The sequence below is a fragment of the Myxocyprinus asiaticus genome, chromosome 44, assembly GCF_019703515.2.
Source record: "Myxocyprinus asiaticus isolate MX2 ecotype Aquarium Trade chromosome 44, UBuf_Myxa_2, whole genome shotgun sequence".
In the NCBI taxonomy this organism is placed as follows: domain Eukaryota; kingdom Metazoa; phylum Chordata; class Actinopteri; order Cypriniformes; family Catostomidae; genus Myxocyprinus; species Myxocyprinus asiaticus.
In genome coordinates, this window is record NC_059387.1 from 14505764 (window position 1) to 14794121 (window position 288358).

Genomic DNA, 288358 nt, shown 5'->3' on the forward strand with positions numbered 1-288358 from the left:
CTTTTGTCGTCTGTGTAATAATAAAAGTGTTTTTCTGAGTAATTTGTTCAATTTTAAGCCTTCTCTATGCCTAATATTTATGAAGTCATTACCACATTTAATTCAAAGGCCTGTGCATGCGGTACACTCACTGCTCATTTCACCCTCTTGAATGTTTTCATTCCTTTAACGCCCATTACTAGACCAAAAAAAAAAAAAACATTTCTGTTTCAAAACCTAATAATATTATATTGTAGTAGTAGCAGCCTATCACAGACACTTTTGTAACTCATCCAATATCTCTTCTGTATATCACACTATGTAACACAATTTTTGTTCCTGGGTAGTAAGTGTTATTTCCTAATTGCTTATGTCTCAAAAGTATAGAAAATGGCTATTATTCCCCACAGACTTTGCTTTTGTGACCAGGACAGTGATATTTTGAAATGTACCTATTTCCAATGAGAAAACGGGCAAATTTGTGTCTTTTCGTTCACATAAAGTCAGAAAAAAACAACATATGAATCCAAATTAACATGTATTTATACTAAAGTAATACAAAAATGACTACAAAAGATTTTGAAGTGAGTAGTTTTTCGAGATTTACGATTATACTGTAAATCACTTTCACGAATCAGCCCCCAAATGTACTCATCATACTTCAAGGTGTCCAGCAAGGTCTTGATGCTGTTGTAATCCTCTTTGAGGTGCACCAAGTGAGCCAGGGGAAGAGAGGGGTACCTGTTACCATTATGGAGCAGCACGGCTTTGAGGCTCCTGGATGAGCTGTCAGTGAAGAGTACCCACTCATTCTGGTTACAGGCGATTCCGATTGCCTCGAACAGACTGGTCACATTGTGGCAGAAGCAGAGCCCATCTTGACAGGTGAAGAAGCTGGAAAAGGGTTGGTGACGCTTCTTCTGATCTGCAACTTTCACGCTTTCATCCAACAAGTTCCACTGCTTGAGCCTAGATGTCAAAAGCTTGGCATTGGACTTTGTGAGACCAAGATCTCTAATCAAGTCGTTGAGGTCTTTTTGGTTGGGGTAGTATGGGTTTCTCTCCTCAGCTCCACCTCTGAAATTGTCATCTGGATATACAACGTCTTCCTCGCTCTCTGACTTGCTGCTCTCTTCTAAAGACGGCTGCTCTCTCTCCGGAGGAGTGGGTACGGGGAGCTCATGGTAGTGTGGCACTGGGGCGATGGATGAAGGAAGGTCCGGATATGTGATGATAGGTGTATTCTTGCCAGTCCGATGTTTGGAAGGGTCCACCATGCAGAAGGAGCAGTTGCTTGAGTGATCACTGGGTTCCCGCAAAATTCTTAGCGAACTTCATGGCTTTCCCCTCTGCACCATCCTACAAAAATACATTTATTTCACCATGACTTATGTGTGAGAGATTCTTGCAACATTTTTCATATATGATATATGTTTTCAATAACATTGAAAATTGTAAAACATTTTCAAATTAAAAACTTTTACAATTTTAAAAATTAACAAATTTTAGAACATAAAATTCCGAGCAACAATTGTCCATCTTATCTTCCAGAGTTTATTTTTTGCAGTGCTCGCAGGTGAAATAGGTGCCCAGGGTTTGTCTTGATCCCCGACAGGCATGCCGAAATATGCCTTGTAGGCCTCACACATCTTAGTAGATGATTCCACGGAGTACTTTTTCGCTCTTATCTTGATAAATTGGCCGCAGACATAGCAAAATGTGTCTGCCAGATGTTTGGAGCCTCTTGATGCCATCTCAGAAAAATGCAGATATGTATCCACTTAGGCAGATGGAACTAAACTGAACTGGTGGGCTTAAAGGCCCCTGTATTTATACTACTATTTATATTACTGAAAAGTTCTAGAAAGTTCTAGAAGTTACTCCAAGTTTACTCAGCACTGAATCTATCTGGAATGTTCTGGAAAATAGGTACATTTCTAAATATCACTGTCCTGGTCACAAAAGCAAAGTTTGTGTGGAATAATAGCCATTTTCTATACTTTTGAGGCATAAGCAGTTAGGAAATAACATTTACTACCCAGGAACAAAAAAAATAAAATAAAATAAAATAAAATAAATTGTTACACGGTGTTATCATCACTTACTGATAAGCCTTTTCTTTATTGCCCCACAGAGCTGTGTGGATATTCCCGTGTGCATAAACATCTGATCTAGGCCTTTCTCTCGTTTACTGTGTCAGTTTTACAGCTGTCACACCTCCTAAAATATTTCTATTTTATGTTGTGGCTGTAGCTCAGCGCCATGTCCTATCACAGAGTGACTGCGTCCGTGTTGTCGCCATCTACTGGCATGTGCATGTACATGTACATGTACCAGCAACTACAGGTACAAGCAAGGTTTATTTCGAGTATTTCAAATTCTGCAGATACGGATTTTTAAACATCACTGATTTTGCAATCACAAGATCTATCTGTCCCTCCGTCTGCATGTCTGTCTATCTAACTAAATGGCCTGTATAAACTTCAAACTTGTAAAACTATTTCAAGCTTTCAGACAAGGCTTTGTAAAGCCAACATCAACATACTTACATCATCTCACATTAGTGAATTTTTTACTTCTTTTGAAGTCAATTGAGTCAGTCAAGAACAACATTTCAAACTTGCTAAAATATCTGTTAGGGGTGAACATCAAATTATACACTATATTGCCAAAAGTATTCGCTCATCTGCCTTTAGACGCATATGAAATTAAGTGACATCCCATTCTTAATCCATAGGGTTTAATATGACGTTCGGCCCACCCTTTGCAGCTATAACAGCTTCAACTCTTCTGGGAAGGCTTTCCAAAAGATTTAGGAGTGTGTTTATGGGAATTTTTGACCATTCTTCCAGAAGCGCATTTGTGAGGTCAGACACTGATGTTGGACGAGAAGGCCTGGCTCGCAGTCTTCGCTCTAATTCATCCCAAAGGTGCTCTATCGGGTTGAGGTCAGGACTCTGTGCAGGCCAGTCAAGTTCTTCCACACCAAACTCGCTCATCCATGTCTTTATGGACCTTGCTTTGTGCACTGGTGCGCAGTCATGTTGGAACAGGAAGGGGCCATCCCCAAACTGTTCCCACAAAGTTGGGAGCATGGAATTGTCCAAAATCTCTTGGTATGCTGAAGCATTCAGAGTTCCTTTCACTGGAACTAAGGGGCCAAGCCCAGCTCCTGAAAAACAACCCCACACCATAATCCCCCTCCACCAAATTTCACAGTTGGCACAATGCAGTCAGACAAGTACCGTTCTCCTGGCAACCGCCAAACCCAGACTCGTCCATCAGATTGCCAGATGGAGAAGCATGATTCGTCACTCCAGAGAACGCGTCTCCACTGCTCTAGAGTCCAGTGGCGGCGTGCTTTACACCACTGCATCCGATGCTTTGCATTGCACTTGGTGATGTATGGCTTGGATGCAGCTGCTCGGCCATGGAAACCCATTCCATGAAGCTCTCTACGCACTGTTCTTGAGCTAATCTGAAGGCCACATGAACTTTGGAGGTCTGTAGCGATTGACTCTGCAGAAAGTTGGTGACCTCTGCGCACTATGCGCCTCAGCATCCGCTGACCCCGCTCTGTCATTTTACGTGGCCTACCACTTCGTGGCTGAGTTGCTGTCATTCCCAATCACTTCCACTTTGTTATAATACCACTGACAGTTGACTGTGGAATATTTAGTAGCGAGGAAATTTCATGACTGGACTTGTTGCACAGGTGGCATCCTATCACAGTACCACGCTGGAATTCACTGAGCTCCTGAGAGCGGCCCATTCTTTCACAAATGTTTGTAGAAGCAGTCTGCATGCCTAGGTGCTTCATTTTATACACCTGTGGCCATGGAAGTGATTGGAACACCTGAATTCAATTATTTGGATGGGTGAGTGAATACTTTTGGCAATATAGTGTATCTCTAAAGGTATTATATGTTAATCATACGTACCTAAATAACTGGGCCCCGCAGAGTAGCGTCACATATGTGTTTCTGCGATAGTCAGTTATGTTACAAGCTGCCAGATTCAAATCGGCTTTCACGCCGACACAGGCTGCACTGGTCAAGCGTCTGTATGTTCGCTCAAACAGTTAATCATAGTCTTTCAAACCACAAAATGCGTTTATTTTATATACATACATCCAACTCGTCACCAAAGAACCATGATAAAAGTGTACAGCTTTTATATGCACAGTGAATACATCAATTGCGATCTTCCTCCGATGCGTGCTGCCATTTGTTTACATTAGTAGCGGTTGTCATTCATGAAACAAAACGCTACTCAAAGAGTCTTTTCGAACACATAATATGTTTATTTTATTTAACAAACAGCCAAATTGTCACCAAAGTACCATGATAACAGTTCACAGCATGTATATGCACAGCCATCACTTCTAAACACAATCTTCCCATGCACGCAGCCACATCTGCTTATTATTAGGTGAAAACATGCTGATCAAGCATGATTATCCGATGCACGCAGCCAAGTCTGTTTACATTAGCGTTTGTCACACACACATACACACACACACACACATGTCTGAGAAGTGCATATAGGCAAAACAGACTGCTGAGATTATTTGTTCATTTGTTTTTTACAGCTTAATAAATTTTATAAATAAAACAAAGAAGTCAATGACAAGAAATCAAAAAATAAAATAAAATAAATAAAAAAATACTCCTGTACACTCTGCCCTCCTCTACCGGCTGTGCAGTGTCACGTGCAAAAATAACTCACTCAAGGGGGCACTGCAGGAGAATTTAAACCTTACTCATGAAAAGGTTAATATGTTATCTTGTTCTGCTCTTGCCTCAATAATATAATTTGCAGTATTAACCCTCCTATTACATGTGGGTCATTTTTGACCCGTTTAAGTGTTAAAAACAGTGAAAAACGAATACTGAACTGTATTTTGTCAAAGCGCCTTTGTATTCTCCACAACAATGAATAAATGATTAAGTTAATATATGCCTATATATGAAATTTTTATGACAATTATTCATTTTTATGCAATGTCAGGGTGTTTTGGATAGTTACAAGGGTGTTGATAGGGTGTTGTTAGGTGGTTGCTAGGGCATTACTACAGGGTTTCAAGATGGTTGCTTATTGGCCCAAGTCAAAAGAGACCATCCCCCAGTCTATATGATATTCTGATCCATAAATTTGTGTGGGGGCCTTGTTTTATTTTTTGCTCATTGATTGTTCATATTTTATATTCTGAAAAAAAGAACCCTTGTGGTAAGGGTGAAAAACAAGCCTATAGAGATGTTTATGTTTATAATAAAAAGGGAGGTCCTGCATATCTACAGTACTCTAACGGGTCTTTTTTGACACAAACAAAACAGTTCTTTGGAATTTTATCCAAAACAGAAGGGTTAAAAACAGCTAGGACTAATAAAGGATCTAAAACATAATAATGTCTGTGACAGATGTCAAACTGTACTGTGACTCAGCATGCTCTGTAAATGCAGATTAGTTTTAAACCAGAGCTGTAGAACAGCAGGACAAACCTATCAAGACACCTAAAAATACAGAAACATTTGTCCACTCCACTGTAGACTGTCGGCATATTCAAATTAATGCATGAGCACTCTACACGTAAACCCTATCACTGTATTGATCAGCGAAACCACAAACGTAGCATTGTTTGGTGGTGTTATTAGTGCTTTGCTGTTCATTTGAGCATCTTTGCTACACTTCACAAATTAGTCCACGTCTGTAAATATTCTGTGATATAGTGTTGATAGTGCTGACTTTCTATATGATCACATATAGTTCTCTGTATATAGCTTGAATGACAATTAGATGAGGATTCAACACCTTCAAAATTGCAGCAGAGTTATAGCTTATAGAGATTTACATACCATAGCCAGAAAACCTTGAGATAAGCGATTGAACAGTTGGAAAGAGGAATTTAAGTATTCCCATAGGACTGTGCGGATTGTCGGGAGGCCCAAATACAGTGTGTTCCTTTAGAAACATTTGTGGGTTATAGATATCAACAGATATATTTAATAAGTCATGTTTAGGTTAACAAAGATAGTATACCTTTATCTATGAAGTAACCTGAATCTACACGAAATTAGACAAATGTTCAGTATTTTATAACAATAAATATTGTAAACCCCACATCTCAGAGGCGTTGGCTCTATAATGTAATGCACTGTGCCATTGTTCTCCATGATATGTCAAACTGTTTTCTCTGCAGTGTAGTCAATATTTTTGTATCCTAATATTATATTTGTTGTATAATCTGAGCCAGCGCACACAAAACATTCACTTATAACTAGGTACTTCCCAATAAAACAGTCTGAAAATTCCAGGAACCCTGTGCCTCAGCAGCTCCTCCTTTGATGATGATGATGTGTCATCATATTGGTTTCATAAATACTCAGCTCTGGGTGAAATCATTGTTTCCCATCAAACTAAACTCTAACCCTTTGAAGAAAAAGAAAAAAGGAAAATGACACAACCACTGTAGAATGGAAAAGAGACAAAATAACCATGCATCTGAGTGATAACTAGATAAAATAGGAACTAAATATACTACAAATGTCTGTGTTTGTGTGATTAATCACTAAATGATTCCACTTAATGATTGTCATGAAAGAACAAGACCATCGAGACCTAAGCAAATGTGTATGCAATGTGAAATGTTAAGCTCAGTTTGTAAAAATGCTGTAAACAATATGTTGCTAATTCAAATTGTCAACATCAAAGTCATGGGTTTGATTCCCAGGAACATACATACTAAAAAAAAAGAAAGAAAAAAAGAAAGCTATTTTAAGTCACTTTGGATAAAAGTAAAATTTCAAATTCACTACTAGGTAGAGCAACATAAATATAACCAGTTTTGTAATCCAAACGCCTGTCAAGTATGACCCCATGTTCCCCACCCGGGTCTGTGTGGTATATCACTCTGTCTGAGTGGCAGAATAAGTATGTGAGGGTAGTCCACTTCAGCAGGCACATGTTTACACAGATCTCACATTTCCTGTCCCGGGACTCCTGGATTTCCGTAGTTCCTGAGCCGTTAGGTTGTGGATCCTGTAGCCATTGTAACAGGCTATTTTTCAGCACACATGGTCACTTCTCCCTTCCTCCCCGAGCAAGGAAGGGACCCACAGGCATATAGTATCCCAACACCCATTAAACTCACCAAAGAGAGGATGGCAAAGAGACTCAGGCTAATATGAAAACCACAGGGAAACAAATACTGGAATATATTTACTTCAAGCGTGTGTTGCTTTAATCTTGGTGAGTAACCAAGTCTGTAGTTATGTGGAAAGTTATGGCATATTTATCATTGCTATTTTTACTATATACTGTATATTTATTTTACTTTTCACTTCTTTGTAAAGCGCTTTGAGCTACTTCTTGTATGAAAATGTTTAAGTTTATGATGTTTATGATTCTAATATTAAAAGTAGTGATTAACTGAAGCTCTGACACATGATGGAAATATGAAGTACAGTAGCTCCTTAAATTTAAAAATGTCTTTAAACAAATCATGGAAAAGTACATTTAATGATTTTCTTTTGTATATCATTGACAGTGTCTACATGTGATTTGTTTGTTTTTGTTTGAAATCGATAGGCTAATATAAGGATAGACAAAGGTCAAGAATATCTGATGTATTGCTGCTGATCCTAAATTGCCTGATAAAAGTTAGCAAGAAAAAAAGATCTCATCAAGGAAAGAGCTCATCCCATGTGATCTGCATTTATTTCATTAAAGCTACAGGCTGAAGTCATGAGATCGTCATCTTCCCGCTTAAGCTTTTCCTCTAAGGAATCTATATGGAACCGGTAAGAATTTTTGAAAATTGCTTTTTGAGATGCATCAGATGTATGCAAATCCAATGCACTGACAAATATAAAGTAATAATAATAATTATTATTATTATTATTAATAATAATAATAATAATAATCATTTATAAAACAATGAAAAGTTATATATATATATATACACTTGCGGCCAAAATTTTGGAATACTGTACAGATTTTGCTGTTTCAGAAGGAAATTGGTACATTAATTCACCAAAGTGGCATTCAGCTGATCACAAAGTATAGTCAGGACATTACTGATGTAAAAAACAGCACCATCACTATTTGAAAAGTCATTTTTGATCAAATCTAGACAGACCCCATTTCCAGCAGCCATCACTCCAACACCTTAACCTTGAGTAATCATGCTAAATTGCTAATTTGGTTCTAGAAAATCACTTGCCATTATATCAAACACAGCTGAAAGCTATTTGGTTCGTTAAATGAAGCTTAACATTGTCTTTGTGTTTGTTTTTGAGTTGCCACAGTATGCAATAGACTGGCATGTCTTAAGGTCAATATTAGGTCAAACATGGCAAAAAAGAAACAGCTTTCTCTAGAAACTCATCAGTCAATCATTGTTTTGAGGAATGAAGGCTATACAATGCTTGAAATTGTCAAAAAACTGAAGAGTTCATCCAAAGGTGTACACTACAGTCTTCAAAGACAAATGACAACTGGCTCTAACAAGGACAGAAAGAGATGTGGAAGGCCAGATGTACAACTAAACAAGAGGATAAGTACATCAGAGTCTCTAGTTTGAGAAATAGATGCCTCACATGTCCTCAGCTGACAGCTTCATTGAATTCTACCCGCTCAACACCAGTTTCATGTACAACAGTAAAGAGAAGACTCAGGGGTGCAGGTCTTATGGGAAGAATTGCAAAGAAAAAGCCACTTTTGAAACAGACAAACAAAAAGAAAAGGTTAGAGTGGGCAAAGAAACACAGACATTGGACAACATATAATTGAAAAAAGGTGTTATGGATCTTAACTCCATTGAGCATTTGTGGGATCAGTTAGACTGTAAGGTGCGTGAGAAGTGCCCGACAATACAGCCACATCTATGGCAAGTGCTACAGGAAGTGTGGGGTGAAATGTCACCTGAGTATCTGGACAAACTGACAGCTAGAATAACAAGGATCTGCAAAGCTGTCATTGCTGCACGTGGAGGATTTTTTGATGAGAACACTTTGAAGTAGTTTGAGAAGATCTGAAATTGTTTTTCAAATTGTAATAGTCATTTTTCACATTATTAATGTCCTGACTATACATTGTGATCAGTTGAATGCCACTTTGGTGAATAAAAGTACCAAATTCTTTCCATAAAAGCAAAATCTGTACATTATTCCAAACTTCGGCTGCCAGTGTACATATTCTATATACTGTATAGAGTATATATACTTTCTCTCTCTCTCTCTCTCTATATATATATGTCATATATATAAGTTAGCATGCCAATAGTAAGTCATTAAGTAATAAACATTAATAAGTAACATATATAATAAGTAACAGAACAAAAATGTTGTAATGAATACTATCCAACTTTTCTAGGATGAGTGTAAAAAATATCAAGTAATCGACTAGCTTTACATTTCTCAATTTCACCTGTAGAAGTCGCACTTGTAACATTAAACACTGATTGTCAGTAGTGCTCTCTCTCCAGTAGCTCACCTGGAAGTTGACAAATGATTTATCATCAAGGTTTTATGTCAAATAAAATGTATGTGTAACAACTGTACAAGAATTGTAAAATTTTTATATTGTAATATTTAAAATAGTTAAAGTATAGCATGTCACACTGCTGTCACACCGGATTACACCTCCCAAACCTACTGACAGCAATAATAATCTCAATAATATAACGATAATAGAAAAAAAATAAAAATAATAAATAACAGTCATAACACTAAATACACACTACACAAACACACACACATTTACAGTAATCTACTTGTATTTTAAATGGGCACCTCCATTACCATAATTTAGCTAACTTGCCATTTTTCAGAAGTGAATAAATGTATGACTTAGCCACTTTATGAACTACTTTTCCTTTTATTTATTTATTTATTTATTTTTATTTTTCTTAGATTTAGACAGAAAAATGTATAACGTTTCATAAAGACATGCCAATCACTGGCCGGCTGTCCACAGTGCCAGTGTGAGTGGGTTTGGTGGAGAGTAGAGGCATGCGCAGAGGGGTGGGCGGATGAATGTAGAGCAGAGTGGGCGCGCGCGTGTGTGCATTTGCACGGATGTCACACCGTTGCGCATTTCACATGATCTGAGTGCAAGGAGCTCGACAAGCAGTTGCGTAGAAGGCATGCACGCACAAACATCCAAGCACGGTTGTATTTTTCGTTAAGACATTAGCAGACTCCTGGTCGTAAATATCACGCGGACAAACGTTATGTGGGCATCATTTCACGGCGCGTGCTGCTGGAATCGCGACTAAACAACTCGAATAAACTCTGAGCTTCACGTCCACGCATCTCAAGGGGTTGAGCTGTTAAACAGCGCACCATCCCCCGAGGAAACGACTGAATCCAAAAATAACAGGTCGCTGAGTTTTCTAGAGACAGAATCGTTTAGCGCGTGCTTTTAGTTTGTTTTGCGCGTGCTGCTGCAGCAAACATATCGCGCACCGTTAGCTCAACATCTCTCCGGCCTCGGAAGTTGATTTGTTTTTGTCTTTTTAATGCTTTTGGTCGGCTGAACACACATTTTAATCTATTCTCTGGACGAAATCACGATTTAGGATGCCAGATCAAATATCGGTGTCGGAGTTTCTGTTGGAAACAACAGAGGATTACAACTCTCCCACCACATCCAGTTTTACCACCCGTCTGCAGAGCTGCAGGAATACAGTCAGCGTCCTAGAGGAGGTAAGAAACTGCTTGCTTTTTCTTATTGTGCATCGGTTTACATCGGTACTTTGCAGTAGTTTATTGAATCTGTTTACATTAGTATTTGCATCAGAACACTGGACGTTGCTGCATCAGTACACTGTATCTCTTTACTCTGGTACTTTGCAATAGTACAGTGTACTGTATCTGTTAATATAGAGCATGACATCTGTTTAAAATGTTAAATTGTATTTCTTTACAGAGCTTCTTTGAATTAGTAAATTGCTTCTCTTTACATTAGTACATTCTGTTGCATCTCTTTAGTTCATCTGAAATCTGAAAGGCTAGCAGCAACAGTCTGCAGTGTGAGCTGGGGATCTGTTCAGCCAGCTGGTCTGGCTTCTTATTCCACTGATGAATCATTGGGTATACTGCCACTGAAATACCATGCCAGCTTTGAGTACTGTACTCCATCATGCATTTATGCATGCACCACTTTTAAATGCAAATTGGCACAGGCTCTTGCAAGGGGGTTCTAGAGCTGCTCTGTAGCATTAACCATAAAGACAGACAACCAGAGGAATTAAATATTTTTAAGAGTGACATTTTTAATAAAAAAAAAAAGTTTGTTGTAATTTGTAACGTTCTTGCACAACCCTTGTATGACTCAAGACTTATTTTCTATGTGTAAAATTTACACAATAGCCACAGTACAATTTTCTGCCTGTCAACTAGGCCTTCAAGACACAGTTTGGGTAATATACAACACCTAAAACCTGATTTATGTGGGACTTAAGAAGAAGGTGGATAAATGTAGGCTGTCAGTACTTATACAGCTAGTATGGCATGTTTTTTGCATAGAGCACCACACTATTGTAACACTTCTGCTCATATTTATAAGACAGGAAGCTGTTCTTGCAATGAATTAAGCATAGAGTGCTGAAATATCACTTTGCTTAAACTCCACTTCCCTTTTTAAAGCAAGTAGAGATGGCCTTCATCACCACATTTGGGTTAGTAGATTGAAAATGCATGCTTTATTAGAAATCATGCACATTGCCAAAACCAAAAGATCAAGTGTCGTTTTTTTTGTTTTTTTTTTGAAAGTTAACAAAAGAGATGAGGAACACTATTTGGTTTCTTTGGGTCAGATGTTTTGATATGATCATGTATTAGAAAATGCAAATGGTCTCGAGTGTTGTCCAAGATGCAAAGTCAAGATGCGATTTCCATTGTGTCAACATGTATCCCAAGCCCTTGATGTTGATATTGGAGATTCTAGATGGAACCAAACCACCAGTTTGGTTAGTTGTGTTATTTGGGCCACATTTCAGTGCTTAACTGTTTTTTATTCCAAAGATCACAGATGGTTTTAAACTTTTCTCCAAACAGTCAATGACATTGTGTGAAAGTGAACTCATCTTCTGGTAGGATTGCCAGAATGTTACTCTAAAATCCAAATACTGTCAAAGCGAATCTGTCATGTTTTACTGATCAGTAGTCAGCAAATGTTTGTCATAGAGGAATAGTCCACTCAAAAATGAAAGTTCTTTCTTTAATCACTAATGCTTATGTTTAAAACTAGCATGCTGTTATTTTCTCTGTAGAACACAAAAGGTCAATCTTTGTCCATTCCGCCATATTCTACTATATTCTAAGTGTTTTGAAGTCATAAGAGTGCTTGGTATGAGAAAGGTTAGAAATTTAGCCCTGTTATTATGCACTGAAAATCACCCCTTTCAATGTACCTCTAAAATCAAATACCCTATGCGATCTAAGGTACAGGTTGGACCACAGTGACATCAAATGTCATTGGTTCATATGTGTTTCGTGACCAAATGTCATTTGTGTCAAATCTAATGTGACACAATAAATGCCACTTTGCTTGGAAAATAGTGCTGTTTAGCCAGAGATGGACCACTTGAATTAAAATTAATGGGAGAAAAAATAATGAATGGGCTAAATTTGAAAACCCAGTATGGCGGATGTAGAAAAGGAAGTATCGTTTTAGAGGTAACAAAGCCAATCAACTTTTAGATACAGACATTGCCTGGCAGTTAACTCAAGAACTCGCATGAGCCTTAGCTGGACCAACCTGAAAAATAGTGTTTTTTAGTATGTACTGATTCTGAGCTGATGATGCGTTGTTGTCAGATTTTACTGCTAATTTAAAATGTTATTTAATCATAATCTTGACCTGTTTTGGAGATTTCAGTCTTTCCCCATTCAAGATGGATTCACATTTCAAGAAGAATCTCCATTCACATTACAATTGCATGGTAAAATTCCACGGGTGAAGAAGGCAGGGGCGGACATTGAGCGCATGTGAAACCAGCAAAATTAATTGCCGAGCGGCCTCTTTATAAAGGGATCACCCAAAAATATAAATTCTCTCATTATTCATTCACTCTCATGATATCCCAGGTGTGTATGACTTTCGTTCTTCACCAGAACACATTTGAAGAAAAATAGAAAAATATCTTAGCTCAATAGTACCTTAAAATGCAAGTGAATGGAGATTTTTCTTTTGAAGCTCCAAAAATCACAGACAGTCATCTTAAACATCATCCATACGACACCAGCCGTTAAATTAATGTCTTTTACAGCGACACGATCGCTTTTGGTGTGAAAAGATAAATATTTAAGTACTTTTTTAACTGTAAATCATTCTTTGGGTGTGCAGCGGTACATGCGCGTGATGTAATCGCATTGGCATTTGAAACACGCGAGAACTGAAGCACGTGCGTCACAGCCAGAAGAGCAGCGCTGTTTACAAGTGAGAAGGAGGAACGCTGTACAGTTGCTTGGTTGATTTTGATTTAGATCTGTATTTATCTGTTTCTTTACTCACAGAGGTGCATTTGTGTGCTTATGCTGGATGTCTCAACCAAGTGGAGAATGTGAGATTACGTCTGTATCATGGCAACGTGAATCCGTCACACGAGAGACCACTTGGAATCCACCCTCACCCTCATGTTGGATTATAGTTAAAAGTACTTATTTTTTCACACCAAAAGTGATCGTATTGCTTTAGAAGACCGCTGGAGTCGTATCGATGACGTTTATGCTGACTGTCTGTGATTTTTAGAGCTTTAGAAGAGAAATCTTCATTCACTTGCATTTTAAGGACCTACTAATCCAAGATATTTTTCTGTTTTTCTTCATATGTGTTCTGGTGAAGAAAGAAAGTCATACACACCTGGGATGTCATGAGGGTGAGAGATAATGAGAGAATTTTCATTTTTGGGTAAATTATCCAATTAATGCTGCAATTTATACTTTGTGAATGTGAGGTTGACACTTGGCACTAAACTGATATCCTTGTCCATTGTGAATATTCACATCCACACTTATCCATTTTGCATTTGAAAACTCAGTTTTTAGTTTCCAAACATCATCATTTTCCAAAATTTGTAGTCTAGTACTAGAGAGCATTTTTGAAAGACTGTTTTTGGTGGAGGTAAACAGCATTTCAGTGTGGATGAGAGGGATAAATGTAGCAATTAGTGTGGATGTGGCCTAAATAATAACAGAATTTTCACGTTTATGTGAACTATTCCTTCAAATTAATTTCCCTCTATTAACGTCATTGTCGAACATTGTTTATCTCATATACATCAACATATTTGCATTCATGGAAGCAATTATGTGTCAAGTCCTGCACCGCTTTTGGAATCTGCAATGGCAGTGTGTTGATATGGTGTGCTCTGTGTAGTATGCTGATGTTACAGACACAGAGAGGTTGGGGACAAGGCAGGGAGGGAGGGATGTTATTCTGAAAGCTTCCAGCTTGGTCTGATGTGCTTCGCTCTATTACGTAACATAGCCCTCATGGCAATGAGCTAGGCCTATACTGTGCAGCTCAACCCAGAGCCAGAGCAGACAGAGACTGTTAGAGATTGGTAGACATAAAGGTAATTGGCTGTACTTGTCGAACATATTCTCATTCAGACTAAACTGGGAAGTGACAACTGCATTTAAAAATGGTTGTGAATCCCATATATTTTTGTTCCGTGTGTATGGAATATAGGAATCACTACTGAAATTGTGATGATTGAAATAGCAATAACCATAGCAACGTTTTGGCATCTCGCAGCTGTTAACAAGAAGCTAAGATGCCAACAGTATGACCAATTTGGTGTTGGCTTCTTTTGGCCAAAGTTATATTACAGACCAAAGATGTATTAGGCACTATTAGGCCAGAATCATACTTTTTGCAAGTACGCGTACACAGATACGAGCGCTTGGCCAACGCATTGCCAGCACACAGTCCAGCTGTTGAACATACATAACGTGCGCTCTTATGTTATTGTGGCATTGACAAACCTCAGTACTCAAAGGGGCGATGCCATTAAACTGGATTTTTTATTATTCAAGTGAGTTGCTATTAGTGCCCAACCGATGTATCGGTATTGCCGTATATGTTTACCGATATACGCAGATATGAACACTTTTTTTCATAACATATAATGCAGAAAACAATGCTTGAATTGGTGTCATAACGTAGTTTGTCCAGCAGAGCGCGCTCCGACTCCACTGTTTACAGAGCTGACTTTGAGCTGACGGTGGCTCTGCAGTCAGGGCGGAGTTAAGCGGTGCAGTGTTAAGCAGTGTCTTCTTTTCCTTTTCAGTATAACTAATATAACGTTAACCCTGTCCCTGACAGTCACGTCACTCTTGACTGTTTGCTGTTAGCCAGCTATAGATTGTCAGTGTAGTCAGTAATGTAGCAGATTGAAAGGTAAAAATCAGAGCACCTTTTTGCAGCTCAACAGACAACGGTGCGGTGGTGGATTGTGTCTGTTGAGTGTTGATTTCACGCTATGTTGTTACCTAGTTGGTGAGATGCAATGCTAGAAATTAAATAAACAATGTCCATCTTTTACTCTACGTAATAACGAGCTTATAGCTAACTAGCTAACCACATAGCTACTTTCATTGCTTGTCAGCTGAGTGGAAGCTGTGTAAACTTGTATTCACCAAACTGTTTTATTCAGGATTCACAGTTTGGTACCCCCTTCAACCGAACAATTCCAGTTGTTGCATTTACAAAATGTAATGTTAAAAAGTCTGGCTATCCACCGTTGAAAGAAAAATGAGCTATATCGGCCACCATATCGGTAATCAGTGAATTTCCCAACTCTAAAATCGGTATCGGTCTCAATCCCATATCGGTTGGGCTCTAGTTGCTATAAATATATTGACTTTACTCACTCAGCAAGATTCTTTCGAAGCTGTTGTTTCGCCATGACAGTAGTTGTCTTGAAAGAGAAAATTTACCATAGAAACAGACAGTTCACACTAATGTCCACTATAGCGCCCCTTGTGGCAATGTTGAGAATGGAATGGCTACTTGCATTGTGTTACAAATTGCAGTCTGACTAGCTGCACAATTAATCGAAAAAACGAATCACGTTTACGGCTGCCACGAATATGTAATTGTGAAAGCGGACGATGGCAGCATTCAATTTAAGTCTGCTCCATTTGTGTCAATGGTTTCTATTTATGATGTGTTTTTGCAGAGGTTCAGTATTGTAACCAATCCCAGACATGTCCACGGAGCAATGAAATGGCAGTTGGCCAATTAGAAGTGCTTAATTAGTCCTGAGTCCTATCAGTATTGACATTCTAATGTGCAAGTTTTAAACAGTCTGGTGCCCAGATTCTTTGTTTCACCTCTGTTCGCAATGGCACATGAAAGTTAATGTTGAAAAAACATCACTGAAAACATCACTTCTACTCAAAAAGAAGCTGTAGAACAAAAGCGAAAAACACTTTACAATTATTTTGTATTCATTGCATGTTGTGCCGCTCGCTTGCATTGTAGATGGTAAAAACACTGCAACTCGAAAAATTTAATAATTGATTTATTGTGCTTCTGAGACAGCTTCAGAGTACAGAACTCTGTTTGGAGCTTCAGTGAGCTCTTGCTGAACTGCAGGGCTCAAACTGTATAAAGTGACAGCAGTCATTGTAATGGGAGAGTTTGTTGCATTGCTCGATTTATGTCGATTTAATAACTGTTTAGTTTTGTCATGTTAAGAAGTAGGTTAATGTGAAGTTCATCTGTATTAAACAGGAATACATTTTATTAATCTTAACTGTTCTCATCTTATTTTGGATGTATAGCCTACATAAAAATATGGCATGAATGGCATTTTTCGTGGATCACATGTTAAAACTAGTTTTGTCAGTAGTTCAGAAAGAACCTACATCGTCACTACATATATTTCTTTTATACCATAGATATCTATTTATAATAACCTTTTATTGGCCTAACATTAGCACACATTATTATACAATATTTTATGGTTAAAAGATGCTTAAAAGAAACTGGAACACGGCTCATATCAACCATTGAAATCTGCTGCTGTGAAGAACCGTACGGTTGCCTACTTTGTGACATTAGTAATTTAATCTTAATCTACATTAATAATCATTATTACAATATCAAGGGCATTAATCAACAATTATGATTTTTGTCATAATCGTGCAGCCGTAGTCTGACACGTTTTGGAATGCAACTAGGCACAAAATTGGGCTTGTATAGCCAGTGTCTACATTCATGTACTTGCGTGTTCCGTGTAGGGAATGTTTCAGCCTTTAAGCAGCTGCTTTTAAACAGCTTGCTCTCGCAGTCTCATGCTTCTAATTGTGTTCAGTTCTGTACACACTACACAAATTTAATTATTTCTTTCTCACTACCTCAGTTTTTCAGAAGTGAATTTGCTTGTAGAATGCAGTTCTAACTCCCATAAATGACCAAACTCTTTGTGAATGGAACTGGGCTAAACACTCAGAAAAGGAGTGACAACCATATTTAGCTGCACTATGTACGCCTAAAAGAATTTGAGAGAAATTGTGTGCGAGAAAAGAGAGAGGGTGTGGGGAAGGATGTAAGCAAGGTCTGGCAGCTCCTCATCCAGTTTAATTTTACATGGCCAGCGATGCACTAGTGTGAAAACAGCTTAGCAGTCGTGTAACATTTTATCAAAGTCCCTAATGCAGGGTTCCTCAATAAGTGGCCCACGGGTCCCATCTGGCCCGCGAGAGACAAATGTTTGGCCCGCGCTAAAGCCCTGATCATACCAAATCCATGACGATTTTGCGAGACAAACTTCAGATGAAAGGTCTATACACACAGAATGCGTAAAAATTAAAAATGTTAAACAATTTCACCCCTGTAAAAAATTTTTTTTCAGTTGACATAGTTGTTGTTTTTTGTATCTGTGTACAAACAAAATGTTCCTAATTGTTTTAATAAATAAAACAGGCTACTAATACTGAGAAAAATAACTAATAAAAAAATCAGAATGTTTTTGCATAATTCTTTTAATAATAATAATAATAATAATAATAATAATAATAGCAGCAGGGTTCCCTAAGTGGGGAACCCTGCCCTAATGATTTCTGTCAGCCAGTGCAGAAAGACTTACAGTTGAAAGACTAACACATTTACGTTAGTCTCCGTGGCCTTGTTTTATGGGGTACACACTAGAGATTAGGGATGGGCACTCATCAATAATTTGGTATTCAAATATTTAAGCTCATAAAAAATGAAAATTAGAATATTCTATTATTTAAATGAATGTAATTAATGAGACGTTGTAAAATAATTTTTTTAGTCATAAAGGTTGCGTCACCATTAAAAAAACATACAGGACGACTATAAACACTTGACATATAATAGTTATGTTTATATTGTGTATCATGTTTTTGTTGAGAAAAACAAGCATATCCACATGCTGAGTAAACTATACTCATTTAGACACACCAGTTTAATTGATGGAATGTCCCTCCGCTAGCAAAGTCTTTCTCGGATGCCATGTTTGTTTACAGAAGCGTCACGGGGATTAGGTTGCTACGGGGACGCTGCTATCTGACGAGCTGCACATATATGGGAGTAAAGTGTACACCACTTATCCAGTACATTTAAACAGGAACCCACTTTCTCACCGTAAACCACATTCTCACAATAACCCGCTTTTTTGGTGTCCATCTAAACGTACTGACAGAACGGTTTGCTCATCAAATGTGATCAACTTGTGTCCACACTCAACAGCGCCACCCAGTGCATTCTGTTATAACTGTGAGTTTTAGTTTGTGTGTTCAGGATTAACATGCATCTCACTGTATATATGGCCAGCAAAGCAAAACTTTGTGAAATTCGAATAGTATTTTTACTTTTCAAATAATTATTGCAGAACAAATACTCGAGTATTCGACTACTCATGCACATCCCTACTAGAGATAAACTTTTATAATAGGTTTGACTCAAACGTTTTTACAGATGTATACACTTCTGCTTAATCTGCTATCAGTTCTTTAATTTTGGGTCTGACAATACATTTTGGTGGCTGTGCACTATGGCAGTGGCTGTGTGGTCAACAGGAAACAACATTGTTCAAGTAAAGTTAAGTTATTTTTTGCATTATTACTCAGTTTTGTACAGCCATTCTTACTCAACTGAGAAATGTTTAGCATTTTTTGCTTAGCGGATAGATGTAGCCCTAAACAATAATAAATAAATATGTGACAAGCTGGCATACATAATATTAATATTAATAGCAGCAAAATATTTATAACTCCTGTTTTTAATGTTGTACTCTAATGATTTAGTTATTGTAGCATTAATAAAATTATTTAGCTGAAGGGTCATTAAGAAATAAGATTGTCTGTGGTAATACAAATAAGAAACCTTTAGAAATTCTAGCCTACTTTAAATTGTCAAGTTCGTAGAATTATTATATTATTATTATTTTTTGCCTCTATGCTGGTTTCGCAAAATTTTGAAAAACATTTATAGAATTTTCGACAAAAAATAAAAGTTAAAGTACCGGTAATTTCCTTGCACCTTGAATACATGTATGCAACATGTATGAGTGTATGTATCTTAATCATACAAAAATAAATAAAAAAAACATGTTTTTCAAGGTGAAAAAGTTTATTTTTATTTTTTATTAATTAATGAATATCAAGAAGTTTTCTTAGGGTTGCACCAAATGACCAGAAGTCCTCTGTTTGTTTTTTGTTTGAAAATATGAAACATATTTTAAAATTAAATGATTTCACTGCTTAATTTTTTAAAGAAATAGTAATAAAATATCATTCTGCGCTACTCATGCCAACATTTCCTTTTTCATTTTTTTTTTCTTTTCTCCCGAATTTGGAAAGCCCAATACCCAATGCGCTCTTAAGTCCTCGTGGTAGCATAGTGACTCGCCTCAATCCAGGTTGCGGAGGACGAATCTCAGTCTGAGTCCATCAATCCGCGCATCTTATCACGTGGCCTGTTGAGCGTGTTACCACGGAGACGTAGCGCATGTGGAGGCCCACGCTATTCTCCACGGCATCCACGCACAACTCGCCACGTGCTCCACCGATAGCGAGAACCACATTATAGCGACCATGAGGAGGTTACCCCATGTGACTCTACCCTCCCTAGCAACCGGGCCAATTTGGTTGCTTACGAACTCGCGACTCCAGGGGTGGTAGTCGGTGTCAATACTCGCTGAGCTACCCAGGCCCCCAACATTTCCTTTTTCAAATATTTCAGCTATTAATGAGACAGATAATTATTATTATTTTTTACTGTATCTTGAAGGTTACACCACATGACATTTCAATCTCAAAAGGACTTTGAAATAGGGATGTCAATTTTCAGACATTTTCATGATCGATCGTCGTGAATATGAACAATTAATAATTGATTAATCATTAACGTTAATACCGCAAAACACACATGGAGGACTCCAAATAAAATGTGCATTTTTGTGCGCTGTTTAAATATAATTTTATTTATTACACTTAATAAATGCAAGTATTGGCATTGTCCTCTTTTGTCTTGGTTTGGTGTATTTTTAGTATGCATTTGTCAGTTGTTTAATTACTGTTAATGAATTACTGTTAGTAATAACTTGTAAACGAGATATATAAATAAAACATCAAAGGGTTTACTGCAAAATGTCGCAAATCATATATGCGGTTATCAGACACTTGAACAAAAATAATCTGTTTCATATCAGTCGCAATAAACTAGGCCTATATCAGTTGAATTCAAATGCACACACGTATACACACAGAGATGGGTTGCACGCCGTTTACTACACAAGGGGGAGGGGGGTGGCTGGACACTAATTGACACAGACAGTCCTGCATTGGAGGTCTCTCTGCCTCACACCATCTTTGTCTCTTTCCATCAGGTGTCTAAAGGTCACAACAAAAGACAGCAGTTGGATTAGGGAATTGCATGAGCTGTTTGCTATGTTTCCTGTTGTTCTGTTGTTTAACCATTGCTCTAAATTGGACGCAAGACTCTGCAGCCAGTGAGAACATCTCATGCCGTGCCCCTGTTGAGCTGAAGTTCTATCCTTACCTTCTTGCGCACAAGATGTTTTCTCTCTTGTTTCCTGAAATCTAAACATGGCCTGATTTCTCCTGTCAGCATGAGTGGAAAGAAGAGTGAAAAAAAAATGTTGTGGTTTATTTTCAGTCCAAACTAATGTTTAACCCATTGACATCTGTTGCAGACTCTGTAGTGCTGGCAGATGTCAACACAGCACATCTGTAGCTAATGCAGAATGAAGGATTGTCAGTAGAGTCAGGTAGCAGCGAATGGAAATCACATTGCATGCATAATAAGACTTATCGCTCACTCAAATTCATGCTCTCTTGACTTAACATTTCAGTCGATTAGTTTGGCAGACATTGTGACAGATTATGATGATGTACAATTACACACCTCATTAAGATAAGCCTGCAGTACATTTGTAGACATCAGTGTACACAGAGACTATTTAGCCCGAGACGGAACACTTGAATTAAAATAAAATGGAGCAATTAGAACACCCAATATGGCGGAGGAATAAAACAACTGTAAAAACAGCGATTTAAACAACTTTAAGGATTAATGTAAGTGCTTTTATAAAATGATAAGCTTTACATTTCTCCCTTAAAACCCAAGAAATTGGCCTCCTTCATGCATTGCAAGTGCCTGACCGTAACCTTGATTTTGCCTTTTTTAAATAAAAGGAGGGAATTCTTTTTTTATGGTGATCATGCCACAAATGCTGTCGATTTGAGCTTAATTTAGATTGAACCCAAAAGATTCCTTTAAAAAGAGCCATGGCATAGTGGTTTGCATACATGCTCCTGATACAGGTTTGAATCTGGCCTGCAACATGTCCAAATCCAATTTAAACGTTCTCTCCATAGTAATTCCCCCTTCTCACTACTTTAACTGTTTATTAGAAATAAAAAATTACCATAAGTATTAAAAATTACCAGCCGTAGAAACTTAAATGAGTCTTTTAAACTTAAGTTAAATGTTAGGGCCCTATATTTGTATGAGCATTAGGAGCTTGGCTATGCACTCCAACCGTGAGCAACTTATCTAATTTTCGTGAGCGCTTAATCTAAGTGCAATTTTGTCTGGGCAATGCACAAATGAGCGTGGATGGGAGTGTTTTCACTTCCTCTGGACATATGCTTTAGAGATGTGTGGAATGACTAATTTCACTGACGTTTATATGAACATTAAAAAGAAAGAAACCCTCAGAAAACAGTAAAAAAACATTGTGTGTTGATGCAACCCATTTATAATACTTCCAACAGCCAAATCTGATGCTAAATTGCTAAAAAGGGGGCATTTATCTGTGACGTGCTTGCCTTGCATTATGATCATTGTAGGCTACATTAAATATAGAATAAGACATGCATTTAAGAATCAACGTTAGCGAATACAGGCATATATATATAAAAATAGTGCAGGACCAAAAGAGCAACCGTAATAGCTTGTTCTAAATGTATTTCACCAAGTTACTTTACATATGAAAAAAGTCAGGACATTGTTGAAAATAATTACCATAAGCCTAATCTACGAGAGAATAAAATGCGCTGAAAAGTTGCGCTTTCAATCATTTGCCAGTGATAAAGAAGGTCATGTGCGAGTGCGTGTGCAGCCTGTGAACAGTTGTCTACTGCAGGTAAAGATACTTTCTAAATAATGTCTCAAAACACTTGCATTGCATGAAAGCACTTAAGAGTACCAAAAACTAACCAGTACCATGCTTTTTGGTACTGGAGGGTCTCGCCTAGAGTGCCAAATGGGGTAGGACCGGCACTGATCTTTAAACACAGTGCAGATTCACTCTCGTGCTGAAAAGTCTCATCCCGGTGCTCACTGTATTACATGCGCTCACATGGTGAAAAACGATCTAAAACACTTTGAACTACACACTTTGACCTCTGAGACATCAGCGTAACATCAGTGAATGCTACACAATTGATTACATTGAAACTGAAAGCGCAGTATGATGTTGCAAGAGTTTAATCAAAGTGATTGCGCTCCCTTTCTCCATTGCGATCGGTTTGATTGATGTGGATGCGTGCGAGGGCACACTTGCTCTGTGAAGTTTAATGGAGATTCGCATGTGGTAAAAACAAACAGTTTTGCAAAATACGCGGAAATACGTGCCTGATTTTGCATTCATAACATGTATACATTATAAAACAGAAAATAGCAGTAAAATGTAAGTTCATGTGCTGGAGAGAAACAACTCTTAAGCGCATCAAACGGCACAAAATATGACTCTTTCAACGCACCTGATGCAGCAACCGCTTCACATTAAACTGTATGCTTACTATGATCTTTGAAGTGTTTTATAAAGTGCTCTCATGCGCTCGACAACTTGGGTTGTGTTTTACCTGCTTCAACTTGTCTCATTTGTTTTTCAAATGAGTTTAATCATGCAACACATTTTCCACTGGGCTGCAAAGTGATGTCACTGATGGAGCTTCTCCGTGCTCATGGCATATATCTAACTAATCTGTAATGAAATTTGTTGTCAATGATTTCCATTATCGATATTAATTGATTTTATCGATTCGTTGTTGCATCCCTAACTGTTTTGTTGCCTTCTGTCGGAGTATTGTCTTTGTTCACTCATGCCTAAAGCAGCATTTTTTTGCTGTTGTGGCGTAATTAGGAATGAATAACGACTCTGGCTGACTGCCTACTAGTTCTGCGGGCCATGGCCTAAACGAGAACCATCTGTTGGATTCAGGGGGCAGCCATGTGCATTGGGTGGTGGTGACTGTAGCTGCCCCGGAATTTGAGTGCAGAAGGCCAAGATCACATGACGTGCACTGTTCTGTCTGTAATAAAAGCTCCGGCAAAGCGCAACTTGTCTGTGTCTCGAACAATAAAACCTGTCCCGCACGATTAAGCCTGTTCGAAGAATTTATCTCTCCAGATGATGCAAAATGAAATGTATACTTTCGGAGGCGATCATAACTTTGTGTAATGTAATGTCTAGCTCTGTATGATCCCACCAGATGTTAGAACATTGCGTCTTTAATTTATTATCTTTGACCCTGTAAAGACCAGGCAGAATTCCAGCTTTCATCCAGAATTGGGGAGCTGAACCTGTAAAAGGGATGATAGGAAAATTGGAAAATTGTCCAAGTCTTCATATTCTCATAATCAACTAGTTGGGGGGTTGTCTGAATGACTAGTCATTAATATTGTGTCAACCAGACTCTGTTTCATATGGGGCGTTCACACAGGACCGTTCTTGTGTTCAAAAACAGGTGGACGGAGCACAACAGAATGGAACCGGACTCTGTTAGTGGATGACTAGTCGGCCATATTGACCCATTCCATCAATTAGGGGGTGTTTACAGTTGGTCACTGCATGTGTTTTAATGATTTGGTAGCTCTTCATCATTTAAAGACCAAGTGTAAACACCATCTTAGACACATTTGAGAAACAATGCATGTGTAAATGAATATGGTTGTTCAGTAGGGATGCACCGATATGGAATTTCGGGCGGATACCTATAACTGATAATTGACAGTTCATTGTGGCCGATACCAATAACTGATATCTTATTTAAATAAAAAATAAAATAAAAGTAGTTAATTTAAAAGTTAATTAAAAAGTTACATTTTAATCCTTTAACATGAAACTGCTAGCTAATTCAGTAAAAGCTTCTCATTTAAAAAATAGATGTCATTTAAAAGCTTGGAATTTTGACTTGCTGCTATTTAAAGCTGTACTAGGTAACTTTGTGCTCTCTATCGACATCTGTGGTTGAAACTTAAAATTGCAGGCAATTTGCGGAAGAACACTAAGCGTGATTCGTGTTTTGGCATTGCTCTTCTGGCGGATGAATCTCATGATTTGAGCTTACCTGGAAATCACCTTTGTGTGATCATGACTGGAGATATTCAGAGCCGGAGTGATAACGTGCTATTTTCATGTTGATATAATGTTATATGATAAAACATTTGAAACTGAAATATTACTTGCTTTGATGAAGATAGACAACACTTGTATTCACATATTTTGAATGAATACATTTTACACTTATAGCGCTTTTCTGACACTACACTCAAAGCGCTCTTGCATAGAGAACAGGGGACTCAATCACCTCCATCACTTCCAGTATATTTTAATATAATTGTTCAAGTGTTTTATTTACTATTGATATTTGTATTCAATAATGATGGGGATAAAATATACTTTATTAAACATGAAAATAATATGCTTAAAATGCAATATAACAGTTACAAGAAGTCAATTTCAGAAGTCATGAATATTAGTAAACAAGTCACAGTAACTTCCCCCGACAACGTAGATACATCGCGATCGGTTAACACACGAGTACTGTTCGATTCATAAAAGCATGACAAGCAATATTAGCTTCAACTACCCTACCAGAAAATATTTCCAAGCATAAAAGCAGGTAAACAACTTTGCCAAATGGACAACAGATAAACATCCATCCAGATTGCTGTCCGGTACAATGTGAGTGTGACTGACTGAACTGTAGTTTCTTCTTTTTAACGGCTACTCGCAAACTAAAACAGTGCATTACCACCATCTACTGTTAACATGAGAACGAGACAGCAGGCTCTTCTTTCCTATGTTCACGGACATGGCGTAATGACGCAGGGATGTATGTCATAAGCCAGCATTTTCGCGCCAAATCGGACACGACAGCTCAAAATACAAATAAATTTTATAAGCTTACAGAAGTGAATTGGGGTAAAGTAAGAACATTGTTTTGAACAGTGGTTTTTTTATGTACTCAATCAATAATGGCAATTTGTCCATTTTTAACCAAAATTTCGTACATTGTGCAGCTTTAAGGTTTGGCGGATGTAACACGAACAAGAAATGTGCCTATATTACAGATGTATACTGATTTAAATGAGAAAGAAATGACAATACACATAAATTATATGCTGCCCATTTATATGAGTGTTTACGGTAATCCTGATGACTCAATAACAGAGGGAGAATAATGAACTACTAACTGCTGTAATAATGCATTTAACCAAAATGAGGCGATAAGCAGCATGTAACCAGGGATTTTCCAGCACTGAACATTTTTCAGCTGCCAAAGCTACATTTCAGTCAACCGAAGCAAATGTTATGACATTCATCTTGCTTTCCCCATTTTATAAGTGCTAATATGCTTCTCATGTGGAACGTGAATGCGTGCGGGGTGATTGAAGACTGGTTTCATGTGCGTGTTGCGTGATCCACCGAAAATCATTCACGCTAGTAATGCAATCTGCTCTATCCTCATATCTCTGGAGCACGCAGGTGCTCCTGCGTCAACCGGGCCTCCCTCAATATGTGAGTCATGACAGGATAGCGCAGAGCGGATCACACGCACAATTAAACTGGACTTCCCTTGATATCGTGGCGCATATGACAGCATTTTTATTTTGACCCATTTGGATTTTACTTGAGAATTCACTATTTTAAAGCGCTATTGAGCAGTTCAACCATTTCAAACGCCTAGACAGCACCGACCTTCTGAACGGCACTTACGAAGGAAGCTGCCCTGCACCAGCATCAATTATAAGACTTTTCAAATCTACACATGAATATATTTATCACAGTAAACTGTAACAATTTTTCATTACAACTGTCTTAATTGTATTAGAAAAAATACATTTTTAAATGTGTTTAGGCTATTGTTTTTTCATAAATTGTTTATTTTTAAGACTAAGTTTCTAAGATGCTCATATGATCAAAAACAAATAATATTCATTACAAACATGAAATGCAACTAAATATCTTGAATATTAATTGCAATGTAAATTAAAAAAAAAACTGCATCACATATGTGATGACTGTGTACATCAGCCCCAACCGAAGACCATTTTTGACCCAGGAAAAACCCTGGTAATGCACATTAAACAACCAAACACACAACACAAACCCTAATCACTGTACACATGGTGCATTGTATTTGCTAGCATTCAGACTGCGAGTGCAGCTTTGGTTTGTGTATGTGCGAATCTCATTCACAGACGCTTATTACAGTGCTCATCTGTAACAGTTCCATTGTATAATGAAATGTGATCACAATCATCAAAATGGGAATAGGAGCCATAACGTTAGAAAAGTCTCAACATAAAATTCAACATGCACATTCGTTTCACTCACAAACTAGAGTTTTTAGCCACCTTATATCACTCTGTGACAATTATTTCCCACATTCTGTATGTTTCATTAAGTAATAAGCGAAAATGATTATCCCCCAGAAACGTACATATGTTTTTGTCACCTTTTTGTTTATTGCATGAAAATAATAAAAGGAATATGGTAAATGGCATGTCGTTACTTACAGCAGATGATCCCAGAACTAAAACCAGACCCAAAACTACATAAGGTGCAGAGATGTTGAAATAATCCTCACAGAGAGACATAAGCTTAACTCTCACTGTCAGACACGCTGGGTTTGCGCACATGCACTGTTTCTTGCGGCTGCCCGTGTCCCTGCTTGTAGGAATGAAGTTGCAGGCAGTCAGAGGTCTCAGCCATAAGCAAATAATCTGCATGATAGTATTTTGATTTTTATATCGGCCGCCGATATAGAGTGCATCCCTGTTGTTTAGTGCCACATACGTAAACATCATGGCTCTGATACACTAAGTAGTTCTTCGCTCAGAGCTAAAAAGCAGGTCAAAATGGTTGCACAACGGTATACTTGCGCTGAACTTTCGGATGCCACTGGCGCTACACGCCTTCCTCTATGAACAAAATACACTTAATATCGGTGAAAGTGATTGGCACATTAAGAATGCGGCACATGCAGCATGTAGAATGTTGCATTTGCATAGAATAGTAGGAAATATTAGATCAGATATACAGTGTATCAGTTTTACTGAGATATATTTATGTGGTCAAGTGTAGCTTAAATGAAATTTGCGTACCCAATCGAATAACAGTCATCAGTGAGCATTGCGGTTGACTCTAGGTGCCTTATGGATGAAAAATGGCCAGTGTAAGGTTGGTACTTCCTCTTTCTACCTATGTGTCAATTATGTGTTATGTGTTGCTGTTAGTATTCACAAAAATGTCAGAAATTTGCCTAGGAGGATTTTATTGTTTACTTTCCTCTTGCTCTCTTTCTTTTTCTCTCTCTCTCTCGCATGTATTTCATGCAATGTTGCATATTGAGGTCCGACTCTCCCACAGTTGTGGCAGAACTTCACTGTAGCACTTTTATGAAGGTGTTTTCTCCTGACAGCACTCACATGCTTTCTTTTTTATCTCTCTCTCTCTATTTTACTCTCGCTCTTCCTGGGGACAGATGTCTCTTTTTCTAGCAGAGTCATTCTCCTGTGTGTTGACAGGGTAAATTATGCAGAGGTACAGAGTGAATATTTAATGCCGTAACCTGAAGGCTTGAACAGGCCCACACGCAGGGCTCCAGACTAAAAAAAAAAAATGACTCTGGAGCCACTGGCTCCTAAACTGAAACATTAAGGAGCCAAATGGCTGTTTTTAGTCACCAAATCAAAGAATTGCTCGATTTAGATAGAAAGCAGAAGGAAGACAGCTGACAACCCATTAATCTGAGGTTTAATAAACAGTATACAGTAGTTGAGAAGATAAGTTTGCATTCCCTTTTGTCTCATAAATGTTCACACACCTTTCATAATTTATACAAATATAAGATAAAAGATTTTTTATTTATTTAATATTGCTCTTCACAATCTACATTACAGATAGTTACATAAAATATAGTATGCATATAGTAGTGTGTTGCCTTGAGCGTCAATGAATGTGTGCACCTTGTGTAATAGTTGTGAACAAGTCCCTCATTTGTCCTAGGTGTCAAAAGCTTGATCTCATATATATATATATATATATATATATATATATATATATATATATATATATATATATATATATATATATATTACAGTATATAAATTGTTTTACAATATTGCCTTAGTCTTTTACTGTTACCGGATGGCCCCAGACACAGAGATTACAAGAGTGCAAATGAATGAAATCCCAGATGCAGTTTATTGTGCTACTCCAATCCCAATCAATAATTACCAGAAGAAGAAAAGTGGTACACAATATGGGACTTGTAATTATAAAGAAGCCAGAAATACACATGGGACTCTTATTTTGAAATGTCTGCATTCCCAGTTGTGAGCTCACTGATGGCTGAGTCGCTGAGAAAGTGAATCTGATTCAAACTGCTAACCTGAGCTCCTGAGTTCAAACCCTCAGTTCTTTTTGGGTGATTCATGAAAAAGATCCAGTTCAAAAGAGTCATTTGGTCACGACTCTGTCACGCTGGATTTGTTGTTGTGTGCGGTGCAGCGAGCTCATAACAACAGAACGGGTTAAAAATGGTGCGAGACACACTGGTGCGCACTCTATAGATGTATTTAATAACTCACAAGATGATATCTGACGGAACCGCATATGAACGCACACAACCCAACTGTTGCCAGTGGCGAAAAGTTTTTAAATTATAGTCGCAATAAATTATTTTTGGTCGCATTTGCGACCATTTTAGTCGCAGTCTGGAGCTCTGACACGGGAATCAGCATCAACCACATCCACTCTGTCAGCCGGGGTTTTCCATGCTTCATGATGACTAAAAAATAGATGTTAGGACCTGGAACCTCTAAATTGGCAATATAACGAGAAAATTCATTTCCATTAACTTGGAAGAGTCCATGAATTAACTAGATGACATTGAAGGAATACTCCCTAACAGTAATCAGAATTTATTTTTGTCATTCAGTTTTAAGTTTTCATTTTCCAGAAGTATGTTTCAATTATGTAGGATCTACTGAAAATGTTTTAATGTCATACATTACAAGCAGAATTATGAGTAATTTTAGTAAGAAACCAAGTGGATAAGATTCTGCAAAAATGTAGAATATGGCTCTTTAATTAGATATGTGGTACGTATGGTTTCAGGTCACATCAGATGAATAAGTGCTCTAATTTTCATTGATCTGTCATCTAAACAATTTCTTCTTTATTTACTGCCACCTTTTATATTCTTTTCAATGCATGAACCATGATTATATCAGATTGAATCACAATTACATGGCCTGTTAAACCTTACCTTATTTAATTAAGCACAATTTGTGTCATATTGTTAGTGGCATGCAATCAGAAGTTTGATCTGAATGTCAAATCACCCATAAAATATATATATATATATATATTTTTTTTCCTTTTTTTTTTTTTCTGTTGAGTCCTGTGGGCTTGCCTCTTAGTCCTTTTGTAGCAGTTTATATCTCCGATCAGTTTACTGCCTGCTATTATTGTAGCTTTCACAACAAAAGGGGGACTAGACAAGATCTTGTGATAGGGTACACTAAAAAATATTCTGGCGGCAAACCTGCATCCTTTCCTGGCAGGACATGATGTCATCACGGTTTAAAAGGAGTCTGATTAATTGGCACACCCATTCTTACTGTGTTTCTCCCTTCCTCTTTTAGTTCCTCTCTCTACTCGACAGATGTATTTCGAGAAAAATATTTTCTCTGCCATATCTTTTGTCATGTTGATTTTTAGGGAATAGGACAGTGATTCCCTTTCACTTGGAGTCAACTTTATTTATTTTTGTTTGTGGAATTTATTATATCTGTTATAGGACATAGAAACATCCAAGGGCATTGGGATTGTGCTGGGGCTGAACGATTTGGACAAAAAATCTAATTGCGTTTATTTTCTTTTTAAATATTCCAATTTTGTGATATGATAAACATAGAAACATTTTTTTTTAAAAAACATGCAAGTGATTGCCTTTAACCAAAATGGTATGCTCATGCTCTACTACTGACCAAAAATAAAAGGACCCTTAAAAAGAATCAAATTATATAAATAAATATATAGAAAACTGGGAAACACAGAAGAAAAAAACATAACGCACATTACGTCTGTTCACTGTGTAAAAATGTTTTGGTCCAATTTGTGAAAGGTCAGCTCATTTTTCATCATAATTTTTTAAAAACCCAGTTCAATTGAAAATTATATTATTGTAATATAATAATAATAATAATAATAATGATAATGATAATAATAATGTTAAGAAATTATTAAGTATTAAATATTATAAATATAAATATGTTATATTGTAATTATTATTATTCAATAGATATTTATTTCTTTAATTATTTCTAAACTTGCTTGTGGCGTTGTTATGCAGTCCTGTTAAACCCTCAAGACTTTATTTTGGCAGAAGCTTTTGTTTTGGTGGAAAACAGAAGGAACTGAAGTTTCTGTTGTATGTAGTTGAGTCGACAACAACCCTTTAAAACTCTGTGTCATGGGGTTATTTTAGATTTTTATTAGTGCGTAGTATTCACTGAAGTAATATTATTAATGATAATAGTGACATTAACAATACTAATAATAATTAAAATTAAACAATATATCACAAGCAAGAGTGGTGTTGTACTGAAAAGTTTGGTAAAAAATGCAATGGTATATTGAAAAGTTATTGTTCTTTATTCAGTTGTTAAAAGTTTTAGTTTTATTTTGATGATGAAATTAAACTTTAAAACATGGAATAAAAAAATAAATAAATGGAAAACCGGGTTTGGGTAAAAAAAACTGATTTGCTGTGATATTGATATTGTGATACCGACTACTGAAATTTTGGTATTGTGGTAACACTATTATGTTATATTGTATTGTACATATTTACACATTTCTACTGCCATACAGTATACTGTAATACCACCCAGTCCTACACCAAAGTATTTGATGTTGGGCCTTGGCTTGTGGCTTTGTAGGCTTCTGATCCTTTGTGTACTGTAATATAAATATTTACAATTGTTGTCAGATCAGCACTTATAGGCATTAAGTTCTCTCGGTAACAGCAATTTATTTTGGTGTTTGTCTGCAGTTTCTGTAAGCCCACCTGTGTTGCAATAACCAGTTATGACTAGGGATGTGCACGAGTAGTCGAATACTCGAGTATTCGTTTTGCAATTAGTATTCGAAAAGTAAAAATACTATTCTAATTTCACAAAATTTTGCTTTGCTGGCCATATATACAGTGCATGTTAAATCCTGAACACACAAACTAAAACTCAGTTATAACAGAATGCACTGGGTGGCGCTGTTGAGTGTGGACACAGTTGATCACATTTGATAAGCAAACCGTTCTGTCAGTACGTTTAGATGGACACCAAAAAAGAAGGTTATTAATATTACTAGACTATTATTGTTGTCTTTTTGGATGAAAAGTCATGCTCTGCGGTAGAGCTGTGTATCACCAACAAAGTCACGATACGATATGCATCACGATACAGAGGACACGATACGATGTGTATCATGATACATGTTGTTTTTGAACTGAATTTCTGCTCAGTGTACTTCTGTGTTAAAACATTTGTTTATAGTAAACTTTCATTTTGCTCCAACCAAAACACAAAAGGTCCATAAAGGTAAGAAAAGCAAAATAAATAATTATGTTACAGAAAAGTAAATTACCCGTCTTCTGGTTAATTTCATACCCTGTTTGAGAGTAAAAGAAGCGCATATGGTCGGATTTATGTACTGGTAGATAGAGGTTCATCATGTTATGCATTACGCAGTACTTTTGGTTTGAAGTATTTGGATATTGCGCAAGTGTTGTCTTCATCCCAACTGCCAGGTACAGGGAAAAAGCCAAAATGCACACATATTTCAGGTTCAAGTTTTGGCTATGGTAGCAAGGGTCTCATCTAATTTAAATGCTGTGATCTACTACAGCTCAGGTGATTGAAAGCCATTTGGTCGCGTGATAAGCTGCACTCTAACTTGCAGTTTGCTGCAGTATCGATATGGGCACAGCTGAATCGATACAAGCATCGGCATGGAGCATATGACGATATATAGCCGAATTGATATTTTGAACACAGCTCTACTCTGCAGTTCACAAAAGTGCTTTTTTCTTATAATGCTTAAATACTATAAAGTCTCTTGGCAGATTTCGGTTGTGAACATCTCAAAATGATTCAATTACTCACTCATTGCACATAAGACGCTCATTTGTTGCCACCTAGTGGCATCTCCAGAAGTGGTTACTAAACTAGTCAATTAATGAAACTGAACAAATTTGTGAAGCAGAAGCAAGCCACAACAAAGTAGCCTTTGTTTTTGTTGCTAATTCTGCACAATTGTGCAGATAATTTTCTATACTTGAATCATTAAAATAGTTTAAGCTGGTGCTTTTAGCTTATTCACACTTGGTTGGTAGCATGGTGATTAAGCCTTAATACCTCGGGATGCAAATTAATTTTCAATAATTCAACAATCAGAGTCAGCTTATACCGCGTTTACCACATGTAGTATGTGGAAAACACAGAATCTGGTCGTAAAAATGGCATAAGCAATAAAAGGCAGAATGTCGTGGAGTATGACATATTTGGACGAAAATGAATGTTTGAATATACAATTAATCAAATTAAAATTGTGATATGTCCTAGTGTGATAATTAAACAAAAAAAAAGTCTCCGATTTAATTGAATAAATAAATAATCTGCAAGTGATGCACGCTTCCAAATGAATGTGTATAGACGGCTGCTCATTCACTGAAAACACCTCATCATGATCATCATGTGCTTTTGTGTGTGTGAGATGACAGAGAGCACTCTGAAATGCACAGCACATACAGACTATATATTTATTTAATTGATTCACAGCTTTATGGGGATTAATAATCATACTGGGCCATGGAGCAATCTGCTTATCTGGAGGTGAGAAACTACCATCAAAAACACACAGAAACACCAAAATAGAAGCAAGCTCAATTTAACACGACTGTGTTTTTGCTTAAATATTACCCTTGTTGGGTGCATAAAATGTCCTGGAAATGTCCTGGAAAATTGTGCCTTGAAAAGAGTGGAAACCCTGATTTCAGCTTTTTAATGTTCAGTTATTTTGTGTGCAAAATAACTGACCTTTAAATCATATAGGCTGTGTAATGGCTTTAGATCAACTGTTGGGCACCCTGATATATCAATATCAGTCATTGAAATACCCATTTGATAACCACAATAAAAAGCACCACCATGATAGGAACATGACTAGTTTTCTTAACCTTAGGTTTAATCAGAATTTGGGCTAGGTAGAAATTATGATTTTCCAATGAATCGTGATCTTCATTTGATCTCAATACCCATTCTTATATCCCAAGAATGATCTGTATGCGCTAACCTATACAATGCAAGTAAAACTGTCACATGTGCAACCAAATTTTGTGCTATGCAACTAGGGCTGCAACTAATGTTTATTTTGATAATTGATTAATCTAACGATTATTAGAACAGTTATTCGACTATTCGGCGATTATTGCAATGATTAATCATTAGCTCTTAACAGATTATTCAGCTTGTGCCCGACTTAAAAGGTTGTATTAAATGTGCTCACTAGCAATACAGAGGACAAAATCATCTTTTAAAAATACCTCTAAATGACATTCACTGAATTAAAGGGAAAAATAATTTGTTAAGTTTAATTCAGTAAAGAAATTCACTGCAAAAAATTCTATTGTTATCAAGTGTTTTTGTCTTGTTTTCCATTTAAAATTGTCTAAAAATCCTTAAAACACGATACATTTACTTGAGAAGTAACATATAAGATATTTAGACTTGCTTTAAGAGAATGTATCTTAAATATAAGTGTATTTTGTACATAAGCGTATTCTTTCACTTAGTTATACTTCTGTGAGTGCAGTAAAGACAAAATATACTTATATTCAAAATCTGTTCTCTAAAAGCAAGTCTAAATATCTTATATGCTGCTTCTCAGGTGAATGCATATTTTTTTAAAGGATTTTTTTGATATTTTAAATATTTGTATTTTTTATATTATATTCAACATTCTCCAATAACAATTTTTTTCTTCTGCAGTATAGCTGCTAAAGTAAATGTACGTTATTTTAAAGGAGTTTTAGATATTTATAAACAAGCCAAAAACCAAAACAAAAAAAAAAAACATTTTGTTGCAGTGTATAATGGGGCGAAGACTACCCTCTCTCACCTTTCTGTTCACTTCAATCCATCTTTAACTCTCAAAAAAACAAACTCTCTCTTATTAATAAAGCTGCATATTGCCAATTTTCTTCACAATAACAAATGCACAGTGACACATGTATTATGATTCAATAAGTCGTTATACTTTATAATCTAGCTGCATTAATTAGAGGGATGAGCATCCCCACGACAGTGTGTGCAGTTTCAGTCTCTTCCCCTTTAGATCGGGACATATAATTCCCTCATACTTTGCGATCTACATCACCTGAAGCTGTGAAAGTTCATAGTGCATCTGGACTGTGAGCTGTGTTTCCTTCCTCTCAGTCAGGCGCGAGCTGCAGTGCTGCTCTCGTGCGGCATCTTTAGTTTCATATCTGATCACAGATGATCAACAATTTATTTTTGTCGACGTTTCCGAAAACGTCGACTAATCTTTTCAGCCCTTTGTGAGGAAGTACTCGTGCTTTGACAAACATAGAAAGCATGTCGATGTAGACACAATTATAATATGTCTGTGGTTCTTAGGTCACGATAATTAAATCTGCCTGACGATTAATTGTCAAACAAATTCTCATTTCTTATGGTGCATGTGTGCTAAATTTTCTTATTATGCAACAGCACTGAGGCAAAAAAGTCATCATATCACAACTGAACGTGTTAGTGGACGTGTTTCTTAGGGAAATATGGACTCTTTGTGCAGCCATTCAATAGGGAAACTAATAAATACACAACAAATAAATAGGAGGTACTGTATATAAGAGACGCTTGAGACAATTTTATCTTCTGCAACAGTTCATTAAAGCAATCTGTTGTCTGTCAGACACCCCACTATAGAGAATCGGCTACAGACTCCATAAAAATACTGTCCTTTAATCTGTCCACAACACCTCACAAATAAACCTGACTATGAATAATAATTGGAACTTTGCTAAAAGCAGGCGAATTAAAGTCCAATAATGACTAAAATTGAAATTGCCGGTTTAATGCGGTGAATTTGCATACATTTTAAATTCATCCTTTTTAAAGCACAATAGATAAAAATATCAAACTTACTATTTGGTTGTTGGACAACTAGTGGTACGTCCTGTCCCGTTTGTAGGAGGTGCATCTTTATATGTCTTCTGTCTGCATGACAGTCTTCAGTAAACTTCAGTTATTCAAATGCTCCCAAACAGCTGATTTAAGTCACTTTTTCAGTGGATATGAGTCTGGTAGGTCGAATTATGTGAATTGAAAGTTCATGTTTAGGCCTCGATACCTGGCCAAGCACCACGTGGACAACGTCCGTAACCATAGTAACAACTGCACTAAACACCCAGGCACAAGCACAAGAGATTTTCACATTTAGGCTTACACTGAAAACTCTTTTATATTATATATTTATGTATCATGTAATATTTTTGCCACGTGTAAATAAAACATCTTACGGTTTTTAACCGTAGGTCCGCGGCAGATGAATGCAAGCGTTGTTCTGTGCGTGTGAAGTTTTGATGGTAAATCCAAGGGACGAAAAAGGTATATAAACTAATGAATCTGGCATCTGTGTCACTCAGGCCAAAACTGGAATGTTATGACAGAAAATCTGTCATGAGGAGGGTAAATCTGGCCATGATGTCTAAGTATGTGAGACAACAGTAGAGCTACAAATGTTCACATGAACTGTTGCTCTCTGAAGGCATCAGTATGAAGTCAGTGTACCATGAAAACCCTGTGTATTCCTCAAACACCCACCACAGATGCACAGGTCTGGAGGTCTGTCGGATGGCAGGCGGTACGGTGGTGATGAGTGGTACGTGGCTGTGGTCCAAACCTCACAGCTGTGTTCTGGTCTGTCCATGGCCCCGGCCAATACTACTTGCTGGATAGAAACAAACCCTGTGTATTTGATGGTGTGTTTGTTTGTGTGTGCTTTGGAGAAAATGGGATGTCACACATCATGAGCATAGAGCAACTGATGTGGGTTGCTGTTGCTTATTTAATGTATAGAGTATTTTTGTTTAAGCTTACTTGGCCTAGGCTATAACAAATGACTTCATGTATGGTTTTGGCATAGAAGCTAAAGCAACAGGACTGATAACTAAAGCCCTGTTCAAATCGCTGCAGGTCAGCGAGTCTGTTCATTTGGTTGCTTGAAGGTGTTCCTAGTTGACATTGGTAGACAACGCAAAACCAAAGTTCTATAAACATGCCGTATGAACAATGCGATAACCACTTTTTTTCACAAGCCTACTTGGTTGTTTAACTTTATTGAGGTTATTTTTCACTTTGTTGCTGTTCATATACTAAAGGGCTCTTACACAATGGTAGTGGACAGCTGATTCATAATGTCTTTAATGGCAGGAAATGTGTTTCTTCCTTTAACTGTGAGCCTTTATGAATATTGCTTATGTCATCGAAGGTTTTTGTTAGATATATTTGGCTTGTTTGGCAACTTTTGCACATTGTTTCTTTTGGTCCGCTCCTTCGCTTTGACTCCAATATGCAAATGTGTTGGAGTTCCAATAAATTATCAAGACATTATCAGTAATGTGGTCCTATAATACCAAGTCAACTAAGTAACATCAGACTTGCCCAGTGTTCAGAGCTGAAGTGTGTGTGTAAATTTGTGTGCGTGCCAATCATTTGGGAGTGACACAGTATCGGTGTGTCAGCCGCCTCACAGATGATCGTCTCCATTGCCCAGGCAACCGCTCAACTCAACAACTCCCTCATATCTGTGTCCTCCCACACCACATGCTCATCATAGCATTCCAGAATGGGACTGAATCCTGCAGCCGCGGAGCTGCATCGTCACGAATGACAACAGTCTCTGTCATGTGTGACTGATTAAAGAAAGAAGCCACTCACTGGATTAAAAGACACTGACACTGATTGTTGTGTGTTAGTAAACAAATAACTCTCTCTACTCTTTATTAATGATGCAAGTCAAGACAATTTAATGAAGCTTGGTGGATATGTTTTCAGGAAACATTCATCTTTCTAGCTGTTTTAGTTTTTAAAGGAATAGTTTCCTGAAATATTATATTTCTGTCTTCATTTGCTCATCCTCATGTTTGTTCCATTTGGTTTTCTTTCTTTGGAGAACAAAGAAATAAGTGATGACTGAATTTCCATTTTTAAGTGGACCATTCCTTGTGCCAGCTTGTTAACAATGGAAAAGTGGTTAGTGTGAGGGAGGGAGGGAGAAAGAATGAACATAAAATACAAGGGGATAAAGTTTTTTTAGTTGATAATGGCTTGTGGTAGGTATCTGTTTAGACTGCTAATTGTGAGGAAGTACTCATGTTATGACAAACATAGAAAGCATGTCAATGCAGACACAATTATATTATGTCTGTGGTTATCTTATTTAAACTAATTTAACCACGTGTTATTTAAACATGTCTTTTTTTTTTTTATCTCTTTTATGTCCATTTTATTTTATCATTAGTTTTTCATTATTTTCATCCAATTTTAGCTTCTTAAAAATGTTCCAAATCCATGTATTCTATCAGTAAATGTAATGTCGTGAAATTGCATGTTATATTGCATGCATGTTACAAATTTACAAGTATTTGCATTGATATGTAGAACAAATGTTAAAATGAACGTCTCTTTAAGAACGGCAGCAGTTCAGCGAACGTCTCACAGAAGTGTTGTTGTTGAGCGCGTGATAATGAGTGAAGTTGCACAGTTTCTTTACCACATTCAAGCAATGTGTGATTAGAATTAAAGCTTTCTTTTGTTGTTTTTGATCAACAACTGACTTTTAAGAATGGAAAGAGTATTAAAAGAGACCAATGTGCTCCAAGTCCTGGTGGTGGCGTAGTGACTCACCTCAATCCAGGTGGCAGAGGATGAATCTCAGTTGTCTCCGCGTCTGAGACCGTCAGCCCGCGCATCTTATCACGTGGCTTGTTGAGCGCGTTGCCGCGGAGACATAGCGTGTGTGGAGGCTTCACGCCATCCACCGTGGCATCCACGTACAACTCGCCACGTGCCCCACCGAGAGCGAGAACCACATTATAGCGACCACGAGGAGGTTACCCCATGTGACTCAACCGGGCCAATTTGGTTGCTTAGGAGACCTGGCTGGAGTTACTCAGCACGCCCTGGGATTCGAACTCGTGAACTCCAGGGGTGGTAGTCAGCGTCTTTACCACTGAGCTACCCAGGCGCATTGTTTTTATTATATTTCAGTCAGGACTGCTGCATGCAGGGACACCCCAACCTTTTTTTCATGTTGTGTTCTTGTACGTAGACATTAAAGTTCTTTTGATCTTGATGAGACCGAGTTCTTCAAATGTATTTTTGATTCAATTTTGTAAGCTTGTGTGCTGGACCTTGTTGGATGTCTGGAATATTAAAGTGAAAACCACCTCAATTTTTCATTTACTCAAAATTTGCAAGTCTCCTTAATGTTGCTTAATGTATGATTGCATTGGTTTCCTGGTGAATCTCTTAATCTGAATCTTTAATGCGCAGCTATTTTTGGTGTCTTGAAAGTGCTCATTATTTTTTAGCTTGGCTAGAATGAAGTGGCTACAGTTTACATGTGCTTGATGCACTGTCAATGAAACGCATTATTTAAAGAACAGACTTCTCTTCCCTATCATTTGCTTTCCTGATTTATTCTACCTCTTTCGCTCTCTGCTTCATTGCAAACCTAATGATTTGTTTTCGAGGCGCACACACTCGTTTCAGTGACAAGGCAATAGCAAAATAGCAACATCCTATTTTCAGCCTCTATCTAACTTGACTGCAGTTCTGGCCTCAGGGACAGATGTGAAGGGCTGAATTATTAAAGACTAAGAGGACTGCATTCATTAAACTGTTTTATTGTAACGCATTCCGTCTCAGTAATTTCCACATGCCATGAGAGAGCTGCTGAGTGGTGACATCGGGTGCTCATCTGTTTTCTTATTTCTGCTCTTCATTTTATCGCCATAGCAGACAACTGTATCCCCCATGGATGTGAACGGCCAGCAAAAACAGGACGTAAATGCTTCCAAACTTTGTTATTGATCTCAAATAGCTCAAATAGGGGGTTGGGGTATTGTCTGTTACTATAGACTGTACTTTACTGTAGACTGCGTAATCTGCTTATAGAGAGCTGCAGAACTGCAACTCTGTACATGTCGTAAATGGGTAATTCCTACAATTCGGTGACATTCCGTCTTTGAAACTTTTGAAAAATAAAACATCATTACAGGGACAGATTAAAGATTGTATTAGTCATACTGGTCAAGCTAAATTACTAAAGTCAGATGTTCATCCAGTTAAATGGGCAGCATCAGGGTGGACATTCAGTGGAAACATGAGCCACTACATGGTCTGTGATTGATATCTAGGAAACATATTTGTAAACTAATATTTATGTTCCGTTAACAAATACTGTATATTGACATTTTGAAACTATATTAATTTTCAATATATCTTCCCATAATAGGGTGGACATGTTATGCTTGACCATATGACTAACACCACAAATGAATGTTAGTGAGAGATTGTAACACTAAACTCTTAACTGTATGTGGGGAAAAAATAGAAATCCAATGAGTTAGCATTTATTTTTGTCAAAGATGTTTGACGTGCAGTTTTGTGGACATGATGAAGTGACATAAAAGTTTTACTTTTAAGACTACAGAAGTGTGTGACATTATAAAAAGTCTTTATTCTTTTTAATAAGCCTATCAAAATTGTAATTGGATGAAATTAAACAAAATACAAAGAATTGTAGGAATGACCCATATTTACAGGCATTCCTGCACGAGACACTGCTAAACATTGAAAACAGCTCGGATGGACCAAAAACGCGTTCGGTGTGAACGTCCCCTACTAAACTTAAAATGAAAAATGCTTTAATGACCAGGAAGAAGAGAGAAAGGGAGAGAAAAGGCTTAACATGAAAATAGTGTATTTCTCATTTGATTAGTGTCATTGTTTTGGAAGTAAATGGTTTATCATAAGGGAAGTGTAAGAAAATCATGTTGTGTTTCAACTAAACTTGTACTACTGTACTTTTATTTTGAATTAATGCAGTAATGCAGTTTTTCTTAAATCTCACTCTTCCAGAATGAGCTCTGACATATGCAATAAAATGTAATGGCATGTCATATCATGAATAGGTGCGTTTACTGATGTTTTAAAATCCCAATGATGGGAAACAGTTAACATGCACTTGAATGCTATATGATTTTGACAAAATTATCTTGCTTCTGACAGAAAACATGACAGAAGACGTCCACTGATTGTCACTGATCTTTCCCCCAGCCGTTTCTGTGAAGTGTAGCATCCTTGTAAAGCAACAGCCGATATCTCACTCAACTCACGCGAAAGGTGTATGTGTTTCTGGTCCATTTCTCTCGATTTGTGAAACATTCTCAGCAGTTTGGGTGTGTGACGCTAAAATACGGGACAAACGGCATCGTGTATGGATTTCATATGTAACACAATTTTTCCCCTTAATTATGGGACGATTCCTTATTTTACAGGACGTTTGGCATATTTCGTTAATTAATTTGACCTGATATTGCTTCAGCGTGAGGGCGACTCTCTCTCTCTCTCTCTCTCCCACTCACTGGCATGAAATCCCTCAGTTGACGACAGTGGTGACAGCGGTTGTCAGGGGCGGGGAATGGTAGAATTCAAGTGATAATGCACCAATTACAACAAAGAATCTCCAGTTTCACAAAACAACATCCAATACAGTTAAAGGGAAACTAACACAGCAGTTGATGCAAGCAAAACAAGTGGGTATACTGAGGGTATACGCAAATATTGATCCTTAGAAATCGTTATACGCAAACAGCCCTGGAAAAAAGTAGGAATACGACGTATACGTGTGCATATGGCCCCGACTACACCACTGAAATGCACAAGGCAGATGTCTTTGGCTGTTCTTTTACACAGGTTTTCATTGTCTCACGCCATGAGCATTGTATATTAATATGCATCCATTTAAAAATAGTTCAGCTTTAAAAACGCTTCTCGAGATCCCTGCATTCTCCATTCTGTTGCGCTCCAGCTGCTTTTGACCACAATAATGCTATCTCACAAATCAACTTTTGGTTACTGGAGATCTAGTTGACCATCGGAACTAGTAATTACATATTTTATGTTTATTTGAAGGAAGTTTTATGAATTCATAATTTTCTTTGAGTCGATCGTCTTTGTTTCATGTTGTGGAAAAAGCTTTTGTTCTCAAGGTACAGTATGTTGAAGTGCATCTTGCAGTGTATTTCCTCCATGTCGCAATAAAGTTTTGTGACCCTTTTGAGATTGTCAGCACTGTTGGATGAAGATGATTCAGTAGATATATTGGTTCCTGCTGGTTATAAGACCTCAACACAAATACATGTCAGTTCATGATTCAACAGCCTGTTCAGAAATAGCTACTTTACAGATTGGTCCTTCTAAAAGTCTGCTTGTCCACGGTACTCATTTTTTGCCGATTTAGATCCACACTCCCATAAAGCTATCATCTGTGAAAATGCCAGATGTCCTGCTAGAGGTCAAAATCATGGGAATAGTGTAAGCTTTAGCTGCCATGCCAGTGCATTTGGAATAGAAGGATAGACAAACAGAGATGAAGTCAAACATGTTTAACTCTTTATACTTAATGCATGTTATGTAGGGGTGTAACGGTTCTCTGTAAAAAAAAAAAAAAAAAAAAAAAAAAGCATTGGCACCGTGGTCGGTTCACCAAGTTTAATAACACATCTGGAGCACAAGTTTTGGTCAAGAAAAAGCGTCAAACAGACAGGCACAGTTACAACCTCCTCTAATGCACTGTGTTTTTACTATATATTGTAACCATGACAGTAACCATGTTTATATTGTGGTTACTATGATTTTACTACAAATCCCTTGGCTAAATTATGGTTACTGTTGTAAAACAATGGTTATTTAAGGTCAAACCTGTTGAAGTGTTTACCAAATAGATTATTCTTTGGATTTGGTAGTATTAGATTTTTCTGAACAAAGAAAATACCGTACTGAAACCGTGACCCTTAAACCGTGATACAAACCGAACTGAGAGAAATTCGAACCGTTACACCCATAGTGTAATGCTCAATCAGGGATTGACATGTTTGCATCCCCATTTCATCATACATGTGTATACTCATTTGTCTTTAAAGGAATATTTTGCCCCAAAAATGAAAATTCTGTCATTATTTACTCTGATCATTAGAGGTCGACCGATAGTGGATTTTACCGATAACTAAGTTGGGCAGTACCTGCCAATAACTGATTAATCAACCGATAGTTTTTAAAATTTATACTGAATGAAAAAATAACACTCAAAGTAGAATAGTTCTGAACTTTTTTTACAAAAACAAACAGTACTGACTGAACCATGAAAATGTATTGTACTTTTTTAAATGAAATATATAAATATTAATATATATGAACTAATATTCAAATGTTAAAGTCAGTTGATTTTTAAATTGATGTTGTTTCCTTAGTCCACAAGAGGGCGCAATAAATACATAAACCATTCAGCACTGTTATATTGTTGCATAGAACATTCCTATCCTGGCTGTTAAAAAAGAGAATTTCATTTTCAACTGATGTGCATAAAATAAATAAAGTTTTAGTCGGTCCATTTTCTCAAATGTTAAGTCAAATGTAAAGTGAGGGGGGAAAGCACTTCAGTAGACAGTTCACATGGTGTTACACTTGCACTGATTCCTACTACTCCACACTCAAGCTTCATAATAACAGCAAAATGCCACATTCTTTTTATTCAGTACAGTTGTATGTAGAGTAGTAATATTCACAGATAGCAGTGGTATTCGGCTGAACTCGGTGGTGAAGAAGCTCAGACTATGAGCCCAGGCCAGCGGCTGTTCAAACAGACGGAACACAACAGACTGGAACCGAACACGAGGATCTCGAGACACACATTTCCAAGTTGAAATCCTTTTCCTGACAAAGCATTTAAACAACTCATTGCTTAATCTGAGAAACACTTATAAATGAGCAAGATGCAACAGCCACATACCTCCACCAACTGTAAGGGGCTGTTCACACCGAATGCTTTTGCAACCATCCATTTGTTTTTATATGTAAATGCACTCTAGACAAACATCTTTGTTTCCTTTGTTTTTGTTTATTCAGCGTGCAGCAGCGCTGTTTTTTTAGATGCGGTGTCTAATTAAAAAGAACTTTAAAAGCATATTGAGACACCCGCTTTCTGTTAAACTGTATTTGTTGCGCAGTGTCTAGCCTTTTTTAGTGCAAGAATGTGATCGATCTGAAGTCATCTTATTACAGTATGGATAAATTTTTTTTAATTGATATCAGATGCGTTTCTGATTTGTTTATTCGTTTCTCTCGGCTGCATGACGATATTAATTTGCTTCTCACATCATTAGCTTTAAATATGCAACTTAGCTGGCTAACGAATGCATAAACGTGACCAGCTGGATATAAATAAATGCAAATAGATGGTAATAGATGGTAACAATCGTGACATTTAAACATTTGGGTTGGACTTGTGTGTATTTTTGTGTGTATTTTTTGCTTTAGGTTAGCTTTAATATTAGCGTCCTCTCAGCCTTGTCGGCAATCATACTGCTGTTCTCTACTAATGCAGCATCTATTCAACAAATTAATGACTTTATAATGATATGATGTGTACTGTTGTGTGCTGTATACATACCTTTTCGTTGTTGTTTTAAATCTGTATCTGAAGTGTTCCGCTCCATGCAGAGTGTAGTCTCATGTGTCAAAACAAACACCAAAAGGCATCAGTAAGTAATAGTTTTTATTTCGCCTCTAGAGGCCGCTCTCATAATGTATAATGACAGCGGATCCTTCCCAACTGCTCCAGCACCGGACGCAACGTGGAAAATTATTGGTTTGGATTTTTGCCGATAACAATAGTTCCAGAAATCTGTTATCGGTGCTGATTAATCGGCAAAACCTATATATCGGTCGACCTCTACTGATCATACCAAATTGATAGGCTGTTCATTTTTCCTATAGAACTCAAAGGAGAATTTTTACACAGCTTTTTTTTTTTTCTTTTTTTTTTCATAAATTGACATCTGTCAAGCTCCAGAAAGGACAAAAATGCAAATATGAACATGGCAATTCAAATATGGCTCTTTTAAGATCAGTGTATGGGTGTTACATTTTGACCCAACCATTTTGAAACAACCCTTATTTTTTCTGAACAGATGACCAATAAATATAAAAATTATATTGGTGAGGCACACAGACAAGAGTTTGAGGAATACATGGAATATCAAGGAATTTGATGTTTTTATTGATAACATTTTTCAAAAATCACACCCTACTGGCTCAATTTGGCCCCCATATGCATCCTAGCGTTAAAATTTTCATTTCCTCCACGTAATTCTATTAAACACAATACAGAATTTATGATGTGTTGGGAATTTTCATGACTTTCAGAACTTTTTTTTTTTTTTTTTTTTTTTTTTTTTTTTTTGCATAAATCTCCTGTGGTGTATGTACATACACTTTGGACTTTGTTGGCAAATAAACACAAGACATAAGACATTTCAAGACATAACTTTCTAGAAGTCTAAGTGCTAAAAGCGCCAGAAGTTGAAGAATAACCCATATTGTGCGCAAGTCTTATGTACTACAGTTATGTTGTTGTTGTTTTTTTGTTTGTTTTTTTTTTGCATATTTAGAGCTTGGCAGGCATGGTCACTATGTACTGTCGTTGTATGGAAAAGAGTTGCATAAAAATTCTTCAAAAATATCCTTTTCTTTTACTCTGGAAATGTAACCACTTATATATTGGGAACAATATACGGCTTGTTAAATATTGACAGTTAATTAAAATTTTTGGCTGAACTGGTCCTTCAATGAACAATAGGTGGTGAAAGAATAGAGCTTCAGGGATTTGAGGAAAAAGTGTTAAGAGAAATGTTTGTGAAGGAGGGGCGGTACAGAAGGGTGAGGGTAATGGTGATTGAGGGATCAGGAAGTAAAAGCCACCCGGCTGTTGCTAATCTGAGACATCGGTGGGGGGTGGAGGGAGCGTGTCATAATCCGTCCCCTCCTTTATAAAATACTTGTGTGAAATACATCCTGCAGCTGTGTGTGTGCGCGCGCGTGTGTGCGCGCGTGTGTGCGCGTGCGTGTGCGCACATAGAGCAGTGATTATCGGTACCACCCCATGACCCAGACAAATGTGCAGATGGGACTCCATCCATAAGGAAGATAATCAGGACTCAGGCATCGATAGTGAGGAAAGAAGGTCACAATGTTTGGCCTTAAGGTTCATGTTGAGCTTCTTCTCTGACTGATCCCATACTGTGCCAGCCAGATGCCACCCATGGCTGAATGAATTAATGCTATGGCCTTATAGAAACAAACATTGCACATTGGATTATATCCATAGAGGGCTGGGTGATATAATGGGAAATACTGTGTGTTAGTAGAAATGTAGGAACCGATAGAGTGACCGTTTCTCACATACCATTTATACCACTTTACATACATTTTCAAGGCTATTAGTTGGCAGAACTTGCTCATTCAAACAGAAGAGTCGTAACGTTGTGTTTTATAAAATTGGGTTTACCGTTTTCAGTCTTTTGGTTTTTAAATCAGTGTGATGTGAAGCTGCTTTATGACTTATCGTTTATTTTTTAATGAATGCATTTACATGCACATTCTTACACCTTTTATGCTTATTAAACCCACAACATTTAAGGTCCTGTAAATGACTTAAACAGTTTTCCTTTATCAGGGTAAGGTCATAAGCGGTTTAAGCAAAAACCAATCGACACTTTCGATTTTTTTCGACACATCTATTTTTGCCCATTACCCCGATTTTGCGTCGCATATTAACACCTTTACCAGCATTCCTTCTGGCTCATCCAATGTGTGCAAGTTTTGTGCGCATGCCTCTTTACATTTTGATGTTGAAAGCAGAGAATAACACGATGATTTTAAGTCTCATGTAAATGCAGTTTTCATGCCTTGTCAGATTTTTTGAATAAACTGATTTTTGGCAGTCATCAGCATTTTGGTGTGCATGTAAACATGCATTTCATTCATTCATTTGTATGAATACTCATCTTTTGGTTTGCATCCATCAAGTTCCAATTAAAAACTTGATGGATATAATTAAACGAGATGACACACCTTTCATTTATAAAGTATTTAATTCACTAGTTTATCCAATGTAGGCATAAATGCATGGTTATGTTGTGAATTTCCAGCAAAAATAGCCATATTGTGATGTATACATTTATCATGATATAAAATTACTCGTACTGAAATATAAGATATTGGATATACTGCCTTTCCACTTAAAGATCCAGTTGAGGTGTTGCCTTTGGCTGGCAATTTCACAAAAACGACGTTCTGCCAAGCCTTCTGTGATTTTAATAGGATGAAGTCTAAAGCCAAGAAGGGTGACAAGTTCTTTAAAGATTTTCAGATCCAAGATCATTTTACCCTTGTCAATTCAACTAAATTGTTTCAAAGGGGTGATTGAATTATACTAAAAGCGAACACTATTAAAAGATGGAGCCTGAGGCATATTCTTTTTATTTCTATTTAGCACAAATATTGCTAGGCATGTCCCCCAGTGTGAAAGTCATTTGCTGGCAGCTTTGCCGGTTATAAGGTCATATTTTACAGGCGGGCATTACAGATGGAGCTAATGGGAGGCACGATTTAGAGCTGCTATTGCTGTTTCTGGACATGCATTATCTGACATTGAGATTACAGTAAACCTAATTAGCAGTGCTTGCTAAAGCAAACATCATATTATTATTGCTGCTTATACTTGAGGTCAAAGATTTGAACAAATCCTTAAGCTTAAGTATTAAGCTTCAGCATGAAGACTTGTCCAAAATATTTGTGCTACAGACATGAATAATGCTTCAATCTTTCAATCGCTGCATTCAAGTACACCTGGGAATCTCGTATCTCCGAGTTTCATTTGTAACTACGACATGTCACACATTCAAGTGGGAAAAAAATACAGAAGAAGCAAAACTGAAACAAATACACAATGACAGCAAAAGCTCTTTTTCTGTTGTACCAGTGAATAAACATAAGTGGATATAGCTGCATCACTTAAATACTACATATATGATTTATTAATGCATGTTATCTAACAAATTATCAATGAATTAAAACCACAAAGGGTGAGTCTTTAGTTGACTGTCACATATAACATATTAATATTATTGAAATAAAGCACTGAACTTAAAATAACTTTGCAAAATCATTGCTTCCCATCATTTTTCATGTCAACAACTCGGAAACTTGGGTATCATCTACAATTGTGAGTTTCCCACTTGTAAATATGACTTCGCTGGGTCATTCATGTTCTTGGAACTCGTAATTATGATATTTCCAACTCAACTTGAAGGGCACAATAAAATTAGTAAAAAAATTGTTAACTTGGGTATGAGCACTTTGGGCCTCTGGCCATTGACTTGGGCCAGTAAGCAACCACCTAACATCCACACAACAATACACTAAAAACACTCAAATCACCTAAGCGACTAAATGGCAACTCCTTGCAACCCCAAACTACATCCTACCATTGTGCCAACGAGCTATGCATGGGCAAGCACCACTCACTTTTCTTCAGAAAATGTCAAATGCACAATAGCATAGTGAAAAGTCTTAAATAAAAATTCAGAATCTGTCTCAGTTGATATGCAGATTTGGGTAATAGTTGTCCTTTCAAGTGTGTTTTTGGAGTGCTTTGAGGTTTATCTCTGCAGCTTTGGGTATGCTCTTTTTGAGAGGCTTATGAAGAGCTAAGTGTGTGAACTTTTACAGGCATAAAAATCATAGTCTCACTCTCCATCATGCCTAATTTAAAAGAGGAACATGTAAAAACTGCTGCTCTTTTTCTTGTCTTTCATAGTCGACACCAGGGAAGTCAAAGCTGACATTTAATTTTGATACCTGCTGATTACATTAAGAGAGTTCCTATGTTTTCATCTGTTGTTCCCTGTTAACTGTTTTGTTTGACATATTGTAGCTGACCACAGTCCCTGAACCACTGATGCCATGTTAGTTTGCCACAATTAGGTAGATTAGATTAATTTAAAGCTATTCAAGTTGGCAAATGGTAGCTCTCAATTAGCCAAAGATATTTATGTGGAAATTAAACCGCATGAACGTTGAACAGCTGTTATTTTTATTTGTTGTTATTTTTTTCTCTGAAGGACCAATATTCTTCCAAATTTATGGCAGTATTGTCTCTGAATTTGAATAAAAAAATAAAATAAACATGAGTGGTTTGTATTAGCTTTTTTGTAACACTGAATTTCTGGAAAATCCTGCTAAAACCAGCTTCTGATGGCAGCCTAGCCGCTTGTGTGGTTTCTGGCTGGTTGATGCTAATACTTATTACATTTTTTGTTATCAGCTGGTCTAAGCTGGTTTAGATTGTTGATCAGCTGGACTTTCAGCTGGTTGCACTAAGGTCAAACTGTTTAGAGCTGGTAGACCAGCTTGGCTAGACTGGTTGGCTTAACCATGTACCGAAAAAGTTTAAACTATTTGATCAGTTTGACCACGCTTGCTTTGTATGACCTGTTCTTTCCAGCAGAAGTTAGTTTCACATTTTCACTTCCAGCCCTCTATTTAATATTTTATGCAGTCTTGATTAGGGTTGGGAATCAACATTTAAGATTTTCATGACATTTAGCACAAACCGTACTAAAATACTGTATCTACTGTTTTCTTTTCTGTGGAACTCAATCTACAGCGCCAAAGCAAAATATATTTCATATTTTTAAACTGTCTTGATTAGTATTGGGAAAACCTGATTTTTTTAGATTTTCATGACATTTAGTTCTAACCGTACTAAAATACTGTATTTTAAAATACTGGTACCTCGTCCTGCTCTCATGGAAACTGGCAATGAGGCTTGGTAGCCGCTAACTAGCTATCAAGCTAATATGATATTGTTGTGTACCGAACAAGATAGCACTGACAGTGCAATACAGCTACCAACTGAACAACAACAACTTCGGCATTAACACCATTACTATTTATTTTCTGTATGTACGAATTTTAAAAAAATTCATGACCATTAGCGCTGTCACAGGCAAGAAAGTATTTCTTCTTGTGATGGTTATTTTTGGTTGGCAGTCCAGCTTATAGTGCACTACCGCCACCGTCTGAGCAGGAGTGTGGCACGTCACAAGAAGGTCTTTCAGTGGAGTCCAACGTCTGCTTAAAATGGTGAAATTGGTGTAATATCATCGAATAGAGGTCACACACCTTTCGTAGGATTAAATCCTAAACTAAGTATACTTTAAAGGTACAATAGCTTACTGTCTGGGGTTTACTTGTCAACATACAAGTTATGTTTACATTCACTCTTGAGGTCTAACAAACATGTCTCCACCATTAATGGTATGAAATGTATTTCTTGATATATTGAACGGTATGGAAAAAAAAATTGTGATTAATATTTTTGGCCATTTCTTCCAGCCCTAACTGACAATGTTTTCTTTTCACTGGAACTGAATCTAGTGCGCCAAAGCAAAATATATTTAATATTTTTAAAATGTCTTGATTAGGGTTGGGAATTGACATTGACATTATTTTCCCAACTGATTTGAATCTGCCGAAATAGAAAGATTGGGAGCTGTGAAGTAGTCTAATACAAAGATCCTAAAATAGTGTGTGTATATATATATATATATATATATATATATATATATATATATATATATATATATATATATATATATATATATATATATATATATATATATATTTTTTTTTTTAGTTCATAGCTAGGGCCAATTTCTTATTTTTTATTTTTATTTTTATTTTTTACTGTCAAAACTACTAAAGGAATTGTTAATGGAATTAAAGAACTAGAACATTAATATTTCATATGATTTTCATCCCTAGACTTTATTTCCTTTTTTCCTAATCTCATATCCATTTTATTGAATTAAATAGTTTGTGGCTCTCTCTGTCCCTACAGTGTTGCTGGATGGCTGGCTAGCATTACGTTTGGTTGTACGATGCAGTTGTGGTTCAATCTTCTGCTGGCATACTAATGCTTGGGGCGGAAAAAAGTTCACTTGCATTAGTGTGGCTCTCAGTGAGGAGGAGGATGCTCTTCAGCCTGAGGCTGTGTCTGCGTCAGCCTCACGCTGAATTTAGCGTCTGGGTGGAGACGCTAGTGGTGACTGTTGTCACTCGCCTTGAGGCTGCACCACAGGATCCTCAAGTGCTAGCTACCTCTTTAAGCTATAGTGTAGCACAGCCTAGTTTAACAAGCTCTCTCTTTGCCAGTAGAGGATTATTCTTTTGGCCCTAGACACACAACATGCTTGTTTTTCCAGCTTTCCAAGCACACAAGCAATTGAAACAATTGTCTGTGGATCTACAGTATGTCTACATAGGGTTGTATTCTGAGCTCTCTACAGTTAGTGGTTTAAGAATATAGCTGGAACCACAGGCTGCCCACTAAAGATTGAGAAACAGCATTACTACCACTAGCCTATATAATAGCCTTTTTCTGAAGCTTTAGGTTGCTTTTCATATACACACTTCACATTGAAACAGTGATAGTCTCTGTATTATGCTCTTTTGACAGGACTTTTGACTGTTTGAGAACTGTTGTCGTGCTATATGCAGAGAGGAATGGAGATAATGTTTAGAATAATGTCTTCCCGTATGATGTGGTGTTTTATCTTGCTGGTCCCTCCTTCGACTGTTCCACTTGGATGCTCTCTGATTCAAAGCATTTGTGGCTTCAGTCTCAGAAGTCTATGTGACAGACTTTCCAGCTTTAGATTTATGCCAGAACAGGCTTTGTTCCACTTTAACAGTTTGTTTGTGGTGTTGCAGAATTTTAATATGCCAGTTCTTCCTTTTTTTTTTTTTTGTCATAGCATTAGGGCTGGTAGGGTTTCCATTAACATAAAAATACTTCAAAAAGAATAATAATTACTATGGTCTTGCTGCTTTGAATGAGAGTTTGAGTTCCTTTTTCAATTGATAAGACAGGAAATAGATAATGCATACTTTTTCTTCTTAACCATAAATGGCTACCTCAAATCCAAGTCACACTGGGTGAGTTTGATTAGCTGTTCAAATATTCAACAAATCTGTAGAACACCTGATCCCAAATCAGCTGATATTTATAATTATCTTTTTATATAGACTCTGTTGGCTCTGTACAGCATTTGTGTAGAAGTTCTGGAATGGTGTAGTATCAACAGGCTTTGGAAAAGCATCAGTGGTCACAGCATGTGACTGATACAGGAACATATTATTCACTCTTGTTGCAATTAAAAGAAAGCTTGTTCACAAGTTTGTATACCTTGAATGCAATGGAATTTACTTTGGATAAGTGAGTCTTGCATAAATTAGCATACCATTTCAGCAGTGTATACAAAAACCATTTAAATCAAAACTTAGGTGCAACATGCATTTTTAAGAGTGTTTGGCACCTGTTTAAAGCACATGTTGGCACCCAGTTCTAAATATAAGTTCTTTACTCAATGATTTTACTTTCTATAGGTGTGAGTTTCGAAAGGTTATTTAAAAGAGAGGATGTGGTTTATAAATGTGTTTTGGTTTTAAAGTATGCAGTACGTTGGTACATGCTACCTGCCATGAGTGTTTTCATCCTATATCCCTGCTTAGTTCATTCAGAATTACTATTATAAAACAGACTATTCTGGCTCTAACACATTTAAAACATTTTCCTCTTAGTTTTCTTGCGTACAGTAAATAAATGCAATTTAAGTGACTAAATGGAACATATACCCCTCCTCTCCATTATGCATGGAAAATTTTGTTGTTTCCAGAGCAAAAAGAGGTTACTGGCATGCCTGCTGCCTTTATAAAAGTCTTCTTTTGTCTCTTCTTCCACACTCATTTCCTGTCTTACAGATGCACACAGACTGGAATGCAAGTGAAAGCAAAACTATGCTGTGAACGCCTATAACGTATAAAACCCAGAGGGGTTGGCAGCAGATTTGCATAAATGTTTTTTTTTTCTTTTTTCTAATGTTCTTTTGGAAATGAGTTTGCTGGAGTAGTGAGAAAAAGTAGTGGACTGATAATTCACAACCTGTCAGAGAACTTAGAAGCTAAATAACATTTTTTCATTCTTTGTCACATTCCAACATTTTTTTGCCTGACTCCAGTGTTGGATGGGATGTAAAATAAGTCTAAAGACATTTGCTCTTGGGTAGAGAAAACTTGGTGGGCTTCCAGGATCTCTGCTTTAGGAAAAGCAACAGTGCAGAGTGCAATAGTATATTTTAATGCAGAACCCAAACCCACGCTTATCTGGTTCTGGACACACTGACAGAACACAGTGAACGTTTTCTTGTAATTGGATTAATACTGAATAGAGGTGCACAGATATATATATATATATATATATATATATCAGTGGCAGATATTTTATGCACCAAAAAAAATTTGCCAGTAAGTTTCAAGAATTTCCAATGCACTGGATCGCTGATGCAACGTTAAACTGCTAGCAGGAGGTGAAGCCACCGGAAGTGTTAGAGCGACCATCTTAGTATGCCCAGCCTCTCTTAGAGCGTCAATCACTGACAGGAGAAAACACCCCCTATATATATATATATATATATCTCATTGGTTGACGGTGGGGAACATTGCTCTGAGCCGAAAAATCAGGTAGTAAAATATTGTTGTGGTGCTTTGTTTGCTGCGGTGTTTTTCACACTTAAATGCATGTTTTGCCAACACCTTTTGTTGTTTGTGTCTTCATTACATACAGTTGAAGTCAGAAGTTTACATACACTTAGGTTGAAGTCATTAAAACTAATTTTTTTAACCACTCCACAGATTTAATATTAGCAAACTATAGTTTTGGCAAGTCATTTAGGACATCTACTTTGTGCATGACGCGAGTAATTTTTCCAAAAATTGAGACAGATTGTTTCACTTTTAATGGACTATATCACAATTCCAGTGGGTCAGAAGTTTACATACACTGAGTTAAGTGTGCCTTTAAGCAGCTTGGAAAATTCCAGAAAATGATGTCAAGTAGACAATTAGCCAATTAGCTTCTGATAGGAGGTGTACCTGTGGATGTATTTTACATCCACCTTCAAACTCAGTGCCTCTTTGCTTGACATCATGGGAAAATTAAAATAAATCAGCCAAGACCTCAGAAAAACAATTGTGGACCTCCACAAGTCTGGTTCATCCTTGGGAGCAATTTCCAAACACCTGAAGGTACCATGTTCATCTGAACAAACAATAGTACGCAAGTATAAACACCATGGGACCACGCAGCCATCATACTGCTCAGGAAAGAAATGCATTCTGTCTACTAGAGATAACGTAGTTTGGTGCGAAAAGTGCAAATCAATCCCAGAACAACAGCAAAGGACCGTGTGAAGATGCTGGAGGAAACAGGTAGACATGTATCTATATCCACAGTAAAACGGGTCCTATATCGACATAGGCTGTTCAGCAAGGAAGAAGCCACTGCTCCAAAATCGAAATTAAAAAAGCCAGACTACAGTTTGCAAGTGCACATGGGGACAAATATTTAACTTTTTGGAGAAATGTCCTCTGGTCTAATGAAACAAAAATTGAACTGTTTGGCCATAATGACCATCGTTATGTTTGGAGGAAAAAGGGTGAGGCTTGCAAGGCGAAGAACACCATCCCAACCGTGAAGTATGGGGGTGGCAGCATCATGTTGTGAGGGTGCTTTGCTGCAGGAGGGACTGGTGCACTTCACAAAATAGATGGAATCATGAGGAAGGAAAATGCTGTGGCTATATTGAAGCAACATCTCAAGACATCAGCCAGGAAGTTAAAGCTCGGTCGCAATGGGTCTTCCAAATGAACAATGACCCCAAGCATACCTACAAAGTTGTGGCAAAATGGCTTAAGGACAACAAAGTCAAGGTATTGGAGTGGCCATCACAAAGCCCTGACCTCAGTCTGATGGAAAATTTGTGGGCAGAACTGAAAAATGAAAATACTAACTAATTTTTTGAGATAGTGAATTGGTGGGTTTTTGTTAAATGTGAGCCAAAATCATCACAATTAAAAGAACCAAAGACTTAAACTACTTCAGTCTGTGTGCATTAAATTTATTTAATACACGAGTTTCACAATTTGAGTTGAATTACTGAAATAAATGAACTTTTCCACGACATTCTAATTTATTGAGATGCACCTGTACATTCTGCAGTCAACAAATGTCTTTGCCTTTGACCTTGTTTTATCCTTATCTCTGGAAAACCATTCACTGAAATATCACTGAAGATTTTTCAGAAATAGCAAGACTATACACTATCATACAAACTTGATATCAGAGCAGCATGAAAGTATAGTATTGATATTGGATTTTTGCTCAGTTGAGCTTCAGTCTTCATTTCACAATATATTGAATATTTGAAGGAAGGATGTCAGCTAAGGAAGTGTTAAACATGTTACCGCTATCTTTCAGAGCATGCATTCTCACAATGCAGAAGCCATTTGTAAATGCATTTTAAACGCATTGTCAGATTAACATTCATAGGACACCATCAGAGGGTGTCTATGATTGTGAGAAAAGATGAGTTTGCTGGAAGGTGAGCATAGACCAAGAAGCTGATTCACAAAAGTGCTTCTTCCTCTTTTTCATCTACCTTGTTACTAGGGAATCTCTTTTGCAAAGAAGCGACCCATGTTCACTTCAGTATGATGAGCTGTCAGGCTTCAGAGGTGAAGAGCTAAACAGGCCCTGTGCTGTTACCCTTTCTGCTTTTCGTGTCTCTAAGCCATAACAGAGGCATGACATCTGCATTGTTTTAATTGCAGCGTTTGTGAGATGGGAATATCATGCCGTACGCTCTGTAAACAAACATCTGTCCTTGATTTAATTAACCGCTTTTCATCCAGGATCGTAATCAGATAAATGCGCACTTTAATCCAGTGGTTGTGAGCGCATATGCAGTCTTGCTCAAATCAAACCAGATTCATTAATTTTATCTGTGATGTGACGTATATGAGAAGTTGCGGCTTTCGTTCAATAATGTACATGTGTAACATGATGTTTAGAAAAAAAAAGAAAACGGTGTTAGGGAGCAAGATGTGGTGGAGAGTGAGGGATTTATATGTGCTTATTGCAGTGTGGAACAACTCAACGCAACAGATCCTAATTGTTCCCTTGGCATATTGCTCACTGATTAAAAAGAGCATCAAAATTCATCCATACATCATCCTCACCTTGCAAAGAGGGCGCTAATGTGTGGGTGAAATACCACTGTAGCGTTGCCAGATCTCGCAAGAGAAACAAGCAACATGGTCTGGAAAAACAAGCCCAAAATAAGCGAAAATAAACAAAACATTTTTTTTTTTTTTCCTGTGTGGTGTATTTATCGGCATAGAAGTCATAACAAGCAGTTAATTAACAGTTAAGTATAATTTTATTTACAGGTCTGCTTCTCAGTCAGAACTCAGCAGCATCAATTCTGCATTAATGCATCGTACCTAACAATAATTCAGTGTAGACTTTGAAAAAATTTGAAAAGTACTTTTTACCTCTGATAATGTTCTCCTTGTATCTGGATTAGCCGTGCATGTATACTGTAGTATTTATACATAGATGTTAAAAAAGTGTGATGCATCAGTTTCCTTCAGGATCCAAGCACATGTTTAATTTTTACGGGGGAACATAAAGTGGTGTAGTTCCAGAAATGTACTGTGATAAACCCTTTGGCCTTTAGTTTCATGAAAAATTATTGGAACAAAATTAACCGGTTATAACCGGTTACCAGCATTTAAAAATAACGTTTTCACTCCGGAACAATTGATAATCACAGTTTTCGGTTACGTTCTGCAAAAAAATGTCATTCGTTTTAGGTTTTCGTTTTCATTCCATGAACCGTTTTTAGTCCCTGGTTTCCATTCCCTCGGAGTAAGTTTCGACGTACTTCCCTGCTCCAAGGGAATAACCTAATACTTTTCATTTACTTAAAGGTGCACTAGTTTTTCATAGTTTATTCATAAGGGAATGAACAGTACTGTTGAACAATTTGTTGTTAATTCACGTTATGTAGCCAAAAAACTCCAGTCATATCTGTAGCCTAGTAAAAGCTCTTCAATTTGTTTTTCTCATTTTTGTTATTATTTTCTTCAATCACAATTTCTTTATCTAATGTGACTGTTTTCCCACATCATATCTTCATTGTTCATTTTCAGTGATTTCCGTTTCTCATCTGTATCTCCACAGGCTTTGGATCAGGACAGAACTTCATTACAGAAGGTCAAGAAGTCCATCAAAGCCATTTATAACTCCAGCCAAGGTGCATGCACAAATACAAATGCCCGAATTTTGTTGATGCTGTAATACAACATGACGCAAATAAACAAGCTTATTAAATTCCCATCCTCTCATATATTTCCAAGGCAGTTTTCATGAACATGCCAAAACATTATATTTAAAGTGCGTATAGAGGAGTCTGCCTGTAATACTGTTAAAACAAATGGTTAGATTACATGTAGAATCACCATGTTCCCAGGTTGACACCATGCCAGCTATTTTCATCCACACACCCACCTAATCTCTCTCACATGCACACATAGATGCAATCTGCTCTCAGGTATAAGTGTTTAATCTATATATCTTTCCATTGAATATTGTAGCAGTGCAGGATTAGTTTATCCATCCAGAAACCTTTTACATAAGAGTTATTGCACAGATGTTATGTACTATAGATTTCTTAAAGCAGCTTATGACTTTATACACAATCAAACACAAATTCATTAACTAGCAGCAATTAGATTTTCCAATACCCATTTATATTTATATATATATATATATATATATATATATATGTTGAACATGACATGAAACAGCATTCACAACAGTTTCATTATGTGATACATAATGCAATGCATATATCAAATCCCCACCAACCTAGCCATAGTTATTTTAGCAGAAAAGTTGTTTTAGAAACAAATGAAATAAAAAATTAAATGGTTTTCTTCTGAACTCTTCCATAGCATGTTATTCAGTAGGATTATTGCAGATGCATGCATATCAATTACCATTTGTGAAAATGATTGACTGTACATCCATTACTGATCAATCCCAAAGAGATTTTGTGTGACTATTCTGTAAATTTGTAGATAGTGGATTGTGTCTTTTGTATATTTTACTGTAACTAATTTATTTGTATTTATGTGATCATGTTTGCTTTTTATTGTTCAGATCATATTCAAAATGAGGAGACGTACGCTCAGGCATTGGATAAATTTGGCAGTAACTTCATCAGTCAAGATAATCCAGATCTAGGTGCGGCCTTCGTAAAATTCTCTACTTTAACCAGAGAGCTCTCTGCCCTCCTCAAAAATCTGGTGAGTGTTCTGTGTTAAAGTGTGGAGAATACATCTCCAAACCAAAATGAATGGACGTCAAAGATTGAATGAAGAACTGACTCAAAAGTGTTCATTTGTTTTAATACTAGATGTGAGTTGCTTGTTTCTCAGAGTGCACTGGTTAAGTCCTGACTTGAACCATCAAAATGCATAGTTTGTTTTAGATTTTATGTATAGGGTACAACGGGGTAAAAGGCTCCGTTAGGGTAAAAGGCTCCTGTGATTTTATTTTCTCCCAAAACACTAAATAGCAAGAAAAACTACCACTGTACTTTCCTAAACAGCTGTTTGTTACTATGAACTGCAAAATCTTCCATGAGATCTTTGCATGTGGTTGATTTTGACGCAATTTGATCAAATGTTTTATATTTTTTTAAATGTTGCAAATTTATGTAGTTTATGAAAATCCCTGAAATTAACATTTCTTTTGAGACAAAATACTTATCATTTTCAGTTCTGTTTAAGGTCATTAAATCAAACATTTTTCAATAAATGTCCAATAAGTGTAAGGATAGTATTTGGGGTAAAAAGCCCCCCTGTTGCTGGGGCTAAAGGCCCCTATTAAACATTATTTTAAGTGGGGTGAACTCACATTGACTCATCCAATCATAATAGAGATTAGTTTGTTTCTAGAATACTTGAGATGTAATAAAATACCAAATGTGACTGAAATGAACAGGAAATGGTCGACATTTTCTGAAGTGGTTATTTTGAGTAAGCATCATATTAATTTGTTACTCAATAAAAGCATCTTGGTGTCTCAAAATTATTTGCATTATTTGACAAATTGTGCCCTATAACTATTGCCCCGATATCTACACAATATCAATTTAAACCCCCTAGGGACCTTTTACCCCAAGTGAGGGAGCCTTTTACACCAAGTAAAAGGCTCCCTTATCACCTTTTTTTTTAAAACAGAATTTTAATTGAAACAACCTTCCGTTATTTATTTTCACACAAATTATGTTGCTCAATCAATATTCAATAAAAATAAGAATTTCTTTTTTTTTTTTTTACCTTGATACATTTTCTGACCAGAAAAAGCTAAATGTCCTTAAGGGGTACCTTTAGCCCCGTTGTACCCTACGTACAAATATAAGGAGGACAGATTGTAGCAAGATTTAAGGTTTGACAGCATACAAGATCCCTTTAAAGCAAATTAGCCTCTTTGAAAGGTGTTAAAGAGCTTAAAGTGTGTGCTTGTGAATGTGTGTTGCTCTGTGCATCTTCACAGGTTGTAGAGTTCTATGCGTTGGTGTTTTAAGCGGTTGCGTTCAGAGGACAATTGTGAGTTGTGAAAATTATGTGTTGTGAATGCGTGAGAGTGAGATGGGCATTTGTAATCTACCCTGCTCTATCTTCCTGGCAGAAATGTGGAGATAGAGCCATAAATTTCACTTGTGGGAGTTGCAGTAGCTACAGCTACATCCCGTCACACACACACACACACACACACAAATACACACATTGCTAAATCACTGTGTGAATGCTGGCGAGCGCTGCAGAAGGGAAGTCATATCTGTGTGAGCAGACGCTCTGTGTTCCAGGACTGCACAGCTGCTCAAGGCGTGATGAAAAAAGAGAGAGAGAATGCATTTCTTTAATTTTCACCTCTCTGGTCTCACTTGTATCTTTCTTTTTATCAGTTCTCTCTCTCTCTCTTGTTGACTTTTGCCTTAACAAAAAGTGCTGTGGCTGTATCATGGAGCACTGATGGTATCAGATGGTAATACCATGGTACTTTGATATATTTATCATTTTGATGGTACTGAAAAATTGCAATATTTTTTCGTTTTCTTTTGTTTGTTTCTTCATTCTCGTTATTTTTGTTGTTTTCCATTCATTCTTTTGTTCTTTTTATATTTAATTTGTTCTCTTTTGTTCATTTGTTCTCTTGTGTTCATTCTGTCTATCTTTTACTGTCTTTTCATTTGTTTGTTCATGCTTTCATTTGTTTTTTTGTTCTGTCTTGTTTGTATGTTCTTTTTTTTTTGCTTTTCGTTTGCTTGTTCTCTTTTTTTAATCTTTACAACTATTCCGGTGATTCTCTTTTGTTCATTCAGTCTTTCTTTTGTTTGTTTTGATGTTCTCTTGCTGCCATTCATTCTCTCTTTCATTAGTTCTCTTTCATTCGTTCTATCATTCTTTTGTTTGAACTATATCTTTTGTTCATGCTTTTGTTCATTCTCTTTTGTTTGTTCTGTCTTTAGTTTATTCATATGTTCTCTTTCCATCTTTCTTTTGTTTGTTCGTTCTGTTTTTGTGTTCATTCTCTTTCTTTAATTCTCTTTCTTTCTTTCTTTCGTTTGTTCTCTTCTGTTTATTCATGTGTGTGCCCATGTGTGCATGTGTATTTTCTTGCTGTCATCCTTACAACAGCAGCATTACTATTTCCCTGAATGATTTCCTCTGGTTCCTGTGTCATCAGTATATCCTCTCCATTTCCACAACATCCTGCTGAGTGCTGCAGCCTCTCTGGATTGCTGATGCTCTAATATAGACACATTACACATACAAGCCTGTCTTTTACAGCAGGATATCTGCATTCACACTCTGCTTGGAAAGCCATGGAACTATTGGCATTGTGCTCGATGGCTAATTGGTTTCCTCCTGCAAGTTAGGCTTCAAGAACACAACATTTTCAAGTGTTTAAGCACAAAATATATTAGTCATCAAAGACATGTAGCTTTATGGGGTTAAACTGTAAGATTAATTCTTTTGGTTTTCTGCTACCTCTTTTCTCTCTCTCTGCTCTCTTTTATCTCTTTATCGCTCTCTTTCTCTCTCTGTCTTTCTCAGAAGAGGCACTTTGTTGTCTGGGAGCAGGGCATTAAGACTGTTTTGGCAGCAAGCTGTGGTATTTATCACTCTAAAACAAGAGCCCTCATTTAGAGACACTGAAGAATTGTGAGACAGAGAGTAGAGAGGAAATAGACATAAACACTCACTCGGTTGTGGATTGTACAGCATTTAGTTCCAGTCCTCTAATATGACAGGAAAGGAGGCGTTCCAAGTGTGCTGATATTTAGTATAACAGCACTGGGATGCTTCACTGTTTTGTCACTCTGCTTTTTCCTTGTTTGTGGCATTCCAAACAGGCTTAAAGTCTGTGCATTTGCATTTCGCAGCGACACACTACGGTTGATACAGCTTTTGGAACTGTTTTCGTTAGCGGAGAGAGATTTGAACAATGTATTTATCATGTCTAAAAATGTAAGGTACTTCTTGTTTATAGAACCTTTTGTATAAAAGCAATATCACACATTGTTCTAAATATGGGTTGTAAATCAGCCAAAGGGACAAGCCTGCAGGTAATTAGAGCCGTGCTGATATTCAGAACAACAGCACTGCTCATGCGATATTGCTTAATTAACTCCCTATCTGACATTACAACATTTAACAAAAATGAAAGTTGACACAGACACACACACACTGAAATACACAAATCAGCTGCACTTTAATACAGACGCGCACACTTATGTACACACACAAATCAGCTTTATAACAAATACTTTGAGAATACTTTCTCAGGTGACTTTTTAAATTGTCTGTTTGGAGTGGAAGCCATTCACAGTGTTTTGTTTGAGCTTTCTTTGCTTGGCATTACAATATTAACTCTTATTTTCCATTCTCCAGATTTTTCCATTGCGAAAATCATTCATCCATTGACAAGCCTGTCCAAATTATCACAGTATTATTATTTAGATTCTGTCAAGCAGCTGTCTATCAATTCTTTTGCAAATATGCATGTAGAACATGGTAACACTAACGTTCTTTTGTGCTTGACTGGCCCCAGAGACCCTAATGATTTACATGTAAAAATATTTTTTACGAGTACTTTTAAAATTAACCTCACATGTTTCCTTCTAATTCTTTACATATGGTCTTCCGAGCTTATCTAAACAATTTAGACTAATGTATTTGAAGCCTTAACCCTCTTAATTTATCACTAAGTAGACATGCATTTTTCAGAAATGTGACTGGTATCCATTTTAGTGAATACTGTTTCTGTATGGGGTCAATTTGATGCAAGAAAAGGACATTTTGTCTCAGTTCTCATACTAATAGCAAAATATAGCAAGTATCAACCGAATACATCAATGTTGTTTTTGAGCTATTAAAAAAAAACAAAGCATGAGGTAGGATAAATTCTATGATTTTGTCCTTAGTCTATCATTATTCTTGTACCATTATTCTCTTTTCAAGTGATGCAAATTTGTCTTAAGGTCATGCAAACTTGCAGTATTCACAATATTCACAGTATTTGTCTTTTGGTTATTTGAGTCCAACCTATCTGGCCTCTTGGTTCTGAAACATTAATGATGATTAATTAAAAAAGATCTGTCCAGTAGAATCAAATGACAGCACAGGTCTGCTCATCCTGACAGGGTTGTGTCTCTCTCAGCAGGCTCTTTGTGTGGATGGCTGTATTTTTATATGTTTGCTCTTATTTCTCCTGTGCTGTGCGTATGCTGTGCCAAGTGTCATGTATCATACTAACAGTCTGTCCTCTGTCTCTCTGTTGTGTGTTCTTGCAGCTCCAGAGCTTGAGTCATAATGTGATCTTCACACTGGACTCACTGTTAAAAGGCGACCTCAAAGGCGTGAAGGGGGTGAGAAATATTTACAGATCTTCTCTCATAGACACAAGCACATAGGTGGAATACAAATGGGTAGTTGACATATACAGTCACATGCCACATAATGTCCATGAGCTTTTATATATTCACTATCAACATTTAAGGTGAAAATGAAACAGAATGTTTAAGGGAAATTGTATATTTCAGACCCTTCTTTTATTCTTTCGAGTTTTTCATAATTTTAATCACATTTGCCTTCACAAGTTTATTTTAAATGCATTTTAAAAGAACAAATATTCCATGTAGTCCTTGTAGAAGTGTAGTTTTACAACATCTGTGTACACCAGCTCTATTCCTGTAAATAGATTCATGATTCAGTCACTAGATTAGCAGACCACAGTTCTAATTTAATATGCAGTCTGAAACTGTATTTGAGGGCAGGTGCGGTTATCTCTTATGTCTTACCTATCAGATGACCAGCAGTTGGTCTACCACACCAGCAGCCAATCAGAGCCCGCTAATGGATCTCTGTTACCGCAAGTCACTCTAATGGCCATTAGTCCTGACTGTGATCAGTGCTTATCTTATTGGTGCTCTAGATATCAATCATAATAATGATGTGATAAGGCTGTCACGGTACTAATGTACTGTTTACCATGCTGCTTAACCCTTTCATACGTACCGTTAATAACTGGTCCCTGCAAAGTAGCGTCACACATGTGTTTCTGCAACAGCCAGTTACGTTACATGCTGCCAGATTCAAATCGGCTTTCGTGCCGACACAGGCTGCACTGGTCAAGCATCTGTTATTTATATTCACTCAAACAGTTAGTCATACAGTCTTTTAAACCACAGAACAAGTTTATTTTATATACATACATCCAACTCGTCACCAAAGTACCATGCTAAAAAGTTTACTGCTCTTGTACGCACAGTCAATACATCAAAAGCGATCTTCCTCTGATGCGTGCTGCCATTTGTTTACATTAGTAGCAGTTGTCACTCATCAAACAAACAGCTACTCAAAGAGTCTTTTCAAGCACATAATATGTTTATTTTATGTAACAAACAGACAAATTGTCACCAAAGTACCACGATAACAGTTCACAGCTTGTATATGCACAGCCATCATATCTAAATGTGATCTATGCATTCAGCCACGTCTGCTGATTAGTAGGGCTGCAACAAATGATTATTTTGATAATCGACTAATCTAACGATTATTCGACTATTCGGGCAATTATTGCAACGATTAATCGTTAGCTTTTAACTGACTATTCAGCTTGTACCTTGACTTAAAAGGTTGTAATAAACGTGCTTACTAATAATAAAGAGGACAAAATCATCTTTTAAAAAATCCTCTAGATGACATTAACTGAATTAAAGGAAAACAAATATTTTTATTAAGTTTAATTCAGTAAAAAAAAATTCACTGCAAAAAATCCTGTTTTAATCAAGTGTTTTGTCTCGTTTTCCATTAAAAATATCAAACTCCTTAAAACAAGATACATGGGGGGCCTGGGTAGCTCAGCAAGTAAAGACGCTGACTACCACACCTGGAGTCGCAAGTTCGAATCCAGAGCATGCTGAGTGACTGAGTTAACACAAGGGTTAACTTCCCTGTGGTCGCTATAATGTGGTTCTTGCTCTCGGTAGGTTGCGTGGTGAAATGTGCGTGGATGCTGCGGAGAATAGCGTGAAGCCTCCACATGCGATAGGTCTCTGCAGTAACGTGCTCAACAAGCCATGTGATAAGATGCGCGGATTGACGGTCTCAGATGCGGAGGCAACTGAGATTCGTCCTCTGCCACCCAGATTGAGGCGAGTCACAATGCCACCAAGGGGACCTGGAGCGCATTGGGATTTGGGCATTCCAAACTGGGGAGAAAAGTGGAGAACCCCCCCCAAAAAAAAACAAAACAACATATTTAGATTTGCTTTCAGAGAATATATCTTGTATATAAGTGTATTCTGTCAGTGCAGTAAAGTCAAAATATAATTATATTCAAGATCTAGTCTCTGAAAGCATGTCTAAATATATGTTGCTTCAGGTAAATGTATCTTGTTTTAAGGATTTTTTGATATTTTAAAATATTTAAATATGCATTATATTCAATATTCTCATAACAAATTTTTCTTCTGCAATATACACTATATTGCCAAAAGTATTCGCTCACCCATCCAAATAATTGAATTCAGGTGTTCCAATCACTTCCATGGCCACAGGTGTATAAAATGAAGCACCTAGGCATGCAGACTGCTTCTACAAACATTTGTGAAAGAATGGGCTGCTCTCAGGAGCTCAGTGAATTCCAGCGTGGTACTGTGATAGGATGCCACCTGTGCAACAAGTCCAGTCGTGAAATTTCCTCGCTACTAAATATTCCACAGTCAACTGTCAGTGGTATTATAACAAAGTGGAAGCGATTGGGAATGACAGCAACTCAGCCACGAAGTGGTAGGCCATGTAAAATGACAGAGTGGGGTCAGCGGATGCTGAGGCGCATAGTGCCAACTTTCTGCAGAGTCAATCACTACAGACCTCCAAAGTTCATGTGGCCTTCAGATTAACTCAAGAACAGTGCATAGGGAGCTTCATGGAATGGGTTTCCATGGCCGAGCAGCTGCATCCAAGCCATACATCACCAAGTGCAATGCAAAGTGTCGGATGCAGTGGTGTAAAGCACGCCGCCACTGGACTCTAGAGCAGTGGAGACGCGTTCTCTGGAGTGACGAATCACGCTTCTCCATCTGGCAATCTGATGGATGAGTCTGGGTTTGGCGGTTGCCAGGAGAACGGTACTTGTCTGACTGCATTGTGCCAACTGTGAAGTTTGGTGGAGGGGGGATTATGGTGTGGGGTTGTTTTTCAGGAGCTGGGCTTGGCCCCTTAGTTCCAGTGAAAGGAGCTCTGAATGCTTCAGCATACCAAGAGATTTTGGACAATTCCATGCTCCCAACTTTGTGGGAACAGTTTGGGGATGGCCCCTTCCTGTTCCAACATGACTGCGCACCAGTGCACAAAGCAAGGTCCATAAAGACATGGATGAGTGAGTTTGGTGTGGAAGAACTTGACTGGCCTGCACAGAGTCCTGACCTCAACCCGATAGAGCACCTTTGGGATGAATTAGAGCGAAGACTGCGAGCCAGGCCTTCTCGTCCAACATCAGTGTCTAACCTCACAAATGCGCTTCTGGAAGAATGGTCAAAAATTACCATAAAAACACTCCTAAACCTTGTGGAAAGCCTTCCCAGAAGAGTTGAAGCTGTTATAGCTGCAAAGGGTGGGCCGACGTCATATTAAACCCTATGGATTAAGAATGGGATGTCACTTAAGTTCATATGCGTCTAAAGGCAGATGAGCGAATACTTTTGGCAATATAGTGTAGCTCTAAAGTGAATGAACATTATTTTAAAGGAGTTTTAGATATTTATATTGGAGAACAAGCCTAAACAACAACAAATCAAACAAGTATTTTGTTGCAGTGTATAATGGTGCGAAGACTGCCCGCTCTCACCTTTTTGTTCACATCGATCCAACTTTAACTCTCAAAAAACTCTATTCTTAATAATGCTGCATATCACCGATTTTCTTCACGGTAAGATACACACCGCAACACGTATGTATTATGATTCACTACGTGACGAGCCATCACGTTATAATCTAGCTGCAGCATGTGTGCATGAGGGACGGGCTTCCCCGCGCCAGAGTGCGCTTTAGCCGGGTGCAGTCTCAATCTCTCTGCCTTCACATGACTCATAGAAGCGGCGCTGACTGCACAGAGAAATGCCAGTTTTGGAGTTTATACTTATTACATGACCTGCTTCCTTATTATTTGAACTTTAAAAAAGGATGCATTAAAGATATAATGGCAGAGTGTTTCCTTTAAAGGCGCTCTGACATGCAAGTTTTGCTTAAGGGAACGGCAGCTCCGGCTCTGCTGTATTTCACAACGAGAGTGCTTCTATATTTAGTTATTTGGTATTTTTGTATAATTCCCTCATACTTTGCGATCTACATCACCTGAAGCTGTTTCGAAAGTTTAAGGTGCATCTGGAATGTGAGCTGTGTTTTCTTCCTCTCCTCAGTCAGGTGAGCTGCAGTGTTCCTCTCGCGTGCTATCATTAGTTTCATATCTGATCTCATGTTGCATTAAGTGATCAAACGGCTATTCGACAACGGAAATTTTTCTTGACAATTTTTATTGCCAACGTTGTCGATAACGTCAACTAATCGTTTCAGCCCTACTGTGCAGATGCAGTTTTCATTCACACAAACGGCAACTAAAACAGCCTTTTCAGGCAAATAATACATTTGTTTTTTGAAACAGACGGCCCAACTATCACAAAAGCACCACGATAACAGTTTAAAACTCGTATTCTCACTGTGAAAACATGCTGATCGAGTGTGATTACCCAGTGCACGCAGCCAAGTCTGTTTACATTAGCGCTTGTCACTCACACACACACACACACACACACACACACACACACACACACACACACACACACACACACACACACACACACAATGTCTGAGATGTCAAACAGTGCATAGGCATACCGGACTGCTGATATTATTTGTTCATTTGTTTTTACAGCTATAAAAATGAAATAAAACAAAAACAGTGCAGCAGACATAACCCATTTGTTCACATGTTTACTATATTATATACATTATATTTTATGACAGTAAAAAAATTAAATACTCTTCTACGCTGCCCCCTCTACCGGCTGTGCAGTGTCACATGCAAAAATAACTCACTCCTGATGCAGATGACCTTTTTTGGGTTAAAACACTACCTCACTCTCTGTGTTTGTCACTGGATCTATTGTGAACATGAGGGACTCTAGCTGCTGGCTCATTCTGTGTTTTTCCCCTTTTTTTCTCCAGGATTTGAAAAAACCCTTTGACAAGGCCTGGAAGGACTATGAAACTAAGTTGTACGTTTGCTTGTGTGTGTTTGTTCAAAACATGTTAGAAGTTACCGATTACTTTGTGACTGTGGGCTGATGAAATTATCAGATGCATTTTGTAGCAATATAATTGCATGAGCAAAAAACTTGAGCAAGGATCGTTTTCCCCCGCAGATGTAATACTAATTACTGCCAGTTCAGATTGAAGACCACATGAAATGGCTCAATGAACACATTTTTTCCCCCCTGTGTTGATGTATTTCCTGTTGAAATAGGAAGTTGGGGCAGAACAAATCGTGAGGTTTTCAAAAAAATATATGCTGTTTGCTGTTGCTAGTAAGAAGTACATGGTGTAAGGGGGAGGGACAGACTCATTCTAGAGAGCATTTTATTGGACAAAATGATCAAGTTATGACAAGTCTGTACATTTTAAATGTGTACATCTGTTAAAAATTCATTTTGTCAACTTTTAGGAGTACACTAGCATATAAATGGGTTCAAAGCTAATAGACATGGACTAAAAGTGATAAAACTCCCAATTTTGATTTCATAAGGTCTTATATTGAATACACAAACATGTATTGCTGTTTATGGTCACATTTCTTTTATACTCTTAGTACCAAGATTGAAAAGGAAAAGCGTGAACATGCCAAGCAGCACGGCATGATCCGAACAGAGATCACTGGGGCGGAGATTGCCGAGGAGATGGAGAAAGAGAGGTGGCTCTTCCAGCTACAGATGTGTGAGGTTTGTAGCACTGTCAGTCTGGTTAATGAACCGGCCCACTTCACCTGAAACATTCAGAATGGTTTTATTTATTTTATTTCTTTTTTGGAATAATGTGCACTCAGGAATACCATAAAATACACTTGGGTAAACAAACTATAATATATATATATATATATATATATATATATATATATATATAGAATGAATCACCCCCTTTGTATGGCAGTAGGGGGCAGTCAGCGCAACTCCAGCTGCACAGGCAACACACCTGGTTGAACCAACAAGCAATCTTCCACATATGCGCTTTTATTCTCAAAGATAGCTTGACTGAGCACAACAGAATGCAGGGATCTCGAGATGCATTAGTCAGTGTTTCAAACATTTTACTTGACACAGCATTGTAAAAACACAGTGCTCATGACTAGAGATGCTGAAAACTAGTGAAACACGACACAACCAAAGTGAGATGCTTCAAAAGCATCTGTCTGACACTTGAGTACACAGACCAACAATTAAAAATAGCTCAGAGGGACGTAGGTCAATAATAGGGTTATGCTTAATAATATGGAAATAAAACAAAATATATTTTGACACTTAGAAATGCTTAACTGCTTATCTGAATTATAATATTTATTATATTGTATTTATAATTATTTTAATTGTTATATACTCAATTATTTTAATTTGGGGGCTTTTTTTGTGAATATTGATATGCGATTAATTGTGATTAATTCAGTAATTAATCTCCACAGCATATAATTAATTTGATAAAAAAATGTAATCGATTGACAGCCCTAATTATTATTCATTTCATTTTCAGGATATTGACTTATTTTGTTAGTGAAATGCCAGTAGAGGTTTTTTTTTGTTGTTGTTGTTTTTCAAAATAGGTAGTACTTTTGGTGTGGTTTTGTGTTTAAGCTGCGTCACCTTAAGTATAACCAGGTGCTGCTAATAATGACCTCTCCTGGTCAATCAGTTTTTAGAATTCTATTTACCAGCTCAGTTGAACTAAATTACATCTTTAGTCATCTTCATTTCTCCTACAACACAAAAGCCTCTTTTACTTTGGCCATGTGCAACCAGAGAGAGATTTACATTATCACTTGTCATCTGTATTTTGCAGTAGTCTCTATTAGACATTATAATCATTCAGTCACCAGCATGAGTTTACTTGTAACAGGTATCAACAGGTTTCGTTAATGATATCAATATTCCAAAACCACTGCCAATCAGAGTCCTCTAATGGGTCTATTCCAGTTATCACTGTTTTAGTACTGATTCACATCAGCAGCTGTTGTGATTGGGACTTATGATATAAATCAAAATCATTACGTAAAACTGCAATCTGCTAATGATATCTGTTTATCTTGTATGAAAGATGTCTTCCCTTAGCACTGGAGCAGATGGCTCACATTATTCTAGAAAGGTTTGTTTAGTGCCATGACAACCATCAGTGTCTTTTTTGTTCCATAGGAAGGATAGCTATATGGGTACTTTTAATAAATAGTGTGTGTAAGTAGAAGTTATTCTAATTTGAAATGATTTCACTTTGCATTAGAGATTTGTGGGAGGTAATGTCATTTATGATATTGCATCCCGAGTAGTGGCTTTAGAGGGGTTAGGATATCACCTAGCGGGAGAGAATATAGGGAAATTATATCTGCAGTAAATGCTCTGTAGTAAGTGTGCAATGTTTTTCTCTGCTATATGAGAAACGGCTGATAATCAAGGCTGAAGGCGCAGTCACATTTACCTTTGCACTGTGAAATTCCCAGGGCGAAGAAGGCGTGGGCAGACGCGTGTGAAACCAGAAAAAAACTGATTGTCAAGCAGTTGCTTTTCAATGTTGCACTTTAGACTCTGGGAGAGTGAAGTTACTAAGAAATCTGTGCTAAAATGATATCCTTGTCTATTGTGATTATTTAGTGTAGCTGTGTATGAAGTACTGCTCACACCGAGGTCCTGGCCAAACCAAAACACTACCTATTGGTTAAATGTGACCATGCCTTAAGCCTTTAATTATTTTCCAAATGGAGCTGAATCATTTGGAAATTGGGTATTCATATTTAATTGACCATTTGACCATACAGTAGTTTCTATAAGAATATGAGGAACATATTCTGTTATTGTAACAGAAAATCTATGACTGTAAAATCTCACATAGACACAGGCATGGTGTAAAAGCACAAACAAACACTTCTCTCACTTACTTTTGTAGTGTTTTACATCCCTTTTCGGTGTTTCCTGGTGGTTCCACTCTCTCTCTCTCTCTCTCTCTCTCTCTCTCTCTCTCTCTCTCTCTCTCTCTCTCTCTCGGCAGTGAATATAATTTAAGGAAACTAAATGAAAAGTACAGTTGAATCATTTTTTGCTGATGCCGTAAGATGGCTCATTCAGAGGAAATGTTAAGGAAACCGCAGACTCATACATTATACGAAACAAAGATATACACATTTAAACTTCATTAGAAAACTATTCATATTGGTGTACTTTGTCACAATCTGTGGCAGAAAGATTATGTACAAATACATGCGCACACTCTGAAATAAGCTGGATGTGTGCCATTTGACCCAAAGATACATTCAAGCAAACTTGGAGCCATACGGGATGGATTATTTCTGAGCATGTCCAAAAAAAAATTTTGCTGCCAGGACGTTACAAGATGTTCAGGATTGTTCCACTTTTAGCTAAACCAGGATAAAAAAAGATGTTGAGTTGATTTGCTTTGTGTTAGTAGATTTGTCATTAAATTTTATTTTCATATGTTTAGGAAGAGCAGTAAAAGGCATGATTTTGGAAACACCTTATAATAAGGTTCTATTCGTTTACATTACTTAATGCATTAGGTACTGTATCATGAATTTACAATGATTTTTAACAGCAGTTTTAAAAAAAGAATCTTGGTTAATGTTAATTTATCAAAATACTACTATTTTTAGTTCATAATGCATTAACTATTGCCATACAACAATATGAAGTATTGTTATTTGTTAGTCCATGTTACAGTAACTATTTTGTTAATGTTAACAAGTACAACTGTGTTACCATGATTTTTCTTTATATTAGTATATTTAACTATTATTCCTTAAGGTTTAACACGATGTTCTCGTAAGAATGGAGTTGGCACTAAGACCTGATTTCAGATCACATTAATTTATAACTGTTTGATTTTTGACTGTTTGGTATTTGCTAACAAAACTCTGTCTGTTTTACAGTACCTGATCAAAGTGAACGAGATAAAGACTAAAAAAGGAGTTGACCTCCTTCAAAACCTGATCAAATATTACCACGCACAGTGCAAGTAAGATGTGTTTTACATAGACAGAAGTTCGTATTAAGTATATGCATATGAAGCATCTGCATGTTGTTTCTGTATTCAAAATAAATTGACTAATGATCGACAAGTCTATTCCTACATGAAACGCATCCATTAAGGTCATTTTGAAGCAGTCTGTTTAGTTTGTAGAACTGTCACAAATAATCTGTATTTGACCTGAGAGGAAAGCATTAACAGTCAAAACTGAAAGTGTTATTGATCTATGTAGCCTTACAAGTGAAAAAGTGGTGAGCTGAGTAAATGAACTGAAAGTGTTGCGTTCTCTTTTTCTCTCAATGTCTAAAGGTTAAGGATATTCTGAGCTAGTGTTGCCTTTGACCTGTAGATGTATCAGCAGAAACATGTCCGATTGATTTCTGCAAGCTTACCTTGCACTTCAAGGCTTGGATATTCCATCATTCCATCAATCTTTAGTTTTTCCTAATGTACTTTATGTTTTGCTAAGGTCACTTAAATGCAGAATAATGCTTTAACATCAGATTGGTCCTGATGTGCTGCCTCAATGTCCGTAGTATTTAAAACTGGCCATTCCCACTACAGTTACTCATTAAACAACATGTTTTTACTGGTTAATTTAAAACTTTGAATGCCTCAGAGAGCTAGTTTTGCTTATTAGAGACAAGTACCAGAGTACTTTTGCAATAAATTAATGAGCTTATGAGCTAATTGAAATTTGACATGTCATGAACTCATGTTCATAAGTTTTTTTTCTGATGACAAGACTGTGAAGTTGTCTATTTTCTATAACTTTCATGGAAGAAATGCATGACCTCTGTTGAGAGCTGTTTGAAAATGTTATTTCTGTGTTGTTTTTGTCAGCTTTTTCCAAGACGGCTTAAAAACAGCAGATAAACTCAAGCAATACATTGAGAAGTTAGCAGCTGATCTTTACAATGTATGTATCACACACACTTCAACCTAAAATTATTGTATTTGTGAACCCTTTTCACATCTAAGTGAACATAAAGGTTGTTGTATGGTACTCTAGTTTCCTTTGCTGCAGTATAATTTGTGTTTATTTGTAACAAGTTCCTTTTCTTTGCGTGTGGTTTAGATAAAACAAACACAAGATGAAGAGAAGAAGCAGCTCACAGCACTAAGGGATCTTATTAAATCTTCTCTACAGCTGGACCAAAAAGAGGTAGGCAGACAGTTTGGTGTGCCACAAGGCTCTGTCTTAGAACCAATGTACTTTCTGGATTATCTGCCCAAACTAGTTTGTAATGGCTTATTTGGAGTTATAATATTTTTCCAAAGGTGATTATATTTACATATGCATGTCAGAGTAAATGTATTCAGTATTTAAAATGTGTTCCACTTAGATGAATGTCACAAAAACATGCCCAGATCTCATTAATTTAATAAAATGTTCTTTTAACAAAGTAATATTTCTTATTTCTTTATAATGATTTTGGGGTGAAATATGACCTGGACATGTTCTTGACAGGTGTATTTACATATTAAGGATGCACCGATCCTATACCTGGATCTGTATCGGCTTCTATACTCGTGTTTTTAGGCAGATTGAGTGTCGGTCTGACGAGACCGATCCAGATACAATACTGTGTGTAAGTCATGGTCATTATTGTCAAGCTCCAGAAATGACATAAAAGACCCATAAAAGCACAATTAGGTGGTTTTCACACTGGGCACATTTGCTGCGGTCCGAATCCGTGCACGATTTCTCAGCGCCCCCAGTTTCGTTGGTCTGGTTTCAGACTCTCATACGCTTTTGTCGAACCCCGGTGCTTTTCCGTCATCAACTTGTGACATCACAAATGTACACGTGATGGAAAGCACAACGCGTGTTGCTATATTTGTGTTTTTTATTAATTTGGTCTCATTATGCACACCAGAGTGAACGGAACTTGCGACTCTGTGTATCGCATGCCGTAATTCAGCAGTTGTACATGTCCAAGAGAAGGTGACTATGTCAAGTTTACTTCCTGAATATGTGTGGACCTATTGGAGCATTGGTTGCTTTCTCACTAATGGGAACTGTGCCACAGTTCTATTGCAACTGAGATCAGACCACCTCCTATATATAGTCATTCCCAGTCCTCAAAACAGCTTTCACATTACCTACTTTTCATGTGAACCGTGCCCTGTTAGGACTAAACTGCCAGTGTGAAAGCCCCATTTTAGTAATCTATATGACTTGTAAATTTTTTTTCAAAGTCCAGATACAATGTAAAAAAAATCTTTTCTACTGATGGTTTTCACTGGAATTACTATAAATGTTGCTTCTTCATTATTCAGTAGACTAGTTAAAGTTTTTCTAAACTTGGAGTCGCATTGGTAGAGGGAGAGCGGTATTGGTGCATCCATTACATATACTGTATACAAAAATAGTGTTCTAATTTGTTGCTTAATGCCACAACATCACATATAATGAAACCTGAAAAGTTTCACTTTGAAATATCTCTGTGGATCTAATGTAGAAACCCTCCCTTATGCTCAACCTGTACTGGGCAAAGTGTGAGAGGGAGTGCCCAGTGCTGTACCATGCTGGTAGCCAGTATGAAGTAGGGCTTGCTGGTAACCAGTGTTGTGCCCCACTGGTTACTCAGACAATAGTTGCTGGCTCTATGACCTTTTAATTTGGAAAATTAATAAACAAATAAATAGCAATATGAAAGTTATTGGATAAATGAATGTATATTTTTACTGAGTACATTTATTTACAATAATGCTCTGGTGACTCTGGTTCAGTTAACCCGAAGATGCAGCTTAAATTTGTTTTTGCAGATTAGTGTTAATGCACTTAATGGGTTCATTTAAATGGCTCAGCATTACCAGCGCGCACAGAAACACAGTCCCCTCTAGTTCTATGATATGCAATTCACACCCTCTCCCATGTCTTTCTCACTTGCTGCCTATGTGGACTGAAGTCTAGAAGAGTAAGTGTGCTGCATGCAGTGTGTTTGCAATGGAGATCATTGTGTGTGCAAGTAAATAAGTGGATATCAGATAAAGCTGATGTTTTTAAAAGGTTGCGAATAGATTCAAAACAAAAACTTAATGTGCTACTATATTGAATTTAGAGATTTTGCATGAATGTCCAGGGCTCAACAGTATGTGTTTTTACTTCCCAGCCAGTGCTTTCACTGGTCCAGTATCAAAATATGATATTATAAAAATATGGAAAAATATCTATATATTCGTATTTAATATAGATTGATATTGTGGATTAAACTGTATCTGTTTGGAGTGGTGCTTAGGTTTTTGTGTGTGTGTGTGTGTGTGTGTGTGTGTGTGTGTGTGTGTTTGTTTGTGTGCTGGAGCAGGACTCTCAGAGCAAACAGGGTGGCTACAGTATGCACCAGCTACAGGGAAACAAAGAGTTTGGCAGTGAGAAGAAAGGATATCTGATGAAGAAGAGTGACGGGTAGGAGCTTTTACACACACACACACACACACACACACACACTCTCTCTCTCTCTCTCTCTCTCTCTCTCTCTCTCTCTCTCTCTCATTTAGATGACCTTTACAGATGTTTATGTACCACTGTAGTCAAAATGAGCTCTCACACTTTGCTATAAATAATGTTACATGGTGTAATGCAGGGTTCCTCAATAGGTGGCCAATGAGAGACAAATGTTGGGCCTGCACTAAAAGCCTGTTCACACCAAATCCGTTACATTTTTGTGAGAGAAACTTCAGAGGAAATTTCTGAAGCATGCATTCAGAATGAATTTAGAATGATGCATTCTAAGGAGTATATGATCTGTGTTTTTTAATGCGAGTGAGACGAGTAAAGAGCGCTGTTGCATAAATATATGTCCTATTTATATTTGCATGTGTATTTTGCTACGAGTATATCCCAAATGGACTCCCAAAGTCAACTACTCTTTATAATGTCTGGATTAATGCCTGGATAATATAACACAAGATACTGCGATACAAATACACATGGAATAGTGGACATAAAGAATAACATTGTACAGAATAAAATATAATGCATAGCCTTATATAAAAAATAATTTATAAGAAAGCACTGGCTTATGGTCTTTATTGAAATTATTGCAGTACTATGTTATATTATCCTTAAGAACAATAACAATATTAATGCTAATAGGTCTAATATTTGAATCGACAGTTATGGAAAGTGCAGGGAGTAGATCCCGTTTGGAGATGAGCAGGAAAAGTTGACTCGCATGGAGGACATGGAGATTCAGATTGTTCATTGAAGTTTTTTTTTTTTTTTTTTTTTTTTCCCAGCAGACAAAGTTGTGTAGTTTTGTGTATCAGTATACAAAAAAAAAAAAAAAAAAAAAAAAAATTTTTTAAATAATTGTTTGAATAAATAAAACAGGCTACTAATACTGAGAAAAAATAAACATAATCTGAATATTAATGCGTGATTCTTAATAATAAAAACAATAATAGTAATAATAATAACAATAATAATAATAGGGGCAACACAAACACTTTGTCATTACATTGAGGGCCGTGGCCTTTTGACTGAATTGTTGACTAGATTTGGCCCTTGGTGAAAACTAATTGGGGAACCCTGGTGTAATTGTTTTGTTGTAGATTGAGGAAGGTGTGGCAGAGGAGGAAGTGCTCGGTTAAAGGAGGCATTCTTACCATCTCTCATGCCACTGTGAGTAGAACCACATATACACTTTCTTACACAGGCTCTATTCAGTTTAAATCCATTTCTTCCTGTAATCAGCATTATAAAATGGAGATCTGACATAATCAGTGAAAAACTTTCATCAGTTTTCTGAACTTTGGCTGAGTGTCTAACAACCCAGACATCCCGCTCTCTCTGTTTAAGAGCCTATTGGGAAAATGAGCAACTGAGTATTGATCACTTTTATAGAATTTACTCATCCTAACCTTATTACATTTTGTAATTTATTTATTTATTTTTAGTATTGTTATATTTAGCAGTGGTGCTCTAATTAGCATACTGTGGGAAAAAAAAAAAAAAAAAAAATCCTCTTGGAAATGTTTCGTCTTTAAATTGATCCTCTTTAAAGAACCGGTGCTAAAGCCGTACACGTTCAGACAGACATCTTTGACAGTTTTATCGCATCTTGCGCTGTTTTTTGAGTGTCCTGCCATGAGTGTTACATCTTTAAGACACCGTATCAAGTTAAAAAAACATGTTGTGTGACTGCTGCATTTTCTTCCATTCCGTTGTTCTCTGTGGAGCAGTTTTTGAACTCAACAGCGCCTCCTATATAAAAGGGTGAGAAACGTGTCCGATCAGGGTCGAGTGAACTCAAAACCAGCTAAATTATTCAGTGCTTTATTTAGACCCTTCCTTAAGTCCTTTTTCTTTTCAGCTTTGATGTCCCGTTCCCTCTGTCTCACATTTCATTAGCAAAACAAACCGTATCCATTAGAGGTTGACCGATACGACAGATACGATAACTAAGCCGGAAGATAAGGCCGATAACCAATTAATCGGCAAATAATTTTTTTAAATAGATTTATTGAATGTTTAAAAAAAAAATCTTAGTCTTTCTTTACTGTGACAGGCACAGACGTAGAGGCTCCAAGAGTCAAAAAATTATTAAAATCACAGATGCAGTTTATTTTGCAACCATAATCCCAATGATAACCATAAAATACAAAATATTTGGCCCATAACATGGGACTTTAAACTGTAAACAAGCCCAAAATACACCAAGCACTCATATTTGGAAAAGTCTGTGCTCCCAGCTCATACAAACACGTAGACCTTCACAGCAGCGCCATTTTTTATTTTTGACAGGAATGACGACGAGGCTTTGAGGGACAGATGTACCATCTCTTCAATAGGCTCTACTGCAGTTTAAAGTGTTTTTGGATCGTTCTGCGAAAATACCTGTCCAAGAACATTCAGTAGACAAAAAACTCCAGACAACATGAGATCTAGGAGCGTTATACATCTTTACGCCGTGCGTGCCATTGAAGAGATGGCAAGTCTATCCCTCACAGTCTCATTTTCATTCACGTAAAAAATTAAAGATGCTGCTACTGTGAATAAGGTCTTTACAGGAAACAAAACATGCACTTTTGACAATAATCTACAATGAATTACAGTATAAACATTATACAGTAAACATTGTCATATAGGCTAATAAATACTGTATGATCAGTAATTCGTCAACAATAGGTTATCATTCATCAGCAATAAACCATCAGCGATCCTTTTCTCTTGGGACACCATCAGTCAAAATCAACATGAACATTAACATGCACTTATGATTTACGTATATGTGCTTAACAAAAAAAATATTATTAACAACTACTGAAGAAAATGTTCATAGCGTAACCTTATAAAAAGGACATTGATATCGACATTGATATAACGGTAAAACCGATATATCGGTTGACCTCTAGTATCCATAACAGTCAGTCTGCATTGGAATCTGACAGTTATGAAAGTGTAATTCCTTCCTGTGTGCTTGTGCCTTAGATTGTGTCTAGTTTTATATAAATCAGTTTTGATTCTTTCAGACTGTTTCATATATATTATAAGTGTTTTATGAAGATTACTGGTCTGACGATAAGTTAAAAAACTTTTAAAAACTGTTGCTGCATGGATGTTAGACTCAGTTTACACCTGGTATTTAGATCCGTTTCGGATCCGATCACAAGTAGTCAGCGCTAAATACAAGTGTAAATGGGGTCTGAAATGTTTTTTGATCGGATCACAAAAACCACATAGAAAGGTAGTCAAAAAGGCATGTGTCCACATCACATTTGAGGTGTAAACACTAATCCGTACTAATGCGTCCCGGACAGCAGTGAAGAACCACCCCTCACCAATCAACCGCTGCGCAATAACAAGAGTTTAAACTTTGCCAGTTACGAGCGGCTTTAAAACAAAACTGTCCGATTGGAAAATTTGAAATAGTGGATACATACACAAGCACGAGAACTTCACAGATCTTCTTTAGTGTGTCTGATATAAACATGCAGTGACACTGATGGGAAGCACACACATGGGAAGCTCAGCCAACACAGGCACTCCACTAAAATAACTGAGAATCTTGCGTTTGTGCTTAGATTAAATAGATTAAATATGGGTGAAACAGCACACCATTTTTTTCCTGCTTTCTTTGTCTTTTCTGACTTTGTTACATTTTAATGCCATGCAGTAAAACACTGACAAATTGATTTGATGTATGTTGTCATAATATCAGAGACCCTTCCCTTGAAATCTGATCATAAGTGGTTACAGGAGACGCATTTAAGCTACCAGGTGTGATCGGATCACCCAAGATGCATCTTAATACCAGGTGTAAACAGGGTCTTTGAAAAGGGATTCGAATGTAGTTAATCATGCACTTCTGATCTCTTGTCTTTCAGTCAAACAGACAGCCTGTCAAACTCAACCTGTTAACATGTCAGGTCAAGCCCAGCACTGAGGACAGGAAGTGTTTCAACCTCATTTCCCGTATGTCGTCAGACACCCACAGGGAGAGCTTTTTGTGGCAGACCAAATGAGTGATTTAATAGATTAGTGTTATGTGTTTGTTTACTTTACCATATTGATTCTTAGAAGAAAAATTTCAAATTCATTCTTAAATAGTTGTATAATAAATGTAAATATTAATTATGACTTCATTACTGTCCTCTGGTGTTTAATTAGTGTGTATCATTTCATGTTTATCTAGAAAGCTCATATTTGACTTATTGTCTGTTTCAGATAATCGCACATATCACTTCCAGGCCGAAGATGAGCAGGAATTTATGATGTAAGGATTTTTGTGGGAATTTGTATTTATTTAGTTTTTACAGTTTGGCTATATCTTTTCACAAGATGAGCCTTTTACATTTCTAAATACACAAACATTGTAATCTAACTTCTCTGTGAACTCTGTTATCTATAAGAAATGTTTTATATGCTGTTTATGGGATTTCCTCACTGTAATTTAACAATTATGAACAATTATAGTAATCTGCCTGGAGCTGTTAAAGTTTTATGAGAGCAAAATACCACTTTTTTATGACTTGATTCCAATATTTTTATAGCAAATTAGAATCCTGAAAATAGTTGTAGTGAGGTAATAGCAGATTGGCATAACCACAATGGACATTTTAACTCTCATTTAAGCCATTTAATGTGATGGGTTCTGTGTGCCTCTGTGGGGAGAAGTTTGTGAAGTGGCGTTTGCTTGTATTAAGTTGCCACTTTCTCATTGAGGTCATTGAGACCACAGTGACATATCTCAGAGTCCTTGACGCAAACACACTTCCACAAAAATCAAAACATCTACCCATCTTTTAACATGTTTTTAACTATGCCAGCATTGCTTCATACCCACACTACTAGTAGTACCACACACAAGTGTTTCCTGAACTGTTATTGTGATGACTGTATATTAAACTTTACCTGAGCTGAAAGCTTGCAGTCTGAATTGTATGTGATAAAGAATTCACATCTTTCAAGTTACCTGTCTAAATCAGTCGAATCCTACACTGAACAAACTGAATTGGTCATTGTGGTTACCGAATGATCTGACTCACATTCAGATCTGCAAGTCTTTGCTTTCAGTCATGTCCAATAGATAGATAGATAGGTAGAATGTGTACTGCATTGGACTGAACTGAATTGCTTGACATCATGGGAAAATCAAAAGAAATCAGCCAAGTTAGACAAGTATCTATATCCACAGTCAAACGAGTCCTATATCGGAATAACCTGAAAGGCTGCTCAGCAAGGAAGAAGCCACTGCTCCAATACTGCTATAAAAAAGCCAGACTACAGTTTGCAAGTGCACATGGGGACAAACATCTTATTTTTTGGAGAACTTTCCTCTGGTCTGATGAAACAAAAATTTAACTGTTTGGCCATAATGACCATCGTTATGTTTGGAGGAAAAAGGGTGAGGCTTGCAAGCCGAAGATCACCATCCCAACCGTGAAGCATGGGGGTGGCATCATCATGTTGTGGGGAAGATTTGCTGCAGGAGGGACTGGTGCACTTCACAAAATAGATGGCATCATGAGGAAGGAAACTTATGTGGATATATTGAAGCAACATCTCAAGACATCAGCCAAGAATTTAAAGCTCGTTGCAAATGGGTCTTCCAAATGGATAATGACCCCAAGCATACCTCCAAAGTTGTGGCAAAATGGCTTAAGGACAACAAAGTCAAGGTATTGGAGTGGCCATCACAAAGCCCTGACCTCAATCAGAAAATGTGTGGGCAGAACTGAAAAAGTGTGTGCGAGCAAGGAGGCCTACAAACCTTACTCAGTTACACCGGTTCTGTATGGAGGAATGGGCCAAAATTCCAGCAACTTATTGTGAGAAGCTTGTGGAAGGCTACCCAAAACATTTGACCCAAGTTAAACAATTTTAAGACAACGCTACCAAATACTAAATTTCTGACCCACTGGGAATGTGATGAAATAAATCATTCTGTCTATATTATTCTGACATTTCACATTCTTAAAATAAAGTAGTGATCCTAACTGACCTAAGACAGGGAATGTTTTCTTGGTTAATTGTCAGGAATTGTGAAAAACTGAGATTAAATGTATTTGGCTAAGGTGTCCTAGCTTCGGAGTTCAACTGTGGATAGATGGATGGATGGATAGATACATGTGTGGTACTGACTGATACATTGCGTCATTTTAGAATGAGTTTGTTGAGGGTGATATCACATCAGTAGAAAAGCTCATATAAAAACATGTGCCTTTGAAGGACCTCGTGAGACAGGCTTCAGACTTATCCATTTTTAACGTTAAGAAAGTAACATAGCTTGCCACAATTTCCTCAGCTGGCATCCATGATTGTAAATAATGTAAAAAAGAATCAACGTTTTGACTAGTTAAGTTTTTAGATCAAAGAGAAAAAATTTCACTCCAACAGGGAAACGGAGCCTGTCAGTGAATTTCATCATAGATTTAGCTGCAGTAATTATGAATTATTCTCATTAGTGAGTACGTCTCATAGATGCAACAGTTTTCATATGAAGGTTATGATATTTTCTGTACCCTAACCCTGCCTCTAAACCTAACACCTTACACAAACCTGTTAATATCAGTAGATAAAGAAAATCATGATTTGGCTGATTTATGAGCCTTAAATGAGGAGGACCACTTTAATTGTTTTCACTAGTCAGATTTATTACTGTATATATGTTTCACTGTACATACGCACACACACACATTTAACATTGGCCATTTAACAACCATTTTAAAGAGCTCTTAAAAGCAAAAAGGCTGATCCAAAAGAGTCCCCAACACCCCTTTACACATCAATCCTATAGACCCTTCACCCTGCTTTTGACCGGACAATTTTTTTTTTTTTTTTTTTTTTAAAACATCTGAATGGCTTTGAGCCAATCGCCAGCCCTATCATCCAGCTAACAATGGGCCATTGCATGCTTTTGAGCATGGTACATTTCTCTGCCTTACCAATAAATTCGAAATAAATGCCATGGGGAATAATAGAAGGTCGAGATGGAGAGGGTCTAAAAGAAGGGCTTAATTGGTAGTTTAGGATTTAGTTGTTTTTGTCACTGTTTTTTCTGCATCTTTCAACATGAGCATTGAGTTGTAAATATTTCCTGTCAAGTTATACATACTTCAGCTGTTGTTATGCATTGGAGCTGAGGGTGGGACAATCATTTCATTGTATTTACAAGTGTTTAAATTGTTAACATTGAAAAACAATAAAAGATTCAATAATTTAAAATTAAAATAATAACAATAGACAGTTTTAGACTCATATGTACTAGTGTGTCATGGTGCTCTTCAGTTAATTTGTGTTTGTGGTTGCTTCATAAAACTGTTAACAAAAAAGGTGGAAAACATGGTTTATTAATGTTTTTCTCTCTTTGCAGATGGATCTCAGTGTTAACTAACAGTAAGGAGGAAGCGCTTAACATGGCGTTCAGAGGAGAGCAGAGTGGAGGAGATGACGGACTGGAAGATCTCACCAAGGCCATCATAGACGATGTGTTGCGGATGTCCGGCAATGAAGTGTGCTGTGACTGTGGGGCTTCAGGTCTGTCCTTCTGTCTGTCTGTCTGTCTATCGTCTGTCTGTCTGTCTGTCTGTCAATCTATCTATCTGTCTGTCTGTCTGTCAAGTCGTCATTTTTATGTGTATAGTGCTTTTCACAACACACATTGTTTCAAAGCAGCTTTGCAGAAAATCATGCTTTTAAGGGGTAGTTCACACAAAAATGAAATTCTCTCATTATTTACTCACCCTCATATCCCATGTGTGTATGACTTTCTTCACCAGAACACATTTGAAGAAAATTTCTTAGCTCAGTAGGTCCTTAAAATGCAAGTGAATGGAGATTTCTCTTTTGAAGCTCCAAAAATCACAGACAGTCAGCATAAATGTTATCCTTACGACATATTTCAGTTATTTAGCCCTACAGGCTACCACAACAAAATAACCAATTAAAACAAAGACATTGGTTAAAGTAATCGGTTAAGAATGTCAAAACAATGTCTAAAATATCGTACATTTATTTCAATTTTGGTTAAAAAGAGCCCTCGCACTCCCTTGTCTCCCCCGCATGTACACACGCTCACACACACACGCTCACACACGCACACACACACACACACACACACACATGCTCGCACTTGCACACACACCCACACACATGCTCGCACTCACACACACACAACCTTTTTACTCCTATGCCGAAAAACAGCGCATCCTCCGTTGCTAGTTCTAACGTGGTGTTTTCGAATTAGCAATGAAGGCTTGAGCTGTATTAAAGTAAGATGCTGAATCTGTGGTGGAAGAAAGTAGTTTCTCTCACGAGCATTTTAGGGATGAAAACCAGAAAATGTCTTGAGATAAAACCCTGAACCCTGTCTTATGGTGTGGTAGCCGTGGTATAAGCGGAATAATTGACTCCGCTGCACGTGACCGCATTACCACCTTGGGTGTCCATTATTTTTAAACAATTCAACGGTCCATCGTCAATTATTCCTTACATAATGTCCACATTCATCCTTGGGAGCAATTTCCAAATGCCTGAATGTACCACGTTCATCTGTACAAACAATAATGTCTTACATAATAATGTCTTACATAATGTCTTTGTCTTAACTGCAGAAGTTCACATAGATGCATTGTCCTTTGTTAATTGGCTGAAGAAGGCTTTAGTTGGCAATTAATTGATAGTCTATGTATTCCATTTTAAGAGTGTAGTCCATCATTAGACCAAGGTGAAGCAGGCAGAGATCAGTGAGGTGTATCGTAGTTCAACAGGCAGGTCATTTCGGTGAGGTTCGGTGGGGTCTATCCTAAGTCCAAGGTTCAGGCAGTATCCCATGTCTTACTGTTGAAGTTGGCATCAGTTCATCCTCTATGAAGTCCATCGTAGTAGAATTGCACCGGCTATAGTTTGTTATCATCTCTCAGCAACACGTAGCAGTGGGAATCGGACATCAAGCAGGACCGGAGCTGGATCTGGCAGGCTCTGGTAACCTTGGGATGTTTATCCCTTGGTTGAGACAGTGAAACAAATAGATAAATATTAGCGTAGATGCCATTCAGCTTAAAACAGAGTTATAGAACATAAAAAGTGTTTCCATTTTCAGCAGACCTAACTAAAGCAGCATAACTATGAGTTGATAAATTAGGTGAATGCCTGGCTGATTAGATGAGTCTTTAGTCTGGACTTAAACTGAGAGAGTGTGTCTTATTCCTGTTAGGGATACTATTCCATAGTTTAGGAGCTAAATAGGAAAAGGATCTACCTCCTTTTATGGATTTTGATACTCTAGGTACAATTAACAGGCCAGAATTTTGTGATCGTAATGAACGTGACAGAATATAGCATGTCAGAAGGTCACTTAAGTACTGTGGAGCTAGACCATTCAAAGCTTTGTATGTAGTTAACAGAATTTTAAAATGAATACGAAATTTAACAGATAGCCAATGTAACGACGATAGAATGGGGCTAATATAATCATTTCTTAGTTCTAGTCAGCACTCTGGCAGCTGCATTTTGAACCAATTGAAGTTTATTTATTGACCTTGCTGGACATCCTCCCAGTAATGCATTACAATAATCTAATCTTGAGGTCATGAATGCATGAATACATTTTTCAGCATCAGCAACAGAGAGCATGTGTCGTAATTTAGCAATATTTCTCAGGTGGAAGAATGCTGTTCTACAAATATTGGAAATGTGGTTTTCAATGGACAGCATTTATCTGTCTGTCTGACTTTCTATCTATCTGTCTGTCATTCCATCTGTCTGTCATTCAATATATTGATTAATCTATCGATCCGTCTCTTTTTATTGATCTACTTATTCTGTCATTCTATCTGTCTGTTATTCCATCTGTCTGTTTGTCATTCTATCTACTGATCAATCAATCTATGTCTGTCTTTCTATTAATCATTCTGTCGTTCTTTCTACTGTTGTGCTATTCTATCTGTTTGTCTCATTCTATCTGTCTATTTCTATCTGTCTGTCTGTTTTTCTGTTTGTCTCATTCTAACTCATTCTATCTGTTGTGTTAATGTTGTTGTAATATTGTTTCTCTTGTTATCGAAGTCATTCTGTTGTTGTATTTATAATTCTATCATTTATTCTATCTGTTCATTCATCTGTCTTTCTCTTGTCTAGTACTCTGTCTCTCTACCTCCTGTGTCTCATCTCTAGTCTTTTCCTTTCGCTCTTCTCCGTGTTTCACTCGTTTTCTGCCAACAATCTGTCTCTTTTTTTTTTTTTATCCCTGTTTTTGTTTTTGTTTTTATCCCTCCATTATCATTTAGATCAGTCCCTCTGCTCATGAGAACAGCAGCGGCAGTGTGTTGTGAGTGATCAGGCAGTCAGGACAGCCAGTGCTGTTACATCACTCTCTCTTATGTAATTGGCTCATGCAAGCTGTACTGAAGTTCTGAGAGGGTGGCTGCTGCTCCGGGAATTATTTGATCACTCTCACCCGTTCATTGTTTTCACTCTCTGGAAGAGTATAGACATGTGGCCCACGAAATCGCTCCAGGTCATTTTTACTTGTCTTGTAGCACAGATAAGTCAATAAATAAATAAGAAATCGAAATATCAGATATTCCATGTGATTTTAAATATTTTCAGGGTTATCAGTGAAAGCATTTTTCACTACTTAATGTTTTTTTCACCAAAAAACAAATGATGTAAAATGATGTGCATTGACCTCTCCAGAAAATTTTTAATGATGATTGAAATGAATCAATAAATTGATGTTTAAACTGCTGAAATGGCCATTCCAACAAACTTGATTTGCTACTGTCAGACTTCTCAACACTATTGAATGCAGCACAGGAGACTTAGGTGGCAATGTAACTGTGTGTAAGAGGCTTATAGAACCGCGTTGAACTGTTGTTCAGCTTCTCAGCACAGAGCTAAACGCCTTTAATGCTCTGATCTGTGTCAAGTTGCATGACTCTTCACACCAGTAAATCTGAAGCATGTAACTTCATGTGCCACTACCGTCACCAAACGGAATTGCAAAAATATTTTTCAGGCAGGTTTCCCCAACGCTCTTTTGTTCTTATTATGTTTTATGTTGTTAAACAGTGACATGAATGGATTTGATGCTCACTGAATATGTGTCAGAGAGAAATAAGACAAACAGAGGGAGAGAGCGAGAGAGAGAGAGCAATTAAGGGCTTCTGGAAGTTACTGAGAATGCAAATAAAACTGTTGGAGAAGACCTGTGTTTATATTAAGCTGCTGCAGCTGCTGGTGTGTATATATCCTCTTATCTTTTGTCTCTCTGTCACTGGTTCTGCTTCGGAGATTTCACTGGCACTCACAGAGCTTGACTCTGACTCTCTCTCACACACACTCTCTGCTACCGACTTCAACACACACTCATACAGATGCAAATTCATCTCAAACTAATCAGTCACTGTCTGCATCTCAGTGATATCATTCCCACTGTTTGACAGCGATCTGTTTAGAATTAAACTGTACAGTGTTTAGCACTCAATGTTTCAGAACTGAAATTTTATTTTGAGTCTGGCGGCGACCCCTAGTGGTGACAGAATAAAAAAGCAGCCATGTATTATTAGTTTTTTCTTGTTTCTTATTTTCCACATTGTTTTTTGTGATGTTCACAGACCCCAAATGGCTGTCGACTAACCTCGGTATCCTGACGTGCATCGAGTGTTCAGGCATTCACCGGGAGATGGGCGTCCACATCTCTCGCATCCAATCCATGGAACTGGACAAACTGGGAACCTCTGAACTCTTGGTTTGTTCATTGGCTCAGACATCTCCATTGCAAATATACGTGTATATATAGCAATTAAATAATATTTCATAAAATATATATGAGAGTCATTGCATTGGAACCATGACAATCTACATCTGAATGAAATACTTTTTTAGATTTAGATTTTTTGACTTATGTATCTTTAGGCTCTTAAATGATCCATGTTTTCCTTGCTTTCAGCTGGCCAAGAATGTGGGGAACAGTAGTTTTAATGAAATAATGGAAGGAAATCTTCCTTGTCCGTCTCCTAAACCCACTCCTGCTAGTGACATGTGAGTATGCCATGCCATAATACAGGCCAACGTATAAAGTAAATCATAACAGGCTGTGCATTTTGTGTTTTTACCACAAGATGTCATATGTTACAATGATTTTACCATGAGTACGGCACAATGCGAAGCAGGTACTCTTTACCATGTCATAATCTTTAAAAATGCCGGCAACAGCAATATAAAAAATACATCAATTTTCAACATATAGTTAAAACATGACATATTGGTGCATTAATGTTAATCCAATCAGAATTTAGAATAGGAACTGATCTGTTTTATATGATCATGTATGTATGCTTACATGTTGCATTCTCTAGCTTTACATTGTCCCAAATATAACCATTAGAGCCCTATTAAAATGTGTTTTATTTTCAGCCCAGCATACATTTAATTCAAGTAGTCCCTCTAGTAAAAAAAGCACTGGCTTAATTAAACACTTTTTCAGGACACTGTATTTTAAAGATAATTTTGTAAAAATCCAAATAACTTTACAGATCTTTATTGTAAAGCGTTTAAACAATGTTTTCCATGCTTGTTCAATGAACCATAAACAATTAATGAACATGCACCTGTGGATCGGTTATTAAGACACTAACAGCTTACAGATGGTAGGCAATAAAGGTCACAGTTATAAAAACTTAGGACACTAAAGAGACCTTTCTACTGACTCTGAAAGACACCAAAAGAAAGATGCCCATGGTCCCCACGCATCTGCATGAACATGCCTTAGGCATGCTGCATGGAGGCATGAGGACTGCAGATGTGGCCAGGGCAATAAATTGCAATGTCCGTACTGTGAGACACCTAAGACAGCGCTACAGGGAGACAGGAAGGACAGCTGATCGTCCTCGCAGTGGCAGACCACGTGTAACAACACCTGCACAGGATCGGCACATCCGAATATCACACCTACGGGACAGGTACAGGATGGCAACAACAACTGCCCGAGTTACACCAGGAACGCACAATCCCTCCATCAGTGCTCAGACTGTCCACAATAGCGGTTTTGTCTCACCAGGGGTGATAGTCGGACTCGCGTTTATCGTTGAAGGAATCAGCATTACACCGAGGCATGTACTCGAGCGGGATCGATTTGGAGGTGGAGGGTCCGTCATGGTCTGGGGCGGTGTGTCACAGCATCATCGGACTGAGCTTGTTGTCATTGCAGACAATCTCAATGCTGTGTGTTACAGGGAAGACATCCTCCTCCCTCATGTGGTACCCTTCCTGCAGGCTCATCCTGATATGACCCTCCAGCATGACAATGCCACCAGCCATACTGCTCGTTCTGTGCATGATTTCCTGCAAGACAGGAATGTCAGTGTTCTGCCATGGCCAGCAAAGAGCCCGGATCTCAATCCCATTGAGCACGTCTGGGACCTGTTGGATCGGAGGGTGAGGGCTAGGGCCATTCCCCCCAGAAATGTCCGGGAGCTTGCAAGTGCCTTGGTGGAAGAGTGGGGTAACATCTCACAGCAAGAACTGGCAAATCTGGTGCAGTCCATAAGGGGAAGATGCACTGCAGTACTTAATGCAGCTGGTGGCCACACCAGATACTGACTGTTACTTTTTTTTTTTTTTTAAATCAAAAAATCAAAATCACTTTTATTGTCACACAACCATATACACAAGTTCAATAGTGTGTGAAATTCTTGGGTGCAGTTCGGAGCAACATAGCAGTCGTGACAGTGATGAGACATATACCAATTTACAATGAACATCAGATTAACACAACACAATTAAAGTCTATTATACACATAATTAAACACAACACAATACACAAATAATAACATACACTGTACAGTATACAGTACACACAATACAATAAAAAAGTATATATAGTATATATAGAATGTACAGTAGGTTGTATTGTACTGTATTGACATTCAGGCTGTCGGTTGATAGTAAGTTGCCAGTGTGTTGTTAAGAGAGAATCTAATATAATAATTTATGACAGTCCGGTGTGAGATATAAGAGTAAGAGTAATAAAGTGCAGTGCTGATGTATTTTGATCATGGGAGATCAAGAGTTCAAAAGTCTGATTGCTTGGGGGAAGAAGCTATCATGAAGTCGGCTGGTGCGGGTCCTGATGCTGCGATACCACCTGCCTGATGGTAGCCGTGAGAACAGCCCATGGCTTGGATGGCTGGAGTCTCTGATGATCCTCCGAGCTTTTTTCACACACCGCCTGGTATATATATGTCCTGGAGGGAGGGAAGCTCACCTCCGATGATGTGTCTGGCAGTTCGCACCACCCTTTGCAGTGCTTTGCGGTTGTGGGTGGTGCTATTGCCGTACCAGGCGGAGATGCATCCAGTTAGGATGCTCTCTACAGTGCAGGTGTAGAACCATGTGAGGATGTGGCAGTTCATTCCAAATTTCCTCAGCCGTCTCAGGAAGAAGAGGCGCTGATGAGCCTTCTTCACAACGACTTCAGTGTGGACGGACCATGTGAGTTCCTCAGTGATGTGGACACCCAGGAACTTGAAGCTGCTGACTCTCTCCACTGGTGCTTCATTGATGGTGATTGGACTGTGTTCTCTGTCTTTTCTTCTGAAGTCCACCACAAGCTACTTTGTCTTACTGACATTGAGGGAGAGGTTGTGCTCCTGACACCAGTGTGTCAGAGTGTGCACATCCTCGCTGTAGACTGTTCCATCATTGTCAGTGATCAGACCTACCACCGTCGTGTCATCAGCAAACTTAATGATGGCATTGGAGCTATGTGTTGCCACACAGTCATGTGTGTACAGAGAATACAAGAGTGGGCTGAGGACACAGCCCTGCGGGGCTCCAGTGTTGAGGGTCAGTGATGAGGAGATGTTGCTGCCTATTCTAACCACCTGGCGTCTACTTGACAGGAAGTCCAGGATCCAGCTGCACAGCGAGCTGTTTAAGCCCAGAGCCCGGAGTTTCTCATCAAGCTTGGAGGGCACTGTGGTGTTGAATGCTGAGCTGTAGTCTACAAACAGCATTCTCACATAAGTGTTCTTTTTTTCCAGGTGGGAGAGAGCAGTGTGTATTGTAGATGCAATGGCATCATCAGTGGAGCGGTTGTTGTGGTAAGCAAGCTGCAGTGGGTCTAGTGATGGAGGCAGCACAGAGCAGATGTTATCTTTGATTAGTCTCTCAAAACATTTGCTGATGATGGGGGTCAGAGCAACAGGACGCCAGTCATTTAAACAAGTGATTTTGGATTGCTTTGGAACAGGCACAATGGTGGATGTTTTGAAGCATGTGGGGACTACAGACAAACACCAGCCAGCTGGTTCGCGCACGCTCTGATGACGCAGCCTGGAATGCCATCTGGACCTGCGGCTTTGCGGATATTCACCCATCGGAAGGATCGGGTTACATCCACTACTGAGACGGAGAGTGAACTAACCTCTGTAGCTTCGGCAGCGAGAGCTCTCTCCGCGAGGGCGGTGTTATTTCCCTCAAAACGAGCATAAAAAGTATTCAGCTCATCCGTGAGAGAGGCAGCGGTGTTCATGGTGGAGTTTTTATTCCCTTTAAAGTCCGTGATGATATTAATTCCCTGTAACATGCTTCTAGAGTTGGTGGTGTTAAACTGATTTTGACCACCCCTTTGTTCAGGGACACATTATTCCATTTCTGTTAGACACATGTCTGTGAAACTTGTTCAGTTTATGTCTTAGTTGTTGAATCTTTTTATGTTCATACAAATATTTACACATGTTAAGGTTGCTGAAAATAAAAGCAGTTGAAAGAGAGAGGACGTTTCTTTTTTTGCTGATTTTATATTTGAATTTTTTGAATATTGGTGTAGAATAAGTGTTCATGTAACATGTTTTTAAATATGAGTCTCTCTTATATGTTGTTTTAAGGACTGTTCGTAAGGAGTTTATAAATGCTAAGTATGTCGATCATAAGTTCGCAAGAAAGACCTGCAGCTCCGCAGCAGCTAAGATGAATGATCTGTATGAAGCCGTCAGGTCACAGGACCTGCTAGCCCTCATCCAGGTGTATGCAGAGGGGGTGGAGCTTATGGAACCACTACCTGACGGAGGACAGGTAAGTGACATTGTTACATCTGAGTGTCAAGTTGATCATTAGAGTCAACTATGGTTTAAGAACTGGTAACACAGGGACCAAAATTACAGAGATGACAATTTCTGTCCCTAAAGTTTGTGTTTTGTTGCTTTTAGTCCGTGTCTGTTAGTTCAAAGGCAATCTATATGCTAGTGTACTCCTAAAAGATGACAAAATTAACTTTGAACAGATATACACATTTAAAAGTGGTGATTCAAATTGTAATTAACCCTTAGTAGCCCTATTAAGGGTTCATACAAGCTTGTTTTTGAATTTGAAATGTACAGAGGATTCTGGTAGGAGACAGTAGGTCCAAAGAGACAGAGCCAGTCTCATTGTCATATCACATGACGAATGACCCATCCACATCAAAGCCTTTGATCTCAGATTGTGAGGTCTGCTGCATATCAGAAAGTAGACATGTTGGATGTAACTTGAATCAATAGCCTTGATCTTCTACCAGTTTCCTCTCTGAGAGATACTCTTCATTCCTTTAGCCAATGACTTAGATAATGCTGCTGTCCTACTTGCAGATGAACAGCTGCCTCTGAGAGGGTGCAGTCACAGAAACGTCCACCATCTAAAATCATCTCCATTGAGTTTATATTATATAGCGTCCGTCCTATGCATCAGCCCCCAATCCATGCAGTGTCTGATTTTGGATTATTTGGGGATTTCTTTGAAACCTAATGCACTGTCCATACGATCACAATCAGAAATATGTGGATCATTATTAATAGATCAATATTATAGAAACCAGTTGATGTTGTGATTCATTATTTGCTGACCTCATGTTTTATAGGGCTCTTATGATTAGAGCTGTACAGTTAACAGCACAAAAATCATAATTTTCGATTATTTTCCTTTATTGTAATTGCGATTAATTTTGATAAATAGAATTTTACAATAACATACTTAATTTGGGTGGATCAGCTGCATACCGTAATCTTTATACTGGCTATTTCCAAAACGAGTTGAGAACTGTTTTGAATTACTTAATTGGTGTTTTATACATCAGTAAATCAAGACTAGTCGCCTAAACGGATGACTTCACATTGGCCATCTTAGCAGCAATAAAAAATATTAATCAAATATTGATTAATTCGATATTAATACGAACATGTCTGTTATTAGACTTGATTGTATGCATCATGATCTGGTTGGATTGTGAAAAGTAGTCTGTAATACTATTTGTTAATATATATATATATTTTTTCCCCACCCACATAGCCATGGTTACATCAGCAGCACTGAAACAAATTATCTGTGAGAGTTACTTAAAATATTAATTAACAACCTCAAAAATCAGGTGATTCAGCTTTATTAACATAAAAAGTTACGTCACACAAATAATATTTTGCAACTAATAGCAAGTTGTTTCAAATTAACATTTAGATCACTGTTTCTACTTAATTTACTTTTAACGGATTTGTGAGCTAAAGACATTCAAGGAACTCATGATTGTTTATTTACTTTATTTAACTCTAAATTCACCTTCAAATTGATATTTTGTGTTGTACATATTTATAAAAATTCCGTAAGGCTAAAAATTTTATAAATATGTACATTTCTGAATTGAGGCTATTTATTTTTATACATTATGGTTATTGAGCCAACAAACCGTTGTTTGTTTTGATTTGTTTTTTCAGTGTGAAAAGTTGTTTCTGAAACTGAAAAACAAAAACAAACAAACAAAAAATTATCCAATTTAATCAAATAAAATGAAAACAAACCATTGGAATAATGTGCTTGAGATGATTAATATTCTGTCTGAATGTAAAACGACTGATTTTATTGTATATTTGACATTTGTATTAAATAGAGGTTTGGGTCAGTTTTGATTTCATGTTATTTGTAAACAGTAGCAGATGGAGGTTGGGGTGGGAGGAGATTTTGGGAAACCTGTTTAAAAAACAGTCATTATTTTTACAAATTCTTTTGGTCCTGCTAGTGGCACAGAAATTACACACTTCACCTTTAAGACAGTGAGTCAAAAGACGCTGTCTATTAATAAATGCATGCTTTCAGATTCAACTTTTAAATGAAAGTTGCTCTGTATTTGTGGTTGTTCCCTTATAGGAAGGAGGAGAAACAGCATTGCACTACGCTGTGAGGACTGCTGACCACACCTCACTGCACCTGGTTGACTTCCTTGTCCAGAACAGGTATTAAGCATCAAACTACAAACACCTTATCTTAGTATGCACAACCTGCAATTATTTTATATCAGGGTCCAGTTTGTAAATATACTGTATATATACATACATACATACAAATATATATATATATATATACACACACACACACACACCGATCAGCCACAACATTAAAACCACCTGCCTAATATTGTGTTGGTCCCCCTTGTCCCGCCAAAACAGCACCAACCCGCATCTCATTATCTGAGTTACCATAGACTTTGTCATTTCGAACCAGTCTGGCCATTCTCTGTTGACCTCTCTCATCAACAAGGAATTTCTGTCCACAGAACTGCCGCTCACTGGATGTTTTTTGTTTTTGGCACCATTCAGAGTAAATTCTAGAGACTGTTGTGTGTGAAAATCCCAGGAGATCAGCAGTTACAGAAATACTCAAACCAGCCCATCTGGCACCAACAAGAATGCTATTCTGAGATGCGGGTTGGCGCTGTTTTGGCGACACGAGGGGGGCCTACACAATATTAGGCATGTGGTTTTAATGTTGTGGCTGATTGGTGTATATATATATGTTAACCAGGATGAGTTTTTAATATTCTTGTTTCTTAAGACACTAGGTGTTCCTAGATATGTGTGTGAATGCTGTAAAAGCTCCAGAACTTTTGAAGGGATTATTATGCAGATAACAGAGTAATTTAAGTTCAGCTTCAGCTCAATTTGCTCTCTGCTGTGTGGATTAAAGCTTACATAACCGCATTAGAAAATCAGGTCATTCCTTAGCCTGAACTATACTTGGCTCACACCCTAGTAAAGAATCATAATTTGATTTCAAGAAAACAAGAAATCCAAAACAGCATCCTGAAATTATTCCAGGTTTGCATTGAACGTTGTTTTTTGAAGAAATATGACAGCGGAGGGGAAACGATAAACGAGTATTTTGGAAAGATCCAAGCCAGAAAACGTAGATGGTATTGAATAACCTGTGTCATTCATTCAAATAGCTTGCTTAATGAGTGAAGTCTGGATATTGCTTTTTAAACATTTTTGTAGACAGTACGGCTCTCCAAAATGATCAACTAGTAATACTGAACCTGACAATATACATTTATTCAAACACAATGCACATTCAGTGCTGTCCTATATCTTAGAAGATAAAAGTTGAAAAGGTACAGATCTTGATTACATAGGATATTATAAACAATATTAAATAAGGTAAAACAATTTTTTTTTTAAAAAACACAACAAAATGTACCACTCTGAAATGTATCACAACAGCAGTTTTCCAAGCAAAAAAAAAAATATTTTCACAGCTTGCTAATGTCTAACAGAAATAAAAAACACTAGATTACACAATTGCTATAACAATTTTGGAAGAAATTTGGTCATTTTCAAGTGAGTATTTGACATGTAATATTTTTTTCTTAATTCCTAACATGTTTAACTGATGTACTGATATTTATATTTCCCCAAAAATATAAACTTTCATAAATTTGAGACAAAAATGCAATGCTAGGCATTAGTGGACAAAATTTTTCTACATTTACACAATGGACCATATTCAGTAAATCAAAGATGAACTATTCCAAATGATTTTCAGCTGTTTTCTGTGCTATTCCATAATCTTTGTTTTATAGTATTCATGGTAAGTTAAATATACTGTACTACAGTTCAAAGAGATGTGTATTTTATTTATTTTGATTATACCAGCAAATAAATGTTCATGAATTCACCTTGACTGCTTGTAATAAATTATTTTCATACTTTTGTTTAATTTTGTCCCATAGTTACACATGCTGTAAAAATAAAAAAAATAAAAACAGTTATGCAACCCTTAATGCCCATTGTTGCAAGTTTGCAATGTTTTTCCAGAATTCACCCCCAAAACAAAATATTAATAACAATAAATAATTTGATAATTAGTGGCTCCCTAAAAATGTTATGAGAATTTTATTTATTTATTCATTTTCATCAATATCAGTATTAGTGCTTGGGTCGCTCAAGGGGTTAAAGTGTTTATGGCCCGACCTCAAACAATCATCTACTCACAGAAATTCATTTGGCTTTCAAAAGAGCTTCTCTGTGTAGTAAGTCAAACATTTAGCTGTATGAAATCACAAGATATGTGACAGCAATTTTTATTTTTATTTTTTTATTTTTTTTTTCCATGCCTGTAACCGTGTAGCCTCTGTCTGATTTGTTTCTTCCCCTTACTGTGATTCCCAATTGGTAAACAGAATTAGGTCACACACTTGCTTTCACACTTTGCTCACGGCCGACCCAAATTTACATTGCAAGAGTTGTAAGTATCTCAATAAATCATAAATTAAATGTTTAAATAGATCTATAGAGGTATGTGTTCAGTTATTTTGGTTTGCAGTTGGAGTCTTTTAATAAAGTGTTTAACTTTACTGTTTCTCTGTCTGCAGTGGGAATCTGGATAAACAGACGGAAAAAGGAAACACGGCTCTGCACTACTGCTGCCTGTATGAGAAACATGAATGCCTCAAACTTCTCCTGAGGGGTAAACCAGCTACAGACATCAGTGAGTATATACACAGTACAAAAGTACTCACATGGCTTATGCATTTGCTAATGCCTAACCATAAACTCACTTCAACCAGGTGTCACATACCTATTTGTGCATTATAATGATGCACACTCCTGATTAATTACAAGTGTTAATAGTTTTTACATAAAGTTTATGCCTTTGCACTGCACAGTTTGGACACACTTGGCTGAAGTTGTTTCTCATGATTTTATAAACCTTATTCATTTAAAGTCTTATAATTAAATCCTTGAAATTAGTTTGTGTGTATGTGTATGTGCACAGTTCTGAGGCCTTTATGTTTGCAAGCACAGATGCACGTATGTGAACATAAACATGATGAACATGTTCCTGAACAATCCATTTATCTCTTTTTTTATTTATTTATTTATTTATTTATTTTTTATGTCCCCCATTCATTTTCAATGGCCGGTCATTTTTGACCGGGAACATAAGTGTGACATTGTGCCATTTTGTACAAAATAAAATCATTTCAAAACAAACTTCCCCATTAAACATTAAAGCACACTAGTGTGATAAATGGTACCGAATGTTTTTGTATTTTATTTAATATTGCCAAAATTCTCCACAAATAATACAAAACCTGTGCTAATGGAAAGAAAACAAGTTGACAAAAAGATCTAATCCAATATTTGGTGATAATATAGCATAACGAGTGATTTATAAGCATTTTTTAATAGGCCGGTCATTTTTGACCGGAAACACCAAATTAGGTAAAAAATTCAACACAGCACAAGGGTTAAATGGATGAGTTAAAATGGCTAATAAAAAAACAGTCTGCAAGTGCACAGTTAACAAATGTGGCTTCTTTGAAAAATAAAATACTTGTTAAAAATACTGTAAATACTGTTTACAAAATACAAAAATAAAATACTGTTTTGTGGTATTTTTGCTCCCTATTTAATAAACCATACTTCCGTTTCTCTTATTTCAGTTTTGATGACTTTAATATTGTTCTAAAATGTTGGAAATAGTAATAGTAAGGTGTGCCAAATCTTACAGCTGGTTGTGTAGATCAAATGTCCCCTTTCTCTTTGTTAGTTTCATAGTACATCTGATCTGAAAGCAGCACGTACATTTATTATTTTAAAGTCAGTTTTAGGGTTGAAGAAGTTAGGCCTGAATCAGTGTGAAAAGTTGTCCCATTAACAAAACATTGTGTAACAGTTGTTAATATGGTCTGGCTAATGTGTGTCCTCGTATTTCAGCCAATCAGAATGGAGAGACGGCTCTGGATGTGGCCAGACGGATGAGGATCGGCCAATGTGAGGAAGCGGTGAGTTTTAACAGCCTCTTAATATATGGGGAGTTGACACAAATTTTGAATATTTTTTTATTTATTTATTTTTTATCCAAATTAGCTGTATATGTTTGTATGTACCTTGTATATATGTTTAATATATCATCAATAAAATATAAAAATAAAAAATGTGCAGTTGACGTAAAGTTGTGAAGTTGACATCACGTGGCTTGACATGCTACACTCTTTAAAACTATTGAAAAGCATTTTGCTAATTCTCTTTTAATAATTATGCATGCAGCTTTTATGAACTCATATTAACTGAGAGAATGCATGGAATTTTTGTACTGACAAAAACAAAACAAAAAAACAATTATCACCGCTGGACCATTTAAAATAGTGTAAGGAAAAGGGTGATAAAATGTTACAAAACTTAAGAGAAATTGTGACCATTCACAGCACCAAAAATATGCACTTTTCCATATACATTCATATATTGTACATAACCCTGACCTAAAAATCCATGGATGTGTTATGTGTCTTCTGCTGCACATTCTTTGTGATCTAATAACAATAGGTGGCAGCAAAGATTAGCCAAAAAATATAGGCCCCAGGGTGTAGCAACTCATTTGCTGTGAGGGGGGTGTGTGTGTGTTGAAAACTATGTGTGTTTGTGTGCTTTAGCTGGTACAAGCCGCTGCAGGAAAGTTCAATCTGAAAGTTCATGTGGAATATGAATGGAATCTCAGACTGGAGGAACTGGATGAGAGTGATGATGATCTGGATGACAAAGTGAGACATTTCCCCCTCGCACCGTTTTTAAAATATTCTACATAAATCATGTGCCTCACAAACTGTATGATTTCTTTCTTTCATTCCCAGCCAAGTCCAATAAAGAAGGATCGTTCTCCTCGGCCACAGAGTTTCTGTCACTCATACAGTCTCTCTCCTCATGACAAGCTCTCTCTGCCTGGTTTTATTGGCCAGCATGATAAGCAACGGCTCTCATACACTGCACTCACCAATCAGATGTACAGCGTTTCCACCGATTGCCCTTCCTCCCCGGTCTCGGATGCCCCGCCTCTTCCCCCTAGGAATGCAGGCAAAGGTAACCCAGAAACCCACGAACCTCTCAGCCAATTAGAAGCCATAGAATTTGAGCATAGAACATAACCTAACTAGGGCTGTCGATTAAACACGTTAATTTAGTGCAGTTTAAATGTATGAAAATAATGTGTAACGTAATTAATCATGCCCTGACATGTACGTAAATTCTGTATTAAGGAATATTCGTACTCTCATGTTGTTCCGAACCTGTATGGCATTTCTTTCTTCTGTTGAGCACAAAATGTTGGGCAGTATGTCAGCCTCAGTCAACTTTCCCTACACTTCACACTGTATGTTTCAGCTCATTATTATGTAGGAAAATGAATCATCTTCTAAATTCCAGTTCTCTTTTAGCCTTTTGTGACCCCGCGTCCTCCTGCAAGGATGTTGTGTTTTGGCTTTGTAATGCGCAACGCATAATTTAAATTCATTTAAACCGACTGATCTCAGTTCTGGACACTCTAGGCTGTCATTAAAGGGGTTAAACTTTCATTTGACAAAACATGGCGCCTATCTCAGTTAAGTTTGTCTTTGGGAGAAATACGAACAAAACTACTGGAAAGAAACCTCATTAAGTTTTTACATTAAAACGTCTTTGTGTAAAAAGGGGAACATGTCTGGTTTCATTCGATATGCCATTTTGAACATTTCAGCAATTTATCATGAAACGGCACATTGTTAAACACGATGACCTCCTGCGAGGACAAGGAGGCTTACTTACCTTAGAAATCCTATATCCACTGTGCATTATCACATTGACAATCAATGGATGCATCCAAAAACTGGAAAATGTTACTGTCAGAGGCTGTATACGGAGTTTGGATGAAAATAAGACGCATTCTAAACTGTTTTGAGACCAGTGCAATCAGACAACACACTGGAGGTTAAGTCATTCATTAATTGGCTTCCGGATGCTGCCAAGTGCATTCACTCCAAACTTCCAGTGATGTTTGCACCAATCAACATGGGTGGCAGACATGGGACAATGGTAATCAGTACAAAGATTCTGAATTTATAATGCTACATTTTATTTTAATAGAGTTGGCAGTGATTGGACAATGCTGGCCTTCAGAATTAATTATGCTAATTTCTGATTGGTAAAAGGCTTCAGCACTGGCTGTCACTTGTTTGTTTCACAGTGCAAAGAGAGAACATTGTGATTTTTTTCCCAATGTAGAAAGAACAACAATATTCTAACATACAGATCTATATATAAATAGATCTGTATGTTTATATATATATATATATATATATATATATATATATATATATATAATTATTATTATTTTTTTTGCATGTTTATTTGGTGCTACTAGTTACAGATAAAAAAAGAGAAATGAAAAATGCACACAGCAGTTGCGCTCGAGACTCAGATGGTTAGAATGCAGCATATAGTCCTCAAGGATTTGTCTGCATCTATTTCTATCTCACCTCTAGTTCCTGCCACAGTAATAGGAAGAAGTAAAAGGACCGTAGAGTCTTCGTCCAAGTTTTTTGGCCCCTTATATGCCTTTGGGCAAAATCCAGTTGAGATTTGAGATTAATGTTTCCTCTTGACACCCTCCCAAGCCAGATTTATGAAGTGTGCATGCTATTGTTGTCTCATGCTCATGCTCGTGCATGCTATTTATTAAGTATTGTCGGGGTGTTATTGTATATCCATGCCCTGACATTTTCTTTTTCAAGAGGTTTAAGGAATGCTTTTTGAATTCTTTGAATGCACTAAGGGATGCCCCAAGACATGCCCAAATGGTGTATTTAGTCACCAGCACACAGATGGATACAACTTGAAAAGAGTTGATTGAGTTGTGTAAAATGCAGTGAATAGACATGCATTCATTTTTGTTGTTTATTTAATTTGTTGCAATACATGGACTTTTTCTGCTGACATTATAGAGCAACAATTTTATGCAAAAAATCTCAGTTTAATGCAGCATTGTTTCACTCTGACTCTACAAAATTTGAATTAACTGTATATTCATTTAACTGATTCATTTTGAACTGAAGTGCTGAATGAATGAACTGAATGTTTAGTGTAAAGCAAAGAGTGCAGGATAGCAATAAGCATAATAACTTAATATCTGTTCATTTTAATATAACATCTTTACTGTTTTCCTTTCACAGACTCTGTGATGCTTTATGGGTTTTGTTTATGGTTTTACTTTCTGATATGACATTGTGTTTATAGGCAAACCTATGTAAAATGGCATCTTCTCTTTTTACCAACTTTCTCTTTGTTCTTTTTTTTTTGCTCTCGCAGCTCCTCTTCTGGCTTTCCTTGGTTCTCATTCACACTATGCTACTCTCGCTAGCACTCGGCCTTACATCAGTGACTATCTGCTTTTTTATTTGCATGTGCCACTCTTGTTTATTTAATCTATTGAATGACCTCATTCTGTGATTCTATTACCTTAAGTGACATGTGAATCTCACAATGCCTGTCAAGAACATGTCTGTCTCATATTTCAGTGATTTCTCCCCCCCCCCCCCCATCCCCCCACAAAAAAATTATATTAGAATTGGTAGGAGCTTAATATTAAGATATTTTGCATTGTGGCATTTTCATAACAGTTAAGCACATTTCCTTCTGAATTCTAATTACTATTATTGCTAATTACTGATATATGATTTGGACATGTTCTAAATTAGATTCATACAGTAAATAATCATTTAAAGGAATATTCCGGGTTCAATACAAGTTAAGCTCAGTCGACAGCATTTTTGGCACAATATTGATTACCACAAAAATACATTTTGACTTGTTCCTCCTTTTCTTAAAAAAAAAAAAAAGAAAAGCAACAAATCTGGGTTACAATGAGGCACTTACAATGGAAGTGAATGGGGCAAATTGTTGAACATTAAAATACTCAGTTTAAAAAAGTATAGATACAAGTAGGGGTGGGCGATATGACCAAAATCTTATATCACGTTATGAGTAATTTTATATCAAGATAATGATATATATCACAAAATTGTTTTTTGTTATTGTTGTGAAAAATCAATAAAAATATTTTTAAATATTAAATAACCATATGGTACTGCCTATTTTTGGATAATCCAATAAGTGAATTAAATACATCCAAATACTTCCAGTTATATAATTTTCTCTTTATTTGGAAATTGACAATAGTCCAAGTTAAACAAACAAACAAAAATACTCGGTTTTAAAACATTCTTACCATAGTGCAAAATTTCACATTATGCCACATTTCAGTCTATGTTGTTGACCAATATTATTATTATTGTTATTATAAACTTTCCTCAAGAAACTAAAGATATTCCCAAAGCAATGCAACAAAGAAAATGAACACTTACAGATAATATCCAAAATTATGTAAACACTTCTTGAAGAATTAAAAAAAAAAAATCTCTCTCTCTCTCTCTCTCTCTCTCTCTCTCTCTCTCTCTCTCTCTCTCTCTCTCTCTCTCTCTCTCTCTCTATATATATATATATATATATATATATATATATATATATATATATATATATATATATATATATATATATAAACTGTATGACCGAATTAATGCAGAGCGCATCTTTTGGCTTTCATAATATGCTCTTGCATGCTTCATTTTGAGGTAAAACAAATTGTTTGTATTACGAGTGATTATCGTTGTGCCACACAGTTTGCAGATGATATTTTTCTGCTTTGTGTTGGCTTTTGTGAACTCACACCACAGATGTTGCACCTTTTTTAATAACAGGGTCCTCTTCATTTTCTTGACTTCTTTGGGAGTTATCCGGTTCAGGGTTTTTCCTGGCTCAAAAATGTGTGAGTAGCATGAGTGATCCCGCTCTGTGCTCTCCGATAAATATCGAGAATCCTGCTGGGCTTGCGCACACTTGCATGCTTCAGATGAGAAGCATAATAAACACTAATGAAGTGCCGAACACAAGATGAATGACACTGGGGAAAAAAAATAAAAAATACCTTGTCATGTTTCTGAAAATTCTCTCAGTCTTATGTGAATTCCTGCTTACTGACAGATAAGTCCATGCTGCACACATGGATATTTACATTGCGATATACACAATATAGCAAAATTGATTGACACTTTATATTGTCAGTGCAATATATATCATCATATTTCCCAGCCCTAGCCACAAGACATAAACAATATGCATGTAAACATAATTTTAGCGTGATAAAATCACTTACTAACCTTTTCTGTGTAAAGTTATAGCCAATTTAATTAGTCCGTTTCCATGACGATGTAATGCCATCAAACCCTAAAATGACTGTAAAAATGACCATTTAAACCACTTCACAGCTCAGTTAATGCAGTTTAGAGTTTTAACAGAAGAATTAATGTAAGTGCTTTTATAAAATATCAACTTCTCATTTCTGCCTTTTAAACCGTCCAAAAATTGGCCCCATTCACTTCCATCGTAAGTGTTCCACTGTAACCTCTAGTCGAAATAAATTTTTCTGATGATCAACATTATGCCACAAATGCTATCGATTGAGCTCAACTTGTATTGAACCCAGAACATTCCTTTAACACTCCACCACTGCATTGCCGTCACTTACACAGCTGTAATGCAAGTTGTAGCGGTCCAGTCAGCTTCAGTTAGAATTCTATTCTTCCTTTTCAATTTATTTGATGTATTTTTATGACTTTTGGTATGCAAACTGTGTGATTCTGCTACAGTTCTTAATATTTAGAAAGTGAAAAGGTGGCATATCTTATGTACAGTTAACAAAGCACAGTGTTGTTTGCTAAAGTTGATAATGACTCGCTGCATTTGCTTACCTCTAAACAATGCATCACTTCCTGGTTCTCTCTGACTGAGCTTTTCACTGGCTGTTGCTCTGATAATGTGGTCCTCCTATTGGGCCAATCAAATTTCTACAATTCTACAACGTAGAATAGCTCATTCTTCCATTTTCTCTGTTCTTAAATTATGTTACATTTCCCCCCAGATACCCCTCTCAACTATCCGTTTAAAGCGCCACACTTACCTGGCCTGCTTCAGTTTCAGTAAACAACATCCTATCCTGGTGGTTACCCGCACTTACATTATTTCTCATGATTTTCTTCCCTTTATCCGTCTTCCTTTGTTCCTTATCCCCCACTTCATGATAAGCAATTCTTCCCCATGATATCATTTTTTTATTTTTATTTATTATGTATTTTTGTTCTCTTTCCAGCCCCTCCCTTGTCGAACCCGACCCCTTCCACCCTCACTCCTGCGTCTCAGAGCCCTGGTAGTGGCAGCTCCTCCACCCTGTCTAAGAAGAGGCCCCCACCCCCTCCCCCTGGACACAAACGCACGCTATCTGACCCCCCTACCCCACTCCCAAACACTCTGCTCTGTAAAGGTGGGCTACCTGCAGACCTTGGACCTCTAATGCAGCTTTTTTTTTTTATCCCGATTTCATAATCTTGATGAATTCTTATTCAAAGGCAACCATTTGGTTAATTTAAGATGTTTTGGCTCTAGCCCAAATGGAGCTCTGGATTTGGTTTTGCGGCCACATGGCATTTATATGTCGGTGTCCGTGAAGTCCACAAGACCATAGAGTGATTTTATGACTTTGAAGGGGTGCTCACAAGCTGATTTGCACCCTTGATGAGTCCCCCCCCCCCCCAAAATTCACACTTGTGCAGACTTCACAGCAAGTATGTGAGCATTGAAGCTTCTAGCTATGCAAGCTCAAAATGTGTTAGATCGCAATTCATAACACACGTTGTATTCTCAACGTTGTCACAAAAGGCCCTAAGCGGACATTTGTGTGAACTGTCTGCTTCTATTGTGAGTTTACTCTTTCAAGTACTACCGTGATGGCAGAGCAACAGTTTGAAGAGAATATTGCTTAGCAAGTGAGTTAAAATTAAAAGTATTTATAGAAACGTACCTGCATAAAGTATATGTCAGGCCTTTTGCGTCACCAAAGTGAACTGTTAGTGCCACATTTGGGGCAGGGTCATTTTGCCACGTTGTGGAAACACCAAGTCCAATTGCTTTTGGAAAAAGAAAAAAAAAAAAAAAAATGGAAAGACTATCAGTCTTTAAAATGACCCTAAGTTCCATTTTTTTCCTCCATCATAGACTTGTCCCATAGCCTCATGCATATTATTTCGGTTTAGTCTTGGAAATGTATTACCAAATCATCTGAATCCCATTCATTCTCTATGGTTTCTTTACATGTTGCACTCAAAAATACATTAGATGTGATCAACCATATTGAAAGGACTATATTGCCATTGAAAGGTTCAGCCTAATGACCCCATCCTTACCCTTTGACCTTTGCACTGAGCCCTACCCCATTGATGTGCATGATGCCTACCATTTTAGGTAATGACAAAAAACAGGCGTGGCAAAATAAAGGTCCGGAGCTTATGGGTGAAAACAAACAAAATGCTGTGGTGAAATTGCTGTTAAATGTTTATATTTATATTTAGAATTTTTTTATTCCATTTCAGTGATGATTGACTTAGTTATTACATAATTTGAGATTGATATGGGAAATCCACTGTCTCTCTTGGACCATTATTGTGCATGGCCTGGTTTTAATGACTTACCTCTGCTATTGATAATACAGATGCTTTAAAATGTTTGGTTTCTGCCATGTAACAAATCAGAGAGGTTAATTTGGTAGGACATTCCGCAGTGCAACTATAATGATTACTGTCAAACAAACTCGTCATTCCAGGAAGCGATTCAACACCGCCACCAGTCAACAAGATTTCTCCTGTAACTAACAGATTTGAGGGCATTCCACAACAGCAAAGGTGAACCAACTTCCAAGAAGTTTCTCACATTCCAAATGAATTGAGTTTTATATAGCATGTCTATTGAGCTATATTAAGAGCATATCTGCTTATTAGCATAACCATATTTGCATTAAAAAGGTAACCAAACCTCAGATTGCAAATTTTGTCTTTCATGTTTCATTTGAATATGTCCATGTAACTTTGTCGACGTGTTATTTGGGAATGCAAAACAGTTGCCTTTTATTAATTTGACTAACAGAATATGACACAGAGTGCTAAATATGCTATCAGACATTATTTTCAGACTTGCATGTGTTCCATATTTCAATTCTAGTCTCAACACCACAAAGCCCACACTTGGTCCACGGGTCCTTCCCAAGCTACCTCAGAAGGGTAGGTGACATGCTTTCTACCTGTGCAACAATAAATTACCAAGAAAATATTACAATCATTGAAAGTTAAAATCATAGAACATCCAAATATATTTCCTCATATTTTCTTCCAAATTAATCCAGAACAACGGTAGATTAGAACGTATGAAACATAAAGAAGCAAATGCATAACAAAACTGCTGACATTATTTTGTTTGTCATTAGTTGCCCTGCGTAAGATTGACACCATCCATCACCCATTCGTGGATAAAACAAACCAGCCTCCTGAGCCAATCATGTTCCAGAAGACACTGCAGAGCTCTGACACTCCACAGAAATTTCCGTTAGCTGACAAACCTCAACCTTGGGACATGCCTCCTAAACCACAGCCTTCAGAATTACCCCCTAAACCAGGAGAGCTCCCTCCTAAACCTCAGCTGTCTGACCTTCCCCCTAAACCTCAGCTGGGTGATCTACCCCCTAAACCTCAGCTGAAAGACCTACCGCCCAAGCCCCAACTGACTGACATTTCCCCATCCAGACCAACTGAGCTTCTCCACAAGCCTCCGTCTGGAGAAGTTGCCCCCAAGCCCCAGCTATCAGATAGTCCAACAGTCATTCAACAAGGAGAACTGCCACCTCAGCCTGTCCAATCTAGTGAAGACACCAACGGAAGTCCAACATCAGCACAGGAGACACCTGTACCGTTGCCCAGGAAAATAAATCCTGTAAGAAGTTGGCAATTGTTTGTTTTGTTTTGTTTTTTTGGTTTTTTTCAGCAACTTGGAATCTTCTAACAAAAAGCTTAATACAGCTTTGTTTAAAATCCTAGTGAGCTGTTCACTCAAAATTTGTTTGTACTGTATTTTAAGTGTTTTTTTATGTTAACGTGCGAGATGGACATTTTTGACCGTTGTGCCACGTCTCGCTGTTTTTTTTAGCATGTCGCACTTGAGCAGCATGTTTTTAGGGTGGTGTTTTGAGACAGGTGCATTCTGTTCCATTCATTTTGCTGCATCTAGCTGTTTTAATGCAAGAACATGTTCGGTCAAGAAAAGCCCCTAAGGCAGCATTCCATGCTGAACCCGACACTAACATATAATTTTGTTTTGATATGTTAGGAATGGAATGCTTGAACATGTTTGCTACATAAAATGTGATTAAAAGCGATTGACTGTGTTTCTCCTGATCTACCAATGTAAATTCAGCCACACGCATTCATTTTCAATGAGTTGGATGCTTACCTCATTGGCATGGCAACGGTTCACGATGAAATCAGATTATGTCAGAGTTTGTTGGAAAATCATACCAGACTGCTCAAAAATTCTAAGGCCTGACAAATGGTGAAAACAGACACCAACAAACGGCAACAGAGTGAACACACTCATCTGACGAAACCCGACAAGTTTTGGATATTAGTGTTTGTTGGCGTTTGTTGGGGTATTGTAAATTGGCCTTAAGGTGCTGTTCAAACTGAACATTTCCTTGCTTTAAAAAAAGCTTGACACAACACAACAAATTAAACAGAAAGCAGATCTCTCGAGATGCATTTTTAAAAATGTAAGTTATTTTAAGTTGACAGCACTTGTAAAACACGGCACTCATTGTGCAAGATGCTGAAAAATATGGCATGGCACAATGGTCAAAAACTTCCGACTAGCACATGTTTTCATAGAAAAACAATTAAACACTGCAGACAGATGCATAAGCGTGCTCTGTATGAACAGCCTCTCAGAAGACAGCATAAGGTTGCTGCCTACTTTTTAGAACAGTCTTCATGTTAGGAGCACCTATAATGCTATAAAACGCTGTCTATGTATGCAACTCACTAGGTTTTGGTATAGAGCTCATGCCTAACTAACTATTTTTTTTTTCAGATCAAGAGTAAAATGCGAAGGGTGAAGACCATCTATGATTGCCAGGCAGATAACGATGATGAGCTCACGTTTGTTGAGGGTGAGATAATCGTGGTAACGGGAGAAGAAGATCAGGAGTGGTGGGTGAGTATAAAACTACTCAAACCACATTTTTGAAATCACAAGTGTCTTTGTAAGCATTAAACCTCTAGTTTTATTGACACCCTGAAGATCCTGCATTTTGTAAACATTTAATTATTTCTACATTTACACATTTGGCACATACATTGTATTCATGTTATACATGTATGAGGGAATCACGCCTGTGACCGTAGCTTTGCATTATGCCATGCTCCACCAGTAGAGCGCTCTGTAGAATACTTGATTCTGATTGGTCAATCATGGCATTTTGCTATTCAAATATTTTTGTGTAATGACTACTAAACTATAATTTACCGTTGTCCTAAGCATCAGATATCCTGCATAGCTGTGCATGTCTCTTGTATCACGTAGTCGCTTTCGTCTGATGAAGTCATATAAAAATCAAATCAATATTTTGGTTAGAAGCTGTGTAATAAGTGGGATAATGAAAAGTCTGCTAGTCATTAGCGCATGACCGGCTGATTGTACCTTATCCATTATGTGTTGAATAGTTTGTAAATCATTCTTGATTTAGACATTTACACCATTTTAAACCCCAGTAAAGTGCTTAAATGCCACATTCTTCTTTGTTCTCAGATCGGGCACATCGAGGGGCAACCAGAGAGAAAAGGCGTATTCCCGATGTCTTTCGTTCATATCTTGTCTGATTGACACACAGATGTCTCCACTTCACTTCCTGTACAGCGTAAAATCTCTGGCTATGGAACACACATGACTTAGCTGCTGAATCAACAATGCAAGCACAATGAATAAAAACACATCACCTTACCATTATAGACATACAATAAATAAACAGTGTCTAACTTTACCACTGTTACCCTTGCCGTTTTATTCAGTGCACCATACTGCGGTTAGACTGCCCCCACATAAAGACCAGCACTTTCCCACCTCTGTTACTGTATCTTTGTGCGAGAGTGTTACACAAGGATGTTTTATTTTTGTGTGTAAATGTAGAAACTTGTGTTAGTGTGTGAACTTGTACTCTACCTGCCACTACGTTACGGTTGGGGCCAGTTTTGCTTAAATAGTTTGAAGTATTAATGTGGCCATTGTTGAAATCTATGGCAGGGACAGATATGTAGACTTTTTCCAGGTGGAATAACTGGATTTATAGTTTTCCTGAACATCAGGAGTTCTCAGTTGTGTTTTTACCTTCACATTTCCTAATACACCACTAAAGCATGTCCAGGAGTGAAATATGGTGTTAATTTAATGTGTTCTCCATCTTTCATTCTTACTATTTTGTGTAAAATAATTAACCTGTGCAATGCATACACCATTACCTGTGGTCAAATGATGTGATCCCATAATCAGTGTTTGTTTCACCTACGCAAGTATTTTTATTGCAGTCTCATCTGTGAAGGACAGTGCGTTGCAAATCAGTGGTGTTCCGTAAACACAATGGTCACCTTTTGGTTCCATATCTTTACTATTGTGACAAGCATTTGAAGGTTTGAGAGTTCTTGGATACTTGAAATATTATTTCTGCAGTTGCTTTTATAAATGTTATATTTTCAGATGATAAGAATGCAATTAGAATGAATGCTATTTTAATCTATGATATCCCTATGCTGCCAGTAACCCATGTTTTTAGAATCAAGAACGGTTTTACCATGCTGTCACAACATGTAAACCTCCAATCATAGAATTACAGCCACTATAGTACCCAGTATGACATTTGAATCACTCTTGCAATTTATATTCACCAGAAGACAATCTGTGAGATTGTCAGAAATTAAGGGCAATAAAAAATAAAAAAAAATCAGTTTAGGAAAGGTGTCCATTTTAAATGTCAAAAAAAAAAAAAAAAAAAAAGTACCTTCCCAGTTAATATTTTAGCCTCTTTGGAAAGTGATGTCACATGGTCACCATTTTTTGGCACACCCAGTTTTCAGACATGGTAGCATTTTGATAGACTTGGATATTCTACACACATTTACTGTTGACTGCAGCTTCTGAGGACGGTGTCCACTGTCTAGACATGTTCCTCACTTACCATTCCATTTTATCAATAAAAAGATGTTAAACAGCTCAATTCTTAGAAACACTTAATTGTCCAGTTCCAAAATGGACCAGACAACACCCTTACCATTATTACAAAGGATTTTAATGAAACTGGGCCCCAAACCACTTTGAATAAAAAAATAATAATAATAATAATAATAATAATTTAAAAAAAAAAAAACAATGTGACATCTGAAATTTGCAGCCCAGCAACACACTCTTAATGGTTCATTTACATCAATACCAAATCTCAAACTGGGCCCACAATCAATTTAACCCATTACGCAGTAACTCAGTTAAAAAGCAGCTTTGACAAGTCTACGCCATAAAACTACATAAACATCAACTTAAATAGAACCTCCTTGGTTCACATACCAGACTGCTGGTAAATAATTATAAAGAGATAATCTCATTTTGATACTCGCTTTTTGTGCCAGCTTTGTTTGGTCAACCTTATTCACAGATTTAAATGACTCCAACAGCAGCAGTCCATTTTAAATCTCTTGCCGCAAATAGACCTGGAAGAAACTATTTTAAATTTAAATAGTTACAATTCCACAGCTTCTCCCAGCAATTGTGTGACTCTTCAAATACTTCCTTACCTAAAAGGCGGATAATGGAAGCTCTCCACACGGAACGGTTTGTTGGGGACAAGCTCGACTGTGGCGACATCTCCTGACATCAGGTATTGGGGCCAGTCTTCTAGTTTCTGCCCCATGCGAAGATCAAGCTTCTCTCGCAGCTCAAAGCGACAGGAAACGTGGGTTGTGTGGCAGTCAAGTACAGGGGAGTAATCAACCTTGATTCTAGCAGGGTGGTTCAGCATGATTATGTTGAAATACACTAAATCAAATGATCTGAAGGATACCAGTTCAGCCACAGTTGATGAATAAACCGAAGCATAGCAACCAGAGCAATAAAACTGTTAACATCTGAAGGTGGGTCCTGCTGTGCGTTCCCTGCCACATGACCTCTTCGCAAGTTCTTCACAGCTGCGTTCTTTATGTTGAAGCCCACGTTGTGGCGAGGTAGGGCTGTTTGAAGGCCCTGGTGATGCATCTCGATGGACTTTACCTCTGCAGTCAACTTTGCTGGGGAGAAGGTCAGGACCATACCGGGCTTCAAGACACCAGTCTCCATCTTACACACAGGGACGGTGCCGACACCTTGGAGAGCAATTGGAAATTTGACCCAATGTTTACGTCACGACAGCCAAACATGCAGTAAATGAAAAGCTTTATTTGGAAGTTCTACCTACCACCAATCTTGTAGACATCCTGAAGTGGTAGGCGGAGTGGCTTGCTCGCGTTGCGTACTGGGAGTAGGGAATAGAGGACCTCCAACAGGATACGGCCATTTGAGTGGCCTCCTTTCCTTTTGAGCTTCCATCCCTTGAACCAGTGCATCTGAAACAAGCAACTGAGGTCAGCAGAACAGATAATCATCTTCAAAACAAGAAATGTAATGTTGCATCACCTTCTGAGATGGAACGATCATGTTCTCTCCACTCAGAACCCAGGCATACTTGAAAGAACTCCCATCTTCAAAATTAAGAGATTAAACAAAAAGGTTAATCATTCAAACTACCACTTGAACATTAGAAATAAAGTAAAACTTGATCTAACCTGGGATGCAGCCTTCTCATACTTCAAGTGTTCTATGGTCCATCCCTCCACATTCGTAGATGAAGTGACCAGTGTTCGTGGACTTGCCACTGTCCACATGACCATTTATGACTAGGTTAACGTGGATTCTTTCTTTTGCCATTTTGTAAACAGTTCAGTTACAAGGATCTCCAGAAAAGAAAAAAAAAAGGAAATTTGTAAGACACTGTTCATCCCACACAACTTGAAACTGCAGCAAAGTGAGGAGTCCTGTGGCCATTTAAGTATTGATAATGATGATTGCGACCTGCTGAGCCCAATAACGTCTCAAGCTGCATTGCTTTTGGTGCAGTAATGATGGCCACGCCCATAAATGAACTACAGTCCTCTACTAAATTAACTACACGATTCTTTACAAAAATGTACCATGGCAACCATAATTTTTGGCAGGAGATTTCGATACAATTCTTCATACAAATATGCATTTAAATGAATATATATTATAAGCCTAAACATACGTTTTTTTTTCCCCCTTATAACATTTTACAATAAGGTTGTATTAGTTAACTATAGTATTTGTTAACATGAACTAACAATAAACAATACTTTTACAGCATTTAGTAATTTTGGTTAATGTTAATTTATACATATATATATATATATATATATATATGTAAGTTATATGTGAACATTAGTTAATGCATTCTGAACTACAATTCTATCTTTTATAAATTAACATTAACCAAGATTAATAAATGCATGATTATGCATTTACTTATGTTAACAAATACAACCTTATCGTAATGTGCTACTGTTTTTTCAAGAAGCTTTATTATTAATGTGTATTGTCCCTGATTAAATAAATAAATGCAAAAAAAAAAAAAAAAAAAACTAACTACTGGATGTCATATATGGAAGGTCTGTTTATTACAAAATAAAAAGGAAGTTGGGGTCAAACACACACAAACTCAGCAAAAAAAGAAACGTCCTCTCACTTTCAGCTGCTTTTATTTTCAGCAAACTTAGCATGTGTAAATATTTGTATGAACATAAAAAAATTCAACAACTAAGACATAAACTGAACAAGTTTCATTTCTGGGGGGAATGGCCCTAGCCCTCACACTCCGATCCAACAGGTCCCAGATGCTCAATGGGATTGAGATCCGGGCTCTTCGCTGGCCATGGCAGAACACTGACATTCCTGTCTTACAGGAAATCACGCACAGAACGAGCAGTATGGTTGGTGGCATTGTCCTGCTGGAGGGTCATGTCAGGATGAGCCTGCAGGAAGGGTACCACATGAGGGAGGAGGATGTCTTCCCTGTAATGCACATCATTGAGACTGCCTGCAATGACAACAAGCTCAGTCCAATGATGCTGTGACACACCGCCCCAGACCATGACGGACCCTCCATCTCCAAATCGATCCCGCTCCAGAGTACAGGTCTCGGTGTAACGCTCATTCCTTCGATGATAAATGCGAATCCGACCATCACCCCTGGTGAGACAAAACCACGAGTTGTCAGCGAAGAGCACTTTTTGCCAGTCCTGTCTGGTCCAGCGAAGGTGGGTTTGAGCCCATAGACGACGTTGTTGCCGGTGATGTCTGGTAAGGACCTGCCTTACAACAGGCCTACAAGCCCTCAGTCAGCCTCTCTCAGCCTATTGCAGACAGTCTGAGCACTGATAGAGGGATTGTGCATTCCTGGTGTAACTCGGGCAGTTGTTGTTGCCATCCTGTACCTGTCCCGCAGGTGTGATATTCGGATGTTCCCTTTCCTGTGCAGGTGTTGTTGCACGTGGTCTGCCACTGCGAGGACAATCAGCTGTCCTTCCTGTCTCCCTGTAGCGCTGTCTTAGGCGTCTCACAGTACGGACATTGCAATTTATTGCCCTGGCCACATCTGCAGTCCTCATGCCTCCATGCAGCATGCCTAAGGCACGTTCACGCAGATGAGCAGGGACCCTGGGCATCTTTATTTTGGTGTTTTTCAGAGTCAGTAGAAAGGTCTCTTTAGTGTCCTAAGTTTTTATAACTGTGACCTTTATTGCCTACCATCTGTAAGCTGTTAGTGTCTTAATGACCGTTCCACAGGTGCATGTTCATTAATTGTTTATGGTTCATTGAACAAGCATGGAAAACATTGTTTAAACCCTTTACAATAAAGATATGTAAAGTTATTTGGGTTTTTACAAAATTATCTTTAAAATATAGTGTCTTGAAAAAGGGACATTTCTTTTTTACATATTTTACAGTTTACACATATACTTACACCGATCAGCCACAACAATAAAACCACCTGCCTAATATTGTGTAGGTCTATTTTTTCCATTCTGAGATGCTATTCTTCTCACCACAATTGTACAGAGCGATTATCTGAATTATTGTAGACACTGCCACTTCGAACCAGTCTGGCCATTACTGTTGACCTCTCTCATCAACGAGGCAATTCCATCCACAGATCTGCTGCTCACTGGATGATTTTTATTTTTAGCACCTTTCTGAGTAAATTCTAGAGACTGTTGTGCATGAAAATCCCAGGAGATCAGCAGTTACAGAAATACTCAAACCAGCCCATCTGGCACCAACATTCAGGTCATTAGCCAGTTGTTGATTTCCTACAGTGTTGGGGGATGGTGTCTTGTAGTTGATAGTCTTTCAGGCCTCTCCACACTGATGTAGGTTCGTTAGCTGAAAACTTGTTTTATTTTATCCCCACTTCTGTAAGCATCCTCTTTGGCCTGACGAAGCTGCCTGAGTTTTGCTGTAAACCATGGTTTGTCATTGTTGTATGGTAAATAATCATAGTAGGAATGCACATGTCCTCACAGAAACTGGTAGTTTATGTCACAGTATCTGTGAGCTCGTCCAGGTCTGTGGCTGCAGCTTCAAAAACACTCCAATCAATGCAGTCAAAGCAGGCTTGTAGTTCCAGCTCTGCTTCATTGGTCCATCTTTTTACAGTCCTTACTTGAGGTTTAGCTGATTTTAGGTTCTGCCTGTAGGTAGGAAGAAGATGAACCAGACAGTGATCAGAGAATTCCAAAGCTGCTCTAGGGACAGAGTGATATGCATCCTTTATCGTTGTGTTGCAATGATCCAGTGTGTGGGGCATGTAATGTGCTGTCTGTATTTGGGCAGTTCAAGTGTGAGATTTGCCTTGTTAAAATCTCCAAGAATAATAATAAGTGAGTCCGGGTGTTGTTGTTCCGTTCCTGTGATCTGATCAGCAAGCTGTTGCAGCGCTGCATTCACGCACGCGTGTGGAGACACTCACAAGAATACATGAGGAAAACTCCCGCGTAGAAAGGCTTACAGTTTATGAAGAGCGCCTCTAAATTAGGACAGCACATTTTCTTCAGCGTTGTTACATCTGTACATCAACATTCGTTGACGTAAAAACAAGTTCCAACGCCTCTCATTTTCCCCATTAATTCTGCGGTGCGATCCGCTCTGAACAGCTGGAAGCCCGGCAGATGTAATGCGCTATCTGGAATGGCTTCACTCAGCCAGGTTTCCGTAAAGCACAATGCAGCAGAATTTCCTAGGTCCTTATTTTTGCGGGTAAGGAGAAGTAATTTGTCCGTTTTGTTAGAAAGAGAGCGGAGATTCGCTAGATGTATACTTGGCAGCGCGGTTCGAAAGCCACGCTGTCAGAGCTTGACCAGCACACTGGCTCGCTTCCCTCGTTTGCATCTTTTAACACGCTTGTACAGCACCGCAGCTCCTCCGACTAAAATGTCCAACAGACAGTGGCGGTTCTAGAGGGGGGACCCGACTGAAGCCTGGCCCCCCCACATGCCATTCAACTGATCACAATGTATAGTCAGAACATTAATAATCTGAAAATTACTATTACAATTTGAAAAAAAAAAATTCAGAACTCCTTAAACTACTTCAAAGAGTTCAAATCCTCCACATGCAGCAATGACAACTTTGCAGATCCTTGACATTCTAGCTGTCAGTTTGTCCAGATACTCAGGTGACATTTCACCCCACACTTCCTGTAGCACTTGCCATAGATGTGGCTGTCTTGTCGGGCACTTCTCACGCACCTTACAGTCTAACTGATCCCACAAATGCTCAATGGAGTTAAGATCCATAACACCTTTTTTCAATTATATGTTGTCCAATGTCTGTGTTTCTTTGCCCACTCTAACCTTTTCTTTTTGTTTTTCTGTTTCAAAAGTGGCTTTTTCTTTGCAATTCTTCCCATAAGGCCTGCACCCCTGAGTCTTCTCTTTACTGTTGTACATGAAATTGGTGTTGAACGGGTAGAATTCAATGAAGCTGTCAGCTGATGACGTGTGAGGTGTCTATTTCTCAAACTAGAGACTCTGATGTACTTATCCTCTTGTTTAGTTGTACATCTGGCCTTCCACATCTCTTTCTGTCCTTGTTAGAGCCAGTTGTCCTTTGTATAGCCTTCATTCCTCAAAACAATGATTGACTGACGAGTTTCTAGAGAAAGCTGTCTTTTTTTTTTGTTGACATTTTTGACCTAATATTGACCTTAAGACTTGCAAGCTTATTGCATACTGTGGCAACTCAAAAACAAAGACAATGTTAAGCTTCATTTTACAAATCAAATAGCTTTAAACTGTGTTTAATATAATTGCAAGTGATTTTCTAGTACCAAATTAGCAATTTAGCATGATTACTCAAGGATAAGGTGTTGGAGTGATGGCTGCTGGAAATGGGGCCTGTCTAGATTTGATCAAAAATGACTTTTTTCAAATAGTGATGGTGCTGTTTTTTACATCAGTAATGTCCTGACTAAACTTTGCCACTTTGGTGAGTTAAAGTACAAATTTCATTCCGAAACAGCAAAATCTGTACATTATTCCAAACTTTTGGCCGCCATTGTGTGTGTGTGTGTTTGTGTGTGTGTGTGTGATATATATATATATATATATATATATATATATATATATATATATATATATATATATATATATATATATTAGCAATCGACTACCGTCTTCGTGGACCGTGTATTGTCAGTCAGTTGTAACCTGTTGCATTTGCACCGGTTTACATAACGGTACTGACTGCGTGCATCAGGTGTGTCGCGCATCTGCAAGAGCAGCATTTGACCAGCAGGGGGCGTGTAGCATAGAACTGCACTAACTTCAGATACATGATTACAATGAATGGTTGCATTTCGAATATACATGAATGCCTACCACTATATACCTAATGTCTGGTGCTTTAATGCTTTTCATATTATATAATACAAGTTGGTGCTAAAATTATGCCGCAGAGCATTTGTTTGAAATTAATGCGAGAAGCACAATGACGTTTTATTAACCCGGAAATAACAGTCAGTAAGACAGCTGAGAGAGAGAGAGAGAGAGAAGAGAGAGAGAGAGATCTCCAAACCATTCTCTCCCTGGAGCTTATAGCGTGCTACCAGGAATACATACGTGGTTTTCAGCGCTTCACAATCAAAGGTGTGTCTTCATTCCTTTCTTATGTCGATCGCACGCTCTTGTTCTCTTCTGTATGTGTGTGGCTTCATTGTGCATATTCAATACTAATAATGCATTAGTGCATTAGTACAGCATGTGACTGAGCGGTGTGCGTTCAGCGCGACGTCACCCATCCGTTGTTTGAAAGGGTACAGAGAGGAACAGATGAGCGTTTCACAGTGGTGTATAAATGCATTTATATGACTAGCACAGGTGGAAACAATAAAGCAACTTATGGATCACATAGTGCAATGCAGTCCAAGTGGAACTTCTACCATTGAGTGCATGCATTGTGCAACATTGGTATCTTACCCATATACTAACTTCTGCACAGATCTGTGGTCTCAAGTGGGTCTATTGAAAGTGTCCAGGTGCATGCTTAGTTCAACTAGGGGTCATTTATACATAAGTGCAATGACAGAATTTGCTAAACTTTTTCTGGCTCAGATATATGCTTTTAAATGTGAGAAACGTGTGCCTATTCAATGAGTTTGCCTGCCACCTCTACAGATTCAAATAATTGATATTCTTTATGTATATATTGGCATCTTATGTGTGTGTGTGTGTGTGTATATATATACACATACATATGCAAATCTAAATTGCATTTGTTAAAGCAGTGGGACATAAGGCAAACAGTGGCATGTTTTGCAATTTATAGCGCTTTTTTTAAGGCTTATTTTTTCTCTCTGAGAAGTCATAGTTAAATCATTGCTAGTGTGGCATAGACAGCAGGATTGTGCTATTGTATATTCACAATTAATCTCTACCCATTTGAGATGGTTTAAACTGTAATCAACCGTGAACCCTGGTGAATCCAGTCTATATAAACCTACTTACGTATTATTATGTCATATCAGATTATATACCATTGGATAAAACCATGAACCTCTGCCATCACAGTCATTCGCATGCAGCAACTGAGTTCACACCATTCGATTAATGTCTTATTGCCTGTCCTTCCCTCTCCTTTTATGGTATGCAGGTAAGGCTTGGAGTCTAGCATACAGGAAGACGTGGTGATTTCTTACACCTCGTATTGTATCGCTGCTGTAGCTTATATATTTTCAGTCATATCCAGATTGAGATGGGTTCCTAATGTGGTAACCTGTTAGTTTGTGCAGGATGATCATGCCTGCATGGATTGCCCATCTAGATCATAGTGTAAATTGAATGGGTCATCATTTATGTAAGCTTAATGTTGGGTAAGGGACAATATAACAGGCTTTATAACTGAGATTGCATAATAACAGTGTAAATTACAGACTTTAGGCTCTTTTTTGCATTTGAAATGTTGTGATCAAGAAACAGCAGAGCATCTTTTTTTTATTATTTATTTATTCAGACTTACTGTATACTTGGACACAGGACTCAGTCCCTGCTGGTTGTTTTTCAGGTTTAATTGGGTTAAAAATCAGTCTCTATCCTTACTCTTTGGCTTTAACCTGTTGGAAGATTTCCTATTTTGATTGTTACCTAATGTATTGCCGAAAAATATCAGTTGGCTGAGTTTACTGCTTTGGTTTGGCGAGTTGAATATTTGAATGCATTTAGATGAAGTAGATTTATACCTGATTTCATACCTCAATTCATCTGGAAAAGCTTGTTTCTTCAAAATCCCCCTTTATGATTAACATTTTTTTTTATTGATTCATCTATTAAACAAAGAAAAGCAAAACATATACAAACAGAATCAATATTAACCCCCCACCCCGACCAACAACAATACCCCAGTGGTCACATTATTATAGACACACAAACAAACAAAAAAACAAAACAAAATAAAACAAAAAAATATATAATAATCACACACATTATCCACTACACCTCTCTCTCCACTGTCCCTCCCCAAGAGCCCTCCAAAAACACCAGATATTTGCCCCATTTCCCCACAAACAAGTATAAATTACCCAGTCTTCTGGATGACGCCTCTTCAAAAGCTGCCACCCTGCCCATCTCCGAACACCACTCCTGAAATGGGGGCGCTCCAGCCAACTTCCATACCCTTAAAACTATCTGTTTGGCGATCATAACGCTAGTTAGGACCCAGTTTTTTATGTGCTTATTCTCTATATCGATGACCGCCCCATCGCCTAAAATACAGAGTCTGGGGCAAAATAAAATTTGAGTGCCCAATACCTCACACATAAAACTCTGAATCTTCAACCAAAATTCTTGGATCTTCACATATCCCCAAAAGACATGGGTTGTGTCTCCATCTTCTGACTGACATCACCAGCAGGTGGGTGTGTCTTTAAAACCAAGCCTATACAATCTAGAGGGGGTCCAGTAGAATCTATGTAAAATCTTGAATTGCATAAGGCACACCCTTGCATCTCTAGATGCAGACTTGATTTTTTTTAGAATCTTAGCCCACAATTCCTCCTCCAATACCAAGTTTATATCTTTCTCCCATACTCTTTTGATAGAAGTTAAAGATCTGTCCCCCTGACTCTGAATTAGCAGGGAGTAATACACTGATGCCTCATGACCTTTTCCAAAAGCAGTAATCACCACTCCCAGAGTATCTTGGGGGGGGGTAAACTACTCCCAAAAACAGTACAGAGCAGGTGGCGCAGCTGTAAATAGTTATAGAATTGAGATCTGGGAATCCCAAAATGTTGAACCAAATTTGCAAAGGATCTCAACACTCCACTCTCATATAGGTCACAGAGTGTAGTAACCCACCTCACGATCCACTCTGACCAGCAAAAAGGGGACTTATTTGTACATAATTTGGGGTTCAGCCATATGCTTGAGGCAACATTTAAATAAATGTCAGAATTAAACACTCTGGACATTTTTGTCCATACCGAGCGCAAATGCGAGATAACAGGGTGTAACTTCTCTGGTTAGTTTGATAGAAAGGCTTTGCAATGGCAAAATAGGGGCAAGAACTTCCTGTTCAATACAAAATCAGGGAGGGGCTCTCAGGTGGAAGCAACCAATGAGCCAGATGTCTGAGACCAAATGCATAATAATAAAACAAAATCCTGGGTAGGCCTAGCCCAACTTTTGTCAATTGGCCTATGTAATTTATTGAAATGTAATCTGGGACGCTTACCATTCCAAATGAAGGACTTCGCTATGCTATCAAATTGCTTGAAATAAGCAAGCAGGTAGATACATTTTGGAATGCAACTCATTTTTAATAACATTAACCTTCCCAATCATAGATAAATGTAATGAAGCCCACCTGCCCACATCGCTCGAACCTTTTTATTAAGGGGTCAAAATTAACTCTCACTAAATCAGACAGATTTGCTGGTAATAAAATGCCCAAATACTTAATGCCCCGTTTGGGCTACTGGAAGGCGCCCGACTGAAAAGCCATTATTGGGCAGTACGCTGTCAGAGCCAAAGCTTCAAATTTAGACCAATTGACTCTGTATCCTGAGAACTTAGAAAAGGAATTCATAATTCTGTGGAGGCAAGGCATAGATCTAGTGGGGTCGGAGATGAATAATAAAATATCATCTGCGTAAAGCAAAAGCTTATGTGCCATACCTCCTGCCACCACCCCTGGAAAATCATCATCTTTTCTTATCTTGGCTGCTAATGGTTCCAGGGCAAGACAGAACAGTAATGGGGAAAGAGGGCAACCCTGCCGGGTGCCCCTATCTAGAGTAAAATAATCTGAAATTAATCCATTTGTTTGTACCACTGCTACCGGGTGTCTATAAATTAATCCATCCAAAAGTATTCCCGAACCTGTACATTTCCAAAATCTTAAAATGATAATCCCATTCTACCATATCAAACGCCTTTTCTGTGTCAAGTGAGATGGCAGTGACCGGAGTCTGATCATTCGCCACTGACCACATGATATTTATGAAACGTTGAGCTGCGGCCCCGATAAACCCCACCTGATCTATATGTATAAGAGATGTCATAACTTAATCGGTTAGCCAGAATTTTTGACAATATTTTAACATCTAGCTGGATCAGGGAAATTGGATGGTAACTCTTACACTCACTTGGATCTTTGTCCTTTTTAAGGATCAGACTGATCTGAGCTTGTGTCATGGTTGGCGGCACATCCCAGCAGATTTCACTGAGGGAATGATAGAAAAAGATTCTCTCTGCTTTATATATCTAGCCAAAAGCTTCCCTGCTTTGTCCCCTGACTCAAAGTATGACTGTCTTGACCTGAATAGCCAAAACTCCACCTTCCGCAACAGAATAGTATTATATATGTATTTCAATCGGGTCAATTCTCTGAGGCCATCAGATGACATTCGGCGCTTCAGCTCTGTCTCTGCACTTTTAATATTCCCTTCCAACTCCACGAGTTCTCTTGCTTTGGACTTTTTGATGAATGAGGCATACTGTATGATCCGACCCCTAAGAACCACTTTAAGTGCCTCCCAAGCCACGCCCACAGAGGATACTGAGGACCAGTTGGTCTCCATATACACATTTGATTTCAGCTTTTAACATTTGTTTGAAATTCAGGATTTTACAAAAGGGATACATTGAAGCGCCAACTATATGATTTCTTTTTCTCCATATGTGGCAACACCTCTAAACTCACCAGGGCGTGATCTGAGACTAAGATGTTTCCAATTGAGCAATCCACAACAGATGAAATGAGGGACTTATATATATATATATAAAAATCTATTCTAGAATAAATCTTATGGACTGATGAGAAAAATGTATAGTCCCTACCAGAAGTCTCCAAATATCTTTAAGACCAAGATTTTTACACATCCTGTGAAGCGTCAGTGTTGCTGTAGGGGGCTTACACACTTTTGCTGGACTGAGTCCATCAAAAAATGTAAGTCTCCTCCCAATATTATACCATGAGGGGTGCCAGTGGCTTGCAGCATCCCTTGAAGATCTATAAAAAAGCCCTGATCATCAACTTTAGGTGCGTAAATATTAGCCAAAATCAACCTTTGCCCCTGAATTTATGCTAAAACAATAATGACTCTTCCTAATTTATCATTATCAATGTAATGACTCCCCTGGTCTTACTTGAGCCAGCACTAAAGAAAATATGTCCACCCCATATCTTCCCAAATTTTTCAGCTTCCTGCGGGGAAAGATGTGTTTCTTGAAGAAACACAATATCATATTTCTTACATTTAAGAAAATAAATAACCTTCCTTCTTTTTATGGGGTGCCCCAACCCATTCACATTCCACGTGGAGAGAGACAATCCACTCATATTAACATTTGACATATTAGGAAAAAATAGATTGTGTGTCAAAAACAAGATTATAAAGACCACATTCCAACATTAGTGCAACAATCAAACCCACGAACTTCCACCTGAACCAAACAAACAGAAAAAGATAAACTTGCACATTAACCCCGCACACGACAGCGCCAACCGGCGTCCATCCCTCTAAACTCAAACAGTCCATGTATGCCTATGAGAGCCCCCGCGACAAATTTGCCATCGGATTGCTCAAGTCCGGTGCTTCTGTACAAATTTTGTAATACAGAATTACACAACAGAAAATAATCTATAAAACAAACTCCAGCAAATAGGCTGGATAAACACAAAGACGTGTAGATTCATCCACATAACTGTTCCGGAGGTGTGTTCTTCCACAAAACAAACTCCAGCCACTAGGCGGAACCAGCACAAAAAGGAACAAAGGTGCTCAGTTCCTCGGACGGTCAAGTGAATGTTCAATGAGTCAGGTCCACTCGGCTGTATAAACAGTATCACACAATAACTTACTTATTCCATTGACTTTATGAAGGACATCGCTTACTGTGGGCATGTAAATATTTTGCGGCCATCCTTAGTATCTATTCTCAATTTGGCCGGGAACCTCAGAGCAAAAGCAACCTAACGTTGATGTAAGAATTTCTTGCATTCCTTGAATCGATCATGTTTCTCTCTTGTCGAGTTTGCAAAGTCTGGGAACAAGAAAATGCTGTGGTTCTTCCAAGAAAGCCTTCCTTTACTCCTCGCCTTGCGTAACACAAGATATTTATCGGATGATCTCAGAAATTTGGCCAGAATTGATCGGGGCCTGTCTCCCTCAGCGGATCTCCAAGTCTGAACCATGTGAGCTCGCTCGATTTCCATCTTATGGCCTGTTATGTCGAGCAGACTCGGGAAGAGCTTATCTAGGAATTTCACTATATGTCAGCCTTCTTCATTCTCAGGAATTCCAACAATTCAGACGTTGTTTCACTGGCTACGATTCTCTAAGTCCTCCAACTTTTCCCAAGCACGTTCCAAGTCTGTCATGGTCGCTAGCGGGTTAGCAGCTAATTCCCTCTCCGATGACTCCAGATAATGGATCCGTTTCTCGATGTCTGATACTCTTGTAACCAACTCAGAGAATTTCTTCTCTATGGCAGTGATCGATCGACGTATTACAGCAAGATCCTCCAAGTCAGCAACAAATTTTGCCAGCATTGCTGACATGCTCGACAGTTGACACTGAATCTCTCCTGCCGCACTGTCCAAACTGAGTCCCTGATCTGCGGCCCTGTCTGGGGTATCAGCTTGAGCACGTAACTGTCTTTTAATGTCTCCAGAGCCTGAGGATTTTGAATTCTTTTACACATTGTCTTCATAGAACAGTTATGGAACAGGGTGTATAGAATCTCAACGGTTTCTGACACAAAAAGTGTTAAAAACTAGCAAAGTGCGCAGAGCTCACCGTTCACACGTCCGACCCTCACATGGCACCACGTGACTTCAAAATCCCCCTTCTCAATTTTTTAAATTTCACATAATTTGTGAAGATTACAAAATTGGGCTTGTTTCAACTTGCATGCTCTTTAGGACTCGTACCCAGGTTCTTTGTATTGCAAGTACAGTTGTATTGCAAGTATTGCAACAATCTTGAGTTTAGATACAGCACAATTTGATCACACTTTAACAAGCTTGTAAATGTAGTTAATTATGCAAACATTAAAGTGTATCATGTTACAAGTCATGCACTAATATATATATATATATATATATATATATATATATATATATATATATATATATATATATATATATTTATTTTATTTTTATTTTATTTTATTTTTTGTTATAGCATTATCTGAGGAACAGGGTGAAAATTAGGCTAAATGTTTAATGTTTGAAATGTAATTTCAAAAATGTGATTTGTGTGAAATTGAATAAAAGACATTGTAGCACCTCTAGTGTTCATTTCACCAGGAAACTGATATGAGATATACTGTTAGCCACATAAAAATATATTGCAAAAATGTTTGAATAGTAACACGATTGAATAGTAACACGAGTCAGCTACCTTTAGTAAGCATTGGAATCATTGATCATAGTGCAACTGTATTTACAATAATTGTACCCTAAATCAAGCAGAAGCTCTTTGGATGTCTTGCTTTCTGGAATGACAAAGATTTGTATATTCATCTCTCTGCACTTGACTTATGGTTAAAATATCAGACTACAGTGTTTGCTTGGTGCATGTATCGGTGTGTTAAGTTACAACCCAGTCTCATGAAATTTCGTACATATTTTATGAGTTGGCTATTTCATATGATTTCTAGAGCCCGACCGATATGGGATTTTTGAGACCAATACTGATTTTAGAGGGGGAAAATTCACTGATTACCGATATGGTGGCCAATATAGTTAATTTTTGAGCTGGAATGAAAACTGACCTTTTCTATGTGGATTGTTCACCGATTTTGCACTGATATGACTATGCAAAGGTACTCAGAAGGCTGCTTTCTTAAATATTTTTATCAAAGAATATTTGACATTATTATTATACATTGTCAACAAATTCTAGAAATGAACACTGGGAAAATAAAGAATAAATAAAAATACAATAAATAGCTTAAAAATCATCAGTACTGTATGTTCAGTATCAGTCAGTTGCTGACCATTTAAATAAAGAATAAATTCAAATAAAATAAATAGCTAAATAAACACCAGTACTGTTTAGTATCAGTCAAATGCTGACCATTAAAATAAAGAATAAATTCAAATAAAATAAATAGCTAAATAAACACCAGTACTGTTTAGTATCAGTCAAATGCTGACTATTTTAATACTGTCAGTCAGTTATGGGCAGATTGTAAGACAAGAAGCATTTACACCTGCTGAGACAAGAGATAAACAGCGGCAGCGGTTTTACACCGTATTCTGCTATACAAGTTCAGGGGAAACTTTCAACGGTGGAAAACCAGACTTTTAAATATTACATTTTATAAATGCAATGACTGGAATTGTTCAGTTGAAGGGGGTACCAAACTGTGAATCCTGAACAAAACAGTTTGGTGAATACATGTTTACACATTAGCTTTCAATCTGCTACAGTACTGACTGCACTGACAAACTATATCTGGCTAACAGCAAACAGACATGACTGACAGTTGTCAGGGACAGGGTTAACGTTATATTAGTTATATTGAAAAGGGAAAATGATGGGGTCATTGTTTAATAACTTTCCAGTATGTATTTTACAAACTAGTTAGCAGCTTACCGAGAAGAGAATGCTCAACTCTGCACTGCTTAAGTCCGCCCTGTTTGCAGAGCCACTGTCAGCTCAGAGTCAGCTCTGTAAACAGTGGAGTCGGAGTGCGTTCTGATGGACAAACTACGTAATGACACCAATTCTAAAGCATTTTTTTATATTTGCATAATTTGTTCTGAAAAAATGTTTTCATATCTGCGCATATCGGTAAAATATACGGCGATACCGATATATCGGTGAAAGGCTAATATTGGCCGACCGGTACTAATGATTTCGTATGAGTTCGTTTGTATAAATTTGTACGATTTCATCTCGTGCAAATGCCCGGATGTCTGATGCAGAAGTGGCATTAAGGACATGCTTATTAACATTATGCCCTTACCCAAACCCCTTATCTAAACCTAACCGATCAGTAGAGTGTGTAAACATGATAGGAAGCTGTTGTGTGTGACAGAAACAAGTAAGTGTCGCATATTAGATGGAAACGATGTCCAGCGACATCACTGGCTGTAGTGAAAGTCATATGAATTCATACGAGTGCAGTCGTACGATATCATACGCATTAGCCAAATTTAGAAAAGTCATGTGAATCCTTACGATTTCACCAGGAGAGTGTGTAGTAAGTTAGCATATAGGCCAAACACTTCTCATCCTATGTCAAGAAGAAGTGGACCTTGCAACGGGTGCAAAAATGGAATTTCCTCAAAGAAAAGTAACCGATTTATATTCAGCATAGTAGCACATCCGCTGCCAAAACTGTGAAAACTATCTTTGGATGGTGCAAATTCCCAGACATGATACATTTTGATGAATCATTATTTACTCTTAAAGTCCCCATGAAATGGTTTAAGGAGTACAGTTTTCTTTGCTATTGAAACATGAAGTTGTGGCAGGACATATCAAAAAGGCCTATACCCTTTTTGTAGATAACCAGTATGCTATAGTGTATATCACACCCAGGCAAAACCCCTTCCTTCACAATCAATTTAAGGTTGGGTAAGGAAATATAGTAGATCAATCAATAAATGTAATAAGTATGAGCTTTACCACAATCCAAGATATACCAGAATTTTTTGCTGCTTGCTATTGCTAGCCGGAGACAGGTGGTATTTATGATTTAGTGGGAGGGTGCAAAATTGGTATACGCCCTTGCATATAACAGGGCTCGACATTAAGCATTTTGATGTGCTTGTCCTTCGGACAGGTAAATTGGTCATTCACTTGTCCAAGTAAAAAAGTTACTTGTCTGGAGAGGAAAAAATGACCAGTTTAAATACCACAACAAATAATAGCCTAACACTAACGCATTAGTTAATTATGCAATAGGCTAATTGTTTAAGTTCTCAAGTAATTATTCAAGAGTAGTAAACAGTCATTATTAAAATAATAATAGAAAATCAATCACTAGAAACAAATGAAAAACACTATAAAAAACACAAATTAAGAAAACATTTAGGGCCTGGGTAGCTCAGCGAGAATTGACGCTGACTACCACCCCTGGAGTCACGAGTTCAAATCCAGGGCGGGCTGAGTGTCCAGCCAGGTCTCCTAAGCAACCAAATTGGCCCGGTTGCTAGGGAAGGTAGAGTCACATGGGGTAACCTCCTTGTGCTCACGATTAGGGGTTCTCACTCTCAATGGGGCGCGTGGTAAGTTGTGCGTGGATCATGGAGATTAGCATGAGCCTCCACATGCTGTGAGTCTCCGCGGTGTCATGCACAGCGAGCCACGTGATAAGATGCGTGGATTGACTGTCTCAGAAGCGAGACTTGTCCTCCGCCACCTGGATTGAGGTGAGTAACCGTGCCACCACGAGGACCTACTAAGTAGTGGGAATTGGGCATTCCAAATTGGGAGAAAAGGGGATAAAAAAGAATAAATTAAAAATTAAACAGCTTTTAGAGTTTTAACAGTATCAAGTTTTCAAGTAAATATTCAAAATTAATTTGACAAACTATTACTGGTCTTCCCTGTATGATTATAATACATTAATAGTTTTATACTAGAGTTACTTTTATACTGCTAATTTTATCCAGCCAGTGAGTGGTTTTCTCGTTTTCATTTTAATGGTTGTTTTATTAATACTAAGGACACACTAGACAGCGGCAGGTCTGTTATTAGGTCACAAGTCCTACTTACAAATCTGCTTTTCTCCCCACTGTTTACTTTTACTTTATACATAACTTTCTGTGTTTATATGAACATCTCACCAAGAAGGGCATTTTGGCAGAATTTTGAAATGTATTTTACCATTTAGGCGCATATCTGCATAGCACGAGCACTGTCAGAACACGCGCGTGTAAAGCCCACACACACACATAAGCCACCCACCTGTCAGTCAAACAGCACGTAACTAATAGAGCATTAGCGAATGACAAAATTATGCGCTCTCAATTATTTTCAACTGCAGAATAAGATTATAAACTTTGTAATAAGTGACACAGGCCTAGGCTATATCACAAATATAGCTGTTTATTTATTTATTTTTTTGTTATTGAAGTTTTAATCAGGCTTCTTTTCCCGCCAGGCAAGTAAAATTCTCTTTCACTTGCCCCTTCAAAATGACAAAATTATTTGTCTAAAAGAACTGCATAAAGTCTTATAGATACAAATTATGCCTTTTCTGTTTAATTTTTTTTGGATTCCATGTTAAATGTTTTAATTAAATCTTATGATCTAATTGTGTTTAATCAAATACATACTGTACAGCTTTAATCAAATAATAATAAAAAAAAAGATGCACAACAGAGCATTACGGTATTAATGAAAACATTAATTGAAAACAATCTGATTACCTGAGGCAAAAGGCTGCCATGGCTGAATCACAACATGCTGATATTCAGTACACTTGCATATGTGATATTGCTTACAGGTAATAATACTAAGAATATAACCATTTCATATTATATTAGTGTTACTATGAGTATTATTGTGAATGCTTTGAATATTGCACTTTTATACAGTTGTAAAATTTTTTTATAAAGTAGTCGTAATGTCCTCAATTTCACGCATCCGGTTGGATAGAGCTCTCATTTCAGTGGGACTTTTATTCTGAAAGATCTTTTGAAGTTCTTTCTGTTTGTGAAGGGATCGTTATATCAAGCTTCCCACGACTCGCTGCAATGGAGAAAGAGTTCATTTGAGAGATCACAGCCGTTAAAACATTCAACACACCGATCTGTGGCTCTGCAGTTGGATACTATTGGACACACTGCATGAAAATCAAGCAGTAGTAGTGTGTGATGTGTTTGTGTGTGTATTCGTGTGCGTGCCTGTGTGTGTGTGAAGGAGATGACAGGGCAGAGAGGCGCCTCTTATTTATACTGTGGCACGCAGCGCATGTGACTATATTATTTCATTAAATGACATCCTTCTGCTGTGGTATTGAAATTAACAACAAGATGATATCATACCGTTTTAATATTTCATTAGTACCGGTATACCGCACAACCCTAATATACAGGTGCATCTCAATAAATTAGAATGTCGTGGAAAAGTTCATTTATTTCAGTAATTCAACTCAAATTGTGAAACTCGTGTATTAAATAAATACAATGCACACAGACTGAAGTAGTTTAAGTCTTTGGTTCTTTTAATTGTGATGATTTTGGCTCACATTTAACAAAAACCCACCAATTCACTATCTCAAAAAATTAGAATACATCATAAGACCAATAAAAAAAACATTTTTAGAGAATTGTTGGCCTTCTGGAAAGTATGTTCATTTACTGTATATGTACTCAATACTTGGTAGGGGCTCCTTTTGCTTTAATTACTGCCTCAATTCGGCGTGGCATGGAGGTGATCAGTTTGTGGCACTGCTGAGGTGGTATGGAAGCCCAGGTTTCTTTGACAGTGGCCTTCAGCTCATCTGCATTTTTTGGTCTCTTGTTTCTCATTTTCCTCTTGACAATACCCCATAGATTCTCTATGGGGTTCAGGTCTGGTGAGTTTGCTGGCCAGTCAAGCACACCAACACCATGGTCATTTAACTGACTTTTGGTGCTTTTGGCAGTGTGGGCAGGTGCCAAATCCTGCTGGAAAATGAAATCAGCATCTTTAAAAAGCTGGTCAGCAGAAGGAAGCCTGAAGTGCTCCAAAATTTCTTGGTAAATGGGTGCAGTGACATTGGTTTTCAAAAAACACAATGGACCAACACCAGCAGATGACATTGCACCCCAAATCATCACAGACTGTGGAAACTTAACACTGGACTTCAAGCAACTTGGGCTATGAGCTTCTCCACCCTTCCTCCAGACTCTAGGACCTTGGTTTCCAAATGAAATACAAAACTTGCTCTCATCTGAAAAGAGGACTTTGGACCACTGGGCAACAGTCCAGTTCTTCTTCTCCTTAGCCGAGGTAAGATGCCTCTAACGTTGTCTGTGGTTCAGGAGTGGCTTGACAAGAGGAATACGACAACTGTAGCCAAATTCCTTGACATGTCTGTGTGTGGTGGCTCTTGATGCCTTGACCCCAGCCTCAGTCCATTTCTTGTGAAGTTCACCCAGATTCTTGAATCGATTTTGCTTGACAATCATAAGGCTGCGGTTCTCTCAGTTGGTTCTGCATCTTTTTCTTCCACACTCTTTCCTTCCACTCAACTTTCTGTTAACATGCTTGGATACAGCACTCTGTGAACAGCCAGCTTCTTTGGCAATGAATGTTTGTGGCTTACCCTCCTTGTGAAGGGTATCAATGATTGTCGTCTGGACAACTGTCAGATCAGCAGTCTTCCCCATGATTGTGTAGCCTAGTGAACCAAACTGAGAGACCATTTTGAAGGCTCAGGAAACCTTTGCAGGTGTTTTGAGTTGATTAGCTGATTGGCATGTCACCATATTCTAATTTTTTGAGATAGTGAATTGGTGGGTTTTTGTTAAATGTGAGCCAAAATCATCACAATTAAAAGAACCAAAGACTTAAACTACTTCAGTCTGTGTGCATTGAATTTATTTAATACACGAGTTTCACAATTTGAGTTGAATTACTGAAATAAATGAACTTTTCCACGACATTCTAATTTATTGAGATGCACCTGTATATATATACACTATATTGCCAAAAGTATTCGCTCACCCATCCAAATAATTGAATTCAGGTGTTCCAATCACTTCCATGGCCACAGGTGTATAAAATGAAGCACCTAGGCATGCAGACTGCTTCTACAAACATTTGTGAAAGAATGGGCCGCTCTCAAGAGCTCAGTGAATTCCAGTGTGGTACTGTGATAGGATGCCACCTGTGCAACAAGTCCAGTCGTGAAATTTCCTCGCTACTAAATATTCCACAGTCAACTGTCAGTGGTATTATAACAAAGTGGAAGCGATTGGGAATGACAGCAACTCGTAAGGCCACGTAAAATGACAGAGCGGGGTCAGCGGATGCTGAGGCGCATAGTGCGCATAGGTCGCCAACTTTCTGCAGAGTCAATCGCTACAGACCTCCAAAGTTCATGTGGCCTTCAGATTAGCTCAAGAACAGTGCGTAGAGAGCTTCATGGAATGGGTTTCCATGGCCGAGCAGCTGCATCCAAGCCATACATCACCAAGTGCAATGCAAAGCGTCGGATGCAGTGGTGTAAAGCACGCCGCCACTGGACTCTAGAGCAGTGGAGACGCGTTCTCTGGAGTGACGAATCACGCTTCTCCATCTGGCAATCTGATGGACGAGTCTGGGTTTGGCGGTTGCCAGGAGAACGGTACTTGTCTGACTGCATTGTGCCAACTGTGAAGTTTGGTGGAGGGGGGATTATGGTGTGGGGTTGTTTTTCAGGAGCTGGGCTTGGCTCCTTAGTTCCAGTGAAAGGAACTCTGAATGCTTCAGCATACCAAGAGATTTTGGACAATTCCATGCTCCCAACTTTGTGGGAACAGTTTGGGGATGGCCCCTTCCTGTTCCAACACGACTGCGCACCAGTGCACAAAGCAAGGTCCATAAAGACATGGATCAGCGAGTTTGGTGTGTAAGAACTTGACTGGCCTGCACAGAGTCCTGACCTCAACCCGATAGAGCACCTTTGGGATGAATTAGAGTGAAGACTGCGAGCCAGGCCTTCTCGTCCAACATCAGTGTCTGACTTCACAAATGCGCTTCTGGAAGAATGGTCAAAAATTCCCATAAACACACTCCTAAACCTTGTGGAAAGCCTTCCCAGAAGAGTTGAAGCTGTTATAGGTGGGCCGACGTCATATTAAACCCTATGGATTAAGAATGGGATGTCACTTAAGTTCATATGCGTCTAAAGGCAGATGAGCGAATACTTCTGGCAATATAGTGTGTGTGTATATATATATATACTGGCGGCCAAAAGTTTGAAATAATCTACAGATTTTGCTGTTCGGAAGGAAACTGGTACAAAGTGGCATTCAACTGATCACAAAGTTTAGTCAGGACATTACTGATGTAAAAAACGGCACCATCACTATTTGAAAAAAGTCATTTTTGATCAAATCTAGACAGGCCCCATTTCCAGCAGCCATCACTCCAACACCTTATCCTTGAGTAATCATGCTAAATTGCTAATTTGGTTCTAGAAAATCACTTGCAATTATATCAAATACAGTTGAAAGCTATTTGGTTCATTAAATGAAGCTTAACATTGTCTTTGTGTTTGTTTTGAGTTGCCACAGTATGCAATAGACTGGCATGTCTTAAGGTCAATATTAGGTCAAAAATGGCAAAAAAGAAACTACTTTCTCTAGAAACTCTTCAGTCAGTCATTGTTTTGAATGCTTGAAATTGCTAAAAAACTGAAGATTTCAGACAAAGGTGTACACTACAGTCTTCAAAGACAAAGGACAACTGGCTCTAACAAGGACAGAAAGGGATGTGGAAGGCCCAAATGTACAACTAAACAAGAGGATAAGTACATCAGAGTCTCTAGTTTGAGAAATAGACGCCTCACATGTCCTCAGCTGACAGCTTCATTGAATTTTACCTGCTCAACACCAGTTTCATGTCCAACAGTAAAGAGAAGACTTTATGCAGGCCTTATGGGAAGTATTGCAAAGAAAAAGCCACTTTTGAAACAGAAAAACAAAAAGAAAAGGTCACAGTGGGACAACAGACATTGGACAACATATAATTGGAAAATAGTGTTATGGATCTTAACCTCATTGAGCTTTTGTGGGATCAGTTAGACTGTAATGTGTGTGAGAAGTGCCCGACAAGACAGCCATATCTATGACAAGTGCTACAGGAAGCGGGGGTGAAATTTTACCTGAGTATCTGGACAAACTGACAGCTAGAATGTCAAGGATCTGCAAAGCTGTCATTGCTGCATGTGGAGGATTTTTTGATGAGAACTCTTTGAAGTAGTTTAAGAAGTTCTGAACATTTTTTTCAAATTGTAATAGTAATTTTTCACATTATTAATGTCCTGACTATACATTGTGATCAGTTGAATGCAGCTTTGGTGAATACAAGTACCAATTTCTTTCCATAAGAGCAAAATCTGTACATTATTCCAAACTTTCTGCAGCCAGTGTATATATTAATTTAAATTGTTTTATAATATTGCCTTAGTCTTTCTTTACTCTTACCAGATGGCACAGACACAGAGACTACAAGAGTGCAAATTTAATTGAATCTCAGATGCAGTTTATTGTGCTATTCCAATCCCAATAAATAATTACCAGAAGAAGAAAAAAAGTGTTACACATGGGACTCTTATTTTGAAATGTCTGCGCTCCAAGTTGTAAGCTCACTGACGGCTGGTTCGCTGAGAAAGTGAATCTGATTCAAACTGCTAACCTGAGCTCCTGAGTTCACACCCTCAGTTCTTTTCGGGTGATTCATGAAAAAGACCCAGTTCAAAAGAGTCATTTGGTCATGACACTCTCATGCTGGGTTTGTTGTTGTGTGCGGTGCAGCGAGCTCATCATCACAAAAGAACGGTTGAAAAGTGGCGTGAAAAGCTCCTAGATCACATCTGATTTTCCACAACTCATGTTGTCTGGAGTTCTTTGTATACTGAATGTTCTTGGACAGATATTTTATCAATGTGTTGTCCACAGAAAGATCCAAAAACACTTTAAACTGCAGTACTACAGCCCATTGAAGAGACTGTAAGTCTATCCCTCACAGCCTCGTTGTCATTCCCATTAAAAATCAAAAATGGCGCTAGCGTGAATAAGGTCTATAACTCACAAGATGATATCTGACAAAACCGCATATGAACGCACATAACCTGACTGTCGCCAAAGGCGACTAGATTTTGAATTATTGTCGCAATCAATTATTTTTGGTCGCATTTACTAGTTGCTCAGTGTTGTCTGAGTGTTTGAGCATTGTTGTTTGATGTGAAGTAACTAACCTCACTCTCTCTGCCTAGTTGGTCCTGTCTCGTCTATCTGTTGGTTGCCTGTGTGTCGGGTGTGTGGTTGCCTTCCAATTTGCTGCATGTAAGCTGAGCTTCCACAGAGGATTCTTACTCGGTGACTACTCACATTTATTGTAAATAAAACCTTTGAACAGTTCCTCTGCATTTGTGTCTGTTTGTCTCACTATCGATCGTTACAAACAATCCAGCCAAGCATGGACCCAGCGGAGGAATCCACTCTTCGCTCCGCCCTCTCTCAGCAGGGAGCTTTGCTGGAATATCAGCAGGATCAAATCTCCACATCTAACCGAGTTCTGGAGACGATGGCTTCGCAGTTTGCCGAGCTTACCTCTGTTGTACAGCAGCTCCACCTATGTCCCAATGCTGGGCCCTCTCAGGAAGCATCTTCACTGGCTCCAGCGTTTTCCCCATGTTTCTGAAGTCAGAAGTCCGTATTCCCCTTCCAGCCCTGTATTCAGGTGAGGCTGGTTCCTGTGGCACATTCCTTTCACAATGTTCCTTGTTCTTCACGTCACATCCCTCTACTTTCTCATCACATAGAATGAAGTTGGCTTACGTCATCCTGCTCCTCACCAGAAGGGCTGCAAATTGGGGAACCGCCATGTGGGAGAATGGACGTGCTTGTTGTGCATTGTTCTTAGCATTTGCCACGGAGCTATGCCGAGTATTCGATCCGCCACTGCTGCAGTGTGATGAACCTATCCCCACCCGAAGGAGGTGGAGGAGGAGCCAGGCGCCTGCTTCTCAGTCGCTGACAGCATCCACGGCCACGGAGGCCGTTCCCCTGCCGCTGTCAGTGCCCACGGTCACTGAGGCCATTCCCCTGCCACTGACAACACCCACGGCCACGAAGGCCATTCCCCTGCCACTGACAATGCCCACTGCCACGGAGGCAGTTCCCCTGCTGCTGTCAGCGCCCATGGTCACTGAGGCCAATTCCCTGCTGCTGCCTGCGTCCATGGTCACTGAGGCCGTTCCCCTGCCGCTGCCAGCGCCCACAGTCACTGAGGCCGATCCCCTGCCGTTGCCAGTGCCCCCGACCACAGAGGTTGTTCCCCTGTTACTGTCTATGCCCACAGCCATGGAGGCTGTTGACCTGTCCCTGCCGGTGCCCACGACCACGGAGGTCTTTACCCTGACACTGTCTGTGCTCACAGCCACAGAGGCTGTTTCCTTGTCATTGCCTGTGCTCACAGCCACAGAAGCTGTTGACCTGTCACTGCCAGTGCTCAAGACCATGGAGGTCTTTTCCCTTTCACTGCCAGTGCTCCCAACCACTCTCTGTTTTGACTCTCCCTGTCACCTTGTCAGGTTGGGTTTCTGACTGACGGGGCCATGGCATAATTGTTCCCTCTCTGTGTCTTGTTTCGTGTACATTCTTTTTGTGCGCTCTCCGGTGATGTCACCATCCTGTCACCTTGTCAGGTTGGGTTTTTGTCTGATGTGGCATCATCGCTTGCTGTTTGTTTTGTTAAAAGCGTGTTGACGTTTTCTTCCTTGTGTTTCAGGTGCCGCTGGCTTGCGGAATCAGCATTTTCATGGGAACCCTGATTGTTTCCATGAGAACGTTGATCTTGCCAACTTTCAGCTGGTGAGCAGCACCTGTTCCTTGTTTGTTCATGCCTAGTTTAATCCCCTTGTATGTCATGACCTTTGCTGGATTGTTAAATGTTGAATGTTTAATGTTGCTCAGCATTGATTGAGTGTTTGAGCATTGTAGTTTGATGTGAAGTAACTAACCTCACTCTCTCTGCCTAGTTGGTCCTGTCTCGTGTATTTGTTGGTTGCCCGCGTATCGGGTGTGTGGTTGACTTCCAGTTTGCTGTGTGTCAGCTGAGCTCTCACGGAGGATACTCCTCCTCTGCACACGTGTCGGGTGTGTGATTGCCTTTTAGTTTGCTACATGTCAGCTGAGCTTCCACGGAGGATAATTAGTCTCTGCCCACGTGGCGGGTGTGTGATTGTCTTCCAGTTTGCAGCGTGTCAGCTGAGGTTACACTGAGGATTCTTACTCAGTGACTATTCACATTTATTGTAAATAAATCCTTTGAACTGTTCCTCTGCATTTGGGTCTGTTTGTCTCACTATCAATCGTTACACCAAATCACGCTCACCGTTGTTTATGTGAACGCGACTGCTTCCTGTTTCTTACGGGACCAGAATCCGTGTCTCTGAGGCTGCTAAAGCAACATCCTATCAGTAGCGCTGGTGGGACATATGGTTACACTTGAACTATAACTAAATTGTCATTTGGGGGATGCCGCTTGTCAGTAATTTGGCTTAAAGGTGTTGATTTCAGGATTCATGAACTTTCAGTAGCAGCATGTCGATTTTCCATGTGATCATGGTGCTTTATTAAATTTGAATATGAGAGCATAGACTGCCTCAAACAGCTAACAGAACAATACTGAAAAGCATTTTGATTTCAAGGGTTTTTTTTATTGCAAAGACCATAGGCCAATATGTATCTACTGTTGTAATCTCTTCATCCCATTAAGAATGTTAGTTCTGGAGAAATATTTGGCGGTTGACCGTGTGGGGTATTAGGAGATTAGGGAAGTAGTTGGTATAAAAAACTTTTTTTTATTTTTTTTTTTTATATTTTCTGTCACACTCTGAAACTTGTCTTTCCTTAAAGGGATAGTTCACCCAAAAATGAAGTGTCTCTCATTATTTTCTTACCTTCATGATATCCCAGGTGTGTATGACTTTCTTTCTTCACCAGAACACATTTGAAGAAAAATATCTTGGCTCAGTAGGTACTTCAAATGCAAGTGAATGGAGATTTCTCCTTTTGGAGCTCTAAAAATCACAGACAGTCAGCATAAAAGCCATCCTACGACACCAGCTGTTAAATTACTGTCTTCTAAAGTGGCACGATCGCTTTTGGTGCGAAAAAATATCAATATTTAAAGCTACACTATGTAAGATTTTTTGGTTAAAAATTAATAAATTGCCATTATTGCAGTAAAGTATTGAAGTTGAATTAAAAATTTAAAATAAGAAATATTAAAATAATTAAACTTAATTAAAATGCTAAAAAATACTTTAAGATGTACAACTACAAAATATAAACAGACTTTTTCTGAAACTTATAGAATCAAAAATGATCAATGATGAATTATTTTAATCAGACACGTCTAGTTTCGGGTGAGGGGGCCTTCAAATATCGTCTTGGACAGTGGGGGGCCTTGGAGTCAAAAAGGTTGAGAACCACTGCATTATTGAATAAGTACATAAACAATCAGTGTTCAAAACAATGTCCTTACCTTACCCCGATTAATTTCAGTAAGCCTATAAAAATAATTTGTATTTTGAGCTGTCGGGTCGGATTTGGCGTGAAATCGCTGGCTTATGTCGTTCCTCTTTGCGTCATGACGTCATGTCCGTAAACACAGGAAAGAAGTGCTGGCTGTCACGTGTTCTGGTTGAGGACACTGTTTAGTTCAGTCAGTCACAATCACACAGTTCAGGATGGCATCGCTGCAGTCTGAATGGATGTTTATCTGTTATCCATTTGGCGAAGTTGTTTACCTGCTATAATGCTTTGAATTGGATACAGTATGTTGTCTGGTAGGGTTGTCAAGCTTTTGAATTGAACGTTTCACATATGTTTACCGATCGTGATGTAGTACGTTGTCAGGGGAAGTTACTGTGCATATTTACTAATACGTATGACTTCTGAAATTGACTTCTTGTACATATTGTTTTCATGTTTAATAAAGTATATTTTATCCCCATTACTGCTCATTTTATGTTTTTAGTTTAAAGTGTTATTAGGTTTATTTCACTTGCTTTGTCAACTGCCGTGTTCATTTTTTTATTTTTTCGTTTTAGTCAGTTTTAGTCTTTTGACAAAAATGTCCTTTAAAAATAGTCAATATTTCGTCATGTTATATTCATTAATTTTAACAAAAATTACAAAATGTTAGTCAACGATAATCTTTTACTTGATGATGATGTGCAAAATGGACAAAAAAAGTGTCAAACTGTAACAGACCAAATTTTATCAAATATTTTCTAATGTAAACATGTATCAAACATACAGTATAAATGTACATAGGCCTACTGTCCTTGTTGTGAAAAACCTGAGCTCCTGAAATAGACAGAAGTATTAGCTACTTTTTAGAAGTTAGCCTGTATTCTGAATTCTTCATGCTTTAGAGACTTATTCATTTTATGTGAAAGGATATAACATTTCATGTAGTGTGTTTCTTATGGAAAAAGTGTATTCCCAACGCAAATTATGCAACGCAAATTACGCATATTCTGACTAGCGCGTCATTTAATTCAAATTCACATTTTCATTCGTTGCGTTGTGCAGTTGTAAGTTGTTCCAGAAATGTTGTGGATATATTGATGAATCTCGTGTATAAATTGGCTGTGTTTGAATAAGGTATTTACCCCATTTTAAAGCAGTAAATGTTGCCGGTGTTAGCAAGTTCAACTCATGCAGCTCAAGCAGAAAAATGCCCAACACACTGGATTAATGGATTCAATTAATCCATATCTAATATCTTCTTCTATTTACAGATTATCAAGATGTTTCTTCTTCTGTTTATATCTTGCACTGTTAATAGGGTGGATTAGGGTAATGTGCAGTGGCGGGCCGTGCATTAAAAGTCTAGGCCTTCAGTGTGATTCATGCCATTAAGAAAACACAGTTTCAAAATGACACCCTATGCTTTTGGGCATCATACATTATGTCGCAGCTAACTAATACCAACTGACATTTTAAAAACACGTCCATGCACGAAAGCCAGAACTTGAATTGACATTTAATGTTCAAGCCTAATTTTAACTGCAGCATGACTGTTTGTGAAATGAACGTCTCCCGAACAGGCATTCAAAAATTATAATTTTTCATATGAATCTAACAAGGAGGTCTATAATACCTGGAAAATTCGATCTAATAATATTTGCGATTTAAATGTTGCTCGCACGGTTATGCTGCGTTCCATTCAAGTTGGATGTGGGATATTCCTACTTGATATCTCCGACCATAAATGCATTCCATTCCCCGATATTTGGAAGATGACGTTTAAGGAAACAAAACTGCAATGCTCCCGTTCGCTTAGCAGGGGTTTGACTCTCATTAGAGATGTCTCCTAGCAACCCAACTGATAAACAATGCTGCAGTGCTAGCATTTATGCTTCAGGTGTATGATTATTAAAAGAGATTATAATGTTTTATACACCTGTTTCTGAAGGCGTTTGTTAAACAAGCTTTAATATCATGTGAAGTGGAAATGAACTCATTTATCGATATTACTTAATAAAGTGAATGTTTATCACTTACTTTGTATTTCTCCCTGAGTGTCAACATATTTGTGTGACATCATGCACCTGAATCTCAGCGAAATCGGAGTTGAGAATTTCTGCACAAGGCTACAAGGTGTAATTCTGACTTCAAGATGCATTCCATTGCACTTTTCCTAGTAGGAAGTTGTAAAATATGACTTTCTGAGTTGAATGGAATGCAGCACTCCTTTTCAAAACTGACACTGAATGCTCAAGCAGCCTAATTTACACTTAGAAAACTCCTGATGTTGCAATAACAATGCAAAAAGCACTTACCTATTTGCTTGAAGTGAAAATCAGTCCTTTCCTGATTAATAAATGAAGCAATCACACGGTCATGGAGAACATCTTGTGTTTTTAAATCCATAAGGATCTCTGTCTCAATGGCGATAGAAGCAGTAATGACAGTCGACTCGTCAGCAAGATCTCGCCCTCTTCGCTTTCAAATTACGTTACTTAAAACGTGATTGCGTCACTCAAGGCCAGCTAGAAGGCCTCGACCGGGACATATCCTAAAGATCACACCCACCAAGAACAAATAAATCAATCTGATTGGCTGATGAATCTGACAGTCTGACTTTAGTTTCTCATTCATTTGCACTGTTGAGGGATTCTGTAGAAATTCTGAAGGCCTGAGGGGGTGGAGCTCAAACTAACGCGCTGCTTTGGGCATGTGATTTGTGAAACAGTTGTCATGCTTCGCATGTAAGCATCAAGGAATAAATTCTGACTGGATAAACTTTTCGTTTTTCTCTGTTTGTTTGTACAGTGTATCCGGAAAGTATTCACAGCGCTTCACTTTTTCCACATTTTGTTGTTACAGCCTTATTCCAAAATGGATTAAATTCATTTTTTTCCTCAGAATTCTACAAACAATACTCCATAATGACAACATGAAAGAAGTTTGTTTGAAATCTTTGCAAATTTATTAAAAAAAAAAAAAACGAAAAAAAAAATCACATGTACATAAGTATTCACAGCCTTTGCCATGACACTCAAAATTGAGCTCAGGTGCATCCTGTTTCCACTGATCATCCTTGAGATGTTTCTACAACTTGATTGGAGTCCACCTGTGGTAAATTCAGTTGATTGGACATGATTTGGAAAAGCACACACCTGTCTATAAAAGGTCCCACAGTTAACAGTGCATGTCAGAGCACAAACCAAGCCATGAAGTCCAAGGAATTGTCTGTAGACCTCCGAGACAGGATTGTATTGAGGCACAGATCTGGGGAAGGGTACAGAAAAATGTCTGCAGCATTGAAGGTCCCAATGAGCACAGTGGCCTCCATCATCCGTAAATGGAAGAAGTTTGGAACCACCAGGACTCTTCCTAGAGCTGGCTGCCTGGCCAAACTGAGCGATCGGGGGAGAAGGGCCTTAGTCAGGGAGGTGACCAAGAACCCGATGGTCACTCTGACAGAGCTCCAGCATTTCTCTGTGGAGAGAGGAGAACCTTCCAGAAGAACAACCATCTCTGCAGCACTCCGCCAATCAGGTCTGTATGGTAGAGTGGCCAGACGGAAGACACTCCTCAGTAAAAGGCACATGACTGCCCGCCTGGAGTTTGACAAAAGGCACCTGAAGGACTCTCAGACTGTGAGAAACAAAGATTGAACTCTTTGGCCTGAATGGCAAGCGTCATGTCTGGAGGAAACCAGGCACCGCTCATCACCTGGCCAATACTATCCCTACAGTGAAGCATGGTGGTGGCAGCATCATGCTGTGGGGATGTTTTTCAGCGGCAGGAACTGGGAGACTAGTCAGGATCGAGGGAAAGATGAATGCAGCAATGTACAGAGACATCCTTGATGAAAACCTGCTCCAGAGTGCTCTGGACCTCAGACTGGGGCGAAGGTTCATCTTCCAACAGGACAACGACCATAAGCACATAGCCAAGATAACAAAGGAGTGGCTACGGGTCAACTCTGTGAATGTCCTTGAGTGGCCCAGCCAGAGCCCAGACTTGAACCCGATTGAACATCTCTGGAGAGATCTGAAAATGGGGACGCTCCCCATCCAACCTGATGGAGCTTGAGAGGTCCTGCAAAGAAGAATGGGAGAAACTGCCCAAAAATAGGTGTGCCAAGCTTGTAGCATCATACTCAAAAAGACTTGAGGCTGTAATTGGTGCCAAAGGTGCTTCAACAGAGTATTGAGCAAAGGCTGTGAATACTTATGTACATGTGATTTATTTTTATTTATTTTTCATTGTTTTTTTTTTTTTTAATACATTTGCAAAGATTTCAAACAAACTTCTTCCCCGTTGTCATTATGGGGTATTGTTTGTAGAATTTTGAGGAAAATAATGAATTTAATCAATTTTGGAATAAGGCTGTAACATAACAAAATGTGGAAAAAGTGAAGCGCTGTGAATACTTTCCGGATGCACTGTAGATTAATTAAGAGTGGAAAGCGATTAAAAATACATAGGCAAAAAGGTGATTGAGAATGAAAGGATGAAAAATATTTCTTTATTTGGCATGTTAGGACAGCAGAGAAGGCTTTGCTGGCCCTGAGAATTCGCCACTGGTAATGTGGGACACTTTTTGCAATTCTGACTTGTGTACCATATTTCCATATGAAGCCAAAACAATATATCAACACCTTATATCGTTATGAAATCTGGGACACCGTTGTAATCTGTAATACATTGCATTTAGGAATAGATTTATAGATGGATAAGAAAATGAATTTGTTCTATGCATGGAATTAAAAAAATGTGCCATGTTATATTTTTTATGTCAGTGTGACTAAAAGCTATTTCTTTGACTTTGCTATCTAGGTAGCTAGTTAGCTAAACCGTAAGCTAGCTAACTGGCAAATCATGACAAGGTTTTGAATCCTGATCTTAAAACAAATAATATTGCAGCATTATAAGCCCAAAAATTGAACAAAAATACATGTAGGGCATTGAACTTTCCTAATGCATATTTTCTCAATTGAATAACGTAGTATATTTGACTGTCCCACAATAGTCAAAACATGCTGTCCCACTTTCGAAACAACCTTTTCTAAAGTGGGACGACAAAGATTTGTTTAAAGGTGCAGTATGTAAGATTCAGAAACCCTTCTTATTAATGACACCTGTGGCCAAGTGAACTGCTGCCAGTTACCTGTTGCTCATGCTCTCGCTCGTGTACACACTCCATAGGGACTCGAGCATCGACCAAAGCAATGACGTAATGTACAAAGAGACAACGTGATTCACCAGCATCATGCTGACAGATGAGGAAGTGTAATTAAAATGACACAGTTACGATTGTTTTACTACAAACTTTGAGACTGTATATTATATTTGACTCTCCAGTGCTGGAACAGGGCTAAAACAAAGTGTGGATATAGGTCTGACTATGCGAGACTGTAGTTTGAAGTAATCACTTTTCTTTGCATGATACATTGACTGCATTTATACGATAGCCTATATTGGTGTTAGTTAGCTAGCCAGCTTTATCTATAACTGTTAGCTAAATTTGGTGGATGATGACAGCAGCAGTTTATAAAATAAACTGTACATTATAAATATGTTGACACAATTCAGTATTGATGTGATTCCATCACAACTGTCATTCTGATATATCAATGCGTTATTGTTTTATAATAATAGAATGTATATATTTTCTGTATAACCAAGTTACGTTACACTAATGAATAGAGCTTTTTGCATTATCCTGAACATTGTCTAGCATTCATTTCATGTGTTATTGTAGTTTAGCTAAAATTACACTGATCAATCCTCATGGCACTCTATTTCACATGCTTTGCAGTTATGTAAGCTTACCTGTCCAATAAGAACGCCAATTCAGGGTCAGTTTTGATCCCCAAAACCGAACGAAGGTCCCTCCAGGAATCAAATGCCCTGCCAATGTTCACTCTAGTTTTCGCTCGACCACGATCATGTTCACGTTTAGCCAAACGGGATTCAGTAGATAAATGTTTTTTTGGCTTACTCAGAGTTTGTGTAGGAGTCGGTGTTGTGCTGGGAACCGGAGGTTTGCTGGATTCCATTTCTGAGATAACGTTACCTAGTGTTGCAGTTTGTTGTCGCTGTTGAATAGCGGAAGAGAAGCACTGAGGCAAGGCTCTCGGGAGCGCGCATAAACGTCACATCCTTTGGATTTTCCCAGCAAAAGCAACCCGCTCCCTTCGCGTGAAAATCAGTCTACAGGCTTTAATAGGCAACCTAGGAAGTCTGGGAAGGGCTCATTTTTTAAGTTGCGTGAGAAGCCGTTCACACATTGGCAAAAAAAGGGCGAATATTACATGAAAATTGTTACATATTGCACCTTTAAATAGAAAAATATTTTAACACATTTTCACAATATTATTGTAACATTTGATGTACAAATACATCACAAACATAATTTGATAACTATTTAGAACATTGTTTTGTTTATAACAGATTTATATCCTTAACATTAATTTTGTCTAAATCCTATGTCATTGACATTTGAGTGGACTTCACAAGGGGTACTTCATTTTTGACATATGTCCCGCCCACATTTATGACATCACTTCCACAAAGTCATGTGATTTCAGTCACTTGACACCCCTGCTTAGATTCAACACCAATCATGTTCACTTTAATGTTGTAAAAGAAAAGATAAATACACTGGAGCTTAGGTGTCCGACATTAGTCAGTGTCCCACATTACCCTAATCCACCCTATCTTGCAGTATAATTTTTATTGTCATATTTTCATCAACAGTATGCTTTAATAAAATCATTTAATAATCTTCATGATGCGCCTTTTTCGTCTCGTCTTCATTATCATTGACAAAATAAAAAAAACATTTGATGACAAATGGTTTATCATTGATTTCGTTGACAAGATTAATAATGTAAAAATTAAGTCTTACATTGAACTTGAATCAGCAGTATCACAAGCTTCACCTCTTAAATTAATAAGTATAATACAATACAAATATTAATAGTCAATAAAACACTTGAATAAATATACTTGTAACTGGTGGTGATTCAGGAGAGTCTCCTGTTTTCTATGTAAAAACAATCCATTCATTCAAAATATGTATATAAGAGTGTTGTTTATCTTCATCAAAGCAAGTAGTATTTCATTTTTAAATGTTTAATCGTATAACATAATTATATCAACATATAGCATGTTATAGCATGTTATTACTCCGGCTCTGAATATCTTCCTGTCATGATGATTAATGGTCGACCGATATGTTTTTTTTTTTTAATGGCCGATGCCGATATTCTGAGAGCAGGGTGGCTGATAGGCCGATACAATGCAGATATATCACACAATATAATATAGTAAATAACAAACATAAAATTGCTAAAAAAGAATAATAAAAAATCTCTTATTTAGCACTATATTTACTCGATTTCACACAAAACTAAAAAATGATATTGTAATAACAATAACAGTACACACAGTAGTCCAGCAACCATGGATGGAATGTCCACGTTAGCAATCGCATTTACTTCAAAAATATCGAATCAAACCAATTGTACATACAGTGCATAATAAATAAGACATTTACTTTATAGCACATGTGAAGCACTTTTACCTTGGGCTGCATCTGAAAATGTAGGCAGCTGACTTGCTACATTGCTGCCTAATCAGTTAATGGCTTAACTGACATCTGAAGAGTTCCATTCATTCAAAACAGGAAACTGATCTCCGAACAGTTTAAAAAGCTCCTTATTTTCATTGTACCTCCGTATACAGCCTCCGGAGGCAGCATTTTCCTGGTTTTAGACGCAGCCTTGAAGTTGCACTCATGCGCTAGTGCGGATCCATCTCCTGACAGTTTAAAAAGCCTGGATCACCTACTTGGATTGTCACAGACGGACCATCATGATTTGTGAATGAGAGGAACTTTTGATCCTGATCCTGAAGTTTTTGATTCTGGCTGATAGAATACGCACTTCAGAGGAAGATATTAGATGAGCGCTCAACAGGAAGAAAATATTGGTTTTTCGTGAGATTCGTGAATGACATCTTTTTAAATGAGATATCTGCATATTTGCAGATGGTATATAATAGAAGTTTTATTGATATTTGCTTTTTATCATTAGAAATGTTACAGGGAACTGTTGAGGAGTGACTGTTAGAATACATGCTTCAGAGGAATTTCACAGGACGCTGGATCTGCTGAAGTTGTGTAAGTTTGGTTTACATCTGTTTAAACGAGATATGCACATATTTGCTGACAGTATATGATATTAGTTTTATTGATATTTGCCTTTTTATCATTAGACAAGGCAGTTAAAAGTTACAGGGAACTGTTGAAGCGAGAGAGGGAGAATGAAACAGGCGAGCACTTTAACATTATGAGCTCAAATGCGTCTGCCGTGGATCTGATATGCGGACGTTTAAATGACACTGTGTCATCCATCGCGGGGCATCGGTCCTGGAAATGCCCAGGTTCCCCGCAGCTCCAGCAGACCGGCCCAGACTTCACGCCTACACCCACGGAAGCGGATTCACCAGCCTTTGAGGGAGAGTGGAGAGGGTTAGGGAAAACCGGCGAATTAATTGGCCCACAGGACCGGGGAACTGGTTTTAAGGTCAGAATTCCCCGTTTACAGGGAATAGGAACAGGACGAGGGGGAGGGAGGAGAGAGAGAGAGAAGAAGAAGAGGGCTCGTCGGCTCTCGACTACGCCACCATATGGTCCTCAGCCAGCTGGACCGCCCCATCCAGCGATGCCGGTCGGATGTACTGGACCCACTCTGTTGTCCCTTTTGGTAGCCGGGCAATGAACTGCTCCAGTACCACCAGATCGAGTATCTCCTCGGCGTCTGTCGAGCTAAAGCAAATGGGTGGCCGAGCGCTCCAAGTGTCAGCGAGCGGAAGTGTAGGTGTTGTTACTCTGGGCTTCAGCCAACCTGTTGCAGGATGGCTTTCTTCAAATCTTTGTAAACCAGGAGTTTGGCCGCAGGAAGTTGTTGGCCCGCAAGTTGGGCTTTCCGGACAACAGTGGCAGTAGGTGGGCCACCCACTGGGTGCTCGGCCACTTCCATGATTCGGCCATCAGCTCGATGAAAGCCTCCGAGTCGTCCTGAGGTCCCATCTTGGCCAGGGTGACGTGCGGCACGGCCGTGGGTGGGTCCGGGGTCATGGCTGAAGACCCCTTCTGGTATGCCAAGCTCTGTAGCACCTGCCGGTCCTCCGCATGAGCCTGGAAGAGTGCCTGGAATCGCTGCTCCTGCTCCATACGCAGCTCAGGCAGAGACTGATGTTGGGCTTGGTGGATGCTGGTAAGGGTCTTGAACACTTTGGCCAGTGGCGTTTTCTTCCTCCTAATCCTGGTTTTGGCACCACTGTGACAAGCTTCTAGCTGTCCTATGAAGGAGGAAGTGGGGGCCAGGTGAACAGACCACATGAAGCTTTATTTGTATCACTTTTCAGTGTAAACGTACAAAATAAGGCTTTTCAGCCATTCACTGAACACACAAACATCTTTGTGTGTCTCTCTCTCTCTCTCTCCCCTCTGGCGGTTTTGACTGCCCTTTTATCCCTCTCCAGCTCTCACTGCAACACAAAACTGTTGTTAGAGATGATTTCCCACAGGGAAATCTACAAATTGCTTGCAATTTTAAATTTCAACCACAGAGAGCTAGTGAGCACAATGTTACATAGTGCAGCTTTAAGTAATTTTTAACTATAATCCAACACTTCGCGAGAGGGTGGAGTCCAAGCAGTCTCTCGTGTGACATATTCGCATTGCCATGGATACAGATCTAATCTCACAGGATGAGCACACAAACGCACCATTGTGAGTAAAGAAACAGATAAATACAGATCTAAACCAAAACCAACCAAGATACTGTACAGCGTGCCTCCTCACTTGTAAACAGTGCTGCTCTTCTGGCTGTGATGCACTTGCTTTAGTTCTCATGTGTTTCAAATGCCAATGCGATTACGTCACACGCGCCTACCACTGCAGAACAGAAGTATAATTTAGAGTTTAAAAAAAAGTACTTAAATATTTATCTTTTTCACACCAAAAGTGATTGTGTCGCTGCAGAAGACATTAATTTAACAGCTGGTGTCGTATGGATGATGTTTATGCTGACTGTCTGTGATTTTTGGAGCTTCAAAAAAGAAATCTCCATTCACTTGCATTTTAAATATATAATTATATATAATATAAATATATATAATATATTTTTCTTTTGTCTTCAAATGTGTTCTGGTGAAGAAAGTCATACATGCCTGGGATGTCATGATGGTGAGTAAATAATAAGAGAATTTTAATTTTTGGGTGAACTATCCCTTTAAGGCCACTCTCTTCTACAAGAGCATCATTCATTTACTTTAACGTAAATATGAGCAATTTTACACTGAAAGTCAGAATTACACCAAAGGCTAGTGCTTTGTAGTCAAATATACTTGGTTTCTAACAGGAGAAATGTGCTGTCGATACTGTTAGCCTGTTGTTTTAAAAATGCTAATCTTTACAGTTTGCCTATGAAAGATGTTAGGAAGCTGCTTATACAGAAAATGCTAATCTTAACTCTGATCTAGCTCACCAAGCTTAGTGTTTTACCTGACTTTGACCTTTACCACTAAGATGCTGTTTAAGAGGAACTGTACCTCATATTTCTAATAATTATGTCCGTCTTGTTGAAATGGTAGACCGATAATCCTAAAAATGCAGGATTTTTTCCCTCTGATTGATTGAATTGAATTCTGTCATCCTTGGCACACCTTCATGTTGTTCCAAACACATGACTTTCTTCCATAGAACAAGGAGATGTTTAGCAGAATGTTAGGGACTGACAGCCTCAGTCACTATTAACTTTTCTCCATACAATATCAGTAAATGGTGACTTATACTGGACATTCTGCAATGGACTGGACATTTTTTATTTATTTTTTTACCTCAGATGATATGTTCACTCTTTATCTTGCAGCTGCATGTAATGATATTTTTTTCATAATGTCTTCACATGTTAACAGTTGAGTTGAGCGATGCAGTTTTCCTTGATTGCTACATCACAATATTTCAATTGTTAAATGTTGAATATAAACAATAAAAATACACCACAATGACACATTGGTTAGCTTGAGTGCTCAGAAGGGAACATTAGAAGATTAGGGTTTTTCCTCTCTAATGGGGCAATCACACTACACTTTGCACTCCATTCACTCCCATTCAAATGCATCTGAATGCGGGAGGCCAGAAACTCAAGCATATGAGAAGAAATTGCGTACGATGCTGTGTACCAGAGTTTAAGCTTGGTGAACTATGAACCGTGAATTTGTACAACGAGAGGGCGTGTGACCAATAGAAGATCGAAATGTCACACGCTAACCTCTTGGCTCAATACAAAGGATACATATTTTAAAGCTGTGTGTTTTATTGTAGCAGGACGTTTTTAATATAATATTATTTGTTATTTGTGATGCATTATTTATCATATCCTGGTTTGTTGCATTGTCCGAAAAAATGTGCATGTTCAAAGCCTAGTGCCCCTTTAGGTGCATGTTTTTTTTAAGTGAGACGGTTTGCGTTCTATCTTCCACTTTATCTAGCAAATATACAGTGAAGTGTCTGCTCCTTTTAAAGATAAAAGATAACAGCAATATCACATTAACGCTTTCATATGTACCTTCACACATATTTCACACATATACGGTAATAACTGGGCCCCGCAGAGTACTGTCATGCATATGTGTTTCTGCAACAGCCAGTTAGGTTACAAGCTGCCAGATTCAAAACGGCTTTCACGCCGACTCAGGCTGCGCTGGTCAATCGTATGTTATTTATATTTCCTCAAACAGTTACTCATACAGTCTTTTAAACCACAAAATATGTTCATTTTATATATATACATCCAACTTAAGTTTACAGCTCTTATACGCAGTCAAAACATCAAACGCGATCTTCCTTCAGTGTGTTCTCAGCTACACCTATTCTGCTGATTAGGTGCAGATGCGGTTTTCATTCACACAAACAGCAACTCAAATGGTCTTTTCAGTCTTATAATACATTTGTATTCTGAAACAGACAAAATATCACAAAAGCACCAGGATAACAGTTTAAAACTCATATACTTGGACTGCTGATATTATTTGTTCATTTGTTTTTGTTTTTATAGCTATATATTAACAAAATAAATAAAACAAATACAGTACAGAAGACATAACCCATTTATTCACGTTTACTATATTATATACAGTATTTTTCTTTTTTAATGACAAGAAATCAAAAATTTAAATAAAATAAAAAATACTCCCTTACACTCTGCCCCCTCTACCGGCTGTGCAGTGTCACATGCAAAAATAACTCACTCCAGGTGGCGCTGCAGTGGAATTTAGACCTTACTCATGAAAAGGTTAAGGTAACATAATACATCTATTATATTTTTAATAGAAAAATAAAATAAATAAATAAAATAAAACAGACCATCAAATGTGCTAAATATTAGAATTTAATCGCAGAGTTGACAACTGTCCAATTTCTACCCATATTTTGTTGTTCAGCCTTTTTTCATTTTTGTGTCACTTTGACACTCTACATTTATTATGTACCCCCTGTGTCCCCTCCCACTCGTTTCCATGGTGAGGATGGCTGAACAGAGTAACCGGCACAGATGACTTGGCAATGGTTGGGAAGGAAACCCAACAATATCCATCTGTTGCCTTTAACATGCCAATCTCCAGTCAAGCGGAAGTGATACACTAGAATCAGTGCATCCTGTCAAAAAGCATGAGAGAAGCATTTCAAATAGAGCTGACAATAAGCAAGATACACATACTGTAGTTTATTCCACTGTGATCTTATTGCTGATGTTATCACTGAGTGAGAATTTGATGGTTTGGTGACGTTTGAGGTGTTCACAAAGTGTTATAAAAAGAGGATGTGAGTCAAGCTTGTTTGCACCTCATTAGTCAGCCTATAAATGACTCTTGATGTTTGAGGCCTGGGTTGATTTTAGATAGTCCACCTTCTTGGCCTAACATTTAAGTATTTGTGCAAAATAAAAGGTTTACTAATCTGTGGTTAGACAACTGCCTCTCTGTCAGAGGTTCCGCTGACATACAGTATATGCACCTATATGCATTTTTAAGCTTAAAGGAATAGTGCACCCAAAAATTTAAAATCTGTCATAATTTTCCCTGCCTGACATTCCAAACCAGTCTGACTTGAGTTTGGAACACAAAAGGAGAAATTCATGTCATTCTTTTTCATATCTGCATTACAGCTGCATTATGGAGCATTGGGCTCTCTATCGACGTCTGTGGTTGAAATCTAAAAGTAACTTGCGTAGGAACATTTTACATAATTTGCGTTTTGGCACTGCTCTTCTGCGCAGATGAATCTCTTGGTTTGAGGTTACCTGGACTTTGACTGTGATCATCACCCGGCGATATTCACCTGCAGAGCCGAGGTCATAACCTGCTATTTTCACTTTGATATTATGTTAGTAGACTACATATGCAACAACATATCCATACTTGAGATGAGCTGATGGCAGGGAAGTAGCACAGGGAGTGACAGTGTTACTCACCAGGACAGTATATTTTTTAATAAATGGTCCAAACGGTCACTTAATTTAGCCCGTGAGCACGACACAAAACTGATGCGGAGCGTAAGGAGTGCCCGTCTGTGCGCGTTTATGGCGTGAGCATCCACCACTGACATGGCAACATCTGCACATTGGTCAATGGGCGGCACGAAACAAATAATGTTCAGCAAAAATTCCAGTAATGATTGCGATGTATGTATTTGGAACTATATCAGATATTATTAATAAAACAAAAGGAACTCTTTGCAGAGACATTTTTTGGCGCCATATTTTGCATTTCGGGGGCATTTTTGCCCAAAGCCCCCGTTAATTTCTGACCTTGGATGGAACACTAGAGAGATGGAAGATGCAAAAGGTGAATAAATGTCTCTCTTCACCATGCAGCTGGTACACAAAGCATGTTTGCTATTTCTGCCTTTCTTGTCAAATGTGCTGCATTATGACTAATGATGGAGCGCCAAAACATGAAAGGCATAAAAACTATAAATCACTCCAATGTCACGCGCTTGCAATGTTAACAGGTTTGTTGATAATGAACGGGAGCGTTAGTTTCATCGCGTCGTGTGTGTGTGTGTATGTGTATGTATGTATGTATGTATATATATATATATATATATATATATATATATATATATATATATATATATATATATATATATATATATGTATGTGTAACTTTAATTGTTTTAAAATATTGCCTTAGTCTTTCTTTACTGTTAGCGGATGGCCCCAGACACAGAGACTACAAGAGTGCAAATGAATGAAATCCCAGATGCAGTTTATTGTGCTACTCAAATCCCAATCAATAATTACCAGAAGAAAAAAAGTGGTACACAATATGGGACTTGTAATTATAAAGAAGCCAGAAATACACACGGGACTCTTATTTTGAAATGTCTGCACTCCCAGTTGTGAGCTCACTGACGGCTGATTCACTGAGAAAGTGAATCTGATTCAAACTGCTAACCTGAGCTCCTGAGTTCACACCCTCAGTTCTTTTCGGGTGATTCATGAAAAGGATCCTGGTCAAAAGAGTCATTTGTTCACGACACTTTCACGCTGGGTTTGTTGTTGGGTGCGGTGCAGCGAGCTCGTCAGAAACAGAACGGGTGAAAAGCAACTCGAGACACACTGGTGCGTGCTCTAAAGATGTATTCTGGTGGGTCGTTCATGAACGATTCGTTCATTTTGAATGAATCTTTTATGTGACTCAGAAGAACGAGTAGTCTCAGAGAGTGATTCGTTCATTTTATGTTGGCCGTGCATGCGCATTGCGCAACCTCTGTTCGTTTGTTATGTGAAAACTGCATAAGCGCTGTACAGGAAACAAATGATTAGTTCACCTTTCAACTCTTTTGGTCTGAGTCATTCTTTCTTTTGTCATGTGACAGCTGTATACACTATGCATTGCTCACACAGGAAACAGAAATGATTAGTTCACCTTTCAACTCTTTTGGTCCAAGTCATTCATTCTTTTGTCACGTGACAGCCGTATACGCTCGACTCGGACCAGATGACTCGAGAGGTGAACTAATCTTTTCTGTTTCCTGTGTGTGCATTGTGTATACGGCTGTCACATGACAAAAGAATGAACGACTCGTACAAGAAGATTCAATCCAGAGGTGAAATAATCTTTCCGTTTCTCATAATTTGTTTTTGTAAGTAGACGTGTTGGGGTGATTTGGCTATTGAAAATTTAACATTTTAATTATGCTCAAATGAACGAAATGAACAAAATGACTTGAATAAAGATTCATTCATTTTGCTGAACGTGACTCAAAGTTCCAAGTCAGTAAAATGATCCGATCTTCACATCACTAATGTATTCAGTAACTCTCAAGATGATATATGACAAAACCGCATATGAATGCACACAACCCAAATGTTGCCAGTAGCGACTATATTTTAAATAATTGTCGCAATCAATTATTTTCGGTTGCATTTGCGACCATTTTAGTCGCAGTCCAGAGCCCTGATCTTAAGTTCACTAACTATGGGACAAAGCGCTCCCTCACTTACACTAAACTCAACAAGCGTTCAACGTGCTGCTGACAGCACGGGAAATTCCCGCACTGAATTTCATGATGTCGCACAGTACTCCCAGGAACGGAGTGGAACATGGGTTTTGAGCAGTCTGATTCCATACTGTAACCACATTTTTTTCACTCAACTTTTGAATGGGGCTGATCACTGTAGGTGTAAAAAAAAAAAAAAAAATGAGATGTTAGGCAGAATGTTAGGGATTTGACAATGTCAGTCATTGTATCGGAAAGATTAGCTTCATAATTTGTCAGAAATTCTCCTTTTGTGTTCCACGGAAGCAAAAAGGTCATACGGGTTTGAAGGACATGAGTGTGAGTAAATGATGCGAGAGTTGTCATTTTTTGGGTGATCTATTCCTTTAAGCCTGGTTCCAGGGTTAAAACGCCATACCCTGATCCCCAAATGCATTTTAAAGAAATCTTAAGTATTATTTTGAAGAACTAAACAACACTCCTTGTTTATTTGGTCTGCTGCTCTTTAACCTCTGGATGCCGCACATTCACCCGTAGTCCATTGATGTCTATATGTTAAATAAACTAAGGCCAAAACTTGAAAGTTGGTATCAATTACAGATACAGTATATGAAGGTGTCTATAGTCACAGAGTTGGCGACATGAAGGCATTGTGGCCTGATTATTTCCGATCTCTTGCTTTAGTCAGCTGTCAGTTCAAAATGATCAACACTTACCGCTTTGGCCACTGGGGGCAGTGTTTCGAATGAATACTAATTTTGACTAAAGAAAAGTCGGTCTACTCTTTCTGATTTCACTGTGATATCAGGCTGGTCAGTTGTGCTTGTGCTTGCTGTGTCAGCTTCTTTCCAACCCGTGCAGCTGGCCTTGTTTATTTCACCTTCACTGAAAGTAATGAATCTTTGTGTCAGTGTGTTAGTGTGGGTCAAGGCAAAAAGACACCACATGGGGTGTGGAGGGGTGAAGTAAGGAATGTTGTTAGATGACACATCCACCCACAACACACAGTTTCCTCTGCACTTGTTGTCTTTCAGACGAGGTCTGTCTTGGATAAATTAAATGCCTACTGGATGATGGCAGGGTTAGCTAAGGGCTGTGCATTTGTGTGTCCATTCTGGCTTTTTCAGTATTGGACAATATATTAACAATGATGCTTCAATGCTGAGAGACAGATTGTAAAATGTTTTAACTTGTACATTGTAAACTGTGTTTTTAAAATATTACCAAGGGTTGTTTTCTGGTTCGCAGGTTAGAGAAGGAAAAAAGTTTTTCATGAATGTGTTTCAGGGTATTACCTATAAATGGTTGTGTAGAGGAATGTTCTGGGTTCAATACAAGTTAAGCTCAATCGACAGGATTAGTGGCATAATGTTGATCACCACAAAAAATATTTTTGACTCGTACCTTGTTTATTAAAATAAAAAAGCATTCTCAACATCTGTCATTTTATTTTATTTGTGTTCAGGCTGTCTTATTATAGGCCTATTTGACAAAATCCATCTTTCTTTTTATATGTTAGCCAATGCTCGTGATGGAGTGGTATTGGAGCAACGGAAATGCTGATGTCATGACTTTCAGAAAAAAGAAAAACCTTCCCAGGGACTGGCAAATCTCACCGTTTCGCTTCTATTCCACAACGCTCCCGTAATGTGAGTCATGTTCACTGATCGGGATGATTGGGACCACAGTCAGAAACGATGTGTATCGTACAGTCTGACATAATGTCACACAGTGTGCCATGGTGATATCAATGCATTCATATTGTACAGTCTGACAAGCAACAATCTTAAAGGACTGTAAAAATCCTTCAGTGTATTGCGGGCTTAAAATCATGTAGAACTGATTTTATTACACTGAAACACTGCATCCACATTTTTTTTATTTTATTTTTTATTAACAAGGATGACAATTTTTGGGGGGGTATTCAACATCATGTGACATGCTGCTGATTGAGCTTAATTTATATTCCTTTAAGTAATTGTCGTATTTCTTTAATGTTTAAAACCTTGTTTTATAGGATGGAATTTATGTCAACTTTTGGTGGATTACAGTGAGCAAAATCTAATTGCAAAAATCACCTATTTATGTCGGAGCTGCGGCCTAGGGGTTGGCGCACTTGCTCTGACGTGTTGAGCCACGGTGCTCATATGGGCACTGAATCTGCCTTGCAAACTTTGACAGTCATGTTTTGTATAGACAATCAAGAATTACAATGTAGGGAAGTTAGAACTAGATTTTAACATCTGAAGAATGTGGTGCTTGCCTTAGCAAAACTCACCACCATGATGCTAGGGTGTTGTGGGTGGTTTCCAGGTGGTAACTAACTTAGAAGCCCAAGTCAAATGAGCTCAAACCTACTGTAAGTCTTTTGGCATTTTCCAAATGGCATTTTTGTGAAGGGGCACTGTGGGAAGGGGATGCCACTCAGTGGGTAATAAAATGATTTTATTCACAAAGGGCCCTTCCACAAGACTGTTAGCAAAAGGTACATTTGTACAATAATGCCATGCTACTATGAGAGTGCACAAATAAAGAGCTGTCATTGGGTGAGTATGGCATAGGGATGACCAATTTCGATTGGAATTCACCCTATGATATTCAATCTCCTAGGTGTGACTCGGGTTCAGGTAAGGCAAAAAAAATACATAAACCTACATTGACCGTTTCATCATAGCATATCTCTCCCCTTCTAAATAAGCTGCGTTTCATTTATGTCCAAAGCACAAACCGTTCAGGATGTTTTCCTTTGTGCCAAAGTTTTATACATAGCCTTAAGCATTTAAAACAAACCCCTAACTCTCACACTATCTACAGCTCCACTTACTCAACATTTACACTCTGATCCTTATGTAAACTGGTGATTAGCTAGCTTCACTCTGTTGAATAAAAGGCTTCACTACTTGCGTCCTCTCTCAATGCTCCAGCCCCTCACAGCAAGGGGTTCAAGCTGTTGCTGTGTTGTTGTTCCAAGTACGTTTTTCTCCGTTTCTGAGTTCTGAATTTCTGAATTAGACCTTCAGGGTGTCAGTCATTTAGAATCTCAGCAGCTGCCATAGGAACATAGTCTTCCCAGGTTTAATCAAGTGATGATGATTATAAAGAAAGCCACAGGAATGAGCTTCTGCAACATCGGAGATGATTCATTCAGTGTGCTGGCAGAAAACTGGGCCTTGGAATTAAAAAAAAAAAGAAAGAAATATTTATTGAATAATATCTGTTTAAACGTGTACAGCATTTGTAACACATTTTACTTTAATAATGTGCCATATTTCTGAGTTCAATAGATTATTCAACAAGAAATAATGTTGGGTGGGACTTTGTTTATTTATTAAAATTTGATTGGTTCATTAAAAGTAGGCAATGATATTGTTGGCTAATATCATTTTATTCTGGCCACAAAAAAGGTCCTTTTATCAGCAGAGAAAGTTAAATTTATAAACATTGCTTTTAGAATAATGATGAAACATGCACAATAAGGCCAGGGACATTTTATTAAGAAAGTAACTGGGTACATTTTTATTTCATGATGCTTTTAGGTGGTATAGATGAGAGCGAAGTCAGGAAGCTAAGGGTTTATCTACTGCAAGTGTGATTTTCAAAGGCATTTTTTTATCACCTCTTTTGTATTACATAAGCATTTGTCTCCATTTTTTGTACAGCTACAGTTGTCAAAAAGAGCACTGCATGCTTTCACTGCAGCAACACAATAGGCAGCTGATGGCTCTGATTGCACTCAAGCATTCCCCACAGCTCTGCTAATTACAGTGGCTGCTACACTGGAGACCGCTGCTGTTCTGGATCAACATTGTTTGGAATCCTGAACAATATTTGGATTGTGATGGATGTCTGGCTTATCTTTTGCAATGTAGGCCAGTGAAAATCAACAGGCTTGTTTAAAAACCTCAGTCAGCTTTTTGCATTTGTTCATTTGTGCCTGCAATGCATACCCAAAAGTTGGTTTTTGGCAATGCAATTTTGAACACTATGCATTCGTTAAATACAGTGTAATACTGAATAAAATATTCAGACCCCTTCATTTTTTTCACATTTTGTTATATTGCAGCCTTATGCTAAAATGCTTTAAATGATTTTTTTTTTTCACATCAATCTACACTCCATACCCCATAATGACAAAGCAAAAAATAGATTTTTGATAACTTTGCAAATTTATTAAAAAGAAAAAAATAAATATCACATTGACATAAGTATTTAGACCCTTAACTCAGTACTTTGTTGAAGCACCTTTGGCAACGATTACAGCCTCAAGTCTTTTTGTGTATGATACAACAAGCTTTGCACACCTGGATTTGGGGATTTTCTGCCATTCTTCTCTGCAGATCCTCTCAAGCTCTGTCAGGTTGGATGGGGACCATTGGTGGACAGACATTTTCAGGTCTCTCCAGTGATGGGTTCAAGTCCGGGCTCTGGCTGGGCCACTCAAGGACATTCACAGAGTTGTCCATAAGCCACTCTTGTGTTGTCTTGGCTGTCCGCTTAGGGTCATTGTCTTGTTGGAAAGTAAACCTTTGGCCCAGTCTGAAGACCTGAATGCTCTGGACCAGGTTTTCATTAAGGATATCTCTTTATTTTGCTGTGTTCAGCTTTCCTTCAACCCTGACCAGTCCCCCAGCACCTGCCGCTTTAAAACACCTCCACAGCATGATGTTGCCACCACCATGCTTCACCATTGGGATGGTATTGCTCAGGTTATGAGCGGTGCCTGGTTTCCTCCAGACATGACGCTTGGGATTGAGGCCAAACAGTTCAATATTCATTTAATCAGACCAGAGAATCTGGTTTCTCACAGTCTGAGAGTCCTTTAAGTGCTTTTTTGCTAATTTCAAGCAGGCTTTCGTGTGTCTTGCATTAAGGAGAGGCTTCTGTTTGGCCCCTCTGTCATAAAGCCCAGATCGGTGGAGTGTTGCAGTGATGGTTTGCCTTCTGCAGGTTTCTCCAATCTCCACACCTGATCTCTGGAGCTCAAAAGTGACTATCGGGTTCTTGCTCACCCCTCTTATCAAGGCCCTTCTTCCCCAATTGCTCAGTTTAGCCTGGCAGCCAGCTCTAGGAAGAGTCCTGGCTGTTCCAAACTTCTTCCATTTACTGTGCTCTTGGGAAACTTCAATGTAGCCACAGTTTTTTGTAGCCTTCCCCAGATCTGTGCCTCGGCACAATCCTGTCTCTGAGCTCTGCAGGCAGTTCCTTTGACCTCATGGTTTGGTTTATGCTCTGATATGCATTTACAGCTGTGAGACCTTATATAGACAGGTGTGTGCCTTTCCAAATCATGTCCAATCAATTGAATTTGCCAGAGGTGGACTCCAATCAAAGTGCAGAAACATCTCAAAGATGATCCAGAGAAGTGGGATGCACCTTAGCTAAATTTCAATGTCATAGCATAGGGTCTGAATACTTATGACAATGTGATATTTCATTTAAATTTTTTATTTTTTTTTTATCCCCTTTTCTCCCAATGTTGGAATGCCCAGTTCCCATTACTTTAGTAGGTCTTCGTGGTGGCGCGGTTACTCATCTCAATCTGGGTGGCGGAGAACACGCGCCCCATTGAGAGCGAGAACCACTTAATCATGACCACGAGGAGGTTACCCCAGGTGACTCTACCCTCCCTAGCACCCGGGACAATTTGGTTGCTTAGGAGACCTGGCTGGAGTCACTCAGCACACCCTGGATTCAAACTCACGACTCCAGGGGTGGTTGTCAGCGTCAGTACTCGCTGAGCTACCCAGGCCCCCTTCAGTTTTTTTCTTTGTAATAAAGTTATCAAAAATCTTTTTTTTTAATTTTTTTATTATGGGGTATGGAGTATAGATTGATGTGAAAATATAAATAATTTAAAGCATTTTAGCATAAGGCTGCAACATAACAAAATGTGAAAAAAAATAAATAAAAAAATAAAGTGGTCTGAATACTTTATGAATGCACTGTAATTCACTGCATTCATTAATGAAATCGTGGCATCTTATACATTTTTTTACAATCCTGGCAAGTTGATGTACAACCCCAATTCCGAAAAAGTTGGGACAATAGAAAAATGCTAATAAAAACAAAAAGAAGTGATTTGTAAATTACAATCTCCCTTTGCTATATTGAAAGCACTACAACTACACATAATATTAAGGTTTAGCTTGTGTTTTTTTTTTTTTTTTTTTTTTTTTTTTTTTAATGTTCAGAAAGATATGTACAAATTTTTGAGCAACATATTCTGCCATCCAGCACCGTCTTTTCCAGGGACGTCCCTGCATTTTCCAGCAGGACAACTTCAAACCACATACTGCCCTGATTACAAGTGCATGGCTGTGTAAGCAGAGAGTGTGGTTGCTAGATTGGCCTGCCTGCAGTCCTGACCTGTCTCCAATTGAGAATGCGTGGCGCATAAATTATCACACAATCCAGCTATGAAGACCAGCACAATTGTGCAGCTAAAGACCTGCATAATGGATGAATGGGGAAAAATTCCACTTTCTAAACTTAACAAACTCATGTCTTCAGTGCCCAAATGCTTTATAAGTGTTATTAGAAGAAACGGTGATGTTTCACAGTGGTAAACACTCGGCTGTCCCAACTTTTTTGGAGCGTGTTGCAATCATCTGATTTGAAATTACTGTAATTAAAATAAAAAAATAAAATTAAAAAAATGAAATTCACAGGGTAAAACATCATATAATGTGAAGATGTAGAGCTTTCAATATAGCAAAGGGAGATTGTAATTTACAAATCACTCATTTTTGTTTTTATTAGCATTTTTCATACTTCGGAATTGGGGTTATAGATAGGAAATAAAAAAGTTAGGACTAGGAGTAAAAGGGGGTATTCACACTTGGTCACTTCATGCGTTTTTACTGATCAGAAAGCTGTCCGATCATATAAAGGCCAGATGTAAGCCTCCAGAAGTGGTTTGAGATGCACTCCATTTGAAACTTGGTCATGTGTAAATGCATTTGGCTGTTCAAGCCACGTATGTAAACTTTATTCCACCAAAACAGCGATACATCAGCATAGGTAAATTACAGAATATAAGAGAAGTAACCTAGCATTTGCATAGGGCTCGTGTCGCCAAATAAATAATAACAGATTAAGAAACGGATGCACGTTGTAGGGGAGACAGAACCTTTTTCTTCATTTAATTGATGCAGATTGCTGACGAAACTGAAACTAAACACTGATAAAAAGCACAGCTAGACATATCTTGCATACGACTAGCCCAAATGGGTAAAATACACAGCACACACACACACAGACACACATGTGCACTGGGCACTTGTACTCAAATAATAAATCACACATTTTTAATTCGCTGCATTATCAAAATCACAGAAGTAAACTCATTTTATTTACATATAGAGCAGGATTTGAAGATCGGATTTACATTATATCCATTTGGCAGAGACACATTGATGTGGCCAAGTGTAAATGGAATGTGCTTTTTCAATCGGATAGCAATCCGATCAGTAAAAATGCATAAAGTGACCAAGTGTAAATCCCCCAAAGAAATAATACAAAATGATCACACAGGAAGTCGGCATGTTGTTTACGAGAGTTCTGGTAACCTAGGATCAGTCATATTATGCCGACTTACCGACAAGCGGCATCTCCTGTCAGACGTTTTTGAATCAGCTCCAGTGTGTTTATCTTCCCTTGTGGCGCAACCGGAAGCATGTTGCGTCAGCAGCATGTGAGTCCCGGGTTCAGATCCCGTGCTGTAACCAGGAGGTAATCGCGTTTGCATTATCAGTGAATAGAGTGATTGGAGGTTGCATTTTTCACTGTAACGTTACATTTTTACTGCACTGATGGTATGGCTTAAGTTTGGGGTTTTGGTTTGGGGGGTTTCAGTTTATAAAATATGCATTCCTGTTCACTGTATTACAGCCTGTACAGCTGAAAACAACTTGCTTTACAACTCTCTTTTAGCGCCCCTCCATAGACATTACAGCTGGAAAATGGAGCTCACATGTGCCCATACGCCCAACAACACTTACCGCTTTGGCCACTCGGGGCAATGTTTGCAATTTCAGCAAGCACAGACCAATTTTAGCTGGAGAAAAGTCAACCTACTGTTTCCTATTTCACTAGGAGATTACTCGATAATAAATGCAATAGCATTTAAGTAAAGCAATGCATTTCAACTGGTTTTGTTTAAAGACCCAGATTTTATATTATACATCAATTTGCAACCCAGCATAGTGCCAAAGCAGATTATTTTATAAAAATAACCAAAATGTCCTAATATCCAAACATGAAATGTAGGCCTATTTTATTTAAATGGGATTGGACTACTTAGACCCAATAATATGTAAAATATTTAGCATGATAAAGGCTTAACAGGAATATGTACATTTTTGTAAATGCATAAACAATAGCAGTGGTTTACCAGCGTAACACACGGAACAAACACAGAGCTAAATTTTATTGAAATCTGTCTCTTTGTTCGACCTTTGACATTAACAACAAAAATATGGGAATAAGCGTATTTATATCCTAGCTTTGCATGATTATATAGTTTGTTGCATTTTATTATTGCATTGAACATTGTTTTTCCCAATCAGAATGAGTCGCAACCCACCAATTGAGGACCATTTTCTCTTCTTTCAATGTAGAAGCATGAGACAAGGTTAATGTTTAACATCCTTGATGTGTTTTTCTTAGGCTAAATTACATTTCCAACAGCACAGGCCCATTAAACTTTACCAACACACCCAACATGCCAGCTTGGCGTTTCAGTTAAAGAGATAAAGTCTATTAGATAAGCCTGACAGACTTTCCCACATAGTGATCCGTGCCATGCATTCAAATTATGAGACGTTTATCTAAAATCTCCCAGATTTTGGAGGCATTTTACATGTATTTCTCCAGATTTGTCTTCTGGCTAATTAATACTTAGGATCTGTATTATTGAATAGGCCAAGCGCTTAGTCTGCATTTTATCGTGGTGATTGTAACAGGGAAAGATATTAATAGTGTGGGGGGCCTGGGTAGCTCAGTGGTAAAAAAACGCTGGAGTTTGCTAGTTCGAATCCCAGGGCGTGCTGAGTGACTCCAACCAAATTGGCCCAGTTGCTAAGGAGTCACATGGGGTAACCTCCTCGTGGTCGCTATAATGTGGTTCGTTCTCGGTGGGGCGCGTGGTGAGTTGAGCGCAGATGCCGCGGTGGATGGCGTGAAGCCTACACACGCGCTATGTCTCCGTGGCAATGCGCTCAACAAGCCACGTGATAAGATGTGCGGGTTGATGGTCTCAGACGCAGAGGCAACTGGTATTCATCCTCCGCCACCCGGATTGAGGCGAATCACTACGCGACCACGAGGACTTAAAAGCGCACTGGGAATTGGGCATTCCAAATTGGGTAAAAAAATAAATAAAAAAAAAGTCTTGTGTGTAGTTTCTAGAGACAAGATCTGGAGCTGTTTGACAAAAACTTACTTTGTCACTGAGCAGCCTTGTGTCCAGATATCCATCTCTCTATCTACTGATGATAAAAGCGTGTTATATCCTGTGTTGATGGTTTGTTTGAAAAATATAAAGCAACACACTAATCTGGGACCGTCTCTTATCTGTGCGGAGTTCCATTTCATTAAAGTGAGAGGACCACTGAACCAATGTGTGTACGGTCGCCTGGATCAGCCATGTCATACAGAGTAGTTAGATAGTCATATGGGTGGGCAGTATGATTAGAATCAAATGTCACAATATGAGTAATTTCATTTTACAGTTACAGTATAAATCACAATATGAATATTTTAGTATACCATGGTATAAACTGTATAGCAAAATCTGTACTGCTATCACTTTGCGTCGCTACCCCATGGTATACCGGCCAGCCCTAGATAGGTTCACCCTTTTTTAATTGGTTATTTCATTTTTTAAGTGTTGTATCTTTATTGAGCAATTTTGTGCATTTCATTTGGCCAAATATTGGGAATTCTTGTTAGACTAGAAAATATGATTCTGAAGATTGTGAAACTAGTAAAAGGCCATTTTTGCAACATTAATGGCAGAAAAAAAAAAACAGCTTTGAAGTGATCAGTCCTCAGATGTGTTTATGAAGTGATAAAATGATGTCACTGCTCAAGGAAACGTGACACTTGTTCACATTTTAACTGCCTTTGTAATCTGATCTTCTGACATAAAGCTGTCAAGCTAAGTGTATTTTACAAAGACTAACATTACACACACTCAGGAATTTGCATTTTTGTTATGTCAAGCGTTTAGAGAGCCCTGGGTCTTTTACTGTCATGTATGCTTTTCACACTGCTCAGAACACAGTGAAAGTTTGATTTAGATTTAAAACACTTTGTGAAAACAGCATGGAGAGGGCTGTTGCACTTCATTTGTCAGTAAATTAAATGAGTTCCATCCACATGATGAACTGAATTAATATTTTAGATTGCAGATTAAAATTGTCATTTCTATATCAAAATGAAGAATGAAGAATCAAGTGTTTTGGCAAACACCAGCACATTTGCCACATTTGCAGTATAATGGTATAAATATACACTAAATAATTAAAGTTGCTAATATTTCGGGCCACAGAAGCAAATTCAATTACATGTCTGGAGCATGCAAGTGCGGCAATCCAGCAGGCTGCCCGTGGGATCACACACACAACTCAATCTGGTTCACAAACCACAAAATTACAGTTGAAGTCAGAAGTTTACATACACCTTAGCCCAGGGGCGGACTGGCCGTTTGGAGCACTGGACGTTTTCCCGGTGGGCCGCTGGGTAATTTAGGCTGGTCCGTTGCTGTGCCAGCGCATCCTACAGGCGTTATAGGTAGCCGCCCTGGGCTCCAACATTCTCGCGTGGACCCCATTACAGATTGAATATTCAAAAAAACAATAAAGACAATATATTGGCATTTATTTGGAAAAACTGAAATGACTCTTACTTTACTGTAAATTACTAGTGTATTGCCTTGTGAACGTATTAACTTTTGGTTAAAAAATGAGTTTTAATGACTTCAACCTAAGTGTATGTAAACTTCTGACTTCAAGGTGGGTCTGTAATACAAGCATTAAAATGTATCGTTTTTCAAAAGATGCGTACGAGCAAAAGTGTGTTGGAATCATGAAATAGCAGGGTCCTGCGCAGGAAGCTAAAGAAACAGCGAGATGCGGTGCAACAGTCTAAGACGTCTGTCCAGCATGTGTTTATATAAGAAAACAATGGAAAAACAGAGCAGACGCATACAAAAACATGTTCTGTGTTAGCGGCCCCTATCTTATTTGTTCGAGCATGTCTGTGTGTTAGAGACCTTGCGCTAATCAAGTTAGGTAGGCCTTATTAGTCATACATGAAAACCTGGCGGTTTCTCGGGTCCCGTTGGGCCCAGGTCAGGTTACAGACCTCTATTGCTAAGTGGTTGCTATGACCCAGTTGTGTAGGGCTCCTTTCCAATGCGAGTCTATGGAATGTTATTGTCAGGCAGGCAAAAATAAGCCACACAATTTGAGTTGTTATTCATGTCTGTAGCACAAATGATGCCACGTGCCAAAGTTTAATACTTTAGGTTAGGGGTTTTGAAAAACCAGCACTAAAGAGAGTAAACTGACATGAGGTGAGGGTGATGCCAGCCAGCACAATCTAAAGCTGAAGTCTGCCGTGAATGAGAGGAAATGTTGCGCAAGAGGAAGTGGCCAGAGCACCTCCCATACTTCACCACCGGGGTATTTTTACAGCCTACATACGATACACGAGGATGGGTTTACTTAAAAGATTACTTGAATATTAAGCCAACTATAATGAACTATAATCCACCAAATCTGCTCTGACTCATCCCCTACCTTGATTAAACCATGCAAATGCATTCACTGCAGGCTTGAATCTTTTGTGGTTTTAAGGGGGTTGATGCCTTGTAGCCGTTAGACCGAAGTCTTAAACACAAGTGGTCTTTGACTTTGACATGGCACAGTTTGTTTCTGTGGTAATGGGCAAACTATGAACATTCAGGCTATGGTGCAGTACGCTGTGTGGTTTAACTGGCCCAAATGAATTTGAAGGAAGTCTGAAGCAAGTTTAAATTCAGGAACTTGACATGCAGTGAGAACCAGTTTAGTGATTAGTTTAAGAATGCATGAGCCTGAAGGCTTTAGTGTGTGAGGGCTTATTCTGGTGTTAATTATGGGGGAGAAAGACCGTAAAAGACAAACACTGCGTGGAATTGAAATGAGGAAATGCAGTTTGAAAGCATTTGGCGTATTGTTGAACGCTAGTGGCTGGATTACTGAAGTGTATTTCCTCATGAAGTACTGTAAGTGAATGATGTTACTGAGACCTGTTTTTTTTTTTTTTGTATTTACTTATTTTTAGTGATGATGGTGACACTGACATGATTTCTTTTTTCCCTCTGTTTTGTCTCCTGCCTTTCTCTGTTTGCAGAGTGTTAGTATTTTAGTCGGACTGTGACCTCGGCCAAGTGCCTAGGTAGGCCTCCCTTCTGTCACCTCCTCTGCTTTATTGCTGGTAAGCTAGAACCTTTCTATATTACATGTATTGTGTAATCTATTACAAAGTCACTGCACTACTGCTAAAAGCTAAAATATAGTATAGACTGTACCATCTATTGTGCAGTCACTGCTTTGACATATACAGTAAAACTGTATAACTATTGTGTAATTATTGCTGTGACTGCTATTAAAGCCGCAAGCTACTCATAACTTAAAGTAGTTAACCCTTAAATGCATACTTGATGCAGTCTTTAGAGACCCGAGACCTCATTCCATCCCCTTTACCTCATCCATTTTTTTGGATTTGTGCCCACACCTCTTTAGTATTCCTCAATCTATCTCTTATAAAGAGTGTAGCACAAAAGTGTGTGCAGAATTTCAATAAAAATTTTTAATATATATATATATATATATATATATATATATATATATATATATATATATATAATGGTTTAAGTACCCAAAGTGTGTAGGGTCTTTAGAGACCTGAGGTACGTAAGAGTGTCGTTTTTTTTTTTTTTTTTTTTTTGCACTTCCATAAATTATATTTCTTATGATTATTTCATATCTATTTTATGATTATTTCATATCTAAGTTAACTATCACAGGATATATTTTTCTCTGTTTATTACAAGAGAAATTAGTACTATATTCATACAAATAGTTACTATATCACATTGACGTTCTGTGCAGCCATGTATTATCAACAATGGTGAATTATTAGTATTCCATATGCATGTACACATACATATTATACATGCTATTTCTTACTCAAGGTGGTGCTGATGTTTCAGAGAATAATTTGATTTACATTTGAAATTGCTATTTGATGAAGAAACAACATCAAAGTAAACTATAGCAAGTGTAAAACATGAACAGTATGATATGACTATTGTCATTTGGGTGTACTACTGAAATAATGTTGTGCATCTATTTAGACTCAATAAGTGCCTGAGAATATACATATGTGTAATTTATGTGTAGTTTATGTGTATCTTATGTGTACATTGTATTATGTTTAGCTCAATATGTGTTTGACAGCCAGCTGCATCTCATAAAATTCCAGTGTGAAAGTCATGAATCCTGTTCTAGATTTGTCCTGATTTGTTGCATTATCTCTTTGATTTATGAAAAATGAAATAAAAATATATATAAAAATAGATTTTATTTTATTATTTTCTAATTGTCTTGAAAATAATTTTACACTACCTGGGCATTTTGTACATCCATTTTTGATAGATATTTGTACTGGATCTCTAAAGATCCAAATATGTAAGAGTGTTTGGGAAAATTACCACACATTTAAGGGTTAAACTGCAGTCAAGCTACTCCTTTTTTTTTTCTTTTTTTTTTTATTAAAGTAGTTGGCCACACTACAAGCTACTAACAAAACTTTGCTAACTTGAAGCTATAAAATTATAGATACATAACAATTAGATGATTATATTCAATTCAGTAACATCAGCTTATATTTATATATTTAATTAAGGTGACATTCCCTTATAAATTAACATGCTTTTACTACAGTAATCATAGTTTAACCATGGTATTATTTGTAGTAAATCTATAATAACCACAAAATTATCCATGGTTAGTACAGTGATGGTTACTACAATATTGCTAAAGTAAAACCATGGTTAATTTTCATAAGGATTAATCAAATAAGGTGACATCAAAACAAAAAACAACTTTATTAACCATACATCATTGCTTCTTTGTAGTCTTCTATGTTAAAGGGTTAGTTCACCCAAAAATGAAAACTGTTACATCATTTACACACCCTCATGCCATCCCAGATGTGTATGACTTTCATCTAATGAACTCAAATGAAGATTTTTAGAAGAATATCTCAGCTCTGTAGGTCCATACAATGTAAGTGAGTGGGTGCCAATATTTTGAAGCTCCAAAATCCACATAAGGGCAACATAAGTTGCCATAAGTACTCTAGATGACTCTGGTGGTTAAATCCATATCTGAAGCAATATTATAGGTGTGGATGAGAAACAGATCAATATTTAAGTCCTTTTTCCTTCACTTTAACTTTCTCCTTCTGTTTTTGGTAATTAGCATTCTTCTTACCTATCGCCCCCTAATAGGCAGGGAGGAGAATTTATGACAAAAATTACTTAGAAATTGATCTGTTTCTCACCCACACCTATTATATTGTGTCTGAACACATGGATTTAACCACTGGAGTCATATGGATTACTTTTATGCTCCCTTATATGTGGATTTTGGAGTTTAAACTTTTTGGCACCCATTCACTTGCATTGTATGAATCTACAGAGCTGAGATATACTTCTAAATATCTTAATTTGTGTTCCGCAGAAGAAAAAAGTAATCCACATTTGGGATGGCATGAGGGTGAGTAAATCATGACTTTCCAAACTATCCGTTTAACAATAATGTCAAGAAGAGAGAAAACAGTGAGTTTTTGGCAAAGGCCTGTCGAAATTAACACATTAACACGTGATTAATTAAAAATGTTTAATGCTTTAATTTTCTTTAAAGTGATTTATGCATTTACCAATTTTTACATTAGATTCAGACATTTTATTCAACTCTGTGTAAGTTGTAAACATTGGCTGGAGTAGGCTGGAACCTTTGTGATGTGTCCATAGTCAGTTACACTAACGCACACACTACAAACACACAAATGACCTCTTAACCGTATTTTTTTGTTTGTACAAAACAAACCCATATGGGACCTGTAAAAAGCTGTATTCAAAGCATTACCCAATCATCGCGTTTTGCTTCTGTCTTTCCGGACAATTCGGATGAAGTATTACAACGTGAGCAGTGTCAGCATTCTGATTAAAATAAGACATTTTCTGCAGTGCTTTGCATGTGGAATTCAAAACGGCACGAATCATGTGAATGTGACTTAACGATTGCTGTAGCAAAGTGAATAGCCGTGATTCATATTGTGAAGGATGACTGTTTTTTAGATTTTATGCCCATTGCAATAAATATTCAACCTACGGGGAATTGTTCTTTCAATTAGTCAACCTCCCACTTAAAGGAATAGTTCACACAAAAATGAAAATTCTCTAATCATTTACTCACCCTTATGCAATCCCACATGTGTATGACTTTCTTTCTTCTGCAGAACACAAATGAAGATTTTTAGATTAATTTCTCAGCTCTTTTGGTCCATTCAATGCAAGTGAATAGTGGCCGGAACTCTGAAGCTCCAAAAATCATACAAGTCAGTAGGAATATGATACCACTTTTTCTCTTCCGATATCGGAAAATCTCAGTATCGGCCGATACTGATCCCGATCCGATACCAGTGTTGTTTTTTTGCATAATCAGTTTAGAATATCTTTACATTATTGTGTGGAACTCTTTAATATGTAAAGAAACACAAACCTCTAACTACACATTATTTCAATATAAATGTATAGCTTATTAAGCAACACTTTATTGTTAACTAGTATACTGGATAATGTAGCAGCAAAATTCTTAAAAAACTAGTAATTCTAGTATAAGCCATCAGTAGAAAAGAAGCCGTTTTTTTTTTCATTTGCAAAATGTATCTGGACTTTAAAGGATTCAGATCTCTTTTTTTGTTCAGTTTAGTTGTAAGATAACAGCTCACTTTTCATTCACACAGTTATTTTTTGGAACCCATTCAACTTAAATATGATTATTATTTGTAAACAAATGATAATAATAATAATAATATATTATGATAGTAATATATCTCAATCGTGCACCTTTAACCAGTGCCATTCTAAATGCATATTATAAGTGAACTGACCTATTGAGCATCTACATCTGAGATGTTGTTCGTGAGTAGTGCTCAAATATTGCGCACCGCATGAAGGCTAAAAATAGCTAGTGTGAAAGCAGCGCCATTCAATAACGCACTGGAACTGTTCGTGCATTTCATATATTTACTTATTAAACACAGCCTTTTGTGATTCACAGAGCTATTGCACATCTTCAAGTGGCTTTGAATAAAATGCATGAGTCATATGAACTACTTAAATGGTGTTTTTATGGTTCTTTTTTGTCATTTCTTTTGAGCTTGACAGTAACGAACATGACTAACACACAGTATTGGATTTGGATCAGGCTCGTCGGAACGATACCCGATCCATTTAAAAATGTCAGTATCGGAGCCGATACCAATCCAGGGATCGGTGCATCCCTACAAGTCAGCATTAAAGTAATCCATAAAACTCCAGTGGTTAAATCAATATCTTCAGAAGTGATATGATAGTTGTGGGTGAGAAACAGATCACTTTCATACTCTTCTTCCTGTGTTTTTGGTGATTCATATTCTTCAAGCATATTGCCCCCTACTGGGCAAGGAGAAGAATTTCAAGCAAAAAAATGACTTCTTGCATTGTATGGACCTACAGAGCTGAATAATCTTCTAAAAATTGTGTTCTGCAGAAGAAAGAAAGTCATACACATCTGAGATGGCATGATGAGTGCCATCTCAGATTTACTTATTACTCATGGGATGAGTAAATAATAGGAGAATTTTCATTTTTGAGTGAACTATCTCTTTTAACTTTGGGAAATTTTTAATGTTACTTGAATTGGTGCTATTTTAGTGCATTTCTATCTTTATACTGTGGAATACTTTGTTTGGAAAATGTAAAAAAAAAAAAAACATTAATGTTACATATTGTTTTTTTTTTCTTTTCTAAGATGGAACTAAATGCATTTTGACAAGAAAGGAATATTAGACAAATTTAAGCACTTTCAAAATCTGATTAATTGCGATTAACAATAAAAAAACAATTGATGAATTGTGATTAAATATTTTAATGCAATGACAGCATAAAAAATGATCTCACTTATTCATTATCTAGTTATAATTTAATCTTTATAGTTTTATATATATATATATATATATATCATATATACATCTATAGATATATATGGCTATGCATATATATGTATATGTATATATATATATATATCATATATCTATATATATATATATATATATATATATATATATATATATATATATATATATCACATATTGATTTATAAAAAAAAAATACTGCATACTGTGTCTCTCTCCCTCTTTCTCTCTCTCTCTCTCTCTCTCTCTCTCTCTCTCTCTCTCTCTCTCTCTCTCATCCAGCTCAGTATATAGAATCTTGAACACTTAAATATTGCCACTTTGAGTGTATTGCACAAACAACTTCCTCCCATCTGCATTCTCCTGATATTTTAGCAGTGAGCCTCCTTTGGCCAGTGAAGCGATCTGGGTGCATTTGCTCCCATCTGATACTGTTGTATTTTAGGCCGCTGAATCGGGGTGTGGGACATTCTTGGTTCAGTGTCTTCTGGTATGCTGAGTCCTCCTGCCCTTATGGCTGTTGATGTATTGCAGTTGCAAAGCAGTCTTTGTGTTTATAATTCATCCTTTACTGGTTTGCACTTTGAGATAAGCTTGAAATTCTTTCATTTAAACCTTGGACAAAAATGCCAGCTATTTCTGTTAGTTAATTGTGTGTGTGTTATGTGTACTTCATGCAGCAGTGTTTGTTCGCATTTATTGCTTAAAGAGTTTGTTCTTTTCAAGTACACTTAAAGGGATAGTTCACCCAAAAATGTAAGTTCTGTCATCATGTATGCACACTCATGTTGTTCCAAACCTATATGACTTTCTTTTTTTGTTCCTGAGGCTAACATTTGGCTAACATCTTTTTTTTTCTTTTTTTTTTTTTCACCGAATGAAAGAAAATCGGGTTAGGAATAACATGAGGACGAGTGGATAATGACAGGATCGTCATTTTTGGGTAATCTATCCCTTACAGCAATCTGAGAAAGCAGAGTTATTTTCTCGGCAGTGTACCACTTGTTTCAGCAGATTGTTTTCCTAACACACTTCTCTTTTCAACCAGTTCTGTCACAATTGTTTCACACTTTAGTAAAAGAAAGGAACGTCTTGCTTTACACTTCTTTTTCCATCAGAGTTGAGATTTGAACCCGATTGTGTAACGTGGCCACTGCGGAATTAAACTGTATTGTGGGACATATAGAGGACTTGAGTAACGCAGCTTCCTGTTCCTCTAGGATAGCGGCTTATGTAATCACAGGGTCAGAGTTTACAGAAGGTGGCCTCATTTACATGCATGATGGAGGGGAGTCTAAATCTACACAAATCAGTGTTTTGTGACTTCTCTCAAAACGTGGGTACTGAATGTGTGCCAGCTCTGTCGGGTGGGTAAGACAGCTTACAAGTTGTTACATTCAAAATGCGTGGTGATGGGAAAAGGGATTATTCAAGGGCCTAGTGTGAAAGCTGCTATATTTCGTTGTAGAATTATTACATAACCTGATACGAAATAAATTTACACTGGTTTCCATGCACCCATGAGGATTCCGTTTTTCGGTGTATCTCACGAAAGCATATCCAGGTCACAAATAAATAAATAAATAAATAAAATAAAAAAAAAAATAAAAAAATTATATATATATATATATATATAATACTGATAAAGAAAATTTTGTATGTTTTAGGACCATTAAGATTTTGCATTTTGACATTATTTTCATGACAATTTATCACATTGACACATTCATTGGTAACACTTTATAATAACAAAATTAGTTAACATGAACTAACAATGAACAATACTTAAACAGCATTTATTAATTTTAGTAAATGTTAATTTCAACAGATACTAATACAGTTTTAAAATCAAAAGTTGTATTTGTTAACATGCTCTATGAACTAAAAATGAACAATTTTATTTTTATTAACTAACATCAACAAAGATTAATAAATTCTAAAAATATATATATATATTGTTAATTGTTTGTTCATGATACCTAATGCATTAACTAATGTTAACAAATGGAACCTTATTGTAAAATGATACCAAATAATTTTAAGATTACGAATTTCAATTTCTTAACAAAATTCCATAACATTTTATTGAGTAATCTTTAACAACAAAAACAACAACAACAAAACTAAATATTATTAGTTTTATTAATTTTATTTAGATAAAAATTACACATCAATTTTGTTAAGAAATTTAAATACGTAAATCTTTAAAAAACAAATGGCTAAAATATGTTTTTAAGTGCATGGTGATCCTCATTAGATAGTTTACTGTGATATTTTATTTTTCATAATCTTATGAAAACAAATGTGTTCAGTGGTCCCCAAATTTTTGACACTTAAACTAAGCATAATGTACAATGTGTCTTAATTTTGAACAGTGCATCTATTGTAATGCAAAGTATTACTCTGTCATTGTTTGTTTGCAGCCACTTGATGTGATATTTTGTTATCTGATGCAATGTAAAACATTTGGGAGACACTTGGCATTAAGATGACAGCATGCCTCCACCCTTATGACTCTCTTGGCTTGCATTTTGTACCCTCAATTTAGTTTTATTATTTTTTTATTGCTGTTTTTATTACTTTTTTCCCCACCCGTGTTTATTTTTGCCTTTGTTCCCATGGATACCCTGATAAGCTGTTACACACACAATTGCTGACAATGAAATGGAGAACACACTTTTTAATCAAGCTACACACACAAAACATGGTGTTGCGCGTTACAGGAGATGCATTTGGATTATTCCAAATATTGTGGCTGGAAGCCAATGAAAATGCCTTGTACATTTGAAAAGAGAGGATGGATTATATGTGTCTAGCAGTGGAGCCTGAGGTGAAATTTGAACAGTGTCAGCCCCTCCACTTGCATGTCAGCCAATGCTGCCACTGTCTGTTAATCTTGAAAACTGCCTCTGCAAGAGGATTCTCCACTTAATAGGATTTGCATGTTTGCTCAGAGCGATTTGTTGTTGGAATAACAGTATCATTAATGCCTGATTATTTTTAAATGGCTGGAGGTATCAGTAGACAATCTGCTTGAAGCTGAAAAACAGTTTACAGTCAAGGTTTAATCAAAGCATTTTGACGAGATGAATTAGTGCAGAGATACTAAACTTTGGAAAGCTCAGTGGCCACAAAGCAGGATCCCTTTAGCCTCATGGGCAACACTCTTTATTTTTATAATAATTATTTCATATTAATGAGGCGAGGAGACTATGCAGTATGTGATTAACTAAAATCACAAGAATACATTTTATCATGGTAACAGTATATGTTATGATATAATGTAGTTATTTTTGATGAATATTCAACCCTAAAATGTTCCATCTTTTACTTGATAACCCAGTGAATGAAATACTTAAGAAATTAAACATCATCTCATTTGATTCTTTTTTTTTTTCTTTTTTTTTTTTTTTTTTGGAACTTGATGGACGCAAACCAAATAATATCACCCGTAAGAAACAATAAGCCTTCACATGTGCTCAATAATCAGCCTAATGTATGCACACCTGTGACAGTATGGTCAGTTGAATTCTATAGTAATGTGCTTTGATTGCTTAGCAACCTATTCAATTCTTCTTTTATAATATAGCTGATGCTTTAACTTGAACTTTCATATTAAAGGAAAGTTACGGCTTCAAAAAAAGTTAAACTCAGTTGACAGTATTTGTAGCATAATGTTGATTACCACAGAAAATAAATTCATCTTGTTCCTCAATTCAGCAAAAATTGTGATTATTTAAAGGGAAAATTCCCCAAAATGAAAATTCTCTCATCATTTACTCACCTTTATACCATCCCAGATGTGTGTGACTTTCTTCTAAACAACACAAAGATTTTTAGAAAAATTTCTCAGCTCTGTGCATCCATACAATGCAAGTGAATGGTGATCAGAAGTTTGAATCTAGCAAAATCTCAGAAAGGCAGCATAAAAGTAATCTATAAGACTCCAGAGGTTAAATCCATGTCTTCAGAAGTGATATGATAGGTGTGGGTGAGAAACAGATCAATGTAAGTATTTATTTATATATATAAATCTCCACCTTTGACCAGTTCCAACCATGAAGAATTAAATTGCCAAAAAACAAAAGATGAAGAATGTGGAAGTGAAAGTGGAGAGTGATAGTCAAAAGGACTTAAATATTGATCTGTTTCTCACCCACACATATTATATCACTGAATTACTTTACTGGATTATGGATTACTTTTTTGATGGTTTTATGATTTTTGGGGATTCAAAATTCTGGCCACCATTTACTTGCATTGTATGGACCTACAGCGCTGAGATATTTTTCTAAAAATCTTGATTTGTGTTCAGCAGAAGAAAGAAAGTGATACACATCTGGGATGGCATGAGGGTGAGTAAATGAAAATTTTCATTTTGGGTTGAACTATCCCTTTAAAGCAGTTACAATGAGAGTGAATGGGGCCAGTCCATAAAGATTAAAATACACACTGTTTCAAAAGTATAGCCACAAAATGTAAACATTACAAATGTTAACATGATTTTAGTGTGATACAATCACTTACAGGGTTTACGGGCATTGTGTTGTCATGGCCCAGAAAGTTTCAATATTGGATAACTTTATAACTTTTTTAATTTATTATATTTATATATCACACTAAATCACAAATTATAACTTCTTTATCACAATTAAATCATTTTAAAATGTAAAATTTTTACATGGCTATATTGTTGTTACAGTGTGTATTTTAGGGCCTATTTACACTTGGTAACTTCATGCGTTTTTACTGATCAGATTGCTATCCCATTGAATAAGCACATTCCATTTACACTTGGCCACATCAATGTGTCTCCGCCAAACGGATATAAATCCGATCTTCAATTCCCACGCTATACACAAATAACACAAAGTTCACTTCCGTGATTATGCTAATGCCGGGCAGAAAATGTAAAAGATGTGATTTATTATTTGATTCCAACTGACTTTGAACAGTGCGCAAGTGTTTCTGTTTGTGTGTGCGCTGTGTATTTCCCCCCCCCTCTGGACTTCTCGTAGGCAAGATGTGTCATGTGCATCAGCTGCGCTCATTGATTGTTTAGTTTCAGTTTCCTCAGTGATCTGCATCAAATAAATGAAGAAAAAAAGTCCTGTCTTTCCTGCAACGTGCATCCATGTCTTCATTTGTTATTATTTATTGCGCAACGTGAGCCCTATGCAAATACACTCGTCGTGTTTTCCCTATGCTGGCGTAGCGCTGTTTGGGCGGAGTAAAGTTTACATATGCATCTTGAACAGCCAGGTACATTCACACTTGACAAGTTTAGTCTGGAATGCGTCTCGAACCACCTCCTGAAGTGGTTTGAGCGATTGGATTGCAATCTATCATGAATGCGTTTCAGAGGGCATTTACACCTGGTCTTTTCATGATCGGACAGCTATCCGATCAGTGAAAACACATTAAGTGGCCAAGTGTAAATACCCCCTTAATGTTTTTGGACTGGCCCCATTCACTTCCATTGTACAAGAAGTGCCTAACTGTAACTGTGATTTTTATTTATTTATTTATTTTTTTTTTTTTAATAAAAGAGTTTAAATGATTTATTGTGGTAATCAACATTGTGCCACAAATTATGTAGACAGAGATTAACTTGAACGCAAAACATTCCTTTAACAATCAGTCTGAGTAGCTAGAATAATATACTGCCTATAGTTGTAGTGGAACAGTGATCGAACAGTAGTTGTAACTAGATTTTCAGTGGTGATTGCCAGTGCAAAACTCATCAACACAATGCTAGGGTGTTGTGGTTGGTTACCAGGGCATTGCTATGTGGTTGCATATAGTGCATCCGGAAAGTATTCACAGCGCTTCACTTTTTCCACGTTTTGTTATGTTACAGCCTTATTCCAAAATGGATTAAATTCATTATTTTCCTCAAATTTCTACAAACAATACCCCATAATGACAACGTGAAAGAAGTTTGTTTGAAATCTTTGCAAATGTATTAAAAATAAAAAATGAAAAAAATCACATGTACATAAGTATTCACAGCCTTTGCCATGACACTCAAAATTGAGCTCAGGTGCATCCTGTTTCCACTGATCATCCTTGAGGTGTTTCTACAACTTGATTGGAGTCCACCTGTGGTAAATTCAGTTGATTGGACATGATTTGGAAAGGCACACACCTGTCTATATAAGGTCCCACAGTTAACAGTGCATGTCAGCGCACAAACCAAGCCATGAAGTCCAAGAAATTGTCTGTAGACCTCCGAGACAGGATTGTATTGAGGCACAGATCTGGGGAAGGGTACAGAAAAATTTCTGCAGCACTGAAGGTCCCAATGAGCACAGTGGCCTCCATCATCCGTAAATGGAAGAAGTTTTGAACCACCAGGACTCTTCCTAGAGCTGGCCGCCTGGCCAAACTGAGCGATCGGGGGAGAAGGGCCTTAGTCAGGGAGGTGACCAAGAACACAATGGTCACTCTGACAGAGCGCCAGCGTTTCTCTGTGGAGAGAGGAGAACCTTCCAGAAGAACAACCATCTCTGCAGCACTCCACCAATCAGGTCTGTATGGTAGAGTGGCCAGACGGAAGCCACTCCTCAGTAAAAGGCACATGACAGCCCGCCTGGAGTTTGCCAAAAGGCACCTGAAGGACTCTCAGACTGTGAGAAACAAAGATTGAACTCTTTGGCCTGAATGGCAAGCGTCATGTCTGGAGGAAACCAGGCACCGCTCATCACCTGGCCAACACCATCCCTACAGTGAAGCATGGTGGTGGCAGCATCATGCTGTGGGGATGTTTTTCAGCAGCAGGAACTGGGAGACTAGTCAGGATCGAGGGAAAGATGAATGCAGCAATGTACAGAGACATCCTTGATGAAAACCTGCTCCAGAGTGCTCTGGACCTCAGACTGGGGCGAAGGTTCATCTTCCAACAGGACAACGACCCTAAGCACACAGCCAAGATAACAAAGGAGTGGCTCGGGACAACTCTGTTAATGTCCTTGAGTGGCCCATCCAGAGCCCAGACTTTAACCCAATTGAACATCTCTGGAGAGATCTGAAAATGGCTGTGCAGGTCCTGCAAAGAAGAATGGGAGAAACTGCCCAAAAATAGGTATGCCAAGCTTGTAGCATCATACTCAAAAAGACTTGAGGCTGTAATTGGTGCCAAAGGTGCTTCAACAAAGTATTGAGCAAAGGCTGTGAATACTTATGTACATGTGATTTATTTTTTTTGTTTTTTCTCCGTTTTTTTATTTTTAATAAATTTGCAAAGATTTCAAACAAACTTCTTTCACGTTGTCATTATGGGGTATTGTTTGTAGTATTTTGAGGAAAATAATGAATTTAATCCATTTTGGAATAAGGCTGTAACATAACAAAATGTGGAAAAAGTGAAGCACTGTGAATACTTTCCGGATGCACTGTATGAGTTCTGAGTGATTTTTAGTGCGTTGCTGTGTGGTTGCTAGGGTGTTCTGGGTAGTTGCTTATTGCCCCATATCAAAAACAGAATAAAACTCACATAGCAAGTTTAAACTTGGATTATGTATTGCTTATTTTGTACACCAGGTGGCACCAACTACAAAGTTATAATCGTGTGGGTTTGTTGTTCAGAAATTGCAGTCTGTATTTTAGGTGTCTCCATCTGTTTCACTACATAATACTGTTTTTTGCACATCATTATCCCTTATCATTTCTGATCAGATTCTGCCCTACAGATTGACCCAGGCTGAATCAGAACTGAATCAAACTGTACCCAAGTAGTCAAGGGCGGTGTTAGGGGCAGCTCCCGGAAAGATTTCTGGATGTCATTAGACAACTATAACCTGTAACTATCTATGCATTACCTTGTCAATAAAGACTCAACTCTGAAAACTGTGCATAAGTGATTACCCCAGTAAGACGCATGTCTTGACTATCACAACTGGTAAATGCATCTGCAAGACATTAGTCTCCTCTATAGAGCAAGTGAGAAAAACAACAAGCATAAAAGATTAGTGCACTGAAAAATGAAACTTATGTCATTATTTACACACTCTAAAGTTGTTCCAAACCTGTATGCTATTATTTTTTTATTTCAAGAGTAGAATTTTAGAAGAACCTTGAAACGTTGCTCTTTCTGTACAACCAGCTGTCAAGATCCAAAAAGGGCAAAAACGGCATGAAAGCTTCATAAAAAGTCCATATAACTATGCACTGTATCCCCATCTTTTAAAGCCATTCAATATGTTTAGTTGAGGAACAAACTGAAATTGAAATTTTTATTCACTGATAATATTCACCTCCACATCCAGATTTGAATATGGCCTATCAGCGTTGCTGTCAAAATGGCATTGGTTTTCATGTATGTAGTAACAAAATGTGACTCCATATTGTAATTCTGGATGTGAAAGGATCTAGATATAAACTTCAGCAGAGGTGAGGATTGTACAGAGTATAACAACTTAAATTTTGGACCTTTACTTACACAGTGCTTTTGTTTTGCTTTAGAAGACTTGGAATATTGCGCAAAAGTTGTATGGACTAATTTCATGATGTTTACTTTATTTGTTTATTTTGGTATTTATGGGATTATTTTTTTGTATATATTTTATTTGTGTATATTTGTATATAAAAAGAGCTATTTTAAGAAGTAATTTTTTGTTAAAAAAAAATACAAACATAAAAGTTTGAAACAACATGAGTTTGAGTAAATAAGACTGAATTTAAATTTTTGGGTGAACTGTTCCCTTGAAACACCTTACACATTTCTCTATATGACTACTGTACCCCTGACTCACTTATTCAGAGTGATCTATACTTGAAAAGTGAGTGTATATTACACTGTTACTTTTCTGTTGACATTCAGCAATAGTTGCCCTTTTAAGAAATGACATGAGGTAAAGTGGTGCTGTGAGTGAGCAGACACAGCCACTGCCTAGAGCTCTGTGCGACATCTTTTAAGTATGAGATGCATCCCAGTGTGTTTTATGAGTCAGTCAGCGCCCTGCTCTGAGACATGTTGATGCAGCTGAAGGGAGGGGAAGGATTAGTTAAATATTCATTGGGTTAGCTCCCCTTTCATTTACTGTGTGTCATATACACACTGCACTTACCGCCCATCCATGCATACCACAGACATTTTTTTATGGATGCTGTTGTTCCATTGCTGAATAAATGTCAATGACAAGATCATTCTCCTTTGACTGTCTTCAATTTTTTTCGAAGTTGAAACTATGTTGTGAATATAAACAATGCTTGCCTGCAGTGTGCACCTGGTATCATAGTGTTCGATTCTTCGTAATCTTTCATCAAAATGCAATGTTTCTCCACCTCTGAAACAACTTTGCTTTTTTGTCTGACGTGACATTAGAAATGTTAGCGTAATTGTAATTCTAGCAAGAAACTTGCAGCTGTACATCGTCACGCCATTATCTATTTATCTCCTAGCTGATCAAATATCAGCCATTGCTTTAAAAGCCTGCTTACAATCTACCACCTTGCTGTTTCTGTGTGCCAACATGGCAACCTCCTCCTTCCTACCGCCACCAGTTGAGTCCCGTCCTGCACGGGGTTAGGCTCTCGCCCCTGCCTCCTATCTCTGGCAGGATCTGGCGGTTCATGTTGCAATCTCATCGGACCGCCAGATGGGGCTTGCACCAAATTTATTTAATCAAATAAATATCACTTCAACTTTACTTAAGTCTGCAAGTCTTCCTGATAGAAATAATGTTAAACAATTGCCAAATATCAATTTAGGCATTGATTTAGGCTACTGTTAAAGGGTTATGCAGCCTTTGAAAGTAGTTAATGCAGTAATTTAATGCTAGTTAATTTGGCTGGGTGTCAGTTTCATTCGAGTCCAATTCACAAGCTCTTGATTTGATTCAATTCCATTCTGATTTAAAAGCTCTTGATTCGATTTCATTTGGATTTCGATTAGATTTCATAAGACTTATTAGATTCAACTGAGGATAATTCAGTTATAGTGTTCAATTACATTTGAAAATAATTTTGCTCTCAGCTAATTTTGTGCATTATACAGGGAACCTTCTATCTTGAAATATTACAAAAATATTGATAATTACAGATTTTTTTATATTTTATTTGTTTATTTCATTTGCTACTTTCAAATGATATGTTTGGTAAGTTGAGTGAGTTTAGCAGAAGGCAGTGATAGTGGTGCATGACGGCAGGTGCTCTACAAATACATTTTCACGAAGCCCCTGAAAATAGGCATAGAGTGAAAAATATAATAAAAAAAAATAAAAAGGAGATCTTGGGATGGTAAGGATATTAATATCAGGAAATTAAAATTGCAATTAATTGGAAAACCAATATTTTTTTTACCCTGCCCTACCAGTTAAGGTTAATGTAAATACAATATTTGAAATGGAAGCAAAAAAAAAAATATATATATATACTGGTAATGAACACCTACTTTTCACAGTTCCAATAAATTCCTGATGAATAATATCAAGCGACATGCATTTGTTTGTGCTTTTGTTATATATTCTGTTTCACTTAGAAATGTCACATTATGAATGTCACATTATGGACACATATGTGTGTAAGATTGCCTTCAGGCAACATTTTAAACTTGTTTCCCTTCCTTTACCCTTCTCTCTTACCTGATTATGACATTTACTGTACATTTGTCCTTTTAATTCTGGAATTCTTATGTGAAGTACCCCTCAGTATCAATTTAAATTGCTGAAATGCTACCCTAAAACCCTTGATTTATTTAAAATATGTATTAATTATTTTAGAAACCTCTGAGAATAGGGAGTGGCCCTCTGCATGTGCCACTTCACAATCTGTCAATAGAGGGTGCTCTGTCCCTAGAAAATGAACTTGAGCCTTGTGCCCTAACCACAATTAAAAAAAAAAAAAAAAGAAAAATGCCATCTCAGTTTGACAGTGCCCCAGCCCTCTCACTGAGCATGCACAGCACCCCTCCATGCCAAATACTTGCTCAGAATTAAGAAAACCGAAAGACGCTAAAATGAGCTTTTGACTTTTTTTTTTGTAGTACAGCTTAACAATATGTGTCAAATGTGTCAAAAACCGTTTAAAATTTATAGTGCTGAGTCAGTCAATGTCAAAAGGGTTTTACTGCTTAGAAAAGAGGTTAATGAATGCAGAGAGACTTTTTAGTTGTGACACATTCACACAGCTGCAATAGCATTTGCATTCAACTTTTTCTCCAAATCGCCATCTTCAGGTTGTGCAAATGTGTCCCCGGATGTGTTGGGGTGACAGCAATGTTTAATCTGTATGCAGAGGCTAAGTCCATGTTTGTCTTGCACCAAATTAATTTCTCACCGTCTGTACAGACTCTGACAGCAAAAGAGGGAACGTTTTAAGAATTTCTGTATTTTCCAGTTCTGCTGTTTCATGAAATGAAGAGTCCAGTGAAGAGTGTATTCACTTACGCTAGCTGTGACATTTGAGGGAATGTTTATATGCAGGATGCGTCAAGTTCTATCACTGTACACTCAACGTCCTGTAAAATTATTTTTCTCATTTTAGGCTTGATTTTACAAGAAAGGATCTTTTTCAAGATTACAATAATCTAAGCAGTTTCTGAAATGGAAGTGACGCATGTTTGTTGATTAAACACTGTGAACGTTTTCAACAGGGGCGGCTTAAAATTCCTTCTCCCAACATTTCAGATGAGGTGTGCCTGTTTTGGCTTATGATATTAGGTTGCCATGGTTTCTGGCTTTTATCATGAGAGGTACAGTGCAGCCTAAGAGGTCCCATTGTAGATGAGATTAACCAAAAATGCTGCTCCGAACCTTGCCGGTTATCACCATACACTACTACCTACTTGAGAATTGTGTTAATTTATTTTTTTAAGTGATAACAATTATAATGGATGAAGTGGGAGACAATTGCACTACTGAAATACTGACACTGTTTTGGTGGCACCAAAGCTAGTTTGAGTGAAAAGTCACAGTTGCCATTTGTCAGTGTTGTTGTTGCAGTAACAGTCAAACTGCCAGCACCAATCACAGACATCCTTCAAAAATGCTGCGTCTTCATTGGCTTACTCTGCGGTTTGTTTTGATTTGCCACAACATGCTTAATGAAGGCATTAAAATGAGGCTGTTTACTCCAGTGTGGCCATTGAGGGCGTGTCTACTAATCACAAACAAACACATGCTCTCCCTTCTTCTTCTAATCAAATTATGCACCCTTCATTTTTTTAACGCTGGGTGAGGTCAGGCAGGTCATGGGCGTGGTGTATGCAAGTTACAGGGGTGGATGAAGTATATTGCTCCCTCGTTTTGTGCCCCTTCGATTGGGTGAGTGTCAGGGGGTCGGATGGAATCAGAGCACAGCTACTTGGCTAATACGATGTGGCTGCACACCCCAAGAAATTTAGGTCAAGTTTAAAACTGCAGACAAGGATGTAAGTGATGCTGCAGAAGACTGACACTGCAAGATGCATTACACACACGCAAATTACGCATACTTGCACATACTTTATCAAATGTCACTAAGCTCACTGTTGTAAATGATAGTCAAATCAATAAATACGTATTTTAAAGCCTGTATTACTAGATTAACGTGGCTGTGCTCATAGCTGAGCCTCTCTGAATTTAATTTTAGAAAATGCTACTATGACAAGTGTCGCCCCTCTGCAAATAAGCTAGCAATATTCATCTCCCATTCAGTTCAATTCTACGGAATCTCGAGCACCTTTTCTCATACATGAATGGATTATAGCATCCACTCACTCAAATGAGTGTGCACTCAAAAACACGGACTGATTGGCTCGCTCCCCTCCCCCTCTTTGCCCCCAGGCAGCCGGTTAGCCACTCCACTGCCGTGCCTATGTGACGGAGGGATTGAGGGAGGGGAGAGATTTTTTTCAGTGGCACCAGAGCGGTAGCATAGTATGGCGGAGCACGTGGAATCCCATGCTGCAGTGCTCCTGCAGAATTCCAGCTCTGCCAGACTATTTTTCTTCCCTGCATTATTGGGGGCACTGGTGATGTGTTGCATGCATGCGTTGGTGTGTGCACAGTTTTAGAAAATTAGAACAGTTATAAATATAACTCACTACTAAAACGTGTTTTCTTAATATTGTGAGTTTATAAATAAAAAAATACATTTAAATTGCACTTGATATTTTGTGCATATATATACCTACTTTGGTTACTATCATGGTGACTTGTTAAGTCTTGGTTAATTTAAATATGCACTTTAATCCTTCGGACTGGAATGTCAAACATTCGTAGAATTCCGTGATTAATCAGCTTGTCGTCGTTGCGATTACCTCATCACTATTCATATATTCATTCGCAAGCTCTTATGTTAGACTACTGCTCCAGTGCCCTCATCCTCCCCCCTCACCCCCCACCCCCCCATCTGCATTCTGATTGGTTGATGGCGTGTTTTTGGTATCACCAGCTTTTTTCAACTGCATGGATACAGTGGAGTGCAGGAGAACTTGCACGCAGCCAATCAGGATGCAGTAGTGAATCGTAAGTGCCCAGCGGGCTTAGACAATCCCCTGTTTGCCCCCTCCTTTTTCTAGATACCATCGTTGCTCCTCTCCTCCAGCACGCAATCTCCCAGTAGGAGGCTTCCAAAAGAAAACAAACAGGTCAGAGCCTCGCTACATCGGAAAGAGCTTGTACGGCTCTTTCACCCTTTGGGACCACCACGAAAAAGCTGAGAGGCAAATGCACAGTTCCTAAAATAATCTGCAACTCTGAAGCTTTCACTCCTCTGTTGGCAGCCCTGTGGTCTATATATCGTTTTTGAAAAGAGCCATTTTGAGGTGAATTTTAGCACCTTAATAAATGTTCTCCACTTCTGATTTTTACTGTTATTAAAAAAAAAGCTCTTTAGTGCCTTTACACACACACATCTCTAACACTTTTGTAGTGTTAAGTCAGTGATGTCATTAGTCTCTTTAATAGTTACACAATTAAAATACAAAAGTCTGTGTTCTCAATTATTATTTTCTCTAAAAAAGAAAAATTTTAATGAAATTCCTTATTTATCAAAATAAGATATAGAGTTGTCGCTTTAAAAATGTGGTCAAATATTGTGTTATTTAGATATTAGTGTCCTTGGAATGACCCCCTGCTGGTTTTAGGGAGGGGTGGGTGGGATTTGTGGTTGGCGCTTTTTGCAGTGGTGGGCATTTCATTGGCATGGCTTGGATTCGGGTCAGATTTATTTAACTTTCTAACAGAGTATTAGTACACACACACAGTACAGCTGGGCACAGTATTGTACAGTTGTTGCAAACGTATTATTAAAAATTTGATTACATTTTCTAAATAAATAAACGAGTTTTTCTTGCCTGTGCAAAACTCAATGCCAGGATGCTAAGGTGTTCTGGGTGGTTGCCAGGTTGTTGCTATGGACCCTTTTCACATCTCCGGGTTTGGAATGCAGAAGTAAACTATAGATGAAGTTATGGTTTGCAAACAAGCAAATTCTTTTGGCATCCCAGAAAAGAACTGCTTTCAGTTGGTGCTTTGTTCAAATTGAGCTGAAAATGTCCAAAATGTGCTGTTTGTGGAGTCAAAAGATTTTACAATCATAAATGATGGGCTTGCATCTGCTCTAATAAGACCCATTTGCCCGCAGGTACTCTTGGCAGATTTGAACTTTTCACGGAGCAATCACACAAACTCCAATCACAAATTGCTGTTTTTTAATTTCCAAATCGTGACCGCAGAGGCCAAATGTGATGATCTTATATGAATAAAACAACCATGTAAGATCTAACGGGATCCAGACTTCCTCTCTCCACCAGTACAGTGCGTACTGGCTGTTTGTGAAAGGATATGTAAATAAAATAATGTACTACTTCTAAAATGTTAAACATTTGCAGTTATTATGAATGCAGTAAGTTTTTTAATATACACTCATCGAGCACTTTATTAGGAACACCTGCACACCTACTTATTCATGCAATTATCTAATCAGCCAATCGTGTGTCAGCAGTGCAATGCATAAAATTATGCAGGTACGGGTTAGAAGCTTGAGTTAATGTTCACACCAGCCATCATAATGGGGGAAAAAAATGTGATCTCAGTGATTACGACCATGGCATGATTGTTGGTGCCAGACAGGCTGGTTTGAGTATTTCTGTAACTGCTAATTTCATGCACAACAGTCTCTAGTTTACTCAGAATGGTGCCAAAAACAAACAAAAAAATCCAGTGAGTGGCAGTTCTGTGTACAGAAACACCTTGTTGATGAAAGCTGACAGAAAGGCTATGGTACTTCAGATAACCCCTCTGTACAATTGTAGTGAGCAGAATAGCATCTCAGAATGCACAACATTAAGGTGGATGGGCTACAACAGCAGAAGACCGCGTTGGGCACTTTATTAGGACCATACTGTTCCTAATAAAGTGGTCTGTGAGTGTAGATCAGCTATTTGAATATTGAAAATGTTGAATTCTATTGCATACTAAATGTGGACCAATAAATTAAGCAATAAAGATGCATACTGCTTGTCCGCAGCGCTATCCAACACTGAAAGGATCCAGAAGCACAGTTGCTTGCTGTATGCAATTTCGTCTATAGTGTGGTAAACTTATATAGAGGTACATTGGAGACCATAGCAAATATTATTTTGCCTTTCCATTTGCTCCAAGAGCAAAAGAAAAAAATCCACTATTACATTTCCACCTCTTTCCAAAAGAGGAAAAAGGCAGAGAAAGATGGATTATTTGCAGTCAGAAGAGAGAGAGGTGCTGAAGTGTACTATCCCTTTTAAGATTATACCAAATCTTTAAAAACAAGTTAAACAAGTTTTACACAGCCTCGCCTATCCCCAGCTGTTTGCATGAGATCAATAAATAACTCATACCACTGACCTTGTCCTCTAATCCTGAGCTCTGCCTAAACCCTGACCACAACATGATCTGTAGCGTGTCTTTAACCTGTCACTGACCCTCACCAGTTTGTTTGTCTCTCTTGAAAAAAGTGCGATTGTCTTATTGGGTTAGTGTGTATTAGAGCCCACCAAGGTCTTGGCTCTGTCAGTATATGTTAGAGCACTTTTCATCAACACCTAACTGTCAGCAACTTCCCTGTTTCTGTTCAAGACGCAGACACACACACATAGACTTTGCTAGCTCAGAGGCTCACCTGTTGGCAACCTCACCTGCATCACTCCTCGTGAAGTCTCCCGCTGTCTCTTAGCCTCAACATCCAGACATTCACTCTTTCTGTCTTCCTGTTCATCTGTCTACCCGTTCACATCTAAACATTCTACCTGACAGCAGCCTGTGTTCTGTCACTCTGCGTATATGTTACTCTCTCAGTCTCATCTCTCTCCTCTGGGTTCTCAGCACTGGCATATACATTCTAACCTGTTAATTAGAGCACCAACCAGTGTTAGGAAAGCTACTTGTAGCTGCTTAGAAATTTAGTAAAGGATAATCCATGGCTAGGTGTACGTTAATGATTGTAATGCACGATGCCAAGGCGAAGAACCACCTGACGCGAACTGAATTCAACATGTATAATGCACGCCTAGCCATGGGTTATCCCGCTTATACCATGGTCACTTGCCAACATTGATTAGTTACAGCTGTCATTGATTTTTACTGTGCAAATTTTGACTGGAAGAAGAACAATAACGGTTAACTTTATCTATGGGTCGTTAGATCTAGAGTTCTGCCTGTTCTATATCAGACACAGATAAAGTAGTGCGATAATATCACAGATTTTGGAGACCAACCACTCTTTGAAAACTATGAATTTAAATACTCAATCCAGAAATAATAATAGGTACATAATATAGAAGGGTTAGCACTCATCAGAACATATCATATTTAATTCTTATTCTGTAATTTTTTACATTTAATGAGGAAAAACCGGCACTGCTGATGTGACAGTTGTAAAAGTAGCACTTACTGTTCATGATGAGGAGAAAATCATCTAAGATGCTCTAATCCTGCAGACTTTGATCTCTGAGACATCCATATGGTATCCATTAAGGCTGCAAGATTGATAGAATTAAGAATGAAATCACGATGTGGCCTTACAAAACAGAAAAAAGGCTGCATGTTATGAAACGGTCTCCATCCATTCATGCAGAGCTTCAAGCAGCGATGTGTGATTGTGGGGCGCCCTCTAGCGGTTAGCTCTAGCGGCACATGTTTAACAGTGCAGCAATTTTAGAACAGATAACTGTGCTCTAAATACAACCAATAAAACTGTTTTTATTAGTAAATGTGGTCAAACGTCAGCATTTGACTGAATATTATATTATTCTGTAAAATTAATGTAATAAATCTTATAACATTATATTATTTTGTAAATTGCTACAAAGCAATGAGTGTATTTTTTATTTTTTTTTAACTAGCTCATTTAAATTAATTATCCAAGCTAACCAATTGACTAAAATGAATCGGACTTGCCAAAGCATCATGTGAGAGTGTGGATATTTAAGGCCAACAAGTTTTAATATTAGTACCTCAGTTTTCTAGGCTGTAAAGATGTGCATGCAACAATGTAAACCACCTTAAACGGTTTTTCTTTATCGGGAAAAGGTCATAATAGCATATGCTAATTGGCAGATGTCAATTTTTGTAATTTAGTAAATTCCCTCATCGCCGTTCTTGCCTGCTTTTTCAAAGTGCGTAAGTGTTGTGTGCATATCTGTTTTGATGGAACACATGTACAGTAGATGTGGGTTTGTTGCATTGTCTGATTGTTTAAATAAGCAAATTTTTGGTAGTTATCAGCATTTTGGTATGAATGTAAAAACAATATTACAAAAAATGGCCATCATTTTAGTATGCTACACTTTATTAGAAAAGCTACACTGTTTATAAAACAGCTATCTTAACAGTGAAAAATATAGTTAGTTAGTAGCATCTCTACTTTTAGTTATTACTCTCCAACACTGCATACCAGTTACAAAAACCAATTGTCAACATCATTCACTCCAAAACATGTACCTGTAGTGATCTCTGTATTTACTGTATACTATGTGCCTGCAATTTTGCATTCAAGCGCACCTGCGAATTTAGGTGGCTTTCATATTCATTGTAATGTCAGGAGCGTAGGTGCGACTGTTTATCCCCTTTGCTTACTAGATTTGCATCTCCTTTAGGAGTGTCCTGTCATAACGTCAGCCATGATTATTTAGCACTCATTCACTCGCATATACTCACACACACACACACACTCGTCTGTGACCTACATCTAGCCTGTCTGCATTCTCATGTGTGTGCCCTTATATTCCTGTCCCTTCCTGCCAGAGGCACTGGAATCATGGGTGATACTCTTATGTTGTTGTTGCCTAGATTGACCCTTTCCCTCTCGTTTGCATTCTCCCTCCTCTTTCATCTCTTTTCACAAGCTGAATGTAAACAAACCAGCCTTTTTATGTGACTTTCAGTTTTTTGTTCGATACTGCTACCTTCACGACAGACTGTCGTCTGAAATATTGAACACTCAAAGACGTTGTGTACATCTGTTTTTTTTTTTTTATTTTAGATCAACTGTGTGGGTGTTCAGCTTTTTCACCTGCTCAACCTGGTATAGACACCGAGAAACCTGTGTGAATATGATAACCATTCCATTAGTATGGGAACGTTTGGAAGGTCTCTTTCTCTCTCTTATATGTTCATCGCTCTCTTGAGGATCTTTTATAAAGACTAATTATTTGTTGTAGTTTGACTGAAATCAAACTTTTCAAGTACATGTAAAGCGCAGCTCTTATTGTACCTTGACGACTGAGATTTGTTACCATCTGTAATGCCAGAACTTTCGTAAATATGTACAACAGGACAACTTGCTTGCACTGCATTGGCCAAGCTTTCGTGTCTTCATTTGTGCGCTTGTGTAGAATTTTTTTGGCTTTGGAATAAGTATACATATACATGAAACTCTTTTTTTTTTTTTTTTTTTTCAAAAGAGCAAGGTATACCCTGTTTGTTTTGTATTTTAAATGTATTTCTTATTTTTCTCCCCAATTTGGAATGCCCAATTCCCAATGTGCTCTAAGTCCTTGTGGTGGTGTAGTGACCCGCCTCAATCCGGGTGGCGGAGGATGAATCTCAGTTGCCTCCCTGTCTGAGACGTCAATCTGCGCATTTTATCACGTAGCTTGTTGCGCGCGTTACCCTGGAGACATAGCGCACGTGGAGGCCCACGCTATTCTCCGCGGCATCCACGCACATTTCACCACGCGCCCTACCGAGAGCAAACCACAAAAAAAGAAACGTACATTCTATCAAGTCTTTCTGATCTCCTGATCTGGAATTTCTTATGCTTCTGTGTTGACCATTCTGGCTACCGAGGGAATTCACAGTGGTTATTATCACAGCTGTGTACATTCCCCCACAAGCCGACACAGACCGGGCACTCAAGGAACTGTATGGGAGTATAAGTGAGCAGGAAACCGCGTACCCTGAGGCCGCGTTCATTGTGACCGGGGACTTTAATAAAGCCAGTTTAAAATCAGTCGCACCAAAATACCACCAGCACATTAGTTTCAACACACGAGGGGACCGGGTTTTGGACCATTGCTACTCTCCCTTCCGGGATGGCAACAAATCCCTCCCCAGCCCACCATTTGGCAAATCGGACCACTCTTCCATTCTGCTTCTGCCCACTTACAGGCAGAAATTGAAACAGGAAGCACCCACCCTCAGAACGATCCAGTGCTGGTCGGACCAATCAGATCCTACGCTACAAGACTGTTTTGAGATGTTCCGGTCCGCCTCTGATGACGACATCGAGCTTTACGCTGATAGCGTAATGTGTTTCATCAGAACGTGCGTAGAGGACGTGGTTCTGACCAGAACAATACGGATCTATCCAAATCAGAAACCTTGGATTAATAGTGATGTTCGCGTGGCACTTAATGTGCGGACCTCCACTTTTAATTCCGGGAACGCGGAGGAGCATAAACAAGCCAGTTATGCCCTCCAAAAAACTATCAGAACCGCAAAACGCCAGTACAGGAGCAAGATTGAAGGACAGTTTAACACCACCAACTCTAGAAGCATGTGGCAGGGAATTAACATCATCACGGACTTTAAAGGGAATAAAAACTCTGCCATAAACACCCCTGCCTCTCTTCCGGATGAGCTAAATACTTTTTATGCTCGTTTCAAGGGAAATAACACCGCCCTCGCGGAGAGAGCTCTCGCGGCTGAAGCTACAGAGGTTAGTTCACTCTCCGTCTCTGTAGCAGATGTAACCCGATCCTTCCGACGGGTGAATATCCGCAAAGCCGCGGGCCCAGACGGCATTCCGGGCCGCGTCATCGGACCGTGCGCGAACCAGCTGGCTGGTGTTTTTACGGACATTTTCAACCTTTCCCTCTCTTTGTCTGTAGTCCCCACATGCTTTAAAACATCCACCATTGTACCTGTTCCAAAACAATAAAAAAATAACTTGCTTAAATGACTGGCGTCCTGTTGCTCTGACCCCCATCATCAGCAAATGCTTTGAGAGACTAATCAGAGATTACATCTGTTCTGTGCTGCCTCTCTCTCTTGACCTGCTGCAGTTTGCTTACCCCAACAACTGCTCCACTGATGATGCCATTGCATCTACAATACACACTGCTCTCTCCCACCTGGAAAAAAAGAACACTTATGTGAGAATGCTGTTTGTAGACTACAGCTCAGCATTCAACACCATAGTGCCCTCCAAGCTAGATGAGAAACTCCGGGCTCTGGGCTTAAACAGCTCGCTGTGCAGCTGGATCCTGGACTTCCTGTCAAGCAGACGCCAGGTGGTTAGAATAGGCAGCAACATCTCCTCATCACTGACCCTCAACACTGGAGCCCCGCAGGGCTGTGTTCTCAGCCCACTCCTGTATTCCCTGTACACTTAATGCCATCATTAAGTTTGCTGATGACATGACGGTGGTAGGTCTGATCACTGACAATGATGAAACAGCCTACAGAGAGGAGGTGCACACTCTGACACACTGGGTCAGTAAGACCCTCAATGTCAGTAAGACAAAGGAGCTTGTGGTGGACTTCAGAAGAAAAGACAGAGAACACAGTCCCATCACCATCAATGGAGCACCAGTGGAGAGAGTCAGCAGCTTCAAGTTCCTGGGTGTCCACATCACTGAGGAACTCACATGGTCCGTCCACACTGAAGTCGTTGTGAAGAAGGCTCATCAGCGCCTCTTCTTCCTGAGACGGCTGAGGAAGTTTGGAATGAACCGCCACATCCTCACACGGTTCTACACCTGCACTGTAGAGAGCATCCTGACTGGCTGCATCTCTGCCTGGTACGGCAATAGCACAGCCCACAACCGCAAAGCACTGCAAAGGGTGGTGCGAACTGCCAGACACATCATCGGAGGTGAGCTTCCCTCCCTCCAGGAAATATATACAAGGCGTTGTGTGAAAAAAGCTCGGAGGATCATCAGAGACTCCAGCCACCCGAGCCATGGGCTGTTCTCACTGCTACCATCAGGTATCGCAGCATCAGGACCTGCACCAGCCGACTCCATGATAGCTTCTTCCCCCAAGCAATCAGACTTCTGAACTCTTGATCTCCCACGATCAAATACATCAGCACTGCACTTTATTACCCTTACTCTTATATCTCACACCGGACGGTCATAAATTATATTATTATTATATTCTGTCTTAACAACTGACTATCAACCGATAGCCTGAATGTCAATACAGTACAATACTGTACATTCTATATATACTATATATACTTTTTTATATATTTTTATTTTTTATTTTTATTGAATAATGTGTATCTATATAGTGCGTATTGTATACTGTACAGTCTATGTTATTATTTGTATATCGTTGAGTGTAATTATGTGTATATCAGATGTTTAAATTGTGCTGTGTTAATTTGATGTTATTGTAAATTGGTACTGTCTCATCACTGTCACGACTACTATGTTGATCGGAACTGCACCCAAGAATTTCACACACCATTGCACTTGTGTATATGGCTGTGTGACAATAAAGTGATTTGATTTGATTTGATTTGATTTTGATTTGAAACCACATTATAGCGACCATGAGGAGGTTACCCCATGTGACTACCCTCCCTAGCAACCGGGCCAATTTGGTTGCTTAGGAGACCTGGCTGGAGTCACTCAGCACACCCTGGATTCGAACTCGCGACTCCAGGGGTAGTAGTCAGTGTCTTTACTCACTGAGCTACCCAGGCCCGCGGTATACCCTGTTTTTCTTTGTATGTGCCCTTTAAGATTGAACTACAAGAAGGTCTCCATCTTTCAAATGGGACTTTGATTAAGTTTACAATTGTAGAAGGATTGTTTGGCCTTGCTTCTGTACTGATGCCTCTGTTATTCACTAACTGAATGCTAAATACAAAAGAAAATCCATGGACCCATTAGACTGTTATCCCAAGAGTATTCATGCTCTTTAGGTTGCTGTTTTTTAGATGTAAAAATAGTAGTGACATCTGGTCGGCTCAGGGCCCTGCACAGGAAAACCACTGTGTCTGGAGAGTGGAAGCTGTGGGGTAAGGGGAAGGAGCATCGACTGGTGGTTGGAAGGGTGATGTTTTCTTGATAAAAGGGGAGATAAGTGCCATGTTGCATCAGAGTAGAGCATTATAACCACCCTTTAGCCTAGAACTAGAGGTGGGGGAAAGTCTATATTTCAAAGTGTTGTGATATTTAACCTTGCAGTATTGTAGGGTTAGTCCATGCCAAATCAGCCAAATTTCAGAAACTCCCCCAGCTGATTTTTTTATTTATTTTGTTAGTACTTTTTCTGAAGAAAGATAAACATAATTGATTAAAGCCAAAATATTAAATGCCTTGGATCAATATTTACTGAGTAATGCATAATTTTGAAGAGGAGGGTCAACATGACAATTTTCCCCCATGATTTTGGAGCAAAACTGCAGGTCAAAAAAATAACCTTAGAAAGGTGACAGCAGCATCATTTTATTTTTACACAGAGGTTGGTAGTTCTATTACTAAAATCAGTTAACTTCAGCAGCCCTTGTTGCATTAAATGCCAATGGTTTGAGTCCAAAATTGGAGAATAACACTTTTTTTGTGTTGCATTGCCTTGACACTTCAAACGTGTTAAAGATATCTTAATGTCCTTTTAGATTCTGATTTCAAAACAAACTTTCCTTTATCTATATATATTTTTAAGGCCATATATGGTTAAATCCCAGAGATATGAGGCTCTTAACGTGGCTCTAAATGCATAAATTGTTCAACCATTTTCAGTGGTAGAAACCCAAATGTGGGCCACATGGTATGAGGCTAGTTTTTCTTGTCCAGCATATCAAAGCTCTAAAGAATAAATCATGTTGAAACAAGAAATGTACCTTTTATTTTTTCACATAAAAACAATAATGTTAAAAAACTTGATTTTCGAAGTTTCTTCGAAGTCCAAAATTACAGTATTATTAGGAATAAGTAACACATGTTGCTCTTCAATTGGTGCAGTATATATTACAGTATGTAGTTTTTGGATTTCAGAAATGTACACCTGCAAAGCACTGAAAAGCATCATTTAGGGGACCAAACACCAAAGATGCTGACACTTGTATTTGCACTAACATTAGATAAAAAAAATAAAAATAAAAAAACACTCAATTATTTCTGTTCAACCAAAATGCAAACTCAAAACAAGTGAAGAATACAAGTCCATAACATATTTAATTTGTAATTTGTCCAAAAATCTGTGCAAGGTTTTTCATGCAATGATAAACATGCTGGAGCCAGGGTGCGCTATTCCCTCACTATTTTTTTATTTTATTTTTTTTACCGACACTGATGTGCTCTATGCTACTTTGATGGCTCTACGATGACGTAAAGCAAGAATTTCATCACTTGTTGCACAAAGCAACAAAGTTCAATGAAGTTTAATGTGAAAAAAAGTGAGGAAAATATTTAAGTTTGTGTCGCAAAACATTAAACATAAAGAATCATGACCCAGATTTCACCATAATGTTGTATTGCCAGGTCCCAGCTGAGCTCCACCCCCATTTCGTACCATCTCACTTTGATCTGACTGTCAAATTTGCAAACATCGCCAACAACTCAGACATGCATTGTACTTTGTTCAAGTGATGTCATTTTAATTCTCTCCATCTCTTTCTCTCTACCTGTAGGTACGTTGTCATGGGGAACCTCCTTAAAGTTTTGACATGCACAGACCTTGAACAGGAGCCCAACTTTTTCCTCGATTTTGAAAGTAAGATATTTCCTCGTTCATTTATCTTGAGTTTATCTGTAAACAAACCTCTATTCTCAAACGTTCCCTCACATTGCACTACTTCAGTAGCTGATATCAAATAACTAAGGCCCTTGTTTGTATGTTGGGGCACTTTCTCATCAAGTTGGATTCTGGGAGACATGGCGTAGGTCATTGCCTTGTCACAATATAAGATGCCAGTTCCCTTTTGAATGCGCCAGTGGTCTACACCTCAAGTTTGGGGTTTGATACGATATGAACCTCACTTTCCCTGGACACTAGTTCATGAGCCACACACAATCTGCTACCATCTCATTTGTTTGAGTCAAAAGTTCACTCCAAAGCTAAGGAAGGTGAACCAAAGAAAATAATCCAGAGGGTGTTGAGAGAGTGGAAAACAAGAGTTTCCAGCCTCTATTACACTTACCCACAGAACATCTCCTCCCCAACAATGTTTTCCACCATGTTTAGTTGCATAGCAGTTCTTGTGGATAAAGACAGGGGGCTATATGGAGTCAGTTCCAAACCATTGGCTCATTCATGGGTCATCAGTCGGTCTCCTATAAGAACAAATCCTATAATGTCTACTCAAGGGTTATGTAACACATGTAGAGAGAGAGGGAGAGTGAGGGACTGCAAGAGATGCAGAACATATAGAGCACAGGAACAGAACCTACTGTATCAAGACCAGACAAGCTAAAAGATCTTTGTATTCTTAATATGTGGCATTTGAGTGCGTCGAGAAAGGAGGTGGCCCTTAATTTCTTAAATAGTACTTGAAGACATCTGTAGTTAAAAGCTGGCAATGTCTCATTGAGGCTTCTCTTTAGATGTGGGCCTGAAGTTTCCACCATTTAAAATTCCAAACTTTGCCTTTTAAACATGAAACCTGACTTAGCTGTAGAGGTTTGACTCAAAAATTCTGTAACCTCCTCAGTGAGACCAACACTTGGCCAGTGGTAATGTTCTTTTTGGGCTGTATGTGCTTAACAGGGTTGAATGTAGCACATGAAGTGTCAGTAAGCTCAAAGCTGTCTTTGTACTTTCCTTCATTTTGATCTGTGGCTCATTCTCTAAGGTGTAAAGCTCTGATCCATGGCCATCAGTATACAGTATATCTTCACAGTGTGTCAAACAGTGACAAACTGTGACGTTGAAAGACCTTTAGATTAAAGACCTTGAAGACTGTTCCATTCATTTTCTTTTTCTCTCGCTCTGTCTCCAGATGCCCAACCGACAGACGCAGAGCGGGAGACGTGGGAAGAGGTGGATGTGGTCCTGAAGGATACAGGGGAAATTCTTGACGAATTACAGGCATATAAAGGCGCCGGGCAAGAGATACGAGAGGTGCACTCACACTCATTAATTTAACAGAGAGAGATCTACTCATGTCTCTAATCAGGGACCAAATGGAGTACCCAAAAATTTTTCCCAGCCAATCAATTCACTTTGGTGTCCAAGGAGGAGGATTTGACACAACATCCGATGCCCTTTAGGTTTACTCCCATTGCTTCAGTGTTTTCTGTTTACAATATTTTTTTTCCAGTGGTTAAGTATTGTAACCAATCGCAGGCGTGTCCATTGAGCACATGAATGTAGTGGTGAATCAGAAGTTTATTTATTAATTTATATGCCTGTTAGTAAGGACTAAAAACCAATCCGAATGATTACCCATAACTTTGAAGCAGTCTGGTCCACATATGTTTGTTGTATGTTTATTTCATTCCCACGGTGGTAAACAAACATAAGTGCTAAAGAAACATCACTTGACACTCAAAAATAAGGCTAAGAACCAAAGCAAAAAGCATCAGCCGTAATTTGGAATTATTTTGGATTCACAAGATGCCACTAAAATGCTCCCGTTAGGGTTTTAACTGTATAATGAACAAGGTGTAGACATGGTGTAATTTTTTTTTAAAGTTATACATTTATTGTTATTAAAAAAAGATGTATTGTGCAATGTAGACAGCTTCAAGCATTCTCGAAAGTGCAGAAGTCAATATGCAAACAGTTACATAAAAATGTGTTTACTTATAATGACAGCTTTGTGATTATAATGGGATGCAGTGATCAAAATACACAGATTAATTATTTTGATGTAAATTCTCTAAAATTAAATTATTATTGTGATTATCAAGGAGAGTAATCGTCCATTATGATTTTTGTCAAAATTATGCACCCCTGCAAATATGTGTTATTGTACAGGCAAAGTTGTTTATAATTGTCTCCTTATGTTTCATTGACTCTCTCAATCCACATATATTCACACAAAATGAACTGAATAAGGAGCAGTGCTGGTGGCTTTGAAAATCTCTGTGTTATTGAAATTCTTAGCTCTGCTCAATCACGCCTCACTGTGAGTGAGTGTCAGTGTGATTGATGCTCTTGTTGCCATGGATACTGTTGCTGTAAAGATACAGTTGCCATGGACATGCGTCCTCTGCAGAATGAATGTGAATGTTTCCTTTTATTTCTTAATTTTGTCCAATCAAAGGAGTGAGGTACATTACTTTTTATGTCAGCACTCTCAGTAATTATTTTAATGAGCCGCATGTATTTGAAAGCTGCAAGGCACACTGTGAAACAGAGAGAAAACAGTGACTAGATGTTCTGACCAGTGTCGTCGTGGAAAAAACATAATGAATAAACTTAAAACATCATGTAAATTTGGATTTGACAGAATTTACATCCACGAAATGCCACCCTTCAATGAAAAAAAAAGGACTTAATTTAACCTCATCCCACATACTCTGTTGTAACATAACCTCATAACCTGTCATAAAATAATATGTCGCATTTTGACTTGTTTATAACTTGCCAGATGTTGTATTATTGTGATTGGGTTTGTTTTTTCAGGCAATCCAGAATCCCAATGACGAGGCATTACAAGACCAGGCATGGGCTGCTGTGGTGCCTCTAGTAGGCAAACTAAAGGAGTTCTACGAATTTTCACAGAGATTAGGTATGTTAGCCCCTTTAGAGAAATAAATCACCCAAAAATTAATATTCTGTCATCATTCACATGTAAACACCCATTCCAAACCAGTATGAATTATTATTATTATTATTATTATTATTATTATTTTATTACTCCTTTATTTATTGCTTTTTCATGGAGCACAAAATAAGATCTTCAGGCCAAATAATCAGGCTGCGCTTTTCCAACAAGTGAAAGTGAATGAGGATGTTGGCTGTTGCTGAACATTCATTTGCGGTATCCATTTCAGTCAGTTTTCTGAACTGTGAAGATCTGACAAATTAAACACACACATACACACACACATACTGTGTGAAAACACCTGAGCAGGCCCTGGGAAGTAACACAGCTGGTCCTCTTTTGATCACACACAGAACAATAATACTAGTGCCCCAGCACATAGGATAACAAAGGTTGAGGTAACACTAAATGGTTGAATACTCATCTTATTGGGGAAGTGTGTAATGTTTTCAGTGTTAAACGTTTTTCTCCTAACCTAGCTTCAGATGCAGAGACAACTGTAAGTCATTTGTATTTTGATTTGGCTCTGTGGCGCTTTCAAGACATTTCTGTTTGTTTGAGCATTGCAACCAGCCCGACATAGCAACATTGGCCAATGGTGTAAGTTTGGGGCGTGGCAGTCTGTTTGTCCAGCCAGTTGCAGATGAGAGGAGAGTGTTTGGAAAACCTGTTTGAAAACAGTCAGTGTTTTTGCAATTGCGTTTGGTGTCATGGGTCGCACAGCAACTAACACACAGAGAGAAAAATGTATCTCTATCTTTGTGCTAATCAGCATCTTTGTTACTTCTGTGGTCCTCTGGCCTCATTACTGTTAGCCGTTTCTCCAATCTAGACAAAAATGTGCATGAGACTGAATAAGACTGACTGAATCGACTGTGGTCTTGACTTGCCCTGAAGACCTTGTAACTTTGACCTTTACATCCCTGTAATGGCTTCTGAATGTGTAGTCAATGAGCGCACCCCCCATGCTAGCTGTCTGGGGCGCGTTACGTAACTTCCCAAATTGGGTCATATAGCTTTCCCGCGCTTTACGCTTCAGAACACTAAACCGGCTTTTGGCGCAAGCTTTCATGCCTGACATGCTTCGCTAAACTACACTGATTGCTTGGCATGTAGTGCGCTAGTCTGACGTGAACCTATCTGTGCATATTAGGTCAAGTTTTGGGCCTTTGGGTGTCACTGCTTTTAAAATTGTAGACGTCTTTACAGCGTGACTGAGGCACGCTGTAGCGTACTAAAGAGTAGGAGACTTCAGAAAATGACATGCTTGGAAAGCAGAGTGTCAAGGTTTATGATAGATTCACAATATAATCGTATTAAAGAAATTACACAAAAACAGTGTCACTTTGAATATGCGTGTTAGGATCAAGGTTTGTTGTTTTTATTTATTCATTAATTTATTCAAACTTATATTGACGTTTAAAGCATTTTCTTCATTTTGGCAAGCTTTGGGTTCTTTTAGCAATCAAGCTCACTTTAACTTTAGGTTCACATGAATTATACAAGGCAATTGTTTTTGAATATGAATGTGAACAAAATTATGGGCAAAATTCAAATTTTAAGAATCGTTTCCCAGTCCATAGGTTGGAATTTGTATTGAATTGGCCACGCCCCACTGGATGTTGAATTGGAACAAAGCTCATATAATGTTATTGTATGAACTTGGTTTAAATTATTTCAATATCCCCATTTGTTGTGTGTTTATAAACATGTTTATGGGTAAATCTTCATTTTTCATAAATAAATGTAATATTATTTTTTTTTTTTTGCTGTTATATGAAGTTCTTTGCAGTTCAGTAAATTTTCTGCGCCACAAGCATCGCCAAACAAAATTGCACATTTTATTTATTTTTTTTATGTATTTTTTTGTAATTAACTTTTTTTTATTATTGATTCAAAGAAAAAACACAACAGAGAAAAACACAACACATACACACCGAATCAACATTTAACCCTCACTAATATCCCTCCCCAAACACCAACCCCACCCTAACCCCAATGAACACCCCCGTGGTCACATAAAATAATACACAAACAAACAAACCAAAATAAATAAATAAAATATATAATAAACATACATAATTAAAACTAAACTTCTCTCTCCTCATCCCTTCCGGAGAGTCCCCCAAAACCAGCAAATACCTACCTCACTTCCTGAAAAACAAGTCCCCAAAACCCAGCCATCTACCTGCCATCTCCTCAAAAGCTGCCACCCTTCCCATCTCCGCACACCACTCCGGAAATTGTGGCGCTCCATCCGACTTCCAACCCCTTAAAATAATTTGTCTGCCAATCATAATGCTAGTCAGAACCCAATTTTTTATATATTTGTCCTCCAAATTTATGACTGCCTCATCGCCCAAAATACAAAGTTTGGTGCAAAGTAAAATTTGAGTGCCCAAAACGTCACACAAATAATTCTGAACCTTCATCCAAAAATCTTGGATCTTAACACCCCCCCAAAAGACATGGGTTGTGTCTCCAACTTCTGATTGGCATCGCCAGCAGGTGGGTGTGTCTTTAAGACCAAGCCTAAATAATCTAGAGGGGGTCCAATAAAATCTATGTAAAATCTTAAATTGCACAAGGCAAAACCTTGCATCTCTAGATTCAGACTTGACATTTTTTAGAATCCTAGTCCACACTCCTTCCTCCAATAACAAGTTCAAATCTTTCTCCCATAGTCTCTTGATAGAAGTTAAAGCTCCGTCCCCAAAACTCTGAATTAGCAGGGAGTAATAAACTGATGCCTCATGATCTTTTCCAAAAGCAGCAATCACCTCTCCCAAAGTATCTGCCACTTTAGGGGGATGTGTGCTACTCCCAAAATCAATACAGAGCAGGTGGCGCAGCTGTAAATACCTATAAAACTGAGATCTGGGAATCCCAAAATGTTGAACCAAATTTTCAAAGGATCTCAACACTACAGTCTCATATAGGTCACCGAGCATATTAACCTCCCCCACAATCCACTCTGACCAACAGAAAGGGGACTTATTAATATGTTATTTAGGGTTCAGCCATATGCTTGAGGCAACGTTTAAATAAATGTCAGAATTAAACATTCTGGACACTTTTGTCCAAACCACATGCAAATGTGAGATAACGGGGTGTGACTTAACTTCTCCTGTTAGTTTGATAGGCTGTGCAATGGCGAAATAGGGGCAAGGACTTCCTGTTCAATACGAAACCAGGGAGGAGCTCTCTCAGGTGGAAGCGACCAATGAGCCAAATGTCTGAGACTGAATGCATAATATTAAAACAAAATCTTGTGTTGGCCTAGCCCACCTTTGTCAATCGGCCTATGTAACTTGTTGAAATGTGATCTGGGATGTTTACCGTTCCAAATAAAGGACTTCTCTATGCTATCAAATTGCTTGAAATAAGAGAGGGGGACATCTACAGGGAGAGATTGTAGCAGGTAGTTGAATTTTGGAATACATTTTAATAACATTAACCTTCCCAATCATAGATAAATGTAATGAAACCCACCTACTCACATCACTTGAAAACCTTTTTAATAAAGGGTCGAAATTAACTCTAACTAAATCACACAAATTAGCTGGGAATAAAATGGCCAAATACGTAATGCCCTGTTTGGGCCACTGGAAGGCGCCCGGCTGAAAATCCATTACTGGGCAGTACGCTGTCATAGCCAAAGCTTCGGATTTAGACCAATTAACTCTGTATCCTGAGAAATTAGAAAAGGAATTAATAATTCTGTGGAGGCAAGGCATAGATCTAGTGGGGTTGGAGACGAATAATAAAATATCATCTGCATAAAGCAGAAGCTTATGTGCCATACCTCCCACAGTCACTCCTGGAAAATCATCCTCCTTTCTTATCGTGGCTGCTAATGGTTCCAGGGCAAAACAGAACAATAATGGGGAAAGAGGGCAACCCTGCCAGGTGCCCCTATCCAGACTGAAATTAATCCATTTGTTTGTACTGCCACTACCGGGTGGCTATAAAGTAACTTAATCCATTCAATAAAAGTATTCCCGAACCCGTACATTTCCAAAATCTTAAAAAGATAATCCCATTCTACCATATCAAACACCTTTTCAGTGTCAGGTGAGATGGCTGCGGCCGGAGTCTGATCATTCGCCACTGACCACATGATATTGATGAAACACTTAATGTTATCAGAATTGCTGCGGCCCCGAATAAACCCCACCTGATCTATATGTATAAGAGATGTCATAACTTTATTATTTTAACGTCTAGCTGGATCAGGGAAATTGGATGGTAACTCTTACACTCGCTTGGATCTTTGTCCTTTTTAAGAATCAGACTGATCCGGGCTTGTGTCATGGTTGGCGGAAGCTTTCCATTCTTTAATGATTCTGTATAAACTTCTAACAAAAGTAGAGCTAGTTCTGTAGCATAAGATCTAAAAAATTCAGTGGCAAAGCCATCTGGCCCCGGAGTCTTGCCTGTAGGCAGGGCCTTAATTACCTCGTCAGCTCTTTTCTTTTTCTTTTTTTTTATACAGATTTCCAAAACACAACCCATATTCCATTGGCCAGACAAACAAATATTCCCACCCCAAACTCATGCCACTGATTGAGCCAGTGTTATTTCTGGCTGGTCGAGATGCTCCAACAAGCAGAGCGGTCTTTTGAATGCTCCACAGAGCAAAGTGTTTACAGTTTTCGGGGGAATCAACCAACTGCATATTAAGCAGAGAAAGAAAGTATTTTAACTTTTTACCAATTTGCATCCTGTTTGCCACCTCAATTCAAATTCACTTCAAATTCAGAATTGGAATTTAAAAGGCATTCTCAATTCAACCCTGAGAAGTGTATGTATTAAAAAATTTAAATATCAGTTTTAGTCATGGAGTGTGTGTTTTGCTTTGTCTGGTTTAAAGTAGGTTCTCCACAATCTCTACTTTCTCACCTTTCATGCCCCTGTCATTCCTGGATATCTCTTTGTATTTCTATCCTTGTAACATTTTCTATGTATCTCAGGTCTTGTGTCTGGCTTTCTCATGATCTGATCAGATGTGACATACACTCGCTCACCCTCCCCTTCCCTTCGTCTGATCTGCCGTCCTCGCCTCACACTTCATACTCGGCACGCACCCGTAAAAGCCGCTCATCTCAAGCTCTGTTTTGACTGCGAGGAGAATAGTGTGCTTCCATGGCCATTTTTAATCAGCTCTTTAGCCCTGCCAAGCTGACTAAAGCAGATGGAGGTTATTACTGAATGGCAAATCTGCTCAATTTACTCTACGAATCACCAGCCCCTAAAAATTCCCTCTCTCACTCACTCTGCTTTAAATAGGGGACCGTGTGACTGTACTGACTTGGTTATGTAAAACTTTACATCTTAAAACACTTGTTTTTTTTAAGGCTGTATGAGAATTAATAGGCTGGTTAACATAGCTGCTCTCTGTCTAACCTTACGGAAAAAGGTTTAAAAAGTGATGGTTTCAGATGGTAATACAGTACTTTGATATACGTGACTAAATAATTTGCAAACACTTTGCAATAAGGTTCCATTTGTTAACATTAGTTAACAACATTAGTTAACATGAACTAACAATGAACAATACTTTTACAGCATTTATTAATCTTAGTTAATGTTAATTTTAACATACTAATACAGTGTTCATGGTACCTTATGCATTATCTAATTTTAACGAATGGAACCTTAATGTAAAGTTTTACCAATTATTTTTACATTGCACTTTAATGCACTTAAAAGAACTTGATGGTACTACCATGTCCAAAAAACATGATTTTGCCATGGTAAAACTTATTTTTGTTAGTGTACATTTATTGATTGCAATGAAAATTGTAACAAAACGCTAAAAATATTTCTACTTGAGATTAAATGTTTCTTTTGACTTTTACTTCACTACATGTAAAAAAAAAAAAAAAAAAAAAAAAAAAAAAACTTTAACTCTACAGTATGTTTTACTTTTGTGGCTGATATCCGCAGACAATTACACCACTGCAAATAGAAGCAGAAAATTAATCGTTTTTTTCAGTTGATACTTTTCAGTGAATCAGTCAAATCCTTGTTCTAACCATAGCACTTTTTGTTACTTTTTGGTTTGTGTACATTTAAACAGCCTTGATTGTTACAATGTTCAAATGAGCCAATGAAAATAAGACCGGAAATCCCAAAGATTATTAGACTAGAAGCCTTTTGATAAGGCTTAACCTGAATGCTCATTTATTCATCGAGTGTAGTTAATACATGGATTTAAACCTTCATCACCCATCCATTGCTTTTCTATTTCCATTCCTGTTTCCCTCCACCACGTATGACTTTTTGGAGCAAATTTTCATTACTAACAACAGCAATAGACAGAATCACTCCAAAGGCAGCTCTGTTCTGTTTAGTTTGTATATTTTAAGACCCGTAACATTAGGTCAATGCAGTCGGGCTGAGATCATACTGTACCTCAACCATAAACTCATTTATGGCTGCTGGGCTGAATCTTGTTATGTAATGTAATTGCTCTAACATGCTGCCGTGTACCATATTGACTCAATAGAGCAATGGAGAGAATGAGAATGGGAATTGTGGGTTAAGAACAGCTTCTGTTGAGGCATCTGCAGGGGCTCAGAATATCTAGAAACTTCAGGTTAGACCTTATGTAAGAGATGTGTGTTTTTTGTATGACTTTTGGTAGCCTTGAGTATGTCTTTGTGAGGAAATAGTCAAGTTAGGTCATTTTTATTTGTATAGCACTTTTCATAACACATCGTTTCAAAGCAGCTTTATAGGAAATCATGCATTAACAAAAAATAAATAAAATGAAACTGTAATATCTATAATGTCTTACAGTGATCATTGTGTAGTTTGATTAAATATGATTGTAAAATGTGTATAGAAATTAAATCCCCTGTGAGCAAGCTGAACGCGATTGTGGCAAGGAACACAAAACTCCATAATATGTTGGTTAATGGAGAAAAATATCCTTGGGAGAAACCAGGCTCACTGTGGGGGCCATTCCCCTCTAGCTAAACAACTTTAATATAATGCCAATATTAATTATTTATGTGCAGTGCAAGGCATGGTTTTAAATTAAGCAAGCATTAAGGTCCAGTTTTTTAAAAAGAAAAGACTTTTTATGAACTTTAAGATTAATGACTAATGTCTTTGAAGTCCATCCTGGATTAACTGCAGAAGTTCACATAGATGCATTGTCCTTTGTTAGTTGGCTGATGAAGGCTTTTGTTGGCAATTAAATGATAGTTTGTGTATTCCATTTCAAGAGTGTAGTCCATCAATAGCAAAGGTGATGCAGGCAGAAATAAATGTTGAGGTGCATCACAGTTCAACCTGCAGGTAATTTCGATGAGGTTCGGTGGGGTCCATCCTAAATCCAAGGTTCAGGCAGTGGCATATAAAGTATTCGATGTCTTACAGTTGGAGTTGGCATCAGTTCATCCTCTGAAGTAAAAAAAAACTGAAGTGATGTCTGGCTAGCACCATCTGTAGTTTTTCGTCATCTCTCAGCTACACGTAGCAGTGGAGTCCGACACCAAGCAGGAACGGAACTGGATCGGGTAGGCTCTGGTAACTTTGGGATATGACATGGAAACAAATAGAATAATATTAGCATAGATGCCATTCAATTTTATTATCAAAGTTATAGATCATGATGGATGTTTCTGGTTCCGGCAGACCTAACTAAAGTAGCCTAATTGTGAGTTGAAAGATAAATTAGGTGTGTGCCTGGCTAAAGAGATGAGTCTTTAGTTTAGACTTAAACTGAGTGAGTGTGTCCCAACAGTGTTAGGGAGACTATTCCATAGTTTAGTAGCCAAGTATGAAAAGGATCTACCTCCTTTTGTGGATTTTGATATTCTTGGAATTATTAACAAGCCAGAATTTTGTGATCGTAATGAACGTGATGGAATATAGCGTGTCAGAAGGTCACTTAAGTACTGTGGAGCTAGATCATTCAAAGCTTTGTATGTAGTTAACAGAATTTTTAAATTAATACGAAATTTAACAGATAGCCAATGTAACAATGATAAAATTGGGCTAATATGATCATATTTCTTAGTTCTAGTCAGCACTCTGGCAGCTGCTTTTTGAAACAATTGAAGTTTATTTATTGAACTTGCTGGACATCTTCCCAGTAATGCATTACAATAATCTAGTCTTGAGGTCATGAAAGCATGAATACATTTTTCGGCATCAGCAACAGAGAGCATGTGTGGTAATTTAGCAATATTTCTCAGGTGGAAGAATGCTGTTCTACAAACATTGGAAATTTGATTTTCAAAGGACAGATTGGTATTAAATACTACACCTAATTTCTTTGCTGAATAAGACGATGTAACAGTACATCCATCAAGAGTCAAATTATATTTTAGCGGTTTATTTTTTAGAGGTTTCTGGTCCAATCATTAGTACCTTTGTTTTTTCGGAACTGAGTAGAAGGAAATTTCTGGCCATCCAATCTTTGATTTCATTGATACACTGCTAATTTGGAGAGTTGTGAATTTTCATTGGGTTTAGAAGAAATATAAAGTTGTGTATCGTCGGCATAACAGTGGAAACTTATTCCATGATTCCTGATAATATCTCCCAGGGGAAGCATGTAAAAGGAGAAAAGCAGAGGTCCTAAAACTGATCCCTGTGGCACTGCATACTTTACTTTTGTTTGATTTGACAATTCCTCATTTACACATACAAAGTGGTAGCGGTCTGATAAGTAGGACGTAAACCATACTAATGCAAGTCCACTAATGACAACATAATTCTCCAGCCTATTCAAGAGAATGTCGTGATCTATCGTGTCGAAGGCAGCACTAAGATCTAACATCACTAAAAGAGAAATGCAGCTGCGATCAGATGATGAGAGCAAGTCATTTGTAACTCTGATAAGTGCAGTCTCTGTACTCTGATGGGGCCTAAATATATGTACAATTTCCTGACTGAAACTGTTCATATATACCATTTCTCTGTAGAAATGAACATAGTTGGGAGGACACTAACTTTTGTAGTATTTTCAGCATAAATGGTAGATTTGAAATCTGTCTGTAATTAGCCAGTTCTCTAGGATCAAGCTATGGCTTCTTGGTTTGATAACTGTCATTTTAAAGTTTCTTGGGACATGTCCAAAGGATAGTGAGGAGTTAATAATATTAAGAAGAGGTTCTGAGATTACAGGGAATACCTCTTTTAAGAGCTTAGTTGGTATTGGATCTAACATACATGTAGAATTTTTGATAAGTTTTGTTAGCTCTTCATGACCTATGAGAGTGAGGGATTGAAGTTGCTTGTGAGCAAAATTATGAGACACTGTATTCTGAGGTACTGTGACAGATGATTGCATAGTTCTCGGCCTGCATCACCTTGGTCTAATGATGGACTACATCTACAAAAGCCTTCATCAGCCAACTAACAAAGGACAATGCATCCATATGAACTTCTGTAGTTAATCCAGGTTGAACTTCAAAGACATTAGTCATTAATCTTACAGTTCTTACAAAATCTTTGTTTAAACACTGGCCCTTAACACTTACTTAGTTTACTCATTTTAAACCATGACTTGCACTGCACATAAATAAGTAATATTGGCATATTCATGCTGTTAGCCAGAGGGGAACTGGCCTCCCACAGTGAGCCAGGTTATTTTTCTCCATTAACCAACATCTTCTGGAGTTTTGTGTTTCTTGCCACAGTCGCCTTCAGCTTGCTGACTGGGTTTCTAAATGCAATTATTATTTAATTACTTATTTTATACACACTTAATAATCGTGTTTAATCAAACTATACAATGATCACTCTAAGACTTTATAGACATTTCGGTTTCATTTTCTGTTAATGCATGATTTTCTGTAAAGCTGCTTTGAAACTATGTGTGTTGTGAAAGGTGCTATACAAATAAAAATTACTTGACTATTTCCAATTTTATTTCTTATTATTTCAATTTTGTCAGTAAAGAAATTCATGAAGTCATTACTATTGTGCTGCGACGGAATATGTGGTTCAGTGAATGCTTCATTCCTAACTAGTATTCCTAACAAATAGTTTGATATTTTGTATAATTAGGTCTCATATCATCTTACAAGTCATGTTATTTACATTGTTGGATGCAATGGGTTGCATCGGCTTTGTAGGCATGGCATCTGCAACATATGTTGCTAGACCTTTTCTCAGAGCTAACTTCACTTTTCTTACCCATTTTTGCAATTGCAGTATTTTTAACAAACTGGTCTTATGGTAATTTTTAGTGCATGTATGAAGTCACATACGTAGGTGTCATAGCAGAGTAACCGCAGGTGTAGTTCATCACATTAAATATGGAGAATCTAATGCTGCATTCCATTCAAAGTTGGATGTGGGATATTCCTACCTGATATCTCAGATCTTCGACCATAAAGGCATTCCACTGCCAGATGCTTGGAAGATAGCTGTAAGGTAACAAAACTTCTCCAGCGACATCTCCTATCAACGCAATTGATAAACAATGCTGTAACGCTAGCGTTTGTGCTACAGGTGTAATATATTCAAAAGAGAGCACAATTTACTGTGCTTTGTATACCTGTCTCTGCAAACGTTTGTTAAACAAGCGTTAATATCATGAATTCTAGAAAGTTTTAATCATTGATTGATATTTTTAATAAAAGTTATCATTGACTTTGTACATCTCCATGGGTGCCTGCCGACATGCTTGTGTGATGTCACGCACCTGCATCTCGGAGAAATCAGAGTTTTAAGATTTCCGCGCGAGTTTCCAAGTACAAACTCCCAACGTCAAGTGCCGTTCCATTGGACTTTTCCTAGTAGGAAGTAGGAAATTCCGTCTTTCCGAGTTGAATGGAATGCAGTATAAGTTTGACAACCAGGAAGTGTCCAAATACTTTTTGTCTTAACATTTTAACAGTGTATCTATCTGGTATACATTATGAGCACCTGTGACTTTACATCAGTTAAATGCTGTATTAATCTGGCATGATGCTCGCCAACTGTAAACAGCCTGCCGTAGGCAAATTAACTATAATTACTTGTCAAATGTGTTATTGTCATTTATTATTGTTAATTAGTGTATTATTTATGTTCTTTTATTATATTTCTGTTTCTATTATTTTATAAAAGCAGTAAGCCACTTGAGGCTCTGTGCGTTACAGTGCCACCAACACCTCATTAATCATAGTACAATCATTGTACTATGTAGAACTTTTACAGTTGCACTCAATGAAAACCTAATTGACCCTGACTGACCCTCAGTGCTGACTCTACAGAAGCGGCGCTCCACAGTCTGTTGAGAGCATTGACCAGCGAGACATACAACGACCCAACACAGCACCTGGAGAGAGAGCAAGCCCTCGCCAAACAGTTCGCTGAGATCCTCCACTTCACACTGCGCTTTGATGAGCTCAAGGTGACTACAACACCTCAATAAATGGTCAGCTGTTTACATAGTTACAGTGATTTATATTTTCATTATTATTCAGTAGCAAGAGAGACTAATACATGAAGTACAGGATAATCCTAAATGATTTGCACGGAAACAGTCGTTGATTGAATTTGCATGTGAAATCATTGTTTGTTTGGATGTTTATACAACAATAGATGTACACCGATACTAGCCAACTGACACAATGTAGGCCAATAGTCAGGGTTGGGAGGGTTGCTTTTGAAATGTATTCCACTACAGATTACAGAATACATGCTGTAAAATGTAATTTGTAACGTATTCCGTTAGATTACTCAAGGTCAGTAACGTATTCTAAATACTTTGGATTACTTCTTCAGCACTGGTAGATTTTTTTTCACTTGTTTTGACTATAAAAACTCTGCCAGTACAGTAAGACAAAATACACATGTTAAAAATACATTCTCTGAAAAACCTAAATATCTTATGCAGTGTTGTTTCTAAAACAAGATCAATCTAATTGATCTTGTTTTAAGGATTTTTAGATATTTTTACAGGAAAACAATACAAAAATGATCATCAAGAAAACGATTTTTTTGTTTGTTATTCGAGCATTATATCAATAAAATCAATGGGAAAAATATATATTATATACTGTAGTATATTATATACATGTACAGTATACTGTTATTACACAGCTCTCTGGAATACTCAATTCTGATTGGTTAATGGCGCCATCATATTTCTCAGTAACATCTGCCCATCCTCGTATCAGACTGCTTCTCGCATGTTTCATGTGCATTTATTTATCTATTTGGCAACTATAATGAGCAGTCAGACGGTCATTAATTACAAAATAAACACCAACAGAGCTCGCATAATTACATAGTTTCAACGTAAATCAACGTTTCATGTCCATTTATTTGTTTATTTGACAAGTAGTCTTGTAAAACACTGGTTAATGAGGAGTTAGACGGTAGTTTTCACAGAATAAACACCAACAGAACTCCGATGCAAACTGGTGGTGGATTTCAGCTGTTCAGCAATTTATTTCTTCTCACATAATTACATAATTTCAATGCAAATGAATATTTTATGTCCATGCTTTTATTTATTTGGTTCGTAGTCATGTAATATGTAGAATACTGTACAGTCAGCCGGTTGCTTTTGCAAAATAAACCCCTTCAGAGTGATATGATAGTCCTCTGCTTCGCGTCGGTGTCCTGATCCTCCTGTTGGGGTTCATTTTGCGATAACAACCATCTGACTGTACCTTATCCCTTTCTTGCAACATGTGTACCAGGTTTTAATTGTAAATTATTCATACATCATGGTAGTATTTGTTGTACTGTATTTATGCTGATTTAAAAATAAATACATAATAAAACGTATTACAGTAATGAGATTCTAATGAAAATCACCTTTGACAATAATGGGAATTACAAAAACAAAAAAACTGAAAAAGTAAAACATCCAGATGTAATGAGAATGTTGGAGGAAACGTGCTTAATGATAAATGTCACAATACAAAAAAATAATTGCTTTATTCAAAATATAATTTCTTATTTCTTTCTTTTGATTTTGATTCAGATGTGACCTACAGTAGTCATGTTTTTGTCAGATTCACCCATTTAGTGGTCTGTGAATAGAAATTATTCTTTAGTTTGATGTTTTCTAGAGAAAGGAAATGCGTTCGGTAGTTAAAAATGAGCTCAATTTGTAAGTTAGAATATTAATATTCAGCCTTTTGTTATGAGACTGACCATAATGTAATGCCTTAACAAGCTTCTACTTCTCACTAGTGACATGCTAATTGTGATTAGAGAGCAGCTAATGAGAAAATAATTTCTTTCCAGTTGCCCAAATCAGATACCGCCTCCCCAGGTGCTTTGCAATCCTTTCTCGACATTTAAGATCACAGGAAATAAGAGCTTTTTGATCCCATAGACTTGTTTTATTCTTTTATCATTTGCTTTAACACCTGCTGCTTCTTTTGTACCAGATTAACAATGCAAAACAGACATAATTAAAGTGGATGTGCTAAGAAGCCATGATGCTGAGCTATAGTGTGATTATTCTATTACTCTTTTTACAACTCCTTCGACACCGCTTGTCAAAACCTCAGACACTTACACGACCTTAAATGACCGAAGAGTAAACCACCTAATTTGTCCCGGGTTATGTGTCCAAAGAAATCAAATAATATTTTGTTTAGCTGGTGTCTTGTTTGTCTCAGGGCCAAACTAGCGCCTTGATTTCGGTATCTTTCTAATACAAATATTCATCCCGTTCACATACACCCCGATGCCCAGCGGCACAGAACTGAGAGGTCCCGAATTAAAGTTGATAGTAAACAGACTAAATACCAGCTCTCAGATGCAAATAGGCCTGGGCGAAATAGCTATTTGACGATATTTAATGTTTGTCTAGATGTTATGTAATTGTTTTGAAATGGATTAAAAAGTTTTTTTTAATTATTATTATTTCAGTCAGAGGAACCATAATTTCAACCGTATTTATTACCTATATACATGTTTATTAAACTATTTTAAAACATAAAAGAATGTCATGCAGAGACTTCAAGAACATTTTTAAGTGATTACAAAAACAAATTGTGGGATCGGAATTTTAAATCGATTTATGAAAACGGACAGTTTGAACTTAACCAGAAATTTATCTAACTTAACCAACTTTTGCCATTTTTGCTACTGAAGTTTAAATCAGAGACACTATTAAAACAAATCTGTTTTAACTCGTGCTGAAACAACTAATGTATAAAATCTAAAATATTCAATAATTAAAATAATCAACAACAAATTTCATTATAAATTAGTCGGATATTTGTATCATGTACAGAGAAGCCCTGGCAGTGAAGTCAGTTTACAGTAGCTTATTGAACACAATGTATAGAATGCAATGAAAAATGTATAATTTGTTTATTAAAACATTTGTTTTATTATCTTTTTATCTGATTAATCTAAGAAATATTCAGCAGATTTATCAAATACCAAAATAATCATTAGTTGCAGCACTATTCTTCATACTTGCAAGTTGTGAGACTAGAAGGGCTTACAAAACTAGTCAAATGATGACAGACTTGAGAAAACTTCATGGCCAAATAAAAAGCACATTAAAAGACTATATTCACTATATTGTCTAATTTTTATATCTGCAGCAAAATCATTGGGAATGTATCATGAATATTCAATGACTATATTGCCAAAAGTATTCGCTCACCTGCCTTTAGACGCATATGAACTTAAGTGACATCCCATTCTTAATCCATAGGGTTTAATATGACGTCGGCCCACCCTTTGCAGCTATAACAGCTTCAACTCTTCTGGGAAGGCTTTCCACAAGGTTTAGGAGTGTGTTTATGGGAATTTTTGACCATTCTTCCAGAAGCACATTTGTGGAGGTCAGACACTGATGTTGGACGAGAAGGCCTGGCTCGCAGTCTTCGCTCTAATTCATCCCAAAGGTGCTCTGTCGGGTTGAGGTCAGGACTCTGTGCAGGCCAGTCAAGTTCTTCCACACCAAACTCGCTCATCCATGTCTTTATGGACCTTGCTTTGAACACTGGTGTGCAGTCATGTTGGAACAGGAAGGGGCCATCCCCATACTGTTCCCACAAAATTGGGAGCATGGAATTGTCCAAAATCTCTTGGTATGCTGAAGCATTCAGAGTTCCTTTCACTGGAACTAAGGGGCCAAGCCCAGCTCTTGAAAAACAACCCCACACCATAATCCCCCCTCCACCAAACTTCACAGTTGGCACAATACAGTCAGACAAGTACCGTTCTCCTGGCAACTGCCAAACCCAGACTCGTCCATCAGATTGCCAGATGGAGAAGCGTGATTCGTCACTCCAGAGAACGCGTCTCCACTGCTCTAGAGTCCAGTGGCGGCGTGCTTTAGACCACTGCATCTGATACTTTGCATTGCACTTGGTGATGTATGGCTTGGATGCAGCTGCTCGGCCATGGAAACCCATTCCATGAAGCTCTCTACACACTGTTCTTGAGCTAATCTGAAGGCCACATGAACTTTGGAGGTCTGTAGCGATTAAATCTACAGAAAGTTGGCGACCTCTGCGCACTATGTGCCTCAGCATCCGCTGACCCCACTCTGTCATTTTACGTGGCCTACCACTTCGTGGCTGAGTTGCTGTCATTCCCAAATCGCTTCCACTTTGTTATAATACCACTGACAGTTGACTGTGGAATATATTTAGTAGCGAGGAAATTTCACGACTGGACTTGTTGCACAGGTGGCATCCTATCACAGTACCACGCTGGAATTCACTGAGCTCCTGAGAGCGGCCCATTCTTTCACAAATGTTTGTAGAAGCAGTCTGCATGCCTAGGTGCTTCATTTTATACACCTGTGGCCATGGAAGTGATTGGAACACCTGAATTCAATTATTTGGATGGGTGAGCGAATACTTTTGGCAATATAGTGTATCATCCAGCCCTAGATGCAACAATTCTTTGTTCACATGCATGTTATTTTAATGTTGCCTTTGGGTTTCATCAGCAGCTCATTTTCATAAAGTGGGTTTATATATGTTATCATTCTCTACTTAACAGTTGTTTTAATAACCTAATGTCTGGCACTATCTCTGTCCAAAATTCACTGAGCTGGTAATTTGTGATAATTAAAGGTGACCTTTGCTCTTGCAAATCCTAAAGAGGTCATTCCTTACCGTGACCTTTGTTCTCAAACCCAAATTCACTCTCATCTTGACGAGCACCCCCTTCAAATGTCACTGAATGTGCCCCCAACCGTAAACTGAACATGACTCTGTTCATTAAAGTATATTTATCCATCTGTCACGAGCAGCATATATACAGCAGCAGGGTTCAAGTTCAAACAATACATCTATTGGGAACAAACAGGTCCCAGACAGTCTAGGTCCTGACAGATAAAGATCGCTCTGATTATCTAAAGGATATGGTGCTCATTTAAGCAAAGCTTTAGCTAATGCTGTAAGTGTTCTCTTCCTTGTGTACCACACTGCATTGGTCTACTTCAGTCCTGTCACTGAATCCATACTATAGTTATTAATTGCTTGGAGATTTGCCTCCCTTTCAAACACACACATACATTTTTATTAGTGGTGCATGTTAAGGCAAGCATCACTGTTACTATTGATCTTACTTGGGGTCAGAGGTTTTATAAAATCTCATACCCTGAGTATTAAACCTTTGGCATGTAACTTGTCCAGCACCGTTTGTGCTACGGACACTAATTTTTCCATTTAATTATGTGTCTTATTGATTTATAGTGAAAAAGAAAACCTTAATAGTCTTGGAAAACCTGGAAATAACTGTACATTTTGAAATTATAATTCCCTGTCCTGGAAATGTCATAAAAATGTATAAAATCGTAAAGTCATGGAAATTTCAAGTTATGCACACTCCTAAAATATTTATTGGCTAAAAATTCCTCTTTGTGAGTGCTATCTCTAAAAATCTGTATCCAGTAATCACGAAAAAGTCATGAAAATCCATTGGTCAAACCTGAAATGTATTCCTTTTAAATCACATTATACTGGATTTCTTTCAATAAATATCTGTGTTCACTTAAGGCATTCACAAAAAAATGAGATAACTAATGAGATTTTATTATGTTCCTGTTTTAGAGGTTCATCAAAGCAAAATAAAAAAATTTCCTTGTACTCCCTGGAACCTACCAGGGTGCACACCTAGTTGGCAATTACTGCTCTATACTGACTAAAGACTTTGGGTTTTCATTATATTTCAGATGACAAATCCTGCCATTCAGAATGACTTCAGTTATTACAGGAGAACCCTGAGTCGAATGAGGATCAATAACGTTCCTGTGAGTTTCTCAAGAATAGAAACTGTCACCTCTCTATTGCTATGACTTTCCTTTAGTCTATTCTCTCATCTGCTCCCCTCTACATTTGCCAACTCCCTGTTTCTTTTTACCTTTTGGTGTAGTTCACCCAAAAATGAAAATTCTGTTAACATTTACTCACTCTTTTAACCCTTTTGTTGTGTTCCGGTCATTTTGACCTGGACAACTTTTTGTTTTTTTACTTAATCCAATTGGAATAAAATTCCTTGACTTTGTTCACACATGATATATGAAATCACAAAATTGACCATTTTCTTTACATTTATTTTATTTCACTTGTTGTATTATCGGTCAAAAATGACCGACCATTGGAAATGAATGGATTAGACTACAAAATACAGAAATATTAAGTGTTCAGGAGCATCCCAATCCTTTAGATTAGCACATACGTGGATGTGTTTTTGCACACACAAAGTTCACTTGGACACACACAAACAAATACACACACACACATCGTGTGTTGAGCACCCTCTTGTGCATCATCTTTCCATGTACACTCTTTGAGGAATATTTCAAGATCTACTTATCATATGTTGCGTTTGAATCAAGTTATGATATGTCATTATCTAAGTTACATGTATGCTTCAGGAAGTAATGGAAAAACGTGACAAAAAGACACTTCTGTTTATTGTATTGATGTGTCTGTGGGAATTTCATACACTAATACTCACTGCAGTTTTGCCTTTGAGTGAATCAAATTTGCTATTGCATTCTACTAATAGAGGCCTTTCCAATGATATGTATGTAACACATGGCTATCTCATATTTTTGTGGTTTTACCAATTCTGAATATAATTGTTGTGATAAATTAGCAAATGATGAGAACGAAACGGTTCTAATTTGTCAGCAAAATAAAAAGCATTATTAAGGAATTGGTAGGATCAGCTATGCATTGTAAACAACAGATTCTAGGCTTTAAAATGACATCTATTTTGTTAGATCAGATCAAGCAAGTGGTTATTAATTAATTACGCATTATTTTATATATATATATATATATATATATATATATATATATATATATATATATATAAATATGTTACAAAAAGGAGTACAAAACCTCTTAGTCATAATTACTAAAAAAGTAGTTGATAAAAAGATCTAATGCATTATCTTGTTATAATATTGCAATATGAGAGATTTATAAACAATCTTAGTGGGCCTGTCATTTTTGACTGGGAACACAAAATGTGTTAGCACAAAATGAACACAACACGAGTGTTAAAGGTACCCTTTTGAGGGGGTATCACCAATTTTATACAAACCCCTGTTTTTACTTAACTAACACACCTATCTTTCTTTCTCACTCACATACTCTGCCACTTGCACTTACCATGCCTCAGGGGACCACTAAGGACCCAAACAGAAAATGGTCTCCCACTGGGAGAGCGAGTGAGTTCGTAGTTGCTCACTGAAGTGTAATGAGGTGCACCAGTATGGTGTGGCACCTGATCTGTGGTCCTCCCCAGAGACATTCAGATCTCATAGGACTAAATAATCTGATCTGAGACGGACCTAGCACATACCCTTAAAGGGCACCATGTAGTTCAGATACCTTGTTTAGTCAAGTGGTGCTGGTTTTCCCCTCATTCTCCCAGACTGAATTCAGAAGCCCACCATAACCCCCCTGGGCTCTCCCACTGAAAGAAAGCTAAATTAATCACTCTAGAGGCTAGCGCTTTGCACATCTGCCTCTGGCCCCATTTAAGACTATTGTTTAATATTTGAACGTATTTTTAGACTCGAAACACCAGAATGTGCAGGTGTATGCAGTTTACTGTAAGTAAAACCGCTCGTTTATGAAATAAAATAATTTTGTTGTTTTTTTTGGTTATCCTCATTTCGGAGTTGATGTGTTTTGCTCATATTAATGGCTTTCTAAATTAGCCTAGACTTTTATTCAGCAGAATACAGTCCCCCTTACCGTCCGTAGAATTGGATTTCATAGTGCTGCAGATCTTTTAAAATATTAAAGACGTATTTTGTGAAGGGAACTAAAGCTTAATTCTCTTTTTATGTCTGAGCACGTCTTCACTTTTCCCATTTGTGTTCAATTCACTGTTCCTCTGCCCGGAATCCATCTATCCCATTAACCGACAGGAATTGCTGTATTCTGGGACTTTCCACGGTTACTCAGGTTATGACAGCAGAGAAATCATCTGAAAATGCCATATTTGATGGGCATGCCCATGTCTGTGGTGAACCCATAATTTGTCCAACACTCTTTCCCTGTCCTTCTGAGCAGAAAGGTTGAGAACATCAGTGCATAATAGAGGGAATAATTTTTTAATATGCATTACATAAAAGTCGTATTAGAGTTTTTGGACTGATTTTCACCTGAGAAATTGGGCCACTGAGCAAAAGCCTCTTGGAAGCATATGCATCCTCAGATTTCTCTCTTTATGAACTGCTGTTAACTTCAACATGCATTAGCATCATCTTGCCATACTTTGACAGTAGCTGTTTTTGCTTTCCTTCATTGATATGTTTTTTGTATTTTTTTGTCTATGTAGGCAGAGGGAGAAAACGAGGTGAATAATGAACTGGCCAATCGGATATCTCTATTTTATGCTGATGCCACACCTATGCTGAAGACATTAAGTGATGGCACAACAAAGTTTGTATCTGAGGTAAAAAAAAAAAGAAAATTTCTCTACAGTTAAAACTGTCCATATTTCCTCACAAAGACATTTCTTAAGAATGCATTTTATTGTTTTTGCACAATAAACAATAGCTTATTGTCTTTGTTTGCCAAACAGAATAAGAACTTGCCCATTGAAAACACCACAGATGTATTAAGCACTATGGCAAGTGTGTGCAAAGTTATGTTGGAAACCCCGTAAGTCTACCATTTCCTTTTTACAGATGGAAAAGTATAAAAAGTCAGTTGAATCCACTAGAAATCCACTATGTGAAATATTTATTCACACGCATATTCTCTGATTATTCAGAGAGTATCGTAGCCGATTCACCAGCGAGGAGACCGTTTCTTTCTGTCTGCGTGTCATGGTGGGGGTCATCATCCTATACGACTACGTCCATCCCGTCGGCGCATTCGCAAAGTCTCCCAAAATAGACGTGAGTAAAACCATCACTTCTTGTTACAGCAAACCCACCTCTGAAGTTCTTTCCCTGGGGGACTGACACTGACTCACAATCATAGTGCTTAGATAACATGGTGATGGCTCTCTCACAGCATCTTGACTTATCAGTTTGAGGATTGTCATTTTAGTGCCACTTTAACCATGGCTGCTTTTTGCCCCCCCAAACAGATGAAAGGCTGTATTAAAGTGCTCCGAGATCAGCCACCAAACAGTGTGGAAGGTCTACTAAATGCTCTCAGGTACCACTTTGAACAAAACAACATTGGTAACACTTTACAATAAGGTTACATTTGTTAACATTAGTTATGAACGAACAATGAGCAATACACTTTTTTATAGCATTTATTAATCTTTGTTAATGTTAGCTAATACAAATACAATTGTTCATGTTAGTTCAGAATGCTTTAACTAATACAACTTTTGGTTTTAAAAATGTATTAGTATATGTTGAAAATTAACATTAACCATGATTAAGAAATGCTGTAAAAGTACTGCTCATTGTTGGTTCAAGTTAACTAATGTTGTTAACTAACGTTATCAAACGGAACTTTACTGTAAAGTGTTACCAAAACATGCAATACTGTACTGTATATCTAACATAATTTTGTCATTTTACAGTGTTTTAAATACAAATCAAAGATTGTATTCATGGAGCACGTTTACATGCACACAAATGCGCTGTTACTATAATTGCTGAAAAAAACTAAAAAAAAAAAACCTGCTTATTCAAAAAATATGACAATGCAAGAAAACTACGTTTGCATGAGATTTGAAAACGTCAGGTCATTCTTTGCTATTGAGGTCAAAATGTAAACAGTCAACACTTGTGCACATTGGATAAGCTAGTAGGAATGCGGTGTTTACAGCAACAAAAAATTGGGTGATGGACAAAAATCTAGTTGTGCCGATCAGTTTCTGCTTAAACGGGTAATGACTTTCATAGGTTTTCCTTAATGACAACACACGTTGTTGGTTTATTAAGCATAATTGCTGTAAGATTGTGCAACATGCTCATTTATGTGCAAGGATCCAGAGTTGCCAGTGGTGGGTGAATTGAGAAAAAACAAATATACATACTGTATGAATAATAAACATGAATATATAAACCATTACATATAATGTATAAAAGAATAAATATAATAATTTAGCATTTTTTTTTTTATTACAAATATACTGTATTTTTCTCGCTATGACAGTGGGACTATTTAGTTGTATTCTTTGCATATTAGTGACAAACAGCGCAGAGCATTGTGTCACTCGTAGTCACAAAAACGTGAAGATGTATTATGATTATGTTATGATTATGAATACTCTAATGTAAAAATGTTCACCTAAGTAAAAATTGTTCTGAGACAGGTGAGTCTCATCTGTTGCGATGTTTTCTTCAGTAGACTGTTTTAGACTTTGATTTCAGTCGCTCACATCAGTGAGGGTCCGACTGTTATTGTTACAGTTTTAATTAAACCATATATTATGCTGCAGTGCCTAATAAAGTTAACGACTAACTTATGAGTAACATTTTATTAACTCGCCCAAGCCAATTTTTACTCTTATTTAGCACTTGGCGAGTAATGATTTTGGACCCTTTTTATGCGATTGCTGACTATCGTGTAAAAAAAAGAAAAGTGTTATCAATGTTCAGTTTATCTGAACATAAGGTCTGACATTGTAACCTTTATTCTGAAAAAGGGGATCATGATTATGTTCTGTTGAACAGTAATCTATAGGAAGTTTAGTTCATCAGAACTGTACTTGTTTTGGCATCAGTGCTACAGATTGCTTGATTTGTATGCCCCATGACAAAATACTGCAGGTCAAATATTTAATAATTAACGTCTTGTGTGCAGGTACACAACAAAACATCTTAACGATGAGTCAACCAATAAGACCATAAAAAGCATGCTGCAGTAGCAGCAAGCTCTGGGACGTACACAACTGGCCTCAAGTACATGCTCAGGAGATGCCCCCCCTCCCCCCCCACCGGACTGAAGCGATGCACAGAATGGTTTTAATTTTTTTATTAAACATAAAAGAATCAGACAAAAGCATCTCTTTTCTTTCTTGTTTTTACTAAGCAGATGCTACTGGCATTATGTGTGGTTTTCTGTGCCAAAATGGTTTTGCTGAAATCCTTGTTTTTAACATTTCTGAAATACAGTCATGCTACTGATGGCAGCTACTGTATGAAAGCATTGTTAGGTTATGTTTGTGGTTATTGTTTTAATTTAGCTTTTTTCCCTGTAAAAGGGTGTTTTGACTTGAACATAAAAAATATCTATATAATATCTATATGATCTAGATATACACATTATATTAAAAGAGAGAAATATATTATTTTTGTTTAAATTAATATTTAATGTTACATCCACTGCATGGCGACATGATTAAATTTCTTCTATATAAAAGATTCAAATTCATTTGTCTGCTTGATTGTGCAAAAGAAAAGGTGTTTAAATTATGTTTTGAAATAAAATGGTACTTTCATATTAAAAAGTGGAGATTAATTGATAGATCTTTTCATATCTTTTATATTTTTTTATAGTTCTTGATTTATTTTGTTTTTTTCCTTAGGTGTTATAATTTTCTGTTTTTTTTGTTTTTGTTTTTTGTCTGAAAAATTGCTTTCAAAAACTGTGATAGGCTGTAATCTTTTTTGTCAGATGTGATGACTTGAATATGATCTTGAGATGAAATAAAATGCTTTCATTTTTTTTATAATTGTTTGTTTACTATTTTAAATGCTTCGTAGCCAAGGTATATGCAAACAAAGGCTGCTTTTATTTGGTGTTATGCAAATCAACTGTGGTGATGCACTACTAAACATATGGTAACTCTTACTGGTGTAAGGGATTGTGCTTGGCTGCATGTTTGCACTGATGCTAATATTCACTGCACCACTTCTACAAATTCTTTTACCAAATCAAAGTGCTGTTCTGATTTATGCGGTTATAATATTTATCTGTATAATATTACATTTTTGTTTGGGGGAATTTTTTTTACTCTGTTATGTGAAAATCACCAGCCAGTTTGAACATGCTTGAATCAAGAATGGATACAGTCTACTGTGTATATATAGATATATATATAGAGAGAGAGAGAGGGGAGGGTGTGGTCATAGGCTGTAACTCTGCAGTAAGTAAGGGCATGGATGAAGGTCAGAAAGGATGGAGAGAGACAGACACTGTGAACAGCTGTGGGTGGGCACTGCAGGTCTCTCTGCATTCTGACAGTGGACCTCTTGGGCTTGTGGAGGAAGAGACAGAGTTTCAGGGTGTGTCCTGTATCCATGCAGTTTTGCTGGGTTTAGGGACCAAGAGTGCAGATGTTGAAAAATAGTTCAAGAAAGCAGGTCATGTTGTGCAGCACCACTCAAATGTTTTAAAGAGAAAAGGATCAGAGTTCTTGCAAAAATCTCTAAATGTCAGAGAATAAAAAAAAATAAATAAAAAAAACACAAAAGTCCCAAATGAAGAGTTGAAATGAGTGTGTATTAAAAATAATAATAATAAATAAATACATTGACACGGTAAAACATCAAGTAATGTTGTTGTAGTGCTTTCAATATAGCATAGGGTGAATCAAATTTACAAATCACTCCTTTTTATTAATGTTAGCATTATTCTTTTTCACAATTGGGGATGTAAATGAAATTTTAAAAAGTCATAAAAATAGTAAAGTTTATATAATTTTTTGAAGTTATGCTCCGTATAAACAGGCTAGAAATTTCTCTTTGTGAATGCAATCTCTATCAAATGATTTCAAAATATTCTTATCCAGTAATCATGAACAACTGGAAAAGTCTTGGAAGTTTGTGACCAAAAGGGATAGGAACCTGGTCAATATGTGAAATGTTGGGTGGCAACGAGCATATTTTTGTACCCATTTACATTAATATTTTATTACTAATGATTCAGTGACTGAAATTGTGATCACAGGGTGCAGTTGAGTGAACACAAGTGAGGAATTTGACACTAATTTCTTGAATTTAGGATCTCAACGTGCACTTTTTCATCACAAGGTTTATTACGAAAGAATAAACAACGAGTGTTCCAGTTTCCCATTTCAAATTCTATCTTTAAAGGTGTGTAATTTTATCAGTATTACAATTCTTTTGTCTGTCCCAGCATAATATGAGACAACTATAAGAAAGCCATCTGTTGGTTGATTTCTTAGAAAAGCTTAAGTGTTGCACTTTCAAAACATGACCTTGTTTTCCCGCCCAGCCCAAAACAGCAGCATTAGCTCAAGCAATAGCGTGAGTTTGGGGTGGCACTATCTGTTTGGCCAACCGATGGCAGATGGGGCGAGTGTTCGGGGAACCTGTATGAAAAGAATCATTATTACAATTCCCTTCGGTGATAGTGACACAAAAATTACTCACTTGGCCTTTAATAATACAGCAGAAGACAAACCAGGTTTATGAGCTCTTGTTCTGTTTGTAGATGTTATGTGGGTAATAATTATCAAACTTTGTATCAGAGGTTGTTATGAAATTTCTGTGTTTGAATAAGTTATTAGGAAGGATGAGAAATAATTTACAATCAATGGGTAAGTGTGGGATCAGCCTTGTGTTGTAACTTAATATAGATAATCGCATTAATGTATAGATCATTATCTAAATTTAATAGTAAAGTTCCCTTTTCGAAATTCATTGGTAAAGCCTCGGAAAGGTTTTTGAAGGGTTCAGTACAGTTTATTCTTTTAGAGACTGTTATTTATGAACGCAGCATTGAAATGATTATCAGTGGACTGCGCAGCTGTTGATGTTGTTGTGAACTCTCTTTCAACAGGCCTATCTCCAGACAGCAGATATACAGTATGTACCTTTTCCAACTGATCCTTAGGTAAGAGTGCTTATTTATTTTAAAAGTTCTGTAGGACTGAAAGTGCAAACATAATTATTGCTTTGTCAGGATGCGAATTAGACAATGCCTTTCACTGGGGTTGACTTTTTCAAAGGTATTTCAGCTTTTTAAAAATAATTTTAAACATCTAAAGAATATTCGTCATTTGCCAAGTCAAGTCAAATTTATTTGTATAGCGCTTTTCAAAACAGGCGTGTTCAAAGCAGCTGTACACTAAATTATGCTATAACAGAAAACAAATGAATATAATGCCAATATTAGTTATTTATGTTTAGAAATATTAAAATGAGTAAACGAAGTAAGTATTGGGTCAATGGTTAAACAAGATTATTTTGTATGAACTATAAGTTTTAGTGTTGAAGTCCTTGAAGTCATCCCGAATTAACTGAAGAAATACACGTAGATGCATTGTCCCTTGATTTTGGCTGATGAAGGCTTTTGTTAGTGGTTAATTCTTTTTTTTTTTTTTTTAAGACAGTGTTGTTCGTCCTTTGACCAAGTTGATATGGGTATCATTCAGTGAGGAACATCGCAGTCTGGCTAGAAGCTTATGGCAGGTAATTTTGCTGAACTCCTGAGCCCATGCTTCAGGCAGTGGCTCGTGAAGGATCCTATGTCTTTGAGTTTGCATCAATTCATCCTCTGTGAAGTCTGTTTTAGTAGACTGAAGTGAAGTCTGGCTGGCACATTCTGCAGTTGGTCATCATCACTCAGCGAGACAGTAGGAATAGGACATCAGGCAGGACCGGAGATGGATCTGGCAGTCTCTGGTAACCTCGGGATATAATCCCAAGGTTTAGACAGGGAAAGAAATAGAATAAAATGTGCATAAATGCCATTCACTTTAAAGCAGGTTTAAAGAATAAGAGAAGTGTTTTCGGTTCCGGCAGACCTAACTAAAGCAGCATAACTATGAATTGAGGGATAAATTAGGTGTATTCATGGCTGAATAGATAAGTCTTTAGTCTAGACTTGAACTGAGGGAGTGTGTCTGAGTTCCAAACACTGCTAGGTAGACTTTTCCATAGTTTATGAGCCAAATATGCTAAAGATCTCCCTCTTTTTGTGGATTTTGATAATCTTGGTATTGTTAACAGGTACGGAGTTTTGCGATCGTAGTGAGCGTGATGGATTATAGTGTGACAGAAGGTCACTTAAGTACTTTGGAGCTAGACCATTCAAAACTTTGAAAGTAATTAACAGAATTTTTAAATTAATATGAAACTTAACAGGTAGCCAATGTAACGCAGATAAAATGGGGCTGATATGATTGTATTACTTGGTTCTAGTTAGCTCTCTAGCTGCTGCATTTTTAACCAACTTAAGTTTATTTATTAAACCTGCAGAACATCCACCTAGTAATGCATTACAATAATCTAGTCTTGAGGTCATGAAGGTATGAATTCGTTTTTCGGCATCAGAAACAGATAGCTTGTGTTGTAACTTAGCAATATTTCTGAGGTGGAAGAGTGCAGTTCTACAAACATTGGAAATTTGATTTTCAAAGGACAGATTGGTATCAAATATAACACCTCCATTTTTTGCTGTAGAAATTGACATTACGGTAAATCCATCAAGAGTCAGATTATATTTTAGCATCTTATTTTTTTTTTTAGTTTTTTGTTCCAACAACTAGTACTTCTGTTTTATTGGAATTAAGTGGAAGGATATTTCTAGCCATCCACTCTTTGATATCATTTATACACTCTGTTAATTTGTAAAATTGTGAAATTTCATTGGATTTCGAAGAAATATAAAGTTGGGTATCGTCAGCATAATAGTGAAAACTAATTCCATGGTTCCTGATAATGTATCCAAGGTGGAGCATATATAAGGAGAAAAGAGTTTCAGAGGCCCTAAAACTGATCCCTGTGGCACTCCTTACTTTAATTTGATCTGACAGTTCCTCATTTACACAAAGTGGTAGCGGTCAGAGAAATAGGACCTAAACCAAGCGTCCACAAATGCCAACATAATTCTCAAGTCTATCCAAGAGAATGGCATGATCTGTGGTGTTGAAGGCAGCACCAGTTTCTAAGAGCACTAGAAAAGAAATGCAGCCGCAATCAGATGATAAGAGCAAGTCATTTGATGCCACATTAGCACAGTTTATTCTTTCGCCGTGATAAAAAACATTGAAAGACTTTTTAAATAAACTTGCAGTAATTTTTGCCTTACAGAAGCTACTGTTACAAGAAAAACCCTGTTGAAACCTATATATTCTTGTATGAAATAAATAATTATGTACTTTAAAGACTTTTAATACCCCCCAACCTTTAGTTTTGACTTCCTTTGGCAGGGTTCAAACTTTAATTAGGGTGGCCTGAGCCCCCCATAATTCGCACCTTTCCCTTTGTCTCCAAAAGTATGCTTTTACACTTTTAATACTAAGTACCACTTTCACTTTGTGATAAACCTTACAGCTCATCTCTCCCTCTTCTTAATTCATTGATACTTTTTAAAGTGTGTCACGCATTGGTGTGACCCCATGTAGTAAGAGGTGTGGATATGAAACTGTTACTATACAGTTCCTGAGAATTCACAAGCCAAGAACAGACACATGCTATCTCATGACACAAAAAATGGTAAACCACAAGACTGTTACTTGCCAAATCTCACAACTTTTAGTATTTATTAAAAGACTTTGCAAAGAGGAAGGTCTTGTTCTTACAAAATTCATGTTCACAAAGGTCAACATAGGACAGTTACTATCAAGAAATATGCTAGAACTCATTCATGATATTCAGATCTGTCTGAGGATGGACCAAATTATTCATCTTTTAAATTCTTGCCAAAACAGATGAATATGGCAGTTTGATTTGTTAAATGTCAGAAACCTGTCCTTTCATCATGTACCTAAGCATAGTTTTAAAATTGTTTTAAAACCCATAAGCTGGCTAACTAAACACCATTTTAAAGGAATATTTTACCCAAAAATGAAAATTATGAAAATTACTCAGCCTCATGCTAACGCAGATGTGTATAATTTTCTTTCTTCTGCTGAACACAAAAATGTTTTGAAGAATATCTTCATTATATATGTCCATTCAATGCAAGTGAATGGTAACAAAAACATTGAAGCACTGAAAAAAGTAATCCAAATGACTCCAGTGGTTAAATCCATGTCTTCAGAAGCAATATGATAGGTGTGGGTGAGAAACAGATCAATATTTAAGTCCCTTTTTACTATAAATCTCCAATTTCACATTCACTTCCACATTATTCTTCTATGTTTTTTTGGCAATTCACATTCTTCGTGCATTTCGCCACCTACTGGTTGGCGCTGGTCAAAGGTGGAGATTTATAGTAAAAAAAGGACTTAAATCTTGATCTGTTTCTGACCCACACCTATCATAGAACTTCTTAAGACAATGATTTAACCACTGGAGTCATGGATTTCTTTTATGCTGCCTTTATGTGCTTTTTGGAGCTTCAAATTTCTGGCCACCATTCATTTACAAAACAAAAAACAAAAAATCTTCAATTGTGTTCTGCAGAAGAAAGAAAGTCATACACATCTGGGATGGTATGAGGGTGAGTAAGTGAGTATTTTCATTTTTGGGTGAACTATTCCTTTAAGGCATAATATGTGCACTTGCAACGCTAAGGCTGTTCCAAAAGGTAGGCAGCAACATCATACTGCATTCTTTAACATCCACACTAATACGTTTTGATTTTTCTATTTTTATGCCTCTCAGGTAGAATATGCCACTTGATACAGTTTGATACAGCAGTCAGTAGAAATGTCTATTAATGTTGCAACCAACTATACAGCTCGGGGACCTCCAGTGATTTAATCACTGTCAGTGTGAATGCACCTTTGAAGGAAGATTCCTATATACGCAGTAGACAGCATCATTTTGGAACAGAGCTCCTGTCTTTGTTTCATACCATTCTGATATTCATGCACATGGTTTTAGTTCACCAGTGACGTGACTGAGACTTAAAAAGGCTTCTGTTGTTTGAGTAGACAGTGAACACCGTAGAGGATGTGGTTGGATGTGGGGCCCCTCACAAAGTGCCGGCCCTGTCAGCATACAGCCAGAGGTGCAATTTACACATCAACAACTGCAGGACTCTCTCTCACCCTTTACACCCACACACTGACGGGAAGTCTCAGTTTTTCCACAGTTATGTGAATATATGGCCATCTAAAGAGTATTGTCATCTAAAAAGCATGGGGTTTATCGCAAGCCCTTTTGACATTTAATCACGTGCAGGATATGAATTATAAATATCTACAATTCAATTTTCACTAGTTGCTAATGCTAATTCTTGATATTAGCAATGGACCTTCTGCACAGTAGTGCCATCTTTAATATTTGACAGGAATAAAACAAGGATGAGGTTGTACTGTTCTTCTTTAAAGTGTTTTGGATCGTTCCACTGATGAAAACACATCTTTTAAAAAAAATTCAGTTGACAAAATGTACAGAAAAAAAGAGTTAATTAGGTGTGATCTTGGAGATTTACACACGGGATGTCATTGAAGAGACTATAAGTCTATCCCTCAGCCTCGTTTTCATTCACGTGAAAAATCTAATATGTCGCTACTGTGAATAAGGTCTATGGAATTACAACTAGTGAAAATGCTCATTCTTGATAATATTAACCTTCCTGACACCCGAGTATCACTGTTGATTTTCCCTTGATTTGGAAGTAGTAGCACCTAATAAGCAAGATTAAATTAAATAAATAAATAATAAATAATAATAATCTAGGGCAAATAGTTTTCCTAAAAATTGATTTACACATATGTGGACAATGGGACTAAGTTGTGAAATTTTAAATAATACCAAGTTATAGAAAGTCAGATATTTTACTAGTAGAATTTCACATTTATTTGTCATTCTCTTCTGCTCAAAGTATAATTACAGATATCTATAATTAATTTCTTACTTGCTGAAATTCCAAATGCACATATCAGCTATTTACTTCTTAATAGTAAAAATGTTTGATATCAGTAATTACATTGTTACTAGTGCCAATATCTATTCCTGATATTAACCATTAAAATATACATCTAGTAAAAATGCTCATTTTTAATATCTGTAAATATATTCCAACATGTTAGATTTGGTATTTCAGATATCTGGAAATGGGTTTTAGATGACAATAAATTGAAGAGTAAAGACATCTTAAAAGTAGGAGTGTCAATTTAAAGTGTAAATTTAGTGTGGTTAATGTTCTAAAAAACAACACATTAAAAAATATTTTGCAATGAATCATTCCTCCTGACCCATACGTAAATTCCATAATTAAAGTACGATTTCCTGCCATAAGAGCCACATCAGCATGGGGCAGTCAGCATGCCTCAACAAACCTCAGTAGCAGCGTTGCGACAGAATGAGAGCCAGGATTACATAACAAATGGACGAAGCACAACAGAATGCAGGGAACTCATTTTAACTTGACACAGCATCCTAAAAACTTGATGTTTATGACACTGAAAACCAGTGAGATTCTCCAAAAGCATTTGTCTGACGAATGTGTACGTAGATGTCAATATAATAAAATAATAGCACAGACAGAACCTAAGAGCACCTCTTGTGAGAACAGGAAAGTATGCTTATGTTCAATGATATGGGAATAAAACAAACAAAATATTGACTTCTAAAGCTACTTTTTGTATAGTCTAATCAATAGTTTACTCATCTGCCACAATATTACAGTATATTTCAATCTGAATATATATATATATATATATATATATATATATATATATATATATATATATACACACAGTGCATTCATAAAGTATTCAGATCCCTTCATTTTTTTTCACATTTTGTTATGTTGCAGCCTTACTGTATGCTAAAATGCTTTAAATTATTATTATTTTTAAATCAATCAATATTCCATACCCCATAATAACAAAGCAAAAAACTGATTTTTTTTATAACTTTGCAAATTTATTAAAAAGAAAAAAACTGAAATATCACATTGACATAAGTATTCAGACCCTTTGCTATGACACTTGAAATTTAGCTCAGGTGCATCCAAATTCTCTGGATCATCTTTGAGATGTCTCTACACTTCGATTGGAGTCAACTTGTGGCAAATTCAATTGATTGGACATGCTTTGGAAAGGCACACACCTGTCTATAAAAGGTCTCAGAGCTGAAAATGCATATCAGAGCAAAAACCAAGTCATGAGGTCAAAGGAATTTCCTGCAGAGCTCAGAGACAAGATTGTGTCGAGGCACAGATCTGGGGAAGGCTACAAAACATTTCAGCTGCATTGAAGGTTCCCAAGAGCACAGTGGCCTCCATAATTCTTAAATGGAAGAAGTTTGGAACAACAGGACTCTTTCTAGAACAGGCTGCCTGGCCAAACTGAGCAATCGAGGGAGAAGGGCCTTGGTAAGAGGGGTGACCAAGAACCCGATGGTCACTCTGGTTGAGCTCCAGAGATCATGTGTGGAGATTAGAGAAACTTGCAGAAGGACAACCATCACTGCAACACTCCACCGATCTGGGCTTTATGGGCTATCAGTGCAAGACACATAAAAGCCCACTTGAAATGTGCAAAAAAGCACCTAAAAGACTCTCAGACTGTGAGAAACAAGATTCTCTAGTTTGATGAAACTAAGATTGAACTGTTTGGCCTCAATCCCAAGCGTCATGTCTGGAGGAAACCAGGCACTGCTCATCACCTGTGCAATACCATCCCAACGGTGAAGCATGGTGGTAGTAGCATCATGCTCTGGGTGTGTTTTTCAGCGGCAGGGACTGGGGGACTGGTCAGGGTTGAAGGAAAGCTGAATGCAGCAAAATACAGAGATATCCTTAATGAAAACCTGGTCCAGAGCTCTCAGGACCTCAGACTGGGCTGAAGATACACCTTTCAACAGGACTATGACCCTAAGCACACAGCCAAGACAATGCAAGAGTGGCTTAGGGACAACTCTGTAAATGTTCTTAAGTGGCCCAGCTAGAGCCCGGACTTGAACCCAATTGAACATCTCTAGAGAGACCTGAAAATGTCTGTCCACCGACGGTCCCCATCCAACCTGACAGAGCTTGAAAGGATCTGCAGGGAAGAATGGCAGAAATCCAGCAATCCAGGTGTGCAAAGCTTGTCGCATCATACCCAAAAAGACTTGAGGCTGTAATCGTTGCCAACTAAGGTGCTTCAACTAAGTACTGAGTTAAGGTCTTAATAATTATGTCAATGTGATATTTCAGTTATCAAAACTCTGGTTTTTGTTTTGTCATTATGGGGTATGGAGTGTAGACTGATGTGAAGATAACAGAAGGTGTTTGCACTGACCAAATTTAGACATGTGAATGTGTGATTTCTGCCACATGATTCTAGACAAACACTTTTTTGTACCCAATATAATCATGCAATTTAATTATCAAAGATACAAATAACTTTGTGTGAGGAAGTTGCATTGAAAATCCATTTGAGGGCACATGCATGAATGGCAGGAACATTACTGCTGAACAGTTTTGATAAAAAAAACACCTTGGGTATAGACCATTTCACATCACTCATGTTAGGTTTTCAACATCCACATGAAAAGCATTGCAGCTAACATCACAGATGGTCAATTTGACTATTTGTTCATTAGCATAGAATGTCTAATGTGTATGTAATGATTATTCTCTTAATATCATGTTATGCTCCCAGTGTTGTGTAGTGCAACTCAGTGTATCTAGATACACACAGTCTCTGTTTCATCTTGTTTTGGTTTTCGCGCTGACACCGCCCAAGCAATGTTACGTCATGCGAATTGTACGAAAATCATTGGATGTGCTTCAAAATGTCAGTGGACAAAGGTGAAATTATTCAAACTTTGAGCATCATGTTATAATACTTGACCTGCATGCACCGTTGCACCAGGGGTGGTGCAGTTGCTAAATCCTTTGCTTCATAGAATTCAATACATTGGGGAACATTCTTGCAAGCCAATAGAAAAGGCCTTATGTGTAAATCTTAACTCAATCCAACCTGTTAATTTCAACACTGTTGAATCCCACCACAAGGATGCATTGAACTAATAGCAAACAGCATGAGAAAGCACATAACATCGTTTCACAGAAACACAAACAGTTTTTTTAGTGAAGTGCCCACATAACCAGTAAAGAGGTTAAACAGCCACTGGTTTCACTGAATTAATTTTGGGGGAATTCTGCTGAAAAGCAGAGAGAGAGAGAGTTGAAGGAGTTTGACTGTACGACTCAACATTGACAGCCAAACCACAATGCCCTTACACATGCAACCCCACCTCTCCAGGGTGTACTCTTCTAAGAATGACAACGGCTATCTGCTGATAACCCCTCAACGCTCCGACACTTGTAGAGCCACTTCCTCTAATTCGTTGTCTTAATCAGTGAAGCTTTCCCGCAACAGTTAATCAATTATGTAAAAACATTAACGGCTTTGTTCTGTAGCAGTAAGGAATGCCATAGTAGTGGTTTGCTTTCAGCAGATAATGTGGTATAATGTTTTATGCATGATGATTTGGTCAAGTCTAGCTGGTTTATTGCACTGACATAGGAAAGTTCCTCCTGCTTTTAGGAAAGTGATATGATCTAAACAAGATATTTAGAATGTTAGATCAGATGACTTGATGGCAAATTTAGGCCACATCCACAATAAGTTTTTGTCTAAAACATCAGTTTTCCTTTTTACTAACAACATAGTTTTCCAAAGTATGCTGTACTAGAGAGTATTATCAAAATCTCCTTTTTTGGTTAATGAAAATTTCAATGTGGATGAGAGGTGAAAACGTAGCAAAACCAATGGGTTTTCAACTGAAAATTATTAGTGTGGACTTGGCCTTAGAACTAATCTGTTCTAGAGGGATTCAGCCTCCTGGCACCTCTTAGAAACCTGATGATCAGGTCGTGCTTCCCTAAGGACTTACCGTCGACTGTGTCGTGGTGTGAGGCTATGGCGGCAACATACACCTTCAAGGTGGAAGGGGACAGCCTCCCCTCCAACTTCTCCTGCAGGAAGGAAAGCACTGATCCGACTGCGCATCTCTGGGGGTCTTCGCGTCGAGAAGAGCACCACTTAGCGAATAGATGGCACTTAAAGGCATACAGGCACCTCGTAGAGGGGGCCCTAGCCTGAGTGATCGTGTCTACCACCATGGGTGGGAGGATTCTTGGGAGGCAAACAGGTCTACCTGTGCCCATCTGAATCGACTCCAAATCAGCTGGACCACCTGAGGGTGGAGTCTCCACTCTCCCCTGAGGGAAACCTGCTGTGACAGCTCATCCGCTGTAGTGTTGAGGTCGCCCGGGATGTGAGTGGCTCGCAGCGACTTGAAGTGCTGCTGACTCCAGAGCAGGAGACAGCGGGCGAGTTGTGACATACAACGAGAGCGCAGACTGCCTTGGCGGTTGACATATGCTACCGCTGCCGTGCTGTCCGTCCAAACTAACTCGTGCTTGCCCTGGATCAACAGCCAGAACCTCCGCAGGGTGAGCAGAATTGCCAATATCTCGAGGCAGTTGATGTGCCAATGCAGTCGCGGGCCCATCCAGAGGCCGGCGGCTGCGTGCCCATTGCAAACAGTGCCCCAGCCCATTTTGGAGGCACCTGTCATGACCACGACGCTCCTGGAGACCAGTTCTAGAGGAACACCTGCTCATAGAAACAAGAGGTCGGTCCAAGGGCTGAAAAGACGGTGACAGACCGACGTAATGGCCACGCGGTGTGTCCCATGGCGCCATGCCCGTCTTGGGACTCAAGTCTGGAGCCAGTGCTGAAGCGGCCTGATATGCATCAACCCGAGCGGGGTGGCCACCGCCGAGGACGCCATATGCCCCAGGAGCCTCTGAAAAAGTTTCAGTTGAACCGCTGTTCCCTGTTTGAACACCTTCAAACAGGGACAGCACCGACTGGGCACGCTCGTTTTTAAGGCGTGCTGTCAAGGAGACTGAGTCCAACTCCAAACCGAGAAAAGAGATGCTCTGAACCGGGAGGAGCTTGCTCTTTTCCCAGTTGACCCGAAGCCCTAGTCGGCTGAGGTGTGAGAGCACCAGGTCCCTGTGTGCGCACAATACGTCTCGAGAGTGAGCTAGGTTTAGCCAGTCATTGAGATAGTTGAGAATGCGAATGCCCAACTCCCTTGGCGGGGCAAGGGCAGCCTCTGCGATCTTCGTAAAGACGCGAGGAGACAGGAAGGGTCTGTGTCGAGGAAGGATCGAGATGTGGAAGTACACATCCTTCAGGTCTACCGCCGCGAACCAATCTTGATGCCGGACGCTCGCCAGAATGCATCTTTGCGTCAGCATCTTGAACAGGAGTCTGTGTAAAGCCCGGTTCAGTACTCGCAGGTCCAAGATTGGCCGCAACCCACCGCCTTTTTTCAGTACGATGAAGTAGGGGCTGTAAAACCCTTTCTTCATCTCGGCTGGAGGGACAGGTTCTATCGCGTCCTTCTGTAGGAGGGTAGTGATCTCCGCGTGCAGGGTAGCAATGTTTTCGCCCTTGACCAAGGTGAAGTGAATACCGCTGAACCTGGGCGGGCGCCTGGTGAACTGAATTGCGTAGCCGAGTTAGACGGTCCGGATCAGCCACCGCGACGGATTGGAAAGCGCGAGCCACTCATCCAAATTCCGCGTGAGGGGGACCAAGGGGACAACGTCGTTGGACGTACCGGCAGGTGGGGCCTTGCTGCGGGGCGGAGCGTGAGGTGCCACAGCACGTCGTGGCCGTGCTGAGTCTAGGCACTTACTTGGCTCCTTGTGACCCACCCCTGGAACAGCCTGGGACGGGGGAGGAAGAGGCCTGTCCTCATAAACCGTGGAGGCTGCCACATCAGGGGCAGCTGTGTGCCACAGCTGGGCGCTCAGGGGCGGAAAGGGCACCGCTGGAGCACCAATCCTGCAAGAAAAAGCCTGGGGATGGTAGTTGTGGTGATGACCGTACGCACTGGGTATGTGACCCAGGGAGGAAGGAAGCTGCTCTTTTGCTGAACTGTTGAGTACCGCAGCCACTTGGAAGTGCGGCGAAATCAAACAAAAAGGCAACAAAAGATTTTCCACCCGGCCCTCCATCGGGGGATGGAGTGGTCTTCCTACCAGCTCCACGTGAGTGGGTTCCCTCGTCTCTGGGTTGCCCATCTCAGGGGCGCTTCGAGGACCTCCGTGGGTTCTTTGGCGCCGGCTGTGAGACAGGTGGCGTCGGCTTCCTGCGGTGGACTCCACGCCAGGGTCGGGCCGAAGGGGCGGGCTGCAGCGGAGCAGGTGTAGTCACCGCAGGGGGACACCCTTGGCGATGAGCAGACGGGGTGCGGGATCTTGAGCCGTGCCGGGGCAGGATATGTCGGATTGCCTTTGTCTGCTGCTTCACCATCGAGAACTGCTGGGCAAAGTCCTCGACGGTGTCGCCGAATAGGCCCACCTGGGAAATGGGGGCAGCAAGGAACCGTGTTTTGTCGGCCTCACCCATCTCGACCAGGTTGAGCCAAAGGTGGCACTCCTGGACCACTAGTGTTGCCATTGTCTGCCCGAGAGACCGCGCCGTGACCTTCGTTGCCCGGAGGGCGAGGTCGGTCGCTGAGCGCAGTTCCTGCATCAAATCTGGGGCGGAACAACCCTCGTGCAGTTCTTTCAGTGCCTTGGCTTGGTGGACCTGCAGGAGAGCCATGGCGTGCAGGGCAGAGGCAGCTTGTCCAGCAGCACTGTAGGATTTAGCCGTCAGGGATGACGTGATCCTACAGGGCTTGGACGGGAGCTTAGGGCGTCCACGGCTAAGCTCTGCGGGCATAGGTGCACCGCGAGCACCTTATCCACCGGGGGAATCGCCGTATAGCCCTTGGCCGCCCCGCCATCAAGGGTAGTGAGAGCGGGGGAACTGCGGAGTCGGGGCCGGGCAGTGAAAGGTGCCTCCCATAACTTCGTCAGCTCCTCATGCACTTCCGGGAAGAATGGCACTGGAGTGGGGCGCGGCTGCTTTGAGCGGCGCCATAAGCCCAGAAACCAATCATCAAGCCGCGAGGGTTCAGGGGAGAGTGGAGGGTTCCACTCTAACCTGACGCTCGCGGCCGCCCGGGAAAGCATGTCCGTCATTTCGGCATCGTCCTGTGACTGGGCGATCGTCCCCAAAGGGGGAAGCCCAGCTGAGGCTTCTGCATCCGACTGGACAAGCCCACTCTCCGATGCTGCGCTCGAGAGCTCATCATCTTCGCGAGCTCCGAACAAGAAGCCACACTCGCCGTGAGACGAGCCGGCGAATTCATCCAGAAGCCCGATTGGGGCAGACGAGCGTGCTGGGGAATGGGAGGTCCGCGGGGGGATACCCGGTGGAGACGATCCCATTGTGGTCCCCAAATCACCCCCAGTGCTAGCCACGATGGCCTCATACCCGTAGGTAGAAGGACCGAGGTGGGGAGCCGCTGGGGTGGCTTGCTTTCTTACGAAAGCAAGCCGCGACCGCAACGTTGCCATGGTCATGTTCTCACAGTGAGAACATGAACCATTCACAAACGCTGCTTCCATTTGGGTCATGCCCAGACACGAAAGACAGCGATCATGACCATCCGAAGTTGAGAGATAACGACCGCAACCAGGAATAACACACAATTGGAAAGGCATCTTTGAAATGACGCATCTTTAAAAAGACGTTCCGTGTGTGTGCTCTTTTAGAGAAATATATACTCTTTTAGAGGGGAAAAATGCTCTTTCAGAAAATATACTCTCTAGTTTTTCTGCTGAAGCACCCAGGGGCATTCTCTGCAGTGCACCAGTGCAGAGGAGGGAGAAGCCGCTGAAATGCGCCGTCAGATCCAGCAGAGGTGAATGAACAGTGATATTCAGCTCAATGAGCATGACTGTTCGGTTCCGAAGAGAAAATCTGAATGAGTGGTTGCATACCAGCTACTTTTATACCCGTATGTCCGGGGGAGTGGCATGCAAATACCACTCGCCAATTTTCATTAGCCTTTCATCAAAGACCAGAGGTGTCTCGGGCTCCCAAGAGTGACCCCTAGTGTCACTACATCGACACAACGTCGAGTGAGTGACAGATAGGGAACAACATGCCGACTTGTTATCATGTGATCATGTTGTCCAAAAGTAATACATTCAGATTTTAACTAACAGAATTTCAAAATTTCCGCCCATCCATAAGTAATACAGTCAGATTATAACTGACAGACATAACTCAGAAAACCAAGTGGAATATACAGTTCTGCTCTTGGATATCTAGTTACTTGCTATTAAGTACCTACAATAAAAATCCTTCAAAGATTTGATGCCAAACGGCAAACTAGGAAAAAGCATTGAAAATCCTTAAAGCTCTAATTGTATCCAACTTTGTTTTCATTAAAACAAACTATCGGTTCTTGAACTTGCATTCTTCCGTAGATGGAACACCATACTAAAATACTCTGACATTCAGTAGTGCATTCTAGAGCATACAAAAGCATACACCGTATGCCTACATGTCTTTCTGAGGATTTTACTTATGCTCACCTAAAATGAGTAATGATACATATGGCAGCCAGAACAACGACTAGCCTTTTGACCCATAACTTTTCAATCTACTGAGGCAGTGTCGCTGCACTGTCGAGTGAATTGTGACTTATTTATTTTTTTAAGTGGACAGATTCTCTATAAAAAGCATACAGAGCAACGGGAGGCAGGAGCACTGAACTGAAGGTATGGCCAAGATAGACAGTCCGACTCAGCTGAGCAAACAATCAAAACATTTGTTTTTTCCACAGTGGGATTTGCTAACCAATCATATTTTCAGTTTCCGTAATGCGTGGGACATTTGTAACTTTGAAATGCTTATTCGCCAGCAGTGGCAGAATTGTCATAATGTAATTTACTTTGCAGCTAAACGTGAACATATTTACGCATTAATACTATTCAACTATGTGAATAACTGACTGCACCCATGCTAGTTTTTGATGCAAATGCTGGCCAAGTTAACTGTGTTGTCCTGTAATTATATCAAATGTAATTGAACAAATGAATCTTAAAAACTGGTTCTTTTAAATCTACAGCAGATTACTATTCAGTTTCTTTGGCTAAACGATTGACACAACAGTACAACATATTGAACTGTGTGTCTCTCCCTCACAGCCTCATTTTTATTTGTTTCAAATAAAAAAATGGCATCTACTCCGACAAAGATCCTTAAGGTAGTGCTTTTGACCGCTGATTGTGTATACTTCTGTTTATTGGTGCAGTTGCTGCTGTCCTGCTCTTTAGCTCATGTTTTGGCAGTTAACTATGTGCCCAGACTAATTACAGCTCAGATAAACAGCAATACATTATTATCTCTGTCTATGGAAGCAGAAAACTCTTTAAAATGACAGTGGGCTTTTCCAAAGACAACTAATATACCTTCTTTAAAGGCCTCTAATCACACTGCTCTTGTCTTCTAAAAGGTCACAAAAGTGTTAAATATTAAACATTTTCATACTTTATTATGTTACATTCTTGCTAAAGGTTTGTAGCTGGATATGAATAACACTAATTGGGACTTAATAGAGACATTCATAAAGCAAATGAGAAGTTAAATAGCAATGGATGCTCAATCACTGACTTGACACCTTATATATAGTGAATGTCTGTTTCTTGTGAAGCCAATAACACGTTTTCTACTCTCTTTGGGGAAAAGAGGATGAACCTCTGATCTTTCCCACCATACATCTTGTCTGAGTATGAGTCTTCTTCAAAGACTTCAAAAAGCATTTCCGTCCCAGCCCGGGACGTCCTCATATGAGTGATCATCCTGAACCTGGTCTAGCTTAACCAGTCTCAGCGCAACCCTTCCTGACCTCACATTGCTGTGTTCACACCAGCTGTCAGCACACACGCATACACACCACCAACCTGCTAACAGGGTGTGTGTGTTCTGGTGTGCCACACTGATTTAGATGCAATGGGAAAACGAAACCTCTCCATCTCTTTCATGGGTCACGGGCGTCTCTCATCCATGATCTCTTCTGTCTTCCACTCCCATCCAGTTTGTCGTTTATTTCAGAAAAATAAGTAGTCGCACTGTTCGTTGCCTGTAATCTAATCATCCTTAAGAGGCCCAATTTTGTAAGGAGGGAAAATATGGGAGCTGTGAAATGGGCACCAATCAGATACTTCCTGCGTGATCTGTTCCCTGAGTTAGTGAGGGTGAAAGGATGAACTATACCTCTAACATTAATGTATCTAGCACAGCTGAGGTGTCATAATAAAGAACACATTTAGTGCAATCAGATGTGCTAAAAGCCAGAAAATGGAATATAGGGTATATCATACAGACTATTTGTATGATACTTCTTTGATGCCTTTTGGTCCTTTTTAGAGCTGCTTGACAGCCCCTGCCAATATCAGTGTAACCCAACACAGTACTGTGTACTGTAATTTGGTACCTAGCTGCGACCAATGTGCTTCGATCTGGTTACATTGTCACAATGTTACGTAGACAATGTAACCAGATCGAAGCACATTGGTCGCAGCGAGGTACCAAATTATGTTGCTCTCAAAGTAATTTTGTGAGTCCCATATTCATTGTGTCAACATTACTGAATGTTTGGACAACATGGCGAGCACGTTCCATCGACCAAGTCTTCGTCTACATTAATCCGGATACATTTTAAAATGGTGTTTTCATTTTCGAAACGCTCTCCAACCACACTGCCATTTTCCTGATTTTCCAAATGTAGGTTCTACTGGTTGTTTAGATCAGTGTTACTATCAGAAATAATAATTATTTCTTTAGTTATTAATTAATATTTAAATTAAATAATAGAATCTAACTCATTAAAACGTCACACGGCGCACCATTAAATGTAGTACGCCACGTTCAGGAGCGGGTTTGGTTATTAGCAATAATTAATAATTATCAAAGATAATTATTAATTATTAAAATCAATAGAACATTGATGAGAATCAGTGTTAGCTTTTTTAATCCTTTAAATCAACAATTATCAAAGATAATCATTATTAACATCGATGAAACATTGATTAAAATGAACACTAGCTTATTGATCCTTCAGATTCAACAATCATCAAAGATAATTATCATTTATCAAAAATCAATAGAATATTAATAAGGATTAATATTGCTGGGGCACCACCCTGGAATCAGGGACTAATAACCAGATAGTATGACAGTCTCAATATTAGACAATATTGCATCCGAAGAATATCGATTTTCTAAAAGAAACAATGAAGGCCTGAATCCGAGCACTGACATCCTGTCAGCATTTGACACAGGTGTATGCAAAACAAACCAAAACACTTCTCTTTGAAATATAACAAAGTTTATTTATGCAGTAATATCAGTTAATAATCAATACAATGCAGTCAATAAATTTCCGACTTACAGCTACAAACTAAACAGTGACATGATTAGATATGGTAACCAAAATAACCCTATAACACATGAGAGGAAGGTGTGTGTGTGTGTGTGTGTGTGTGAGAGAGAATGGGTGTGTGTGTGTGTGTGTGTGTGAGGAGGGACTCGCACAAAATGGCGAACGTGACTCTCGTGGAGAGTACGTCATGCGAGATTTCCAGCCAGTGAATATGGCCGCAAATGTGGGCGGAGAGAAACCGGTCAGTGGCGTCTGCCCTTTTACTGCCTGTCTCCGCTTGTACGATAACTTAAGGACAAAGCTGAGCTTTATCACGAAGTTATCTACTAGCCAAAAATGTGTGCGAGAATGTTTGTGAGGGGTCGCACGTGTGTGTGGTTAGTACGAGAGAGAGAGAGAATAAAGTGGTGGCACCAAAGCCGGTTTCGCGATCGTGGGAGAGAAAGTAGCTGTTAGTTTATCACTCAGAGACGAGGTGGACAGCTCGTAAACCGTCCCGCGGTCTTTGATTCTTTAATGGATAAACTCAGTGTGCCGGTCTCACCCGTGAGGGCAGAAATACACAACAGTCCAATGTGGTTGGACTACAACACAGCAGATCTCATTCGTGATAACAGTACATTACAGTAATACCTTGAGTGTTATTAGCAGCAATGAGCGGACTCGGCGGTCCGTAAACTGTACAAGCGACAACCTTGATACACAAGAAAACACACTATAATATTCTGTCTCTGCCCAGATGTAAACCTCTTACTTGAATCGTATGAGGACACAGACGAATGTGTGTTCATCCGTCCTTTAACTCCGACTCGGTTCCTCGAGGCTCGGGTGATGACGGGAGGCCGTTTCCTTGCTCTGTCAGCGGTATGGCTGCTGATTCTCAGCGGGCTGGCGGAGAAATCAGCGATGTCGTCTTGATTGAAGATGGAAGAGAAATCTTTTCTCTTCACTTCTGCAGGCAAATGGATGAAGATGCGGATTGCTCGGCAGTCTCCTTCGGATCTGTTAGAGTGCTCAGTGGAACACAGAGTAATCTCAACTCGTCCAGCGAGATGGAGATTGTATGGCCACAGTTTCAAGTCGGATGTTACGTCCTTGTGCCACGAGGCTACACCTGAGAGCAGCGATGAGCTGCGTCTACACACGGCGAGCAAAGTTGCTGGAAGCAAATCCTGGAAGCATCTCAGAGGTATTTCTACTCCTGATGATGTCATGGTTGAGGTGCGTTCTGTCGTGTGCCTCATCCAATAGGAGTTGAGAGTTCGATCCTTTAGTGAGCAAGGCTTCATGGGATTTGTAGTATGTTTTGGACTCCCTTTGTTTGATTTTGGTGCGGTTTTTATCAGTAAGATTTATGACGGAATGTGTGGGCCTCAGTTAGGTTTTACGACTGTGTTAGGCCTGCCTTTGTCTTCTTACTGAATACATGAGGCCCAACACAAATGTTGCTCGTTCACACTGAAATGCTTAAATCCCCTTACTGCACATGCAAAAAATCACTGTTGCATGTACAGTCTGAAATGCAATTGTCCTCATGTTCCGTCTCCGGACACCAATTCCGAATAAACTTCCCATCACTTTTGAAGGAATGCAATGTAAATGTTGTACAAAGTATCATTTATCTTTAACAACACTATCAAAATGAATATCAGGCACAGGCTGCCATCTTGATTGTTTTGGTTGAATGGATCACTTGACTACGTCACATGACAACAAATATGCCATCGTTTTCTGATATATACGTTTTCCCAGTCCACACTACAACATGAAGACGGCATTTTCAAATGTATCCACTTGGGAAAGCATTTTCAAAAGGCTCAGTTTTCACTGACAAAAACACCATCTCAGAATGGACGGAAGGCCAAAACATAGAGAAAAAGATCCATTTTCAAATGAAAACGTATTAGTGTGGACATGGCCCAAAATATACTTTTGTAACAGTAATATTTCCAGTATGTTTAACTTTACATTCCATAAATGTAGGCTAAAACGTTGATTTAACTTTGATATATAAACTACAAAGTATAAACTTTGAAATATTGTCATATATATAACACATTTCTCCTTTTGTTTTTAAAATCCCTTTCATACCTACTTAATAAGTTAATAACTTGGCCCCGCAGAGTAGTGTCACACATAGGTGTTTCTGCAACAGCCAGTTACATTACAAGCTGCCAGATTCAAATCCACTTTCGCACCAACACAGGCTGCGCTGGTCAAGTGTCAGTTATTTATATTCGCTCAAACAGTTACTCAAACAGTCTTTTAAACCACAGAATAAGTTTAGTTTACATACATACTGTACATCTAACTCATCACCAAAGTACCCCGATAAACAATTTACTTCTCTTATACGCACAGTCAATACATCAAATGCAATCTTCCTCCGATGTGTGCTGAAATGTTTGTTTACATTAGCAGCAGTTGTCATTCGTCAAACAAACATCTACTCAAAGTGTTTTTTCAAGTACATAATATGATTATTTTATTAAACAAACATCCAAATTGTCACCAAAGCACTGCGATAATAGTTCACTGCTTGTATATGCACAGCCATTATATCTAAACGAAATCTTCCCATGCATGCAGCCACATCTGCTTATTATTAGGTGCAGATACAGTTTTCATTCACACAAAAAGCAACTGAAAAGCAAATGTCTTTTCAAGCATATAATTTCTGAAACAGACAGCCAAACTATCGCAAAAGCACCATGATAACAGTTTAAAACTCGTACACTCACAGTAAAAACATGCTTATCGAGGGTGATTACCCGATGCATGCAGCCAAGTCTGTTTACTAGCGTTTGTCACACACACACACACATACACACACACACACACACACACACACACACACACATGTTGGTGCAGCTATCATTATGAGGACTCTCCATAGACAATAATTTTTATACTGTACGACTATAGATTCTATCCCCTAACCCTACCCCTAAACCTAACCCTCATAAAAAACTTTCTGCATTTTTACACTAGAAATGTCCTCATAAACCACATTTATAGCATAATACCCTTGTAATTACCTGTTTGTAACCTAAAAAAAAGTCATAGTAAACCACCTAAACCTGCCCACATATAGGCAAACCGGACTGCTGATATTATTTGTTCATTTGTTTTTTACAGCTATAAAAATGAAATAAAGCAAATACAGTAAAGCAGACATAACCCATTTGTTCACATGTTTACTATATTATATACAGTATTTTATTTTTTTTTTTATGACAAGAAATAAAAAATTAAAATAAAAAAATTTATATTTGTCTACACTCTGCCCCCCCTCTACCGACCGTGCAGTGTCACGTGCAAAAAATAACTCACTCCATGGGGTACTGCAGGGGAATTTAGACCCTTATCATGACATGGTTAACTAAGTTAATAAACATTTTTGGGTGTAATCTGATTACAGTTATACACCTATATTAAGTATTAAGTTAATGTAATCTAATTACTTTTAAAGTCAAAAGTAGTGCAACGCATTAAAATTTTAATTCTTAAAATCAGATTACAGTTACTGACTTGCAAGCAATTAATTAATTTTAAGTACATTACTTGGGTGACACATTTCTAAAATAACATGATTTATGTATAATACATTTAAAACATGACTTATGCTCATATGTATGTCTTTTTGTGTTTCTGTGAGGGCTGAAGAGTCAGTGACAATGAACAAGGAGGAAATTTAGTTATTATTTTGAATTTGGTGAGCAGAAAAACAAAACTTCTCTGAAAATGGAAAGTAATTCAAAAGAAAAGTTAATGTCATAACTTATCCATGAAGTAATCAGTAAAGTAATCTGATTACAATTTTTAGAGAGGTTATTAGTTATTTGTAGTGAATTATTATTTTTTTAGTAACTTGCTCAACACTAAATCAGCCTATATCAGCATTTGTAAAAAAAAATAAAAATAAAATAATAATAATACATAAATATAATAATAATTTAAAAAAAAACGTTTTACCACAAAACACATTTCGTTACTAATTTTATTTATTTACAAAATATAAAGGAGTAAACAGCCACATGTGGGAAAATATGCCTTCACACTTGTGCATTCATAAATAAATAAGTCATAAATAAGTAAATAAATAACACATTAAAGTAAACGTTACACTTACATTACATTGTGTTTTTTGTCTATGCTAGCTGCTCATTGTAGAGTCTTAAATACTCTATAAAAGTATGAGTATTTCTTCACACTGCGGTTCAGAAGAAGGCAGCGGCAGTTACTTGTCTGTCAGTGGCATATAAATCTTTGGGAGAGCCCCTGATGACTGTGCAAACCGTGTCCTGTGGCTCTGGGACAGCCATTTTGGGTCATAGTCATGTCCGATTTCATGAATGAAGCATTATAAGCAATGAAGGATGTGTGAAATCAGAGAGAAGCCGTGTCTCTACAGCCAGAGAGGGTCTGGCTTGTAGATGGGCCTTCCTGTTTGGTGGTCATCTGACTACTGGCTCTGTGTCCTGTAAGTTAACAGTTTCTGTCACAAAAGAGGATGTTGGACTACATGGGGGAAGTGTGAAAAGGAACCGTGTCATTCAAAAAAAGTGAGGGAAGGCGATTAAAAAAGTGAAGCGCAAGCAATGTTTAATCGTATGTGCAATTATTAAAAGACAGAGAATTGAGAAATTTAACCCTATAAGATAACATACTTCCACCTTATTACTCTGTCTGAATTATGAAATATTGCTGAGCCCATTCATGTGCCATATCATGCAATCTGATGTTTCTGCAGCACTTCTGAAACCTGTGTTTCTTCAAAGAAATTAAGCTATTATTCACTGATAAAATTTTGAAAGCAACACCACAGCTTTTACTTGTGAAACTCTTGTTAGTATTATAACTGGAAGCCCCTTGTACAGCTGTCACATTTTAATCACATACTGTATACACACATGTTTTGTAGTAAAACAGTACATTCTCACACTCTTATGCTAATTTATGCTGTTGGAATTATGATCTTCATATCTGACCACTGGAAATGAGACAAAAACGACTTACCTGAACTGTGTTCAAGTCTTTTTCCTGCCCTTTCTCCCCCCACCCCCATGTATTGGGCACTTGGGCCCACCTGATTGAACAATAAGATGTTTAACATTAAACATTTAAAATTATTTGCCATATTGTATCTAAAATGTAAGTTACTCGATATTAACGTCTTGTTTATGGAACTGTTGCATAAAAGCAATATCACATTCACAATCTTGCTGTTGTACTGTACTATTTATGTTACAAATTTAAGATTATGAGAAACTTATGAGAAACTACACACTCATTTGCACACTTCCCCACTCAAATACACAAATATACATTTACCTAAATATACATTTGGGGCCTGCAGGTGGAGTAGTCGCACCAACTTAATTCATTCTTTCTCCCTTACTCTTTCTGTACTGTATGTCTCGCTCTCTCTCTGTCTCTCTCAAAACACTAATTCAGCGCTGACATACACACACACATACATACACTCGCAAGTCTCAACTCATTGGTACACACAGGCGACACTGATGCTTCACTCATGTCATTGCAAAATCTAAGGTACATTGGGACAGGTAACTCAGTCCAACATGATCTTTTACAATATAGTGCAAGATGCCATAAGACAAGTCCTCACTTCACCATTACATATTATATCTAAAACTATTTAATTAATGCTGCCTAAACAGCCATGTGTGAAATATATGATTCATGAATAAAGTAGCGCTGTTGTCAGTTGACTGTCTGTTGATGTATTGCTCTGGTTGTACAAGTAAGCATGACAGTATGAGTAAAATATTTATGTCAGAATTTATTATATCGTGTCAGATGTTGTCTGGTCTCACAAAACCAGACTTTTGACAAGTGGCATAAAGTCTAGTTCAGATCAAAATGTATTCTGACCAAGAAAGAGGTTTGATGCTGTTGGTGTGTCACCATATTAGATTTGTGCTCTGTTTACAGGAGTTGGTCAGTGATTTGATTTGAGAGTGAATAAAAAGTGATTTTATGCCTTCAGAAGATTGGAGCATGCAGTTTTCGCAAGTGTTTTGGGTGCAATATGCATCAGATAGTCATTGGATAGACTGTGGTCTGTGGGCGTGCCGTGTGGGCTAGGTATTTTCTAATATTTTGAGATTTTGGGGATTTGCTCTGAAGTACAGAGAAACAGAGTTTTGACAAAATTGTATTTTAATATTTAAAGGCAAAGTAGTGTAGGAGTATTCAGTGAGAGCTTTTCGGTCCTTGAAATTTCAGACCTTTTTTTTTTTTTTTTTTTTTTTACATTTTCAATTGTTGTGGCTTGTTGCTGTGAGAATGTCATATTGACAGTCTCTGACAGACATTGTCTTTGAGAAAGAAAAAGTACAACAGGCACAGACTAAAAAAGTCAGAAAGATAAAAGAAACAGACTATATTATACTTATAAATTTATAAACCTTGCAAACATTTTACACATTTTTCTTTCCTTATGAAAAGTTGACTTTTTAATTAAAAAGGAACAGATTTTTTTTTTTTTTTTTTTGTCTTTAGTTGTTTTAAAAGGATAGTTCACCCAAAAATGAAAATTATCTCATTATTTACTCACCCTCATGATATCCCAGGTGTGTATGACTTTCTTTCTTCACCAGAACACATTTGAAGAAAAACTTACTCAGTAAGTCATTAAAATGCAAGTGAATGGAGATTCCTCTTTGAAGCTCCACAAATCACAGATAGTCAGCATAAATATCATCCATACGACACCAGCTGTTAAATGAATGTCTTCTAAAGCGACACGATCGCTTTTGGTGTGAAGAGAAAAATATTTAAGTACTTTTTTAAACTAAATCATGCTTACGGTCAGGAGCGGTATACACGTGTGACATAATCGCATTGGCATTTGAAACACGCGAGAACTGACACGTGCGTCACAGCCAGAAGAGCAGCGCTGTTTACAAGTGAGAAGGGGGAAAGCTGTACAGTAGCTTGGTTGGTTTTAGTTTGGATCTGTATTTATCTGTTTCTTTACTTACAGTGTAGTTTGTGTGCTTATCCTGGATGTCTCAACTGAGTGGAAAACATGAGATTACCTCTGTTTCATGGCAACCCGAATATGTCACACGAGAGACCACTTGGACTCCACCCTCTCGTGAAACCTAACGGAAGCGATGGTTTATAGTTAAAATGTACTTAAATATTGATCTTTTTTGGAGCTTCAAAAGAGAAGTCTCCTTTCACTTGCATTTTAAGGACCAACTGAGCTAAGATATTTTTCTATTTTTCTTCAAATGTGTTCTAGTGAAGAAAGAAAGTCTCTACATATTTCCAAGTGCCCACTGGACTCTTATGTCTTTTTCAGAGCTTGGAAGTATTGGCTCTATTGACTTGCATTGTTTGGATATTCAGTATTTGCATCATATCTCCATCAAAATGTCCTTGTTTGTGTTTCCGCAGAAGAAAGAAAGACAAGACGGCATAAGGGTGAGTAAAGGATTAGAGCATTCTCATTTCTGGGTGAACTATTCCTTAAAGTACCCCCTGGGGTATGCGAACCCCTAGTTGTTCATAGTTAACCCCTAGAATCACTGGACTCAATGACAGATATGATATGAAAAGAATGGTTAGACACACTTTTTAAAGACATCTTAGACACCTTTTTGAGAGAGAGAGAATATCATCTCTGCTGTTGCTGCAACTCAGCCACACCTTATCCCTGCATCTCTCTCTCTCTCTCTCTCTCTCTCTCTCTACACACACACACACACACACACACACAGCATCAGTGAGCATGAATAATGTAGTCAACGCTGCATCGACACAATCATTGTATGTTTTATTCATTACTGCCGGAGATGTCGTAGGCCGCAGCCCTGTCATAACCGCTCGATTTCTTCTGAGACGGTTGAGCCTTATCTCTGTATCCCGCTTTAGAGTTGGTTGTTTTGACCCTGGTGTCCCTTTCAGCATGAAGGATTATTGAATCTCCTCTGACTCCAGGGTCAAATCCCAATGGAATTTTTTGGAATGCTGAAGGCACAGAGGGTGAAGCTGACTCATGAGTAGGTCTGCACGGAATCTGTGCCAGCAGAATTGCACTGAGAGGTCCACAGATTTTTGTACAAATCAAATGGTCATTCAAGTTCTATACATGCCCTGTCCATTGTGTATTCACTTATCAAATATTAGTTACTGATCTAAAATTAGTGACTAATAAGAAATTACCCAAGGATTTGGGCAAGAAATAAGGGGATTTGGTCAGACTGGAAATGAAATTAAAAGTTTATTTGAAAAAATTACAAATAATTCAAGATAGGTCACGTAATAAAAAAACAGACATTAGGATTTTAGAAAGTGTTAAATCATATTGAAGTCATAACAACATGTTCTCATTCAGTTCAACTGACCACAAGTAAACTGACAACCAGCTGAACCTTTTAAATATTTTGTTCATTGTACATCTACATGACTGGTTTTAAAACAAACTCTTTTTCCTTGTTGTTACAAAAGCAAAAAGCAGCTTCTTATGGCACTGTTTTGGATTTAAATGTTGACAAAGCAAATTTATCAGAGTCACATAACAGTTTATCTATCCCATCATGCATTATGCTGAACCTTTTTCTTCCCAGTTTGATTAATGATGACATGGATGAGATCACGTCAATAGCGTGGCAACATGTGTGAGGGCCATGCTGTGCAAGCTTACACAAAAACATTCATACATATGCAGAGTTGCCCTGAAAAAAGCCTTGCCTGGCTTCATTTAAATGATGAAAGTCCTGTTATTATTGTTATTATTTTGCATTATGTAGCATGTGCATGCAGTATGTTTATACACAACAAATGCTGCCAGCAATCCTTGACCTCCACACAAAACCATCATCCTGGAAATACCCAGGAACATCAAAACACCAATACAACACCAATGTGCCATCCCTGTTTTTGTCAAGTGTTTACAACTCTTTCAGGTCAAAGGTTGAAGACTTGTCTGTTCTCACTGCATTACAGAGTGAGAGTCTTGGTTTGGGTCTTTGAAGGGTCTGGTTTTGCTCTGGGTTTTGGAGGGTCTGGCATTAGTCTGGATTTTAGGGGGTCTGGTATTGATCATGGTCTTTGTCTTAGGGGGTCTTGTTTTGATCTGGGTCTTATGGGGTCTGGGATTGGTCTACGTCTTGAAAAGTCTAGGTTTGGTGTGGGTCTTGGAGGGTCTGGTATTGCTTTGGGTCTTAAAGGGTCTGGTATTGGTCTGGATCTTGGAGGGTTTGGTATTGATCTGGGTCTTAGGGGGTCTGGTACTGGTCTAGGTCTTGGAGGGTCTGGTATTGATCTGGGTCTTAGGGGGTCTGGTATTGGTCTGGATCTTAGGGGGTCTGGTATTGTTGTAGGTTATAAGAGGTTTGGTATTGGTCTGGATCTTGAGTGGTCTGGTGTTTTTCTGGGTCTTTGATGGCCTGCTATTTGTTTAGGCTTTGAAGGGTCTGGGATTGGTCTGGGTCTTGGAGGGTCTGGTATTGGTCTGGGTCTTGAAGGGTCTGGTATTTTCTGGGTCTTGGAGGGTCTGGTATTGGTCTAGGTCTTAGAGGGTCTGGTATTGTTCTGAGTCTTAGGGGGTCTGGTATTGCTTGGGGTCTTAGGAGGACTGGTATTGTCTAAGTTTTAAAGGGTCTGGTATTTGTCTAGGTCTTGGAGGGACAGGTATTGGTCTGGGTCTTAGGGGGTCTGGTATTGGTCTGGGACTTAGGAGGTCTGGTATTTGTGTAGCTTTTAAGAGGTTTGATATTGGTCTGGGTCTTTAGGGGTCTTGTGTTTGTCTGGGTCTTAGAGGGTCTGGTATTGATTAGGCCTTGAAGGGTCTGGTATTGTCTGGGTCTTGGAGGGTCTAGTATTGATCTGGGTCTTAGGGGGTCTGGTATTGCTTGGGGTCTTAAGGGGTCTGGTATTGGTCTGGGACTTAGGGGGACTGGTATTTGTGTAGGTTTTACGAGGTTTGTTATTGGTCTGGGTCTTAGGGGTTCTGGTATTGATTTGGGTCTTAGGGGGTCTGGTATTGGTCTAGGCCTTGAAGGGTCTGCTATTGATTTTGGTCCTGGGGGTATGGTATTGGTCTGGGTCTTAGGGAGTATGGTATTGTCTAAGTTTTAAAAAGTCTGGTATTGGTCTGGGTCTTGGAGGGTTTGATATTGGTCTGAGTTTTAGGGGTTCTTGTATTGGTCTTGGTCTTAGGGGGTCTGGGGTTGGTGTAGGTTTTAAGAAGTTTGGTATTTGTCTGGGTCTTGATGGGTCTGGTATTTGTCTAGGTTTTAGAGGGTCTGGTATTGGTTTAGGCCTTGAAGCATCTAGGATTGGTCTGGGTCTGGGTGGAGAGTCTGGTATTGTTTTAGGTCTTAGAGGGTCTGGTACTGATTTTGGTCTTAGGGGGTCTGGTATTGCTTGGGGTCTTAAGGGGTCTGGTATTGGTCTAAGTCTTAAAGGGTCTGGTATTGGTCTGGGTCTTAGGGGGTCTGGTATTGATCTGGGTATTAGGAGGTCTTGTATTGGTCTAGGTCTTGGAGGGTCTGATTTTGATCTGGGTCTTAGGGGGTCAGGTATTGCTCTGGGTCTTAGGGGGTCTGGTATTGGTCTAAGTTTGAAATGTTCTGGTATTGGTCTGAGTCTTGGAGGGTTTGGTATTGGTCTGGGACTTAGGGGGACTGGTATTTGTGTAGGTTTTACGAGGTTTGTTATTGGTCTGGGTCTTAGGGGTTCTGGTATTGATTTGGGTCTTAGGGGGTCTGGTATTGGTCTAGGCCTTGAAGGGTCTGCTATTGATTTTGGTCCTGGGGGTATGGTATTGGTCTGGGTCTTAGGGAGTATGGTATTGTCTAAGTTTTAAAAAGTCTGGTATTGGTCTGGGTCTTGGAGGGTTTGATATTGGTCTGAGTTTTAGGGGTTCTTGTATTGGTCTTGGTCTTAGGGGGTCTGGGGTTGGTGTAGGTTTTAAGAAGTTTGGTATTTGTCTGGGTCTTGATGGGTCTGGTATTTGTCTAGGTTTTAGAGGGTCTGGTATTGGTTTAGGCCTTGAAGCATCTAGGATTGGTCTGGGTCTGGGTGGAGAGTCTGGTATTGTTTTAGGTCTTAGAGGGTCTGGTACTGATTTTGGTCTTAGGGGGTCTGGTATTGCTTGGGGTCTTAAGGGGTCTGGTATTGGTCTAAGTCTTAAAGGGTCTGGTATTGGTCTGGGTCTTAGGGGGTCTGGTATTGATCTGGGTCTTAGGGGGTCTGGTATTGGTCTAAGTTTGAAATGTTCTGGTATTGGTCTGAGTCTTGGAGGGTTTGGTATTGGTCTGGGTTTTAGGGGGTCTAGTATTGGTCTTAGGGGGTCTGGTATTGGTGTAGGTTATAAGAGGTTTGGTATTGGTCTGGGCCTTGAGGGGGTCTGGTGTTTGTCTGGGTCTTACAGAGTCTGGTATTGCTTAGGCCTTGAAGGGTCTGGGATTGGTACGGAACTTAGGAGGTCTGGTACTGATGTAGGTTTTAAGAAGTTTGATATTGGTCTTGGTCTAGAGGGGTCTGGTGTTGGTCTAGGCCTTGGGTGTCTGATATTGGTCTAGGCCTTGAAAGGTCTGGTATTGGTCTGGGTCTTAGTGGGTATGATATTGGTCTGGGTCTTGGAGGGTCTGGTATTGGTCTGGGTCTTAGGTGGTATGGTATTGTCTAAGTTTTAAAGGGTTTGGTATTGTTCTGGGTCTTAGAGTGTTTGATATTTTCTGGGTTTTAAGGGGTCTGTTATTGGTCTGGGTCTTAGGGGCTCTGGGATTGGTGTATGTTTTAAGAGATTTGGTATTGGTCTGGGTCTTAGAGGGTTTGATATTTTTCTGGGTTTTAAGGGGTCTGTTATTGGTCTGGGTCTTAGGGGCTCTTGGATTGGTGTAGGTTTTAAGAGGTTTGGTATTGGTCTGGGTCTTGAGCAGTCTGGTATTAATCTGGTTCTTGGAGGGTCTGGTATTGGTCTGGGTCTTAGGGGGTATGGTATTGTCTAAGTTTTAAAGGGTCTGGTATTGGTCTGGGTCTTGGATGGTTTTATATTCATCTGGGTTTTAAGAGGTTTGGTATTGATCTTGGTCTTAGGGAGTCTGGGATTGGTGTAGGTTTTAAGAGGTTTGGTATTGGTCTGGGTCTTGATTGGTCTGGCATTTGTCTGGGTTTTAGAGGGACTGGTATTGGGTTAGGCCTTGAAGGGTCTAGGATTGGTCTGGGTCTTGGGGGGTCTGGTATTGGTCTGGGTCTTGGAGGGTCTGGTAATGTTTTAGGACTTAGAGGGTTTGGTATTGCTTGGGGTCTTAAGGGGACTGGTACTGGTCTAAATCTTAAAGGGTCTGGTATTGGTCTGGGTCTTAGGGGGTCTGGTATTGGTCTGGGTCTTAGGGGGTCTGGTATTGTTCTGGGTATTAGGAGGTATTGTATTGGTCTAGGTCTTGGAGGGTCTGGTTTTGATCTTTGTCTTAGGGTTCTGGAAGATTACTCTGGGTCTTAGAGGGTCTGGTATTGGTCTAAGTTTTAAAGGGTCTGGTACTGGTCTGGGTCTTGGAGGGTTTGGTATTGGTCTGGGTTTTTGGGGGTCAAGTATTGGTCTGAGTCGTAGGGGGTCTGGTATTGGTGTAGGTTATAAGAGGTTTGGTATTAGTCTGGGTCTTGAGGGTTCTTGTGTTTGTCTGGGTCTTACAGAGTCTGGTATTAGTCTGGAACTTAGGGGGTCTTGTACTGGTGTAGGTTTTAAGAGGTTTTATATTGGTCTGGGTCTAGAGGGGTCTGGTGTTTGTCTAGGTCTTGTGTGTCTGATATTGGTCTAGGCCTTGAAAGGTCTAGTATTGGTCTCGGTCTTAGGGGGTATGGTATTGGTCTGGATCTTGGAGGGTCTGGTATTGATCTGGGTCTTGGAGGGTCTGGTATTTGTCTGGGTCTTAGGTGGTATGGTATTGTCTAAGTTTTAAAGGGTTTAGTATTGTTCTGGGTCTTGGAGAGTTTTATATTTTTCTGGGTTTTAGGGGGTCTGTTATTGGTCTGGGTCTTAGGGGCTCTGGGATTGGTCTGTGTTTTAAGAGGTTTGGTATTGGTCTGGGTCTTTAGGGGTCTGGTATTGATCTTGGTCATGGAGGGTCTGGTATTGGTCTGGGTCTGAGGGGGTATGGTATTGTCTAAGTTTTAAAGGGTCTGGGTATTGGTTTGGGTCTTGGAGAGTTTGATATTCAGAATCAGAATCAGAATCAGCTTTATTGCCAAGTATGCTTACACATACAAGGAATTTGTCTTGGTAACAGGAGCTTCCAGTGTACAACAATACAAAAACACATCTGGGTTTTAAGAGGTTTGGTACTGGTCTGAGTCTTGAGGGTTCTGGTATTTGTCTGGGTCTTAGAGGGTCTGGTATTGGTTTAGGTCTTGAAGGGTCTGGGATTGGTCTGGGTCTTGGAGGGTCTGCTATTAGTCTGGGTCTTGGAGGGTCTGCTATTAGTCTGGGTCTTGTAGGGTCTGGTATTGGTCTGAGTCTTGGAGGGTTTGATATTGGTCTGGGTTTTTGGGGGTCTGGTATTGGTCTTGGTCTTGGAGGGTCTGGTATTGTTCTAGGTCTTGGAGGGTCTGGTAATGTTTTAGGACTTAGAGGGTCTGGTATTGCTCTGGGTCTTAGGGGGTCTGGTATTGGTCTGGGTCTTGGAGGGTTTGGTATTTCTCTGTGTCTTAGGGGGTCTAGTATTGGTCTGGGTCTTAGGGGGTCTGGTATTGTTGTAGGTTATAAGAGTTTTGGTATTGGTCTGGGACTTGAGGGGTCTGGTGTTTGTCTGGGTCTTAGAGAGTCTGGTACTGGTTTAGGCCTTGAAGAGTCTGGGTTTTGTCTGGGTCTTGGAGGGTCTGGTATTGGTCTGGAACTTAGGGGGTCTGGTATTCATGTAGGTTTTAAAGGGTCTGATATTGGTCTGGGTTTTTGGGGGTTGGGTATTGTACTGGGTCTTAGTGGTATACCGAAATTGGTATTGGTTTGGGTCCTGGTCTTAGTGGGTCTGGTATTGGTTTGGTTTTTGGATGGCCAGGTGTTTGTCCAGGCCTAAGTCTTGGAGGTCTGGTCTTGACTCCAGCTCTGCTACATAATCACTACTCACCAGGGATTGAAATCTTTTCAAGGCTTGAAACCTCAGCACAACTTGTCTGAGAATGTTCAGTTTGAACAGCAATCAGTAGTCATTATTTATCTCAGATCATAAGGATGAAAGTGTTTATGACTTGATTCCTACTAGACTCAGCTGTATACTTCCCTCTTACAGTGCTCCATTTAGCCTACTCTGAACTCTCACCTACATGTCTTAAAATGGGCACTGCATGTTCGTAGAAGTTAGATTACTGGCGATGTTGATGTGCTGTTTGTAAAACCGGAAACTTGAACAAAGTGATAGTGAAAATAGGTCTCAAATAAGTTGTGTTTGTTTTGATAACAAGCCAGGGTTAATGGAACCACAAAGCTGAAAGGGTTAAAACTCAGAGAAGCAGAAAGATTGTGTTTACATTACATGCACTAATGGTAAATCAGACTGACAATATTTGGTTTTGTCAGTTAGAAAAAAGAGGGAGAGGGTAATGTGATGCCTAAACATTCACCCAATATTTTCAGCTTTATGTAGGTAATGAGCCATTTTCAGGTTTGTTTGAAAACAGAAGCGACAGAGCACGTTTTTACTGATCCGTGAGCAGTGAGCCAAATGAGCGAGGAGTAAAAGGAAGGAGAGGTGAAAGGGTCGACGGGATAAAAAAGGTAGATGGAGATAAACAAAGGCACCTGTTGCAAAAAAGATCTTCTGTTTTTTTTTTTTGTTTGTTTGTTTGTTTTTTTGTTATTGTTTTTAGACATATTTTCTAGCATACACACTCTATTTGAAAGGCATAATCAGTTTACCAAGCTTCAGGGTCAGTCAGGTTATTTACAATAACACCATATGTCATTTCACACAGTGTCAGTTAAGAGCTATTCATTTGCAGCACTTTACTATAACTAGCTTGTGGCTTTGATTTTGTTGCAGCTCTGCATTTTGGAGACTTAAAAATCGACATCTTTATTATTCTGTAAAATATTGGGTTTTATGGCTTGTGTTTTATTTCCACTATAAAACTGAGTGCAATCAAAAAATAAATGTTGGATTCACTTAGTTCTCATGTTCTGTTGAGAGTGGCTTAATGTCTTCATGTTTGGGGTCTCATACATAGAAAATTAACCTATTGTTTCCCAGTCAAATTTTTAAAAATTTTCCCCTGACCTAATCAAAGCCCATTTGAAAGCTATTTTTGATGATTAAATCAATTTGTTGTATCAAAAATTAAGCATGCACTTTTCAAAAATACGACTGTTTCCAATATAGTAATGTTGTTTCTGCTTGGGGTCAATTTAGCCCTGTCAAAAAGTTTGTAAATCCAGTAAATCCAAATTCTGTATTTGTAATTGAAAGGGGATCAATTAAAAAACTAACTAACAAACAAAACAAAAAATATATTTCTTTTTTTTTTGTCCATTAAAAAGGTGCTACAAATGTAGGTGTTACAAATTTGTGTCTGGAACTAATGTATTGAATATACCATATGGTGTTGCTGTGTCACTATTTTTTTGCATGCTGTTTTGGTGCTCTTCATTTTGTTTATGTACATGATGGCACCTTTTCCTCTATTAGACAGTATTTGTCTTTGTCCACCCATTGTGAAAACCCATAATTCTCTTTCTGCCTTTGTGGCACATGAAGAGGCCTCCATTATTGTCTCTCATGGTATATAAGCCTCAAGTGCTTCACATGAGAAAGTCTGAACACTCAAGTGTATCACAGTCCCTTTGAAATCAGGCAATGGAGGATCTCCTCGAACTTTAAGCGTTCTTCAGGCAGGTCAGACAGAAACAACACCGGGCTGTTCCCTTTGAAGGCAGATTCTTTACCCGAGTCAGTGGTTTCCAAGGCAGCACAGAAATCACCCCTGGCATGAATAGGTAGATGGAGGACAGATGCTTAGTGTGAGTAGCTTGTGATCTTGTATTATGGTATATTTATTTGACTGGAGGGTTATGTTCTGAACATTTCTGGTTAGATGAGTCATGAAGGTCTCAACACAGCACATTGTGTCTTCTAAGATGCTTTGTGACTGCTTTGTCACAAATAAATGTATGTGTGTGTATTTGCATAACATAATTCGTTAGCATAATCTTGCTCTCAAAAAGGAAAAAATAAAGAAAAAAAAATAAAAATAAAGAAAAAATTTAAATAATTATATGAATTAATGCACTGATATCATCAGTAACAAGGGTGAAGTCAGTTGAATTGGGCCACTGAATCATCATAGGTAATCTTACTTTCAAGAAGTGGCCCAGTTTACCTGTATTCACCGTATATTGATGGATGGATGGATGGATGGATGGATGGATGGATGGATAGATAGATAGATAGATAAAATAAACAGCTCATCCATACACTGAGCTGTCAGGGCCCTCTCTAGTGTGTGTGTGTTTGTGTGTGTGTGTGTTGGGATGAGAGGCAGTCATGTTTCAGTGCTTCATGTTCTTTGTGTAAGGCATGAGCACCTGTTACTTTCTGTCACAGAAAGAACAGGAAGTCCAAGACCTCAAAGAGCTCCTTAACATACTGCCAAACATTGTGTTAAATACTTGACAATCATTCTGCTTGACAAAAAACCCCCTCTCACTGTGACCTACTGCAGATCTGCTATAATTATTTTATGTTATCAAATTATACATTTCATTGTTATTAATTTATTGTGATGCCATTTTAGTCTAATTAGTCTATGGTGTGTTTAGGGTATTAAGGTGGATGTATAATGTTTAATTATGGTTTGAGTGTATCTTTGCCACTTCTATTGTGTTTTATGTTGATGCAGAATTGGTTTGTGCTGACACAGCCACCAGAGATGGAATTTTCAAACAAATAAAAGGCCCATCGTGATTTTTTCCATGTCGACATTGTTTGGCATATTGTAATATAAAGCAGGTGAATAAAATTGTTAGCTATTCAACAAAAAGGAATTTGTAATTAGACTTTTTTTTTTTTTCCATGTTGTTCAGTTAAAGGGGTCATGACATGCTCTTTTTTTTTTATCATTTTATTGTCTTCTCTGAAGTCCACTTATAATGTCAGTAAAGTTTTTTTTTTTTTGCACCAAAACAGTCTTAATTTAATAACATATTATCATTTTCCACCCTGTCTCTGAATCTGTCTAAAAACTCGGTTTAAAGCTATCTGCCCCTTTAAAGGAATAGTTCACCCAAAAATGAAAATTTGCTGATAATTTACTCACACTCAGGCCATCCAAGATGTATCTGAGTTTCTTTCTTCATCAAAACAGAATTTAAGATTTTTAGAATTTAATTTCAGGCCTCCTTTAAACAATGCAAGTGAATGACAGTCCAAAATGCATATTTAGGGTGCATCAAAATAATCCACACGACTCCAGTCGATAAACAAAGTTCTTCTGAACCCAAACGATTGATTATTTTTAGAAATAAAACAATACTTATATACTTTTTAATTACAAATGTTCGCTTCCGTACATCTCTGTGATGCGCGCTCATGAGGGGGATGACGTAAGCTCATTGGTAAGGTCACGCGTCACGTGGAGGAGGAGGCAGGAAGCGCGTCATTGTTTACGAGAGAAACTTGCACAGACCAAGTGCCATTCACAAACCAAAACAGTCCAAAACTATTTCAAAACAATATAAAATAAAAAAAAATATTTCCAAATAATAATAATAAAAAAACATTACTGCAGTAAATAACCATCCTTTTTTTCAGAGCAATGCCATTGCGTTATCTACTTGTGCTTTTTCTTTAGCAGAACTACAGTATAAAGGCTATATGACTGTCAGGAGTTCAAGCCACACAAGTTGTAGTTAGTGAAACCAAGTGTGAGAGCATTTACTGAGATTCACAGGATTTACACAGTGAGATCAATGGTACAGGTGATATCACACAGAAGGGAAGCTTCACAAACTGAAGCGAGTGAATTGAGTGCAGATGCTGCGAATTAGAAATCAGGTGATGAGGAGCGGAGCGCTGAGGGAGGTGCAGAGCCCAAGGGAGGCGTGACAATGACAAAGTTCTCACTCATACCTGAGTTCGCTGTAAAAACAGCACGGGCACAGCTGATGAATTCAGATATTGACCCTTTGTTTCTTTCGATGGTCTGAAATCCTCAGGGGTAAAATGTTCACTGCACACCCTCCAATATTTGAGAGAATGTAGGGGTGTACTGATATCCAGGTTCAGCGCGATAAGCCAGAACTTCATTCGCTCATGATCATGTATAGGCAATCGATGAAAAGTTTATATTTTTCCCGGAGTACATTTTCTTTGGGGTTTCTGAAGGTTGAAGCATCCAGGATACACATGCCAAACGACCATTTTGAACAATACACTTATACAAATATAAATCTACAGCAAAGACAATTAAACTTTTGTACAGCGATCCTCTTGTAAACAATGATGCCTCCTCCTCCACATGACGCATGACCTTACCAACGAGCTTAAGTCATCCCTCTCATAAGTGCACGTCACAGAGATGTACGGAAGCGAACATTTGTAGTTAAAAAGTATAAAAGTATTGTTTTGTTTCTAAAAAATAATGAATCGCTTGGGTTCAGAAGAACTTTATTTGTCGACTGGAGTCATGTGGATTATTTGATGCACCCTAAATATGCATTTTGGACCATCAGAAAATGGAGTACATTCACTTGTATTGTTTAAAGGAGGAGGCCTGAAATGAAATCCTAAATATCTTAAATTCTGTTCTGAAGAAGAAAGAAACTCTTGGATGGCCTGAGGGTGAGTAAATTATCAGCAAATTTTCATTTTTGGGTGAACTATTCCTTTAAGACTTCAGTGTAAATGCCCTCTGTTCTTATTGGCTAACTTCGTGCAGTCCCTCAAATACAGCCATATTTGAAACTCAATTGGAATAAAATGAACAAGCATCACATTATAATTTATAAAACTACATTTCAGGGTTAACACATAACGTACACCTAACACATTTTATCTGAATGTATCAAAATGTTCCTTAAAGCACAGCAGCTATCAAACAGTCATGACATTTGAAACTTTTGTGAATGAAACTATTTACTCACGGGTCTGGTAGTGTTTAACTGCCCCATGCTTCAATAACAGTTCCTTTGCGAAGCTTGAATCATATTGTAACTGGTTCACAAGCAATCCACGCTGATATGAGCCATAAACACATACAATGCATGCTGAAATGTTCTGAATACACAAATGTAATACAGTCCATGGTGAAGTTGGGTGCTTCAGTCAGCTTCAACAGGCCAAAGCAGAGATGCTGTTCTTCACATCTCACATCTTCCATGTTTGTTTACACACAGAACGGCATGTGTTTCTCCCAGTCAGTTCTCCCAGTGGCAGCAGCAGAATATGATGCATTTTTAAAGTTGCACTTGTACCGCTCTTAAAATGTGCTGCACATCGCCGGAAATGCATCGAAACGTTTAAAGACATCCATATAGTGCATGTGTACAAACGAATTAAAAATAGCACAGATGGGTGCAAAAACTGTCCAGGATGCCTTCAAAACAGCACAGCAGCAAGATGAAACAGGATGGAGGTCTCCTTTTTAGATTCCTAACTTGACATTGCATAAAAGTGGCACAAGATTAATGATAAAGGTCAAATGTAACCCAGATGTTTAAGTTAAAAGCTTAAAACTAACTAAAGTGCATATTTAGAAACTATGTGAAGAAACTAAAGACAAGTAACTAGAAACAGAATGAAAACCAAAGAGTCAGAAAAATATGCAAAATTTTATATTTATTATTAATACTTGCAAATATATGTAAAACATATTGCAGATAAACTTTACCAATAAGAGTCTGTATCAGTGCTGCAAATGTGATTTATCCAGTCAGCCAATCTTGCTCTAGCCACTGACTCCACCCTAGAGTTAACGCAGACAGACATAGAACAGATGAAGAAGCAAAGAGCAACAAGCTGCCGATCAACTGCGCTGTTAGGAATTTAAAGCAGCAAAAGTCTGAAAAATAGAAAAGATTAGTTTAATCTTAAGCTAAAGCTCTAGAAAAAGAGAAAAATACTTACCTAAGAGTGAATCTTGATGTCTAATCGAGATAAAGATGAGTGATGAAGTCATTTATTTCGCTTCATCCGGCTAAAACCTGGAGGAAAAGAACAAGTTTAGTTAATTATCGAGGAAATCGGTAAGTTTAATCTTTTATTCTAAATATAAATGAGAATCAGAAACGTAAACTTGTTTGAGTAAACTTAGCTGAGAAACTGTGTTGTGTAAATGCTACCACGAGGTATAGCATTTAGAGCTAAAGCTAATGCATGTATTGTAAGTTAAGAAAGTTATAATAATTGTCTGCAATGTTTCTGAGAATGTTTTCCTGCTTTGTGCAGGCCAGTTTTTGTATATATGTGTTTTGTTCGAGTTGTTCCACGTTTTCAGCGAGGATAGTGAACATTTCATTGTGGATGTTTCTGCACGAAATTTCTGGAAAGTTTGACGGTGAGCCAAAAACCCAAGAGTCTTATCTGAACTGTGAATATCTTCTGTTCGTGGATTTCCGAATAATCTTCAATTCATCTCTACTATGAATTCATTCGACAACGAAAAGGTCGAGGTATTTGTGAATCCGGACATTTATTGAATGTTATTTAGTACATTTGGTAATTCAGTTGATTGATTATTGTTTGTTTAATTGTATAATTGTTTATTTGAATTTTATAGGTAATTAATAGGTAACTAATTTTATTTGTTTGGTTTCAGTTACATTTTATTGAGTTCATTTGGGGTAAAGAGTTACAAACGAGTTACATTTGATAATAGATTAGTAACTAAAACCGTTAAAACATTTTATTAGCTTTCAAATAAACTAAATATGCGTAATTAGATTAAATTAACAATTTGAAGGAAAGAACATTGAATTGAAATCTGTGTTTATTGTATTATTTTATTTAAGATTTATTTGTTGTATTGTTTATTGTTTTATCTGTAAAGTTTGTTATTTAAGTTATTCAGTACAAATCAGTTATTTCACTAAAGTCAGTGTTGAGTGTGTATGTGTACCTATTGCCTCCTTCACGTAACCTGGTTATCTTCTGATTGGCCCAACTCTTTGCACCCTGGGTGCCATCACACGTGCTACCCATACTACGTGCATGCCACACGCTACACAAAGCCATTCATTTAGTGCAGGTTTATGTAGAAAATCATTTAAATCCAGATGAAGGTGTCCTGTGTAAGTCCCCTTTGCTGTAGATGAATCTCCCATGACAGGCCCCCTTTCCTTTTCACATGTGACTGTAAGCACCAGTGGGCAGGGCCAAGGGTGCAATGTCAAAAAATAGGCGTTGATGTCTTGCTGAAGAGGCAGTCATATGCAGATGTATTTGGTCCTTGTGACATCACAAGTTCCACAAATTCCAAACGTCCCATTTCTGGAGCCTGTTTTAAAGAAATGCTCTTTTTCTATCAAGGAAGAAGTTTTCAGTTCTGAAACTTACAGTATGTTTTTATAGTACAATGACCTCCTATATGTCAAAAGATCAAGGAAAATTTTGTTCCTCATATCATGACCCCTTTAATGTTATATATTTACTTTTTGCCCCTGTGGTCCTAATCTGTTGGAAAAACCAATCTTCATCTTAGATTTCGTATTAATGAACACAGAAGTGCCATTAACTATGCCGAGAGTAAATCACCAGTGACGCAACACTTTGCAGATGTACATCATTCAGTAGATCAGTTGTCATTTTGTGGGATTGACATGGTACATCCCATGCACCGGATTATTACTGTCCGAATGTAGATGGATTTATCGTTTAAATACTGTTCAGCCACAGGGCCTAAATAATTAATTTAATCTGTCATGTTTTCTATAAAAAAATTCTCTCATACAATGGTGGCTGTGTGGACACGTGTTATAATGGTCATGTGACTGTTAATGTGTTTGTGCTTGCATTAAATCAATTGATCACACATGTGTTGGATTGTATATAAGAGTATCAAATATGAAATGTTCTTAGACAGTATACAAATATACTGAAGAAGGTCCGGTGGGACCGAAACATCTGTTACTTGTTTTTAAACTTTGCATGGAGCACTTTACTTGCACAGATTTGTACTATGGAATAAATAAAAGAAGAGAATATTGTACATCTAGGCTTACAATAAATTGTTTGCTGAAGAATGAAAGTGAGTTGCTTTTTTCCTTTGTGGACAACACTCTTCTGTTGCCATACAAGTAGCTCGACATTGCGTCATGATTCATGAATATTTACCTGTAGTGTACCATGACAGTGCAAATTTATACTCAATATCCTTCAGGATTTCTTGCATACATCCTGAAAACTCTTTTAAAAGCTGTAATTTGGCATGAGGCAGCAGCCCAGAGAAACAAAATGAGAGTGACAAGGAAACTGTTCTCTCCCACTTAATTAGTGTGAAAGCTTTATGACGGCGAAGATAAGATCATGCCTCCACTCACCCATTTCCCATCTCAGTGCTGGAGGACTTGAGCAGTGCTTAAAAGCCATTCTCAGAAGGGTCAGGATATGGGGCCCCTCTCACCACTACAGATTTAAGAGTCCTCTGTACCCTCGGAGCCTCTCATTCCGGGAATAACACTCATTCGTCAAAGTGTGAGGGCTAAACATGTGCAAAGGAGAGTGAGAGCAAGGGAGATGGTGAAATGGAGCGGCAAGCTGTCACTTTTAAAAAGCCGTAGCCTTTATGTTCATAGAGGTCCACTCTCCAGGTCAAGAGATGAAAGATAGAGAGAAGCACATTAAAAGATTAATACCCAATCTGAAAACCAAGGAGCTTTCACATTCCAAAGAACAGGAGCAGTAACATAATCATGAAATCAGTACAAGAGGATACCAGCCAATGATCTGAATCTAAGATGACCTGCACTGGCAGATGTTTTTTATTTTTTATTATATCACAAACTTTGGGGCTCTACTTGCCAAAAGTGACCCAGATATCACAATATACAAGACCTATCGTTCTTTATAGAACAGCGCTGCCCACTTTTTCAGCCATCTTGGTTTCGGAAGTATTGTTTCACATTCATTTTTTTTTCTAAAGGAATTTCATAAAAGAGTTGTGAGCCATGGACCATACCAACTGGCTCTGAGGATAATCACATTACTAGCTTTTATTTGAAGCAAAGAAGTATTTGAAAATCAAACCATAAGAAAAAAAGGTACAAGACTGTGTACTTGCTGTCTTTCATGAGGGCACGGACTACAATCCCATGAAGCACTGAGAATGACATAATCAAATTAAAAACAATAAAAATATATAAAATTATTAATTTTAGTTTGTTGATTACACATTGAGGAACAATATATGTTAAGTGTTTAATATTGAGATATCCACAAATATATAAGTAGTTTGAGGGTGTAGTGAGACCAACTCGATTGCGTAATTCACAGTATGTAATGAGAGTGGGCGGTCGCTCTTGGGCTCTTTTGATGAGCTTCGTTGGCCAGGATTCTCTGATTGGTGGATCTTTCTCTCCTGCATCATGGAGAGTGTAGTTCTTCACCAGGAATTCTGTTATAAAACATGATTTTTAAATAATGCTGTTGAAATAACTTGGATTGGTGGCTTTAACAGAAGCATGTACCATTGATGAATAACCTTAGAGCACACGGTAGGTCTGTATTTAAATGTTTAAGTTATCGTTAAAATTCAATATGCCTATGGAGAAAATGAATGGGATTTTTTTTTTTTTACTTCCGGAACCAGACTGTTGTGCTCTATTACTCAGCTCTCTGGAATACTTGAATCTTATTTGTCAGTCACAGCATTCAAATATGTTTGTATTATGACCGCAAAACTTTATAGTTGACTGTTGTCCCAGGTAACAAATTCCCTACATAGCTGTTATAGTTTCAGGTCTCTCGTTTCACTCTGTGGTTTGTATACTATCGACAAAATATAAAACTATAAAAATGTATGCTATTGCACAGTCAAAACTGGAATGAACATACAGAAATAGGTATTTATAGTTATAGTTTGGCCACCCTATCATATCGCTTCAGAAGATATGGAACCACCAGAGTCATCTGGAGTACTTTTATGATGACCTTGTGTGAATTTTGGAGCTTCAAAATTTTGACACCCATTCACTTACATTGTATGGACTAACAGTCCTGAAATATTCTTCTAAATATATTTGTTTGTGTTCAGCAGATGAAAGAAAGTCATACACATCTTGGATGGCATAAGGGTGAGTAAATGATGAGAGAATTTTCATTTTTGTGTGAACTAACCCTTTAAGAATTACCTCTATTCTCAACCCCTTTAACTCTGGTGCATTTTTGGCTGTCGCCTGTAATTTTTTGTTTATAAATTTAAAAGCTTTACTCTTTGCTCTTTCTCCCTGCAAAAAGTCTTGTTTCATTCTACTATGGTAGCAAGTTACAGTGGCCGAAGGGTGCACAACACAACCAAATAAAAGCTGAAAACACAACAGAAATAAGCTATAACACAATTAAATTAAGCCACAACACAACATAAAAGCCACAGCACAATTGAAATAAGCTATAACCAACACACTCTCACGGCAAAATCGTAAGGATTCGTACAACTTTTCTAAATTTGGCTAATTCGTATGATATCGTACAACTGCACTCGTATAAATTCGTACGACTTTCACTACAGCCAGTAATGTTACTGGACATCGTTTTCATCTAATACGCAACAATGTCTTGCTTCTGTCACACACAACAGCTTCCTATCATGTTTACACACTCTACTGATTGGTTAGGTATAGATAAGAGGTTTGGGAAAGGGCATAATATTAATAAGCACGTCCTTAACGCCTCATGCGCGAAACTCGCACTTCCGCATTAGACATCTGGTCATTTGCATGTGATGAAATCGTACGAAATCATTTGAAATAGCCAACTCGTAAAATATGTACGAATTTTCATGAGATGGGGTTGGCTATAACAAAATGGAAATAAGCCAAATTACAATGGAAATAAGCTACAACACAACAAAAATAAGCCACAACACAACAGAAATAAGCTACAACACAACGAAATTAAACCACAACATTACGAAATTGAAAAAATACAACAAAACAAAATAATCTGAAAAGAAATAGTTATAAAAATGCTGTACTTATTTGTCCTTAAGTGCTTTGGCCAAAACCTGGCTGGATTTCTACAATAACAGTAAATCGACATAACTTCAACATCAACATTTGCTCAAGTCCATACCGGGCAATGATGCCAAAATGACGTAAAAGTACCTGCAGCTATTGTTGTGTACCAGCAGCTCTTAGAAGGTATCCAGCTCCTGCGAAAATGGGCTGTATATGCAGGCTCAGGGGAAACACTCTGTTCCCCAGTTAATGCTCTCTTGTGATGCGTTGACTGGAGAAATTCTCTTGTACTGACTTGTAGTGGGACGAGCAGATCTCAGCATCTTTCGAGCAGCCTCATGACCTCTCATGAATTGAGTCAGACTGCCACATGACATAAACTACAGTGCTTAAAAAAATATGTATTTTCTGTTCGCAACTTCGCTATGTTGTATCTTAATTTTGCTGTGCTGTGGCTTAATTTAATTGTGTTGTGGCTAATTTCCGTTGTGCTGTGGCTTTTGTGTTTTGGTATAGTTGTGATTTAATTTTGTTGTGTTGTTGCTTTATTTCTACATGTTGTGGCTTATTTTTGTTGTGTTTTCAGATAGATAAATAGACTGACCGACCGACGATCGATAGATTAATTGATTGATAGATCGACTGATAGATTGACTTATAGACCGATTGATAGCTAGTACTAGTAAATAACACTAAATAAGAATTAATTTAAGTGTTTTTTTTGTTTTTTCTATATAGACAGCACAAAACATTTAGCTTAAACTGTTGATTCTATCTTCGATTTATGCACATTACACAGTATGCTGTTTAAATCAATTTTAAATCGCATTTTTATTAATTTTACAGATTAATGAGATAATTCTAATGGCTCAGCTGGGAGGCTTAATTCACCCAGCTAAAAACAAACTGTGTGCACAGCCACAAACATCAATCAAAACAAAAACAATGTTGCCACGTGATCGTGACAAAATATGGGCTCATTGCCTAATGAAGGGCATTATAATGCGGGTGGGATTATAGTCCATTCTGAGAAATACACAGTAACACACTAACCCAATGAACTGCTTGCCTTTCTATAATATATCTATCTATCTATTTCTATATCTGTTTGCTTCACTCTGTCCTGCTATTTCAAATGAGGCAAGCCCTCTGCGGCCCCTTACTCCCCTTTCTGTCTTACTTTCACTCTCTGAGCTGTCTCACTTCCAGTATCTTGTTTGCACCCCAAGCAACCCCCCTGATCTCACTCTCTGTCTCTCTCACATCACCAGACATAACCTATTTTCCGTCCCCAGCACCCAAACACTTGTCAGAGGAGAAACCAGTAAACAAATTCTGACTGGCCAGCCCCTGTGCTCCGGTTGGCACTGTTGCTAGGAGACTATCGACCTTCAGATGGCTTCTAGACACACATGAAAAAATGACCCAAAAGTGATTTTGCATGGCTGTTTTGAATAATCAAATCTATCTATCTATCTATCTATCTATCTATCTATCTATCTATCTGTCTGTCTGTCTGTCTGTCTTTCTTGTCTATTTTATACAGTACTGTACTTTCAATAATTCTAACCATTGTTTAACAACTGTAATGACTTCTTTGATTTTTTTTTTTAACAATTAGATAAATTGGTAACGCTTTAGATTACAGCCCGCAATTTACAGTGTAAGTACACCGAATTTACAGCATACCTTTTTTGTATTAATAGTGTAACTACACAGTACGTACTTGTAGGTTTAAGGGAACAATATGCAAAGTTTGAGGAATAAAGGGGTAACAACCTGGAAAATTACAAATAATTTATACTATAAGTATTTTATAACTAAGGGGTAACTATTCTAATATTACATGGTATATGACCTTATACTATGCTAAACAACAATCTTACTTTGAGAGCAATTAAGCAAGAACATACACAGCGTACCTTTTTGTAATAATAGTGTACCTACACATATAGGCTACTGTAGGTATTTTTTAACTACGGGGTTACCTGTAACTACATGGAACAAGGGGGTAACAAGCATCATTTCAATTTACAGCCCACAAATGTTGCACTTACCCTATAACTACATGGAAAAAGGGGGTAACAAGTTGGACTTACACTGTAACAACAAGGAACAATGGTATATTTACACAATAACTAAAGAAAAATGTTTTGCAATAGTTCTAATTAGTTTTCTAGTTTTCCCTAGTTGCCTTGTCTAATTTTAATTTTGCTTGATGACCCAACTAAATCCTCTACTCTTTTGATATAAGGGGGTTTGTATGTTTAGCATAGTAGGTCATACATACCACATAATATTAAAGTAAAAAATGTCTAATTAAATGTCTAATAAATGTCCAGAGACCAAAAAAAAAAAAAAAAAGAAAAAAAGATGATGATGATGATGATGAAATATAAGGAATAATATTTTATTATCATTTATTTGAAAAAAAGCAGTGAAACAATTTTCTTTTAAAATATTCTCAATATTTGAAGTCAGGTGGTGTCACTAACATGCAGGTAGCCATTTTGTTGTTGTGTGATTAAAAAAATAAAAAAGGTAGATCCCTTTAAACTCTCATGACTGTGTAAAGTTTATATATATATATATATATATATATATATATCAGATGCTTTCACATTTTTATGAAAAAGCACATTTTGTTTAGGTAAAATGGAGTAACCCTAAGAAGACGTGATATCGGTGACTCAAAAATGATAGATATTCAATGAAAGACAAATATTCATGATATTTGTAAAAAATATTTACCTTTTTCAAATCTTTTTTTAAATTAATGTTGTGTACACTCATGTTTATTCAAGGAGCAAGGAAAATATTTGTATACATGTACTTGATGGTTACCCTACACTAAGTTTCCAGCATGGACACAATTACATATTACGAAATGTCCAAAAGCCACCAATGCCACAAAAAGATTTTATGAATGTGTGTGTAGTCAGAAGTTTTTTTTTTATTATCATTATTATTCAGATAAGTTCCAGCATAGAGTCTCCAAACTTATCTGAAAATTAAAGTTGATCAATGCTTGTCAAGCGACAGTGGTAGATATTCAAAAAGATGTAGGCCACATCCACACTAATACATTATCGTTTAAAAAAAATAACATTGATTTTGCTAAGTTTACTCCTTTCATCCACACTATAACAGTGTTTCTATAATCTCAAAAACAATCTCTATTACTGCATACTTTGGAAAACAATGACATTAGGAAACTTGAAAAAGGGTTTTTCAAATGGAAGCAGATTATTGTGGATGCGGCCTCAGTTTGGGCAATCTAGCATAGTGTTGATTCCTGCATGGATGTGGAAGCAAGGATGAGGTGCAATACCATTATCGGCATTGTTTTTGTGAGGACCGTGTGTGCGCATGTACAAATGTGGGCATTCTAGTGATTGATGATCCTTGGGTCTGCTATCGGGGAAAACCTCTTGCCATTGTCCTGGTTTACTACTGACTCCAAACCAACACATTTATCTACCTGCTTTCTTTCCAATTCAAGGTTAATACATACAGTATGTCTTTGTCCCTGAAAATAAAACATATCTGCATTGCACATCACACACATTTATTAAAGCTTAATATAAACCAGTGATCTCAAAAGAACATCTTTAAATGATTTGCACACAAAAGGCACTGTAGGATCACATTCTTGTTTTTTAATTTACAGATTTTTGAAGCATAGTTTTTTAAAACATGAACACCCTTGCAGTATGGTACTCAATATACTGACTAAACTATTAGTATATCAGTTACATTTGCTCTTCAAAGCCCTGTTTATTAGTTCTAAACTATTTATTGTCATGATGTAAGTTATTAGCTGTAGGCATCTTGTCAGATACGCCGCAAGGACCATTATTTATATTTTTATCAACCTGCTGATCTGCTGTTAGAAAATTTAAACATGCCACATCAGTCCAGTGTTTTGACAATATGAGTGATTTGGAAATAACTTACCCTTTAATTTACAGTTACACCTCATATTCGTTATGTTGTAAGTGATTTATGGAACACCTGCACATTATAGACAACTGGGAAATAGTTTTAGATATTTAATACAAGTTTCCTATGAGGCAGTTGTTTGGTTAATGGGAAGAGTGTATTAAAGTGAAGGATGTCAGGGGTCACATGGGCTACAGATAAAAGTTATAATAATCATAAGGGAAGATACTGTACATTGTAAAGGTATGCAGAGGAATTGCTCAAGGTGAGACAATTTGCCTTAAGAAAATGTTTCACCTGTTAAATTATTCTTGGAATTTTTATCACACTTTGACACCATAAAACCCCTCAGGACATGTTCTTGGTATTTTAGGTTCAAGGACTGCTGTCTGTCGTTCACACTTGAAATACATTACCACGAATGCAAACAAATTTCACACTATTAACCTGGGAAGGATGTTTAAACAAACCAAAGTTAAACCTATGCCAGTTAACTTGGAATATGATGCGTCACAAAAAATACTTTTATGAAGTTTTGGGTGCTTTTTAAGCTTTAAAAATGTATTTACTATCCACTGCTATTGGATGAAATCAGCAAACTGAGCATCCTTTAAAATGTATACTTTTGTGTTCCGCAGAAAAAGAAAATCATGGGTTTGGAATGACATGAAGGTGAGTAAATTATGACAGAATTCATTTTTTGGTGAACTATTCCTTTGATTGTTGAACAGTTTATTAAGGTAGTTCTTTATTTTGCTCTCTAGAAGAAAATTTCCACACAGCGATGTAAATTACATTTACTCAAGATAACAGAGCGGTATATAATTATATTTAGTATATTTTTACACAGTGAGCAATTTATGTGTCAATGAGATCAAAGAAAGATTAACCAACCTCTTTAGCTGTCAAGCTCTACTTCCTTTTTGCATTGATTTTATTGCCTCTTTAGAATGTCACTGTGGAGGGGGACGTGGTCGTGTGTCTGTCAGTGGGGAGAGAGGATGCGATAAGAGCCATCACCTGGTGATTATTGACTCTAAACACCTGTGTCTCATTTCAGTGACAGCGGAGACAGGCTTTAAAAGGCTGGCGGAATGCCAGACCGGGGGAGAGTCCAAGATGCACACAAACACCGAAGCTGTACGCTGAAAAGTTGTTTGATTAATTACTGAGTTAATGTTGGCTGTTATCATTGAAGCTGTGTGTTTAAACTGAAATACTTGCTGGAGAGCATAATTTGAGTTAAAACCCTGAGAATAAAAGAACAACCACGTGAACTGCAACACCGGCTCCTACTTCCTTCTTGCCTCCCACGCTTAGAATCTCTACACTGGTGCCGAAACAAGGGATTGGGAAGAAGACTGGCTGCCATGGATACCTCACTGTTGGGAGAAGTCATCCGTGCCTTGGCTAGCATCCAGGAGACTCATCACCAAGCTCTGCTCGCCCAGGAGTGGAACTTCCAGGAACTCCTCCAAGCACAGGCCGAGGATTGGCAGGCCTTACAGAGCTGGTTAGCTCCAGGCGGGTCCTCCGCCGCGGCCCCGGAAGCAGCGATGAAGCCACACCTTATGCTCAAAAAGATGTGGCCCCAGGACGATCCAGAGGTGTTCGTGAGCCTGTTCGAACAGTCGGCCACTGCCTCCGATTGGCTGTGAACACAATGGGCCCTCCACCTGCTGCCGTTGCTTACCGAGGAGGCCCAAATCACGGCATAGCAACTACCCGTTGAGGACTGCCTGGACTGTAGTTGGCTGTCCTGCAACGGGTCGGCCGCACACCGGAACAACATCACCAGCGGTTCCTCTCCCTCACCCTCAGCAAAGCCGGCTGCCCATTCACATTTGCCCAGCAACTCCGTGATGCCTGCCGGAAGTGGGTGGTAGTCGAGGAAGGCCATGACGTGGAGGATGACATCGATCTGATGGTGCTGGAGCAGTTGACCGTTCGTCTGCCCAGAGGAACCGCGGAATGGGCCCAGTGCCATCGCCCCACGTCGGTGGATGATGCTGTCCAGCTGGCCGAAGCCCACATGGTGGCCTATCCTGAAGCTGGCGAGCATGAGTCCACACCTCACTCTATCCCTCTTACTGCTCCTCCCCCTCTTGTCCCTCCCTCTCTTCCCTCTCTCCCTATACCCGCTTCCCAGAAATGGGAAGTGTTTCCACTCAAACCGGTGCCCCGCTTCCATGGGCTGCACTATATGACCCCCCACCCCCCACCCCTCTCTGTCGCCCTTCCCAGGATGATGTCTCCGGCACCACGAGTGCAGCTGGGAAGCCAGGGCCAGTCTGTTGGAGTTGCGGGGAGCCGGGACACAGCCAAGATCGGTGCCGGTGATGGAGGTGGGGATGTGGGTCTGGGTCCCAGACACACCAAAGACAATCTAGCAGGGACATACCGTATACCAGTAATAATTAAGGGGCATACATACCAAGCCCTGGTGGATTCTGGCTGTAATCAAACCTCGATTCACCACGGCTTGGTTCATGATGGTGTGTGCATGGTGATGTTCATGAGTATCTGGTAGTGACAGACATTATTCAATTCCTGGGGGAAAAGAATAGAGTGGAGGCCGCAGTTAATTTCCGCCTCCCATCCACTGATTTTGAGGATCAATTGGCCGGGTTTTAAAAGTTAATGAAAAGCATTATGTGTGGCGGGTCCTGTAAACTGAAATCTCGGTGTGTGATGTGTGACGCGATGGCTGGGGAGACGGAGCCGGGGCCGTCTATGTCTGCTCAGCGTCAGAGTGATGCAGGAGGGGAATCCTCCGACATTCCCGCCCTAGAGCAGTCATGTGACGAAACTCTTAAGCATGCCTTTGACCAGTGAGAGTGATCGATGGCCAGCAGCTCCAGCCTAACTTTGCACTCACATACCCATATTTTTCAATCATCAGGGACCGTTGTATCGAGTGACGCAGGACAATCAAACCCATGAAAATACAACCCAGTTATTAGTCCTGAAGAGCCGTCGGGAAACACTTTTCCAGGCGGCTCACCATAATCCTATGGCGGGTCACTTAGGACAAGAAAGGACACTTCACCGATTAATGGCCTGCTTTTATTGGCCGGGCAGTCGCAGTGATGTGCGCAGATGGTGTGCAGTATGCCGCGAATGTCAGTTGGTGATTCCACCGGCCACCCCAAGAGCACCATTGCGCCTGTTACCATTAATCGAGGCCCCCTTCGAAAGAATTGGTATGGACCTCGTCGTGCCATTAGAATGGTCAGCATGCGGATGTTGGTTTGTATTAGTCCAGGTGGATTATGCAATGCGATATCCAGAAGCGATGCCTTTGCGCAACATCTTAGCACTCAGTGTTGTGGAGGCACTCTTCAAAATAATTTCCCGGGTGGGGATTCCAAAGGAAATCCTCACAGATCAAGGCACAATGTTTATGTCACGCACACTGTGTAAACTTTATGAATTGCTGGGGATTAAATCGACTCGCACCAGCATTTACCACCCACAAATTGATGGGCCGGTCGAACGATTTAATCAAACCCTAAAAAATATGATTCTTAAGTTCGTACGCGAGGATGCTAGAAACTGGGACAAATGGCTGGAACCCCTATTATTTGCAGTCCGGGAGGACCTACAAGCCTCCACAAGGTTTTCCCCCTTCGAGCTCCTGTATGGACGTCAGCCCTGCGGGGAAATTTGCTCCAAGCTCAAGAGACAAAGCTGGCTCTATAATAGGGGTGCTCGGCTATGGGAATCTGCACCGGGAGACAAAGTACTTGTATTACTCCCCACTTCAAGCTCTAAATTACTTGCCAAGTGGCAAGGACCCTTTGAGGTTACACGGCGAGACTGGGATCTCGATTATGAGGCCAAACGAATGGATAGAGGCGGAGCACATCAAATTTACCACCTCAACCTCCTTAAATTATGGAGAGAGGTTGTCCCCGTGTCCATGGCAACGGTAGTGGACGTGTTCTCCACTCTTCTCGGTCGTATGGACCTCATACAACACCATATCGAGACTCAGCTGGGAGTAGTAGTACGTAGTCAGCCGTACCGCTTGCCTGAACACAAGAAAAAAGTGATTTGGGATGAATTAGAGGCAATTCTCGAGATGGGAGTAATGGAAGAACTGCACAGTGATTGGGCCAGCCCGGTTGTTCTTGTGCCTAAGAGCGATGGATCAGTCCGGTTCTGTGTAGATTATCAAAAAGTCAACGCGGTGTCTAAATTTGATGCATACCCAATGCCCTGAATTGATGAACTGCTCGATTGGTTGGGTGCGGCTCAATTTTATTCGACACTGGATTTAACAAAGGGGTATTGGCAGATCCCCTTAACTCCATTATCCTGACAAAAAACTGCATTTTCCACACCGTTCGGATTACACCAATTCATCACTCTTCCGTTTGGTTTGTTCGGGGCTCCCACCAAGTTCCAGCGCCTCATGGATAAGATTCTCCGCCCGCACGCCGCATGTGGCACTGCCTATTTAGATGATATTGTTATATACAGTAACGATTGGCAGAGGCATACGCAGCATCTGAGAGCCATCCTGAGGTCACTGAGGCAGGAGGGGCTCACGGCAAACTCGAAAAAGTGCGCAATTGGACGGGAAAAAGTATGGTATCTGGGCATAGGCAGGTACGGCCCCAATTTGATAAGACCGCAGTGGTAGCAGCCTGCCCACGACCCAAGATCAAAAAGGAGGTGAGACAGTTTATGGGGCTGGCTGGCTACTACCGAAGATTTGTCCCTAGTTTCTCTGATGTCACCAGCCCCTTGACTGATCTCACTAAAAATGGGGTGCCAGATCCGGTCTAGTGAACGGAGTCATGCCAACAGGCTTTCATGAGATTGAAATCTGCACTCTGTGGCAAGCCGCTTTTACATACTCCAAACTTCTCTTTCCCCTTCATTTTGCAGATAGATCCATCAGAGATGGGATTGGGGGCCATGCTCTCGCATCAAATGGGCTGTCCTAACCCTCCTCTATTACCTACTGGGGCGGGCCTTCATCCTCTGCTCAGATCATGCCCCGCTTCAGTGGCTCCACTGCATGAAGGACACCAATGTGCGGATAACTCGTTGGTACCTGGCACTTCAGCCGTTCAAATTTAAGATGATCCACAGGCTGGGCCCGCAGATGGTTGTGGCTGATTTCCTCTCCAGGAATGGGGGGGGCGGTGGGGGTATGTGGAGGGGGACATGGTCATGTGTCTGTCAGTGGGGAGAAAGGAAGTGGTAAGAGCCATCACCTGGTAATTAAAGACTCTAAACACTTGTGTCTCATTTCAGTGACAGCGGAGACAGGCTTTAAAAGGCAGGTGGAACGCCAGACCGGGGGAAAATCCAAGACACACACACACACCGAAGCTGTACGCTAAAAAGCTGTTTGATTAATTATTGAGTTTATGCTGACTGTTATCATTGAAGCTGTGTGTTTAAACTGAAATACTTGCTGGGGAGCATATTTTGAATTAAAGCTCTGAGAATAAAAGAACACTCACGTGGACTGCAACACTGGCTCCCGCTTCCTTCTTGCCTCCCACGCTTAGAACCTCTACAGTCACCATTACCACTCTTTTATAGACAATAAAACGCACCGCATGCTTTCCCGTAAGTGATCTTTGGACGATTTAATGGCATTACAAGAAAGGTACAGGAAATTCATGTAGCTAATGATGGCTGTACAATAAGGAGCAAGGAAAAAGTGAGGCTCTGCACTTGCACAGTTCAGACAATATAGGTTTGACTGTAAAATGCCATTAGTATAAGTATGTGTTTGTACATAAAATGTAATTCTGTAATTCTTGTAATTCGTCATATGTTTCATATGAAGACACTGAAACATACATATCAACATATTGACATTGAACATCTAAAACTTTAAAGTTTCAAAATGGAGAATTTCAAGGCTACTCCATTATTTATGCAACCAAAATAATTATTAATTCAAACTTTCAAATATGTGCACAGTGCCATTCATTTGTGTCTTTGTTGTATCACTGCATCTTTTAAAGGGATAGTTTGAATACCATTCTAGTGTAGATGAGAGGCATAAACATAGCAAAAGCAATGCATTTTCAAACAAAAATGTATGTGTGTGGATGTGGCCCGAGTATTGAACTTGGTCACTTGTGGCGATACCCTCACAAAGGTTCCAGCAATTTCAGTTCATTCGTCAGAGGATTTGTAAAGATTTCAATAGCTCTAAAGTTGTACAAAAGGGTTTATATTTTAGATTATGTAAATATGTTGATATTATGTTTCCACATCTATCTAAACTTAAACTTAAGGTAACACTTTAATTTAATGTTCCCTTTGTTAAGGGTTTATAAAGGGTTCATTACTGTCTAATAATTTATTTACAAATACATTATAAATCATTGATATGCTGTTATTACAATACATAAAAAAGGGTGAATTTTATACAATCCCTCCAAATAGTGAGACATCTTACCTCATGTTATAAATGCCTAATATTAATTAATATAAATTATTCAACATTAGTAACATATAAACATGTATAATAATGTAAAGTGGACACATAAATAATTTTTTTCTGTTTTGATTTTTCCAATATGCTCTAGGTTTTGATTTTTCCAATATGCTCTAGGTCCTTGCGGTGGCCTAGTGACTCGCCTCAATCCAGGTGGCGGAGGACGAATCTCAGTTGCCTCCATGTCTGAGACAGTCAATCCAAGCATCTTATTACATGGCTTGTTGAGTGCGTTACCGCGGAAACCTAGCGTTTTGGAGGCTCACGCTATTCTCTGTGGCATCCATGCACATCTCACCACGTGCCCCACCGAGAGCGAGAACCACATTATAGCGACCACGAGGAGGTTAACCCAACGTAACTCTTCCCACCCTAGCAACCGGGCCAATTGGTTGCTTAGGAAGCCTGACTGGAGTCATTCAGCATTTCCTGGATTTGAACTTGTGACTCCAGGTGTGGTAGTCATTGTCTTTACTTGCTGAGCTACCCAGGCCCCACATATAAATAATTTATTAAGGAATTGCCAGCATTAGAAACCTATGTACATAAAGTATGGTTTAATGGTCACCAGGCTTTATTAGTATGTGCTCTGAATAAGCATGGAGATCTGAAAAGTGATTTGCAGTGGACTTAAGGTAACTAGGACTAGGTAAGTTGAGTCACCACTCAGAGTAGTACCATTCTTTTGACATCAACATGTCAAGTAAAGTGACAAAACAAGTGAGTCAAGACAGTTCAGTAATGAATATAAACACAAAGCAGACTGTTGCAAAATTACATAATGCCTCCTTTTAATTTTGCTGTATTGTGATATAAATCATGAATTAGGGCATTTAATGTATTTATGTTTAATAAGTATGAATAAGTGTATTTATTAATAATTTATTAATAAATAAAATAAAATGTTCACCATTTGGCAAGCATTGCATGAAAAATGCCGTTTTTATTCATGTTGTCTAAATTACATATCAATGATTTATAATGCATTTGTAAATATTTTTTTTTGTCATTAATGAACCCCTTGATAAACCCTTAAGAAAGGGAACATTAATATAAAGTGTTACCCTCACAAAAGGGTACGTGAACACTTAAGGTATGAACACCTATAAATATGATGAGATCACACTGCTAAATGACCAAAACTAGTATCACTATAGATAGTGAGCACAATGGATAATATGATTGCCATTATACAAGCTACAGCATAAATGGATCATCTTCCAGATTCCAGTTCCTCAGCTGTCTGGAGCATTCAAAGTTGTGCTGATGCAAATGTCATGCGTGTCAAAAATCTATTTTCTAGGAATACTGCACTTGGCATGGAGAGGAGGGAAATAGCAGGTTTTATTCACAAGCCTATGTACATGAGCAGAGTAGAGCACTATGATGTAGCAGGAAGTTGCAGACCCATTGAACATGCATAGCTGGGCTTAGGGGCTAATCGCACACCATCTCTGCCTGGTCAGCAGCCAGAACAAAGAGGGTCATTCAACAATTGTGCAGTGACTCGCTGAATCTGACTGATGAAAGGCAAGTTATCGAGTGCTGGCTTGGCTAAAGTTATAGTTGCAATAATTTCTAAATGTTTCATCACGTGTGATGGCTCATTAAATACTTGGGCATTGTGACAGAACCTGGCATGCCTCTTGGCTCGGCCCTTGATGCCTATTGGTAGCCTGTGAGGGGATCCTGGGATTGTAAATCCGTGTCGTTTTCCAGGATCACCCATTATACTGCCATCTCCACAAGTTCCATGAGTTCTTTAAGAGTCTCTCGGATCCAATGATATTCCACCACTTGCTAGATAAGTGACCAATCAACTTCTCGAGTGTCTCTAAGGGACATGAAATCTGTGCAATGGCATGCAAAATGGTAAGACATACTGCTTTGTAATCCATGCATGCAGAATGACGAATGTGACAAATAGTGGAATTAGACCCGATTAAAAAGCTATTTATGACAAATAACAAGATTAATGCATATCATACATTCTGACCATTATTTTATGGGTCTTTTTTATTCCCTTATAAATACTATAGATGCATTTTGTTGAAATAAGAAAAACTTGAGAAGTTCTTGACTGCATTGTGACCCCAGAATTTAACTTCTTAGATTTAACTTGCCATTTACAAATGTACACTAATCTGTTTATTAATTAAGCAACAAAGAGACCATGATATATTGTGATATAGTCATGACTAAAGGGTGTTGTTAGGCACGACATGCAGTGAATAAAGCACAGCCTCTTGTATTGTTTTTATAAAATGATATCTAATATAATCAGCCTGTTCTCATGAAAATGACATGACCATTACAAAACTTTTGCAAAATGATATTACGTGGCTCCTTAAATGTATTGCGGCAGTTCTGACGTGATATTTCCATTAAGTGGTGTTAAATGCATGTTAAATTTTCTCCCAAACAGTTATGTTTTTTAGGGTTAATGCTCTATGAAGTTTTAAATCAATAAAACTGACCTCCCTACCCTAAACCTTAAACCTAATCCTAACTGATAGTGTTATAAAAACCAAATGTGACATGAAATATGCAATTGCTGAAGCAACTGTAAAGTGCATGGTGGGCAGACTCTTCAATATAATCTTACCAATGTTCATTATTAAATTAAAATCGACTACACGTCACTGAGACTCAAAACAGACACAAGGCTTGGCTTGTGTTGCCATGTCAATGCTGGTGAAAAGTCAGTCAGAGGGATCCATGCTGAAGAGGCCGATTATTTCTCTAGTTGGGTGTAATGTGGCGTGGCGTGTTACAAGTTGCCAGTGACCTTTGGCTTCGCCACCCGTCCCACAAAGCAAGCTACATGTCCTAATACATTTAGAGAGATTTGGTAGAGCAGTTCTCACAGTCAGTCTGCGCTGCTTTGTGTCAGACAAATTAACATCCTCTTTGGCATTTGAATGGCAGGACAGAAGCCGTAGACCATTACCTGTTCTGCTTAATTTTGAATACGATATTCTATTTGAAGGCTGAGATAAAATGCAGAGTAATTAGATGTTCAGAGATTTTTTTCTGCTCTATGTATCTTTACAAAATCAAAAGACAAACAATTTCTTTAGAAACACGTTTAAGTTGGTAAAATAACCTGGTGAAAGGAAGTTCTGTCAAGCAGTCATCATACAGCATTGTTGTCAAAATTATGTAACAATCAGCATTAAAGTATGGTGTTTTTTCGATGTTAAAATACTTTCTTATATCCCAGCTTAATATGCAGAAAAAACTTTAAGAAAAGCATTTGTTGATTTTCCTGACAAATGTTAACTATGTGGCTCTAAGCAACTATAAAATGTGCAGTTTTTACCTTAATCTGTTTCTTATTTTCACTTGATCTGAACCTTAAAAATTACTTTAGTTGGTGTAACCTAATGAAGGCAGGTTGATTCATTAATTTTTCCATTGAATAGAATCAATTAATTTACATGTTAGCTTGAAGCAATTTTAGGTTACCTTACAAAACACTGACCAGTGGAAGTTGGGGACCATGTTTGGGAAACCTGAAACAATCATTATTATTTTTACAATTCTGTTTGGTGACACTAATGGTGCCAAAATCACACACTTCAGCTGTAACAAAAACAGCAGAATTGCATTTCAAACGTGATCACTGACTTTATTATGTAAATACAGTATAAGTTTGTATGTTAAGGAGTTCTTAAGATCTTAGATTTTAGATCTTAAGATCTAAAGCCTACCATCCTCATTCCATCCACATGAGATAACCTCATTACACAGAAACCTATCTGACAGGAAACGCTCATTCTTTTGGCTTGAAAGGGAGAGGAACGATAAATAAACGTGTAAGGAGACAAGGCCTGCATTTCTCACGAGCACTGATGTCTGTGCTCTTTGAAAACTTCACAATCAGCTGGTCTCCATTCTTCGTGAACCTCATAGCGGTTGAAATGATTGTTATTCTGGATGAACATCACAGCTGGTTTATCACCAACACATCCAAAATCAATAAGCCATGACATTGGCGGTTGAGCAGATGGACATAGTTGGAGATGGGCCATCAATTTTTGAACCATATGCTAAACTTTTAAATATACATTACAGCAATAATGCAGTGTGGGAGGTGGAGTTAAATTAATTAAAGAATCAAAAAGAGACGTTAAGGAGACACACAAATGCTGGTTAGCTAAGGATGTAGCTGATATGTTTAGTAAATTATTAAATACATTTGAAATAAAATTTCATTCCTATTTTTTGCATTCAAATTCAAAAGTGGCATGCCCACATTTTTAAGCCAAGTGGATTTTAATGTAACTTCAACAAAACAAAACAAAACAAAACAAAACAAAACAAAACAAAACAAAACAAAACAAAACAGCAAAGAAAAGTAAAGAAAACGCACTTTTAAAATTTGAAGTTGTTTTTAACGCTCAAAAAAAAAAAGATTGCATGTCGCCCCTGGTCACATACACATTTATCTTGCAGTTGTTTCCTCTGTTAACTTGTTGCATTGGATTCTGCAATGATTCTTGACTTAGTTTAACTTACTGCTCTAAGTTAATAATCTGATGAGATCCAGAGGGCTATGACACAGGTTCAGGGTGTCAGACTGTTGGATTGCTGCCCGCTCACATCCTCATTCCATTTTTAGACTGATGACTATAATAAAGCCTCTAATAACAGAACGATCATGCAGCATGATGTGCTATGTTCTTCCTCTAAACTCCTGATTAACTTTTCATTCCCTAGTTCCTTACACTAAAATTTGCAAGTTGTGCTGGATATTTAAACTGATGCAGAGGCAACTAAACAGCACTTGAAACAGTTTCCCATGTCTCTGTAATCTAAAGAGATCAAATTTATCTCCCACACACTGGGAGTGACAGTAATATGTTTAAGTGTGCTTTTTTTTTTTTTTTTTTTTTTTTGTCTTGGAGTGGCTCTTGTGAGTTTTTTGTCTTGAGAATTGCAGACGTCTAAACGGAATAAATAAATAAATAATAATTAAAAAAAATTCTTCATCAGTATTTCTGTCTTGCTTTCCAATAAAAAATATCTTAACATCTTTTTACTTAAGAAGAAAAGTAGAAAATATAAATTTACAATAAGACTTGTAAACATTAGTAAATGTATTATGTATCATGAAATAACAATGAACAATATTTTTTACAGGATTTGTTAATCTTGGTTAATTTTCATTATTGAAATATAAATGTTCATTTTGTTAGAGAGAATGTTCAGTCAGCCAGTTGTTATTACAAAATGAACCCTGACAGTGTGATCAGGATCCCAAAACGAAGTGGAGGGGTCTCTTATCCTGTCGTGGTATATTTTGCGATAACAACCGGCTGACTGTACATTATCACACTTATTACATGGCTACTAAACAACTAAATAAATGGACACAAAATATTGATTTGCGTTGAAATTATGTAATTATATGAGAAGAAAGAAATATCTGAACAGCTGAAAACCACCTCTGGTTTGCGTAGGGGTTCTGTTGGTGTTCATTTTGCAATTAATGACTGTCTGACTGCTCATTATGCATCTTATTCCAAGACTACTTGCCAATGAAATAAATGCACATGACACATTGATTTGACTTGAAATTATTTTATCAGCTTACTTGTAGAGAATGCACAGTGATCCAAGAAGCAGGAACAATGGCTCGCAATATTCAGATGAGTGGTCTGATACGTGGATGTGCGGTTGTTACTTAGCAATATCAGACCACTAGATGGTGCCATTGACCAATCAGAACTGAGTATTCTAGTGAGCCGTGTAATAATAGTTCACAGTGCATTAACTAATGTTAACATACAACTTCTCTGTAACGATGCTGGCAGTGCTGGCAATGGCAATGATGAAGACGAGGACGAAGTGTAGAGAACCCAAGTGCAGTTTATTTACAAGTGCAGTAATCCAAACGTGATGACTAAACAAAACAAACATAAACGACTTGACTAGACTTGACTAAACTTGACTATGTAGCACAAAACACATCCACATACATTCAATATTCAATACTTGAAAACCAGACAATGCAAACATGAGGGCTTAAATACATGGACATGGGGGAACATAAACCAATGAACAAACAGAACTGATAACAAGATAATTAAACAATAAACCAATGAAAACATGACAAATGAACATGGAGGGAAAACATGAAATCACATGATAAGGGAACAGGAACTAAACTTTTCAAAATAAAAGACATGAATCAACAAAATACACATGACATATCCCCCCCACTAAGGGGCAGCTCCCGACGCCCCAACACAAGAACAAACACAAAAAATCATTACATAAATTCAAAGTTCTGTAAGGAGCTGGGGGGATGGGGTCTTGAGGCGTGGGGCGTGTGACCAGGGCAGAGACCGTGGGGGTGGAGCCATGAGAGGCTCGAGGGGCGGAGCCATGGAAGGTGGAGCCGTGAGAGGCTCAAGGGGCGGAGCCATGGAACTTGGTGCCCGGAGAGTAGCCGAAGACTCGAAGGGCCAGGGTGGAGCCGATGGCAGGGAGGACCAAGGTGGCACTGGAGGTTCGGAGGAGCAAGGTGGAGCTGGGGGACCAGAAGACTGAGGTGGAGCCGGTGGGACTGAGGACCAAGGTGGAGCTGTAGGGAAGGAGGTCCCTGGTAGAGTTGACAGATCGGAGGGACGAGGTGCAGCCAGAGGATCGGAGAGCCAAGGCGGAGCCAGGTATCCGACAGACCAACGAAGAGCCGGAGGGACGAGGGACCCCGGCAAAGCCGACAGGCTGAAGGACCCCAGTGGAGCCGAGGGAATGCAGAGCTGAGGCAATGTCGAGGGACCGATAGGCTAAGGCAAAATCCAGGGCTCTGAGGGTCCAGGCGGGGTCGGAGGGCCGAAAATTCCCCTTGCCTGCTCAGGAGAACTAAGGGTGGGAACCATCTCCAGGTCCAACTGCTCAGGTGTGGCTGTGACGTGGCATGGAGCAGGCTGAGGCATTGCTGTACCGTGGCATGGAGCAAAAGATGGCACTAGCTCAGCGACCATGACGAGGAACTCTTGCTTGGCGGCCATGCCGTGGAACGCTGGCTCGGCGGCGGCCATGCCGTGGAACGCTGGCTCGGCATCCGCCTCCCCCACGGTGAACGTGGAACCAATGATCTGTAGGGCGAGGTCGATATATTGAGCCAGGCTGAGGGAACTGCGACCACCAGGCATCAAGGAGAAGATCGGCTCACTTAACCCCACCCTAAAAATGTCCTTGAGGGTGACCACATTAAAATCCACCTGGCTGGCCAGAGCGCAAAAGTCCTCTATGTACTCCTCCAGGGGACGATTCCCCTGACGTAGCCGTATGAGTCGAACTGCTGGGTTCATAGTTGGGTCAAGTATTCTGTAATGATGCTGGCAGTGCTGGTAATGGCAATGATGAAGACGAAGACGATGATGAAGTGTAGAGAACCCAAGTGCAGTTTATTTACAAGTGCAGTAATCCAAACGTGATGACTAAACAAAACAAACATAAACGACTTGACTTGACATGGCTTGACTTGGCTAAACTTGACTTGACTACGTAGCACAAAACACATCCACATACATTCAATATTCAATACTTGAAAACAAGACAATGCAAACATGAGGGCTTAAGTACATGGACATGGGGGAACATAAACCAATGAACAAACAGAACTGATAACAAGATAATTAAACAATAAACCAATGAAAACATGACACATGAACATGGAGGGAAAACATGAAATCACATGACAAGGGAACAGGAACTAAACTTTTCAAAATAAAAGACATGAATCAACAAAATACACATAACATTCTCATTTTAAAGATATATTAATATTAGTTTAAACTAATGTAGTAAACCAATTATAACAAATAAAACATTATTGTAAAGTGTTACCAATTTAGCAAAATAATGAAAGAAGATATCAAATAAAAAAATATTAAGAAAATTCAGAGAATATCTACCCCCATTGACATTTTTTTTCTTATTATTATTTTAATCATAAATACAATAAAATTTTAATGAATAAAACAGGTTTATGCTTTAAACAAGAAAAAAACATCTACCAAAGAAAAAACTATATACTGCCAATAGATGCAAATTGACAATGCAAATTTGATTCTCTAGTAAAACAATTTTTTAAATCTTAATCTTGTTGTTTTTAAACACGCAAAAAATACTGATAAAAAAAAAAAAATGTCAGTGAATGTTTGTAAAAGAGTGTGTTACTTTATTGGTAGATATGTGTGTGAATGTGTGACTGTGGGTTATTTATGACTCTAATTACCCCTTGTCCACTCATGTTGAGACGTTTTCCTCTCCTCCTCTCCTGTTCGGCTGACATGGTCCTCTTCCTCAAAGGTCTTGTCCCAGTGATATTCCAACTGTGTCCATCCCGATTCCCCTCCCCAAACAGAGTGTTAGAGTCACACTGACACGGTGACATGGTCATCTAATTCAGTGAAGGCTAACAAGTGGTTTGACTTTACACAAACTGTTATAAAGCATGTAATGAGAAGGTGCACAGGATGGAAATGGGGGTTAGTCTGGGCAAACACATGTGTCTTTTATAGTTTATGTTGGAAAACTTGAGTGTGAGGTTTTAGCTCTGTTCCAAAACCTAGTGAGATGCCTCACTACACACTGCCTACATCAGGGTTGCCAACATTAGTTGTAGTGATTTTAATGACATTGCCAGGGCCACATTAATGTATGGGTGAACCGCTCAAGCCCCGGGACCCCGCAGTACCTTAATGCGGCCCTGAGCTTATTTGACACTAGTACTATTTTTAATTTCTAACACCACAGCAAGACCTAAACAAACACTCCAAGGCAAATAATGATCTGTTTTTTTATTTTTATTTTTTTATGAGTAGACCACTTTACTAAGCTGAGACTGTGCTTCTACTGAAAATGTTTGTTTCCCTCTGAAATTTAGTTTTACTTTCATCAGGCTCTTAATAATTTACAGTAAGTCATCTCTTGAAATATCTGATGGAAACATGACCAGTTTGTTGAATATATCAGACATCATTACAACAGGAGGAAAACGCTGTCCATAATTTGTCCAAATTCATGGAGGTCCACACTTCAAACCCCTTTATTCTACATTGTACTTGCCCTAATGAATGTTTAGCCTGCCACAGTTCTTCTGCTGCAAAACTTGCATTTGTAATAATAGGGCCATAACCTCAATAGATGGTTCCTTATTACCTTGGTTTAGTTAAAGTACTGTTGCTAGTCTAAAACAAACAAACAAACAACAACAACAAAAAAAAAAAAACAATCAAACAAAAACTATTTTTTTCAACTATTCTTCATTGTTTATTTTTCTATGTTTATGTATTGCTGACATCTCTTTTGCTTCTGCTATATTTGATTAATTTTTCAACTGAGCTCATAGCAATGTATTCTGTAATTGTCTTCACTGCAAAGGATACATGCAATGCTGCCATAATTAAGTTGTCTACCTTCTTGAACAGCCTTCACATCAGGATTGCAAGTAAATGCTAGCCCTCATTGGCAGCTCACTAGGTTGTAGAACAGAGCATCTGGTGTGAGTAGCTGGTGAGCAGTAATTGACTGTGTACCTTGTCTAATCAGTTTGATGTAAATATATTTATTTATGCAAGAAAAAATGTCATAGCCTTGAAAATAAAAATGGGAAAATGTTTTTAAATGAGTTTAATAGTTGGGTAAGTGAGGACGGAATATAATTTTACCATCTGTTCAGCTTCAAAATAATTTGTTGAATAATGAGCACAACTTTACTGCACACCCATCCCAATCTTTTGATCCAATGCAACCCAGGTTTACGTTCTAAAATCCCTTAATTATATTCTTTTATGATGATCTGAAAACAAATTCTAAGAAACTGCTGTGCAAATAATTGGTTATTTATTTATTAAATGTTAGCATATTTAATTAGATCTACATTAGGAAATGCTGATGAGGTATTCTGTGAGAGTGTAATACATTAATATCAAGAAAACGTTCATGAACGTTACTTTAATTACATGTTTACAAACGGAATATTACATGCCACATTCTACATTTCTCCACAGTTTCCCGGTGAAATGAATTCTAGAGGCGGTACAACAGCTGTGCTTTGATTCACTTTCACACAAATCACAAGTTCAATGGCTGATTATGACTTTATAAACACTTATTTTTCATCTATTACTCACAAACTGTTGTGATATTGAAACTTTTACTCTAACGCATCATTTGAAAAACTATACATTTTAATGAGTGTATTACAGAACCACCTACATTTACACACTTATTCAACATAATAACATTTAAAAACTATTAACTCTCCCAGTTTAATGTGTAGAGTCAACTCTAAGTAAACTATTCATGGGTTGATTTCCACAAAAAGTGTGAACACTGTGTCTCTTTGGTGCTATCAAAACATTGCTCTGTTTGTTAAAGCATCCTGACCATCCCAACACAGCAACAATGGCTCAACCATTGGTGTGAGTTTTGGGGCGGGACTTTCTATTTTAACCCTCTGAATGTAGTTGTTCCATAAACATTCTACACTTGAAAGTGTGGAAAATCTTATTAAAGGATATGCCTAGAAATTAGAAGCTAACATATCTTTTAAAAACCTCACAGGCCAACAGTCCTCTGTAAAAAACAGATTTAGATTAAAAGGTTACAGTACATGAAGCACTGATTCTGAATGCCCTGATTTCAAAAGTGCAAACTATGCTTGCTTCCAAAAAATACACACCAAATCTCTGGGCTGCAGAAGGATCACCATATAAGTACGTTTACCCATTATAGAAACCTTTCCAGCGCAGTGGGAGTGAATAACCATGAAAGCAGAAGAGAAAAAGATCCTTTAAGAGGGACAAAGGGCTTTGATATAGAACAGCAGCGAGGGGATCAGGAGATACAGAACAGAGTATGTCTCTTTCCTCAAGGCCTGTGAAAGAAGAATGCTTCATTTCCCATCTTGTCCACATATGGCCAAGTCATATTAACCATCATTCCATCTGCTTTCTGGAATTTTTACTATCGGCATTCCTCTGGTGGTATCGGGTAATTTACAGCAGGACTGCGGGCCTCAACGACTAATTCTAAACCAGTTTCCTCAGGTCTAGCTGGGGGACATAATGGACAGCTCTAATTGTGGTTCACTGAAATCTGCAAAGAGTGTAATTTAAAGAGACAGCCCCCTTTTTACTGAGAAAATATGCTGCATTTCAGGCATTATCTCTGATGCCTTTGGCAAACTATTAAATTGACTGCTCCCATCGATGATCACCTGTCAACTGTAAATAATATCATATGATTATAAAACATTTTATAAGACTCTGTTTCAGTAGCAGTAGAAGAAGTTTTATTGGTGTAACTTCATGTTGTACAATCAATACCATGATAGGCACCTATATATATAATCAGTGTTACATAACAGAATCTTACAAGGATAAGTATAATCTTACCTCTCAAGCATAACAGACTGTGGACTTGTTAAAGTAAACAGAACCCCTCTTGTCTTGAAGCTAAGATGATCCCTATTCTGATAAAGTTTAGCAGCTTTTAAAGATTTTGTGTCTGTGAGCCATGTGAGGTCCATACATTAAACTGCTAGCCTAACCCGCTAACACTAGTTAGCTGACAAACATTAGTAAGCAGGTCTGTATTGGGAGACTCAATTTAACTGGGAATTTCAGGATTCTTGCAGCCCACTGGACATAAGTTTCATTAGAGATCTACTACATCTATGTATTATTACAATTACTGTTGTTTTTATAACCATTACAAAAATTGAGAGCTCTTGCAAACTTGCCGCATATTTGCAGCAAATTCGCCACTCATTATTTTTTAGCTTTGTGGCAAACTCTTCAATGTCGCTAATGGTTTGCTGCAGGTTCACCACTAATGGTGAAGAGCTGCAAACTTTTGGAAAATATTGCATGTGAACATAATGAGTTGGAAATTTGCGACAAGCTACTGTAAGAACTTGGCAGTGAATACTGCAGATATTGTTGACTTTTGGATGAAAATTGCTTGCTATGCTCACTATTTGTAAGACACTTTGGATAAAACCAGCAAACTGCCAAATGTAAGTGTACATATGGGTTTCATAGGCTACATTGTGCATAAATTGAACAGATGGGTCTGTGACATTATTGGTGTAACATCAACAGTAGTGCTCCCGTATATCCATGTTTGTTTACGTCTGTCATGCGTTTCCTAGAACTGGGGCATGTTTTGCCACATGAGTTTGTGATTGGATCGACTTGACAGCCAGAGTGATGCTCAGTCGTTTGCTGTGTGATGCCCAATTTTAGTCTGTAATAAATTTATATTGTTGGGAAGTATGTGATACCTAGTATTTTAGATTCTGTTCATATTTTAGAAGTGGTGTAGTGTTATCCATCTTATAAGCGCTTCTCTTCATCCGAGCGGATGAATAAATTTGTCAACTGATAAAAAAATACATCTCAGAGTTTGAATCTGACACCATTGCATTTTGGTGCTGATGTGTGAATAGTCGCAAATGGAAAAAGATGGTAAACACTGCATGTGTAAACAGCAGATGTGGTGCATTTACCAGTAAAAGTAATCCAACAATTTACCAGGTTCCATGTGTGAAAGGGGCTACTGATTGATGTAATTAACGACTCACTGAAATTGTTATAATAGACACACATAGCCACACAACCTAATGTACTCTCAGGTGCTTATTTTAATGCAAGAGCTGAATATCTAAATAGGCTAATAGCAATAACGAAAACTTGTTTAATTATTCAGTAAACAAAAAAGTTAATGACTGGCAACATTCAAAATAATTGCATTATTTGATACATAACTGCTGCCATCAAAGCCATATGCCACAAAGCAATATAAAATGATATACATGATAAGACCACACACAACTAATGCCATGGCGAGCATGGCAAAAATCTGTCTTACCTTTAATTTGTCAATAGTCATCGTTGGAGATCACTTTTTGTGACCACATCATTTTTTTAGGAACTTCAGAGTGGAAAAACTCCTCTCACATGCCATTTAGGTAATTGCAGAGCTAGGAACTTGTAGGTAAGCCAATGATTTTGACATTGTACATTTCAACATTGCCAATATACATTTCGCCACATCTAGCAACAAACATTTAATTCCTTTGATGCACATTTATTTCTGCACCAACTTATTTTTCTTCGTTTAATTGGCTATTCTATCTTGTTAGTAAGGAATAATGTCAGTTGGTCATTTTCACAAAATAATCACAGGATGATCATGACCCTGAAGCGAAGGAGTCTTACTATCCCACAGAGGTTTATTTTGCAATAATGACTGGCTAACTGTACATTAACCTGTTTATGACATGGCTACTTAACAAGTTGATAAATAAATTGAAATGGAATATTGATTTTGAGTTAAGTGAAAGATTTATCAGACATATACAACATGGATATGAAATGGTTTATGAAAACATGTTGCATATTCAGAACTGCTAAAGTTGTTATTTCAGATTCTGATCCATAAAATGAAACCTAAAGCCATTCTGCTTCAGGCTTCATATAAACAATGTGGCTTATGATGCTAAAAAATTTAAGCCTGGGTCTTTGTATAGTGCAGATTCTCTCTCTCTCTCTCTCTCTCTCTCTCTCTCTCTCTCTCTCTCTCTCTCTCTCTCTCTCTGTGTGTGTGTTTATATCAGTTCAGTGAATCCATAACCCATCTTTTAAAACACACACTAATGAAACCAGAGAATCACTTTAGCAAACCAAAGGACCAAACACTCTAAAGTGGCAAGATTTAATGGGCCATTAGTCAACTTGTTCAACTTTATTGGATTTGGATTGTCAGTAGTTGGTTGTGTGGTAGCTGTGTATGGTATTTGTTTGTGTGTCTGTGTGTATATGTTGAACATTAGCTGTTTTTAGTTTACAAGCCCTGCAGAGTCTGTACGTGAATATATACAGCAGTATGTTTAGCACCTGGGTGCTTTTATCAACCAATAATTGGTTTTGCTTAGCTAACCTGACACCATGGCATCATTACTCCTTACTTCCCCAGTCTGTTCTATTCCCTGTTAGCATTTAACAGTAACTCACGACCCTGCTTGATCAAAAAGAGACCTCAAAATAAAAAAAAATAAAAAAAACTGGAAACCCAAACCACATGTGAGCCTCTCCCTTGGGTCTCGCCTCAATCCTCTCTTCTATTCTCTCTCTTTGTCTCTCAAATGCCCCTTTAGAAATATGCTGAGGGCTGCGAGGTCAGCAAATTCATTGCAGTGGAGGTGCTGTTAGAGAGCATGACCCGTTTGATCTCAGCAACCAGCTTGTCTCTAATAAATTAACCAGCAATTGTGGCTATTTACTTTGGTTTGGGGCTATTTGAGCAGAGATTGTTAAACAGCCCAGTTGTGTCATTTATGGGGGAAGTGAGTACTTTTGCCTTCATTTAGGAGAATTTTGCTGCTTTATGAAATAAAGGTAGCTTTGCAGGGGGGCTGCACTCGAGGTTCCCAATTCTGTGCTCCTGCCTGACAAAAGCCTGAGAAGAAAAGCATATTGTGTTTTATATGTATATTGTGTAGAGGAAGGGTTGTAATACTTCAAAGGAGTTGGTTTAAAGGTAAATGGGAAAGCCCACAAAGTGCTTATTGCAAACAGAAGCCATCATGTAGCGGTCAGTCAAGAGTTACATGCCAGAGTG

The 288358-nt window shown here is 38.3% G+C and overlaps 3 protein-coding genes and 1 long non-coding RNA gene across 18 annotated transcripts; 2 read left to right on the forward strand and 2 right to left on the reverse strand.

Moving 5' to 3' along the window:
• Positions 1-7119: 7119 nt before the first annotated feature.
• Positions 7120-109588, forward strand: LOC127434722 (arf-GAP with SH3 domain, ANK repeat and PH domain-containing protein 1-like). 10 transcript variants are annotated; one of them, XM_051687654.1, is made up of 30 exons: positions 7120-7227; positions 7708-7778; positions 10559-10685; positions 57140-57212; positions 58121-58266; positions 62826-62900; positions 67762-67811; positions 68402-68531; positions 71732-71817; positions 72673-72748; positions 72908-72994; positions 75138-75241; positions 76390-76459; positions 79165-79252; positions 79505-79553; positions 82653-82816; positions 86896-87029; positions 87231-87322; positions 91171-91357; positions 93455-93540; positions 95955-96070; positions 97303-97370; positions 98019-98126; positions 98217-98442; positions 100702-100770; positions 105104-105182; positions 105499-105557; positions 105761-106263; positions 107413-107535; positions 108130-109588. In XM_051687654.1, exons 2-30 carry the CDS (start codon positions 7723-7725, stop codon positions 108202-108204), a joined length of 3306 nt encoding a protein of 1101 aa, XP_051543614.1. In that variant the 5' UTR covers positions 7120-7227; positions 7708-7722; the 3' UTR covers positions 108205-109588. The 10 variants fall into 10 exon arrangements, with proteins under 10 accessions (XP_051543614.1, XP_051543615.1, XP_051543609.1 ...); XM_051687649.1 differs by lacking the exon at positions 100702-100770 and adding an exon at positions 103598-103768 and having other exon boundaries at positions 7127-7227; positions 105493-105557; XM_051687650.1 differs by lacking the exon at positions 100702-100770 and adding an exon at positions 103598-103768 and having other exon boundaries at positions 7127-7227; positions 75141-75241; positions 105493-105557.
• On the reverse strand, positions 68439-72658 carry LOC127434759 (uncharacterized). The gene is made up of 3 exons (XR_007896080.1): positions 72222-72658; positions 70727-70855; positions 68439-68575 (listed from the first exon to the last, which is right to left on the reverse strand). It is a non-coding gene; the product is annotated as an uncharacterized LOC127434759 (long non-coding RNA).
• Positions 109589-109687: 99 nt separating the features above from the next.
• Positions 109688-111766, reverse strand: LOC127434754 (elongation factor 1-alpha-like). 3 transcript variants are annotated; one of them, XM_051687709.1, is made up of 4 exons: positions 111183-111766; positions 111034-111098; positions 110816-110963; positions 110281-110723 (listed from the first exon to the last, which is right to left on the reverse strand). In XM_051687709.1, the coding sequence occupies exons 2-4, from the start codon at positions 111052-111054 to the stop codon at positions 110401-110403; spliced, it is 492 nt and encodes a 163-aa protein (XP_051543669.1). In that variant the 5' UTR covers positions 111055-111098; positions 111183-111766; the 3' UTR covers positions 110281-110400. The 3 variants fall into 3 exon arrangements, with proteins under 3 accessions (XP_051543670.1, XP_051543669.1, XP_051543668.1); XM_051687710.1 differs by having other exon boundaries at positions 109688-110393; positions 110471-110723; positions 110816-111714; XM_051687708.1 differs by having other exon boundaries at positions 111034-111766.
• Positions 111767-116459: 4693 nt separating this feature from the next.
• LOC127434742 (CYFIP-related Rac1 interactor B-like) lies at positions 116460-219718 on the forward strand. Of its 4 annotated transcripts, none has more exons than XM_051687690.1 (12): positions 116460-116615; positions 164633-164716; positions 193577-193659; positions 194885-195006; positions 196516-196621; positions 207880-208019; positions 213780-213857; positions 216410-216526; positions 216656-216735; positions 216848-216974; positions 217169-217239; positions 218848-219718. In XM_051687690.1, the coding sequence occupies exons 3-12, from the start codon at positions 193587-193589 to the stop codon at positions 218909-218911; spliced, it is 978 nt and encodes a 325-aa protein (XP_051543650.1). In that variant the 5' UTR covers positions 116460-116615; positions 164633-164716; positions 193577-193586; the 3' UTR covers positions 218912-219718. The 4 variants fall into 4 exon arrangements, with proteins under 4 accessions (XP_051543650.1, XP_051543651.1, XP_051543649.1 ...); XM_051687689.1 differs by lacking the exon at positions 116460-116615 and adding an exon at positions 164283-164504; XM_051687691.1 differs by lacking the exon at positions 164633-164716 and having other exon boundaries at positions 116597-116615.
• The last annotated feature ends 68640 nt before the right edge of the window (positions 219719-288358 follow it).

What these genes read in the sequence shown, in the direction of transcription:
- LOC127434722 (XM_051687649.1), top strand. Translation starts at nt 7,723, where the DNA reads ATGAGATCGTCATCTTCCCGCTTAAGCTTTTCCTCTAAGGAATCTATA. An exon ending in AAGGAATCTATATGGAACCG is followed by an intron (nt 7,779 to 10,558) that starts GTAAGAATTTTT and finishes ATCACGATTTAG; the next exon opens with GATGCCAGATCAAATATCGG. An exon ending in TGCCCAGGAAAATAAATCCT is followed by an intron (nt 106,264 to 107,412) that starts GTAAGAAGTTGG and finishes TTTTTTTTTCAG; the next exon opens with ATCAAGAGTAAAATGCGAAG.
- LOC127434754 (XM_051687710.1), bottom strand. Translation starts at nt 111,002, where the DNA reads ATGATTATCTGTTCTGCTGACCTCAGTTGCTTGTTTCAGATGCACTGG. An exon ending in GGATGTCTACAAGATTGGTG is followed by an intron (nt 110,724 to 110,815) that starts GTAGGTAGAACT and finishes TTGCTCTCCAAG; the next exon opens with GTGTCGGCACCGTCCCTGTG. An exon ending in GATGTTAACAGTTTTATTGC is followed by an intron (nt 110,394 to 110,470) that starts TCTGGTTGCTAT and finishes TTTAGTGTATTT; the next exon opens with CAACATAATCATGCTGAACC.
- LOC127434742 (XM_051687690.1), top strand. Translation starts at nt 193,587, where the DNA reads ATGGGGAACCTCCTTAAAGTTTTGACATGCACAGACCTTGAACAGGAG. An exon ending in CTTTTTCCTCGATTTTGAAA is followed by an intron (nt 193,660 to 194,884) that starts GTAAGATATTTC and finishes CTCTGTCTCCAG; the next exon opens with ATGCCCAACCGACAGACGCA. An exon ending in GGTCTACTAAATGCTCTCAG is followed by an intron (nt 217,240 to 218,847) that starts GTACCACTTTGA and finishes TCTTGTGTGCAG; the next exon opens with GTACACAACAAAACATCTTA.